We start from the raw sequence: 264,288 nt of genomic DNA on the forward strand, positions 1-264,288 counted from the left end.
ACTTTAAGATACAAAACATCCTTTTTCAACGTGTAATTAGAGAAGAAAAAGGAAGAAAGACGTTTTTCAAGTGCCCAGCTGGCTCCTTTCTGCCCTCTCTGAGGATGCCCGAGGCTGCTGCGAGCGCGGGGCTGGGAGTCGGCTGGTCCCTTCCCACCGCAGCTGGCTCTCCAGCGGTGCCATCTACTGGTGTCGCTGCCGCGAGGCTCCGCCAGGAACATCATCCCCGTGCGAGGAGGGAAGCGGGGCCGGGGGGGGGGGACACAGCTCGGCTCGGGCCTCAGCCAGAGGGCAAAGCCAGGAAACTTCAGCCCCAGCCAAAACTTGGGTTTAGAAAAACGTTCTTTGTCCCTTGTGTCTTCCTCAAGGCATTTTACAAAACCGAAACAGTACATATAGAAAAGGAGAGGACAGAAAATCCATAAAGAGAAGTATTCAATGGTATACATAATTTTCTTCCAAAAATACTCTTCCCATAAGTCAGGCAAAATAATTTTCTTTTTAAGTAGCTACTAAGTCAGAGGAAAGCATGTACTTGACAAAGTGTGTCAACAACTAAAATCATCTGCCAGTTACAGACATGCAGGGAAGGATGGTGTTGTAATCATGATTTGGAGTCACAAGTCAGAACAACCGTAGGGATTAAACAAGAAAAGGTGTCTTAAGGCAGTACTCAGAGAGGAGAAGGCAGGCAAAGAAAAGAGCAAAATTGAAGTTGCAGGCTCAGGGCAAGGGGTGAAGCAGCACAGATAGAACTTCAGCCAAGGTAGCAATGTGCATCTGAGCACCAGAAGTATCTGGCAACAACTTTCAGATCAAGGCGTGACTACTGAAGGGTTAGATCCTGTAAAACCAGGGCTCATTTGCCTTTATAGTACATATGCTCACACACACTAGGGATGTAGGTTTAGAGCTAGGCATTTCACCATTATGGTATTCAGTGATGCATCCCTCAGATTTTGCTCAATTTTGTTCTGTCAGCCTCCTGAAAAGGCTGTTTTCTGCCAAAAATTGATTCACCATGCCCACCCCTCTTGACCTCACAGCCCAGTGCAGCTCAACCCCACTGTGGTTGCCTGCTTTCTCCACCATCACCAAGCATAGGTTCATTTCACCAAGGACTGCAACAGCTTCATTCCAAACCTGCTGGCTGTTCAGGTACATATTCAGTTGCTTCAGTTTTATGCAAGCTACCATCTGTTATCTTTGCTTTTTCTTGTTCCATTTCCATGCTTTTCAACACATCTGAACTTGCTGGCAACAGACCAAGTACTGACTTAGAGCAGATCTCTCCAGCTGTAAGAGAAGTCCCATCTGTAGCTTCAGGCTCTCCCTTTGCCTCATTGATTTCTTTTTCTTTAATTGCAATAGAGGCCTCAGCAATATTTTCAGATGGTTTATCATCAGCTACTGCTGTTGAGGCAAGCTTACAGCTTGCAATAGTTGCTCCTATTTCAGCCTTTGCTGCCCTGTTTGGAAGGTCTTCACTGGTTGTTTCTCCCACATCTTCTGTCAGTATTTCTTGTTCTTTACTCTCTTCTGTACCAGTGGAACTCACATTAATTGAACATTCACAATAGTAGTAACCAGATTTCTGCTTCTTCTTACGCATGGCACAGAGATCAATTCTACTGAAGACCTCTGTGCCAAAGTAACTGTCTTCATATTCTTTATACAGATCCAAACAAATTTTTCTGAAGCCCTGAATAGTGAAAGAATAATGAGACACATGTATATTATATGTACACAAATACACATGCACTTTAGGAAAGTGTGTCAAGTATTATCTTAACAAAACTTAGCAAAGAAAATACCACCCTGCACCCCACTGCTGGTTAGGATAACAATATCAACTTCATGTGGTAGTATTAAATTAATAGTGAGAAAAATGAACCATTCAAGTTCTAGGAAGTTTGGCTTTTGCTGAATCCTTCACCTACCTCACACTCCACAAGAAAAAAACCCACAAAGATACAAAATCAATTTAATCCACTGTTATATAAATGCATCCACTTAATTTTAGCTATTTCAAGCAATTTCATAGTCACCACATCCACACATAATTCTCCTGAAGCTTCTGCCTTAAGCTTGCCCTAGAGTTTACTTTGCTCAGTTTCATCCCAATGATATCCTCACAATGATAGCGTTTTTAGCAGGTGGATATATATGGTTCACAGCGTGAGGAGTGCAGGAGGGTGACCAGAACAGCCCTTGTCACCTGGACAGAAGCAGACATAAATAGCATCACAGTCAAACTCATCAAGCCATTAGTTGCCTGCTACCCCAGGTGACTAAAACACTTGAAAGTTTAATTAAACAAACAGCACACCTTCTTCTGTGTCCCAGAGATACCCATGTGTCAGTCAGAGCCAGGCTGTCCAGGAGCCAGGAGCTGTGTGTCACCTTAAAGCCACCAGGTTCAAGTTCTGCTGAAATGCAGAGATACAGTGCACATGGGCTGTTTTCTGGGTAACTTGGGACAATAATGGAAACTTGAGTAAGGTCACGTCATTAAAGATAACTTATCAAGTAGCCAGAAGAGGGCAGGATTAGGACTGCCCTTCCATTAAAAATCTCCAAATATTTTAATACAAGTGTGTGACTGCAGGATTGCGGCACTCTCACCACTCAGGGTAGACCACAGCTATTTTCAGACCTGCACCAAGTGAATCTACTTGAAGCAGCATAAAAGAAAATGAACAAATATTTGCAACTTCAGCACAGCAGCACTTGATCCACAGCTTCACTCTGGCATAGGTGAGCACATGCAGGGCCCAGCACTAGAGGCTAACAGCCCACACTGGAGAAGGCTCTTACTACAGATACTGAAGTGGATTCTCTTGAGAGGTGAACTGTTTTCCCTTTTTGCTCATTGGAAAGAGAGGTCAAAAAACCTGAAGAGCCCATATTTTATATTTGTGTTAGGGGCACGCTATACATTTTGAATCTGATCTTCAAAGAGCACATACTGCTCCTTTGGTAGCTATTCAAGATAAAAAACATGCAAACCAAGCTCTCTCCAACCTTTTGGGATATTTAAACACACAAATAAAGTCAAAGATGCACAACTTCCTAAGATGAAAGTTAGCAGTGGTAGTAGTTGTTTTAAAGAGAACTGGCTCCTCCTTCCACACTAATGAGAACAAGGTCTGCAGCTACACCACCAGTATCATCACATACCTGTTTCACTAACAAAGTATTTTTGAGATGTAAATTACAAATTTTTCTAGTAATTCTCTCGAGCTTCATATAAAAAGTACTTAAGTTGCATGAAATACTTGAACAGTACCCTTACAAGGAAAGAGTTATTTATGGTACAAAGAAAGTAATTACAGCCAGTAGATGGCATCATAATAACTAAAGTGATATTTTGTCTTATTCACACTTTGGCATCTTCTACTGTTTAGGAAGGCTGATTTATCTCCTGCAGCATTTAAGAATAGGATAGTATAGAAGTAGTCAGTTTTCCTCCTTTTTTTCCCCCATTATATTTTGATCTTGAAAGAAGTAAGGGAATATTGTCTACCTGAATTTCAGGAAGCTTTTTGACACTGCTTCCTGAGAGATCTTCTTAGAGAAGGCTGATGAATTACTGGCTGGCTGAAGAATGAGGTGGATTGAAAACTGGCTGAACAGACAGGTCCTGGTGGCACAAAGTCTAACTGGAGACTGGTAACTAGAGGTGTACCTAAGGGGCCAATGCTATGTCCAGTACTGTTTAGCATCTTCATTAATGGTCTAGATATTGGGGCAGAACGCACCCTCAGCAACTTTATGGATAACAAAACTGGGAGGAGTGGCTGATTCACCAGAGGTATCTCAACAGGCTAGAGAAACAGATTGACAGGAACCTCATGGGGTTGATTAAGTATCGCAAAGTTCAGCCATTAGGGAGGAACAAACTAAGGCACCAGTAAAGGCTGAGGGCTGACTGTGAAGCAATTAAGCAGAAAAAGACCCAGAGGTCCTGGTGAACACTAGGTTGACCATGAGCCAGAAATTTGAGCAAAGGCAGCCAGTGGTATCCTGGGCTGCATTAGGAAGAGTGTTGCCAGCAGAGTGGGGGAGATGGTACTTTTCCTCTGCTCAGCACTGGTGAGGCCACACCAGGAGTACTGCATCCACTTTTGGACTCACCACTCAATCGATACTCCAACATTCAAAGATCTATGCACTTGCATAGTTATATATAAACATCTTTGTGTGCAAGGAGATGGCATTCCATGAATAATGCTAGGGAGGAATAAGCTGTATTTAGTGCTAGAGATCAAAAGAGAGGAGCATGCAAGAAATTATTTTTTAAAAAGGATTGATAGTAAAAAGTGCAGAAATACTCTGGACAAAGCCAGCGGTAATTCCTACATGCCTGCTAGATAGTTTATTTTGTATTAGACATTGCCAATGCCTATGCTCATGAAAATCCCTAAAGACACTATAAAAGAAAAAGCTTTCAGCAGAGAACTATTAGTCCTATGCAACTTTGACTGTATCATGTACAAAAAAGGCAAATATCAAGTCAACATGAAGTACTTAAAGTGGACAAATATAAGGTCATTTTCTTCAGCTATTATAGCACTTTTTTGTTTTCTTTCTACATGTTCCTCTAGTGTTTCAGGTTTGTGATATATTGACCTTATAAATATATGTACTATTCCTGGAAACAAGCAGGACAGCATTCCACTGGGAAATGAGCAATCTAATCAGAGTTGTTTTTTACTTTAATTGTTTGTGATAAATCCCATACAATGCCTCAGTAAAGGTTAGAAAAGCACATCACACATTTCTAGCATAAATCAAGGCATGAGCCTGCCTTCCAACACGACATTAATCTTGTTCTAAGATAAATATTATTCAGAAGCCATCCTGCACTATAGAAACAACTTCCTCTGGGTTTTGTGCAAATTTGACTAGCCACAGCAGAGGGCAAGCACTCTGTACTCTACAAGAGAGTCATATCAAGAGACTTCATTTCTCCCATTTGAATATGAGCAAATACAACTGCGTTGACCAGCCTATATACAACCTTTGTTAAATAAAAGAAGTTATATTGTTCTCTGATTATAATGATTATTGCCTAAATATAGAGGTCCTAAGAACATCATTAGAAGGAAAAAAAGCACTATAACAGACCACAGAAAAATTATTTTTCAACCCAGTTACTTACCCTTCTTCTCAACCTTGATGCTTTGGAGAGTTTCATGAAAGTAAGATGTGGTTTGAAGTCCTTACTCCCCAAAATGTAGAGATTCATTTTAGTAAAGCATTCTTGCACAGCTTCTAGTAAAAAGAAATAAATGAATAACATTTGGGAGGTAGGCAAAAAATATTTACAGGGAGGTTAAACAAAAAGCCACTATGCCCTTCTTGAGCAAATCACAGTTAAAACACACGGCAGGTAAGCAGTTATGCTATCACAGGTAACAGACAAACAAAAAATTCACAAAACCAAAGTTGTGCACGATAAACAGAGATATGTTGCAAACGTGATACTAGATCCAAACTTCTATGTTTGCAACACAATTCCTTCCAAATTCACAGATCTCCTATCACAATGTTGAGTTCAGGAAAGCATATGCACAACAGCCCTGCCAGCAACAAGATGCAACCACCAGTGGACCCAGCTGGGGCCTATAATAGAGCAGATTCTACCCAGTTATTGCAAAGAGCAATGTGAGAAGCAGAGTGCTTCCAGCAAAAGAGTGGCTAGATTCCCAAAACTGCTACAACTCCACAGCACTCAGAGCAATTCAGGAGGGAACATTGCACATAGTACTCCTTCCCCAAACAATGTGATACAAAGTGTTTATGATGGTATTGGCTCTAAAATGTAATTATAAAACATGTAATTATAAAACAGTAAGGTTTTACTCTGCACGAAAAAAAAAAGAAGTGGCTGAGTAACTCCAGGATTTGTATTCTTCAAGGCCTTTCAGATAAGGATTGTAATGACAAGTCAAGCCAAGCTGAACTGGTCCTGGTGTTCACAAACTTGGAATTGGGGGATGCAGAGTCAAGAACAACAAGGCAAAGCTTGCATAAGGCAGACCTCTGCAAGTCTGGCAAATGTAGAAGGTGATGTCTTGTTCAACAGTTGTGCCTAAGCAGCAAGAAATAATTCCAAAGTTACACCGAAAGCCTTGTCTAAGGCTGGAGTACCCTCCAGCGTTTTTTTTTTTTGACAGAAGTCTTTATCCCTTGGTCATATATAGAAGGGATAAAACAGTGGAGTGAAAAAAAAAATTAAAAATCAACATTTTATAAAGGAAACCTGTGACATTTGTGGCTCTTCCTGCCAGACCCCCCACCTTGACACCTATCTCTTTTACTCTTAATTTCTTAGGCACTGAGAGAAACAGGTTCACTGTTGAAATTGTGTAAAAAACAGCATATTGCATACATGAGAGTACCTGGTTTGAAATCACTCTACTTACATTTGATTATTCCATCTATCAGGAAGTTTAGGTACTTGCATGTTTACAAGTTTGTCAAATGCATTTATATCAAGGCTAATTCTCTGACTTAGGGTTTAGCTAATTAATACTTTAAAATGTTTCTTCTCAGAGTATTCATAAAGGAACAGCAGCTGGGACTGTACAGTCACTTTGCCAAGGCAACTGCTTTATATATTTTCCATCTGGAAAACACAAAACCCAGGATCTGGCTGTCTGACCAAGCATCTAATACTCTTTTAGATGCCCTACAGGATGCCCACCTGGCCTCCAGCTGTTGCTGCAGAAGGGTACAATCTGGCTGTAGGTCCAGAGTGAACAATGGAGATACTTTAGGGCATCTAAAAGTGATCCTAGATGATCATGGTTAGGTATCAAACAACCCCTTAAGTGCCTCTGGTAATTCGTCAAATAGAGCACATTAACTTGAAGAATCTCTGCATACTATTAAGTCTTGTTCCCACGCCAGTAGGTCAAAGCACAGCAAGCCCCAGGAAATAAAACACAACAGCAAAGCATCTAGGCTCCTTCTAGAAAAAAGAAAAAGCCCTTCCCCACACATCACCCAGGCAAATTACATCCTCTAGGTGCATAAAAAGAAGCAACCTAACAAAGAAAACCTGAAAGTAGCGTCTTCTCTTGCTTACCATCCAACATCAATCCTGCCAAACAGCAGGAAGAACTTATTACTGGAAGGTGAAGGTCTTACTGTCATGAGCAGATTTTCATCAGAAAAGGCTGACGATGGAAGAAAGGTCGAGGCTAGCAATAATCTTTAAGAAGTCAGTTTAGGAACAAGGTTCATAGATGATGGCCTGCACATGCCAGGATGGAGCTCAATTTTCCAAACACTGTCTTCTCAGGCTCATTTGATAAGTATCATAAGAAAATCCCAAGACATCTTAAACAGTATCTCTTCAAAGCAGATGAGGTCACTAGCAGCAAGAAAAACCTACTAGCACTCAGTATTTACCAACTAATTGTGGCTAATTGAACAAGAGACAGGTTAACTCCCCACTCCGAAACTAAAGTTCATGGTATAGGAACAAAAACAAATGAAGAGGCAGTCACCTATTTTTATATTTTATAATGTCAGGAATACTTCAGAGGTTCAAAACCTTCATTAGAGCAGGCAGAACTCAAACTTGTTGACAAATCATCAATAAGGGCATGATGAGGCAGAGACAGCTGGTAGGTGTAGCTTGATCTTTACCAGTTAAGTCATTGGCCATCATGCTGCTTGAAAAGGCAGCATTTGAAATCCACACCTACCTCATGAGCAACCAAAAATATTGACTAAAAGATAAGGAAAAAAAATCCCTATTCATTGTATAATAATTAATTCAATTGCTATGCTGAGGGAAAGGAGAGGAGACAAAAAACCCCAAACCAAAAAAGCTATTTCTTTGGAGATATCATTTTAAGGACATACTTTGATATAAATTTGCATAATCCTCAGACTCATTTAGTTATAGACATGGTCAGAAGTTATGCAGAATAGAAAAACACTGGAAGTTACATATCTCTGAATAGCAAAATCATTGATAACAGAGTTAACAGCTTGAAAACTGGCAGCTTGTCTCCCAGTCAAGGAATTATTTCAGTCAGTGAACAATCATACTGCATTGAAAACACAAATACTGACAGAATATTCCCGGGGTTTTCAATCAAAGTTTTTCTCCACTACCTGATTAGGCAAGGGGCTCAGATCAGAAGCTAAGCATCAGGTTTCCAGAACCCTGAAGAAGATTGTTATCCAGGCAGAGAACATGGAGGATCTGCCACCAACTATTCTAAAGGATTTTAATGTATATGCAGCTCCGATATGATATTTTAAAAGAGCATTATAGCATACAGTCTACAGAACCAAAATTAAACACTTCTGCTGGTGATAAATAGCATGATAGAGATTGACCTTGTATGCTATGATCCATTGGGAACAAAATTTTCAGTTAAGCAAAACAATGAGTAGAGGAAAATCAGCAGTATTCAGGCAAGAGAAATGAGGTATTCACTTCTGCATCTTTCAGGAGTAGAGGGAAAGCCAAGGTAGGGCTCTCAAAACAGGCAGATCAAGCCTTTCTTTCAGTGGCACTGAATTAAATATGTTATGGACAGGCATATAACAAACATGATCTTATAGGAAATTGCATCATCTGCCTTCTGCTTTATTATCTTCCAGTCCAGATTATTTCCTGTTAAAGACTTTAGAAGAATCCATTTGTGCACAGGCAAGTTTATTGAGACTGTAGCTCTAATAAGCAGGGACAACATCAGAGTACTTCCAACAAAAGCACAGCTGCCTTGAGTCAAAATTATGTTTGGGATAGATGGAACAATAAAAGAAGTGAAGGCCAGAGCCAAGCAAGAGGTAATGGATAGTGAAGTGGCTAATTTTATTTAGCTGAGAGAAAGAGGTTCATAAGAGGCATCCTCTGTCTAGTTGCAACACTGACTACTTAAGACGGAAAATAAATAGGAGGATAAGAGAGTAGAATTATTATATCAAAGCTGAGAACTGGAGGAGGTAGGAAGCAGCATCAACAGAAAGAAAACAGACTGTTCTGAGAAGTCATTTGAAGATTACATAGTGTCTTTGTGCTGCACGCCTTTTTGAGAAGCATTGGTTGAACTGTGCTTCCTTTTTGCTTAGTATGAAAACAGCAAGGAAAAGTAATGTATATTGATTATTTCTGTTCTGTTGGAGTGAAAGCCCAGGACACACATTATGTTCTGCATTGCTGGCTAAAGCAGCTCCTAAAAGTAGAACAGCATGGAGAGGAAGAGAGTACCAAGCCCCTCTGAAACTGTACTCAGATGCAGGTAGTCAGGTCAAAGACCGAGAACATCTCCACAAATCCATCAGTGCTTTGAGAAGTCAGAGCAGAGGACACTCTCACACTTCTGTTTCACATTCTACAGCGGAAGCAAAAGACATTTGCTGGTGCTACACATGCATATGCAGACAAATATGGCTTTTTGTCATCTTCAGTCTCAGAGGTACTCCTGATTTCACACATATTCCAATTTAAATGAAGTTCTTGTATTCTCAGAAGTGGCCAACACTTATTAGGCTTTCAGTTCATTAGAATGAACAGAGCCCCAGCTTTGCGGTGTCACTTTGAAGACTATGTACACCACAGGCCTGTGAGATCCTGACTGCAGGGCAGACCAGGACAGCCTTGCTGTGTGATCTTGACATATTGAATGCCTGTGCATCTCATCTGTCCCAAATATGTACACAAGACTTATTTTAGTACTAGTGCAGGGCTAACTCAGTTGCTGGCTTCCTATTTAACAATTAAGAAAAAGAGGAGACAAGGAAAGGCGGAACATAACAATCGTGAACAGCTTGGGCCAAGAACTAACAGACTCCACAGACTGGTTACCACAAGTGGTAGAGTCAGATTTGGTACTTACCTGCAATTCTGCTCAGCATTTTCTGGTCTTCCTCTGACATTTTCACATATAGCACTTGGTTATTGAACTGTCCAATCCCATGAAATGTCATATTAAAGTCTTTACCCTGCAAAATGTCTTCCACTTTAGTCTTACTCTGCTTCAGTGCCAGAACAGCCCTTAAAAAATAATATATAAATGCTCAAAGTTAATAGCTTTTTTGCATATGAAAATCCTGTTATATTTTTAATACCAGCCAATATACCTGATTTTGACCACTCTGCAGCCCTATGCATAGTGTAACAGGCACACTATATTTCATTGCAAATGCTTTTGTAACAGACTTTGAATACATTGTGTCTTTCATTTCAACCATAGCTTATATATTAGAAGTGAGTTTTGCTAGTGAACGCTCAAAACATAAACATGCCAGAAAAGCAATGTGAATATACGCTGCTGAAGAGTCAAAATGGGTAAACTGAACTTAGATTTGAACTGAAATTAGATTTGTTTCATGTAGTTTTAACTATCACCATTTTCAACCGGTTCACTAGTTTTATTGTTAAACTAAAACAAATTCATCCTCCTACCTGAAGCACAATTAACATTTGTCTCCATTATATTCTCCTATTCCAGGCCAGCTAACAAAATTTCAAATTGATGCTTATGCTGTCAGCTCTATGTCATGTTTGAATGAAGTTCAGATATGCACTTTGCTGTGCACAGAAATTTTAAAAAAATCAATTACCTAAATTTTTCTTAAAGACACAGAAAAAAGCATGACTTTTAAATTTCTAAATGTGGACACCAAGTCTTTCAGCGATTTAGAACCTGCTGAAGTTTTACAGGTACCTTTCTTTACCCTGGTCTATCAGGAAAGGGGATCCTATCAGTCCTCAAAAGGAGTGTGAGCAGAAACATTCTACTAAGGCTTCATACTTCTAAAAAATACTGCATGTTTAATGCATACAAAGGTCGCTTCAGCCAACAACAGTCAACATTATGAACAATCCTCACTACTACACTGGAGTTAACAGCTACAATCACATAAGAGCTGCTTCTTTCTAAGACTCCTGGGGCTCAGCAGATGAAGACTTAGTAAGGACAGGACTCAAGGTGGAAAGGGAATCAATTCTTTGTAAAGGATCTTGTTTTTCTGCCTTAATAACAAGCAATGCTATTCTAGCTCTTCATCTAAGTCCATAATGTCTAAGCAACCATTACATATTGCTAAGAAAATTTCTCTCATCAAATGGTTTGTGTTGGAATGGACTTTAAAGATCATTTGTTCAAACTACCCTGCCATGGGTAGGACACCAGCTAGATCAGATTGCTCAAAACCCCATCCAGCCTGTTTTCTAATACTTCCAGGGATGGGCCATCCACAACTTCTCTGTTCAGGGCCTCACCACCAGCGCAGCAAAGAATTTCTTCCTAGTATCCAATTTCAATCCGCCCTCTTTCACTTTAAAGCCATGCCCATTTGTCCAGTCACTAGATGACCATGTAAGAAGTTTCTCTCCAGCTTCTGTCATGGGATTTGAAGATGCCTCTTTCCCCTTGTGGGGCGCTGGGCTGTCTGTATCAACTGTGCTATTAGCTTGAGAGTGAGATACTCAGCCTAATAGCTTAAGGCATTCTTTCGTGTGACAGCATAGAGCAGTAGCCACTGAACTACAGCATCATTTGGAAGAGCTACATAGTTCGGTGAAAGATACGGAGTAAAAAACATTTGGCAAGGCAGATCTGCTTTTCATGAGGTATGCCCATTATTTTTACATTACAGACTCACATTGACTCTTTAGTTCATTAACACTACTTAGCTCTACTCACCTCCCTAACCAATTGATTCCCATTTTTACTGCTGCCCTCAACTAGCTTCCTATCTTCCTGGATGACAGCCTAGCAGTCAGTAGCACTGGCACAGGTTTTTATTACTGAATTACTGTACACTATCTTCTGCATGTGGTTCCTTAGCCCATATAACACTCCCATTTTTTTTCCCCCTCAGACTCCAAAAAAGTCCCTGTAATGTACAATAAAGGAGGTGATTTTAAAATAAGGCACACCCAAACTTGTCACATGCATCTTAGTCATGTTTAACTGGTGCTGCCTGTATGGGCAGAAGGGTCTTTTTTCTAGTCATATTGGTTCTTTTGACACCTTTCCAGCTAGGCATTCTGCTTTAAACCCTAGCAGATCCCATGTGACACTCATATGGTGTTGAGGCCTATTTTTCATTCCAATGCTGACGTGTGCCAAGGCCCTGGAGTAAGAGCTGCTCTCACCAGGTCCCCACCTCTACCACACAATGCCTTCCCAGGCATATAAGGGCCTTTCCTTTTTCACTACTCCTATCAAGAAGGCTCAGGTTTCCCAGTGTGGTACTGTAGCATAAGACTTAGAAAAAAAGTCTGCAGCATACTGGCTCTACTTTCTGGACCCTCCTAGCAGTTCTAACCTTTCTGATCACAGGGTAGCTTTCCTTAGTCATCCTTTAATATACTCTTAATTCACAGGGCCACAGTGACAGCCCATAGCTTGAATTAGACAAGAGAGCAACTTGGAATTAGGAAGATTATTAAGTTGTTTTCCTCTCAATGTAACATGTCCTTACAGCTAACCTTTTTCAGCTAATACAAGTATGGCTGATCTGAAAAGCTGTGGTTTCTCAAGGAAACATACATCTGTTGAGCTCATTTGTGGTAGTAACACAGTAAGAAAATAGTAATACCATTTAAAGAAATATTGCTTTTTCTCTTCACCCCATGGCAGATACATAAAATTTCAACCTCTGGTGCATCACATCCAGCTTTTCTAAGAGGTGTTAAAAGCAAGACAGAAAACAATCAAAAAAAAGTCTAAGAAAAATTGTGTATAGGCTCTAATAAAACATAATTATTCACAATAACAGCAGTAAGGCTACCACATTTACAAGAAAATTAGCTGCACTTAAATTTTGCAAGAATCTTACTTTTTTATTTCTTCTTCTGTTCCCAAGTGAGCTACTATTATTGTAAGGTGCATAGTTTGAATAGGAAGAAGAGCTCGCAACAGGTCGGGTTCTTTAGAGAATATGTGCTCTTGGACATCTTCAATTCTGTCCAAAATCTGCAATGCAGTAAAGAGAAAACAGCGAACAAATCTTCATTTTGGAATGCCCATATATTACTTGAAAAATTCAGAATGCTGAGGCCTTACACACCCAAAAATACAACTCAGTGTTTAAGCCAGGAACCCACACAACCAACTCCCTCCACTCCCCAGATCCACCATATAGCAAGTTTCAATCTCAAACTTATTTTTTTTCAGGAATTGATTGATCTCTTTTCTTTTTTTTTAAAGCCTACAGGCTAAACTCATAGCTCTCCTGTGAACCACAATCCCTAGATCTTAAAGTAGGGGTGAATCTGACCCTAAGCATGTTAGATTAAAGCTTGCAGCACTGTGTAAATATTAATGGGATCTTCATGCAGTTGTCAGTTGTTAATAGACTATGGAAATTGAATAGCATTTCCATAATTAATCTCATGCTATTTTCTGATTACAAGTTTGATCATAGATTAAACTGATATCTCTTCCCAAAAGGAAAACGTAGCAGCAAACAAAGTAGACTGATTGGATAAACATGCTGTTTTCTGAGCTGGTATTTCTTAGAGCTGTGTGGTCAGTTTCTGGCTTTTGTGGATCTGTGCCTTTACACAGCTGACCCCAAAGATTTTTTTTTTTTTTCAATATGATCTGGTAGGTGTCATAAGTCAGTCATAGGAACAGGCAGGAGAGAGAAGAATTCAATCACACAGGGACTAAGTACCTAGTGGAAGCCTTTGTTACAGACAAGTCATTTAGAGATTTTCAGATTATTTCACCAAGCAAATTCTGGCTTACATGCCTAAGTGCTCACACATATTGGAGCTTCACTTTAGTCTTACATAGATTGAAACAGCTGGGTCAATATGTTTTTGTTTTGCTATCTTTCTACATACAGCCTTAGCAGTCATTGTGCAGTCCAGTAAGTAGTCCCACAGCCTGCACGTCAGAAGAGATTAGTATAACAAGTTTCTGATAAACATGATGATAAAAGCCACAAACAATTAAAACAACCATTTGAAGATAAAAACTCCCTGAATTTACAAACTCTTACGGTACATTTGTCACTGTGAAAAGCGCATCACTGAAATGACTCTCACATTAAGCTAATTCCTACTGCAACTGAAGCACAATTTATTGGAGCCTACTATTTACAGCATATGTTTAGATTGTGAAAACATGGAGCAGGAATGAAGCCATCAAGTTGTCTGACCACACAAACTGCAACCTTTGCTTCAACAGACTGAGTTACATATTGACAGCAATTCCACAAAACAGCCTCCTGTTCTCCTCCCTTGCCTAATCTTTCCAAGAATATCCTTGAAATAAGAAAGAAGATCCTTTTTCCTTCTCAGTTTGAGGCCCAGACATCCAATAAGCTGAGCTGGAGTGAAATTCCTTCAGGTAAACATTTAACTATTACAGAGCAATGTTAATGTCTTTTCTTCCCTCTCCTTGTCAGCTTCACATGTGTCTTCAAAACTTCCTGTTCCCTCTCCCATGGCAATGATCTACTTTATCTCTCTACACTTCTTCTTTTTAAATCTGTGTATCTGTCTGTAGGATTTTTCTGTAACTGCTGTGTATTGGATGGGATAGTTAGTTTTTTTTCTGTCTCTCTTTTTTTTTTTTTTTCCCTTTTTATGGAGTGGTGTGGGGGATTATGTGAGGAACAGGAAGGAAGCACTTTTAATGGAGTATTGAATGCCTGAGACCACAACATTCTTAGATCCAACCCAGTCTAAGTCTGGTGTGCAGCCTCCTGGAGTTCTGCTTAGACACAAAGAGAAAAGGGCTGTGCACTCACCAGGGCTGGAACAGGGCTTTTCCTTTGTCCTCTTGAAAGAGAAAAATGTAGACAGCCCTAGGCCCTGTCATGTGGAGAGCTCTCTTAAAAGTATAATTAGGGCAAAATAATTATACCCAAAAAACTAACAGCATCTTTAAAACCATTCTGTAATATAGAAGGTCTGCAGTGTAACAGGCAATCACACTATGTCCAGTAAGGTAAGGAGCCTCTGCTTTATAGATAAAAGCAACTGAAATGGTCAAAACACTATTATATGTGCATATATGTATGTATACACACACATGTTTGTTCAGCAGGTCAAGAGAAGTGATTCTGCCCCTCTACTCTACTCTGGTGAGATCCCACCTGGAAGTGTTGCATCCAGCTCTGGGGCCCCAAGCACAGGAAGGACACTGACCAATTGGAGAGAGTCCATAGAAGCACCAAGATGATTAGAGGGTTAAAACACCTCTTTTATGAGGAAAGGCTGAGAGAACTGGATTTATTCATCCTGGAAAAGGGAAGACTTAGGATTGACCTAACCGAGGGCTTCCAGGACCTGAAGGGAACCCACAAGAAAGTTGGAGGGGGACATTTCGTAAGAGCATCTAGTGGCAGGACAAGGGGAAAATGGTTTCAAACTGAAAGAGTAGGTTTTGATCAGATAGTAGGGAAAAAATTCTTTACTGTGAGGGTGGTTAGACACTGGAACAGTTTGCTCAGAGAAGTTGTGGATGCCCCATCCCTGGAAGTGCTCAAGGCCAGGTTGGATGGAGCTCAGAACAACCTGGCCTAGTGAAAGGTGCCTCTGCTCATGTTAAGGGGGTTGGAACAGGATGATCTTTAAGGTCCCTTCCAACCCAAACCATTCTATGATTTGTTTACTCACTCTCTGCATATATGCATACCATGCTTACAGAACTGCACCCCTCAGTTTCTTTCAGAGCCTCTCACAGGGCTGTCTCAGATCACTGCCACTGTTAAAGGTATCACTTAAGAGGAACATAAGCTGGCAATATCTTGGGCAGAGCATCCAACCAAGAATGTCAGAGCTGCCAGATTACCACAGCTGGTGTGAGAGCAGAGAAATTTGGAAGAGCAGAATTGAAAGAGAGAAAAGGAGAAAGAGGGAAAGGTCATTCATAGACCAGTACAGGATGTGTTCATAAGCCATATATTGGGACACTTAAATCTCATTAAAATAGCAGAATAAGTTAGGCATTCATGACCCTTCAAGCTGTTCCATGATCTCATTCCTCAGATGGCAGGAAACTTTCCAGTTTCCAGCTTAGATTTATTCTTTGCCCACTTTATACCCATTTGTTCGCCTGCCAACATTGTCTTCAGCTTACACAGTTATTTTCCCTTCCTGGCATTTATCTTCATGATGTGCTCTGCACTTTTGTTCACCTCTCAAAACCCAGTCATATGTAGGAATCACTGAAAGTTATATGAGGCCATCCTCCAGATAACCTCCAAAGATCATTCTGCTCAAGACAAAGCCATAGCAAATAATTGCCTACCAAGAGGAAGGCACCTTTTGACGTCTCCCTCTAACACATACATAAGTGTTTTTACACTTAACTAAGGTAAAAACAAAAGCTCAGAAGCCTGCCAAAGCAAGCTACTGTGCTGCAGTTGCTTGTCACACTGGAAAAAAAAAAAAAAAAAGAAAAACAAAGGGAAAAAAATCTGTACAGCAGATACAGCAATACTACTTAATTATTGCCTTTCAGCAGCATAAATACAGTCATGCCAGTTACCACATGGGAGCTTAAACTAGGAATAAAAATGGAATCAAGTTATATATTGCAAAAATAAGTATCCATTTGGTTCACCGGAAAAAGCACCATAAACTAACAGTAGGAGCTGGTAGTGGAGGCTTATATTTTCACTCTGTTCATGCAAGTTAATATTCAGGGTTTACCTTTTATATTTGCTTTATAAGAAGATATCCCAAGATGCATCTATATATTTTATAAATATTAATAATCCATACAATTTATATACTGCCCATGCTAGCTGGGACTCAGATACTGATTCAAATTAAGACTTTCCCTTGCCTGTCTTTGTCAGGTGGAATAGTATGCTCCATGTCATTAGACCCCAGAGCTTTTCTCTCTCTCCATAGTTTTTCTGAGTGCACAGTCATCTGCTGCCCCTACATAAAGGTGTGGGGCATGTCCCACCTCACAGTGCTGCTGTTCTGCAACAGGAGCAGGGTCCCAACCAAGCCCCCTTGGAATGCAGCAGGTACTGGGATGAAGTGGGAGTTCTTTCTGCTTTTGCATCCTCTGAGAAGCTGCAAACAAAACATTGCCATCAGCAGGTCACAGTTGCCTATGAAAGGCTAAAGGGTAAAAAACCTGTTCATAAAGGTACTGACAGTGCTTCTTTGAGAACGAGACACTCTGTATCCTTCTTTCAGAAAGTTTTGCGTGCACTTCAAGATTCATATCAGCAAAATGGGAAGAAGTAGTTCAATATGAGCTAACAAGTACAGAGTTATGCAGAAGGAACATATGATTTGTTTGAAGCCCCTAACTTGTAAAAAAAGTTTTGTTCATTGAAATCTGTCTCTACAGTTATTATATCCTTTTTGGAATTAATTCTATGGATCTTATGGTGCCTTTAGTAGCCAAGGCCTGCAAGACTGTATTGACCTATTTCAGAAGCCTTTACTGTGGTCATTGGAATGCATTAGGTCCCCTGACAAGTCTCTAGAAGAAAGTATTTCTATTTGGATTTCCACTGTTTTCTGTACATAGATTTAACAGTATGGAGGTGAAGTCATCTGTTGCTTTTTTTAACATTGTTTAAACATGGGAGTCACTGAATATAGCACACCTGGATCGAGTATGAGCATACAGACTCTACACATGGGTTCTTGAAATTAACTGTCTGCCTAAGATCTCAGGGAAGTTTATTGGACAAAAGATGAAGAAAACAGATCAATTCTATGTAATCTTCTGTAGAAGAGAATTCTCATTCTCTCTTGTGAGCTTCAGTGGAAAAGAAGATGAACAAACAAATCAATACCATTGCACTAAATACAACCATAAGACAAGGTAAGATGGGACAACGCAAGATGATAAAAGCCACTGCTTTTGTTTGAAAAAAATTACAGAATAGATTATTTATGGGAGACAACACCTCTGGCCCTTTAGAAAGGGCAGTAGCAATCCTGAAAGTATTTTTTTTTTCCCCTTGCAGGAGCTGAAATGTTGGTATATTATAGACACGGCAGCCCTTTTAGGTGTTGTGCCCTTTTTTTTTTTTTTGTAGATAGAGCTATGGGGAAGTTTACTGCATCCCAGCCAGACCCAATAGACCACTTAAGATAAGGGAGCAGAATTTGGTCACTCTTAGCTTGTAAACAAGCTTTGCAACCATTATAAATAGGAAATTAGGTTTAAGTTTAAAGTTAAGGGTTTTCTTTTTTGTTGTTTTGACAGAACAGCTACTTTAAAGTACCTGATCATCTGTTATTGGAATAGCAACAAAGTAATTTGGAGCCTCTTGTGGATGTTTCTTAGATACTTCTTGTTCTAGGTCTTTCTTCTGGTCTTCCACCATCCCCTTGGGTCCTTCTTGAGTATCACCTTGCTCCTGCCTCATCTCTGTAGTTCTTTGGCCTTCCTTGTGTGGGCACAGGTCTGCTTTTAGCAGTTCCCACTCTTGGCTCTGGTCCTGCAGCTGTTCCTCTGTCACCATACCATCCAGATCTGCTTTGTCTCCAACCTGCATCCCCTGCAGCTCCACTTCTGCTCTTTCCTCTTGGTTCTGGTCCTGCTGAGGTTTTACCACTTCTGCTCCTTGATCCTCCTTTTGGCTCAGGACACCCTGTGCCAGCAGCTCCACTGCATCCATCTCTCTCTGGCCTTCAGATCTTGTCATTGGTTCTCCCTGATTTTGTTTTGAGGTCCACTGTTCTTCATTACCTAGGGCTTCCTCACCTTGGTCCTGGAGGCAGGTTACCTCTTCTGGGTCACAGACCAACTGCAGCTGCACTATGACTTTGATGCCAGCACTACCTTGTCCTTGCTCCTGGGGCTGTACCTGAACAGTTACTTGTGGGAGAGATGGCCCTGTGCCCTGCTGCTGTAACTGCACCTGCACAGTCATTGATGGGGCCTCCCATCTTGGGCTTGGCTTCTGAGGCTTCACCTGCACAGTCACCTCCGGGCACTCCCACCCCTGGCTCATCTTCTGGGACCGCACCTTCACGGTGACTTCTGGGGCCTCACACCCTTGGTCTGTTTGTTGTGGTCCCATGTCTGAGGCCGTACCTCCTTGTGCTGTCTGCCTCTGTGGCAGCACATGGATATTGTTCTCTCCCTGGGGTGGCTGAGCAGGGGGCAGTGTCTGCGCTGCAGAGAGATGATCTCCTCCTTGCTCCAGGTGCCCTGATAAGCAGAGCTGCTGAGCTCTCTCTGGACTTTCATCCACCTGAACCTGCTCCTGGATCATATCTTGATGCCGACTCCTACACAAGTCCCGTTTTATCACCTTCATCTTATAACTCTGACACTTTCTTATCCTAGGCTTGGGATTCTCCAAGATCCTCCTTCTCTCTCTGTAGGGCCTGAAGTACTTATTTAGAGGAACTGGAAGAGGAAAAAAAAAGAAGAAAAGTCCAACACTTATCAAAATATATTTCTTACAAAAATTCGGTCTGGGTTCACCCCTGAAGTTGGACTCACTTCAGGGAGCTCCGAGCAGGTCAAACAGCTCAATCTACAATCCTCTGGAGAGCCTGCTTGAAGGCTGAACCACTGCTTCTAGTCACTGTACTGTGGTCTTGACTTCTGCTCTTGCCCTGATTGTGTCTCCCATACTTTAAAGCATGAGCGTGCCATTTCACAGCATGCAGCAGTACAGAGACATAGGCCTAATCAAGGGACTGCAGGTTGGCTGCCTAGCGGTAGTTACTTACGGAGATTCAGATGTAGAGAATAACCTGAGCCAAAAAGACTCAGAAGCTGAATACATCCAGAAACAAGATCACCAATGAAGCTCGGGTCTCCTGTAACTGCAAGATGTTGCCATCTAATCAGACCAGCACACACTACATTTTTTCTTTTTTTCCTTTCCTTGCATACATTACAGTTTTTTCTACAGTAAGTTGCTGCCACATCCTCATTTATCTTAACATCTCCCATTCATTCTATTTCACTTCCATCTCTTCTGCAGTAAAACTGCAGAGGACATGTTTTGCTCATCCATACTGTTTGGATAAAAGCAGTCAAGGCCCTGAAAGAACAAAGGGATATATTTTTTACCTCTACTTGTTTCAGAGGTAATTCCACAGAAGCCCAGAGAACCAAGAACATTTCTTCACCAGTCAGTGTAGCTCAACTGAACTGAACAGAAATGCCACTTTTTGAGGAAGACATCTAAGCAAATAAATTCTACAGACCAAACAGGACCAAGCTGCATGAGAAAAATGCTTCAAACCCCAGACTGTAACCTGCTTTGACTTCAAGTCCTTCCAAGTCATGGCAGCATTGTGGTTTTTTCCACTGAAGCTATAAAAAAGTAGGCAGATATATTTTTCATAAACCTGCTCTCCAAGACAACCAAAATGTTTGTTCAAATTTTGCAGGAAAACTAGATCCCTTCCCACCTCCACAAAACCCACAACCATGAAAAAAAAGTCAAAATTAAAGAGAAAAAGCCCAAAAAATTCACACACAACCTACATATTTTAATGTTGGGCAATCCAAGACATGTAGTACAGCTATCTCCTCATTATAAAAAAATAACAACACAAAACCAACTTATTTTTGCAGTGGGCTAAAGATGAAAAGCTTAAACTCACACTGAATTTCATGAGAAGGCTATTATGCATTCTTTCCAGAATCCAGATGTGGGGGTGTTGTTCCACAGAATAGGCTAGTTTTTAAAAAGGATGTTTTATTACCTGCATATATTTCACATGCAATTTCACTAGACATATTTACATCTCTTGTATTCATATCTACATCTCTTGTATTCTGCTACACTTTAAGAATTTTGTTGGCTGTATGTCAAATGTAAAGCTTTAAAGAGACTAACAAAGATTTTTTAAAATGGAAGAGGCCAAATGCATATGGAAACAGATTGATCCTACCTCTCTGGAGATGAAGCACTGTGGTCATAAACTAATTATAAAATCAGCTATTATCCATGATATTTATGCCTGGGCTCCAACAGAAGATTTTGTCCTTATGGAAGAGTGTTTAATCAGTGATATGACAAGTCCCTGATCAGCTAGTAGCTGATCCTTAATGAAGGGCACAATCTAATGTAGTACTTCATCCTGAAACAGCATGAAACTTACTTTCAGATATCTCTCTGACATCAGCTTTGACAAAAAGAAGCTCTGCCATTGCTTTCATGTCTTCACTGTCCAAGTGAGGAACTGGAAGAAAAGAACAGTATTGAAGTCTCCCAGAGAATCCCTTTCAACTGCTGTAGAACACTTGTGCATTTCAGTACTTGCAATGGGATAGCAGCTGCTGAGACACCATTACACTTCACAGTCTGGGTACTTGAGAAAGAAACCCCCTTTTTCTCTTTCAGAAGCTGTCGTGTAAATTAAGCCTCAAGGCTGTGCAAAGCCTTGGTAAGTACCTATTACAATAGTTCAGTCAGAGAATGCAGCATCTAAATCTGCTGTAAACAAGTATTTAGATGCTCGAAGATGAATCAGAAAGAGTTTCATGCATGTAGAGTGACAGGATTCATGCCACTAAAACTTCATAAACCCCACTGGAGCGTCTTAGCAACATGCAGCTGAGGCATAACAAGTTGAAACAAACTCTCTCTTGCACTCAAGCCTGAGCTACTGTGCTGTGAAAATTTATTAAAGCAGGTAACAGCTTGTAACAAGATGCCATGATGGTGGATATTTCTTGATGGTTTTGTTGGCCTTTCCCCCCCACCCCCCCAAACAAACACTTAAAATCATGTCATCTCTCTTGTATTTTTGCCTGCACATTAGCCTTTAGTGGGGATTTCACAGACTATCCTTGATGTAGCAAAGAGAAATGCAGCAGCTCATGCTTAATATAAAAGAATCACATAGAAAGAAGCTTCAGTGGCCTTTACAAGATAACAGATAATTTTTATGGTTTTTAATACATAATATCAAGGTACTCTCAACAATATTACAGTTCATTGCCTGCACTATTTCACTCAAGCCTGTATTGCTTCATATGTCCACATTTACAACAAAATTTTTAGTTGGTGATCCCACCACTTAAAAAATATTAGAGCTGCAACTGTTACCCAGCCAGCCCTAGACAATTTGCAAGTCCTTACATCCATTGTGTGGCTGCTATCAAGCCAATAATTAGGGGCTCAGGATTTTTCTGCCTTATTTAGTACCACCTGAACTCCTCAGAGTCTGATGGAGGGGTAGCATCTTAGTCCTTTGAACATTTGTAAAATAAAAATTACATGTGTAAAATAAAAAGTGGCTGGAGATTCTGAGTGCTAGCAGAATCTCAAAGGGCCCCAAGTTTTCCCCAAGTCTCCCCTGCAACTGTTATTCTGACCCCTGCCAAGCCATTTAGCTCAGGTGACACTACCAAATACTTGTCTACCAGCAACAAGTTCCAGTGCAAGGCAGGCAGCCAAGAGCTGAAGACTACAATCTGTACAAATAAGAAAGGTTCCTGCTCCCATGGCACTTAAAGAGCCCTGAAATACCCCTTTAGGAGGTCCTGCAAGAAGCTGGAAGGCCACCCACCTTAAACTATGAAGAAAGCTCTTTTGTCAAATTTATTCAATTTTCAGTCTTTTGACAGACAGAACTCATGCAGACACTTGTATCCCAGCCAGCAGCTCTGAAAAAACACAGCTCTAAAGCACAAGCTCCAAAGGCCAGCTCCCCTCACCCTCAGTCCCATGCCAAAGTTTAAACCAATACTAACTGGCCTAACCAGCATCAACCTTGATCAAAAGGGACTAGAAACACCCTGAAGGAAAGCTGACCCATCTCATGCAGATGTAGGCAGCATTTAGCCAAAGACCTCAGTCTTTCTGATATTCTTATTTCCTCAGTCTCAAAAGAATCAAATTTCCAGTGTGAATGACAATACAAAATTCAACTCTGCTGCTCCAAGCTTGAATTCTACTGTGAAACAATTCCCCTTTGCCCAACTGACTGCATTGCCAGTGTTAAGCTCCCATACCCTGAAAGTCAGGCAACATTTGCTTTCACCCAGAAACAGAGAAATTTGTACTCCAGGGAAGTGCCACAGGAAATCGCTGACTGGGTAACGCTGCCTCAGTACCTCTGAGGGATGATGTTCAAGTCTGCTACAGCCACTTTGCCTCATGCAAAACAGCATCTCTGCACAGAAAATAAGCAATGAGAGCAGCTTTTACACAGTTCTGCTTCATTAGATAGATCGGAAACTCCTCAGCTGTGACAGTAACATGGAAGTTTGCTGGCACTGGTCTGGGAAGCTCAAAATAAAACTCTATTTATGGGCCTTGCTTTCTGCACAAGTCCTCTCCCTTGCTAGCCAATTACAGGAGAGCAGGATGCAGATGCAGTTCAGCACATGAGGCATAGACTTGCATCTCAGGTACAGAGAGGCAGCTTAGAATGCTGGGGATAAATGGAAGAATTTACCAGGTCCTGGTCAAGCATGGGCACTTGGCCACTGTAATAATTCACTGCTTGTGTTTACCCAAGATTTGCATGGCTTCCTGGGCCCTCAGTACTCCCTTCATTTCTCTTCCCAGTAAAGCTATCCGTTTACTGAAATAGTGATGTACACAAACCAAAAGGCATTTGAATCAAAAAGACCTGGATGCTGCAGAAAAGGTCTCTCTCTAAGCAATACCACCCTCTGGCAACACATGCTAGGATGTTTTTCTCACAAAGATACCTTTTCAGCATTCCACTCCCCCAGTGTTAAGGAGAAGACAACACAACAAGGCAAGGAACCTGCCATAAATATACTCTTACAAACAATATTTCTGTATGAAGTTGCGTCATCTAAATCATCCCAGTATGCCACAAAATCTTTTCATTTTATTCTCTATCAATTAAAACTAAATTAAGTTAGATCAAGAAAAAACACAGAAATTATTGGGTCTAAGTTTCTATCCCCTTACCAGTTTATTGTACCTTCATGAGGTTGAAATTTTGTTGCAGTTGTTGAGAAATGGTAGCAAGAAAAGAGGAACCAAGTTTAAATACAAAATTCATCTGTACAATATGACTTCAGGTAGAGAGTTACTCTACTGAGGCATATTTTACCCTGTCTCATCTTACTTTTTGTTAGAGGTTTAATATAGGGACAACAGGAAGCGTGAAGGTGGGAGGGAATAGAGAACCATAGTTAATAAGCCGAGAATAGAGAATGAGTGATCAAAAGCATCACTATTCTCTTGTCCATACCTACATGTTTCTTCAGGGTCTAAACCCAACCCACTCAGTGTGGTAAATTCTTCAGATGCCTTCTTTGTGTGTAGCATTATCTGTTAATCAAGAGGCACTGAAGTTCAAGAGTTTCTTGACATTTTAAGTTATTAGTTCCATTTTCCCAGTATAAAAGTAGCAAAAGGAGGCAACTCACACCTCTCAAAACTGATACTGTATTTGGTGATGTCTATTTTTCTCTGACTAGTAGATGAAGTAGCAAATGAGCACAGCATTCCAAGCTGCTATTCAATAGTAGGCTGCTAAATCCTTACCAAGATTAAATTTAAAGGGTTTTTTCACTTATAGAAGTGAGACTAAGGAAAGGGAGGGTGAAAATAAGAAAAATGGCAGCTCTGAACTGCATAATATTTGTTTGGTGGAAAGACATTAGAGACAGAAACAGACATCCTTCACAGAAGACACGTGTACTTCACAAAGATACTTTTTCCTTAGTGGCTAATTACAATCCCACACTTTATCAGACCCCAGTGAATGAATTGTTCCCAGAGTACAGATGAAAGATAAGAAAGGCTTGACTTGTATTTAATGATCTGCCATTATCATACCCATATGTGGATAGAGTTCCAAGATTTAGCATGCAGTATGCATATAATAGTGACTACAGTATCTTAAAGACCATCACTACATGGTAGAGAACGAAAGCCAATACCACCATTCCTCTGAAGTGGAATGCAGTTATTAGCTTTTAGATGATTGTGTGCAGCTTGCTTTATTAGCCATTGTTTAAAGCACTATAATTAGAAAAAATGTTAGATATGCAAGATAAACCATCCTCTCTCAAATAATACATGCTTCCCTGTGTGTTATGGTCATTATACATTGTGTTAAAGAGGTTTTGTAGAAGTTTCTTTACACTGACTAAAATAATACGATGACTGTGCCACTTTCCCAGTGCAGCAAAAACCCAACACACCCATAAAATGTGTCCCAGTCATTGCTTTTCTTCATGAAGATCTCTGAGCAACCATTAAACAGTAATTATCTTGGATACTGTACTGATCTTTTAGGTGTAACAGAAGCAGATATTCTGTTCCTTCTCAGTTGGTTTAATTGTAACCTCTGCTGTCTCCCTCCCCACAGCCCTAAGTGAAGCAAAATTCATTTAAGGTGCAATTCACTTGGCCACGTTAGTCTGCATTTCAAAGTGCATCTTTATGCTCCCCAAAATGAAAAAAGAGTGTTACCCAAGATAATCTTAAAAATTTGCATAACATAATCAGCACACACTTGAGATTACTTTGATTTTTGGTAGGCTTATCATTTATGCAAGCAAACATTCTTTAAAAAGGTAAGATTCAATCAGTTCTGATACATGAGCAACTAAAATACTGGAACTGAAGTAATAATTAAAAAGCATGATGTTACACACAATTAGCTGCTCTCCAGCATGCCTAGCAGGGATGTCCTGACTTCGTTACTCCTTCCCAAAGGCAGTCCCCATTTAACAGACAGGTGGGAAGACTAAATTCAAGACCGATTTGGAAAAGATACCATTCTGGTAACCAAGGTTTCCCCCTCACTTGGGCAGAAGCTTCAAAGTCAGGCCCTCCACACCTGGACACCCTCAGCTCCCATCAGCTCAGCCAGACCTGGCGCCCTCATTGTCCTTTGACCTCCGCACTTCTGAAGCACCCATGGACCAAGTGAGCTCCATACAGGATGGATCTCTCTTCCACAGATGCTTCTGTCTTTGTATTAAAGCATTTTTAGTTTGCAAAGGTGGGGCTTAACTCTGTCAAATTTACAAAGGCTACAGCTGTGTGTTTGTGCCAGCACAGTCCAGATGCCTTATACTATCACAGACAATTTCTTGTTGCACTTCCACAAACTCCATTATCTCAGCAATATTTCACAAGTCAGAATACTTTAAGTGTCTGCTTTCCATCTATCAATTAAGGAGATAACCTTTAATCCAAAATACAGTGCATTATATCACCTCAGCCTCTGCTTATGATGGTCTCCAGTAGCATCCAGCCACAGTGACTGCCTGCAAGTTAAAGGATTTACTCAGTAAATTAATGGCTCTTCTTAAGAACCTCATATCCACTTCTAAAAGCAAATATGGATTATTTGCTGCTTAAAAAAAAATAAATTATTCTACAAGCACACAAGAATATCTGGAAGTTTCCATCTTAAGTGACTGCATACCTAACCTTGAAGAGAGAGAACACCCTCTCTGAACAGCCAAGCCTTGAGGAGTTTTAATTTATACAGTTTATTTTTATTTTTATTTATATTTATTATTTATTTTTATTTATACAGATGCACCAGCATCCAAGCTATTTAATGTCGAGTCCTTAGTTCACAGTTGTCTGAAGCCTTGCTAATCACCCAGTGACACAAACACTATTTAGATAAGAAATGTGAAAGGACTCAGGCTCACACACTCTTCAGCCTCGAAGGCTACGGGCAGAGCACAGTATATCCAAGGCATCTGTCAGCTGTGCTGCAAGGGAACATCTGACCACCACACTGCATCCAGTCCTCCTTCAGCCACAGCAGTCAGCTGCAAGGTGAGCTAGAGGCAGGCTTGGAGCTGGTGAAGGTCAGCATGTTCATCTCCAGAGGAAGCAGAGATAGTATCTCTTGTCCAACAAAAAGAAACCAACCAACTCCCCCCCCCCCAAAAAAAAAAAAAATCACCTCTTTTTTTTTGCTTGTTTGGAGACTGAAGATCACTTTCAGGAAAAAAAGCTGCACTGATTTTAAAGATATCCTTAAAAAAAAAAATCTGTTCTTTAAATACAGGATAATAAATTATTTTAAAATTGAACAAAGTTGCTAGACTTATAGTTGCATAAAGACATAGTAAGTCATTGGGTTTGACACTATACATAAGAAGGTCTGGTTTGTACGTATTGTATAAACAAACACATATAAAATGGAGATTTAGTTTTCCAGAACTCAAGTTATTGAAAAAAGTTACATTTTTGGTATTTAAACAAGAGTTTTAGGTCAGCAGCTTATTTCTTCGCAAGTTAACTGTCTTTCACTTCTATATTGAAGTGTTTGAAAATGCATTTTCCATTCTTCTACTGGAGAAACACATGTACCTGACTGCAAACCTGAATATTTTTCAATAACATTTAAGAACCTGCATTACACACACACCTCCTTGGGAAATTTTTAAGCATGTTTAATAAAAATGATCTTGTGCATTGGTGTATGTAAACAGGATGAATCACCAAATCACAACAGAGATGATTTTTCTGCCATGTAAACACACACTTCTGCAGAGTCGCACTCTCATTGCAGTTCACCCCGCACTGAAGGACTGCAGATCTAGTCAGATATGAAAAGGTAATGCTCTCTTTTCCCAGCCTCCCTACCTGTACCCCCGAGGGAGAGCTCAGGAAAATCAATGTATATGTATGGTCCAAGAAAGTGTTTCTATTTCAATAAGTAGCTCACATTATGCATGCCTTCTGTTAGAGGAACACAGATCCTTCTTCCAAAAATTATATAAAAGCATCTGAGCAGGGGGATGGAAACTGTGACGTAAGAGGCAGCCAGTGGAAAGACATATGGAGGCAGAGAAATCAGAAAGATATCAGCAGTTGGCAAATCTCCTCTTATATTTCACATTCATATGCTCACCACATTTAGACACAAAGACAGTATCCAACACTCCAGCACCCGAAGAGAGGCTGTTTTTTTGCATTCTCCTAAGAAGCACATGCTATTATAGATATAGGCCCATACAGCACAATAATCCTACATTGCTACTCTGAATTTTGTATTAAAGCCAGAAACAGTGACAACACACTGGACTGTTGCGAAATTATACAACACATTACTATTATACCATCATGAAAGTATGAATTGTCAGCTACCATTTAATTTATACATTACCTTTTTGGCCCAGGAGATGAGCAGAGCAAAAAGTGTTTGTGATACTTGTTATCAAGAATTTTTCTTCTCAAACTGAAGAATAATTGTTGGTTATAAAGTAAACAGTTATCCCTGAAGTTCCTTTCTCTATTCACTCTATCAAGATGATGCTTGTTAAGTTTTCAAAGTCTTCTCTGTGTTTTAGTCTGGTTTGATTTGGTTTAGGGTTTATTTTGGGGGGTTGGGGGGTGTTTGGGTTTTTTTTGTGTGGTTTTTTGTTTATTTGTTTGTGGTGGTTTGGGTTTTTTTGTTTCAGTTTTGTCTTTTTTGTTTGGGTTTTTTTTTTGCTGGGGGGAAGGGGTCTGAAGGGGGTCAGTAAGAGGACATATTTCCACCTGCATTACTGCAATATGATCGAAGTAGACAGTTAAGAACTACTGCTCTTATGCCACAAAATACCTACTGTAACATGCTTCTGCCAAACCATCCTTGTTGTGCTTATGCCCTTTCGTCTGGGGGACAAAGAAAAAGTTTTCTTAAATAACAACAGAAGAGCTAAGATCAACCTACTTCCAGCTATAACTATGAAGCCTGAACTCAGACTGCAAAAACAAGAAACCCTAAAACCTCTGTAGTGATTTTGCTCCTCTTTTAGCAGGATGTGTTGGGCTGAAATGATCCCTCCATGAATATAGGGAAGTAACTATACACAGCACCTGTACCAGTTTTCTTGGGATGGGTTAGGAAAGGAGCTTGCAGCAGGACAGTGAGGAAAGTTACCTCTGACTGCCTCCAAAAAAAACTGCCAGAAGAAAATGAAAATTTGGTGCACAAATTTAATCAGGTACTATACAATGTTTTACTAAACCATGCAATCTACCCAGAGTTACAAATTATAGTATGAGACATGATTTTGGACAGAGCTCAGTTCTGTATTTAGTTATCCAACTTACTGGCCTTCAGAAGCAGATCACAATAAATGCACATCTTTTCTCCTTTCTATCCCCCAATTTTTTTTTTTGTTTAAAAAAACATAACATTGGGACATACGAGGTGACTTGTTTGACCATGAATTCCCAAACGGGACAGCAAGAAGCCGACCTCTCACTGCAGCCTACTAACCCCATTAACTGAACTCATGGGTAATTATCAGCCATAATGTGTTGAGAGCCTTCTGCTTCCCACAGTTATGGACACAGACACTACTTCTTAAGCATCCATTAGAAAGATATTAAGGCACATGCTTGCAGACACTTGAGTATAGCAGGAACAAATTAACTGCTTTGATATATTTTGTGATTGTTGTTGAGACTTCAAAGAAATTACAATCCTGAAAGATAACTTTTCCATGAATGAAATCTTAATTTGCTAGGATCCTCTTGAGGAGGAACAACAGCTCTGGATATATATTATGCAAACACTTCTTACATGCTGTGGCTTGTGCAGCATGCCAGAATTATTGCAGGCACTTACTACCCTCATACTGAAACAAAATTAACGTGCCATAAACATCTCAGAGATATTTTAATTTTCTATGGCTGAACATCTCTTGTGCATTTTCAGACAGGTCAGATGTCCACAGAAGAGGAGGCTTTTTTGTGGATTGTAGGGGTCAGTCATCTCCAGTTCAAATGTGATGCAAATACAAGAGGATGGCAGGGATAGAAAAGGAAATATGCAGCACCTGCTAGATGAGATACTCTAGGGAACAAAGAATGAGAACTTTTGAAATGCCAAGCTTGCTTCTGTAGAAGTTCTAACAAGGCTATTACTCAGAAGCATTCACAGGAAAAGAAAATATTACTTAATGCTACAAGATAAGTAATTGTAATATATATGTGGGATGCACCTCCAGAATATGTAGAGACTCATGCTTTCTTTAGAAACTGCTTTGAGTTTTGTTCAGTCACCAAAGAGAGAAGGCATACTATACCTAACTGCTCAAATGAACTATAAAGAAGGTATTTACAGGAGTTATTTTGTCTTTATTATGGATTTTTAGGAAGCAGTAATTCACCTTTCTATACCAAGGAGGCAGAAGAAGGAGTACATAAAGCTATAAATACTATTAATTGCAGAGCAAGGCACAGTATCATTAAGAGTTATGAAGCTGTCCCATCTCCTTTATTCCTTTTGCATCTGACTATCAAGTTTAAGAGAAACAGTAATTGAACCATTCCATCAAAATCCTGGTATGGATTAAATCCTTGCCAAGAGTGAGTTAGCACTGATTACTTATAAGAGCTAGCAGTTTTAGAGACAGTTTAGAGCCACAGAATAATCTCAGAATCTCTGAAGTTGGGCCTTGAATGAACAGGCAGCTGTGCCACCAGCATGAAGGAGACAAGCGTATGATCAGTAGCTTAGAAGCAATTCAAATAGATCGAGACATCAGCTGTAGTTGATCTATTTAAATTCATGAGATCATATTTGGAAACGTGGAAGAGTGCTGCAAGAATAATACATCTCTTTGAACTAAGTCTTAAAGAAAATTTATCTTTTGATAGTCTGTCTTAACATCTCAAGGCAGACTGGCACCATTACATTCTATGTCAATAAAAGGAATAAAGAATGCCACAAAAAGTAATGATTAAAAAAGGAGCTCTAAAAAAAAATGCTCTGGGTTGGGAGTATTAGAATTAAGTGTTTTTTAGGATTAAACACTGTGGCAATAAGAATTTTAAGTTACAGCTTGTATACATAGATATATACACATACAGTGTGTATGTGCAGATACATACATACATTTTATGGAACCTAATCATTTTATTTATACAGATTGATGTGTGCCAATATCAGAGTATAAATCAGATCACTCTCCTCTTAACTGAGGGAACTCTTTACACTGCATATCCATAAATTCCTTTCATCACTAAAAGGATCCCAAAAGCAAGGAAAGATTATCTGACAGAGAACAGCAAGGACTTATCCCTGTTAGCAGACTGCAGAGGACCTACAAATCCACTCTGCAGATCAGAGCAAGCAACCTAAGGAAGCAATTTTCCCCTCCCAATATCCCCCATTTGGCTTCCAGATTAAGATATCTCCCAAGGCCATGCTCTTATTAAAGCAGTTAGAAAGCCTGAGGAAAGTCACAGCAGACTTACTGCACAGCTGAGAGGAAAGGAGACAAATTGGATTTAAGACAGTTATTCCATAGGTGAAAAAGAATGAGAGCCACAGATAGGATCTTGAGGTAGCAAGACAGAACAGACAAACAGCAGCCAGTAGGGTGCAAGGGCAAAGGCATCACCTCTTCTCACTGCATTTTACCCAAGCAGAGCCCCTCAGTCCCTCAGCAATGTGGTAGAGCCAGGAGACATCTCTCTGGAGGTGATGAAATGCTCTCAGTTACAGGCTGTCCTCCCTCAGGCACACTACCAAATACTCCCAGGACAAGGTAGACCTGCATTACCAGTGCTCATCTGCACTTCTTGGGCAAACAAAACAGGGGATTTACACTTCAAAGCTACTGACTAGGCACTGGTCCAGTAAATACCAAGTTCATCTCCAAGCTGTTATCAGAATCACATGCCAAACCCAAAGGACAACCTTAAGGCTGAGAGAAACTACTGTCCTGTTTCTTTGAAAAGCATCATGACAGCAAATGCTAAAGCATAAACAAAAACAATACACACGAGTTACAGAGAAGTGGGACAGTTTTGCCTTTAACTAATTCCAGTGGTGATATCTGATTAGGCCTGTAGTCACTTGATAACAGTCTTAGATTTAGGTTATTATTCAAGCTGCATGTCTTTGGAGACCTATTAAAGGGATAAGAGAATAGCTCAGCACACTAAATAGCTATATCTAAGAGGGCTAGGTTTTTACTGACACACATTAACTGATGTTTAAGGCCAGTTTGCTCTAAGGAGAGACATTAGTTCAATAAATTAAAAAAAAATCAGATAAAAAGAAAATATTTTTAGTATCACCTCCCCTCCCCTTAAGGAAGGGTATACAGATTCAGTTTCAGATAGACTTGGGTTCTGCTCCTCTTTAGTTTGCCAATCACTTTAGCATCACAAATAGACAGAGCCAAAAAAATTGGGAACAGAGGTTTAAAATAGGAAAGATATAAACAATTCATAACTCAGATTCATAGCAGACTGTTACCTCCTGCTATATAAGCCAGCACTAATGGACAGCACTATAATAAATCATATACTTCAAGGAACACATTTCAAAAGGAGATTCCCTTAGAAGTAAAAACAGGGTCATAAGGTACTCTACAGAGTCACCATAAAAAAGGACAATACAAACATGCTGAGCAATTAGATTTTTCTGCCTATAATAGCTGCATCTTTACCCTCACTAATACCAAATTAGCTCAGACCACACCATCTCATGTCTCCTCTCCACAAAATCCTACAATGCTTAACTATTTTCAAGCAAATTAGCAGAAGCCATAACTCACTGCTTCTTTGAGCACAGCACATTTGCTTAACCAACTACTGCTCTTTAAACAGCAATGCTATAACCATGAAGATGGTTACGAAGTAAAATTTAACCACTTATTAATTTACCTACCTGCTAACAGCAACACTAACAGCTTACATGGATATCCTTTAGATGAAATACTTTGATCAGCAACAACTACAATGCTAGACACATCTAAATCTTTTGATTAAGATTTCCACACCCTATAGGGAGAGAACTGAGTGCTGAGATGGGGTTTTATACCAAATCCAATTCACATGACTGAGCCTTTCTCATGAGTGTGACCCATCTGCACCTGTGGTAAATAAAGTGATTAAAACTGAAGCTGAACTACTACAAGTTACTGCTTATCTGATAGACTGGGAAGGCAGCAGGGCAAACATTGATACAGCTGAAACACCAAATATTTCCTCAATAGATTTACTGCTTCACACTCTTTTCTTACACTGAACACATGAGGCTCTTGGACACTCTCAGGTAAGTGTTAATGAATAAACAACTAGGGTTGTGACCTACTCGTATAAAAGCTTCTCCTTTACTATGCTCTTTCTTTTTTATTTTTGCTCTGCATGTGCTTTGAAATTTGCTGAGAAGACACTCTTGGTGGCATTTAGCTATGAAGTTAAAAAGGTGTGTGTGATAAAGCTTTGCAGAGAAAGTGGGTTTTTTAGCACATTGCTTCTAAGGGGAAAGATCCAACTGATTTCAGTTGAGGTATTTCCAGCATTTTGAAATTAATAAACTGGCTAATGTTAAATATGTGCCTCTAAGTAAGCAATAGGATTAGATGAAACAGTGACTATTTAGGTAGCCAGTCTCAGAAGAATAGACTGACCTTTGAAAAGGCAAGAAAGCTAAATCACTAAATAATGGCATTATGCAACTTGCTGGTACTACCAATTGTTATTTTCTCTAGTCATGCTTCAAAGGAAGAATGCAGATTCCATTGCAGGAATTCCTGAATCTTGTACCCAAATCCCTATTGATAACTCTCACCCTAGCATACTAGGGCCCGTGTAATTTTCTTAATCTTAAAATTATAGAGATCATGGCATTAGGTCACAATAACTAATACTGTCTTTATACAGTGCTGACAAGTATTTTATGAAAAACATTTAAATCAAGTTTTTTATGGGTCAAATGAAAGATGGGTTTACCAGTAAAACAGGAAGATCTGAAATTTTCTTACACAATATACCCAGAAAAGAAGGCTATTTTCTTTTTTTAAGTAAGTATAGTTGCTGAGAGAATTTACCTGTAGCAGTGGGCTCAGCTGATTTATGGAGGTTGGGTTGTTTTCTCTTTATGCGGATTCCTTAGCCAGCATTCCCTCTGATTGCAATATTGATGCAACAGATGCCTGCTCTGGAGGAGTCTGTACCATCACCTCTCAGCACCCTGCTTTTGCCAGAGATACCGGGGAAGGACTGGATGACCCGTGTAATGTTCAGTGCAGGAATTGGTGGTGTAAACTCTATATGGTGAAATAAATCTTGTGGGAGTAGAACCTCATGGGACAGAACACTGGACCCTCATTGCTGGACCTGAGATAAGGCTACTGCTTTTTGGACTGTGGCTGGCATGACCTTATCCTAGCCAGGGCATCCTCCCCTGGTTCCCTGTTGGGTCAGTGTGTGGGACCCTGACCTCCCTGGGGCCCTACATGGGGTGTAGCTGTAGTGGCTTATTGTGCAAGTGAGAAGCATCCACGTGAATGCTATCAAGGGTCATTCAGGTAGATGTTTCCTTGTGACAAGTCTTGTGATGTTTGATTATAATTTTGTTAATAATTTGTTAATAATGTAGATAAATGAGAATTTGAAACAAGAAAAGGTTTATTGGTGTCCCTAATGCAGTCACAGCATGCTAACGAAATTTGGTGCCTGTTGCATGGGCAGAAGGCACTCACAGTTTCAAGAGGTGTGAAGGAACAGCTTGGTGTGCAGTGAGAGGCAGTGATGTCCTCTGACAAAATTTTTCTTTTTCTTTTTTTTTCTTCTTTTGTCCAATGACACAAACATATTCCTAAATTTGGCCTAACTCTGGAATAAAATATTTTTATAGTTATCTGAATGAGTTGCTCCAGATTTTAATCACTCACTAAAGACTCATCCTTTTTCCCCATTGTGAATGCTGTCCCTTGAATAGCTTACTCAATTACATTTTCACATAGGTAGTTTTTTTTAAAAAATTAACAATGTTGGAAAAAAGTGCTTCTATTCCTCTGGCTTTAGTTTGAATTAACTATGTACAGTGTCTTCCAGAAGCCTACAATGATTAGCTGTTTTGTTGTGCTCTCTTTTGAAAATATTATTAGAACAATCCTTTCCTGGAGAGAGTGTTTTCGTATGACTCCCTTACTTTTGTGTGGAAATTGTATGCCCTTTAAAGATTTGATACTGTTCTCTACCATTTACAGATGCTGTAGTGTACATTTATTCTCAGGGATGTTAACCTTTCTCAACTCTGAAGTCTAAAAATCTTTTATTTACAGTTGGTCTCTCCTTAAAAGAAATCTCTAGGTTTTTACACATCTGGTGCCTGAGCTGACACTTTTCTGCCCAAATTGGCCTCTGATGTATGCTGGCTAGAAGGATGTCAGCACTTTTACTTAGGTGAACCCCAAACACTCATCTCAATCCTCATGTTGGGCTTGCAGAAACAACTAATGACAGATGGGCAGTTCGCTGTGACTTGCCAGTCTCTCTTACTGCTACGTATGGGGGATAGGTTTGATTGCTTCTTTTCTAGCAGACACAGGGCAGGATATGCTTGGTGGTCAAAGCTTAGGAATTTCTTCGTGTAGAGTACATGTGTTTGGGCACAAGCCTGGACTTAGATCTGCACCATTCACACAACACGAAATAACCATTGCAACATGCCATATGGAGACACGTTAGAGAGATGGTGCTGGTGCTGCTGAATCTATGTATTTCTCACTAAGTGCTTGTGCAGCATGTGTAAAAGCACAGTAGAATTAGATGTCTCTTACCTATAGCTGATCTTTATTGAAATATCTGTGCAAGGAATAAAAACTTTTTTTTTAATGTTTTCTAGCTTCTGGAAGTGGTAAGGGCCTACATAATAAAATACACTGGGAGTATATACAAAGCTAATGTAATTGCCGAGAAACAGTTAGGAAAAAAAATTTCTACCCCTGTTTTCTGCACTCAAAAGCATATTAATTTCTTAAGTACAGTCTTGTGAGATAATCCTTTAACAAACAGTTGGTTTGACTCTGCCAGCCAGTAATACCTGGTAACTTTTCCTTTCTACCATGAGCCCATGCTCACAGTCCTCGTAATAACATATTTTCTTGGAACAAATTTCTTTGCTTTGGCTAACTAGAGGGACATCTTCATGGCCTTATGTTTAGACCAGCCAGCCACCTCCTGCCCTAGTGAAGAAAAGCAAATGCATGAAGCTAGAGGTAAACAACGGAAATATCTAGGGACTGATACATATATATATATAAAGACCATTGAAGTCTTGCATCCAGGTAAAAACAGTGAAAAATCACATAGGAGACCTAATGGTTATTTTTTTCTTTAACGGTCTGTCTCTAGGAATATCATTCCCTGATTTTCTCCAGTTCCTAAAGAATAATTTGGCTGCCAGTGCAAGCTTGATTTGAGTGTGATTCCACAGCTGCAGAAACCCATTGATATGTGGTGGTGAGCAAATCACCGCATTTTTTTCAGGGCTCAGCTGTTTAAAATATACTGAATGCAAAATCACTGGTAAGTTACAATGTGTTTAAATTACTCTAATTAAAGCTTCTGTAATATGGCACAGTTCACGATATTTCATTGCAAATTATAGCTCATGTACCTACCATGGCAAGCACGCATTTTCCCCTATCTCTTTATTCAAAAACTAGGAAGAATGGGAAGAAACAAACTTTTCAAGCTAAATTGCAGACTAACTAGCTGAAGTCTTTTCACAAAATTTTTAGCACCTCTACAATGAGACAAACAGTTAAATTATGGGTCTAAAGAGCTTCATCTGGTGGTGGGAGAATGAAAAATCCTTCCTTAGGATGGCTTTGTTTCTATTTTTACCAGCTTGGCTATACCATACAAAAGAGTGCACTTAATATTGCTTATCACACTGTGTACCATATCGTGCAGATTGAAAGTCTTCCTGCTGCAGACAGGAGCAAATCAAACTCATTAATGTCAGGTAGATATTAAACTAGTGCAGATGGATGCTTGGGAAGGGTGTATTTGGGGATTGTATTAAGATGAAGACAAACAAGGAGAATCTTAAAAAATGTTTTCCTGGCTTCACTGGAGATACATATTAAGGATTTTTTGGAGTGCCTTTTCCATGTTTCTTGCTAAAGCTTGAATTGCTTTTCCTGTTTCAGTGTAGCCAAAGACAGGCCTATGTAACTTAATGGTTCATTGTAAAGAAACTCGCAAGCAAAGCATCAACAATGGTTTCCATCCAGCTGGGTTGCAGCTATCCAAACTGGGTTTGATGAGCACATACTGCATCTAGGACTGATCTGGCTTGGGGTGGATATGTAGAAGTTTGCACCTCTGCGTTTGCCTGCTCCAAGACTGCCTCTTGTGAAGAATTTTAGTTCCAAGTCTATGCTGGGAGTTTATAGAGTCTCTTTCCTTTTGGATATTGAAACAGAAAGTGATGACAGAAGGAGGAAAAACTGAGTGAGCCCAGGTGTAAAGAAAATAGTTGGAGGCAAGGACAGACTACGCCCAGGCAAGGGACAACTACCACCTAGGGTTATTTCAGGGAGAAAGTTTGGAAAGCCAAGCACAGCTGGATTTGACACTGCAGAGATGTGAAGACTAAGAAGACAATCTTCTGTAAGTACTTTGGCAGCAAAAGGAATACCAAGGAATATGGTGTCTAGGAGCAGGCAAACTAGTGGCAAAGGGTATTGTAAGGATTTGATTCTCAAGGCGGTTTTCTCATCAGTCTTTATTGGCAAGTTTTTAATCTCAGACCTTGCAGTCTCTTAGTAAGGGCATTTAGAAAAGTGAGGTAAAGGAAGTCAAGATATATATTCCCACCTTGACAGAGGAGATCTGAATTCAAGGATGGAGCTGAAGGAACTGATCCATGTTGCACAAAACTGCTTTTGGTGTTGTATTAGGTCTGGCTAAGCCAGAGTTCATTTTCCTGTAGAGGCCCTCACAGTGCTGTGCTTCCTGTTGTTTTGGCCATTGCTGAGCGGCACTGGCAGAGCATCAGTGCTGTCTCCCCTACATTCCCCCTCATCACAAGGTTGGACCTGGGCAAGATCCTGGGAGGGGACATAACTTGGCCAGCTAACCCAAATTAACAATAATAATTCCATACCATATGATGTCAGATCAGTTATAAAAGCAAAGGAGTAGAAAAGAGGTGGGGGTTGGGAGGATGGCATTTGTTATTTATAATGTTTGCCTTCTGGAGCAACTACTATGTATGCTGAAGGCCTGCTTCCTAGGAAGTGGCCAGATATCGCTTGCTGCCAGGAAGTAGGGAATAATTTCATTTTTTTTCTCTTCGCTTGTGCACATGCAAGCTTCTGCATTTGCTTTATCAAGCTGCCTTATCTCTCCCCTGCCCAGCTGGGAAAGGAGAGTGATAGAGCTGCTTGGTGGGCACCTGGCATCCACACAAGGTCAAACCACCACAAGTGTTCAAGAGAGGTTTCTTATGACTGGGAAAAGAGGAATCTTTTTCTGACTTTTAAAAAAAAAAAAAAATGCAATGAAGGAACAACTATAGCCTGGTCAGACTCACATCAGTAAGTGGGAACATTATGGAGCCTCATAGAAGCCTTTTCCAGGTACATGAAGGACCTAAAGTCTTTGGAAAGAGCTAGCACAGGTTTATCATGAGCAAAAGGAGACTGACAAACCTGATTGCATTCTGCAACAAAAATGATGGACTCTGTAGATGAGGGGAGAGCAGTGGATGTTCCACACATCTACTTTGGCTTTTACTTTGACACCATTTTCCATATTAAATTTATAGGAAAACCGGGGAAATACAAACTGTGAGGATTTACTGCAAGGCAGATAAAAAAATGGCTGTGTTTCACTGAGTAACAAAGTAGTAGTCAGTCGCTGGAAGGCTTGGCAGCCATGTACAAGTAGTGTTCCTCAGGTATCATACTGTGTAAAGTCTCCATTGGTTATCTCGGATGACAGGATGGAGTGTGCTTTTAGGAAATTGGTGGGTGATTTTAGGAAATTTGGGGAGAAATAGCTGAAAGACTGAAGGATAGGACTGAAGATGAGAACCCTCAGCAAGCTACAGCAGGGACTGACAGCAACCTCACAATGCTCAATAAAAACAAACAGGGATGAGATAATCCATCACATGCGTTGAGGCTGACTGGCTGTGGAGCAGCTCTGCAGAATGGGACCTGGAAATCCTGACAGACAAGCTTAACACCAGTCAGCATGTTTTTATGGCAGTGACATGCACTACAGGATGGAGAAGAGGCTGAGCAAAGTTGTTTTTCCTTTTTCTCTTGGCACTTCTGAGACCACATCTGGACAACTGTTTCCAGTTTTGGGTTCCTCAGTACAAGAAATACATGGACATGTTGGAGTGTGTCTGGAGCACAAGACATAGGAGAGGAGAAGGAACTGCTTTTTCAATCTTAAAAAGCAAAGGGCAAAGAGAATAAATTGCTGTCTACAACTACCCATGAGGGTGATTACAGAGGGGATGTGGATAGATTTAGCAGTACACAGTGACAGGGCAAAAGAACATGCTGCAAACTGGGTATGTCCCAGCGGCTGAGTTCTGCAACAACCTGCCCAAAGGTTCTGAGCAGGCTCCATCCTTGGAAAGTGCTGAACATTAGGACTTATTCTTTCCTGTCATATTCCTAAAAAGCATGTAGAATATTTGCTGACTATCATCTTCGTAGCAAAACCTTTACATTCTTGAGTAGTCTCTTCTCTCTTGCTGTTCTCAGTTAGGTCTAATCCCTTCATCCTTTTGACTTCAGGTGTTTTAAAGTGTTTCTCCCTAGCTATTTTTCCTTACCTTGTGGTATCTAGAACTGGACACTGGGCCCTAACTACTGATCCTAGGCACCCTCTAAGGTGAAGAAAACCCCAACCTGCTTCCTAGGATTTGGTATGATGCCTATGTTGCAATATACAAAAATTTAATTTGTGTTTTGTTGCAATAGCATCATATCATCATGTATGCAGTTCACAACCAATTGTAGGTCATCTTCTGCAATAGTGATATTCAGCTGCATGGTTCCTGCTCTGTGTTTGTTCTTCATTTCCTTTCTTGTTCCTCTGTGGTTTTATGCATTGAAAATAATTTTACAAATTTCAGGCAGTATCTCTGGATTTCAAAGATGCAGAGTTTGTGATGCTCCTTTCAGTGTGGTCCTGCCATTTCCTCATGCAATGAGATGGAATTTATTAACAGAAATATTAAGTTATGACACTACATTACCAACTACCTCAAACTTCTATTTGCAATGACAGACCTCTTAAACACTGGAGGCATATAACCATGACCAAAAAAGCTCGACCATTTCTTGACACTTTTGATTTGTTTTTCCTGAATCTTAAAGTTAAGCTTTCTGTTTTGATCCATAAATTTCTTTTTTGGAGATACATTCTGAACCTTTCCTGTTCTCAGACCTTCTTTGTCCTCAATGAATATTCAAAGAGAATTGTTCCAAGATTACTTTGGCTTACTTCCCTAGACTCTTTCCTGGAATTTCAGCCATCCTGACAACTCAGATACTTTTAACTCTTTATGAATATTGAGCATTTTCTTCCAGATTCTGGTCTGTGTCTTAGTCCTCTATTTAAAATTGCATTAAATGTCTGTTAACAAATAAACCTAATTGCAGATGAGATGTAGATCTAAAATACATACTCATTTAAACCAACTCTTTGAAAAATTCCAACATAAATTGTCACTGGTTTTGTGGATAACTGCTTTTATGTAAACACTTAAAACTAGCTTGGTTCTCTTGGATCCTTCTCCTTGCCTTTTTTTCTCTATACAATCTATATTAAAATGTAACTGTGTTTCTTTTTACTGGCTTTTGCTTTTTTCTTTTTTTTTTGCCTCAGAAATACCCTTCACTTCACATTGGTCAATGCTTAATTTCCACATTGATATTCAATTCAAACTGGACACTTCCTCACTGTTCCGGTACAGTCATTTACTAAATCCTTCTCCAGAAAGTAATCTGACATAATGGATATCTCACAAGCTCCATGTGGGCTGACATTACTGAAGCTGTGCTATATGTTGTTAAGGTAGAAATTATGTACTTGTTTTTAGGATAAAAGCTTGCTCTTAGTATTTACAGGCCTTTTTCAAGACAGGGATTTGGTCTACATATTCAGTATGAGCCAGTTCTGGAAGAACAGTAAGAAAAAAATTCATGTTCACCCTAAAGACTGAAATTACATATTTTTTAAATTAAACATTCTGATTTGATAGTAAATATGCAAAGGTTATAAACAAGTATTGTTTAGGAATTTATTACTTTAATGCAAATATTCAGATGCTAGTATTCACATTATAATTCTTTATATCCACTGAACAGGTGCAGCATAATATCTAAGGACAAGAAACTGATAGAAGGGAAGCAGTCTGTCCTTCATGTCTATCTTAACGTGAGGCAGAAGGAAGTGGAGAAATAATCTTAATAGTTTTTATTGATCTCCCTTTATATTGTTACAAGCTAGAAAGTCAAGCTATTTATTGACTGAACTTTGGATAGCCACCTCTGATTAGCACAGTTTTCATGAGCAAATCTTACAGTTCAGTGAAAATGCTGCACGCTGTCAGAAAGTGTAGGAAGATGTGAGGTTACAAAACAGATGTCATTTTCTTCTTCACCAAATAAATTCAAAAATATTCAAGGTTAACCTTATCACTGTTGATGACAAAACAGAAGGTGTTGACATGCTTCTGAACTTACCCTTCTCTCATTTTTATTGACAATTGAGCTAAGATATTTGTCAAAGATTGACAAAATACAAACTCACAAGAAGGGAAATATTCAAATTATAACAATTTATCTAGAGGAAGTCCTGCTTGCCTACTGAAGTTCTCAAACCAAATTTAATGATGCTCCTATATTCATGTTTCCTTTGGCAAACATACTAACACAGTAATATCAGTTAAGTTCCAGCCTGGCATCCTCTGGTCACAGAGGTTTCTCCCTAGAAAACTCTGAATTTAAAAGACTTGTAAGTTTGGATTCTGCATTGGTAAATTAAACAGGATGGCAGGACCTGCTCTTGGGGGCTGTCCTGTACCATCTTAGGCACACTCTCCAGGTTCAGACAGGAGGGACAATGCAGCCCTTGATATCTCACATGCCATAACTTCCCAATGGTCAACAACAAATTAAGGAATAAAAAACTGCAGATACAGCTATGCTACCACGAAAATCTGGAGTCATGTATTCCTCCCAGACCTGTTCCATGTAAGAAAACTTCTCACTGTCCTAAGACCTTTGTTTAGAAACTAGACTATGCTCCACATGATCAGTGAAAACAGATCTTCAACATTCCTTTGTTGATGTGTTCAGAGGAGGTGGAAATTTTCTTCAGACTCCAGATCTAGAGGAAGGTATAAACCATGAACTTTTAAGCAAGACCCATTAACTAGATGCCTGGTAACCTGACTATTACTAGAAGCAAATGCATACTCTCCTTTTCAAGCTTCTTTCTAGAATGAGAAGGCCTAAAAATATTAGATTTCAATTCTGCAAGAATATAAATAGAGGAAAATGAAACTTATAAATAAGCAAAGTAGAAAAAATTGAAATAAGACTAAACATATAAGTTAAAAGCATTATCAACAGACAAGAATCAAGTCTTTTAAAATCCCCTGATCAGACACTCATAATCTCACATGCCCAACTTTAGCTGTGCAGAATAGATCCTGGAGTTAAAAGTTAAAGGCAGCTAATCTGTACTAAAGCTCTTCATGCTGCTTTTCCCCAGAGATGATCTGAAGTATTTAGCTGTCACTACATTCTCTGAGTGACAAGAAAATACCATCAAGTTTCAAATCTAACCTTAATGATCATTTATATTTGTCTAATTGGACAAAAATTTAAGGCCCAGGGATTTTCCTCTTCCAGGGGATGCAGAGTACCCAGTTCCCTCCCTTGGGATGATCAGCCATGGAGGGATCCAACATGCTAGAATCAGAAATTTTCCCCTCTCCTTCGTACCCACAATGAGAGTGTACAGTTCCCAGTGTAAGCCCTCCCTTCTGAAAGAAATCTGTTTTCAGTTTATATCGCATCAGTTGCAGTGATAGAAAGTTGGTGGGCTTTTGCTGGAATTTTCATAAGCTTCTTAAATTCGTCACATCTTAAATCCAGTAGATAGATATTCACAGGATTTTTCATTTAAAACTGGTCCTTTTGGGGTGCTTTTTATGACCAAACATAAAAGTACTGCCTGGAAAGAAATGCCGAGAAACAGCATCTTGGATTAACAAACATCCATTTTAAAAATAACTGCTTTTGATTACTGGGCTCTAAATCAAGAAGTCATCGCAACATTCAAGGGGGCTTTTCTCTATTGAATGTGAATACTATTTAAAAGTGAGATGTCTTCTAACCCTTTAATTTACACCTTCTAGGGATGGTTCTGAGTCACAGTTTTAATTTCTCCCTATTTTTTCCTCCATGGGTTGCAAAACACATTTCAAAGACTAGAGTGAGTGAAGAGACCTGATCCAAAATTCTTTGGCAAATCTCCCTCCTATTGTGAGGAATATACGCTGCCAAGAGTCCAAGACTAAACTCCATAAATACAGTGTATTTCTAACACTCTTTGGTCATTTCAAATATCTCTTGAAAATCTGTTCTTTGTATATTAGGTGGACAGAGATATAAGGTATTCCTGTCTGTATTGTCCCAGATAGTAGTATTCCTTTACCCTTAATTTGGACACCTTAGAAAATGAGAGGAACACTCAGTTTCTATGTGGCTCTTGTACCTGAAACAAAGAACCTCCATGTGCCCCAAACTCACACAGAAGGATGGGTTTGCATTAAATTTTATCACCACTGAATCCTGGTATTCTTCCCCAAAATATAGTGGAAGGCTATTATGATTAGGTAAAACTTTTTACAAGACTCATAGTCTCAGTGTTGCTGCTACAACACTGTTTCTGAGATGAATGAGATGAGTTTCATTTACAACAGAGGCAAGTTTCATTCAGGTATTTGTTGCATCCTACTGATGACTCGTAGCTTCCAGTAGGTGAGGCCTTGTTTTCCTACCTAATGGAAAAAAATATTTCTCGACTATGATATTATCTGAAGCCAATTTACTCAAGAGATTCAAAAGGCAGGTGTGTGGTGGGTGACCACTAACCTTTTGACAGTGCATGGTCTGATATGGGGGAACGTTTATTAAACAAACAATGTTAACTTGACCTAAGACTGACTTTGAAGTTTGATCTCTAGCAGGAAGACCTATCTAATGATTAAACCATGGAATTAGGGTCTTAGGACCATAGCTAATAAAAGCCTGGGGTGCTTATAACTGTGATGCTGCAATTCTTCATTCTAGACACATGCTGACCGCAATGAAATCCAAGGACCGAGGAACATGATTTAAAGCCATTCACTGAGAAAAGAGCTGCTTTCAGCCAGCCCAGGGAAAGGATTAGTGCAGGAGTAAAGGCTGGACTCTGACCCCTTTAGAGGCTAGATGCCTGAGGGAGCATATGAGGTGATTCACAGCAGGGCAAGATTCATTGAACCAGGAGGGGAAGTCTAAAGGAAGCTGACTCTGTGGTATGCTCTGTGGTATGTAGCTGAGAGCAGGTAAGTTCTGCTTTTGGAGGGCTGTTTTCCCCTAGGCAATCACAGAAGAGTTGGAATGACCCTGAGATCAGAGACCTGAGATGAATGGGGATCCCCACCCAGCTTGGAGCTGTGATTTAGAAGGAAAGAGGAGGGTCATCCTTTGCAGACTGATGCAGCAGATTGAATTGGCTGAATGGATGGGAATACACACCACTGCCTCTTTTCCTCTCCCTTACCTGTAACAAAAGTCCTTAAGCCTCAGAGAAGCCATCCTCCTGCAAGACATGATAGGATTCCCAAAAACGTTTAGCCCAAGAGAAGGAAAGCACTGAGTGTAGTGCTTAATGTGTTCTAATCATTCTTTAATTGCTTTTTTCTACAGCCAAATATACAGCCTTTAAAGTGACCTACAATGGTTACAGTAAAGCCATGGAGAGAGCTTTGGAGTTTAACAAAACCAGCTTTTTAGAATGTGTAAATTTGGTAGGACTTTTTTTATAATAGATTTAGAAATGGCTGTCCGAATACCCTTTCTATTTGCAGTATGGTATATGTAATCAAATCATCTTCATGGGACAGGCAGACATGACATGGTACCTGCAGGAATCTCATACTCCGCTGGAGAGGCAGCTGAGGAGGACAGCCCATGCACAATCCAATTACTCCGGACATGACAAGGCACCTGAACCACTTTTTTGGTGTTTAGGGGCAGTGTTTGCTGCAGGCAGAGAGGTGACCACGTGGGCTCTGTCTGAATATTGCACTGAGCAGCCTACTCAGTCCTCCCTGGGGACTTCCATACCACACTGCATTTTGTGGGGGAAGACGGTCACAGTAGGGAAGATCCATGTCCAGATTCACCATTTTCCAAGTGAGGAATATTTTTTTATTCTGATCTGTGAAACCTAAGTGAAAATTTGGATCCTAAAATTATATTTTATTATGTGTTGATAAAGCACTGCAAAGATTTTCAGCGGTTTATTAAAGGTTTTTAATATGGATGATTGCATATATCCCAGCCAAAATCTTCTCCATCCTACATAGGTATTTATCTCAGCTAGCAGATTTTGTTTGCTCAGATCCAAATTAGAAAGTATTTAAAGCAGATAGCACATCTCTAAAAATATACTGAATTTACAATGAAGCTTGAACATTCTCTTGCTAAATTTCACACATCTCATTTGATTTCTGAAGAGAAAAGGTAAACACAGAAATTTTCTTCACGAGCTCTCATGCGCTGCTTGTAACAATAAAAGAGGAATATTTCTCCTATTATTACCATGCATGTTAAGTAGAGAACAAATGCCTGCTCCCTTTACAGGCAAGAAAGTCAAGTTTCCAGCCCCAGTTTGTGCCATGGTTTTTTTTGTCTTTATTGGTAATGTAAGCTCCTATGCAAATTGAATGTCTGCTCTTCAGACCCAGCTGAATAAAACGGGTCAGGATGAAACAAAATTACTTCTGTCTGTCTTTAACAGGACTTCTTAACAAAATTTATTTTACACAGCCCTAAATCTTGCCAGGTTAAATTTTTGCTTTAGCTGTGTTCACATTTTGTTAATTTATTTTAGCTTTGGCACAAAACTTTAGGGTAATGGGAAGAGCTGAAATTGGAATGGTTACAGTGAAACCTCATTGCTGCCTGTATTTAGATAATTTTCCTTCCAAGTGACAGTCCATTAATCTCTAAATTTTTTTATTTGCTACTTAAGAAGGTCTTTGCTTAGTCTTTGGGTCCCAGGAACTAATGAAAGAAGCTTTAGAAGAAAATCACCGGATTTTGTAAAAGTAGAACTAATATGACATGGAGACCTCGTACAACATTTTACCTTTTGATTTTGTAGAAAATTAGATGGTGCATCACAAAAAGTTTTGTGGTTTTGTTTTTTTTTACAGAGATTACAGATGTTTATTTCTCCTTTAATTTTAAAAAACAATAGTTTCAAAATTCAGGTTTAGAAAAATATCCTACTCATTACTTTTTAAAAAAATCACTCAATATTAAATATATTTGGTATCTTATTCCAATTCCATTATTTTTTTGCTACTGAACAAAAGAATACAAAAAGGTGTTTAGTCTTAGTATCATACAGGTCTACCTTGATTTTTATCACAGAATCCAATATAAATAACACTTTCAGCTTCTCAGTTATCCAAAACTTTTAAGAACTTCTGTAAATCAGTTTATCTGATACTTTCTCTTTCTTACTCCTTTTTTCTCTTCACCTCATACTACCTTGGAGCTTCTAGCTCTTCACCTCTTCTCCATCTCAGAGTTCTTCCAGCTAGTGCAAATACTCTTAATCTAATTGGACAGATAACTGGAATTACTGCAACCATCTGATATGCATCTCCCGAGTTATGTGCTCATGACCAAATGTCATCAACACTCATCAGCTGAAGAGTTAAAACTGCCATTATGCTTTTATATTTGAGTACATTAGGCTCTCGTATTTGTGTATATTTTTCTGTATACCCACAGTGATGTCCCACTTGGGAAGAAATATAACTTTCTCTACTTCTATGAAACATTAATGTTTGGTGAGAGAGACCAAGCTGCCCAAGTGTGTTGAGGGTTTCAGGTTTCACATGCAGGTCTGGCTTTCCGAAACTGCTAAGAGCACACTCTTGATGAAGAATGGAGCCCTGAGCCACCCATAAGAGGTCCAAACTAAGGAATGAAAAAAAAGGTGATTGTGTGGTTCAATGTCTGTGCTTAGGAGTATAAGAGACTTCAAACAAGGAAAATGCAAGGTGACAATATGATAAAAGAAAATATAGGCACCCTCACAGTAGGAAAGTATTTCCTGCTGTTCAGAGAGAACCTCCTGTGTTTCAGGTTGTGTCCATTGCCTCTGGTCTTGGCAATGGGCATCACTGGAAAGATGCTATCCCTGTCCTCTTTGTACCATCCTCTCAGGCGTTTACAGGCATTAGACTCCTCTGAGCCTTCTCTTCTTCAGGCTAAGCAGTCCCATCTCTCTCAGCCTTTCCTCATAGGAGAGATGCTCTAGTCCATCATCTCTGTGGCCTTTTGCTGGACTCTCCAGTATGTTTATCTTTCTCTTGTCCTGGGTAGCCCAAAATTGGACACAGCAGGAGTGCTGGCTCCTCCCCAGTGCTGATCACTTTGGCACAGACTCTGTAGCTGAAACCTCTGATAGGCAGCTACTCTGGGACAGTTTTTTCTCCTATCATAAAGATCATTTGCTGCTGTCAGTTTGAAGATTAGTAATGCCCAAATGCTCAGCTCAAAGTGTGGGAATAAAAACAAAGGGGCTGCAGGTTTCAACACTGTTCTGTCAAGGATAAAATTCCTGTTTCCTTAGTTGTATTTAGGAAGTTTTTTAATATAGACTGAAGTTATTATTCTGGTCAACGTGACCAGCCTGGTGTTCAAGAGACTTCAACGTATTTTTACAAGTTGGATTCCTCATAGGCTTACTGTAGATCAGTCTGAACTGCTGAGTTTTTTTCCTTTTAAGTAACAGTAACAGCTAGCTAATGCTATGTGCCATTTTCCTAATCTATATAACCTATATAATCTGTATGAGATTCCTAGTATTTTGCTATGTGAAGCTTCATGCTATGTGACACTTCATATTTTGCTTCATGAGCTATGAAACCCAAGGGTCTGCAGACATAATCAAATCCACTTCCACAGAGCAAAGCTCTTTGTTACTCAAACACATGTTCAAATATGTCACTGAATGGGGAAGTAGCATTTGTGGCATGTCCCTGAGTTATCCACTCACCAGAAAAATATAGGGTGAAACTCTCTGTAGGGAAAATTTTGTATCAGCAGGGTCACAATATCCCACATTGATGAAATTTTTTCATTGTTTCAGAGTTTGGAGTATTTAATAGGAGCATCCTGGTCAAGAGTGGTGCCCCACAGACTCATGGTGTCCCATGGGAAGTGAACCCTGCCCACTACCCTGGTTTGGCACAGGAGTGGCCACTGCAAGGTTGTACTGGGTGGACATCCTGTTCCCCTGAGAGAACACAGCCTTTGGGAAATCATCTCATGGGACACACAGATGCCGAAAGCAGAGGCTGCTGTGCACCTGGTCCCCAGCCCCACTGCACCAGCCAGCCCACTCAGCTGGGCATGCTGGTCACAATGGTTAATGCCATTTCACCAACTTCTGTAGTTAGGCCCACAGAGATGTTCAGGAGTGTTGGGACCCTTTACTTTCCCTTGGAAAATTGGTTCTGGAAATTATATGGCAAAATCGAGTGAACAAATTGCTGCCTATGCTTTCCTTTTATGTAGCACCAGACTGGAGGCTACAACACCTGCTAGTGCCCCAGTGACCAGCCAGCCCTGTTAGGTACTCCATCAACTGCTCTTGCACACCATGAGAAGTGAAGTGGGCAATGTAAATGCACTATATTTGGGTAAAGAATGCTGTGCTGAGATAAAAATCATCCTTTCAGAATTTTATTTTAATATGATTTTTTCCCCTAAGAAAAGATAATCAAACTATAAAACCTTGCTTTTTGCACTGCAAGTACCATGGAGCCTTTCCTGCATGAAATCTGTGCCCTGATCTGAGACCTTGGTATAAAACCCCCCAAATATCAGCCACTAAATATTACTGTATTTATCTCTACAATAACCTCTTCTTTGTGCCACACCATTTTCTGTTTCCTCTTTGCAACTTTGAGAGCTTTGGAAGACCTGTTTTTGAAATACCTCTGTGTGTGTAGCTTATTAAATTAGTCTATTCCTTTCAGTATAAGAAAGTAGATTAAAACTCAAGTCATTTCATGGTCGGAGAAGAGTGTCAATAAAAGTGAAATAATGTTTGAACAGTTTAGTAAGGTGGGTTAACCTTTTGATGAACAAAGCAAATACTTTGTGGAAAAATAAATTACATTCACATGTCCTCCTGGCTTCGCAGAGGTAGTTTTCTGATGTATCATGAAAGAGTTGCAAATGCACGTATCAAATGGCCAATACGCTGATGGTTGCCCTGTGGCAGGTTTAAGAAAGGCGACAGCCAGAGTACACAGCAGAATGGTTGCCATGTCAGTTTTGACATCTGTTTTGGAAGAATTTTGTCTGTCTCTGGAGCAGTGTGGTCCTCTGTGTACAGTCACTTTGGAAGTGTTAACTAGTCCATGTTGTGCTGAGCACACTGATGCTTTGAAGTATCAAAAGCTGCTCAAGATATATAAGCCCATTTCCTTTCACAGAAGATTCAAGACAAGGCTGTGGGAGAGTGAAATTTCTTCTGGAAGATTACACCCATTTCTATATTAAGTGGCAGAAAATCTTCCAGTCACTCTAGCCCTTGAAAATTATGATTTAAATTCTGAGTCAATAGTCTTGTATTCTTCTCCTGACTGAGTGGCTGAGGCTCAGAATTGTCTCTATTGAAACAAACTGGATGTGACTGTAGAAGATGAAGCTCTGGGCCTGAAAGAACCTGTAAGAGTATCCAAAATGAGGAGGGCAGGGGAATGTGGTACAGCATGGAGAACTCTGCCTTTTGATCACTTTCCTGCACACGTTTGTTCTGTTCCCTGTAATAGCTTATTGTAATCTAAAATTCAGTTCATTATGAATGTATTTTTTTCCATTCTGTTAATTTGAGAGACTTTGACAATTAGAATTCTTAAGCCAAATTCATTTAATGTTCAAAAAGACAGAATTGTGGCTAATTAAAGATAAGAGCAAATCAACTACGTAAAACAATCACATGCTGTACTGAGTGTGATTACAACAGCCAATGTATTGAATACTGTGAGATATATCCTCTGTTGCTGATGGGGAAATATGCTGTGTCTTCTCTGATAATGCAATTTCCCTCCCTTGCTCAGGTAGCATTTATCCATTTTTTAAAATGCTGTCATCCTGCAGATTAGTTGCAGGCAACAAGGCTTTTCCTAGCCTGGCTCTAATTCCCCATTATGATACAGCACTGTGCCTTAGGCATTGCACTGCAAGCAGTAGCAAAGATTTATTTTCTACCAGTAAATGACGCACAGGCACCAGAGCCAATCCTTCCATAGACACTGCCTATTTAAACAGCTACGGATGGACCCTCAACCCCCTGCGCTAACAGAGAACAGCATATCGCTCCCATCTTTATTTTTCCTCACAGTTTTCTTCATCTTCCAATTTTGTTTACCTTACTGAAGATTATAGAAGGCCACAATGAAGCAGATCTGGTTAATAAGCAAGGCAACAAGTTAATTATTTAGGTTTGGAAACACAGAAACATGTTAACTCAATCAATTTGAAAGGAATTTTTAAGTACTGAAATAACTGATTAACATCCAAACTTGTGCATTGGCAGAGACACATATTATCAGCATCAAAATAGAAGTCAATTTAAACCTGCTAGCTGAATTCAAGCTCCCCTTCAAAAAAATCTTTGGCTATATGAACAGATGCTCAAAAAGAAAAATCCTCGGAGCCTGTTGTTATAACAGTGATGACACCGATATTGTCTGGGCTGAACTTATTCCAGTCAAGATTCCACCATTAACCTCAAAGCCTGAGTTTAAGCTCACTTTATTCCATATAAATTAAATGAGAATCTGGAGAGTCATACAGAAGTAGTCAAGAGGGTCTACTTTTGTCTCAAGAGTGACCCTCATTAATGAGGTTGTGGATATAGACTTGAACCAGCATGAGATGAATAGTCACACTGAAGTGTGAATTTTTTGGAGAGAAAGTGACCTTTGCATTTCAGACCACTGCTACTATAACAGAAATAAAATAATAGAACAAGGATACAGCTCCTCTCTTGGAGGATTTAGAAATGTTTTGGGATACTTTGGCTGCTGGCAGATGCTAAGTAAGCTAGAATGATAAACATAGCCTTCAAGTGCTTCTCTTTGTAGATAGTGTTTATCTGCCCAGCTTGCTGTAGCTAAACCAGTTCAAGAGCCAAAGCTTTCCTGAAGACATATAAGTGCTCCTGTGCAAAGAATATGCCTCTTCTTTTTTAAGAAGCAAAGTTACCTTTATTCTCACTTATAATAGACTTGTTCTGAAAGTATAGGAGCATGAAAAAGTACAACTTTCTCCTGCCAGTTTTTCTTGCTTTCAAGGCTCCTTGAGCTATCAGAAGGGGATAGGAACATATTGTTCATGAGAATCAGGCCCACTGTATTTAATACCACAGAAGACTATTCAAAAACTGTTCAAGAATTAATAAATCAATTTTACACCCCCCCCCCCCCAAATTTTAACATTAATTAGATTTGGAATGTATCACACATCTCCTAGATCAAGGAACTAATAATTAAAAATGAGTATACAGATTTCAGTTTTCTCTGTATGAAAAGTCATACATCCTATTTTTATCTACAATTGTTCTTGGCAGTCCATGCCAATCTGGAAATACTCTGGATTTTGGTCAAAACCCTCCAGTAAATGATCTCATTTAAAATATGGCAGTATAGCATAAATTGGCAGAAAATGATTGCAGCTTCTAAAAGGCCTAATCTCTTAATATGCACAATTACTTTGCTAACTAGGGTCAGATGCAGGTATAGGTAGAGGATCTCTGTTACTTATGAACCTAGAAATGTTAGGGTTTAAGACCTGCTTCTGGTTTACGCTGTCAAGTGACTGAATAAAGGTCCTGCTTGGGCTTTTTTTCCAAAATGGATGTTTAAAACCTGTGAGGGTAAGTTGGCAAATCTTAAGTTATTTTGTAGATGTAGCCTTAGTTTTGCAGCTACTTCTGATCATCATGGTATTTGTTCCACAGATCTAGAAACATGTCCAGAACCATTTGTACAAGAGGTCACTGCTCTTTACAGAAAACAACAATGAAACCAGTGTTGATTTCATTCAAATTTCTTTGCATGAGAACTCAGAAGTAGAAGCATTGCTATAAAGAACAAGGAAAAAAAGGTAGATTGTTGCTAAAAGCTAAGGACTCCTTTTTCCTTAGAGCAGGATCTCTAGCATACCAGTGCTCCTGGGCTTCTGCTGCTCAGAGCACCAACATAATACATCTTCAGTGCCAACTGCTCAGAAATCATGATGTTGGGGCAACACTTAATAGTTAGGATTTCCTCTTGCATTTCGTATCGAGTCAAGTACCTTCTGATATCTTAATAGGTTTAAAGGAAAGGAATTTTTTTAAAAAAGACCATGATAAAAGTTTTATTTGGAAAATGTATGTTTACATCTTCAAACAGAAATGCCTACAATTCTGATTATGTGAAATCATGTTTTTCTGCAATATTTATTCTGTGCTCTTGACAGTCCTTTTGGCATCATCTCCTTCAGTATTTCCCATTACAGCCAATTATTTTAGTATGTCAGAGTAATACCGTGGAGTCTGCTTGAAACGGAGGTTTCCCTGGACTTAGGGACTGTTCGAGAAGCTAATGATTTCATTAAGCAGGATGGAGTAAGGGCTCAGAAAACCCAACACAGGCTTGCTGTTGTGTGCCATGGCAGTCCTGAGGACAGCACTGGGAAGGCCAGCTGCTCAAGCAGGAGCACCTCGTTGCCAGCCAAGGGGTGGACAGCTTCCCCTACACTCCAGCTTGGTGTTCTAGATTGCAGGCTGAAGGGGACAAAAATGACAGCCCATGTCCATGTGACTGCTTGCTTGCTCCAGCACCTTGTGTTGAACAGACAGCTGGAAGACTTCCATGCCTGTTATTCAACATTCAGTACATGAATTTGGGCAGCACTGGTCTTGGCAGGCAAAAGTGCGGATACGCTGGTCTCCAAGTGTGGTGGGTCAATTTGGGCTGGCTGCCAGCCACCTACAAAGCTGCAGTCTTCTTTCCCCTCCTCAGCAGTGCTGAGAGGGATGGATCAGTTCAAGGTGTGATGAAGCCAATGCAGCAGCAGGTTTTCTCCTCAGTTGCATTTCTTTCATTTTCCCCTCAGACCTACCAGTCGCTCCTCTCACTTGATTAAAATTAAATCAGTTAAAAAATGTTCTTACTGTTAGTTCAGATGAAAACTGAGCCGGGGCCTCAGTGTGCTTCAGTCAAGTTCATTCACAGTCATTTATGTTTCTTCATTTTGCTTTTTTTAATGGGGCTGTCCTATAGTGCACTCACCTTTCCTCAACACAGAGCAATAATTCTTTGTCACTCAAGGCAAGAACTACCCTGAGGGTATTCTTTCTCCATGTGAGATCCCACACAGCATGGACACAACTTGAAAAAAGGAGTTTAAGTGTCAGCACTCTTGTACAGTGCCTGTTGCTGATCAAGAATGACAAGATGAGATCCTCATGAGTGCCAGACAGAAAGAGATATCATACACATTTTGTGTTTCTAAAATGAGAGAATATGACTACACCGCTTTGGCTATCTGTCCTCTGATCATCTGCATGCCTTCCTACTCTCCCTCCCATATCTCCCCCATTTTCCTAGTCCACAAGACAGCTGAATGACTGGTGAACTTTTGAGGCAGTAAAGGAAGGGAAGAAAGAGAGAAGACTTGGACGACGATGGGATTGGTGATACCCCTTTAGCATCTGACTGGCAAAAGTAACGGTCCACAGAGCACACCTGCAACCCCTTAAAACTTTTGGGGAAAAAAATGGTCTTTCCACCTTGTTGAAGGAGAGAGTACCTTTATCTTCAGCACTGACATGCTGAATTCTGTGTTGACTTGCAGAGGGAGCCTTGGCTTAGAGATTCGTGCTAGAGTGTGAACATTACAAGTGGAGGAGAAAGGGTGAGGTCAGAGCAAGGGAGGTGCAGGCTGTCCCTACCCAAGCACACAGACAGTTTTTAGGAAAAATCATGCCTTGTAAGTGTATTGACTTTTTCATGGCATGTCCCAGGGGAGGTAAAGCCACAGCTGCTGCGCTGGGTGAATGCCTGTCTGGATTACATTTGCTCTGCCACCTGTTGCAAGTGGGAAATTATATTGTCTATTGTAGAACCAATGACAGACTTTAATAGCAAGCAGATAAGCAAGGGTATGGCTATAGCTCTGCTGGCTCTATTTTGACCAGCTGCAGCTCCATGGAGAGAATACTCAGGGGAGAAAAAAGGACCTAAGCCCTGGTAAGAGACTGTTCAGTGAAAGTAGAAGAGAAAATTCACTGTTCGCCCATACAGATAAGGAATATATAAATATCTTATTTCCATAATAAGGAAGTAAATAAATTTTAAAAAAATCTCTAATTTAATTTTTTCTTCTAGCAAAGAGATATATCTGAACTTCAGTTTCAGTTCAGAGGATTGCAGTTTATTTCTAGACACTGAAATTTATACAGAAACCAGCAGGTTCTCCTGTCTAAATAAAGTATGGGAGAAAAAGCTGTAAGCATACGGTAGCCTTAGAAATCCTATATTCATGTTGCAGTGAAGATGGGAGAAAAACAGCTACTCTTGCTGAATACGTCACTAAATAATCCACTCCGTTACCATGATAGCCACACTGGTGCCTTGAAAGGAATCGTGCTTGTGTTAATGTGGCATGATGAATGACAAAAATAACCTTGGATCCTCAAAGAGCTGCAGAAAGAACTAATCAATCATGTTCTGTTTCATTCTTTCTAAACAACAATTGTTCCTGATAACAGGTAAGTAAATAGAATTTATTATCCCAGTGGAGGAAAGCTGAATTAGTTGCCTGATGATAAGCTTCCATACTGTGAGTAAATTGACTGTTTGCAGATACTTCAAGCTCAAGGGAATGTGTATGGTCGGAGGTATCCTTTCTGATGAAACAGTGCATTTGGTTTTAAAGGCTCTGCAGCTGGCTATCCTCACCCAGAGGGGATTCACAGGCTGCATTTTGTGGCCCCCCTCCTCTTAAAAACTTGTCTTGGCAGCACCGGTGCTCTTTATGTGGCCAGGCATTCCTTGCCCGGAAGCCCAGGATAAGGCTTCACAAATGTGGGACTTCAAACCTTTCTGAGCAAATCCAATGCTGTAGACACTGGAAAAAACCTTCTGTGATCTGCCATATGCAAAGTCAACCTGTGTGACCCAGAGAAATGAGGCTTGGGTGCTCACACTCAGGTGACTGAATGACAGATTAACTGAGAATGAGTGTGAGTGCGGGCTGGGGGAGTCTGTATCTCAGATCACATGCTTGCCACTGGCCAGATCTGACAGCAGGTCTAAAGTTATCCAGTCTTCAGATTCTGAAAGTTTCATGAAAATAAACAGTAGTATAGGTGAAAAGACCATCTTAGTGCTTCCTCCAAGGGGAAGGCTGCTATGTAAATTCACCCCTTGCTATGCATATATACCAGACAAAGTAAATAGTGCCTGATTTGTTCACAGTGAAGATGAGGTAGTTAACAAATTCAGAAATCCCCGTAGAAACTGTCACTGTAAGAATTTCATGAGTGATTAGTTACTCATCAAGTCATTCTTCCCTTCTGCTTCTCCTCAGATAGTTCCCCTGTTAACCTACTCCAGCTGAATAAATACATTTAATTACTGTAGAGCAAAATAAAATGCCTGCTACAGAAATGTGCTTTATAAGAGTAGCAAAAAATTTGAAGACTCATTGCCCTGTGTGCGGGATCGGGCAAAGGTCATGTGGATGAAATATTACATGATCACCTAATTAAACACTGTCTCACATTGAGCACATACATGGGGAGTGTACTCAGTCTCTGTTAAGTCTGGATCCTTTTCTTAAATTCTGAGGGCTTTGCTCTGCAGCTTTTTTTTCTTTCTCCTTAATAAAAAGACTCATTTAGAATTGTTCTGGAGGGCTTAATGATTTCTTAAAAAACCAGGCATGCATCATTTGTACTTTAGCAGTAGTATAGTTTATACCCACAAGAACAGCATAAATCTTGGCTTCCTGATGACTTTTGCTACTGGAACAGTGTGGGGGGGTTGTGCTAGACTGCAAGCCAGCCTTTTGAAAATGAGGGAAGGTGAGATTCACACATTGTTATTGGATTTCTTAGATATTGACTGACAGCAGAAGGGTGGAGAAGCCCTTGGGATCAAAATGGCTTCTTGGAGGGCAGAAAACCACAATAGCTACAGATAGTCTGTCTTCATACTCTCTCTTTTCTCTTCAATTTGCTCTTACCAATATTATTTGGTGTGTTATCTTCATTCATCTCCACACCTTCCTGTATCCCAAGGTTTATCTCATATGCACTTATTCTGCCTCTCCAGTCCTACTCTAGTCCTCTTTTCCCTCTTTTCCTCCCTCAGCCTTGACATCCCCAAAGATGCACTTGTTTTTGGGCTCCTTCCTGCCTTCAATCCAGGCAGGGGCTTCTACCCTTCAGCTAGCAGGAGCCCCCACACCAAGGGTGATCAGCTCCCTGCTTTCAGGGCTTGGGACTCCTACGCAGCCACACCCGGCTGCAGAGTAAAGTGGCTGCAGGCAGCATTCCCGAAGACAAGTTGACTTCCCCAAAGCTGTGACAAGGACATCTAAACTGAAATAATTCATTTGTTATGTGGGCTAAAAGTAGAGTTAACAGTGAGACCATTCCCCTGCTCATAGGAGAAAAAGAAGAGAATGATCATAATATTTCTTAAAATGGGTGGGACAGTAGATTTTTTCCTCATCCCCCCCACTAAAACTGTTCTGTTGCAAAAACGTTGTGGGGCAAAAAACTCAACTGGCAGAAGTTTTTTTTTTTTCACATAGATTGCTTCCCTACAGTTACTGAGCATGGCAGCAAAACTGGCCATCAGCTGGAGACTGTCAGTCTGTATCACTGTGGGTGTAGCTCTCCATGCTGCCTGGTGTAGCAAACCTCTTACAGCAAGGGCACAAATGTCTTGGAGAGGAAATAATGGCAAGCATTTACTCCGCTCCGCCTGTGATCTTTTTGCAAAAAAAAATATTTTCTATTCAAATGTCCAGTGTACCTTCTAAGACATCTAGATAACCTACCTTCCCTTGAAACGGAGGTATCATATCCTGCCATATTTGCAGACCAGTAATTGCAGAGGTAATGCTGAGTGGGGATATCTCACTAGAGGAGCTCAGAGCTTGGCTGAAAGCAAGCCTTTCGTGATTTCCATCCTCACAGAGCCACATAATAGAAGAGGACTGTGATCCAAGAGCTAAGCTTTCATTAACGCCAAAATAAAACTCATATATAAATAGAATATGAACCAGGTCATTCTTGCCAATCCAAGTTGGTAGACAGTCTGAAATAATAGCTCTGAGCAATATATAAACTGTTGCCATTCTTCTCAATGTGGTGCTAACTAGGAAATCTAATTATCACAATTTAAATGTCAGCATCATTAAATATTTTGCTACTGAATGCTCTAACAGAAACATCCAGCTAATATGCTCTTATTACATTCCCAAACCACTTCCCGTATTTTTCACCATGTGGCAGATGTACCACCTGTTCTCTGCCTCGTCAGCAAAACCTCCAGATTCCTCCCCACAATTCCTAGGCTACAAAGTAATTTGGCATGGTCAGTCTCCGTCAGCCTGGGACACATCTTGAAAAGAAAAGTTTGGGAGAAGATACATAGAATTTGGTCCTGAAATAAAGTGCACAAGGAATACTTTGCAGGCAACAATATGAATTTTATTCAGTATAATACTAATTTTAATATGTATTTTTATGCTCAGTTTGACACATTATGATGTTCATGATTGCATTTATCTTGATCTGATGGCATTTCAGACAGTTTCATTCCTGTTTGTTGAGAAGCTGGTAATAAAGATTTTGGCTAGAAAGATAATGCAACCCATAAGGGTAAGTATTTGTCAGAAAAATAGTTCCTGCTGGTTCCTCAGTACAAGCACTTTTCACTGATTGTTGCATATGTTGTGCCTGAGGCCCTATTCCACCGTGAGCAAATGGCTGTTAAAAATTTGCAAATAAACTCTTGATTTCATTCACCATCCACCAAAAACTTTTGTTTTCAATTGAAGTTAAGAAGCTTTGTTGGAAACACTTGAATCAATTGGTTGTTTGAAATAAAAATTGAACTTTCAGACTTACTTGTGAACACAGAATTATAGAATTTTTAAGGTTGAAAAGACCTTAAAGATCATTTAGATTTTTTAAATAACTCCAGGGATGGTTACTCCACCTCTTCCCTGGACAGCCTGTTCCAATGCTTGACAACTCTTTATGTGAAAAAATTTTTCCTAATAACCAATCTAAACTTCCCCTGGCATAACTTGAGGCCATTTCCTCTTTTCCTATTAATTGTTATTTGAGAGAAGAGGCCGACCCTCCATTCACAGCAACTTCCTCTCAGGTAGTTGTAGAAAGCAGTAAGGTACACCCTGAGCATTTTTTCTTCAAACTGAACACTCCTAGCTTCCTCAGCCTCTCCTCAGGAGACTTGGGTTCCAGGTTCTTCACCAGCCTCACTGTCCTTCTCTGGATACACTCCAGCACTTCAGTGTCTTTCTTGTAGTGATGGGCCCAAAACTGAACACAGGATTTGAACTGTGACCTCACCAGTGCTGATTACAGGGCAATGATCCTTCCCCTAGTCCTGCTGGCCACATTATTTCTGCTACAGGCCTGGGTGCCATTGGCCTTCTTGGCCACCTGGGCACACTACTGGCTCATGTTCAGACAGCTCTCAAACAGTGCTCCCATGTCCTTTTCCACCAAGCAGATTTCCAGCCAGTCTGCCCCAAGTCTGTAGCACTGCATGAGGTTGCTGTGACCCATGTGCAGGACCCAGCACCTGGTCTTGTAAGAAGGGCAATGAAGCTGATGAAGATCAGAGCACCCATCCACACCATGGGAAATCAGTTTCTCCAGGAGAATGTTGTGGGAAATGGTGTCAAGGGTTTTACAGAAGTCCGGGAAGACAATATCCACAGCCTTCCCCTCATCCACTAAGCAGGTCATCTTTTCATAGAAGGAGATCAGGTTGGCCAAGCAGGACCTGCCTTTCATGAACCTATGCTGGTGGGGCCTTATCCCCTGGTTGTCCTGCATGTGTCACGGCATTCAAGATGGTCTGCTTCATGACCTCCCACAGCATCGAGGTGAGGCTGACAAACTGACAGGCCTCTAGTAACAAGCCTGTAAATTAGCTAGAGTGTGTGCACTCACACACATTATCATGAAATGCACACTCTATTCATGATAAAATTGAGAGATGAGGTATAAGAGACAGGTTGATGTAAAAGTGCTGTAGTCTGGTTTTGAGCTGCTGAGTAGTTGGGTTCCCCTACAAACCTCATGGTCGCTAATGCAAAATGCTGGGCTTTCTATCAGCTGCCATGCCCAAAGGGTGCCAATCTGACCTCCCAAATAGCTCCTGAACGTGCCTATGGCTGGTGGCTGAATGGTTCTGTCCATGACACCAGCTGACCTCAGCCCCAGGCACCTCCGATGTCAAATATTACATTGGTTGATAGGAGAGGTAGACCTAGAAGGAGCAGCCAAGGCTATTTGAGGAAGGGCACAGACACCTAACTTTGTATGCTGGCAGAGGAAAGTGTCCAAATTAAGAACTACAACCTGCAGAATCTGCAAACAGTGTGCCCATCCCCATGGGGCCAGAAGCAACTGCTGCATTACTTCTCTGGGTGATTGTAATGTCCATAAAATAACATAATATATCTCTTAAAGTCATGGGTTTAAGGTGAGACTATGAGCTAGGGCTACCATCCTCAAGAGAAAGGCTGTATCTAAATTCCTGATGGCAAAACACATTTAATGTGAATCACATTAGACGTGCTGCAGAGATGGAAGCAGTCAGTGACACTTTAGGCTGTTTCTCCAGTGTCTCTTGCATCAGTAGGTATATAAACATCTGCACTATGCAAATGGTGCAAACTGAACAATCAGATCTCCAAATTGTAGCTTTCTTTCCAGAAGTTCAGGTTGGACTCATGTTGCAAAAAATGTCATCTTGGACAGAAAGATGGAAGAGAGCTTTTTATCTCAATGCAGCAATACTTACCACAATCTGTTTCTCCTTTAAGACAATATCACTACTGTCAAAATCAAATTGAATACTTTGTACTTTCAAATCAGGAATCACAAATGTCTTCTCAGACTAATCTCTTGTTGGAATTCAAATTGTAGGTCCCTTTAAAATGGAGGCCAGTACAGTTTGTGTAGTTGTGCCAAACTTTTTCCAACTTTCCAGTTTGCATGAAAGAGGGAAATCGCAGTTCAGACAAGTGCTCACTGTGCACTCAAAATAGATTCTAGTTGCTGAATCACAGAATATGCCAAGTTGGGAGGGATCCACAAGGATCTTCAAGTCCAACTCCTGGCCCTGCACTCCTGGCCCTGCACAGGACCCTCCCCAAAAGTCCTACCATGTACCTGAGAGTATCATCCAAATACTTCTTGAACTCTGACAGACTTGGTGCTGTGACCACTTCCTTGGGGAGCCTGTTCCAGTGGCCAAACACCCTCTGGGTGAAAAACCTTTTTCTAATATCAAACCTAAACCTTCCCTGATACAATTTCAGGCCATTCCCTTAGGTCCTGTCACTGGTTATCACAGAGAAGAGATCAGTGCCTGCCCCTCCTCTTCCCCTCAGAAGGAAGTTGTAACTGCAGTGAGGTCTCCCCTCAGTTTCCTCTTCTCCAGGCTGAACAGACCAAGTGACCTCAGCTGCTCCTTCAAGTCCCTTCACCATCTTCATTGCCTTCCTTTGTACCCTCTCTAATAGCTTATTGTCTTTCTCATATTGTGGTGACCAAAACTGCATACAATATTCAAGTTGTGGTTTTGGAAATAACTAATCAATTATCACATTAACATAGAGACTTTATCTCCTATAAGTATTATCCCCCCCATATAACTGGTGTACTGCACTTCAAAAATTCTCTCATTAGGTACTCCAAAGAGGTCCTTTATTTACTCAGGCAGGTCAGTTCAATACCTCCTTTTCTGGTCTTGGTGTCTCAACCAAAAAGTATAGTGTGGGCTAGTGTTTGTTTTGGATTACCTCCAAGGGCTAATTGATAGCTCTTTGGATGCAGCTTTGCCATCACTTCTGGAATGATAAAGCATTGGGGAAAGAAAAAAAAATTTGATAGCCAGGCCACAGAGACCAAAGATCCTGAAGTTTGCAGGCTCGGTGAGGAGCCATATAAGAACAATTCAGATGGGAACAGCATTAGGTTTCTAATGGGATTTTGTTCTTGCTCTGCCTTTTCATCTTCTTCCAATCTACTAGTGCTCGGAGTAGAGCATGTGTGGTCTCACTGCATCCATCCAGAAGGAGAGAATTAGTGGTCTGCTCCATGGCATGATTAAAGAAAACAGACATGTAAAATAAATACAAGTTTACTGGGATGTGAACATTGTCGGTTGGAATGAAAACCAACCTCACTTTTATAGTAGTACTTAAAAACTACCCATCCATAGAGCAAAAAATTAGAAAAATAACCAGATATTCTGTAGAGGGTCAGATCTGGTTTGCATCAGTCTCTTAAGGCTCTCCAGGGAAGAAAAGTCTCCAGAGGTCAGGGGAATTTTAGCTCCTGGAGCAAGTCTGTGGCAGGATCTGGAGCTGATCTGTGAGTCTCACAGGATGGTGCCGGCTGGAAGTGCAGTAGTCAATGCTTTATTGTGTGCCATACTGCAAATACTTTTGTTGTTCTGATCTTACCAGACTGTGAACTATTTTCTTTCCTTCTCCTGGGGGATCTCACAAAGGAGAATTATAAATAAACAAACAGAACCCTTCCCTTTGTTCCTGTGTCCTCTGACTTTTCACTGAAATTCTTCTGTGAGGAGGAGGCCTGAACTGGAACTGAATGGGTAAGTTGAGCTGAATTGAATTTTGATGATCTGGGATTTCAGAAGTCCTCAGCAATAGGAAGTGCATTGATATAGATCCATCAAAGCATTTAAAAACTATGTCCAAGGCTCTTAGCACTGGTGATACTTGACCTATAATGAAAGTAATTTACTTGTCATCATCCCTTCCAGAAAGAAAACACACTAATGGCTTATTATTTGATAAGTGATTTCAATGGAAACATTTCTCATTCTTGCATAAGGTTTTCATCCATAAAAAGAGTATCAAATCAATGGCAGAGATTCTTGCTAAAGTGAAAAAAGGATTTGGAGGCTCTTTGAAAAGTCCTTCGCTTAGCTCAGATAGTTTGCATAAAGCAACATGATGTTTCCATTTTCACTGAAAATAGAAGAAAATTTTAACCAAGGAAGTATGTTTTGCCTATTATAGCTTTTGTTTTAACAAATTATTTCCTTCTGCAAATGGTCTATTAATCAAAACAGAAAATAAATATGTTTTTTCTTTTACTCATGTATGTTACTGTAATTTTACTTTGTTCAGCAACTATAAAAGGGACTTCTTTTTTTCCTCAATTCTCTTTCTTTCCATTTAACTAAACATATATATATATAAATATATTAAATATATTAAAATATATATATACAAAATACACACTTGAAAAAAAACATGCTTACTTTTAGAATGTAGAGGAATTAATATGGTTACTGCATTATTTATTTTGCAAGGAGCAAAAAAGGTTGGCCAGAAAGTAGCTGAGTCATATTAACCTCTCTTAGGTGCCAGCCTGGAAGCTGAGGACACTCAGAGATGATTGTAGGCAGTTCTAGAGTTACCCCAGGTAGCTGCCGTGCAGAACTGTTTGAGGTAGACTTTAGTAAAAGGAAAAGCACATAATGTCTGAACAGATGAGGGATTTCAATGGCTGTTTGTTGGACTTACGAAGCAAGAGTGTTTCACAAAAACCTTGCTTGTGTTTACGAGCAGTACAGAGGTTCACTGGTGGGTTTTTTATAGAAACATCATCCTTAAATAAGTACTCCAAATTATTCATAAAAAACCTTTTCGAAAAAAAATAAACAGTAGCATTTGTAACAGTTAAGGAATAGAAACCTATCAAGTGCCTCACAGCATTTGCCTAAACTGCTAGTAAAGAGAATTAAAATGTATTTTTAAAAACTTTGTTAAATAATTTTTATTTCCTAACAAATTCTGTTTTCTTATAATTTTTATAGGGTGGAATTAATTGAGGCTAGTGAGAATGGCCATAATTCTGTGCAGGGATAAAAAAAAAAAAAAAAAAAAGATTAGAACTAACAATAGGAGTCACCGCCATCCTGGTAAGAATTACTCACACATGCTCTTTGCTTAATACCCAGAGATAGAGTTTTCCATTTTGCTAGATGCATGCACAGTGCTTGAAAACATTCCTTATCTCTCTATGTCCAAAATGCCAACGTGGGAACCTAGAAAAGTTCTCTCCTATTATACCCATGTAGGAAATGGTCGTAAGCCTGCAGGATGCATTTGGTTGTGCCAAGCAGCTCTTGCAACTTTTAAATCCTAATGGGTTAACTGTCCAAAGTAAACTGGAGATGTCTAAACCCATGTCTCACATCCTGGAGGTTTTAGAGTTTTTCACAGGGACCTTGCTTGGGTCTGGAGTACAATGAGGAAAATTGTATTTGAGTCTGACAGCACAATATTCACCTCTTTGAGCTTGGCCATCAGCGTCTGTATAAGCCGCATCAGCCAGACACTAAATTTGAACAAAATTTGAAATATACTTTAGGAGCAATTGCTGAAGGTTTCCTACCTAAAAGCAAGATAAAAGAGATTATATCAACAGTTCCAAGGCACTCTTCATTCTGGAATGACAATGGTTTCCAGACCAAAATACAGTTAAAATGAGGGGTAGTTAAAAATGGATGGTAAACTACCCTAGTTTATCATATTGTCTTTTGATAGCATTTGCTAGAGATAGGTTTGTAGGACTGCAATCAAAATCTACAGTTTTCATGACGGAATTCTGAAGTTAAGGATATTAAGTCTATGCTGTCTATGCTGTCAAGTCTTTAATTATGAGTTGTTCATCCGCTGTTAATAGATGGAATGATTTTACCAATTAATACATTGATTATTTTTTTCTATTTTGCAATTCCATCAAAAGTATTTTGATTTTTTAGAAAAAAGGCATTTCTGCAGCAACAAAATTTGTTTGGGAGTTGAACTTGTACTATTACTTCATAGCAAAGTTATTCCATTGGATTTGCTCTCTGCATAGTGACAATTTAAAAATGATAATGAACAAAAATCATGCAATTATTACAAATATCTGTTCATGCATAATATTTTAATATAATATAAATGGAAAGCTTCTATGTAACAGTCCATAGTATCCCAAATTCATCTTCAGTGTGATGAAAAGTTTCTCAGCACCATCATGCTAATTGAACTCTGTCTCAGTCTTTATCTTACATCACAATAAACTTTAGTAGTCAATATCCATTGGCCATTTTCCCTATGTTTTATTGTAAATCTGAATTAAAATATCAAATCTTGTTCCAATAATCTGCTTTAGTAGCTTTATTGTGGCATGAAATTTAGTCAATAATGTTCTAATTCAGGGGAGCACTTAATGGTTATATTTAAAAGTAATTTTGTTCTTTTAGATGCTTTACTAAGCAAGGTGCCTGAGGACTAAAACTGCACACAATGTTATCAAAAGAATGTAAAACACATTAAAAAAAAGTTTTACAAATAACTTAAAACTGTGCAAGTTTCTCTGATCAAGCTGAAAGGTCAGAGTAAATGGGAAGTGACAACTCCGACTGTAATACTAATTTTGAAGGCACAATACGTCCTCTGAACTGGCATAGTCACTGGCTTATCAGAGCAATGGTAACACATAAAACACATGATTAATCTTCTTCAAAAACTGCTGATCACACATTTAAAGCTTCATAGTTTTCTGCACAGGTGTCAGGCTCTGCTCTCTGCCAGGGCAGATTATGGGGGCGCCACATACAAAATCAGTGCCATCGACCCCTTTACACTACCCATGGCTCTGGCGTATGGTGTGTATGACATGGAATAGGCAGGTGTGTTTGAAAGCAGCTTAGAAAGATTTTTAGAATATAAATTTGTTTGCGAACAGACTGACAAAAGAAGTCTTAACTACTGCAAGCAAGACAGCTTGCTAGCAAATGTGTGTAAGGTATAGTGTGTAGTGGGACTAAATGCCATAAATAATTCATAGGAAAATTACAGACTTCAATAAAATAATACATATATGGAAATTTATATAGTTTTTAAAAATTTTTGGATTTTATATATTCTTTAGCCTTTATACAAGTAACACTCTTTAGTCAGAGGACATATGGCCATTCTTGCATTGCTAATATCCCAGGACACAATCCTACTGCTCTTTATATGCTCTTTTAAGTTGCCTCACTAAAGTGTTGACCACAAGAAGTAATCATTCAGTCTCACCTATACAAAGCACACTATTTACAGGTGGTTAGATTTTTTTTTTACACCTAGTCTCCACATTATTATTCATGCCAGAAATCATAATTAAAGCTAATTGCTGTCTTCTGTTGGGCCAAGTTTCCAAAGCGTATCCTGTGCTTACAGCTTCACTGTCGTTCCAGCAACACTTGAAGAATTACGCCCTCAGTTATGAAAAGCTATTTTCCTCCACTCATATGATTAACAAAGATGCTACTTGTGTCAAAGAATTACTGAACTTAGACATATTCTTTCTGTTGCTTTTGCAGTTGCATGCATTTAATTTAAGTGTGTGGAGTTAATAAATTGTATAAAAGTAGTCAAATATGTCAATGTATTTGTAGTTATTGAGTCTAATTGATGCTGTTCTGTAATTCTTAATGAATTACCTATTGTTTGCAGGATCTGTTTCATCTTTTAGCTCATTTGAAGTTCTTTTGGTTTTTTAAGTAGGGCCCTCATGAATGTTAATAATCTCTTTTTTACTGTAATAAGGAGTCTGAGGTCCTACTTTAATAATTAGTTTTGATCCCTTTACTTAAAATTGAAAATGAAAAAAAAAAAAAAAGATATTTCTTGTTGATACTCACCAGAGACAAACATTATCTCACCAAAGCATTATCTTCTGTCTTTCAGTCTCTACTGTGAAGGGCTTGGACTAAGTTTCTGGATTTTTTTTTTTTTAACGGTACATGTACCACTTGTTTTGTGAAAACTTTTGCAGCTGTTAGGAAGTTTAACCCTTCCTCTCCAGAATTTGAAATCTGTGATTCAATCTGGGAGAATAGTATGGTCTGAAAACATGACAGTCTTGCTTCAAGCTTTTTTTATTTTTGCATATAGCTTACACTGCAGATTATGGATCTTAAGTATGTGCAACAATCTTTTTGTAATCAATCCATGATCCATGCTGTAAAATCATATACAATAACCTAACGGGTTGTAATAGTAGCTGTCACAGCAACTATAAATGCCACTGAGAAATGACATAGTCAAAATATAAAGGCTGTCAGGAAGTACCTTTACAAATTTTCTGATCCTTAGAATGTTTCCAACTTACTTGTCATCTCTATTTTCTCAACTATAAAAGTCAAAGCTTTAAAAAATGATAGTGAAAATGCAGCTACATGAGCAAGCTCTGCTTAATGTCTTCTTAGGCTGGTGGCAGCTCACATGGAAACAACACCAGCCTTACCTGCAGCTGGGCCTGGGTCTAAATGTCCTCCTAGTCCACCTATGTCAGCAGATGCAGTGCCCATCTGGCTGGAGCTGTCCTCTGAGGACCGCCCTGCTGGAGATGTGGCCAGGGACTGTGAGAGGGAGAGCACAGGTTCAGCAGAGCAGGGCAAGCCCCACAAATCACAGCACCTGCCTTGGCACCAGCTCTGATTCCCAGCCCATTTACCCAAACCAGGACAAATGAGTCCCAAGGCAGCCCTGGTAGCAGACATTTCCAGCATCAGTGTGCACATGCCCTCACAACAGGAGGTTCACACACTGCAAGGCTAAAAGCAGGGACTGCACCTGCAGCCCAGCTCTGTCATGGGAAATCCACCACAGAACAAGGAGTTGAGGTCCTGCACCATGGTTCAAGATCCCAGTGCTGCACCAGGACTAAAACACAGATACAACTGCTATAACAAAGTGCACATTGTCAAGAAAATCAGAAAAAAAAAAAGAAAAAAAAGAAAAAAAAAAGCAAGAGAGAAGTAAAAAGCAAGGGAATCTACAACTTGCAAATGTTTATAAGATTCCAGTCTGTAGGCTCATCTCAAACTCCTTAGGATCTGAATCCTTCTACCTCTCCTCTCCTGTCCCTACATATCAAAGCTGACCTCCCACCTCCAAGGGCTGTGAACACTTTCCGACTGAGCTCTTGACACAAGAGTTCCTCCGCTTCCACAAACCAGGTGCATGAGAAGACAAAAATGGAGGAGCTGCCATGTTGTGCTTTGGGTATGAGTCCTTAGCATTGCAACAGGGTAGTAAGAGGCAGGAATCTATAGGGGACATGCCAAATAAATATTCCAAATAAGTATTCATCTGTCTTTAACTATGAGGCACCTGTTCGCTCAGAGGATTAAGGCATATGTTTGTATTCCCCTGCGTTGCTAGACTTCTTCTGTGAGTGTTGGCACAGAAATGCAGGCTAGAATTTTCACCTTCAGATTGGAGCTATTTTTGTTGTATCAGTGAAAAAGCCTAGATTACAAACAAACAGCTAACAGTACAGAAGCACAATTTCCACTGTCAAATTAAAAAAGGTTTAGTCAGACATGACAAAATGAATTTTCTGTGGGCTTCATGAACATATTCAGAAGAGAGGATGGATTTTCAACAAACTGAAAAGGGACACATTAAAAGCAAATGTAATAAAGCTTTGCTGCTCCCATACTGTATAGCATCCTGAAGGGATTTGTCATGTCACTGGGATAGAGAGCACGCTTCTCTTGAAGCATTTCCACAGACAGCCCCAAGAAATCAAGCTGTGACACACATCTGGATAGCTCTGTACACAAATGGCATCGCATTTAGAGATGAGGAGTTGGCAAGAAAAAAGCAGTAGTCCATGCACTACTATGCATTTCTGCAAATTCTCAGTTCAGCAAGAATCACAAGTAGACTTAGCAGCTTTGTCAGTTAAGTGATTTCTTTTTCATGCCACAGACCACCAGACATAAAACCTTACCTGGAGAACCATCTGAAGGACAGTTGGCTAATATTTTACCATTTTGAAAAAGCTGTCAAATCACAAATCTTAAAAAAAAAAAAAAAAAAAAAAAAGAAGAAGGAAATCTGAAACACTAGTGACATGTCATGATTCAGTTTGCACTAAAATAACAGGTGGAAGATTAATACATTCAGAGAAATCAGAAAAGCTTAAAAATTCATCAGGCTGGAAGTATTTAAGCAGCTGAAAGAGTTATTCATACAAATTAGATGTTGCTTTACTGTTTATCCCTAAAGGAAGAAAGGTTTCATAACTGTGGGAGAAGCTGTATTGCTCCAAGGCTGCAATACACATCTTTTCCAGTCTGTTTTGTGAGAGGAGTTCTAATTGATAGTGGGATGGGACTCTAGCCTGCTGTATAGGAGACTGCTTTAAGCACTGTAAGTTATATAGTGTTGCAGTAAGATAAGGCTGCTCCTTGCAGGAAGCCAAAGTTCACAGAGTTCTATGACTGCGTCAAATCGAAATTGTTTTTACAGGTTGGGTAAAATCTGCTTGTTAAAATATAAATATTTTTTTCCACTGAAACACAGAAGGACCAGACAGTTAGAAGCTGTCTTCTTGTTTGTGAGATCTTTTTCCGGGCTTTTCAGGGTTGGAAAGAATAAAAAGTCATTTATTCTTGGCTACCTCTCTGGGGCCACACACACACTCTGCCTGTCCGGTTGCCTGCTCACTTTGTGCTACTTTCCACCCACAAGCTAATACAGAGCTTCAACCAGTTCAATACCCCATTTCCTGGGTTTGCAACCAATTTCCGATGAAACCCCTCTAGCCACATGGCTGAGCTTCCAATCCAGCGTTCCTATATTGTGTTGCACCTTGGGCAGTGGTTTGTCTTGTTTGAATTACCACCAAATAAATGAGGCTTTAATTCTTCTTTCATTTCATTTGAAAAAAAAAGAAAGATGATCATCATGCCCTTCCACTTCAGTGTGGTCTGTGACTGTCCAGACTTCACACTTGCAGGCGGCCACTAGTCCTGTCCAACAACACAATATGCCTCTTGCATATTCATGTTAGCCAGACCAAGGACAGATGTTCCTCTGGTTTTACTGCACTTTGGGCCTGGACTGATGAGCCATTATAGGGCAGAATGGTCAATCTGCAATACTGCCATCTCCTTTGCCTTGACATAGCTTTCTGATTGAAAATCATCGGATTTGTTTTAATTTGAAACATGGGAGTGTGCATGTTCCATCCCAAACTTTGAACAGCAATATTTTAATTTCAAACTAAAGAATACGCACACTTGGCATCACTAACTGGGAGATCCATGTGGACTTATTTCATTTTTCAGATTAATATAGAAATAAATTTGATGGCAATGGATAAAAAAATATTCTTTATTTTACAAGCTTAATATGATTGTAATATGCTGGTATGTTGTTAATGATGCATAAGATATTTTTGTTCATCAAAGTCAGAAAATGGAATTGCAGTGGAGTAATTTGCTCTTTTCTCATTGAGAACTTGGAAGAGTGCACTCTGTGGAGTATCTGAATTACTCAGAGAATCACGGAATGGCTGAGGTGAGAAAGGACCTCTGAAGGTCATCTTGTTCAACCCCTCTGCTCAAGCAGGGACACCTACAGCAGATTGCCCAAGGCCATGTCCAGATGGCTTTTAAATGTCGTCAAGGAGGGAGACTCCACAAACTCTCTGGGCAACCTGTGCCAGTGTTTGACTGCCATCAATGCAAAAAGTGCTGGGCTTTTTTGTGTTCAGATGGAATTTCTTCTGATTTAATTTGTGCCAGCTGCCTCTTGTTCTGGCACTGGGCACCACTGAAAAGAGCCTGGCTACATCATCTTTGTTCCTTTCCATCAGGAATTGATATACACCAATAAGATCCTCCTTCTATTCTCCAGACTGAGCATTCCCAGCTCTGGGCCTTTCCTCACGCCTCAGAAGATCAGGTCTCTTAATGATCTTAAAGGCCATTAGCAGGACCTCTCTCCAGTAAGTCTGTATCTTTCCTGTACTGGTGATCCCAGAACTGGACCCAGCACTCCAGCTATGGCCTCATCAGGGCTGAGAAGAGGGGAAGGATCATCAACTTGAGCCTGCTGGCAGCACTCCTCCCAGTGCAGCCCGGGGTACCACTGGCCTTTGCGGCAAGGGCCAGTTGCCTCAGTAGAGGCCACATTGCTGGCTGGTGATCACCTGGTGATCATCTGAACCTCCAGGTCTTTCTCTGCAGAGTTGTTTTCCAGCTGATCAGCTCCCACTCTGTACTGAGATTGTTCAAGTCTGGTTGCAACACTTTGCATTTCTCTTTGTTGAACTACACAAGATCCTTATCTGCCCATTTCTCCCACTTGTCAAGGTCCCTCTGGATGGCAGCACAACCTTCTGGTGTATCTGCCATTCCTCCCAGCTTTGTTTCATCTGCAAATTTACATTCTGCCCCATCATCCAGATCATTAATAAGGAAATTACACTGTATTGGCCCCAACGCTGAGCCCATGTGCACATATCTAGTGATTTTTCCCCTTGAACCCACTGCCCTTGATCACGACTCTTTAGACCTGGTCACTCCAACAGTTTTCACTCCACCTCACTGTTCACTTATCTAACCTGTACATCATCAGCATATTTATGAGGGTTTAATGAAAAACAATGTTAAATGACTTTCTAAAGTCAAGGTAAACAGCATCCACTGCCCTCCCTTCATCCACTAAGCAAGTGACCTCATTGTAGAAGCTTGTCAGTCCACTTTGCTATTTCTTGCTATTCTTTTCAGGGACCAAGATATGAAGGGTGAAAAAGTACCATTTCACATGACAAAATCATAATTCACAATAATTTATTTAAAGTCTTTTCTGAACAATTTGATAGATATGCACTACAGATTGTTATTATTATAAAATGCATTGAAATTACTCACTAAATAAAGAGACAATCAATAAATACAAAAAGCTCAGGAGACACAGCAATGGCTTTGTCATTTGCAATTTTTAAACAAAAAATGACATTTTCTTATCAACAGTGAAAAATTGCTCTTGTGACATAGGGAAAGAATGATGCTAAAGTAAATTCCCTTCACTAAATGAAAATATGGTGTGGGATGAATTTAAAATTTTAAACAGCACAATGTGGACATGCAATTACAGTCATAGCTGGTTATAAATGACCAGTTATATCATCTGGTCAAATCCCCTGCCAATGCCAAATTGAATTTTGCATGCATTATGTATATTTTTAGGTAGCCTGGACACCTTCAGTAAATGTGATAAACATATTTTTAAATAAAACTTATTCTGTGGTGTTTCAGAGATCTAGAGAGAAAGAAAAAGAGAAAAAAGGGGAGAGAGAAAGAAAGAAAGAGAGGAATCACCTCAAACTCCTCAGTGTTGATACATCAGGTTAGTCTCATTTCAGCTTTACAAGAAAAAGCTGACAAGCTCTAAAGGAGGCTTCACTGCACAAAGAAATCAATGGTAAAGTGCACATTGATTTCAATAAATCTGTTTCAGTCACCAGACCATGTATTAGCTGGGGCAGGGATGCTGCCTGTCTTTTTGTCTTTTAAACATCATGTCTGATGATGATAGTATAAAAATGAAGCTGGGGATAGCTCTAATCTCAGATAATAATGGTCTCCAATTTGAAAGCAATCCTCAGGGGCTGGCAAATTATAACAAACGCTGCCCTGGTTCCTCTAACAAACCCCTATGATTTAAAATGACCAGGCAGGGGCAAAGCTGTTTCTATGGTGTAGAGTTTCATTTACTGGAAACAGAGTATTTAAACAAGTGCTCTTGGGTTTTATTGTAAGCAGGTAAGTTTTCAGATCAGAAAACTTTTCAGGAACAGATTTCCACAGCGCAGGAGTGAGGATTCGTGCTACAGGGGAAGGTCTGCAGAATGCCCTTGGGGGTAGAGGATGCCAATAGCCGATGATCTTGCCAGTTGATGTGCCTGCGATGGAGGGGATGCAGAGATCATTCAGAAAGGTGTTTCTGCAAAGAAAAGACCATCTGCATATTGTATTTACGTAGTATTTATTAACCCTTTTATGTGAACACAAACTTAACTGTAAATCTGTACCTCTGGCTTCATCCTCAAAGCACTCCAGCCTTCTGGAGTTCTCCTTCAGAGTATGAAGGGGAGTGACCACCAGCCGCTCCTCTCCCACCATCTGATCTCCTGGAAGTGTGTTAACAAGCACTGACAGATGAAGTATTATTAATTAGGTTCATTTAAAGTAAAAAATGCCACCAGTGCCACGCAAATAATGTAGAAGGTCCATAAAAGGCTGGATAGATGAGGCCAGTCCACACTAGGAACTACTGACATGTCTGGAAATAATGATCCGCTCTGGTGTAAATGGCTCTATAGAGTGATGCTGCAAATACTTCCTCTCATTCATCACCCTGTGCTCACAAGGTCTGTGCTCTCCTGAGCCAGCCCCCTGCAACTTCCCATGATGACATCATGGTCAGAGACGAATGTCCTCTCTGTCACAAGGTTTCAACTTTTTATCACCTATTACCACGAACTGTCATGTCAGGTTACCATAAATCAGATTAACATTCTTCTAATGCAGCCCTCCAAAGGGATACTTAGCAGGGCAGTTTCAGAGAGGATGCTTAGGATGGTACTTTTAGAAAGGAGAGACTCCTATACAATGTGCTAAAAGCATCAACCCCAACATAAGCAAAAAAAAAAAAAAAAAAAAAAAAAAAAAAAAACCCAAAAAAAAAAAAAAAAAAAAAAAAACCCAAAAAAAAAAAAAAAAAAAAAAAAAAAAAAAAAACCCAAACAAAACAAAACAACAAAAAAAACCCACAAAAACCAAAACAAACAAACAAACAAACAAACCCAACAAACCAACAAAAAAGGTGCTTTAGAACTGTTACATCCTACTAAGTAGCAACATAATGAACATATGTAAGCCACCTCCCAAAATGTGGCTTTGGAAATATGAGCAGAAAGTACCAGAGGAGGGTGAACGTGATTTATTTCTGTTTTACCTGCCCCAGAACACCCTCATTTCCTGATGAACACAATGACTTGGCACAACATGAAGCCCAGCAAGTCAGATTTCTCTCAGCAGACATCCTGATCACTCCAATGGATATTTTAGGAACTCACCATTAGTTCCTTTAATTAATGCCTCCCCGACAGGGACTGGCGCGGCCTTTTTCCGCATCAGCGGAACAAAATATGTTTCAGTCATTTTGTCCAATAAAGAAGGGCTGGGCAATTGCTTAGGAATTACCTGAAGCCAGTTCCCCTAAAGACCCAGTTACCTCCTGCCACCCATGGCAGAGCACCGGCTTCCCCCAGGAGCCTTCCCACCTCTAGCACTCACTTTATAGCACTTTTGCTGCACATTTGGTTCCTTTCCAGAACCCACCTTGAACTTATCAGAGGTAAGAAACCCTTTATTCTATGGGATGCACCGTCAGTCTATCATGTGATAGCAAGCGGAAACCTGTGTGGCATGACTAAAGCCACTTTCCTGCTCACAGCTTCACTCCTTGCCTTGTAGCCCTGCTCCTGCTGGAAAGCCTGGCCTCACCATTCTCAGATGGAGCCACGTCCCTGCTGTAACATCACCAGCTCCTGGCTAGAGGACGTCAGTTGATGCATTGGCTAGGGTCATGTCCCAGCTCTCTCACCTCATCATGTACATCCTGACATAGACACAGGACTTTAGTTTCTGTGAGTGCTTTGCCAAATAGCAAAAGAATGAAGTCAGAGTCTTTGAGCCCATCCCCTCTTGCATATCAATTTGCAAAGCTGTAAAAGTCAATAACTGTACATAGATCCCCAGTGAAAATAAAAAATAAAAATGCAAACACCCAGGAAATTTGCTTGCCACACAACTTCCTTCAGTAGCAGAATGTTCTCACTAAGCCGACCTAAGCATAACTTATCATAGAAAATTATCTTGTGTGCTGAACTAAAATTTCCCCGTCAGAACTTTAACCTTTGCCACTGGCAGCTGGCACACCGTGACCCCCTCCCCCCCGCAAAAGGATCTCTCCCCCACGGGTATCCTTTGAACTCTTAAGACTACATGTGGTGGATCTCGGCAATTATTTGCGCTGCGGGCAAACTTCAGGCAGAGGTGCCAGCAGGCGCTGCTGGCCGCACGCCAAAGGACGCCGCAGCCCTTCCTACCGCAGGCTGCACCGTGGCCTTTGGGACACAGCCCGTCTGTCCCTGTTGCTTGGCTCCAGGGCCTTCCCTGCTGCTGAGCAGAGGGATTTGCTGGGCGTTAAGCGCCGACTCTGCATAGCCAGCAGGCTTTCTAAATGCGGCGATTCTGGCTGCCTCCCACGGAGGATAAGTCAGCCTCGGCGTGACTTACAGACCTCGGCAGGGTCAGGTATAATCTTGGTGTTAATGACTTAGGCATGACACCCGAAGCGGCTGGTCTGGGAACACTCTTCCCCTCGTCTGGACATCTCACAACCATTATGTCCGAGACAAGTCAGCCGTGAGCGGTTCTGGTTCTTCCCCGCTGTGCTTTAGTCCAGGAAATTCTCACTTCTGTGGGTATCCTCTTCACCTGTAAATGTGGCTGAAGGTTTCCTCTCCTAGGACAGCTGTTTTGCCAGAGCTGTAACCTCCTTCTCCAAAATTTCAGGGTGGTTGCTCCCAAATCCAAGGGGAGATTCCCACTATCTTCAAACTCCCACCAGGGCAGCTGCATTCTTGTTTCTGTCCCTCAGTTCCCACGCACTGTCCTTCTCTGTCTAGAGCACATTTGTGCAAGTGCTACCTATAAATTGAATAGGAAAAAAAAATCAAACAAAACCCTCAGAAATTACAACGGGCCGTTGAGAGAAGGAGACTGAAAGGATGAGGTGCTCAGATTTTTTTTGCGGGCAGCGTTGCTCAGGAAGCCCCGAGGCTGCTCACCCGGCCCTGCCTCTAACTGTTGCACAGAAGTTTGTGTTTTCCCTGTGTCTGTCACGGAGTGCTGACCCTGTGACATCCTGCCTGGGCTGCCGCTGCCTTCTCGGGGCATTCGAGACCATGTTCAGATGGCTCGGACCGGGTGGCAGCGCTTGTATGGGAGCCTCTCGGAGATTGCTGCGGCAGCGAGCTCCCCGTAAGCCCAACAGCACGAAGCGATGGCATAGAGTCAAGTCACGGACCCGCTTTCAGCATTTTCCTTTTTCCCCAGAAAGGAAAAAAACCCCAAGCCCCCAAAAAAACCAAAAAACGGGGACGGTTGGGGGGTGCCAAGAAGAACTGATGCCTCTCAGCTCTCTTCACCTGCTCCGACCGCAGCTCCGCGGGCAGAAGGGTCCCAGACCCCTCTGTCCACCGCCGCCCCCTCGGGTGCTCCGCTAGGGCGGAGGCGGAGCGGCGGCCGCTCCAATGGGGAGGAGCGGGGCGGGCCGAGTCGAGCTGTGCGTTGCCGTGCCGAGCCGTGCTGGTTGCCGGAGTCTTACGGGTGCTGCAGGTGGGAGCCCGGCTCCGCGACGGCGCGTAACTTCGGCGGGCCGGGGCTGTCCGCGCCAGCCTTCTCCGCGGAGAGCGGGAGGAGCCGCGTCCGTCCCGCGGAGGCGGCGGAGAGTACCAACCGGGGCGGGCTTAGGTGAGGAGCTGCTGGCCCCGTTCCCCTCGCTTCCCTTGGCCGCTCTCGCTGCCGCCTGGCCCGGCGCGGTTCAGCGGGGCCCGCTGGTCGCGATGCGCTGCGGGACCGCCGAGCTGTCCTTGGCTTGAGGTCAGCGGGGAGGGCCGAGGGGCGAGCGCTGCCTCCGCGGGGCGCGCTGCTGCCGCACATCGCTGCGCGGGGAGGAAGGGCCGGGGGCGGCGGGGCTGCGGCGCGGGGGCGCCTTCTCGCCCGCTTCCATTCCCCTCTCCGCGTTTTTGCTTTTGGCCGCGTGGGCTATCCCATGCCCCCGCTCGTCCCCGCCGTGGGTCGTTTCGGGGATCCTCGGCCAGGGCTCGCCCCTGCCCCGGCGGCGGTGCGGACTCGCTGCCCGCGGCGCGGGATGCGCGGGGCCGGGCGGTGCGGTGCGGGCGTGCCGCAGGCGGGCTACACCTCTTGCGGGAGCCTGTCCCTCAGCTGCCCTTCCCGCCTTTCTGTCTCCCGCGGAAATTCCGCCTGGGCACTGGGATGCGGCGGCGTCTGCAAAGTTACGGGCGGTGCGCGGCGGGGGCACGGTGCGGGAGCGCGCAGGGGCCGCGCTGCACCGCGTAGGCTGGAGCGCGGCCGGGGGAGCATCCTCTGGTAAGCCTAGCCCATGCTGATAGGCGCTGAAGCCAGTTTTTGGGAAGGTTTAGCTTAGGCTTGGGGCCAGTCCTGAGGAAGCCGCAAGGTTTGGCGGGCGGGCGGGCGGGCGGGCGGCAGGATCAGTGCGGCTTTAGCGTTAAAAATTTTTAATAGTGGATACTAATGAGATGTTCCCCCTCCCTACCCCCCGTTGCTCTGCCTTTTCGGATGTTTAAAAAACCCCCGAACTACTCAGCTGGCGATATTTGCATTTCTGTAGTAACAGCAGCTCACTAGAAAAGTGATACTAGCAGGAATATTAAAAGTAGTAGTAATGGAGCCCCGGGGGTGATGGCAGATAGCGCCGAGGGACCCGTAGTCCCCCGCTCCTCGGCAGCGGGCAGTGGCGTGAGGGGGCCGGGGGTGTTTGGGAGCCTGTGGGAATGCGGGGGGCTGGGAGCGCAGGGTGCAATGCAGAACTGGAAGTGAGGAAACTCTGCATTTTGTACATAGTTCAGTGCTGGGTGGCCATTTTTATAATTTTTTCCTCACAGGCTATTAGACCCCCAAGATGCTCATTTGGGACTTGGAAAAACACCCCCTCACACTCCACTATCCCTTTGCTAGGGCTGTTCCGATGCCAAATGCTTGCATTTTTGTATTCCGAATGGGTGATTCTTCATCAAGCTTTAAACCACATTAAGATGTAGCTAACCATTTGTGAGGAGGATATTTCCTCCCTCCCCCCCCCCCCCCCTTCTCTCTGTCTCTCTGGAGTTTGCTTGCTTGTTTCTCTGTTCTTTCCAGGGAAGGATTTAGTCCCTGGTGTGATGGCTGAAATGGTGGCACGCAATTCAGTGTGCTGCCAGATGCTTACCTTCTTTCAGAGTTTGGGATAGGCTCAGGCAGTATTAAAAGCTTGCTAAGAGGATACTGTTATATGGTTTCCTCCATTTTTGGGTTCTGTTAGAAGCAGTCTAAAAATACTGGATCATCATTTCTCACATGCGTAACTACAAGACTTTCCAAGAAACATTCTTAGATATGTGCCTTTTTTAATTTTTTTTTTCTCCTTTTGACCTTGCAAATTATTACTCCTGGTACCTAATAGGGAACTCCTGTGGTATCCTTGTTCTTGTAACTTGGAGGCATCATTATTGAGTCTGATTTGAACAGTTTTTAATATTAAATTCTTCTTACTACACAGGGTTGAGTATTTTAACTTGCTGAAGAGATACCCCCTAACATTCCTAGAAGCACCCAATTGTTGCCAAGTACCATAAACATATGCAGTTACTGCAAACCTGTCAAGAAAATGGGCTTTTCTTTGGCTTTTTTATTTTTTTAATTGGGAAACAGATTATCAGTATCTCAGTACTACTCCTGTCCTTCCTGCAGCACCATTTATTTCAGCATATGACATTTCTTTCAGAGGTAAATGTTATAGAAGTCCCTTGCTCAAATATTGGTTGCACTTTACTGCCCAGAACTAGCTTAGGAAGGCACTTTACTATCTCGCACAACCTTATCTGCCATTCCACAACTTCATAACAGACCCATTGGAACATGAAATGACCTTGGAAAGGTATCTTTCAATCTGACATGAAGCATTCTCTTATGGGGAACAGCACTGCTGCACATAGAGCTGATGTTTTCAAAGTGGTGCTTCTAAACTGATTTATTTATTTATTTATTTAAGAGGGGAGGGAAATGTGTGGAATACTGAATTTGAAAAGAAAATATTTTTTTAAAAACAAACCCACTCAGCTGAAGTTGAAGCACCACTCAGCTGAAGAAGGAGGTGTATTAAGAATGTACAAATGATAGCGACACTTAAGTCATGGGTGAAAACAAGACTTTAATTTTAATCAAAGGAAAACAGCATTTCCTCTGCCAGTTCTGATGTGCTCATTCATGAGATCTTCAAAATCTCAAATTATTAGTGGGACTAATTGAAAGCTAGTTGGGTGTGTTAAATGGAGAAAAGAAGTGATGTCTGAAGGAAGCTTTACATTTAGTTATATTGTTCTTGACATCATAATGTGATGCTTCTACATCAAAAATATTCCATGACCCTTCAGTCCCCGAAATGCTGATCCTTTGGAAAGGTCGCAAGAGCTCTTGAGAACTAAGAGCAGTGAAGGGGGAATCTTACAGCTGTTGAGGGAATTAATGGAGGGGATGCCTGGCCAGTAAGCTAAATGGGGTTTTGGCCCAGATGCTGAACTTCACCCATCAGGTATTGCAAAAGAGTGGTGAACGCTTTCGTGCCCATGGTGTCTATCTCTCATAAAGATGATGCCTCCTGTTGAGCAGTGCCTGCTCCCAGCCTCCCACCATACTCCAGCCTCTGGAGCTCAGGTTATGAGTGCCACCTGCTGGGTGAGGAGCCTTTTTATATTAATTATAGATAATTTTTATAGATGTATGTATATGTATTTGTGTGTGTTTACATACATATACTGTGTTTATGTGTATATTTATTTACATACAGGGGTATGGCCTTTTCAAAGATGTTCTTGGGTGAACCTACGAAATGTTGCTAAGACCTGAAGTTCCTCACCTTCTGAGGACTTACCAGCTTGTGCTTCATGACACTCAGATATCCCTGAAATATGAAGCCCAAGTGCTAAAGGGGAGATTTCGATACTGCTGATGATTAATGCTCCCTTCCCTTTACTGAAAGCAACCGGGAATTTTCAGCTGTATAGCTCATTACTTCTGATGTGCTGAGCTTTTACAGGTGCTTCAGTGGTCAGATAGCAGGCTGTGGAAGTAGGGCTGTAGACCTGAAATGGAGACTGAACAAACCAAACTCGTCTTCACAGTATGCATTGCTTAAATGGAAAATCTTCACTGCTGATTTCATAATTTTTCATATTAACTACCATATTTCCAAAAGTTTTGTGAGCATCCCATATTGATACAAAATATCACTTCTCATCTAGATTAACTGAAGATGCATGGAATTTGTGGAATGTTGCTGGACGGTTTTTTCCATTTTAAAGAACACATTTTTCATATTCACTCTTTAATGTTTCTGTAGAAGAGTAAAATATAAAAGCTTGATTCTCACTTAGAATTGCTACTGGAGGTGGCATAATAAATCCAAATCTGACATCATTCCCAGCAATGCCTTTCCAATTTCCAGTAGTTTCCACCTCTCCTAGGCCACTGGAGCATTGGCTGGAATGCCATTTAAATACAACTTTGATTCACCTGGATCCAGAGTGAATTCAGTTGCAGCACTGTGGCTTGTAGTTGTTCTGTGCTGTACTTACAATATTAGGGAAAGATGCGTAGCTGTGGGTTTGGGGTTTTGTTGGACAGTAACCTCATTACTGCTTTATTGCTTATGTATTTCATGGTGTGCTGGTGCCAGATGAGTCTTTTACCCTGTCTGTGGATTAGGAATAGGTCCAAGCTGAACTATAAAAGTTTTGAGGAAACTTTCAAATGCTTTCAGCTGGAAAACCCACATTGATGTACTTTTGGGATAAATGGATAAAACGCTTTGCATGATTTTGAAAGTGTATTCCACTACTTGAGATCTGGACTCTGGAGAGTGCATAACAGTCAGGAATGAGTTGATGGAGCAAAAAGCAAGTAATTGCAGTGTTCATGTTAAAGTGTGATTCTGGCAAAAGAAAAAAAAAGTGCCTGCCATATCAAGAGGGATTGCAGATAGGCTTTTGAGGAGGGGGACCCAATAATAATACATTACTCAAGTTCAGTGTCCCCTAAAACATTCACAGTTAATTTGATGCTTGACAAATTGTGATTTCAGTGTCTGGTGAAGAAGCAATTGACCCTAAAATTGCTGCCTGAAGCTGAACCAATGTTTTCAGTTTCATAATCAGTGTCATGTAAAAAATGGTATGTGAAGAGCAACAGGGAATGCAAAATGCCTCTGAGGTCTTGCTCTTATGTATCTCTTCTCACCCTGACCCAAGCAATTGGCAGGTATTGTAGGCAGTGGATGCTGCTGCAATGGTCAAGGCAGTTTAAATCTCATCCATTCATCCATCCCATCATGGCATATCGTGACTTTTTTTTTCCCTCACAAACCTTCTGAGCTGCTATTGGAAAGCTGCCCCTTATAATGTGTCAAATTCCAACAATCACCCCTTCTCCTCACTGACAAATGTATATGCAGTGTTGTCAATGGAGATGCTTCTCTCCTGTCCTTTCCCCATTCCAAATAAACTAGTTCAGCAGCTCTCCTGCTCAGATTCTGCTGGCTCTGAGTCATCCATACATTTTTGATTTGTTCCTTCCTCATCTTTTTGCATACCATGTTTCCCGCCATTCCCACCTACTCAGCATCTGCTTTCCTGTGACCCCTCGTATCCTGATAAATTCGTTAATATTATGCTTGTTCCGTGCCACTATCAAAATCTCAGTTTCCTTAATATGAAGCCTTGTGTTTACTCAGGTCAGTCAATGGCCTTTGTAATCCTTAGGAGTATCTTGGAGTCATGTCTGCTCCAGTGAAAATGTCCTCCCAGTAATCTCAGCATTCCTTGCACAGGTAAAAGACAGGTAATATCTTGTGGGTGATCTGTCACTACAGTCACGCTGACAGTAGTGGGGCATGGTTGGTGCTCTGGGGAAGGACTGTGGTTCACAAGACTGACAAGAGAAATCAGAAATTAAGGCAAATCCTTTGCAATCTCTTCTCCCTTTCCTCTCCAATATTCTTCATATGAAGGTGTTTGAAAGGCTCCTACTGTAAAAGCAGTCATACAAAAACAGCAACAAAAAAAATTGTTTGCTAGCAAAGTGGTAAATACATGAGCAATCCCCATCCTTCTTCTGCAGTCTTTCGTGCTGTCTTATTAATGGGCCGTGGAGGCAGAGGAGGAGGTTACTCATCAGTTGTTGATTGTGCCAGTTCTGTTTTCTTTTTGACACCAACAGATACATTTGTCTTCATACGATGTAGTTTCTGCAGGGATCAAGTAGAAACCACATCAGGGGCTGTACTGGTGGCTCACTGCCCTTTTAAGCTGCCTTGGGATTTTTGGAGGCCAAAATGCTGCTCTGGCCTTAAGCCCCTTTCTGGGACCAAGCAGAAGAGCACTGAGTTGTGAGGATACCCGTTCCTGAGAACAGCTGGTTTGAAGAATTTGGATGGTTGAAACATGTGAGCTGAGAAGAAATCCCACTCTGTTGCAAGGGACTTTGCAATGACCTTTGGCTTCTTGGCATCTCATCAGCCTTGGCGTGATGATCAATCTGATGGTCATAGAGCTGCTGGGAGAAGATGGCAGCATTTTCCTCATTGCCTCCTTTCCTTTCAATGCAGGCTTTGGCACTCTCCTCGCCTGCTCTCTCTGTGCTTGGGACCTTGCACATATCCTGAACTAGCACAGGCAATTGTGTCAAAAAGAAGAGCATGCCTTTCCCTGCCCTTACATACACACATGAGGTTTGTTTAGGCTAACCCATAGCAATTGGCATTTCATACGGATGTCTTTGAAGCATTTCCTCTCCAAAGGAATAATAATGAAAAAAAACTAACCAAACAGAAAAGCAAAAAAACCAAATGCTAAATTGGTCGAGTGTTTAGGAGCAGTTGCCAAAAGAAATCAATGCTGAGCCTGGGAAAGCTGTAAAATTCTTTCTTGGGTTTTTATTAGTAGGAGAGAAGTGACACACACTGTGTTTGGTCACTCAGACACTGTTCAAGGTCCACAATTTAAAAAAAAAAAGTTATTTCAGCTTGGGTGTTCTTGACAGTTTGCAGATGTGTAACAGTGCACAGATACTCAGCTGTGGGGTAGACTGCAGGCCCCCTTAATTGCAAAGAATAAATTATTAGTCCCCCATCCTTCACTGAGGATTCTGAAAATGAGCAGTCACTGTGGCCTGTGGTGGTTTTGCCTCATTTCCTTGCCAAATGTTACATCTCCTCATCAAGGATTTAGAAATATCAGGATGAGAAAATAATATACCTTTTCTGTATGTGATGTTGCCCACCTGTTATTGCCTGATGGGGGAGGTATAATAGAAGTTTTGATTTTTTTTCTTAAAAATACCTCTTTCTCCCCCCTCACAAAATATTTCTTATGAGGTCAGCTTTCAGAGATCTTGATTAGACTGTAATTATTATTCTTTTATTAATATGGCATTGCAGTTAGGCCATTTAATGAGTTATCCAAAACTGTTCTGTAATGCGGACCATACAGAAAGCAGTAGGTTTGTATTGTTCATTGAATCTTAAATGGTGTTTTTTTTTCTTTTTCACTTCATATTCCTGCTGATTGCTATGACTGTGCTGCAACCATGGACTTCACAAACTGGATGAATGGCTGCCTCCTGGAATATGGATAATTTTGGTGAGTCTGAAAAATGAGTTTCACTTATTTCTGGGAGAGAGAGGAAGAATCTCATGTATCGGAAGCTGGATTTGATGAAAGCTAAGGCTGTTCTTGCAATGTTGGTTTTGTCAAAGCAACAGGCGAAGCTTACTGAATTTCAACTTGATGGAGTGTTTTTTTTCTTCTTCTGTTTAATCACTGGCAAAGATGAAGGAATTAACATGCACTGGTTTAATATGGAATACTGTCATTTTTTGAGATTGAGTGTTATTGCCTTTGTAATAATTTTTAAATTACTTTTCTGTAAGACACACTGTGAAGCAACGGCTTAGAACACTTTAAATTTTCTTTTCTGGCTTATTCAGATGTTTTGCAAGTAGTTCAGACAGAAAATGATTAATTAATTGGATGACTTTTTAGGAAAGCACTGTCGTTCTTCTTAGTGTTCCTAACACTGGTGTTGCCTGTGGTGTGAACTTCAAGACCTGAAGTGTTGATGGTATGTTTGCATTAAATATTGTATCAGAATTTTCCACGGAAAGGTCTTCCATTCCGAGTAGTCTCTGGTGAGCTCTCTTTTTTTAGAATAAAATAAAAAAAAAAAGCGCCAAGCTTTTTAAGGTCATACCCTTTTCTCATGTGCAGATGGCTGACCTGCAGAATATCCATCTGGGGGTACCTGCTGTTGCTCCCTGAGGATGAGGTTTTGGCACTTCGGTCTTTCAATAAAGATGACTGGACAGCTGCAGGGAAAACATTTGCTTCAAGCGTATCAGCCTGGAGATCTGCCCTAGAAGCATGGTTGGAGGTGGTAGTATTTACCCAGTGTTGTCTGTAGGAGTAACTCTGCCTCTGAGCACTGAGGGGAGGTGGTTGGCAGCTTAGCAGCCTTGGGATTTATCTCTGAGCTATTTAGACCTAGCAGGAGTGACTCGTTACTACTAATAGGCTCAATTAAGGAAAACAACTTGCTTCACCTCTCACTTGTGCCGTGACTGCCTCGCTTATGCACAGCCTTAAGTTTTGAGGAGAAGGCAAATATGATTTGGGCACGGGGTTGGCTGCTTGTCGTGTTCCGGGGAGATGCAAGTGTTCCTGGTGTGGTGATGGCCCCTTCCTGGGTAAGGCGTGGGAGTGAGCGTAGGGCTGGCACTGGCCACTTGCTGACAGATTGCAGCTGGGTTTAGCTGGGGCACACCCCCCCGGGGTGGGGGTTGGCATTGGCTCTCTCCCTCTCCTTCCTTTTCTGTCTCTCGAGTGTGCACAGTCTGTGTCACCTGCATTCTTGCAATGATGCAAAGAACCTGGGAGTAAAAGATGGATTTTCAACTTAAGAGTTTCTTCTCAGGCACAGCTTGAGAGAAAATTTGAGATAAAGCCTGATATTTTACTTTCGAGCATTTCTGAAGTATTATTGCTTAATCCTTTATATTGATCCATAGCTTACGCTGGAAAGCTGTTGTCTCAGGTCAGTTTCCAGAGTCCTGGAGGATAATGGCACTAATCACATTTCACGTGACCTTTCAGATCATTTATTGCACTGCTGTGTTTATCTCCTCTCTTAGTTCCAGTTATATGTCTTTTATTCCTCAGTTGCATGGTTTAGGAGTGCAGCTAAGAAGCCTTCTTCTTGACTGGTACACAGTAATTTGGTGACTGAGTAGCAGTAAGGTCTGTAAGTGGACTGCTGCTTCAGATTGCCATCCTTTGATGAGCTAAGAAGCCTTGATCAGCATGAGAGAGCAATAGCTTCTGGGCCCAGGAAGTAGTGCTTATATGCTGTGATGGACACACTACTCCAAACTCTTTGAAAACTAGAAGAGTGCATTCCTCATGGCTTTGCTTCAGCATGTATCTTGCTTTTTTGGCCTATTTTGTAATCTACATGAATAATTTGCTCTTGTGTTGCACCTGTATAAAGAGATGCTGCTTTGATATCTGGAAATGCAGTAATGAGTGCTGAAATGCTGCTGTCACCATGGCACATTAGGGGAAGTTCGATGTGATCACATGGACAAGCATTTCCACCCAAGTTTTATTCTTAGATTTGTTTTTCACTTTCACTCTGATTTGGTTATATTTGAATTTTTGGCAAATGCTGCTAGCAAAGTTAAAATTTGAAGTAGCAATCTAAATCGAAGAGCAGAGCATACTTTGCATAAACAGATAAATAGCAGAGCTAAAAGTATAAGGAATTATTTCCTTTCTTTTCACTAAAAGAGTTATGTCATTCCAGGCTCTTCTTAGTGGTGGAAGGCCAAGAGACAGTGGATTACACCAGTTGAAATGAGAGAAGTTCACTCTGATTACAAGGAGAAATGTGTTCACCTGAAGGACAGACAGCTGGCTAGGGGCACAGGTTGCCCAGGGAGGCTGTGCAGTCTCCATTCTTGGGAGTTTTCAGGACCTGGTTGCACAGAGAACTGAGCAACCAGTTGGATCTCACAGCTGGCCCTACTTGGAGGAGAAGCCTGGATCAGACACCTCTTGATGTCCCTCCTAGCCTGAATTATCTTGTGATCCATTAAAAACCACTTGAACTAAGAGGGACCTTTATGCTGGGAAAAAGAATAAAGCAATAAAGGAAGGGTAAAGTGGCAGGGTCATGGAGGGCACTGTGATAACAGCAAGGCTGGTGGTGGCTGCTGTAAGACAAGGAGGAATGCAGCATCTGTCCAGGCTCATTCTGGATTGCAGTCTGGAGTGGTTTTATTTACACAAAGCAATTAAAACCTGACACTTGCTGCTTCTGAAGAAGCTGTATGCTATTTGTTTTATGCCAACTATAGGTATATAGCTAATTTCCAATATTTTGGAAATAATTAGTTGACTGCTGTTTATATTGGTTAACATACCTTACCTTGTGGGAGCAGTCTTCAGGAGAAGTAGATTCTTCCTTCAGAAAGCTTAGAGTCTTTGGGGGACTTTTTGTTTAGGTTGCCTTTTTTTTTTTTCTTTTTAAGATTGATCTATGGCTATTTCCAGTCCTTCAAAAATTGTGTAGGAGTGCAAATAGAAGGCAGATTAGAATCTGTGGTTGAGTGGACTGAAAGTGAGTCAGCTCCCTAGTGTGAGGTAGCACTTATGCATGGTGATATGAAGCCAAACAGAGCTTCTGTAGAGGAGAAGAGGTCTAGTTACTGAGACAGCCTTGCAGGATGAAATAGGTGAGCCTATAAAGAGGAGTGTTGATCAGTCAGATGACCACAGCACCTTTGGAGGACCAAAGCACTGCTATTAGTTTAAATAACCCTTCAAGTGTGTTTTCCTCTGTGTTTTCAGGAAGATGGCCTTCAACACTGGAGTCCAGAAAACACTTGAAATCAAACAGAAAATGTACAAAATTCACTATTAGTAGGGTATGCCTTGTGAATGTGCAAATGAATTTGAGTTTTTAACCCAATTTCGGTTTTTCTGTTGTATTTGTGGTTTTGGTTTTATGCTTGATTTTTGTTTCTCCTGGAAGGGCATCAGTTTAATTTACAGGTTGACTTTCTTTGCGTTTGGAGGCAATACAGGTCAATATGGAAAGCATTGGAAAGTAACTCCAAGGGGGATTTAAAAGGTTTTCACTTATTTTTGTCCTTTCTTTACTGCTTTTCTGTCTGCTTCCACCCACACAGCAAGTGAACTGTCATTCTTGCTGTCATGCTCCAGGTGTGATGGGCTGGGTGAGGTCCCAGCAAGGACACAGTCTTGTCCTTTCCATATTCAGAGTCTGAAAGCCATCAGAATTATTGCTGTGAGAAACTGAAAGCTTTAGATTTCAGCCTTAGCTTTATCTTGTCTGTGACCACTATGCTCAGGATGTCTGCACAGTGTCTGTCTCCAGAGTTATGTTGGTGTAACTGTTGTAACTTTGTGTCCACTTTTCCTCCAGCATCAGATACTTCACCGGGTAATTTGCCTTTCCTTTGATTTCTTTTATACGTAGGCAAAGCCTTTGTATTTGTTCTTTCCTATGCCTTTTCTGCAGATGGTTATTTTCCGCTGTTGCATGGGTAATAGTGCTGATGAACAAGTATTTCGTTTTTAAAGCATAGCTGTAAAGAAAATGAAGCAGAGAAAATTACAGTGGCAAAGGTTCCTAAATTATAGTTGTACAGGAAGATTGTGATAAGGAAGTAGTTAAACATTACTATGTAGTCAAACCTGCAACTGTGGCTGGTACTTCGATTGTCATCTCCTTTTGCTGACACTTAATTTGTGTGGTTGGTCAGATACTCTTTCTGCTAATAAAGTCCCTGTTTTATTGAACTGAAAGCTTGTAGAAGTACATGGGTGTGTTCTTCCAGAGAGTTTTAGGTTAAGTGGTATTTCTTTTATTCCAAATGCTAATTATTTTCAGATTTACTTTTAAAAGAAATTGTTTGCTATACCCACTGTTGAAAAAAAAAACAAAACAAACAAATCCCATGACACAAATCAATTTTCCTATCTGGGAGCAGATACGTGTTCAGTTCAAATATATTTGAAAGCAAACATAATGTAATAGGACTGAACCAGGATATTCACAAACAGAAGTATTAACGTTTGAGCTGGCTGTGTGCTTGCTACATCTGGAAAGCCCATTGCTTTTATGGCTGCACTGTGTTTGCTTGCAAGCCCCAGCTCTGACAAACAGATGTGATCATCATCCTGTGCGTGCTCTTCAGTGGGGTCAAGCGGTCGCTTGTCAGCGTGATGGTGACTACAAGACACGATCTCCTAGCAGCATGTCTCACATTTGAAGAGCTTTGCTTGGTTTCAGAGCACCACAGCAGTAATATGCAAGACTCCAAAGACCAGCTTTCATCCACAAGGATGTGGGACCAAGAAAATGTGCTGTGTAGGTCTTTCATGGAATTAAGGAATGAGTAGGGCCCTCTAGGAAAACTTGCACTGATCACCATAGACACTGTGCTTTTCCTTCTGGAAATAGCCATTAGGTAATAACTTCCTTTGTCTTTCTTCCCTGCCAATTCAGAAAACGCCCTAGGGCAAGGTAGGTTAATTTTGTTTTAGCAGGAAGGATCACTGTGAGCAGAAGGTAGTTTTCTGTGGTAAAGCTAACTGCCTTTGTGCTTATCTTAACCTTGATGAAGCTATTACCATAGGTTTGTTAGGAAAAAAGTGAGGTGAAGGCAGTGGCCCGGACTGAGCAAAGGTTAAAGCAATCAGCGATAGCTTGGCTGTCAGCAGAATTGCACTGCTGGGAATCATGTCTGAGCCTTTGCACAACTTTCTTGTCTGCTCGGCTCTTAGCTGTTCCTGTGAGCATGTCCCTCGACAAGCTAAGGAAGGGCCAAGGGTTGTCTGACTGTGATTTCTGCCTGCCCTTTGCATTGTGAGGACAGTCCAGAGTGTGGCAAAAATACTGCAGAACTAGCAGTTGTTTGTGGTGGAGCCAAAGATAAACGCGGCTTTATCCAGTAACCATGAGGCTGCTCAATTTGGATCTTGGCAACTTGGCTTTACTTTTTTTTTTTTTTTTCCTCACCAGAATGCTTGTACTGAGGTTTGGTATTGTTGCATCCTATTTTTAACACCAAAGCTGACTTATCTCTAGTTGAACGTGTGGTATGTTTCGTTAGAGAGAGGTGGCATTTTATCAAATGTCATAAATGAGCTTTCATGCTGGAACTAATTCAAGCTAACCACTGAAAAAGGATTCTTCCTATTTAATTTAAATTTATATGTGCAAAATACTTATAGTTGGAATCAGTAGAGTTTACTGTCAAAATGAAGAGGTGTCAGACTGTCATAGTTCTCTCAACCCAGCATTATGTTTATCATATGGTATTACAAAAATCCATAATGCCTAGTTTATCCCAAGTATTGTGGGTCTTTCACATCAAACTAATATATCTTTAGAGGAATATAAATTCTTTTGCAGTTGCCCAGTGCTAAAGGCTGTCCCTTTATGCAGAGATATAATTGCTGGCCAGTGTATCTTTTTGTATTAAGGACAGTCACTGCAGCTGTTTGAGTCTTGTCATGTTTATGCATGACCAGATATTGCAATAGGCTGTAAGAGTTTGCTGCAAGGAAAGCTTTAATTTTTCAGTCTTGGGAAGTGGGCTCCATCTAGTGTTTAATTTAAAGATTAGACTCCAGTTCCTTTTCTTGAACGCCCTTGCAGCATGGATAAAGGACATAGAGGAGGAATAGGCGATAGGCATCACTTTCTCTGATGATTATCTGGAATGAGATGTTTCTTTATGCAGTCAGTATGGGAATGGCAACCTGAAATACTTCCTCTGTCTTCCATATTCACTTGAAGCTAAAATAATGCTTTTATGAAATAGCACAGAGATAAAAAGAAATTAAACCAGCCTGGCAATGATGTGATCCTGAAATATTTTGTGGTTAGTTCCTATATATACTCTCACAGTATTTGATGTGGTATGCTGGAAACCAGCCTGTTCATCTATAAAATCAAAATTAGAAAACTAACTGGGGAGTTCTTTTAAGAAGTAATGAATTTTGAAATGAATATTGGGTATTAATATCCAGTCAACAGAATAGTTTCCAGTATGTAATGCTTCTCTAAAGAAGCATATGGGATTCCATCCTTTATTTTTACTGTTTTCTTAGTGTTTTCAGTTTTTGTAGTATTTAACCCTCTGGCTACTTAATTTTATTTATTTTTTTTTAATTAAAAAGTATCACATTTTGAACTATTTTAAAAAAGAAAAATGTTTTTTTCATGTGTTCAAGATGGTGTGAATTTATCCAAGCAATTTTTTTTTTTTTAACCCAAACAGACTGGGAAAGTTTAAATACTTTAGACTGAATACAGATTTACCTTCTACACTCCTAACTGAAGAAGCAGAGACTCAAAATATTTCATCAGGAGGACACAAGAGCAGAGCTGCAGAGAGGAAAACCTGTGATGTCTGAGAGCTGTTTAATTATTAGTACAGTGGGAGTTTGTCTGATTATGGTTTTTCCTCTGGTTAAAGGGAGATTTGAGGCCACTTAAACAAGCTTTTTAGCCTGAGCAACCTGGCACCTTGCAGCACTTTGAGACAGATGAGGGAAGAGCAGGCAGGCACTGTGCCTGTGCTGAGTGTGACTGCATGCCTGAGCTACCAGGCATCCAGGAGCCACTCATGCCTGAGCCCTCCCTGCCTGCACAGGGATGTTGCAGACCTTTGCCACAGCTCAAAGGCATGGTGAGGTTGTGTGACTTGCCCCCATGGTTGCTTATGCTGAAGGCTGGGAGTCAGAGAGCTGCAGAGCTGCCTGGCCTTGTGAGGTAGAGGAGATCCCCCCACCAAATCCCAAGACAGCTTTTGGCTTATTTTCCACCAGTTGCTGGAGCAATGTGGAGCAGGGGCTGGGATCCAGGTCTGAGTCATTGGCAAAGAGTCTGTTGTTGTTTCATCTGTAAAATATTTGGGGTCTGGGATTTCCAAATGACACTTGCGAGCTGTGTGTGGACAAAGTTAATGGGAAACATCTGGTGCCAGGAGGGAGCAGAGAGATGGCTACCTCAGCCACGTGAAAACAGGGAGCCCTTGTGGTGGGGTGCCAGGCTGCCCACATGTCTGCAGTGTGGGGGGAAAGGGTCAGGAACGATGGCTGAAGAGGGCAGCCATGGAAATGGGTGGTGAAACCCTCCTGGGCACAGGGCACCACTGCCAAGTCCTGGGGATGGACAGCCCCAGAGCCTCCCAGTGTTGGGCTGTGCTTGTTTCCCTTGGCTAAGGAAGGTAGCTGGCAGTTCTGTGGGGGTGCTTAAGTATATATACGTACACACGCTTTCTTAACACTTCATAACTTTTTGTTGTTGTTGTTGTTGTTGTTAATGCTTTTGAGACATTGATGTAATTGACAATCTCTCATCTTCTAGTTCCATATAGCTCTAAGTTTGGTCTCACAACCCCACAAGAGATGATGGACACCTAGACTTTTTTTACCATTAAATATCATCTTCTGTAGGAAAAAAAACACATTTCTTTATCTGTCAAATTTTTAAATAATTTAAAATAATAATAATGGCCAGTCTCTTCGCGAACGAAGAACCGGGGAAGGTCTTTCCACCTTCCAGCCTGCGCATTGGATTTTTTAGGTGAGACACAGTGTGCGCAGAACTGAGCCCACCCTTTAATCCTGAGGTTCATCTGCCGGGGCCAAGCACGCTTGGACGGTGGCAGTGAGGTCCTCAGGATGTAGATGGATTGCCTTACAGGGCTAACGAGCTCCATCTGCCCAGGGAGTGTCCTAACCGGGAATCGAACCCAGATCTCAGCGTTGACAACGCTGTGGTTTAGCCACTGCACCACCAGGGGCACTCAAATAATTTAAAATAGCACATTGTTAAATCCAGTTTACTTTTCTACGTTACTTAATTTCACATTTATCCTAGAGTGGACAATGAAAGCAAACATGTTTGTGTTACTTGAGGCTTCTGAGTCTTACAGTGATACAGTAGATCACTAAATATTTTGTGTTGTTTGTTTTTATTAGTTACCCACTTAGAAGTAGTTGTTGCACTTAAATTTCTAAAAAAAATTGGAAATATCTGTTTCCTTTAAATCCTGTAAAAACCCTTTTGTCTCTTCCAATAAAATTAAATTTGGTCTGAATCAAAATTGCCACAGCACCTTTAAAGTGTATTTGTAAAATTGCAGATCAGAAAGGCAAGGCAGTATTTTTCTTTTCTGGTGCCTGATAATCCAGTGTCATCAACTCAAACACTGCATCACACACAAACCACCTTTGCACGGTAACCGACACTGCACTTCTAGCTGAGGCTAAAATTGACCACAAAGATCTTACAGGTGGCTTTTGTTGTCACCCACCAGGTAACAGGATGGGACACCTCATGCACGTTGTTGCTTTGTATCTGTGAGAGATGAGCTTTGAACGTATGCTTGCCATGTCCAACACTGCTGGTGATCATGCTGGTGGTGTTTTAAAGCCAAGAGAGATGGTTTGGTGCTGGCAGGGGAGGGAGGGTCCCAAAATAGTTGTCCCAGTCCCCCAGCATGGCCTTATGGCACAATTGCACCAGTTCTTCCTGGCTGGGTCCAAGATAACGTATGGTAAAGCTCAGTGGAGGAGGGGAAACCTCAGGAAGGCTGGATTTTGGTCATGATGCTGAACTGCAGGAAGAAGAGTGGCAGCACTAGGGGAAGCTTGGAGGTACCGTGTACTGCTGCATCCAGCAGCTCCCTCTGAGCAGGGAAGGGTCTAAATGGATGAAGCAAATATCAGATAGCCTCTGTACCTCAAAATGGTAAAATGAAGGATAATGCAAAAGAGAATTGCTTTGCTGTACTTGGAAGAGCTGTTGCAGAGTTTGACAGCAACTGAAGAGGAAATCAAAGTCTTGAGAACATGAGGTTGGAATCATGGTTCTGGTACATGAAAATTGGGTTTGAACTTTCTGATCATTCCTGTTGCTATGTTAAAGGAGGAAAGTGCTAGAACACAGAGACAGGTGAGTGGAAAAAAGCAGAAATTATTAATGGTTTCAAGTAGCGCAGGCCATGAAGATGACGTAATTACTCCTAATCTATTTAACCTGAAAGAAAAAGAAAGCTATAAATAAAAGAGGGAGGGGTGAGGGGGGAAAGAAATCAACTATTAGGAAGACTTGACTATTTTCAGCTCTGTGTCTCCAAGTAAAATTAATGCATAAAATACTTTATCATCTACCTGTTCTCTCTTATGGTAGAGGTAACAAATAGTGCATTGTGGAAGTAAAGAGTAAAGGGCACGCAGTTGGCATCAGCCAGTTGGTGGGTTGGGCTGTGTATTTTGAGAGAGAGTACGCTAATACATCAGCTAATTAGATTAAGAGTGCTAAGATGACAAGATCCTTAATTTAGATCAGAGGTATTTACAAGGTGTGTAGATGTGACACTTAGGGGTATGGTTTAGTAGCAGTGGGCCTGGCAGTGCTGGGTTAGCAGTGGGACTTGATGGTCTTGGAGGTCTTTTCCAACCTAAACCATGCTATGATCAGTATTTCGGACAGTGGTATGGTCAGCTCCTGGTTGTTAATGTTCCTCAGTGTGCTGGGCACAGCACCCGTGTCATAGTAGATGTGTGTTCACCTCTTCCGCACTTTCAAGCCTTTTCCCCTCACAAACTTGAGCCTGCTGGTTTGGGAGCTGGACCTAGCTGGCGTCTACAGCTTTGCATTCATTTTGGTTACCTGACTTGAACTGCTTTCTTGCTGTGCTGGGGATTGATGTCTTTGGTAGCTGCATGACCTGTTGGGTCTGTGCCACAGTAGCATGTGACACTGGATATTTATGAACCAGAAGTGTGCTAAAAAGACATCCAATTAAACTGGAGGAAGAGAAATTGGGAAGGTAACTTTGTTCTCCTAAGATTGAGAGGATTGGTTTTGTGGCCTAAACTGTTGCTTTTAACATGAAATTTTCTTTTTAGCTGGGTAAGAGATGCTTTCATCCTTCCTTCTTAATGTGCCCATAAGAAATAATGGCAAATATCATTTTATTGTAGCTCTGTTCTCACGTTTTTAGAGACATTTCTGAAGGAAAACTTGCTCTGATTTGTAGACAAGAAATTCGTAAGAATTTGCCTGTTGTCGTTGATGTAATTTCTTCTTTGTCTGACCTTATTCACCTGGCATTAAAATCGTATTACTGAATTTCAGTTTAAAGATTGCTACAGTTAATAGGGAAAAGCTTTGCTTTAAGTGTTTTGCTGGCTTGATCTAATCTGTCTCCTTAATGTCCACTGTGGGACTGGATCCAGCTCTTCAGTGCTGACAAGGGCCTTTTAACGTCATTCATTTATTATGGGGAAAACAATGTAAAAGCTTAGTTATTAAAGCCACTGTTTATAGGGGAAAATAATGAAATTGCCCAGTCTGAAGATAGAAGTTACACAACTTAATATCTAATCTCAAATAGCATTATTAAAGCCAAATACACACCATTAAAATAATTTGAGGTTTACTTTGTTGCAAAATCCATGCAGAATGCCTTCTGACATAACACTTTGTAATGCAATGGCCAAAAGTTACCGCTCTGCCTGCAGTGCAGTTTGCAGGGTTACATGTAACGCAGGTTTTATTAGTTTGCTATGCCAGGCTGCCTGCCCTTGCAGTAAGTATCCCTCGTGCTTGAAGCCCGAGCATATTTGCAGCTATTCTCCTTACAAAAGTAAGCATGGGGTTAGTCAGAGCTATTTTGGATCCAATTGCTGTTTAAATAGCAATATAAACCTAGATTGAACCGGAATATGCAAAAGCATTTGTAATGGTTTTTTCCTTCCTCTCAAATTTCTGCTTTGCTCTGAAGTTATAAACGGGCAACACATACCTAGAAATTTTTGATTCTAGAAAAACTGGGTTGTGATCTAAATTTATCAATTAAAACATACATGTTCCCACATACCAAAAAAAGTTTTAGAACTTTTTTGTTGTTGTTGTTTTGAATGTACAATACAATTCTTGAAGGTTTGCTTGTTTTGATAAATCTGGTTAAGGGAAAATCTGACAACTAGTCAATAGCATGGAAAACAAAGTGTTGAAATAATGTTGTAAGGGGAGAAAGAGTTTAATTAATTCAAGAGATGATTTTACTTTTTTTTTGATTTGATTGCTTTCGTGCTTTGATTTGCATTAGCATGCAAGTATTTCTTCCTTGCTCTGCTCAGTGTTGAAAGAGATAAAGCAAAATACAAAAAGAAGCAATGAAGACAAATCTTTTTCTTCCAAAGGAAAATGTAAATGTTATCTGTACTAGGAGAAATAATAAAAAAAAAAGAAAGTATGCTTCTCAGAAAAGTGCATTAATCACAGTTTTGAATATTTAAAGAACAATTTTGTCATTACATCAAAATAGCTCAATCAGAGTAGGAAAAACGCAGTATTGATAAATGATGATGCCTCCAAGGGAGATATTTCGGGTAGTATTGTCACCAAAGTGTATTTATAGAGCTCCCAGGAGCTAATCAATACTGTGCAGGAGTGCTATCTTTTGGCTCCCTGCTTGGGCTTATTTTACCTGCTGTATTTCAGTTTTTGAATAGAAAATAGAAAATTTTTGAACAGAAAATAAACCATCACTTCTGGGATTTTTGGAAATGAGAACTTTGACATTCATTCTGAAATACACTACTACTTTTTTTCTGGAAGAAGGTGGGGAAAAAAAGCATAAGGAAACTATGATTGGTTTAGATCATCTGATGATGGTCTTGTGTGGGGGAATTACTTCATTTCTTCCTGAACTATATTCAGTTGTAGTATCTGTCATTTTATTGTTGAGAGAAAATCATCTTTTTACTGTTTTACAAAGGAAATGTTCCTTGAAAAATCTCTGACATCTCAGATCAGCCTGTTTGATAATTTTAAACATATGTTGCAGTACAAATTTGATGGCTTCGCATATAAAATATAGTTTTGCTGATGTTACACTGGTACTAAGTATATTATTAAAGAAGCTTGCTGCAACATCTCCACTTTAAAAAAAGGAGAAGGAAAAAACTCTGTTGCTTGAATGCTGCTGACAAGAAGGTAGGTGAGAGAAGGGTCTATGCATAAAGAGGGGTCACAGTCTGAAGGTAAAGAGGAAAATGCAGAGGCTATCATGCCATTAAGTTATTCAGTGCTCATGCACGTACTCCACATTTGCTTAAGATGGGGTTTGTGAGCGGTCTCAATCTCAAAAGGCCTTCATACATGCTTGGATTTAAGCAAATTTATAATTGTTTGTTGGATTATTAGGAAGAAATTCTTTACTGTTAAAGTGATGAGACACTAGAACTGATTGCCCAGAGAAGCCATTAATGCCCCATCCCTGGAAGTGCTGAAGGCCAGGCTGAATGGGGTTTTGAGCAACCTGATCTACTGGAAGGTGTCCCTGCCCAAGGCAGCGGGTTTGGAATTAGATGACCTTTAAGGTCTCTTCCAATCCAAATCATTCTATGATTATGTCCCAAGCTATCTTGGAAAAATATTGCTTCTAATAAATTCCTACTGCTTGATGCAAAGAAGGAGGAAAGAAAATCCTTGAGCCACCTGTGGTACTATTCGTAAAAGGAAATAATGAGACAGAAAAAGGGAACCCTTTTATTGGCAAATGCAGTCTGTTCCCTGAAGCGCACCTATTATTCCTTGATGGGCTTTCCCCTTGAAGTCCTGCAGTAGATCTGTTGCTTTGTTACAACACTGAGATGCACTTTTCCCTCATTCACAGATGACTCCTTTGGATCTTTCCCCTACTTCCTGATTACCTGCTCTTGACCTCCACTTACTATTGTGCTTGGTGCCTTCCCACTATGTCCAGCTCTTGCTGTCCTTCCATGCCCTCCTGTCATGCTGCAGGAAGCCCAGGTGCCTCACCGTGCTCTCCTGGCTCTAGCAGGACTCTGCCTGTCATCTCAGCCCTGTGCCACATGGATCCCACCTCGCTGCTGACTTCCTCCTTTTGTTTACCACCTCTTTGCTGGCCATGGGCAGCTGCATGAGGTGCTCTGCTGATGAGGCTGGTGGCGCTTGGCACAGTCTCGAAAGTGGCTGGATGGTTTCCTGTGTTTCCCATTCTTCCCTTGAATCCCACTTTTTCTAATTTAAATGCTACATTTGCACTTACCAGCTCTTTAATTTTCCTCCTGCTCTGGTTTTTGTGGCTCTCCGTAAGGTGACTCAGAGGGCTGCAGACCCACTGAAACTTTGACTGAGACTGCAATGGAAACACAAGGCCTGAGACCCCTGGAGCAGCATAGGAAAAATTGTTTCTGTTTGGATCCTTTAACAGGACAACTCTTTTAAACTGCATTGAAGTTTTAAAAAATTACCTTCCCTTTAAAAACCTTGCAGTTTCTCATGGTTATAGGCTGAGAACTGACTTGGAAGTGTCCCAGAAGTGGAGCCATTTGGCTTGCTGTTGCTACTAGAGTGGTCACCAAAGACAGCTTTCACTTTTTAACCTTTACAAAATGTTAATAAATGTAATTAATGTCTGATGCCAACCTTAGATATGTATGTGATGTCTCATGGGGAGAATAAGGTTAACATTTTAGCTACTGATTTGTACTTTCCAAATGTTCACATTTACTGGAAGGAATTTTATTTATTTAATTTTAATGCAGTTAGATTTGTTCTTATGTCCAGGCACAAAAGAATCATTAGGTTTCCGGCTCATTGCATTTATTCTGTAAATATTTTTTTATTATATCAAATTCTCTGAACTTTTTGAATATGAATACACTGAAGTACAGTGGCTTAATTAGTTTTATTTTAATTAGTTTTATTTTAATTTTCCATATGCAATATGTTAGGGAAATGCATCTTTCATCCATGGTGAGGGTACTGTATTTTGCACTAAGAATTGTATATTGGCCAGCAACATAAAGATCTACTTGTGTACCGAATAAATATATCACAACTACTGATGAAACACTCCTCCCCTTTCACCTCCCTGTGATGTGCTGCTGCTTGTTCCTGTGCTAGTTAGTTTCTGTAAATGTTTTTTTTTTTTTTTTAAGTGTGGCTACATGGCAGCCCAGAGATGGCACAGGTTTTATTGTCACCACTGAATGGAATAACACTAACAATGCTGTAGAATGTGTCTGGCAGATACTGCACAACCATTTTGATGCTTCAGGATAAATAAATTCTCTCCTCCTCTGGTATCATGGTTTTAGGCTGGAGTTCTGCCAGTCCAGCGGGAGTGCACCCTTCCCTCAACTCTCTTTCCTGCCATCACTGTCTAATGTTCATGGTCCAGCTCCTTCCCTCCCTCTCTCTGCAATGCCTCAGATTTCACTTGGACATTTCTTCCAGGTTGACAGCTGGTAAAGTACAGAGTACGCCTTTTCTCTTCTATGTTTTAGTCTTCTTTTTATTTATGAAACAATTTCTCTAGCTTCTCCTTTCCCCTGATTTCTGTACAAAATATAGCCAGAAAAGGACTTTTAATAGCTGTCAAGTTTTCAGACCAGTACCTCAAATTCATGAATGGCTCCTGTAAGCTTTTTGTTTTTCTTAAAGCTCCCTTTTGTGATGACACTAAGAGAAAAGCAGTGACTGCTGATTATAGGCTTGGTGGGCATCTGTGGGCTTTTGTTGCCTGCTCTACTGTGTCCCAGGAACCAACTGTCTCTGATGCCTCAGTTGCAAGCTCTGCCTTGAAGCAGCATTTGGAAGGGATGCAACTGCTGCTCCTTCATGCAGTGACATACCTCCTCCTGATAATGAAAGTAATAAACCATTAACAGGCTCTTGTATAGGAGAGAAAAGCATTTTGCAGTTATTAATCAAATCCAAACATCCTTAGCCCCAACAGCAGGAGGTTGGGCTTTTATACTGAGAGAGAGATCTTTTATCCTTTCTTTTACAGGCCTGAGAGGGATCTTTTCTGCACAAAGTTTGCAGCTTCTTCCATATGTTTTCTCCATCTGGGAGGGCGTGCTTTGAGTCCAGTGATGATGTTTATTATTATTTTAGTGTTAGTATTACTATTATTATTTGTTTTTAGCTAGAGATTTGTAAGAAGTATATTTCTCTCCCTTTGGGTTAGGATGTACTTGAAGCAGAGCTGTCTCTTTTTGTGGGTCTCTCAGAAAGTAATAGTTCAACACAGCCCGTTGGTCAGAGCAGCAGTAGTCAATTGGAGAACACTATAGCACCACAAGTCATTAATAAACCAAACCAAAAACAATCAGAAAAACCTACATATGTACTGTTCATTTTTCTAGTATCCCATCCCCAGAGATCCATAGGATCCTGCGTGATGTCTGTGGCCTCCTGCCCAGCAGAGCAAGCTTGTCTCTCCTAATAACAACCATCTGGAAGGACCACTGGAAGGGCTTCCTGCTAGTTAATTATCTTCCTTCAGCATCTTCTCAGTCTTTTTCTGGGCTTAATGGGGAAGTCAAAAGCCGCTGTACAAGCATTTTTAAAAAATGTTATATGTGAGATATTACTTCTGCCAAATAAACTGCATTATGCCTGTTGAAACAACTTGTATTTTTCCTTCCTTTTTTTTTAACTTTATGCTGTTTACGTATAAGACTAAGTCTGTGTATGCTAAATAATAAATCAAGTTCATAGATGTACTTTTTCATTATATTAATTAAAAATTGATACCTTTAGATTCACATGCTTGAAAATTACTAATATGTAATGCAAATGTAAGTAATTTTCTGATGTGTCTACTTGTTTGCTTGCAAGCAGTTTCTGTAATTTCATGTTGAAATGTGTTTTCCTACCTAACCGATATTGCAGAAAGACATATGTTGTCATATATCGAGGAAATGTAAACAAATCATCACTTCATAAAGTCCACTCATATTTGATTTTTAAAGTGTTCCTTCCTTTCTTTTTTAAAAAGTTTATACAAGGCAGTGTATGGCAGAGAGATTATTCCCTCCTGAATCCTTCCACCTGCCCCAAATTTATAAAACACATGCACAGAATCCACAAGACACATTGGCAATTATGTTAGCAGAGGTGTTGCTCAGGTTTCTGCATTGCATTTGGTGGATGTCACCCGTGGGGGCTGCAGAGGGAGAAGGTGAATAGAGCAGTTGGTGGTCAGTGGCCTGGGCTATCATCGCTAAGGGACGGAGGGAGGAATGCTTTAGGAATGCCAAGTGAGTCCCAGGCGTTGGTGGCTTTGCAGGGGAAGGAAAACTGCTTTTATTCAACTCTGCAAACACTGCAGAGCCTCGTCAAAGCCTCAGAAGCTCAGTAAGTTGTTCTAAACGTTATTTAACTCTTTACTGTGAATATTTGGTATAAATATAGCTGTTTACATGAAAAAAAAGTAAATGAATTTTGTTCCTGAGGTAGGCTTCTCATGATTATGGTTTTTGTTCTCTTTCCTCATTTAAAAGTAGTCTCCCACCCTCTTTGCAAGTGTAAATTGCTCTCCTGTAATGAGATCAATGGACCTTCATAGATTTACAGTAGTAGAGAATAATTTGGCTCATTACACATTTGATGAGATATGATCTGTGAGGCTATCTTTGCATGGACAGACAGTAAAGCATTAAGAACTAATAAAAAAAATGTCACATTCTCCAGCAGTGTGCTCTGGTTGTGTATATAGGGATATATTATTACATGCAGGTGGAGAAAAGGTATCCATGGGTCAGCTCCGTGGATTCCCCAGATGAAGGGATTTCTCTACTTCCTGCTTCCCTTGTGTGAAACTCTGTTTTGTCAGTCAGGGGGGATAGAGGCTCGGGTTTAACCTTGGGTTCAGCAGATGTCCTGGCAAAGTGCAGCTGCTTTTACACAGGCATTACAGGAGGGTTTTTTGGTCTAATGGAAGCACAAATCCTAATGAAGTCTCTTACAGTGGCACCATGCTGATGTTAAGGGTGGTTGTTTTGAGTCATAATTAGGATTTAAAATCAAGCAAATCACCTCAAAATTGGTTGTTCCTGTAATTTGGTTGAGCAATCCATCACCCTTTGACAGCCAGCTGGCTACAGGAAAGGCTCTCACATTCCTGCAGGTTTGGTGTAGATCCTTGAAATCTCTATCCCTGTGACAGCTCTGGTGACTGGTTTGTTCTGCCTGGCACCCTTGATCCTTTGGGAAAAAGTTAAATATACTTTCCTAATTTTTTTTTTTTCCAGAGTATGTTACAGTGGTATTTTCTGTGATATTGATACATGTTCTATTTTGGAAAGGGAATGAGAGTATAAGATAAAATTGATTGAGAGATGTGAGGAGTGTACTTTAAAAGTACTAACATGGATTATGTGCAGGTCTTTTTCTGCGGTTTGTTTTAAGAGTTAAATTATTTTTGTTTCTCAAGTTTCTACATGTCTCAAAATCATACTGAATTAATATAGTAAAGTGAATTTTGTTGAAAAGCCACTAACAAGATTTCTATTGAAAATTAAATTTGAAAGAGCTCTGCTACTGGCCAGCTGGTTATTGCATGTTCTGTTCCAAGTACTTGTAAAAGTACTTTGTTTCCTCATATGCAAATATTTCCCCCCTCTATATATAACACTATAATGACTTAGGTGATGAACTGGTTTATTCACATCTTGCACATAAAGTTTTCTAGACTACCTTTTTGCTCTATACAATGCACGTGATGTTTTTACCAAACACATTAGGAGCAATAAGCATAAGATGTCCAAAGAGATCACCTTGAGCTTATAAACTTCATCCTTACAGTGTAAAAACTCAGAGAGTGCTTTGATTTTTTTCACTCCAGTGTGCTCCACTGGTGAGTAGGATTGGATTATCTCTGTTCTTAGTAATGGCAGAGCTCTTTACTGTGTTGTGTTTGGTTTTGCTTTATTTTGGGAGGGTGTGGTTTTGATTTTTTGGTTTTAATAGATGACTAAATCATGCTTATAATACTAGAAGGCAATGTATTTTACACACTTTGTGTGTTAGGAAGCACTCAAGAAAACAAAGATAGCTTTGGTGAGGTGGAATAATCCTCCAACCTCCTGCTCATGAGGCCTGGGTTAAATTTCTAGGCTATGTTACTTGACAATAATTCTTTTCCACCCCTCAGTTAGTGCTGATGACCAGAGGGGAGTGTTTTGGCTGCTTAGCGAGGCCTCCCAGCTGTGAATCTGAGACGTATTCTCTGGTAGCAGGAACGGTGGATGAAATATCTGCGAGGGCATGGCAGCCCTTCAGTATCTGGGGCTACACACTGTGGGTGCTCCGTTTTGTTTACCCACCAGCTGCTTTGAAATGGGTCGTAACAGCACTGGAGTCTGTATATAGTGCAGGTGCCCAGGCTGCGGGAGGGATACTGTATGAACCTCCTGTGCTCCAAATCCGACAGCGACATCTCTGTAAATCAGAAACCTTAACTTGCTCAAAATGTGCTGCATTTTACATGATTCCGTGGCTTGGTCTGATGTGGGATGCAGAAGATGCCTCTTGTCTGCTGTCACCAAAACCTTACTCTGGTGTGTGGCCATGATGCCTGTGAGAAACAAAAGTTTGCAAAAATGGCAGAGGTCCTTGTCTGATGACCAGTGTGGGGTCAACTCCAACCGCAGGTAGCCCAGGCACATCCTGAAGTAGGTGGGAGCCTTGTGGGCTGTCTGGCACTTTCAGAGGTTTTTCATTTACACCATAAAATTCCACCTATTGTAAGGATGTTATTTTGCTGCACATTGTACCAGTCTCAAGCTAGAGCGAGAAATTAAGGTTTGGGGTTCCCTGCCCACACCCCTGCCACCACTGGGAAGGGGCAGCAAAGGTTCTCAGACCTGATTTTCATGGGAGTTGTAAATAATTTTGGGAAGTGAATAAGCAGAATGTTAAAATTTTGTAATGAGTTTTGTAGGTCTCTGGTCTTTATGATGCCTAAAGACCTTACTTCCAAAATTTTTTTATGAGAAGGTGATTTTTTTTAAATTTTATTTTACGTGACTTTCATTTCTTGCTGTTTAAGATTTCACAAGTGAATTTACTCTGCTTCTGTAGAAAAAGTTAATATACACTCCAGATGTGATTTCCTTCTCTGCGGAGGTAAATTTAAATGTAGTGATTCCTTACAGGCTTTGAAGCAGCTATTCTTCTTTTCTTTTCCTTAATAGCTAACTGATGAACTACAGAAGTAATTCAAACTTTGTTTTCCAGTTCTTTTCCTTTTCTGCTGGCAGCTGGAAATTCTTTCACTGTGGGGCATTTCAAATCACAGCTCACTGAGGCTCCTCAAAAACAGGAGTGCAAAGGTCTCCCGTTGTAGTGTTCCTCAGGACTTACACCTTTGGGCTGAGAATATGCTGACTGAATATGAAGCTGTTTGAGAACTGTTGACCTGAGAAGCCTTAAGAAATGTTGATTCTTTTTGTTTTAAAAAAAAATTAATTCCTACAACCCCTGACTATTGCTTAGAAAGTCATTACTCTATTGCTGCTTTTTATGCGATTTGGGCAACCTTTCAGAATAATTTGCTTTAGAAAATTGTACAGTTAAAGAGTCTTAACAAAATCAGATTGAAGGCTCAAATAACAAAGTGTGCATTTGCAATGTTCCTACAGCTAATGAAATCTAATTTAACAAGTCAGTTTGATAATTTGCCTCTCAATTCCAGAGTAAGGCTTCCTTCAGTGACTGTCAAATTTAAGATACCCCAAGCCTCACAGATGAAGCAAAGACCATGTTTATAGCCCATTTACACTGGGAGCCAGACTGTCAACGTGGAGCCCTGCCAGCTTGGGACAGATGAGAATCTGGCTCCCTACCGAGAGCATGAGATCTTGGTGGTTTTGGCATCTAGTTTGTGACCCTGACATCCAATCCAGTAACCACAACTGTAGCTGAACTGCTAGCAACTAGCAATTTCTTTCTTTTTATTTTTTGTTCCACAGTAGAAACGTGTCAAGAATAGATAGTGAAGTTCATGTGCTGTTACTAGTGTGTTCAGGGAGTCTGGGCAACCCCTCTCACACCACTCTAGCAGAGGATGAAATAGCAAATGCAATCACACCAAAACACCCCTAGGATAGTAGCACGTGGTACTTTGATGCTTTGGGAAGGGGCAAAAGACGATGAGAAAGCAAAGCTGGCAAAAGCAAGGACACTTATTATTTGGACGACCAGCACAACTGCGATGCCCTTGGCCTGAGCAGGTGATTAGGTCCCAGCTGAGATCATCATCAACTGTTTCAATGTGGGGCCACACACAAGCCCTTTCTCAGGGAGAAGCCAGTCACATCACTAACTGCTTCAGTTAAATATTGCAGGAACTTAGATGGCAATTATCATTCTATCATCATTACATTGCTTCAGTGGTGATGGATGATTGGATGGATGGATTTACCTTCCATGAACTTTTTACTTGAGAAACAATTCGCTCTCCATTGTGGGCAAAGTGTAATTAAACAAGATTCTCAGAGGGATGAGTCAGCTAAATCTATTCCTTTCTCCAGCTTCCTGCTTTTTCTTCATCTTTCATGTCTAATATTAATTTGATTCTTTCGGAGACAGCCATTTTAACTGATTAAGTAGACCCTAAAGGTTGATGAAGTGTTGCCAACCTTTTTAACAAGATGTTCCTTCAAAAAATCATCCATCAGCTTCCTGCTCTTTTCAGAGGAACGGGGAAAAAGAAACTTGTCAATTCTACATCCTTCACTTTGTTCTCAAAAAAATCCTTCGTTTCTCCTTGCTACACATCTGGTTTGGTGCTTCCTAGCTTGCACTGATTTTTTGTGTGCCTTCACATAAGAGTAGTTAATGTTCCCAGAAGTGATGCTGGAATAAACATATCCTGTCCCTTCTGTGGGAAGGTGGTTAGAGGACCTTTTCTAAAAAAGGCTTCATGAGTTTGCACAGCATTACTGGGGCTGCCTTGAAAAGCAGTGGATATTGAGCTGTACCCTGGCTGAGCAGGAGTGTCTCAATCCTAAGCTTGGACATGAGCTGTTAAAAGGTGTGCTCCAAAGCTTTTTCCCTTATTCACTGTTACAGTGCCATGCAGAGGATGGAAGTTTTTAGAATTAGTGAGAACTGCAAAAAACTTCATTAGGGGGGAATAAGTAAAAGCTAGGGAGAGCTGCCTCAGTAATAGGTCTGCAGGAAAGTCCTTTTGGTGGACAAACTGAATGTGAGTCAGCAGTGAAGGGCAACCACAGGATCACAGATCATGGAATCATTTAGGTTTCAAAAGACCCTTAAGACCATTAAGTCCAACCATAAACATAACACTGCCAAGTTCACCACTGAAAAACGTCCATGATGATTAAGAAGAGCACAGACAGGCATGTCAAGACAATTTCTCCCTAATCAGCAATAGACAGGCTATATCTGGAGTCCTGGGCCTGGTTTTGAGTCTTTCTCCCATGGAAAAAAGATTTCCCATTTTAAAATGAGGGTTATCAAGATAGGAAGGAGGCTAAAGGGTGGAATGACAGACCAAGAGAGGTGGGAAGTGTGGCTTTATATATCCCGGAGAAGAAAATTGTTAAAGGGGAATCTTACAAATGGTTTATAAATAAGATGGATCAGAGTCATCTTGAAAATGACAGCAAGGGGATTTCCTGCTAGGTGGAAATAACCAAATTTCACAGTAAGGATGATCAAATATCGGGACAGGTTGTGCAGAGAGTATGCAGACTTTTCATACTTGGAGATATGTAGAATTTGACAGAATAAAAACTTGAGCAACCTTATCTAATTTTGAAGTTAACCCCACTTTCAGCAAGGAGATAGGACTTGATGACTTTGGAGCCACTTCCAGTCCAAATTATTCCATGATTCCAGTAAAATCCTATGCTTTTTATGAACTCTCTTGATTTTTAGCAAGAATGATCACTGGTCTGGTCTTTCTCATGAAAGGTGTTTTCCAACCCATAACTACTCCTGATTTGAAACACTTCAGCTAACCTTTTTATCCCAAAGGAGTGTATGCCTCACTTGGAATGGAAGAGAAGGGATTTGTTTCTTACCAAGCCAAAATTATCTTAAGCTTGTTTTCAGGAATGAAAGGATTATACATTGTTTTACCTGTGTTAAAATATTTTTACAGTCCTTTGTCAAAAATTCTATTATTCTTATGCTTTCTGGCAAACCCTATTAGCCTGACAGGCTGTGTGGTTTTTTGGCAAGGCATTTTTTCGGAGTGAAGTACTGCATAAAAAGTTTGTGTTCAATGAGGATTTCAACAAGCTGTTAAGACTGGGTCTGGATGGAAAGGAAGCCTCAGAGTAGAGAGTGTGATGAGGATCAGAAAGGAAGGAAAAAGAAGGGAGCAGGAAAGAAACAATTCAGAGGAAGGCACTGGAAGGAAAGAAACAAATCAGAGGAAGGGACTGGAGGGTAGTATCTTTGCTTTTTTTCCTGGCAAGACTCATTTAGTAGTACACTCAGAAGCCAGTCAGCCTCCTGTTTATATTTTGCAGAAGGCCTGTGATAAATAGGGCAAGGCAATGCAGGTGATGCAGTAGCAGACTGGACTTGATTGATCATTCAGTTCTATCCGTTATCCTGGACTTTCCTAGTGATGTGATGTCACTTATTTGAATTTTCCCTTTTCTGAGGTCTGAGCTGTAATTTGAGAAACAGGGTACAAAAAAACCCAAGAAGCAGTTGAAAAGTATTGGAATTGTGCAAGAAGATACCAAGTGGTGTAAGCACGCTTCCCTGGGTGGCACAAGTCAGGCATCCCAAATTGATGGACGCTTTTGACATTAATGTGTGTGGCTCAGTCTCCTGTGTAAAAAATGTGGCTGGAAAGATGGCGATTATCAATATTGATGGCTGTTCTTGCAGTGCTCGTTTGTCAGTGTTAAGCACCAAAGGAAAGCAAGCGAGGAAATTGATAATTCTGTCTTCATAACTCAATTTCTTAAATACTCCTCACCTTTTCCATTGGATAAGGCAGCAATTCCTTCCTGGTCAAAAAAAAAAAAAAAAAAAAAAAAGGAAAGAAGGAGGTTGGACATACTGCATCCTGCATCAGTACAAGGCAACTAAATTCTGGCATTTCTGAAGTACTGACCAGTGTAATGCTAATGTATTCTGGTGGGTAATTTTAACCATAAAATTGCCTTCCTATTTTTTGGGTCAGTTTTCTGTTGTAAGTGTTGGTTCTAATAACATGTTCCTCTGAAGCTTCGTGGTCTGTTTGCATCTTCAGCATTACTGATGTAAATGGAGAAGTCCAGCTTGTCCTGTCTAGCTCACTCAGAGAAGAGGTAAAATGGTCTTTCAGGGACTAAGTGGACCTTTCTGCTGCGTAGGTTTCCACCATCTCTTTAACCTCACTGATAGCGAATATGTATTTCTTCTGAATTTTGGCTCCTGCTTGTGATATTGTTGGAGCCTTTATTTTTAGAGCTGCTATCTTTTCTCCCGCTGCCATATCTGTCTGCTGAGTGTTGCTCTCCTGCCAAGTTACACTTGCTCTAGACACAACATAAACATAATTACATGTAAGAAATGTGAAGTTGCTTGGATTCACTGTGAAAAGAAGGTTTAGTTTCAAAATAATTTCACTTTAGTCCTGTTTCTAGTCTTAATCCTGGCTGTCTAAAGCAAGGGTTACTTGTTGATGTGTACAGGGTATAGTGTGCTTTAGCTCTTTTCACTGCCTGGAGATCTGAGATGCTACAGGAGAAGAACTGATAATGTGATTTAGATGTATTAATGGGAAAAAAAGTCTCATGTTCACATTGATATCTGAAAAGGATAACTACAACTGCGAAATAAATGGGGCATGGGGAAAAAAAAAAAAAAGGATGGACCAAATAGTAGATAGTACTAACGACAGAAAAGATAATATTCAGTGTCCCTGAGGTCTGTGTTCATCTCAAGTCCATTAGTTCTCTGATTATCAAGACTATCATGCAAACCACAAGGAAAATTTGGGCATGTTTTGAGAAAGTAAAATATTTGTGCTTTAAGACACATCGCTTTGATTCTAAGAAAAGAAAAAAAGGAAAAAAAACCACAGCAAACCAACAGCAAATAACTTTGTGTGATTCCTGTTACTTCAGAAAATGCCTGTTTTCAGTTAGCCCTGAAGAGTAAAACTTTGAGTCTGAACTTGAACAACATGTGTTACTCGAACATTGCTTTGATACTTTTTTTTTTTTTTTTTTTTTTTTTTTTTTTAATTTAAACTTGTGGAAGAGTCAAGGAAACAGAACTGAACTGGTAATTTGGATGAGTTCTGGTATCTGATCCAGTGGTGGTGCAGAGGGATATAGCTGCACATCACAGCTACTGTGGTAACAGACCTATTGAAAGCAAATTTTTGTTAAGATCTGGTGTAGATGTTATGCGAACACATATGCAGTTGATTTAAAAATTAAAAAAAAAAAGTAACAATTCATTGAGAGACACATAAACTGTTGAAGATAATTAAAATGTTAATTTTATTCCTGCTTCTCTTCTGTGTGATGTAGAACTGTCTGATATCTGGTGGGACTAAAAAGGATTTGACTCTCCCTCAGCTAGGTAGTGTTCTGCAGTTCAGAAATAAAAGTGGTGCCACAAGCAATGGTGAAAGGAAGGAACTGCATTAATTAATTGTAAAACAAGGCACAGGTGAGCCCTAGTCCAGAGGACTAGGCTCCTGGGGAGGAAGGGAGCTGCACAGTTCATGGGTGATGTTCTTCTCTAGAACTCATTAGAATAATGCAAGCTCTAGAGAAGAGGCCCCAAACTACTCTGATCCTGAGTGATGAGCCCAAGAAAATGTTATGCTGCACTTGACCTCATGTGGAGCAGTGTCTTGCAGTGATTTAAAACAACAACAACAAAAGGCTTCTGTGGCCATTTATGTGAATCTGTGAATAACCTGCAGGCTCATTTCTGAAGCTTCTGGCAGAGCAGCCCTGGAGCTGTTGTGGCTGCACCCCACTTTCCCTTTCTCTTCCCTTAGAGGCTGGTGGCACCTCTTGCCTTGGCTATGCTCAGCCTGACACTCTGCAGAAAGGGTGCTCTGTGTGCCTTCTCTCTGAGGCAGGGGACAGAAATTAAGCTTGGGAAAGAGGGATACTTCAGATCGTGCATTTTGAAAGTTCTCCTCTGCAAGAAAGGATTGGCGTGGCAGGATTGGTGAAAACCCCACTCTTCTGTGTCTGCTCACTGCATGCCAAGATAAGATATAGTGAAGTGGAGCAGCCTATTTAAAAATATTCTTCATAGTTAGAGAAAAACACAGGTATGAAAGAGGGAAAGACAGGGTTATGTTCTGGCCTGGCTGTGCTCTTGTAGCACCCATTTAAATTCACATTTATATTTCTTAATACACTCATCTCCTTTTTGCCTCAGAGCTAATTTAATTGAATCTGCTTGTTCTGCCTGCCATTTAACTGCGGGCTGCTCCGACTAAAACCAGTTTCAATGCAATAAAAAACCAAGATGTTTCACTAAATTTCCGGCATTAAAAGCAGCTGACCTTCATATGCTGGGGGGAGGGAAAGGGGAGTTCTAGTAGGTCTAGTGCTGAGAGATGCACAAAAAATCAACTGCGCACATAACTTGGATGAGAAATTATTTTAATTGCACTAACTACCCTTATTGTGTGCAAGCGTGTGTGTGTAATTTTCAAATATTGTCTTCATTTGAATTAAATTATCAAATGGGCTGTAATATTAGGCTAGAATACTTTTGGGATGAACATGTATTTTGTAATAATTAGTTCATTACTAGGCAAAATATAGCTGTTTCTCTTGAATGCACTTTTTTCCATTTATTTGTAAAAAAGAAAAAAGATATTTTTAAAAATTCTCCAAATAATATAGCATTGCTACTATTGGGTAAAACACAAATAAAGGGATCGAGTCAGAATTTAGTTTTCCACAGTACACATGTATACAGCTGTACAGCTATTAAAATTGTCTGTGTCTAATTTGTAAAACAGAGCAGTCAGACAATGCACTGTTTCTCTTTGACACTATATTTCTGTTGGATTTGTTTGGCTTGACCACCAGGAATATCAGACCACACAGGGCAGGGACACCCTTGCATCATTAAACTGATGAATTTTCCCATCCTTTTCTATGATGGAGGACTTTACCCACTGAACTGCTGAGATCAGACCTCTCTGCAGGGAGGAGTATCACCTTTGCTTATGCACAGCTACTGTGGCAGATAGTATAGATATAACTGACTGTATTTTTTTTTTCCAGCTCTGCTGTACTTCCTGGGACTCCTGATAGTCTGTTTAAGGCTCTTGTTGAGTGAGCGATAAGATTTTCAAACAGAGGTTTAGAAAGTCTCTGTTGTTTCTCAGCGCTTTGGTTGGAAAAGAATGTGTTGAGATAAGGCCCTTCAGTACCACCAAAGGGTAACCTATGTGCAAACAGGCAGAGAGGCTGCTTATTTGTGTATTTTATAATGCTGCTTTAATTCTTAGTTTTATAAACAAGACAATTGTTCAGGCAGAGAAGCAGTCTTGTGAAATCCGATATAATTATCAGCTCCTGCCAGAGAGCAGAATATGCATTAAAAAATCATATGGAGGAGGCAGGGCTGTTTCTGCCTGCTCCCTCCTTTTCTCTCGCCAACTTGCTCAAAATCAGTGCAGGTTTCAAATCGGATTTGAAACCTGTTGGTTTAAGCGAACTGCTTGCTCTGATTCTGGTTGTGAAAATCATAGAATCATTAAGATTGGGAAAGACCACTGAGTCCAACTATTAACCTAAAACAGCCAGATCCACCACTAAAACATGTCCATAAGTGCTATATCTACATGATTTTTGAACACTTCCATGGATGGTGATCCCATAACTTCCCTGGGCAACCTGTTCCAATGCTTATCAACCTTTTCAGTGAAGAAATTTTTCCTAATATCCCACTAATGCTTATAATAACTTGAGGATAGCACCTCCTAAAATCGCTTACTAGAAAACATAATACATATTAAAGTAGGTGGATGCATTCCCAGTGTAATAATGAACACTTGGACAAAATGCCTTGAATTTTTTTTTTTTCTAATTCTTGTGCACAGGATTAGTTTGATTTTCTTTTATGCTAGAAAGTAAACTTTATCATAGTACAACGAAGACTACAAAAACTAAAGAAAATTGTAGTCTACAGAGGTGTAAGAACCCTGGATAAGAGCAGGTCCAAATACTGGCTGTCTTCTGGAGAGTCTGAGTTATACAATGCTATTATTAACAAAAAAATTTTTAAAACTTATTTTTGTTGTGATTTAAAGTGTCACATGTCTCAGCATGATTCATTCCACCTCTTCTTTCTATGTTTATTTTCTCGTTCCAGTAGCAGACTGTTACAACACTAAACTTCCCTTCCACAAGTTACTTTACTGCTCTTTGGAGCCATAAGGCTTAAGCAAAATGGAGATGTACAGATGTGGGTGGGAGGAAGAAGGGGGAATTGAAACTCTCAAAAAGACCTGGTATTTTTTATTTCCCTAAATATATGTATATGAAGAGAATCTGGTATAGAAACAAGTATAGGAACATCAGAAATTTGGGAGAGAGAATATACAGTACAGTTGAAAATTATATAACTGCTACATTGCAATGCTTTCAAAACACCTTCTCTGATAAGAATTTTAGTTGGTTTTAGTCTGTAAGTATTTGCAGCTCATCTGTTCCACAGAACTTACACTTTTCAGGACAGATTCATTATTGGTCCTTCATAATGAACCAGTGTTCAGAATTGATAACAGAACCAGAATTGATAATATCTCAGTGCTTAAAATACAGTCTTCCTGTGATGTGATCCTGGTATCCTCTGGAGTCATGCTCCGGCATGAGTTTTCTCAGAACACTTACTTTATTTTTCATCTGTCCAGCCCCCTTGCTCTTGAGCGTGGCAGTCGCAGAGCTGAGTTCCCACTACAGGTCTCAGCTTGTTGGCCCAGAAGATGGAGGTGCTCCCTGGGCCTGCCCAGGCTCAGGGTTGGTTGCATGGTTACAAGCAGGTGCTGTTTCTTTCTCATGCTCCACTTCCAGTGTGTCATTTCTGTGCACACAGTGTGTAGTTGTTCCATATATGTAAAGCTCTCGCATATTTGGGAACGCCTAAATATAGCTATCTCTACTTTCTGTGGGCTAAGGAAAATGACCCAAAATATTCCTTAAATTTAACTTAGTAAATTTACACTTGGTAAAGAACAGCGGTAGATGCTTCAAAAGTGTCTTTATTTTTCATCACTTTATTCTTTTGTAAATAAGTAAGAATAACTGCAATTTTCCTTACACAATGCAAGTGTTTTATAGGTTTCAGGCACTAAAACAGGTAACAAGAAGTGGTTAAAAGCAGTTGCTGTACTCCTGGTACAGAAGCTGAGGGTATTAAGGACTTAAAAGATAAGAAAGTAAGATGTAACATGCTACATAATCTTACCATAATAACTCAGTTTGCATGTATATAATGCATGGTAACTGCTGTTTTATGGCGAGTTTTTCAGATGCTGTAATTGCCTGTTGAACATTGCTCTGCTACATTCATTGACTGATGAATTCTATACAAACTTTAGACAAACCACATAATGGGATGCCTGGGAAGTTGTAAAGTGAAAATTTTATTTGATTAGCCTAAATAAAATTGATAAATAACAGGGAACATAATTTTAGCTTTAGAGAGGCATTGAGGAAGGTAAGTGAATAAAATATCCATATTGATGATGCAGCATTTGTGAGAGACCTTATAATTCACATGCATTTCAAGATCACAGTCAGTTACAGAAAAACAAAATTGTACTTTGCTTTACTTTGTAAGTTAACCATTGGGGAGCTTACAAAACTCCTTATTTCAATCATCATAGTGGACATACATCAGAGTATTTGATTTCATGGGTGTTGTGGAGTATAGAAAATTTATTTCTTCAAAGGCTAGACTTTTTGTCATATTATTCCAAGAAATTTTCATTAAAAGTTGAGGTTTAACATTATTATTGTTGTTGTTGTTATTATCATCACCATTATTTGCTGCTGCTTAAAAATAGAGGGAAGGAAAACAAACCCAAAACCTGGAAGTTAAGAATCTACTGTTGGCAAGAGAACACTTTGTTTGAAGCTCATTTCAGAGTATTAGGAAGAAAAAAAGATTTTGCTCTCTAAAGGGTGTTGGTACTCTTGCAACCCAAGAAATGTGTCACCACAATTGTGGTGGAAACTCAAGGCTGAGTTCTCAAAGATTAAACCACTCCATCTCCTGCGTTTTCACTTGGGTGGAACGTGAGAACAAGAGCTCACATTTCATCATTCATCGGTATAATCACTTTCAGGTTCCTTCAGAGGGTGGCAGAATCCCCCAGAAAAGAAAATAGAGCAGGACTTTGTAGCTTAATGCAAAGCAGAGGGTGGATGGTGCAGGGAAAGACATAGAGGCTCTACACCACAAGACAGTAGTTCAGCATCTTTGATGCTGAGCATTCAAATCCACCCTGGGTAGTGGTGTGAGCAATAAGAGGGTGTGGTGGTGATGTAGCCATGGTGGTCTAAGAGAGTCTAGAGGCAATCCTTGTCTCTCCAAGGGACATGTTTTGCTTTGGCAGGAGATCAGCTGTTAAATGCCCTGTGTGGCCATAGAAGGCAGGTAGCCTGTTTGATTAATTGAGGCATGTGTTGCGGTAGACAATCAGCATGTGCAGTGCTGCCTGTCAGCATGCATACAGCTACTGCATATGCTCTTTCCTGCCTTGCAGAAATATCTAAAGATATCTATTCAGAGCGCTGGGCTTGGTGGGGTAAGGATGGAGTGTAGAGGACAAGGAGCAGTAATAAAACCCTGTGAATACAGCCCTTCTCATACTTAATTTTCCTCTTCCCAATTTTTCTCCCCAAAATGTGAAAGGAACATAGGAGATCAACTCATTGAAATCATCTGAACCCTCTGAAGTCTGTTTTATGAGTTCATTTATCTGGCTTGCTTGCGTTTCTTTGTAACTTCTTTCTTCTGCCAAAACTAACTTTTAGGCTATAGATCAGCTGCGGTACAAATAGCAGTGAAATGGCCCATACCTCCAGAAATGGATTCAACAACAAAGTCGGAATTGGAGAGGTTTGGGATGTTTTATTCCAAACTAATTGAATTACAGAATTTTCTTGCAATTGCAAAGGAAACAGCTGTGTGCTGCATATTTTGTAAATGTAATGCTTTATATCAATGCCACTGTGTTTTTCCTTTGAGAAAATATTTGTAGCGTTCATTATTCTTCCAACTATAAGCCTTGTCAGGAGAAAACAATGTCTTAAACCGAAAATACTCCTTTTCCAGCCTTATTGCCCTTGCCTAGCATCTCAAGCATCAGCAAAATTCCAAATACCACGAGGTTTGGTTACTTTTGTTAAGAAAGGATAATTCATAGTGTGTGTTAATAGGTGCAATAGCTATTTCTAAGCAGATAGGTCAGATAGCAAAGTGCAAACTGATGCAATCAGTCACCATGGTTTCATCAGAGTTTAGTAGGCAAGGGAAACTGAGGACCAGACCTGTTTGTAAGCCCTGACACTGTTGGCATGATTTTATCTTGCAACAGAGATTCCAGTCCCACTTTTTCTTTGTTACTTTGTTTTGAGAGAGGAGCTAGCATTAAAACTGTGGTAAGTGTGGGTACTTCGGTGCTCTGATTGGTGTGTTAAAGTGAACCTTGGAAATAATTTGCCTGAAGCTTGAGCAAAACGAGTTGAAATGTGGGGAAGAGTGCAGCCTGGATTTGTTTGGTTCACAGAATTTTTGTAAATACATTATTTTAATGATTCTTTTGAAACCAGTGTTACGTGCTTGCCCTTAATTGTCACCAGCGGTGCTGTGTCAGCCCCCAGGGACACTGAATGGATATTTGCTTGTTCCTGGAACTGAGCAAGGAATGGAAAGGTAGTATGCTCTTTGTCTGTTGCTGCCCAGGAAATAGATTTTTCATTCTGAATATTTGTTTATATTTTAATTTCAACATTAGAAACTTTAGCACACAAAGTTTTCCTTTTTTTTTAATTATTCTTTTATTTTATTATGCACCCAAAAATTTTCTGGAAAGTGGCAGAGCACCTCTTCTTTTAAATGCAGGGTCCTTACGAAAGCTTGTGCGTTCCTGTCAGCCTTTTTCCAAGTAACTTTTTTAAAGCAGGCAAGTTGGCCTGATGCTTAAGGCATCGAGGGTGTTGCTTGGCAACTTTGGGCTCTGGGTGCGTTTCTTTGGGAGCAGCTGGACAGATGTTTGCACACAGGCTGACTGGGAGCAGTGCCTGGAGGCGACTGAGCAAACCCGGTCTTAAAATTATTGTTGCAGGGGATGTGTGATAAATTAAACATTTGCACTGTGAGAGGCTGTTCATGATACTCATTATTTGCTAAGTTTAAAAAGCTTTTCAAAAGGGTGAGAGGCTTGAGATGCTTTTCTTGGGTATTTTTCAGTGCCTAGGGGACAAATACATACCACTTGTCATTTGGGTGAGTGAAACTTGTTTAGTTTAACAGTGAGTTGAAGATGATGGTTTGTTTTGCTGTTGTTTGATCTCCCCCTTCATCCTCTTCCCCCCCCCCCCCCCCCCCGTTTGAATGTAACAGTATCATTTTCATGCTATTAAGAGGATTTACCCTATAGAGATGCAAACCCAGATCTCCCAGGCTTGTTTTGCAGGTCTGTGTCCAGTTGGCAATTGGTTTCATTTCAGTTAGAAAGAAACCAGTAGAATGTGCTACTTTCTGTCCCACAGTACAATTTGCGGGGTGCACACAGGGCACCTAAGGTTAAGGTATGCCACTATATTTACCAAGGGCAAAACACAGAAAACCTGGCTCAGATTTTTCTCTGTGATTACTTACAGTGAGAGCAAGTAGCAGGGGGAGTAAGCTGTTAAAGCAGAAGGAAGGGATGGGTTTTTCCTCACTACCTTCAGTTTTACTGGCAGTGTCCCATCAATTGAATGTGCGACTGAAACTGTAATATGAATTAGAGCATGTTTTAGTGCATTTTAAAAGTGTCTGAGCAGCTATAAACATCAGGTGGAGGGGCTCCTGGTTGTGTGCAGAGGCTGTCTGTTAGCTGGAGGTGGGCTGGCCCCTGGGAGCCCTTCTCAGGTCAGGGCTGAGGGTTAGTGATATCATTTTGAGCAGTTGCTCACATAAATAAAGGCTGTTGGCCAACACCACCATCTGATGCTAGCACAGGCTGGCATTGGCCCCAAAAGAGGCAGCAGTTGCCATCATCCTCACTGCTCATGTCATATCACACCACCCACTCCTCAGTCTCATATTGATGAGATCTCACAGGGAATTGTGGTGAGGAACTGATCAGATTTATCATCTCTCCTCCCTTCTTAGCTTTAACGTGAAAGGGTTTGCCTACTTCTTCCCATGGCTTTAATCAATACTTGCAGTGGCTTAGTGAAAGGGGCAGGACAGAGGTGGGAAGGAGCAGATGGGAAATAGGTACTGACTGCTGTCAGTATTGCAGATGTTTAACTGACTGGGAGAATGTGGCAGACTGGGCCAGGGACAGGCTGTGTGGAGCAAGGCGACATCTGGCTGGGTGGGCCCTGAGCCACCGGGCACAGCCCCAGGTCCTTGCTTTCTGAAGAGCAGCCACTTCTGCTGTAAAGTTTTGTGCAAGGAAAGAAGTAAGAGCAAGATGAGGCGGCGTACTGGGAACAACTGCGGACTTTTCTAACTAGAAGCAGACAAATTGCATTGTTTATATCAGGGTTTTGCTTTTTTGTTGTTTCATTTGGTAAGTATATTTGGTGGATTAAAAACACCAGCCCTTTCCCTTTCTGTGAGTTTACTTGTTGTTGAACATGGGATCTGGGTTTTCTACTCCTATGTCACTTTGAGAGAATAAAAATAGAGGGGGATAGTGTGACAGGAAAGTTAGACAAGAAACCTAAAGAAACATGTCAGATCAGAAATGTTTTAATTCTAAGGAATCCTTGAGCCTAAAGTAATCCTTATGTCACTAAAGAAAGCAGTCTGTGACATCGTAGCATTTAAGACAATACAGATAAAGGATAAATGTGTTCATTTTTGAGTGAGACTTCTTACCTCTTCTCAATAACATTTTAGTATGATGATAAGCATATTCATTGTACTTTAAATAAGAACCTATAGCGCTTCCCTTAATTGCTATTAACCTTCATTAAGATGAGAGTTGAACTGTGTTGGGTGCTATGAAAACACTCATTAAAATGCCTTCCCTCCCAGGTAAATCTTGCAGCTAATGAAGACAAATTATATAAAAACAGCTGGGGGCTATGCCTATTAACCTGGACACTGAGAGTTGTTTTATTATAGGTGTCATGAGGAAGAGGTATCTTAAAACGGGATTGTAGAAGGCAGTTATGATTCAGGGTGACATTTCTATTTCTCATAGTACTTCATAAATATGAGCATTGATTCTCCTTTGTCTCAGTGAGACTTGAGCTTATGCTCAGGGTAAACTGTTTAAATCCTTCTCTGAATTAGATGAAAAGAAGACATAGGAGAGCTAAAAACAGCTTTGCAACTAAAATGCAAGACTGGCCTTAATGGTATGAAAAAGGGAGAAGGAAGGCTTTTTCATTTAACACCCCAAAAGTAGAGCAAAACAACGTGCACTGTGGGCATGAAGATAAAAGGCTAGAATTTCATGGACTGAAATAGATGGACTCAACAGAAGGCAACACAGTAAAAAGGAAACGGTCTGTGTTGACCTCCATAGACATGGTTACCACCTGGGAAGCTTGCAGTCTTAGAGTTGCCAATAGAAAATGAGAGTTGTCTTTCCCTCCCTCATTGTTAGGTTGTTCAGGAACCCTACTGAAATCCAAATAAAGTTATGATAACTGCATATTGCACATCATCTGTATTGTGAGTTTCCTCTAGTCAGTGTATGTTAGATAAGAGTACAGTTAAACCATAGCAATGATTATGCATAAACAGAAAAAAAAATCTTAGCTGAGATTAAAAGCTTCAGTTTGTTACTCTGTTTGAAAACTAACGTTTGTATATTTTGGACATAGCCTCAGGTATGCGTCAAAGCATCATGTATCCATAAAATGTAGCTACCTTTGGTTCATAATGGGGCTGGAGAACAGCAGGAGGTAATCACTTGATAATCCAGTTAATGCTCTCAGTCAGAAAGTAGCTACAGATATGAAAGTGGCAAAAGGCAGTGCTGAATTAATTGCAATACATCTTCTATAGGCAGGATTTCAATTGCAGAAGCACTGGGGCCAAATTTGCTGATTGTTCCTTCAGTAGTCTTAAAATGGGGTGGATTTGGCACTGCATGGCAGAGTGAGACTTACTTCAGACGGCACACCAAATAAATCTCTTCACTGAGATCAATAAACCAGTGCCAAGAATAAATCTGACCTGCAGCGTCACTGAGTTGTACTAAGGGATATCTCACCAGAAGGTTTACTAGTTACATATTTGAAGGCAATGGTAATGTTGGCCAATTAGTAGGCATTATGTTTGCAGTGAGGGAAGACAGAAATAGAAGATTTGGTCTGATTTCTAAATCTTACCTTCATCTGCTCACAGTGATTACTCTTAATTATGAGAATTTTGTTTCATTGCCATGCAGAAAGTTAAGCTGCATGAGTCATGGGCAGAACAGTTTGCTTTTAATAAATAGAAGTGGATACGGTAATAATAAAAAAAATTTTAAGAAAAATTCAGTCCGACTCCAAACCCATCTGCCTGTCTAGACAGATATTGCCAAGCTCCTGTCTGCTAAGAAGTATCTTCTTAATAATGCTGTACTAATGCTACTACTTTTACAGTACTTGCCGTTTTTCAAAGTGCTGTACCCAGCTAATTCATCATTGGCTGGACTTGAGACAGACTTTTGCCGAGTTTGATAGCATTTTTGTGTCTTGCTTTTCTGTAATGTGCTGTTTTGAATGCCATGCCCAATCAATTAGGGAATCACAAGAATGTTTTAGGCATCAGTTCCCAGAGCTGGGCAATAATCCTTGTCCCTGTTCTTCCAGGGTTGCCTATTCATCTTTTCCTGGCAGAGACCGTGTGTCTCCCCATTCCCCTCTCCCATAAAAAAAGTCCTTGTAGTGGCCAAATGCTCTGCACAGGCCTGTTTTCCTTACGGCTCTCTGCCTCTGACTGGAATCCCGTGGGGAAGGGAGGGGGTGTGTGGGTGTGTGTGTGTGTGTTGGCACCTTCTCCACCTCCAATTTACCTGCTTCATGTCAGAGGCTGTCTTTGCCTTTATTCTTTCCTGGCTTTTTTGTGCCTCTCTCCCTCCCTTTAAAGGGCTTTCCCAAGCAAGTTGCAAGTGTTCACTGAAAGGGAGAAACTGGAACAGCAGAAGTGATGGATAGATAGGGAAGAGAATGTAAGGCGGAGCTTGCCACCTATTTTACTCATTTCCCCAGTTATTTGTCAGTCTCCTAAGTGACTCTGACTCTTGCTTGTACAGTTGGGTCCTGGTGTCTCAGTAGCTATGTGATTCCCTCCCTAAAGGATGGGATGCTGGGGACAGCCTGGCTTCCATACCAGCACAGAAGCAATTCGGACATGCATCAACCAGGTTTGGTTGGGAGAAGGGATTACCTCAGGCTGCACCAAGCCTGATGTGAATGGAAACTCAAACAGAACCCTTTGCTCCTGACATTCAATTCTGAAGCATCACCTCCAGAAAGATGAGAAAGCATCAAAAATAAAATTATTGTCCCACAGCAAGGCAGGAGATCAGTCTCTTCTAGTGCTACCTGGATTTATAATCTGGTCTTCCTTTTGTGTAAATACTTGGAATAACTCCAGTGAAGTGTAGGGGGATTATTCATGTTTCTCACTTGTGAGAGAAGAGTATAGATTCAGGCTTGCTATAAATTACTGAAAATACCCTTTTCTAAAAAGAGAAATAATATTAAAAGCTGTTGACTCATGGAAACCTAAACTTCCACAGAGTTCCCATGTGACAGAAGTCAAGGCAAGTTGGGCAACTAACCTACTTTGGAATTAGAAAGTAAAACTTGAAATTGAAAAAAAAAGTATTAAAAATACTGCGAATGTTGAGAACTCCGAAAGTTGGGCCCATATTGCTAGCTCAGATGTACATCTTTTATCTGCTGCAAAGATTTCCTGCTTGTAGGAGCAGCCTGTTAATACCACCTTATATTTTGAAGTTAAATCAATATGCTGAAAGCCTTCTAGATCCTCAGGTGAAAGATGACATAATACATGCAGCAAAGCCACAAAAGGGATCACAGAAGATAGTGTAACTATGGGGCAAATCTGCCTGCAATACTGCTCAAAGACATCAAGTGTGGCTGGGGTGCACAAATGCTCCAGTGATGTATCTCTGCTTAAAAGTGGTGTAATAGGCAGTGCAAGAGCTTCCAAAGGTTGAGCTGGCAAATTCTTGCTGGTTTTTTTTTTTTTTTTTTTTTTTTTTTTCAGAAATATATCTAAAGTTTCCTAGGTTCTTTTGAGGTTCAATTTGACTCAGACCAACTCAGTCCTTCTTTTACTTTTCTTTTGTTCTTTGTTGGTTTTTTTTAATTTTTTTTTTTCAAATCAAACCTTGTTAACTCTAACATGTGTCTCTGCTGTCAAGTCCATTCCCTTGTGATTCACGATGGCTTCCAGAGCTCCTGGTGGAGAAAAATATGCAAGTGCTGTTATTTCAACTGCATGACCAGCACTATGCCCTCTCTTAGCTGATGGCACACATTTTTCTTTTGAAGTCTCTTTCCCTCTTATGCACGTTATGGGTGTGCCAGATCTGCTAAGTGGCACTCCGGCATGGCAGGTGAAGAGTGGAGTATATGTCTGGCTATGATTCTACATGAAATATAGAACAGCACAGTTTTGCAGAACTGAGAAATTGTATGCTGCTGTCTACTATAAAAACCTCCTACTCTTCTTAAATCCCCCAGAGATGCTGCTAATTAAAGGTGATACTCATGCCCCCAGTAATTATATCCCCAAATTCATATCAGAGCCCTGAGTATAATCTGGATCTCATAAGTTTTGGGAGCTCTCGAAATGCCCTATATAAAGGGCCTATATAAAACCCATTTTATTCACTGTGCTGTACCACAATTGAAGGTGCAGCATGAGAACGTCACTCTTCTATAGGCAAGCCATCACTGCCCTTCCTGTGGCTAATTCCTCTGGAAGAGAGCAAGTTCAGCTGCTTCTAGTCCCCCGGAGAAGCAAACAAGTAGTTCCTCAGGGTGCCGTGGTGTAGCAGAGTCTCAAACTCAACAGTGTAGTAGGTGGAGAGCTGAGTTATGAGCTCTAAGAGGAGCTATACTTACCAAAATGAAATGTTGCAAGTAGAATTAATCCCCTCTCAAACTGCTTCTGTATGCACTAGAAATTTTTGGTACTTTTTGACATGTGGCAGTGTTGTGGTCTGTACTGGAGTGAGAACTTGAAAGTCATATTCAGTTTTTCAGCACCCTTTTTAGATTGGGAGCTGATATGTGGCAGGACCTACATTTTATTTTTTTTCTGTTTGGCGATGTTGAGGGAAATAGGTTCAGATTTTAAGAGCATGGGGTTTGTCACTGGAAATTAAAATTGAAAAAGCTGGTACCCTCCCTCCCCATCAATCCCCCCCCCCCAAGCGTAATTGAAAGCTGGACCTTGCCAGCACACAGCTTGCTGCTTTTAAGTTGACGGGGAGCCTCTCCATCGCGGGCGTTTGGCTGCAATTGCAGCAGCTAAACTCATCTCTCTAAACAGACGGATTCATTTAGCTGAGCCAAAAAACGGCCGGATTCCTCCGGACGCAGGTGGGGATCCCTGTGTCAGGCGGGAGGGGTGTGGGGGTGGGTTCCCTGCCGTGTGCCTGGGGAGCAGCCCTTGGCGCCTCGGGGAGGCCGAGGGGCCTGGTCCACAGACCTGCCGGCATCCAGCTTTTGCCGTTCTCCGCGGCGTCTTACGCTTTTTTTTGCCTTTTTTTTTTTTTTTTTTCCTTTTTCCCTCCCTCTCTCCGAAGAAGCCTCGGCAGCCCTGATTTGCTGGGGAGCGGCGGAGGCTCGCTCTGGGCAGAGCCGGGCTGCGCTGCCGCTGCTGACGCGTGGCCGCCGCCGCCGCGCCGGGAGCAGCCCCGCGCCCCGTCCCCGCCGCTCCCGCCGCTCCGCGCCGCCGACCAGGGACCTCCGCGCCGCTCCGGCACCGCTGCCTGCGGCGCCCTCCCCGCAACGGGAAGCGGAGGGTATGCCCGGGGAGGGGGGCGGGGGCAGATTGCATCCTCCCCCCCCCCTTTAAATATATACGTATTTATTTATTTTTATATTTATTTATTTATTTATTTATATATGCCTATATACATTATGTATATATACGTACACATCATTCTTAGGAGCCATTTTTAAGTTGGGGTGGCGGTGTGTGGGGTCGGCCAGGCTGCCCGAGGGGAGCCGGGGGTGGGCAGCGAGCGGTGCCCCCCGCGGAGCGGGGAGGGTGGCGGGGGCTCCGCGGGGATACACCGACTGGGCTGCTCCTGCCGCAGCTCTGCCGGAGTATGGGGGGGAGAGGGGGAGGTTTCCAATTTTAATTTTTTTTTAGGGCGATACGCATTTCTGTGGGAAACTTCTGTAGGCGGCAGAGCGCGGGGGGTGTCTGGCGTGGTAGGGTGCACTCCGAGCCCCCGCTGGGGCCGTGCCTCCCCAGGTGCCCGCTGCCCCGCTCACCTGGGGGGCACAACACCTGGGCGGTGCAGGGGCCCGGCCGGGGCTCGGCCACTGGCGATGGCGGGGGGGCTTCACCCCCCCACCCCGGCCCGGGCCGTGGCTTCTGCAATGCGGTGGGTGTGGTTATGCACGGAGAGCACATCGTAGCCCCGGACCGCTGCAGTGGCAGCGCCGCGCCGGCCCCTTCCTGGCCGGCAGCGAGGGGCCCCGCCGGGCCGGGGCTGCCCCGTTCCGGGAACCCCGCGTCCCTGCCCGCCCGGCCCGGCGCGGGCTCCAGGTGCGCGGGAGGGCAGCCCGGGCGCTGCATCCCTGCACTCCTCCCCATCCCCGCGCCAGGCCCCGCGGAGTGCGGTGTGGAAGTGTCGGTGCTCGGTCAGGTCCCTGGGGAAAGGGGAATAGAAAAGCCGCGGGTGCGGCCAGCGGGCGGGCTGAGCGGGTCCGTCTGTGCGCCGGCATCCCGGGTGCGGCCCCTCGCCCTTGGGCGGCCGGAGAGGGGCTGGGGTGGGTGGGTGGAATAGCATTTTGTGCCATCTTTCATTCAAAGGTGAAACTTTATCGCATATACCGAGAAACTTACAAACTCGCACTCCTATGATGATCGCAGTAGCAAAGCATCCTTATCTGGCCTTGCACTCTCTTGATTTAATTTCTTTTGGGGCTGTGCTGGAGGAGGAAGGCGCTGGGTAAAGGCTGTTATCACTCACCCCTGCTCTCCAGCGTGTGCCCGTATTTGAGGCAGAGATGGAAAGTATTTCCTCCACTGAACGTGCATGCTGCTTATAAGTTGAAGGGAACCTACCTACGTTTGAGATCTTCTCTGTCAAAATGATTGCAAGTCAGAGGCCCGATTGCCAAAAAAAAAAAAAGGCTCAAGGTTAGGTGTGCCCCACGTGCATCCATCCTTTTACAGCCTGGTGAACTAAGTGGTACCTTTTTCATTTGAGTTATTATGTTGTCATTATTTTTCTCTGTCTATAGAAAGCTGAAAGATTTGTATTAAAGGAAGCAACTAAATCTCATAGAAAATAAGAATATAAGCAAAATATGTAAGGCTTTGACCAGTAAAGGTCAGGTGCAATCGAATGTATGCTTTTTCTCTAACTCTATGGAGAAGAGTCGTTTGATAGAGTATTAAAAGGTCAAGATCATCGTACTGCATCGCTGATGTGGTTAAACTCACTGGTCTTGCTGCACCTCTGTGTGTGTACATGCATAATAGAGTATAGGCAAATACTGCTGTGCTGGTCTCTTTGGGTTGGAAAGTTTCAGCTCTAATGCGAGCATGAGACCTGCATGGCAATAAGGGGAGAAGAGAGCCCGAGAGCACCGCATTAGAGTAGGAGCACTGGAAGTTTATTCCTGACGGCAGCGCATGAACAGGAGGGCTCCGTGAGCCGCTGGCATGCTGCAGACCTGCTTGCTGCAGCAGAGAACGTGAAATATACCGGGAAGCATTAAAAATACACTGGTTTTATTTAATCAGACCAGTACAGCCCGTGCCGCTCCCCAGACTAATTGCCCGCAGCCGCATCCCTCCGTTAAGTGGCGCAGCTTACGGCCTTTTCTCCCCAAAGGCTGCCCCGTATGACCGAGGCGCTGGTCGGATGCGCATCAGGAGCTCAGGAGATGGGAATCCACTGCTGCGGTGGGCAGGTTTAGCCTCGAGGAGGAGGAGCGGGGGAGGGGGGGGCGCAGGGTGTGGCACCCATCCCCAGCCTCCCCCTGCGCCTCTGCCTTGGCGGCGTCTCACTGGGTAGGGCTGTGTCTGACTGCTGGAGAGCTGCACCAAAACTGGTTTGAGTTGGGGTTTTGTTCTCTCTTCTGAGGAGGAGCAAGTGAAGGTGAAGCTACAACTTACGTAATTTTTCAATTAAACCGGGTGAAATCTTTTCTTGTCTGTAGTGGAAACCTGCAGAATATTTAGTCTTTGATGAGATAAAATTACTGTTCACAGATTTTTCTTTGAAGTCTGGGGAGGGGTTTTATGGGTAAGGGTATAGGTAAGGGTACTGAGGTAGGAGGTTTGTCCCACAGCAATGTGGTCACACTTACGGTTTTCAGATTTGTTGTTTGATGCATGGTTGTGAATTCCATGGGGGTTATGCATGGTTGTTTTCTTAAAATATGTAAAATGTCACTTCTTTGTATTTCATGCGTGATCTTGAGTTAACAGAAAGTTCTTGAAATGTGTTAAATGTGTTATTCACGGTGGGTGACATTCAGACTTGTTTTGTGGAAATCTCATGTACCAGTAAATGACTGCTTGTTGTCTGAGGGAAAACGTCAAAGCATTTATAAGCGGTTATAAAAGACTACTTGTCTCTCATGAGATGAAGCATCAGCTTTATTTCTCAAGCTACAGCATTTTCAATGCAAACCACAGAAGTAACTATGTGACTTTTTTGGGTGGGAATCTCTGTGTGTTCGGTGCATGTTCAATATATGTTGGGCTTTGACGATAAAGGGTCGGTCCATGCAGAGGGGGCTGTTGTGAGTCTGCAGGATTGTGATCTTTCATTGTGTATAGCATTGACGCAGGATATCGCAGTTTAACATCTTATTTATCACATTTTTACAGGAAATATGTTATGACTGCAGTGTTTGAATGTTATAGGAATACATTATGAATGCAGTGTTTCAAAGCGTTTTCTTCCAACAGAATTTCTCTCTTAATCGAGTGAATATAATGCATGCATATAACTGAAAACTACGACTGTTGTCAACTAAGCTGAAAATTAGGCTGAAAATATGTTTATCCTGAAAAATCACAATGGATTGTTTTTATTTGGTGCAAAAGTTAGGGTATATAAGAGTGTTACCCAGAACTAGACTTAAATAAGCATCACTAAGCAGTTTTGAGTCAGTACAAGAGAGGAAGTCTTTAAAAGAGACGAACCACTGAAAGAATGATAGATTAGCTAGTTTTTATAGCATGTTTCTCTAAATTTTCACTTTCCAATTTTAGCCATTCAGAGTGGCTGGGGAATGGTCAAAGTCTAAATGCATATATGGACACATAGCACTTCCTCTTGAATTAGCTGGCTAGAAATATCCAAAGAGAAATGCTTGTTTTCTTTAGAAAGATCTCCGAAAGATCTGTTTATTTCTTAAAATAAAGAGCCCAGGTAGTGCAGAAGAGGAGCGTAAGCACTTACCTTGGCTTCAGTAAGAGAAAACCTACAGGCCCTTTGCTCCCACCCATGCCTTTCTCGATCATCGTCACCATAAGCATCGGTGCAGAGGAAACTCGGGAGGATTGCTGAGGACTAAGTATCCATGGGAAAGCAGAAATGGGTCAGTATTTGGGACAAGTGAGTTAATCTGAGACAGTGTGCTGTATAAGTGGCAAAATTGGTATCTCCTGCACTCTTCCTGAGTAATTGATATAATGCAATATGAATAATTGTCAGCTTTTTGTCTCTGGAGGAAAATGATATCTTTACTTTTTACTTGGTCTTTGTATCAGCAGAACTGGCTGTTCTTGAATAAAGTGGATAAAAGCAAAAAGGAAAGTATAATAATCTATTTGCATCCTATGGGATGCAGTATAGAAAAGGATAATACATAAATAAAAAGTACATAGAACTAAAAAATAAAAAAACGGATGGGGGAAACTTTTTACATAGGCCTTTTAAATTTTTACCTTTTCCTTTATAGATCTTGGAAATACTTTTTTGCCACAGACAGAGAATTCTTTTCAGTGGCTTCACTACCTATCAAAACTGGTCTGTTGGCAAGCTGAGAAACAAAAGAAGTACTGAAATCTGCATCAGGATCACCCACCAGATGTTTTATCCCACTGAGAAAAGTCTTTCAGTTGAGAGGGTTAAAGAAGAATGTGGAAAATGAGGACTCAGAGCATGTGTCGGGGTAAAGGGCTAGAATAAATGGAAAGCATATGTAAATGTAAATAAATATTTTTAGGAAGGGGGAGGGAATGTGAAGAGAAAAAAGCAGGATATAATTTTGGATACCTGCTCACATACACATATTTGTATGAAACAGTTGTTTATTGGCAAGTGTGACAGAGGGAAGTAGTCATAGCATGGCTCTAATGAGTGAAATTTGGGAGAAGAAAGCTCCTGTGTGGAATGGTTGATGTTTCTGGTTTGGGGCTGTGTTAAAATTGAGACTACCAAGGAGTAGCATGCATCCATTGATTGGCTTTTCTTCAGCCTTTTTCCTAAACCAGGGGTTGGGGTTTGTTCCCAGATGGGCTGCAGGTAGCAAGTGGGGGGATAATTTGAGGTGACAATAGCTATTGATGGTTAGTGGGCTGTTCATGGGAAGGAGATAGGGAAAACACCAGCCCGTGCCACACCAGAGCAAACACACATCTGTAGTTTTGCTCTCCTCTTTAGTTGTGTCCTGCTCCTCCAATCAGACTCTTGCCTGTCACTCCCACCACACGTCCCCTTTCCCTGGCTGCGTGCGCCTTTCTTTGGGCTCCTTGGTGGGGTCCCTGCTGGAACTGTCCATTCTTCCCATTACTCAGGAAAATGGCCAAGCATCTGTTTCCTTCTCCTCCTCCCCATTTAGGATTATTCCTTCATGTTCCTCTTCCTCAGAGCTTCATCCCTTGCAGTCTCAGCCTCAGCATTCTACCTCCCTAGAGGAGATGAGTAAATCCTGGGAGGCAGCCACATGCTGGAGAGCACCATCAGCCCTTTCCCTGGTGGCAGGAGGTGACACTGCTCATGGCAGCCAGGGAACATGACACTGCTGGTACCAATGGAGCAGGAGGACTCCCTGGTGGAGGTTACCTTGTTTACTCCTTATGAAGCTAAGGGCAATTATGTGTAACACCTCCTGTTTCCTAGGACATACTGGCTGCAAATAAAATCTTGTTTAATAAGCCAGCAAACGTAAACAGGCTGTGAAGAACAGAAGAAGGAAGAAAAAAAAGCACCCAGTTCTTCCAGACCTAGGAAACATATGTTTGTGCTAACTGAGAGACCTGTTCTTGCACCCTGACTCATGTCGGGGAGTGTCTTAATCTGCCAATCTTCCCACGGAAATCAGTGAGCCTGTCTGTGCAGCAAGGCTCAATTCAGTTTAAATAGTGGTATCAAAATCTGACCCAACCAAATAGTAGCTTTGGTCAGGAAGCTGTAATCTTTGTAAGGACCCTGGAGATGATTACTTCACCAGGTCAATTCAATTTATCACTGTTTTCTTTCAATGAAATTACTGCTGTTGCAGAGCATGTGTTGGGACAGGCAGCACTTAACCCTTCGACTCCCTAGTGTGATTGCTGAGGGTGCCCCACAGATGCACTGGACTCAGTACATGGATATATGCATCTCTACAGAGAAACACTGCCACTTGCCTCTGGGAATTATTTGTATCAAGAAATCTAGTACCTCTAGTTTGATCCTAGTAGTGGTTCTTAACCTTTCATATCAGTAAATAGGAGGTTTGATAAAGGTAGTGATTGATGGATAAAAGTGGGCACTCAGGAAACCAGGGTCTTTTTAGTTTGGCCAGATGGTCTTGGTAGTCCAGGCATTGGTTGTGCAGAACCTTGTATGGGGCATCTGGCACTGGCATTGCCAGGGAGGTTGGGAAATGATGGGCAGCTGCCTTCTTGGAGGTCAGCACATCACCTTGTCTTGATGCAGGTGTAAAACACAGGTCTCACTTCCACTTAAGGGTCTGGCCTAAGGCACAGTGGCCTCTTGTTGTAAGCAGGTTTCTCAATTGATTATTTTATAATGAACCACACCACACAGTTTGCTGACAATGCCAAACTGTTTGGTGTGGTTGACGTGCTGAAGGGGAGGGATGACATTCAGAGGGACCTTGACAGGCTTGAGAGGTGGACCTGGAGGTACCTCATCAAGTTCAGCGAGGTCAGGTGCAAGGTCCTTCACAGGAGTCCTGCACAATTCCAAGCACAAATATAGGCTGAGAGATGGATTGAGAGCAGCCCTGAGGAGCAGAACTTGAGGGTGTGTGGACAAGAAGCTCAATGTGATGAAGCAATGCATGTTCACAGCCCAGAAAGCCAACTGCATCCTGGGCTGCATCAGAAACAGAGTGGCCAGCAGGTTGGGGGAGGTCGTTCTGTCCCTCTACTTCACTCTCGTGAGACCCCACCAGGAGTATTGTGTCCAGCTGTGGTGTCCTCAGCACGAGAAAGGTGTAGACCTGTTGGAGCAGGTCCAGAGGAGGGCCGCAAAGATGATCAGAGGGCTGAAGTACTCCTTCTTTGAAGACAGACTGAGAGAGTGGTGGTGTTCAGCCTGGAGAAGAGAAGGCTCTGGGGAGACCTCATTGCAGCCTTCCAGTAATTAAAGGGGGCTTACATAAAAGATGGAGAGACTTTTTACATAGGACATGGGGGAATAGCTTTAAACTGTAAGAGGACAGGTTTAGATTAGATATTAGGAGAAAATTCTTTACTGTAAGGGTGGTGAGATACTGGAACAGGTTGCTCAGAGAAGCTGTGAATGTCCCATCTCTGGGAGGCATAGAATCATAGAATATGCTGAGGTGGAAGGGACCCATCAGGATCATCGAGTCCAACTCCTGGCCCTGTGCAGGACACATCAAGAATCTCATCATGTGCCTGAGAACATTGTCTGAAGCCAGGTGTTCCAGGCCATGTTGAATGGGGCTTTGAGCAACCTGGTCTGGGGGAAGGTGTCCCTGCCCACGGCAGGGTAGTGGGAACTAGATGATCTTTAAGGTCCCTTTGAACCCAAACAATTCTGTGATTCTAGGATAATGACAGTATGTGACTGCTTTAACCATGTTTCTCACTAGGAGAATGCCATTATAAAATCTCAAGAACAGCCCTGGAAGGAGAAGCCCAGCTGTGGGGTTGAAAGGTGAAGAGAGATGACAAGGGTTTTTTTTAACCTTGGAATTTGTCTTTTCCGTTTCTTCTGTCTCTCCCATTTGGATTGTTCCAGAAGGCTGTAAGTTTTCGGTCAATTATATGTGCTTAAAGAGAAACACTGTAATGTAGTTTCCACGTACTGGAGCATTATTCTTGTACAGCTGGAGCTGGCAGCCTTTCATTCCCTTACCACCTCCTTTCTTCTCCTAAAAATAGCAGCACACTACAGCGGTATTACAGGAGAGACAGAAGAACGTTTCCTGAGCAACAATTTTTGCCGGATGGTGGTTGAAGTAGCATCAAGAGCAGATTTGGAGGGAGCTGGAGTGAGATAAAAATAGGAATAGAACAAAATGGGACCAAGGCAAAACTGGTGTGGAGAGGATGAGGCTGGTCAGTAAAAAGTACATGGACAGTAAGGTTCACTGGGCTGTGTAACAGCTTGCCTGGGGAATTGGGAGAAACCTCAGCACTTGAATCATTTAGGAGTTGTCGAGACAGAGCACTCAGCAGCTATGTATGGGTAACAAACTCACAGCGCGGATAGGAGACGTGGGTGACATGACCTAATTTCCATCTCTGATTTCTATGATTTATTAAAGAGTTTTGCAGACTTTCTCTTAGCAGGCTTAGAGCTGGAATTTGAGGCATGGCAATTAGGAGGATCCTTTAATACTGTGCCAGCACTCTGTCGGGGTTTCGTCAGTTACTTGTAGGGGTACGTGCTAAGTGCAGCAAACAGAGGTTGTGGACAGGCTCTATGCCAGTTTAGATCTGGTATTGACACTGGTTTGTATTCTGTGCTTAGTCCTGCCCTCAATGCCACTAGTCATATTTGTAGATTATAATCATTCTATTCATAGGCTATAGTAGATATTTGGAAAAAGTAAAAAGATAACCACGACTTGCAACCACTTCTCATGCCACCCTATTTAAGGACACTCTCAAGAACTAGAGAATAGCTGATTTGTCTCAGTTTATTCTGATCTTGGAAATCCTTTCACACCTGTAATGGGTTGGAGAAGCAGAGCCAGCAGACAGTGCTTCTGCCCTCACTAGTTGTCCAAGGCAGGGAGAAAAGGCAGTGCCCATCACCTTCATTAATATATTTAAATATATTCAGCTAGGCTTTCTGTCTACATAAACAATGCTACTTACTTTTATTTGCACATAACTAAATAGGCCACACAATTATTTTGATGATGAAATGCTGATACAACCAAATTACTTGAGAACTAAACTAAACTAAACTAAACTTACTTGAAAAGCCTACCTTACTCTTCTAAGTGTTAGTGCTGAGGTTGTTATTTCTGATTTACCCATTCACAATAGTTTTCATGAAGCCGAACCACCAGAACTTCACACTTAAAGTTTGAAAGTATTTTATCCTAATCTGCTAGTTCTGTGACTCAGATTTCTTGACTTGTTCTTCATTGTGTGAGCTCAAAACTGTTTTTCTTACACTTGGTATCATATATAAACCATGAATATTGTACTGTGCAGCATCTCTGCCAACGTAGTGATGCAGAACAGTAAAGCCAGTCCTTTTCTCAGCCTGAGGGGACAGTGATTAAATTAGGGATGCAGAGCTGAAAAAATAAAAAAGTTCCTTCTTTTTAAATTTTTACCAGCTTCCCACTACTGTTCCATAGGAACAGACATAAAATGTCTCTTGCTAGTATAGGGCAGACTGTGTGGTTTTGGGGTTACCCATGGAGGCAAGATGGCTACACTGACCAGAAGGATATCAGCAGCTTCTGTAAGAGGAGTATCTCTATTAAAGTGAACTCTTTACCTGGCTTTGGACTACCTCCCTCCTCTGCTCCAATTTTGTTTTTACCAATCTGCTGTGCAGACATGATCATTGTGTTTTCCCCATCTCTTACTGTTCTGAATCACCTTGCCTCACCCCAGCAGCAGTTTGGTTATAGCACTTTTCCTGTTTCTCTGTGTCCTGCGTTTTCCATCACCTGAAGAGCCCCATTCTAACTCCCGACAGTGTTTCTTCTATCTAAAAGCAAGATAGCTGGTATGAAAAAAGATGCCCTCCCATGACCTTCTGATCCTGTGACGTTGCTTTGAAGAATGCTGTCAGTGTAGCTATACCTCCTTTTTTTCACCACTTTGTGAAAATCTATACAAGTGTTTGATATCTCCATAGATTTGTAAGAAATCTTGCTGTGTCTTTTTTTTTTTTTTTTCCCCTAAGTAACAAAAGTGCTGGCAGGCAATAGAAGATGTGGCAGCAAACCATCATGTGCTAAAGTAACTAACTGTCATAAGATATCCATAGTTCTCTAACTTCCAGTCTAAAAGAGACATTAACTATATGCTGCATCATGTGCTTTGCTAAAAATCCTTTGCTACCTTTCTTTTAAGGCATACCAAGGCTGTCGTTATTCTTAACCTGCATAACTGTGAGTGTGCTTCCTTGATAGTGCCCTCTGCACCTGGAATGTTGTAAGAAGAAAAATCTCTGCAGGATGGGACTTGGCAAACAGATAAAGGTCTCAGCCAAGGAAATACACTGGCTGTTCATTTTCTAAACAAAACTAGTTCAGCTGAAGGCGAGTGTTTCGTATCTGTTTTCCATTGACTGTGTTTTGATTTTGTGAAATAGATGTGATAGGCAATTATTTCTGCATACATGACATTGTTTAAAAAATACTAGTAGTTAAATATTTCTTAATTAAGTGTTGGCTGCTGAGCCTGAAAGAAACGGTCCAGAAATTCAGAAAGGATAGCACAAACATTACCAAGAGTCTCAATAAGAGTTTACATAATGAATGGAATTATTTCCTACTTGAAAACATACTAGTTGGAGATGTGGACCGAGCAGAATTCACTCTTTGACTAGAGGCATGTTTAACCCAACAACTTTAGGTTTCCAGGCAAGGAATCCTGGTTTGGGCCTTAATTTTAAGACCTTGGATAACCTATTCTAATTTATCCCAGTATTCTGAAATCGTGGTATATGGAAACCCTGTTTTAAGTAACTGTGGAAATTCTTAAAACTTTATTTCTTTCTGAACTCTACTTAAATACGTAATAAGGGAACTGTTGATCACTAATATTAGAGATATACAAAATTAGTGCATAGGAGTAATATAAAGCATTGAAGATAACAGTTCTACAAAATACATGGTATCTTCCAGAACTGGAGTAACAAGGCATCATGACAAGTGCGCTCTATTAGAAAAAGACAACTCCTTGAAAACTTAGTGTGAGCTTGGAATATTTGTTGCCTTCCATAGAAAATGAAATAGTGACTGGCAATAGGTAAGGCTTTCATTCAGATACGAGTAAAAAGCTCCTAGGGCTCCTTAGCTCTCCCTTCCAGAGCCACAAATACAGAGCAAACAGCTCTTTCCAGGTGCAGATAAACCCCTTAACTTTGTTTCTGTCACCTTCCTTGCAAACCACAGCATTTCTTATCAGTGGGGCTGCCCAAGGTCCTCCGCTGCTTTGGAAAACCGGAGGTAGGAGATAGCAGTGCGGACAAAGATGCGATCCTGGGCCCTCCTGGCTGCGGTGCCTGCACAGAGCAGGACTTCATCCTTGGGTGCTACAAAACACAACAACCCCTTCTCAAGGATTTTCTGTAGTCGCTCCTGGGGGCTGGTGGCTGACTGACTGACTGCTCTGCCTGGTCTTTTGTTGTAGGTGCCACAAAGATGAATAATTCAGTTTGTCAGGTGAAAATTTAAATTGCTTCAGTCACACCTCTTCTAGAGCTATCCTGTGATTAAAAATGACAAACGGGTTTCAGTGAAACACTGTTTTCATGTTCTCCTAACCTCTCAACACATACATATTTGAAGCTTTAGAGTGTCACGTGCGCTCTTCAAAATTCACCTTTGAAATTACATGTTTAATGTAAGGAGGGAGAAAAGTTTCACCCATATTTTAGCTATAACTAAAAGTGTATTAATTTTCTCTTAAAATATTGAACTTCATTGCCTTGCTGCTAGGAACAAGCCATAGCTGTCCAAGCTTAGAATTTTTGCACCTGTCTGGCATTATCTCTTTGCTTAGCAGTGATTCTTTTAGACTTGACAAAACCTGAATGAATAATCTCCTGGTAGCCTAACAAAATAGCCTTATGGCAGCTGATAAATCCTGCACAGTTATTGAAATTCATTAAAGCTTTACTGTTAAATTGTTAACCACTGGGATAACGTTGAAAACCAATGGGTTCCTTTTCTCTGAAAGTGCCCCCACGTTGTGTCTGCTTGCTGTCTCAGTGATAGTGGTTCAGCACCCAAACAGATACTGCCTTACTCTACAGCAGAGAGTATGTGGAGATGTAGGCTTCTGGCTGTGGTGCGTGAAGTTGCAGAACTCAGGAATCAAGGATGCTGTGCATGGTTCTCTAGCCTTCAGATTTGGGTTGGGGGGGTTCTGTAGGCTCAGAGACTCAGCAGATGTCCAAAACATTTGAGACCCACAAAAGTAACAGGGTTTTGTGGCTGTCTGGTGGGGTTTTCTTGCCCTGGATTTGAAGGGCTTGTGGATGATAGGTGTCCTGAAGCCCATACTGTGTGTGCACTGAGTGTTACACTGCCCTGACCTGCTTCAGGGTCTTGTTATGTCATGCCATAAAAAACTACAGCATTTGCTTTAGACATCCTGTCCCTTCCTTTTTCAACTGTGAAGCCAGTAATTTTCTCATAAAATATGAAGTCCTCTTGAACACTGCAAGAGTAGCACCAGACAAAAATGTTGCAAACCAGCTCTGCTGCTCAAGTAATCATTTACATGAATGTGAGAAACAGATTTTCAAGATCAAAGTGCTAACCCCAATTTACTGTTGCAATCTAAAGTTAGATATTAAGCCTTTCATTACTTCTATTCAGGTGGTCTTTCCAAATCTCAGTTGTTTTGTCACAGAGTTCCTATTTAAAAGCTTTGTAAATGATGTTGGTTATACAGCTCTTCTTGGTGTATTTTCCATACTAAACATGTAAACACGTGCAGTGTTTAGCCATTGGTTTTCAAGCTCTTTGCGTTCCACCTATTGGCACTATAAAGATGCATGAGTTTAATTATTAAGATAATGCTACTTGGGCCATTTAATTTCCGTAGTAAAAGATGGGACAATTTGTAAGCAAACGAAAGGTTTTTAGCCTAAAACCTGTAAATGTAAGAGGCTTTGGTCCTAGCCCATGGTCTTGGAAATCAGAAAAAGAGCTTTCTAGGGACTACTTAGATGTAAATGATGCATATTGGTATCATCTCTGAGTGTGGCAGCTGGAAAGTTTAATTATAGGCTGGGAAGTCAGTTAGGGATTAAGGAAAGTGTTAGCAGAAGGGGTGAATGTTAGTGACAGCTGTGCTGTAGGCTTCAGGGAGGCAAAGTACATATAGAAGATAAGTGTAAGGCTAGACATATGCCGGCTTTGAACGTTCAAAAATTCCACGCCTTTGTTCCTCGGCACGTGAACCCAGTTTGTGTCATTTTAACGTCTCGCACACGCGAAGAGGTATGTGTAGAGTTGGGGAAAAATTCCTTCTTTAGTTTCAGAGTCCTGAGCACTAGTGAGCTTGTGTTTACTGTTGGAAAACAGCACCTAGGCTAGGGATAAATATAAACCAGCAGAGAGGAGGATACACCCATGTCCACGTTAGGTGAGTGGCATTGGACTGACAGAAGGAGATCCATACAGTGAAATATTTGGGCTGAGGCCCTGCCATCCACGTGCTTTGAATTGGCTTTGCTCTGGTCCCAGACAGCACACTGCCTCTGCCTGCCAAGACCTTTGAATTAAAACAAGGTGAAAAACCCATGCCATGGAGTGTAGGGTTTGTAAGCATGCTGTACCTTGTGTTGCAGACCCACACCAGTAGTTTGAAGAAAATTCCGGATCCTTTTGCCATTGAAAGTGATACATTGGGAAATAGTTCAGCAGCTGCTCAGGGTGCTTATAAATCCTGTTGCACAGGCCAGGCACCACTGCCGAGGTTAGTAATGGTGCAAATTGCTAGGATGGCTACAGCCAACACAGTGTTAAGGCTGAATCAGTCTTCCCTTTCTGTCATTTTTCCAGGAACTACGTTCACGTTTTTTCATTCACGTGCATTCAGTCTGTTCTGAAAATAGCAAAATAGAGTGTTTTTTTCTTCTATGGCACAGGTTTTTCACTATATAAATTTTGTTTGAATGAGGAGGAGTTGGAAAGGATGTCTGCCAGACTTAAACTTGCTAGGTGCATACATGACTTAACAAATCTGCTTTCTAACATGCTAGAGTATCTGGAAGGAAAAAGAATTATAACGTGACCCATCTTTTAGGAAGAAAAAAAAAATGACACCACCCCCCAAAAAACCCCCACAAACAAGAAAAAAAAGCCCAAATACCCAAAGGCAATCAAAAAACCCCAACCAGCCCACAAAACCCAAATAAAAAATACAGACTTTTTGTTATGAAGAGTATTTAAAACAGATGTGCAATAATGACTTGGTGTCTCTGTTGAAGGTAACAACCTAAATAGAGAAGTTTGGATTTATCTCTGTTTTGTGTGAATTTCGAAATTGCCTTTTATTTAGCTGCAGTAATAGGTCTGCTGTACCTTGCAGACTTCTGTGGCCTGAGCATTGAAGAATAAACTAAGAGAATCATCTTCTCCATTACAATCAAACTGATTTGAACCTGTGGCATTATTTATAATACATTTCATAGATTTATAGCTGTACATGATTTTCCTTGACAATGAAACCTTGTAGAACACAAAAACGTATTTAGTTTAATAAGCTACAAAACTGTCTCCTATGAGACTTCTGGGTGTTACAAGACCGAGGTTGTTGCAAAAAGGTAGTAATTTAGCTTTTTTGCACTTAATTCCATAATGAATGTATGGCTGTGATGTATAGAGTAGTATAATTTATTGCTTTAAAAATAAATGAATGATCTTCTTATAAAAAATTGGTATTTTTTGGGTGCTTGCCAGTTTTGTTTACAACTGGAGCTGGGTGGTTGAGTGAAGTGGCTGGTTATCTGCCGGTGGTGTTTTCTGTCCTTGCTGGCATGAGCATGAGTGCTGGGTAAGTGCTGTGGCACATAGGGCCTGTGGTCTCCCTCTCTGGCTCAACTGCTTCCCACTCACTGAGGAAGGACAGAGGTATTTACACCTCTTGTTCTTGGAAAGCTTACGGTCCATGGGAAGCTGTCTTGCATTGGAAAGAAAGCGTTTTATGTGGTATTTAAAATGCTGGACAAGAATTCACAGCAGGCATTTCCTCTCTTCTGAAGTGTGAGCGAAGGGAAAGGAGAAAGAAAAAAACCCCTAATAAAATAGAGCTCACTTTAGGAATGGTGAAAATGCATACTTGAACCTGTTTTACTTAAGGTTATGTCAGCACAGGTCAATCCGTGTGCTGAACTGCAGATGAAATAATAAGAAATAAAAAACCCTTATCTTTTTGAAGGCAGCATGCTTTTACGAGCCTGTAAAAGATTATAAATGGGGTGAAACGGGGAAGAACCTAAAATATGTGTATTTTGGAAGTCGTGCCCTTGATTGTATGCTTGTGTGTGAGCAAGAGAAGAAATCCCTTACTTGCTTACTCTGCAGGCTGCTTGGGTTTTCTAAGTGGTTTTGGTTCAGGGTTTTTTTTCCTCAGTTGATTCCTCCCCTCTCCCCCCAGCTTGGAAACCCCATTAATTACAGCTGTAATTCTGAGGCTTAGATGCAGTTCTGAGCACAAATGACCCTGCCATATTCCCTGTCTTATTTACCACTAACGGATCAGACAAAAAAGAAAGTCTCAGAACCCCACCCTGAAATACTGCAAGCTGCTTTTCTTCTTAAGAACTCCTAAATATCCAAGTCCACACTTGCATCCACTTAAGCCAGCTTGAACTAGCTTCTCTGCAAGTTTTCAGTTGTCTGAATGCCAGCCATTGTCTAGCAATGGGTTGGAATGAAGCAATATCCTATATTGGCCTGTCAGCCCTTTTTGTGGTTTTGTGTCCCCATGGCATATTTACTGTCGGTACCAAAGGTAGGAAGAGATGATATTCTCCTTAATGATGTAATGTAGGCTGGGGTTTTGTTCCCTCTTAAGAAACCCTGATATCAAAATCGTTTTTAAAATACATGCTAAAGGAATCAGCCTCAATCACTCTTTTGGTTTTTCCATTTTTTTTCATTGGAGCATGAGCTACAAGCAGAGCATGCAGTTCATTTCATGAGTGTATTATGATTCCCAGATTAAGCTGAAATTGGAGTCTTTCCTCCCGATTTAACTTTTGGTTCGTTGAGGGTTGAGGCATACATTTGCTAGCATACTGAGAGGAACCTGACACTTATGTTGCAAATAACTTTCCCCCAAAAGCACTGCTTGTGTTGAAACAGTTTGGGCTCTGGCTTGCAGCCATGGGTTCACCTAAGCATGTTACAAGAAGTGACAGGTAGACAGAAGTAATACATATTTTAATGTGCTCAACTCAGCTAAAGACTGTAAAATGAGGTAGACTAGACTTTCCATTCCTAGCAGATGTGAGCTTGCTCTCAATTTATTAATAAGTTACGACACTGCTAGCACTGCCACTCAGGTCACCTTAATGGCCCTGTGGCTCTTGAAAGCGGACGAGAGTGTTGAGTTCCTGTGTTTTTTGGATGATGTCCTCTGCTCCCACAAAACCACTACAGCAAACGTGCTGAGGGGTCAGCCTAGCCAAATTGCTAATGCCCTCAAGACCTGTCAAGGAGGTGGAGTGTGTATGTCGGCATGGATGGAAGGTATAGGTGAAATTAGAAATGTTTTCATGAATGTACTTTGGATCCAGGGAGCTTCAGTCATTCTGATAAAAATCATGTGCACTTTGTCACTGAAACTAGATCTTTTACAGCAATAAATACTTTGCTTTTTTGATGATACCCAGCACAAGAGAAGAGACTTGTTAAGTATAAAATGAAAAAAAAAATCAAATAATATTTACCCTGTAAGTTAGGGGTTTTTTCCTTACTTTTTGTTGAACATAATGTAATTAGGATAGCTATCTTCCACTTGGGAGATCTTTAGGCACGAGTTTGGAGAAAACAGTGTGGGATTTTCGGTAGATCAGAGGTTAAAACTAAGTTGATAACTGTCATAATATGGTGAAATTATTGAGCTCTTTGCCAGCAGAAAGTATAAAGAGTATTGTTTTCAGGTATAAAACCATCCTTCCAAGCTGTTCAGCACCAGTAAGCACAGTTGATCTTCAGCTGAAAGTAGGGTTTGGAGGCTATTGCTCGGAAGAGAGGTGGACTGATGGGAAAGAGAACAGAGGAGAGGAGAAAGTGCCTGAGAGAGGACTAAAAATAGGACTTGCCAGAAGAGACAGTGGTCTGAGGGACGAACAGCAGCCGTCTGCAAGCTGCAAGGCCATGTTACACATCCACTGTCGTCAGGGTGAGGAGGAGTGTGCCTACATTTCAAGTAGGAAGAATTAGGTCAGACATTTGGGAAAATTTTTGTTAACAGTAAGGCGAGGAAAGCAGTAGAATATATGGCCTGTGAGGAACATGGAAAATTCAGTATTGTGGGATTTTGGTAAAAGGTGACATAAATATATACCAGGCAGAGTTTAGACAAAGGAAGCTGAGAAGGGGAGCATAGAGCATTGATGTCAGTATGCAAGACAAGTCCCCTAATTAAGATCCAGCACGTATCCGATGTGCTTGATTTGGTGGTGGTGCTTTTGGTGTGCTTGCGTGGCTGTCTCTCTCCAAAAAACTGTGATAACTGCTGCTGTAGGAATAATTAATGCTGTTCTGGAACTGGGAGAAGGATTAGTAGGTTTGTTGATTCTTTGGAAACCTTTGAAACAATTATTTCTTAGGGGTCAAGTTTCTGTGGCCCCAGATGTGGTAAAACACACGCATGTAACGGAGGGGACAGAGCAGAGTGGGTTGGAGCCCAGCTGCAGGGTACTGCTTCCCTGGGGCATTCATGACATCCAGGGAGGGGGTGGATTACCTCATTCATTTTTTAGTTCATATGTAATGGCCATGTGAATATTGGCATGGAGATTTGTGTCCCCACAGAAAACAGACTGCAGAGTGAGCAGAAGAGGGGAAGGAGAGGTGAAACGCAACTCTGTCATTAATCTAGCATCAGGCATAGCTATTAGAAGTTTTTTGTTGTTGAGCCACCATTTATGATGCAGTAAGGAGTAACTCTTGGTATTTTCTGCATGTTTATTAGCTTCTGAGAATGTTGAATTGTGCACTAAGGTATCCAATTTTTTGATGTATTAGAATTTGAAATTATAAATACCTTCTTAGGCAAATCTTTCCAGTAAGGAGTGAGACAGTTACCCAGTTACCTTTTCCCCCACACCCCCCCCACACACACTACCGCATACTAGGGTATATAAATGAGTTGAATTTTATGTACTGTGACCTGAAGGGTACTGAAAAAAAAAATAAATTGGCATAAAATCATCATTAGATAGCAATGCACAGCAGTCCTTTGTCACTTGCCCAGAGAGTCTTGCATTGGGTCCTGCACAGCATCAGGAGGAAGGATGGAAGAAGCTACTGTTCGTGGACTTGTTTTGTTGATTTGAGCACTTATATGGTTAGCTTGTGAGAGAAGTTGGAAACTCAGCACTCTGAATAGAGGCTGGTATCAGTCTTTCACTCTGTTTCTGAATTGCAGGATTCTCCCTTAAATTAAGGTAGATTGTTTGGATTATTCAGGAGTTAAGAAATTAGTGGTTTGTAGCCTTAAAAACACATAATCAAATATTTAGCTGAGGTATGTATAAGGAAAAGTATGTGGGGAAGGAAATAATGCAGGTTGTAAAGTCTTTTGTTCCTCAGTTAGGGGATCACACCTTTTGTTCTGCTTTTAAATTATCAATACAGAGTAGATTTTTTTTTATTATTTTAAATACTCAATTCCTGTTGAGTAACCAAGATTTGCATTACTTACTTTTTTGAAACCCCCATGATTTAAAAGCTGCAAAGAGCTTTTCTTCCTTTTTTTTTGCTGCAAGGGTCTGTCCATTCCCTCTTACTCTTAGCTTTTGTGATTAAGCTGCATTATTGCAACTTCCTACTTTCTTCTTATTTATGTCCTCCCCCATTTTTTTCTTACCACTGTCTTGTGGGGACACTTAAAGCCACCTGTCTGTCCCCATTGCCTCAAACCCTTCTGTCCTCTCTGAGCTGCTGTCGCTTCTATGTGTCTGAACTCTAAGAAGGTCATACACGTCACGGAGGAGTTGCCAGATCTGGTGACATCCATCTTCAGCGCCAGCATAATCCAGTAGAACACTGGGTCAGGAGTATATAATGTAATTACTATGTATGTGTATGTAGAGCATTTCAGGGTTTAATAGGTAAAAAGGGTTAGAGCCTCTTTAAAGATAGCTATTTTCTTTGTCAGGCCGTATTGGATGATGATCTGCAAATCCTCATAGTTTAGCTGCACAGATGGTGAAAGGTTTTTGGCTTTATTGGGATGTTATGTGAAGACACAGAAAGCTTTCTCTTAATTCCATGTAGAGCTCATCATGCAAAGGACTTAACTGGTATGCATTGGGACAACATATGCGCGACCTTCCTGCACTTTGGAAATGTGTAACTAAAATGGTTCTAAAACATGTAACCAAAGTGTAACTGAAGCTGGGAGAGAATCCCGCTTATTCTCTGATTTTAAGTGAGATCACTCTACAGATGCCTGGATCCACCGTAAATATTCTTGTCATCCATGCCTTTCCACTCTGACTGATTCATTCCTAGAAGTCCCTGCTCCTACACCATCCTCAGATCTTGGTTTGCATCCAACACATTATTTAACAGCTGGTGGCTATGAGGCGTTAGAGCAGACTGCTAGTATGTGTGTTTCAGTTTTGGGGGGAAAATATTGAACTGCATTTTAAAAGGTGGCTGGGAGACTGTTTTTGCAGTGACAGTGTCACCTGGAGCACAGGTGTCATGGGATAGCTGCCAGTGCCAAATTAACAGTATTTTTGTAATCTGTAGCAGGTAATTAAAGCTCTGGGGAGCATGGCGATCCCAGAGGAGTTTAAATATAAAAAGCTATTGTCTGATGCCACGGGTTTGGTTTTGGAGAATTGCTGGTTTGCTGATGCTGTGCTCCAAATTGGAAAGTTTATTAGGTGGTATTACAGGATGTGTTTTACCTTCAAAACTGACATGAATGCCCATGAGATTAATATCTAAATATGAAATTAATAATCCATTTCAGGAAAACAAAAGCTGTTATGACTAAACACACTGTGATGCCTCCCCATGTAGCCTTACTGCATCAGCCCCCTTTAGTGCCTTCAAAAGTTGAAAAAATTAGTGTTAGTATCAGAGGGAACAAAAAAAAACGAAGATGAAGTAGGAGCACTTTTGTTCCAAGGCCTTAGCCTGTTGGTTCTCCTTGCATAGAGCAGCCTTTAACTAGGTTTCAGGATGGTTCCTCTGTTGTTGTTTTTTCACTACCTACAAGTTCTTCCTTCCTTTTGTGTCTGCCTTAGTTTTTGAAGTTTTAGCAGTTATTTTAATCCAGCATTCAGGAACACCTGGAGCTCCCCAGTGATGAAGAGCAGGCACTGCTCTGAGATGCTGTGGGAGAAGCCATTTCTTAAGAGCTCTGCCTTGCATGACCCATGTCACACCTGCCTCCACAAAGAAAGGAATGATGACCACCTTAAAAAACTTAAAAGGCTCTGTTCTGGGGAGAGTTATGGAAAACAGTGTGGCCTCCTGAAGCTGAGTGTGCTGCAGGGCAGCAATGCAGCAATGCCTGTGAAGCTGTATGGAGCTGGGAGCAGAGATTGCAGCCACAGTGCTGATGTGTGTCTTGACAGGATGGAGCAGCAGTGGACAATGGTAATGGCTGTGGCCAATTGAGAGAGATGTTAGGCAGCTTCCTACAAAATGTCCGTCTTCTCTGCTTCCTTTCTTCCTCTGAGCCACTCTGGATTGGAGTCAAAGCTACAAAAATGTAAAAATGAATCCCCTCCAATCCATAAAAATGGGGGGAAAATACCCAGTCACTGCAAAAAAATGCACAAAAATTTATAATACTGCATTGCTTTTACAAGTGGTAGGCTGGGGAAGGTTTAATTCATCAGTGAGCAGCCCTTTGTGACTTTTTCAAGCACTACTCAGTAAAATGAAGTAAAAAACCATCTGCTTTCATTGCTGAATTCTAGTTAGTAAGATGTCCAAGAAATCAGAAAATTCAGGTTGATATTTTAAATTACAATTGATTTCTTTTTTACTTTGTGGTCTCTTCCATCACCTGAGCTAGAAAGACAAATGTCTGCTAGGAGGGAGTCAGAAGCCCTTGGAGGAGATGGGCTTGATGCTCTGATCTGTACCTTGCCTGTCTGATTCCCGTGTTTCTGTGAGGTTAGTCAGGTCACCAGCTTGGGAGCACTGGAGCACAGTCTATTTAGGTAGTGTATGAAACAGAAAATATTGTTCACAGGTGTTACAGTATTTTGGCCTGAGGGTAGTGTGATAATGTAGCACACCTGCCATGTGTTAGCAACTCATGCAACTCTTTATTTTTTTTTTTGTTAAATTTTGAATTCATTGTATTTTATGCTCAATATGAGAATATGAACTTTAATGATGTGATGCCTAAAGCACTCAGCCTCTGTGACATTAAATGTAATTTTTAAATAGTGAATGATTCACAGGGAACCCCATGTGAACATTTGGCTCCAGAGCAGTTTAGAAAGGTCAAAACTTCATGTAAATGTAACCCAAGTAATCAAAGTCACTTGTCTGCAGAAAATCAGGGTGTACCATTGAGAGGTCTTTCTTGCCTTTCTAGTTTCTGAATGAAACATTTATCAATTGGTTTTCATCACAACACTATAAGCAGTTTTGCTGGGGCTTAGGGGCTTTTTTTGCCTAGGGTTTTTGTAACTGAAATGAGGAAAGGGGTGAAATTAAGGGTGTTTCTATGCAGTTCTCTCTAGACCAACATCTGTGGGATGCTGCTGTAGTCTCCATTACTGGTTCCTTCATTTCCTTCTCCTCCTCCTCCTCACATCTGCCTACTCCCTGTAATTACCTGTTGTTTCTCACCATACATATTTATCAAGTTATTTGTGTATTATTTCTGGTTCCCCTTACCTTTCTGCACTTGCAATATTTCTTCAGGTTAAAGGGTTTTGGTGAACAGATGCTTTGTTGAAGTCTGTTGTAAGCAGCAATTTATCGTGTTTCTCATGAGTTCTCCTTTTACCTTTTAGTTTTTTTGGTGGGGTTGGTTGTTATTTTCTAAACGAATTAAATAACTGTCGGATTTGGGTTTAATCACTGTGCACTTCTGTGTTTACACTCAGTACTCGCAGAAAGGTACGTGCTTGCCAGCTTGTGTGTGCTCCTCCAGATGGGAGCTGTCTGCAGGAACTGATGTGAGCAGTGGCTGTGATCAAACCTGCTTTTGGAGCTGGTGGATGAATCTTGGCAGTGGGGGATGAGGGGGGCAGAGCCAGCCCCCACTCTGGATGCAGGGAAAGGTGCAGTGGCAACTTCACCCCGTGCCTGCAGACCTGAAAAGAGAGTCTGGTGGGAGAATGCAATTTGCTTCTTCCTCTGGTAAATCAATGTTTGCCCATAGGGAAAACTGCTTGGATCAGCAGGACAGGAAAAAATGAGCCAAAGCATGTTATGGTGGCCTGATTTTTCTTGTCCTGTACAGAAATTAGGGTAGCCTTGGGGTGCTTTAGGTGTTATGACCTCCAAAAGAGGATCTGGTGCTTTCAGGAAATCCAGTCAGTCATATTTTTCATTAAACTTGCATGCAGGAAGGGCAGCAAAAATGGCAGTGATTCTGGGTTTTCTTGCAGGGGAAGACACCCATCCAGATGGGAAAACAAACCCAGGTAGTTTTACTGAATTGCAGAAATGAAAGGTAAACAGGAAACAAAAATGTTATCCTGTGTGTCTGGGTGCTCTGAAACAGAAGCAATATGCATTTTGTGAATTTAGAGTTGCCAACTCAAGTGGAAGGGGTAGCAAAATCAATAAAATTTTAGTATTTTATGCTTTATTAAGTTGCAAACAGAGAATTTTGCTGTTCCTTTTTATCTGTATGTAAGTGTCCCATGATGACTCCACACATCTATAGATAACCTCTTCCTGACTGTCATTACAGTTGATATGCTGTCTACTCTAAATCCCACTTGATGCCAATTCAGGTTCTTGCTTCGCTGTTAGCAAATGCTTGATTAATTTCTGTCTGCAAGAAGTTTGTATGTATTGCAAGGCTCTTATCAGCCTCCCTTTCTGTTCCCTTTCCCAGAGTAAAAAAAATCCTGCTCGTTAAACCTTTTTCCACAGATCGCATTTCTTAAAGGTGCTATTGTTCTTCCTACTCCCTTCTTGACACTGTTTAGTGCATATTTTGCAAAAAATATGAATCCCAAGCTGAAATACGATATGCTGTATACTTTTCCCTGGTGCTGCAGAGGGCAGAACATCTCCAGCATTATGTTGACAGGAATTCGCCTTGCTTAACATGTAACTTCAGACTCTCAAGCTGCTTCATTCCTGCTGCCTAACACATATCTTCCTCATCACTTTTAACTTCTGGGGTCTCCACTCCTGCTGCTGTTATTCTTATAGGAATGTAGTTGGATTCAGCATATATATGCTTTTCTCTTCTTTAGGTTGGGTGAGGATGCCAGCGGTGTGTCCCAACCTCCCCAGTTTGTTGCTGAGCATGGATCAGGCACTCTCCCCTCCTTCACTGATCCTCAAATGGCTGTGATTCTCCAAATCAATAAGTTTTCACAGATTGTTATCATGCTGCTAACTGCAGGCTAGGGTTTGGGGCTTTTGATCGCTTCCACACCTTTTTTTCACCCTTTTTCTTGTAATAATGGAAACTGTTTCCATAGTTCACTCATGGAAAAGTCATGTGGGGCTGTTTTAAAAGCCTTTCTAAAGATAGGCTCTGTCATCTGTACTACTCTACTTCCTTTTTATCAGCTGGGACAGATGTCCCGTCAGAGAGAGCAAGGGAAACATTACTCGAGTTTGACATGAATTTTTGATACAATAATATTAGCTATTTGTTTTGGTTTGTTCCTAATCTCATTATTTTTACAGGATTAGAAATCCTTTAGCGGTGTACTCCAGTAACTTTGGTATTAAAAGCATGCTATAATTTCTGGCTTTTCTGTTTCTTTTATAAGATTGGATGCTGTGTTTGGTCTTTTAATTTCTTTTAGTCCTTACCTGGCCTCTCTAAACCATTAACCACTGTCATGGAGATACCAAAGATTGATGGTGGTTTCCCAAGCACCGTAAGGAGATTTCCAGTAGTTCCTGCTGACTTGAAACCAGCTGGCCAACTGATGTGTTTTCTCTGTTCTTCCCTTACTCCATCTAGCCTGCCCTTGCACATCCTTTGCGTCAAATGAAATATGCCCCCATTATCTGGTCCCAGCTAGATGCTCTGAAATGAGGCATTGAAGAATTCATCCTTTCTTGTGATCTGTAACAGGCCTCGTTTTCCTTCTAATGTGTTTATAGACTCTCTTATTGTTTGCCACAGCTCTTCGTGATTTTAAGTCAGGTTGTATCCTAGTCTTCATATTTCCTTTTGTGTTCATTTGTCCTTGGTTCTGCTTTGGTGTATAATCCCTTTTTGGTATATTCCCCTACTTCCCAGGTCCTTTAAAAGCTTCTGACACTTTCTGTTCCCAGCCTTGCTAGGTGAAGGACAATCTCTCCAGAAATGTTCTACTGCACTTTTGTTTGGTGGTGGTGCCACCACAGTTGTGCCTGAGATGGCGGAGTTTTGGGTCTTGATGGGTAATTTACATCTTCAGTCCCTTTTTTTCCTCTCTGAAGGATGTGTCTGATGGTTTTAAGATGTCTTCTCTATCTCCTCTGGATTATGCGATTCCTTCCTCAGATGTTAACTCTAGTTTTCCTTCTTTCGTCTTTATCAGGAAACTTAAAAGGAATCTGTATCATGCACCTTTCTAGCAGGCCAAACACATATTTTAAATCATGCTGTGTCTTGCAACACCTCCAAGCAGCCTTTTTTTATTATTGTTGATTAACACCTTCCTGCCCTCCCTGCAGTCTGCCTCGTGCGCTTATGTTTGGGCCCACATCTTGTGCTGCCACATCTGTTAAGTCATTTAACATGGAGCTTGCTTTGCTGGCACAATGGCACCTCACCCTGATGCTCAGTGCCTTTCTTGGTTTTCCTCTTATCTCTTTTGTTATGACTTTTTTTACTTTCTTTTCTTTTTTTTTTTTTTTGTTTGCTTGTTTGTTTGTGGTTTTTTTATGTCCTGACTCTAATGGTTTTATGCTTATATGTATACATTTAAGGTGTGATGCTAAACTCTCAGTACAGCCAGATTGTTTGTGCCTTGAACTATAAGGGTTGCACCTGCTGGGCTGGAACCTCACAGCCGTGTCGGACAGATGGGGTACCCACTGATGCTGGAAGGAGAAGTGCTTCTTCTCCCTCTGCATGCTGGGAAGGTTCAGCCCTCCCAGCTGAGCCACCAGGCTCCCAAAATTACACTGGTCTGGCATGAGAGAGGTGACAGGAGCTTGTGGTTGGGAGGGGGCATCGAGTGGTCTTTTTCAGGGCTGTTTCCCAATGATGTCCTTTTAGGATACATCTTTGCAGTCGCTTTGGCTTGTTGGTGTCCACTGGAGTAACTGTAGTGCCAGGGAGATGCCTCCTCTGTAAGGCCTGGCTGGCACTGAAGGATGGTGAGGGGTCAAGAAAGAGCTGGTTTTAACTTTTGGGGCCAATGCACCACATGTTTGTGGCTTGGGTGCCTCCTGCATGTGAAGGCAAAACTCACCCAACTTAAAGTGGATCAACAGAAAATGGTTGTTTTCCTGAAAAGGAGCACAACTGGAACAAAGTGAGCTGAGAATTCAGGCAGTTTGATGCAAACAGTTTATATTTCAAGCTTAGAAGTTGGAGTTCTGGTGTGTATTCTTTTCTTGAAACATATATTGGCATTTCCATTGCTGCTCATTGCAGCAATATTGTTCTCCATATGCTCTTCTCATCGGCATCTCGTCATTATTGGATAAATATGTCTCTCATTATGCAGAACATTATTTTTGAAGTATGGAATCATTATTTTGTTACATAACTTCCAAATTTGGATCTTTGCAAAGATTTATAACAATCTTCAAAAATTACTGTAATTAAAGGAGAACTTTCCACAAAGAGAATTAATTAGATCAAAGAAGCATTTAAATGTAAATCATTAATCTGTGCATTGCAGGAAATAGTGGCTATGTATAGTTCATTTAATTATACTTGGTTCAATTTTGTTTTCTCATTACATCACAATTTATTCAGCATTAATTTGCAATTTCTTCTCTAATGTGATTTCTGTTTGCTTAATATAGCATGTATTTTCACTAGCATGTATTTATATATAAATAAAAATTTATTAATGACTGCTGTGTTAATTAAACTGTGGACTCTGCTGTCAATTAGCTGTGAATTTTGTTGCTCTGTAGATGCAACCCAGGTCTGTGCTTTGAGAATGGGAGGTAGGGTGTCAAATAAATTTTTGAACGTATGAATGTATACAGTAGATTGTGACTGTCACTTGCTGGAGGGGACCAGGTGACATAGAAGACAACATGGTTTTGTTTCCCGTATGGAGAAGAGGAAATTATGAGTTTAAAGTCCATAGGAAGTAATTGGTAATGGAAATGGGTAATCTTCCAAGCTGCAGTAGGTTGATGGCTGAAGGTAACCAGGTCTAGGCGTGCCGTAAGGTTTTAGGATGTAGGGCTTTTTGCGCAAGTGGTTTGCAGGTTTTGTAATCTTATGTAATGTCTTTGTATAGTGTAAGGGTAGGAAAATTTTTATTTTCTGTGATTTGACCTAATAAAATTATTTTTAAGTGTCATGTTGGTTTTTTGAAGTTGTGTTTTAATACCTTGACAGTATGTGAATATTTATAGTCTCTTATCTGTTCATCTGCAGCACTCAAACACTTATATTTTAAAACTTTACACTGCTGAAAATACATACATTTTAAACTTTATTTTTAGTAATAGATTAAAATAAGCAAATTTTGGGCCAATTCCCCACCCCTCTGCCCTCTCTCGCGCTTTTAGTCAAAAGACTTGATTTGCATTCTGATTGAATTCTGTAGCCAAATTTACTCTAGCCTCAAACTATCCAGTATTAGCATCATCTGCATTAAGTTTGGACTCAGCTAATCTTTTAAAATCTTTGAACACTGGGTTGTAAGCCAAAACTTAGCTATCCAAGACCACATCTGGCTTGCATAGTATTACCTCATTTGTGTAAAGTAGTGCTCCCAGTTTCTTTTCATTGGTTTGTTTTCTGTGTGCTGGAAAGGGGAATTTGATATGGAGGCTGTGCTGGCAACAGGAAAGCTTTTTAAGGAAATTCAGTGATTTCGTTCTTCCTGTACTGAAATTCACAGTAGAGTCATGGTTTTGGTACATAGCCAGGTACAGTAAATAAACTAATCAAATAAGAATAAGAAATTCTCAGCCAACTACATGTTTGATAAATGTTTAGACACTACTAGCTATTCTGTCAGGTTTGCTGCATACACGGGTAAAGTAATATTTATGTTGGTGAATTTCTTAAGATTACTGTTATTTCTTCTAGTGACTGAAATTACGTCTTACTAGGAGGACTGTTTTGCTACTTATAACAAAAGAAATGCTGCCAAAGTTCGTGTGGATAAGCAGCTGTTGCTGAGGAAGGCAAAGCAAACTATTGGTTTGCACTGAGAGAGGAATATTGTTTTCTGTCTTGCAATTTATGTATTTTCAACCTGCACTAGTTGGAATGAGATAAATCTTAACAATACATCTGAGCAGTTTGTAAGAAATTGGATTCACAATGTGTTTGCTTTGCCTCTATTTACACCTGTAAGATAACAGCATGAAATGGATAGTATTTTGTTCTCAGTATTTGTTATTAAACATGTATGCAAGGGGAAATAAAGACATTTGGAAATGGGTAACCTAAGGTTAATTAAATCCATCTGCTGTCTAACTAATGACAGTAATATTGTATCCAGGGAATCTCTTATGCTAAAAGATTTGGTAATGCACACAAAGTTTTCTAAAAAAGCACTCTTAAAGCCAGCAAGGATTCATGGAACTGGAGAGAAAACCAATCCTAGAGAGTAACTCAGTATTGTAAGGCTGTGTTTCATGCAGGAATGTCCCAGAAGAATATAAGAACCACATTTGTTTTTCCCTGAGATTCAAAATTTTAACTGGCAGGAAAAGTAAAACTTGTTTTTATTTCATGCTACATGAAGTTGTGGTTTATGGGGCTAGTTTAAATGGCTGCGTTTCCATGCTTGCAAACAGCCAGGATACAAATGGTCCTTAGGAAAGAAGCTACACAGGGTGCAAAAATGAGCTTCAAGTGACATGATGATGGAAGCCGAAGGAAGACAGACTTTTGTTTTGTATTGCTTGGCAATGCGATCCTATAGAGATTATTACCTCTTTCTAAACATCAAGTATGATAGCTACTTTTTATTTACACCATTCTAATTCATACCAGGAGGGGGGAAAATAAAGACTTGATGCTACAACTTTCATGCATTACACACTGTATTGGTCATAGGTCCTCTTTGGTGTTGTTTGATCAATGATTTTTGTAGCTGTAAGTTAGGTTTTGGCTACTTCTGAATCTGTAGTTTCTGGAAAAGAAAATCAAATACATAATTTGAGTTAATTGAAATAATTATTTGATTAATTTACGTTTCATATTTTCATACGCTTGTACAAAACATGGTGTTGGGGGAGAGTTGGGACATTCATGGAGGCCTGCGTGCTTTTCAAGGCAACCGTGACAGCATCAGATGAAGAATAGTTTATTTCATGTTGAATTGACAGATGGGCAAACCAAAACTCTGAGAGAATAACATTGTTCTGGAATTTAATGTTTAAAGCGTGCAAAAAAGAGTGGCTTAGGAGAAGTGAACGTAGAGGATGGGTTGTGTGATCTACATTGGAGGAACTTGCTTAGGGTTCCTTCGTAACGAGTTGGACGAAGTTGCAGTAGTATGTGATTTATCTCAGCTTAAAGCAGGAATCTAAAATAGGTCAGGTGAATCAGTCTCTGAAATGCCTGTTTTTCTCCTCCACATTTAAAGTGACCATCTCAGATATGGAAAGCTGAAGTTCAATTAGGTGAACGCCTTTCTGACTGTCACATTTTAAGGCCCAGGCTAATCATTGCTTTTTTAGGATACTAAAGACAATTTGTAAAATAATGCATTTTAAAAGGCATGTTTTTATACGTGTGTGCCAAGTTTGAGTGTAGAAATTTATGATGTGTTCCTAAACAAGTGTGTCACACGTTAGTACTTTGAAAATATGGCCTGAAGCATAAATCTGCCATGTGTGCTCTCTAGTTCTGCTTCTATTTCGTACTGTTTTGGCTTGCAGGGGGTAGAAACATGCACCCCTGTCCCCACATGCAGTGCAAAAGCTGAGCACAGGCTGAATGCTGTGACTTGCTTTGCTCTACAGAGGCATGCATTCACTGGAGAGCTTAGCCTTGAAAGTGCAGAATACATAAGTGAGTTTGGAAGTAGTAATTGGCCTAATTTAAAACATTTTCTGTCAAACAATTTAGCTTATTAAACATTTAAGAAAAAAAAAGTGCTTCACTTTTCTTGTGATCTATAATAAACGTACTTCTACTAGTAAACATTGTAGTGTATTCTAGGAGTCGGTAGTGAATTCCTAACAGATGAGTTAGCAGATGTATATTCTGTGGAACCACCTATAATTACACAGTAGCTATGGTTACCAGGTTAAAGTAATCATGTCCTGATGATGAACAGAAATAGATTGCAGCAGAGTGGTTTGTTTTCAAGCTGCTTAAAAGCAAAATGCTCAAGAAAAGTTCACAAGGTCCGAGAACATATGAGTAACAAACATATAAGCACAGTCCCTTTGCTGAACTGGCCCAAAGCCTGCTTTTTCAAATCCTTGTTTTGATACAAAATCACAATATTTTTTCAAAGTTTGGTTTTGCTCTTACATAGTTTGAGAATTGGGTGCCAACCACATATTTGTAACAAAGTATTTAATTGAAATAGTTAAGATTTAGATTACCTTTGCTAATATTTTCATTTTTATTTAGTACTGAACAAAGTGCAAACATAGGCTTCTCACATTCAAGAAAAGTTGTATTCACTTCATTTTAAATGTAACACTTAAAATGACTTAATGGAAGTATTTATATTTTCTTTTGGATGCTCTAGCACTTAGAAATGACAGAAGTGTAGATGAACTCAAGTGGGAAGGACAGAACTGGGCTTAAGGGCAATTGTGTGTTTGCACTGCTGTTGGTGGGCCCACATCAGATGTTTCCAGCTTATGCAGAATCACAGAATCCTTTAGGTTGGAAAAGACCTCTACGATCATGGAGTCCAATTATTAATAATCCAGCATATTAATGTATGTTGCCTGGAATCATCAAAAATACTTGAGCACATTTCCCAAAGAGAGTGCAGATGTTGAGGAACTCAAACTGTGTTGGCTTCAATGTAAAGGACAAAAGATTTAATGTTTCAAAAGTTTCCACATGCTTTAGAACTGCAGTGGATTTTGCTGGATTTAGGGCCCTCTATGACATAAGCTTTTCTCAACATGTTGCTCTCCCTTTATGAATTATGAACTATGTATTCTGTATTTAACTTGAACAGAAGTCCTATAATGTCAGTGTATTACAATGTAAAATAAGATTTTATGGAAAACCACACTTCCTTAGAGGATGGATGCCTTTAAACCTGGTCTTTTGCACCAAGGAAGCTTTCCTGGGGATGCCGGTCGGACCAGTGTGATAGCCACTTTAAGGTCTGAGCATATTAAGACTAAAACTTTGTGCCTAGCTTACAAATTCACAGCTATGAGATTGTACTCAGTGGATCTGCTCACCTTGTTTTGCAGAATAACCAACCATGACTACAGAATCGGGATCGGACTCTGAGTCCAAGGATAAAGAGCAGGACCAGCAGGAGAGCCCTGCGCAGCAAGGGGCAGCGGAGACCCAGCCGCAGGACCAGCAGCAGCAGCAACAGCAGCAAGAGCAGCCAAGTGAAGAACCTCAAAACGCACTCGAGCAGTTCTCGGCTGTGGCAGCACACAGCACACCCGTGAAAAAGGAGCAGGTAAAGGAACCCGTGCACGCACCCTCACTGCATGCAAGTAGCTGTGTACTCCCCTACTGCTCCTGGGAAATAGTGAGTCTGGTGTGTTAGGAGGGGAAATATATATTCAGAGATGGATGGAAGGGTGCTTGATGTGGTGCTGTAGATCTTGGCTGGCTGGCCTTTTGCATTTAAAGAATGATAGTTCTCAGACAGAATGTTTTGAAGTTCATGGCAGGTATTGCTGCCTCCAGTGCTTAAATATAAGGGTAGTCTCATTAACTAAGCAGGAAACATCTTCGATCTTGCATTTGCATTAGATAGCAAACAGTGTCAGTTTTTATGAAGCTGAAAATGTTTTCAGAGTTCATTTCTTTTGACACCTGCTGAACACTGATTTCATTCTTGCTTGTCTGATGTGTGAGCCATGAAGAGTATGTGGTCCCTTAAGGTTCTCATGGTTCTGGAATAACAGCATTATAATTACTTGAACTCTTCATGTAATAGGTTTCAGAAGAGCTATTGCGTGCTTTTCCATTTGGCTCATTGTAGCACTTATTAAATTTGCGGAAGCTGCTTTCTTCTTCCCGTTAATAATTTCCAGTCAATAGGATTAACAGACATTGTTCTTCATGGGTAAGTGACACACAAATAATGAGGTACCTGTGAATCACTTCCCTTAGCTCCATAAGGTTATGACCCTCATCGGATCACATTCATCTTTGGAGAGTCAGTTTAACTCCTCCTCTCCTCCGTCCTTTAAAAATTTCTGGCTGTTTGAAGTGGGCTCCTGTTGTTTTACCTGGCTGGTGAAGCAAGTAGATGTAAGTAGGTGTTACTTAAAATCAGTGTGACTTACTTAAAATCAGTGTGAGTGTGCCTGTGCCTGCTCTCTGGGGCTGACTGTGGTCTTGGGTTTTAAGCTTTTTTTCACAGAGGTACAGCCCAAACTTAATGCTGTTGTGAAAAAAATGGTTGTATAAGCAATTTCAGATACAAAATATTTTTGTGTCTCACTGTGGTAGGGGTGCATTACCTATATGCTTGGGACAACAAATGTTTCTGGGACCAAATTAAAACAGGTGTCTAAAATCTTACATCTCAAGAAGTAGTCATAGCAGGGCAGGATTTCTGCTGTTGGTTGCTGTTGAAGTTCAGCCATTGGAAGAACTGTTTGTTTTTTTTTTTAATTGCTAACCATTTTTACTGTTGATAACCCTTGATCAGTCTCACTCCATTGCGCACCACACATTTCTCTGTTCTTGCTCCCACATCCACCACTTATTTGTTGGGACAATTTTGGTCTCTGAAATAGATCAGAAATTGCCTGTAATTATTTTGAGGGAAAGAAGCAGGGCTGCTTGTCCAAAAGAGGAAGGTGTTGAATAAACTGGTCATTAAAGTGTAATTTTATCAGTCCTAGGCATAAGCAGTATTATTTTGTTTTTCCAGACATTTTCAGTAATCCTTCCACTTCAAGTTTCTATTCATCTTAAAAAAGTAAATAAACCAAAAAACCCCAAACCACAAAACAAATCCAACTCCAAAATAACGACACATACAAAAAAACACCCCAACTTAGACACCAAAACTGTCCATCTGTGTTTAGAGCTATGAGTTTGCAGACCTGAGATGCTCTCATGTGCTGCATGATCCCTTTCTTTCCCAAAGAAGATCACAGTGAGCTGATGTCTGTGGAAGGCTGGATAGAAAAACTGGGTTAGTGAAAGGGATATGTGACACCTTCCCTTTGAGATTACCAGATTGAATCCAAATGTCCATGCGGTAGGCAGACTGCCAAATCCAACTGCAGTGATAGGCCCAGTATGTTTCATAGTGGCTTAAGTGTCTGTATCACAGGAAAGAACCACTTAAAATCAGCACTAAGAGACAAAGCAATGGTGTCATTAAAAAAGCCAAAACTTGTTCTCTTCCTTGCTGTCTGTAACTGTAGTGAGGAAGTTGATTTTTGCACTTGCTCACATGAGAGGACCTTGGGAAGAAAGATTTAAGTTACCAATCCATGGAAGTGTCTCTTCTTTGTCACCCTATACACATAAAAAACCCAAAACATTTTAATGAAGATGAAGAACCTTTTCGTATTGAGACTAACAGTTATGAGAGAAGTAAATCCTTCCTATCAGGTGTAATAATGCAGCCTAACTATATGCCTGCCTTCTGTCTCTTTGGAAAAGAGAATGCGGCATCACATGGGTTGGGCACCAATATTTCTGAGCAACTACCATAAGTAGATGGGATTAATGTGTTGTGCAAGCGTGGTAATATCACTTCATACCCCAGTGAGAAGCTACAAAGTTTTTGAGATCATTACTGATGAATCCCTTGATTCCAAAGGCTTCCTTTGAGAGGGGATGCAGCTTCAGAAGGGCTTGAACATACCATGTCATAGATGAGAGAGATTATCCTCAAAAAATGCAGACCCTGAAGCAACTTCTGCTGCACTAGAATTTAGTCCATGACACTAAAAATACTGCAAAAATAGAGCACAGAAACTGCAAAAATATGGTGCTGAAGTATCTTGGAGAAGAATTTAGAAGAAAATGCAGCTATACTTGCAGAATTCAAAATAATTCACTGTGTACATGGATTTTTCACTGGCTATCTTTTTTTCTAGCTTCGAGGATGTCAGGTTTCTTTAGGAAGAAGGGTCTTAATACAGTCTGAAAGTACCTCAATGCCTGAACATGTCAGCATAGTTTGGGGTAATCTTCTCTAATAGTTCTTGGCATGTTTTGTTCTCCAGACAAATGAGAAAATCTTTTGTATGATTTTAACCTAGACACAATCCCCTGATCTTAATGTAGAAGGGAACCTAAACAAACAAAATAACCTGGTAGTGTTTTTAAATATTTATAAATAAACAAAACTCTGCTGTAGTCTTAAGTTACCAAGTGTCTTTATGAAGGAAAATAATTACTAGTCCATTAGGATTCACAGAAATCACTTGCAGGCTAAATATGGTTCTGAAGTTTAAATGGATGATGGGCACCCTTGTTGTTGTGGGCTTTTCTCTCAAACAGCTTTTCTGTTTTCTCGAAGATTAGTTAGTTCCATGTGTCTGGGGTATTTTGTTGGTGATTTTTTTTTATTGGAGGAGGGTACTAAATCTCACATCACGAGCCACTCTGTATGAAAGTGCTGGGGTTTTTTCATCCCCAGAATGACTTCTGCACCCACGTATATGCACATGCAGCTTCTCTGGCAGATATCTTTTCATAAAATGTACAGAAATCATCAGAGAGCCCCTCTGCCCATCAGCAGCAGTGCAGCTCTGCACAGGGGCCCTAGGAGGAGGCATCTTCAGTCTTTTTTATATCTCAGTGCACGAGCCTGGACCACTTGCCAGCTGGTTGTGGAGGTGGAAATTTAGCTGGCCTCAGGCCTTGCTTCGAGCCCAGGGGGACTCTTACTCTTTGTCACAGCTGCTGTGAGTGTTAAATGCTCAGCAAACAGCTAATCCACTCACATACTTGGTGCCTCCATCTCCTGACAGTCTCCAAGTATGTGAGGACCTTGACATCCAGACACAAAGCTGATTTCCAAGTACTGGAAGGAGAAAGTCCTTTAGTGCTAAATGGGGGAAGAGACAGCTGGTGGTGGTCTGCTCCTGGGGAAGAAAATCCACGGCTCAGGAGATGTGGTGGATTTTGAAACCAGCTCTTGCTTTCTTATCTTTCTAGTTCCACTTTCTTCTAGTCTCCCCACCCAGAAAGTCCAGGAGACCATTGCTATGTCCTCTCTTGCAGAGAAAGTAGGACCATGAGGTCTTGCCTCACCTCCTTGTAATTTGCTGGCGCTGTTGGTATCACGGCCAGCTCCAAATTCGCCTTCTCCCCATTCACCTGAAGGCAGAGGGGAAACGTATGGCTTTTTTTTTATGAAATCACTCAGGGACAGTTCCCTGTGATTTAGCAGTACACTGTTGTTTCTGGTTATATGATGCAAGGTTGTTCTGGTCTCAAAGCAGATTAAAGCCTTTGGATGGATTTGTTCCATTCTCATGAAAGTCTATTATATACAATGAATGGAAACAGACCTGGAGGGTTAATTTACAATATATTTCCAGTAATGCTTGTTGCTTATTATGCTGAAATAATTCAGAGCTAAAGCAGGGTGGGGTTTGGGGTTTTTTTTTTGCCTTTTAGTGAGATAATGGCAACACTTTTTTATTTCATTTAAGCTTTAGCTTAGGTATTACTACACTCCTTTTGAGGTTTTGTTTGGAACCTATCAGGACATAACTGATGAGAAGGGAAATGACTGCAGCTCAGTGCTGTTGCTAGGAAGGGTGAAATGCTGTAGAGCTGTTCTGGCTTTCATCTACTGCCGTGGAGAGAACCATGTGCTGCACTGCATCACAGTAACTCTTCAAATGGCCTTACTCTCAGATAAACCCAAAACAAAAGTGGCCACGGTTGTTTTTTCTTGCTCCTTTTCCCTGCAGTATATTTGCCTTTCAAATAGCACCTTTCTTGTCAGCCAAAGGGACTTACTGGGCATTTTCAGAGAGCAAAATTCAGCGCCTCATCCTGCACTTATCATCCATTAGCCAGCTGGCTACACATAAAAGTTGTTTGGTCCCTGACTTCCATCCTGTTTGTTTAACCCTTTGCTCGGGTGTTTGCATAGCCTTTTGCTCTCCCAGGCATGTCAGCATCCCCCTGTGAATTCACACTGTTAGGGGGGCATCCGTGCCCTCATTCAGGGACTGACAGCAAAATTAGTGCAAACCTGATGGTATTTTTCTATTCCATATGGCACCATGGAAGCATCATATGATTTAATAGGCATGAGACTTTAAAATAATATCAAGAAACTGTAGGAGTATCTGTTTGTCAGCAACAGTACTCAGTATTTCCAAAACACTAAAAAAAAACAAATACAGGAAGTCCAAGTGGGATTTTGAACCTGTGGAAAAAGCAGGAGTGGTAAAGTATTTTCATGAATGCCCCTCCTTCATGCGTATTCTGTACATTTTTGAATGAGAAAGAACAGCTGGGAGGAACGTGGGAAATCTTTTCAATAAAGACTGTCCTGCATCGGGGGCTTTCTTGTCCAAGCCCCACACAAGGCTCACTTAAATGCTTGGGTGCTGGCTGCACAGTGTACTGCATGGCATGATTGGTTTATCTTACTCAAAAAGTATCTTTCTTTCTGTAGGCCACAGAGAAAGAGCAAGAGTTTGCTGCTGCAAGTGCAAAGCAGCTGGAATATCAGCAGCTAGAGGAAGACAAGCTCTCTCAAAAATCTTCATCTAGCAAACTTTCCAAGTCTCCTTTAAAGATCGTCAAGAAACCTAAAAATATGCAATGCAAAGTGACACTCCTGGATGGATCGGAATATGCATGTGAAGTAGAGGTAAATGGCTTTTTGTCTTCATTTTTTTTTTTGACTGTCCAGAAATAAATAGTGGAAATTATATTTCTAATTTAAGCAAAAGGATGAATGGCCTGATATTTTGCCAGTGCCAAGCCCAGAGATGCTTTCATTGGTTTTTTTGGACATTGAAGAAGGTGCACAGATTTGAACTAGGTGAGGCATTCTTAGCACTCCCTGGAACAGCCAGACACTTTGGATTAATTTTTTGTTGGCACATGCTGCAGCAGAATGCAGAAAATGAATTATGGGCAACAAAGCCCATAAACAGAGAAGGATTTTAATCCCATTGGGCTTTGCTTTTCCTTGGTACTCTGCTGAGTCGAGACTTACATTGAGTCATTGTCCATGCAGTAATTCTGGCTACTGTGAGATTAGTAAGGGCATGAGAGATGTCCTGGGTAAGTGGGGGAAATGTCAGGAGCAAATAACAGTGGGACTGGGGAGTTCTGTGTGCTTCTCCATGTCTATGAATCATAATTGTGTCTGAATGTTACTGGGAGAAAGATGCTGTGATTTTTCTGTAAGGAAACTTGCCTTCCCTGCTGAGACTCTGACAGGAACCTACTTTTAGGACTAGTGCGCTCTCACTTAGGAGGCAGACTGTGCCATGCTAAGAGGATGCCTTGCCTTCAACTCCAGAAGGTCCCAGAAAAGCAGAAAGTGAGCACATTGATTGCCTCAGAGTAAGCATGACAAAATTCAGCATCTCAGAGCTGACCCATTTTTCAATTCAGTCATTGTCACCAAGGTGATTTTTGGACAGTGGACTAGCCTGTCCTGAACCTGCTTTGGGTCAGGAGGCCTTCCATGCAAGGAAAAGCTGAGCTTTTAAGTGCTTTGGAGAAGAGCTTTTAAGTGCTTTGGAAAGTGGCAGGTGAGGAAAACCCTTATCTTTTTTATTTAACCCTGACTTTACAGTCTGGGCAACATTTTGCTATGCTAGGAGTAAGTTGCGAACAGAAGCTTGTATTTTACTACTGTTACAACAACTTAGCAGTCCGTGCTGTTGAGTGTCTTTCACTGGGTGAGTCCTGTGTTGTTTCCTTCAGTCTAGGACTAGCTATCTGGCCACATACCTTGTGACTATTAAATGGTCATTTCTTGACCTGCAGTCTCAGTTTGGTCTCTCAAGGATAGCATGTGAGCCATTAAGCTGGAAGAATGACTCATACTGGCTTTGATGTTAAGAGTCAAACTTGTTTCAGTTCTTGCCACTTGCTTGTAAAATGTGAGTCACTTTTTGGAATACAGTCAAACAAATTTTACCAAATAGGATTTCTATGGAAATCTTGTCTAGCAGGCTGAGCTTTATCGAATCTAAGATGGTGCAGAAAGAGAGATTTGTTGGGTCAGGTTTCCACTTGTGCAAAAAATGTGAATAATAATTTCTGAAAGGAAGTTGCACTCTTCCACTAAACATGAGCTCTGTTGGAGTTGAAGTGTCAAAATGCTAGCATATGGAAGCCATCATGTTTTACTGCTTGTGAAATTTCTCTGCTCTGCAAGTTCTGAATAGCTCTTGAATACTGTCCAGTTTTGTATTCATTTTTTCTACTTGCATTGCTGAAATATTTTGAAGTTGTATTGACTGTCATCAGTAATCATTTTATCTGCTTCTATGATGATCAGACTGCCTAGGCAGAACGTAATATTGATGAGAATATAGCTCCTAAAAGGATGAATCCTCAAATGACAAAGCTGTAAGGCTATAATGGTGAGCAGACTGTTGAAACATAAGTTAGTTAGAAGGAACAAATATGTCAGGGAACAAGTACAGCTGGAGTGACCCATGCATTTACTTGCCTTAAATGGGTGATTCAGACTCTGCATCCTTCCTAAATGGTATTGTTAGTATGTTGTGTGTATGGAGGATGCAACTGCAGGTACCTCTCTGGCACAGCTCACTCCAGCCCACCGGAACATTTTGTAGATCCCCAGGGGAGTCTACTTTCCATGTGCATGAAGTTTAGCTATGGCAAAAGGATGCTGAGTTTTTCACTGTGATTTTTCTCCTGAGGAGAAAAAAGTATATATACAAAGGGAGTTAGTAGGTCAGGGAAACTGAGGGTCTGTCTCAGCAGACATCTCAGGAAATCATGTAGGAGGCTGAAGGTGAAGTTCTCCTACAGGAATTTTGGATAATAGCAAAGTTTTGTGGCTGTTTCACAGAAACTCAGTGCTGCAGCATGAGAAATAAATCTGTCATGTTTCAGGAAAATGCTGTCATATTTGAAGGCTCTCCTACAAGTGAACTCACTATATCAACTTAAATGGGGAAAAAAACCCCCATACATGCATATCTATATATAAAGAGATATATAAAGTATACTGAGACAGCCAACAAATTATGGAGGTCAGTAAATTCCCCAAGATTAATTCTTTAAAAGAAAGGTGAGAGGGGCAGACAACACATGGCAATCAGATATTTAATACTTCCATTCCTTGTGTTCAACCCACTCAGCTGCATCTTTTGGAGTGGACAGTGACCCAGGGTAGGAATGTGACAGTTGGTGGATGTGATTCAGAAATGTCATCCTATGTTTGTCAGCTCCTGTCTTTCAGCTCTGTGTATATCATGCTTCTATCTACTGAAGGCTACAAAGCATTGTAATCTAAAAGGACCGGAAACTTAGAAACCTAATTTTGAGCTAGAATAATAGCTCTGTCAGTGAATCTTGGTTGGGATGCAGGCCAAGTATTTATCTCTCCAGAACTGCATTCCCTAGTCTGGGAGTTGGGGATCATTATAGGATCCATCAGTTACTCTACAAAGGGGTTTGCAAACGACAAATGCTTTTTATATATGTTAAATATTAATGTCATTTAAAGGAGCTTATTGCTCTCCAGTAGAGTGCAACTTGCATCTTATCAATTATGTGTTCATCCAGTTAATGACCTGGCAGCCAACGTGGCACATACTCTCAGATTGAAATGCTTCTGAGGCAGGTTTGGTTAATCCATTATCCCCTTGGTGTCCTTTGTTTCAGAAGCTCCTCTTTATTGTTCTTTATTTAATGCTGAACCCCTTCACTGCTTTCTGCTATATCTTTCAGTCTCTCTCACATTCAGTACTTTGCATTTGTGACGCTGGGAGTTTTCATATTGTACGAGACGCATCTACAGGGAAAATGTAGAGGAGGTGACTTAAAAGCTGAGGTTAACAGGGGTTCACCTAATGTGGTATCTGTTCAGTGAAAGGATCTTAAGCAAATGCCAGGTAAAATTCCTCCCTTGAGGCTCTGGAGTGTTACTGCCTGTGTGCTCTATCTGTCCTGACCCAGAAAGTCTTTCATGCAGTAAGACATTACAAACCAAAACCAGGTTAAGTAGGTAACCCAACCTGTTCATTCATCCTCCTCCAAAACCATAAACCACCAGTGCTGCCATCTGTACCCCCACTGCTGTTCTTGTCCAGAAGCCTGCAGATGGTAGTGGCAGCCTAATTTCAGAGAGCAGTTTCCTTTTGGAGGTGGGATGGCCACCTAATAGTGATTCCTCTGCCCAGGGAAAGCTATTGGCTTCTGGAAAAGAGGTATTTGCTGTACATAGACATTTCCCCAGTACTCTGTTAAAGAAGAACAGCCTCAGGGTGGCTGCATGTTTCTCCCACATTGTGAGCAAGCTGGAGCACTCGATCACAGGAGTTGATGCAGTCTGCTCAGAGGAACACTGAGCGGTGATATCCACCTAGATGTCCACCCGTGCTGGAAGTGGTTCTCCTTGGCCTCTTCACTGTCCTCTCTCAGCCAGCATCAGGCTCAGAAATGTTGATTATCAAAGCAGCAGAGGCCGTAGCTGTGGTCAAAGCTGCACTGCAAAGAGGTAGCTGAAGACTTCTCTGTTAAGCAAGCTAGACGTGTGCTTCGCCTTTTTTGGTTTGAAGAACCAAAGATAAAGCAAGATCAAAGACTGCTAAAACCTTAAAAAAGACAATGAACAGACTAGTTCAAGTTTTTTCTAAGATATAAGAAAACTAGCAAAGTAACTTATTTCTGGGTTTCATCAGCTTTAAGTAGGGGTACAGTTACGCTTTTTCTAGGATTTATTTCCCTCCTTGTTCCTCTCTGTCCCATTTCAATTTTCTGTTATCTAGACTGCTTCATTTTAATTAAAAGATGCAAGTGGAACCAGCTGTTGTGCTCTCTGTTACACACAGCCTAATTTAAAGTGTCTTCCTAAAACAAGTTGAAATTTGTCTTTGTTTTAGCTCTAAACGTATACATGTTATCATTCACAAAGTGAGATCAGAAATCTGTAACATAATCTGTCTAAATAAATGGTAAAATAATTAGATTTCATTTTGGTAGGCTGAGCTGTCTGAACCCATTGCTAATTTATACTCTTTCGTCATTCCTGTACTGCTCAGACTCTCTTATCGTGCAGGCCACCAGTAAATTAAAACAAATGTTTCCATGGCAACCTGTCTGTGGTACCTCTGCAGCTCTACATCAAGCAGTGAGTTGACGCAGGATTTTGAAAAGCTGCAGAGCACATGGAAAGCTGACATCTTACAAAGCATTACTGCTGGCCCCAGTAGTGCTGTGGGTTAGTGGGGGTCAGCTGAGGTAGGAGGGGACTGGTAAAAATACACTATGTATGTTTGGTTGTTGGGTTTTGTTCCTCAAATTTTCTCAGTCACACTGCCAGTGGGATCTGGGCAGTGATTGGGTGTCCCATGCTGTAGCTGCTGCTATGCCTTTGTGATGAACCTCTGGTGACTTCGTCCGTGATGGAGACCCCACTTTCTTAAGGGGTTTCCCCATGTGACGTCAGAGTAGCATACTTGAGTTGAAATGGCAAGCAGTTTTGTTTCCATACATTTGAAACCAGGATTTGTAACATGGATGGAAGCAGACTGGAGTAAACATGTCCCTTTCTGCCCTATGCAAGTATGGGCTGACACTCCTTTATGAAGGCAAAATGGAGGTGAAATAAATGGATTCTCTAATAGGTTGAAATAACATGTTTTGCATGAATTTCTCTTTTTCCTGTTAAAAAGTGAGAGTACATGGATGCTTCCTTAAAAAATAAGTTCTTAAAAATTGTCATAGGACAGGCTTGAAGAGTTGAGGACAAGCGGACTTATTTCTGCGGTGCTACCACTGCCCGAAATGAAAGGGGGTGGTTGCTGGCTTCAGTGCTGTGTGTGCTGCTTTGCCTGCCCTGCAAGACCCCCTCTAGAGGAAAAATCCTCATGTGTTTCTGTATGAAAGTGGAGGAATGCATGGCCCCGTGGTCTTCCTCCTTGCGCAGTGTCTGAGCCAACCCTTCCGTGGGACCTGTCTCAGCATGGACCTGCTTTTGCATGGGGAGTTAATAACATTGAATTTCTCATCCATTTTGAGGTAGGATTTAAGGTCAAGAAGGGAACTTCTATAATAGGATGCACTCTGATTTCTGAAGGATACAGTTTCAGTTACCCCCTGCACATTTTAATTGTTTAATGAATTCCACACAGCCTCTTGCAAACGGCTTTACATGTGAAACTGATTACTGAATGCAAGAGGGAATTTTTTTAGTAAGTCTTTTCCTTTTGACCTACTCGTTGCTTACATTTCACTTAATTTAATATGAAGACCTTTGTTTTTGGTCCTTCCCCAGGATGTGTTTCAGTAAAAGTGATTGGGTTGAGAGGCATCAATGCCATTACACAGCATGTTTTCTGTCCCCAGACCTTCTAATTAGGGCTGACTTGGATTAGCCAGGGGATTCACTTAAGATCTATGTTACCTGACACATGTCAGTAGGAGTCTAAGTATTGCCTGAATATGTTTCAGCTGAATAAAGTCAATATACAGTTCTTCTGACTTTCTTTTTCCAAATACCATAGGCAGCTTTTTATGTCTTAAAATACTTGTCAATTCAAGAAGCACAATGATCTGAAAATCGACACCAATGTTATCCAACTCATAATAATCAACTATGAGGCTGAGCTGAGAAAGGTTTTTTACTTCAGATTGGTAACTGAAATAAAATGTTTGAACTCCCTTTTAGTGATGTTTATTATTATTATTTTACTGAAGCTAAAGAAACCTTAATCAAGACAAGTCACTTCAGGTTAAGGTAAGCCTTTTGGAAATGGCACGAGGCTGAGGGAGGATGTTGGTGTAGGTCTGAAGCATTTCTCCCTCACTAGGAGGGGCTCAGCTCCCTGACACCTTTCACACCTAGAAACCTCTGGGCCATGTGGTATTCAGGGAGAAGATCTCTTATAATCTTGGTAGCAAAACACCTAAGTGATTAGACAGATGTGATGTCTTGCATTTCCTCCAGTTAATAGACAAGTATTTTAGAGCTTGAATGAGAAATAAAGAATTAAAAGCAAGTAACTCCTCCAGATGTTCTGCCAAGTGAACAGCAGGTTGGGCTTTAAATTCTACCTTTTGGCACAACAGAGGACAGGGCCACAATCAAATGCCAGAAGCTTAAAATAACAAAAAATAAAAGTTTATATGTCCTCTCCTCTGTTTTCTACATCCAATCCTCTTATCTCTTGCCTTTTGTTAATAGTTTTCTGAAAATGATTTGTGCTGTGACATGATGGACTTAGCAGGCAGAAATCTTCATTTTGTTACTTTGGAGTTGCCAGCTATTTTTCATAATATTGAAAACTATTGAGATGGATCCACCTACATTAACAAATAGTTTCAGCTTCCCTGAAGCTGCATTTTCTAGGGAACAAATGGCTAGCTGAAAGCCTCATACTGAAATATTGCCTCTGGTCCCCTTCCCCTTGGGCACCAGTTGGACACATGCCAGGCAACAGGAGCTTGTTTACCGTCTGGTGAAGGTTTTTAAAAAACTAGTTTGGTCGTGTGCACTCAAGCAGAGGTACTGCAAGGCTCATTGCTTGTTAATCTGTTTGCAAGAGCCTAGGAGAGGATGATCTTCCACTTGCCCTTTACCCCAGACAGATAGATGTCTGGTGACTCCAGGGGTCCTGTCCTTGTCATTGTCCTTGCTGATGGCCTCACCAGGGTGAGACTGTGTCACTCCCTTCATGTTCGTCTTCTCCGGGCTTATTTCCCTGGTTGGTCCCAGCCTCAGCTTCTTACTGAGGTGTCTAGTTTAGCAAACACTCAACCTCCACATATGTTTTTTAGGTGCTGCTGGAATGTAAATCACAAAGAGTGGATGGAGGGCTTTGCTTATCCTTTTCCCTTTCCCAAATGGATACTCAGATTTTAAAGCTTCCTGCTGTTCCTGAACAAATGTGTACATCTCTCCCATGCCCATCCAACAGAGATGTTGCTGATTTTCATGTCACTGCCCAGTCACGCTCCTGCCAAGCTTCTGTGCATTGTCATGTTTCCTGCCCCGTTTCTGTGTCACTGAAGTGCCTGCTACTTGCTCCAGCTCCCAACCGAGCTGTCTAAATTCATCATTGACTCTGTTGCTAGTTGCTTCAATTTATAGGTGCTGTCCCCACGTTAGCAAAAACAGTTGCTGTTTCCAGACCAAAATCGAGTAAATCTCACTTTATTATCATTCCCTAAATATATTAGCTTGTCATATAAAATCCTAATGCCTCATATGGGAGATATTTTTTTCCCAGCTGAGCCCCATGCAGTGTTCACTGGGCTGCTTTTATGTTTTTTACGCATCTCTGTTGATACAGTGAACAAAATATCAGAGACAGGACTTGGTGGTGAGGAAATATCTGCTTGCAAAGCAAAGTGTTGATAGGCAGCGAGGTCTGTCTCATGGTTTATCTTGCTTTGACAGAAATGATTTTGATCTGAAGTGGATAAAGCTTGAATGTAGCTCGAGAACAGGCTATGTTAGTTTTCTTGACAGCCCCAGTACTGATGGTGTAATACTGTCTAAGGTACCCCAAATCTAAAAGGCTGATCATCCTACTGCCTCTCCTGCCTCAAGAGCATCTCTCTGTGCTGTGGTTTCTGTGCAATGTAATTTTTTTTTTACTCCAACCTGACAATGTAGGTCAGGGAGAGCTCTGTGGCTTTTAAATTCATATGGCAAGATTACTCTGTAAATCGGACTATGTTGGCAGTGGAGCTTTTTTCAGCTGAAAATAAACAAAATGTTTGTGGTTGTTTTTTGTTAATGTGTGCCAGGAACTATTTATATTACAGGTAGTGATTGGTTCCCCTTGGTTGCTGTGATGCTACTAGGCTTGTGCACAGTTAGTTAGCAGTTACGAAGGAGAGATGAGTGTTTGCCGAATTCACCCAAGTATAGGTAGAATAAGGAAAATATTTATATTTACAACCCTCCCATAAAGCTTCAGCTGCTGTACTGAATCCCAAGAGACTCGCCTGAGTTACTGCAGAGTGTCTTGCCGAGGCGGTCAGGCAATCAGGAGGCATTAAGCCAATGGATCAGCTGCACATCTAACTCAAATCCAAACCCAAACAATCTGTGTTCTCAAGAAAGCTGAGTGAGGGGGTTACTTTCTCTGTTGAAAAGCCTCCAGAAATGTGGAATATTGTTTATTATTTTATGTCATCATTTAGCAAATGTGTGAGACTAATCACTGCTGAGAGCAGAACTGCTGATTGAGAAATTTTGTCCACTGTTTTCGTATTCATTTATCAGAGAGTAGTGCTCATAAGCTGTTACCAGATCTCAGTTTATACAGTATGCATTCTGTTGATGCACTTGGGATGCATTTGATAATCATCATGTTTGACAGGTATTTCTGTAGCCGTTGTGCACAGGCAGACATGGCTCTTAAATTTTCATGTACAAAAACGTGCTCCATTCTTTTGCTGGTGACCCCAAAGCAGTTGCATTGCCATGAATGAAGTGCCCACTTTTTTCCCAAGGATGCAAACTGAGTGGTGCACGTGTCGGTATGCTTAGAGCTCGTGTGATAGCCGTACTGGTGTGATCTCTGATGATGTAGAAGGCAAAAACCCTAATTTGGTTTGATGCCAGAATCGAGACTAGGTCACCAATCTTCTTACTGGGATTTAGCAGTCCTCTGGGTTTTTTTAGATTAGTGCTAGCTGTTTAGGATTGCAAGCTCAAACAGCATTAAAGAAGGTTGCCCCTGATAAAAACTGTGTCATATTATACAATGTCATTGACGTTTGCCGCAGGTACGTAACTGTAGCATGGACAGATATTTATCTGTTTATCTAAATACTTCATTTGCAGGTGTCAGAAAAGGTTATTTTCAAGAATGGTAATACATTTCAATATGGTATATTAACATAAATATCAATAAGCTGAAAAATTAAAGTGCTACCGTAATGAGGGAAAAAAGAAAGTGATCAGTCATCCCTGTATGTCAGAAGACCTCTTGTCTATTGGAAGTTTTCTTATGTGGCATTCATTTGTATGTGCAGAGCAATATAAGATAGAGTTCTAAATTAAGAGAGCAGAGATAAGCAGAATAGTATTGAACTTTTTATTTCAAACTTTTAGAACGTATTAGTCACCTACTGTGACGTGCTATGCAGGTTCATACATAAAAAAGTTAAGAAATAGGACATTTGGAGAGCTAGTACTGGCATGCAACCTTCAGGAAAAGCATTTCCTTATATGAAATATATTCATTTGGGGGGGGGGGGGGAAGGTCTTTTTAGTACAGCTTTTATTTAATGAAATCCTTCTGAAATTGCTTCAATCTTAGTTGTCCCCACTTTTGACTAAATAGATTAGATTGTATTTGGAACTGTGACCAGGGACATTTCCAAATGCAGTTTACCACTGAATTGTGGAAAACATTAAATTGTACTTCCTTTGGAGAACCAAAAAATGAGTGTGTTTTGCTTTGAACCTTTTTTTTTAATTGAGCGTATTTTTTTTACTCTTCTGACCTGAAAGGCTGGCAGAAATGTCTTCTTCAATATGTCCTACATATGCTGGCAAACTGCTTAGGAACTGAATGAGAGCATTCCGTCCATCCTAGGGATGCATGTGTCCTCAAAAATGTTCATTTATGAACATTTATTATTATTGATTACATGTTATATTAAGAACATATTAATTTATGAAAATTTATGTGTCTTCATCTAGCAGAGGGCAACAAAGGTGCTCTAGAGAGCTGGAGCACCTCACCTATAAAGACAGAACTGAGTTGGGGTTGTTCAGCCTGGAGAAGAGAAGGCTCCAGGGAAACCTCATTGCAGCCTTCCAGTAGTTAAAGGAGACTTACAGAAAGGAGGGAGAGAGATGTTTTTACGCAGGCGGATAGTGATAGGATGTGGGGGAACTGTTTTAAACTAAAAGAGGCAAGATTTAGATTAGATACTAGGAGAAAATTCTTTACTGTGAGGGTGATGAGACCCGTAACAGAGAAATTGTGGATGTCCCATTCCTGGAAATGTTCAAGGCCAGGTTGGATGGGACTTTGAGCAACCTGGTCTAGTGGGGTTGGAACTCGATGATCTTTAGGCCCCTTCCAACCCAAGCCATTCTGTGATTCTTTAATTTATAATACTCTTCATATGTGAAACCCAAAATTTTTTCTATAAGTAACTTAAAATAGTTAATTTCTTTTATCTTTAAGCTTTCTTCTGTGTGAGTATTTGTTGTTTGCTTTTTCACTTCATCTATCTTGCTTCTGTCTTTGGTGTACAGTGTTGCACTGCAAACTTCAGCAAAGGTTTTGTTCCATCGCAGAAATTACTTATTTGAAAATGTTATGTGTAATGCCTGGAACATCACTCTCAACATACTGAACTTTCAGATGAGTTAACTGTTGTTGATGTTTCTGGAACTGCCATTGCCATTTTGGGCAAGCACGGCAGGGGATGTAGATGTCTGAATTCCAGTGGTTAAGTCATGTTATGCTTACAGAAGTTTTTATCATGCACATTACACATGTAAGATTTACTTCAGTAAACCAGAGGAAAACTTGCTGATTTTCTGCCAGTTAAGACTCCATGAAGGATTCTCTGTCCTGTTCTTCTTTCTGGATGCTCCTCACTTAGCTTCCTGCTGGGGACTTCAGTTGAGAAATTATAGATTTGAAGAAATTCAGGGTTTCTTTTCTCTCCTGTCACCTTTCTTCTTCATCTTCTTTTCCCCATGGAGAGAAATTGTGGAGAAGTGTAAACAGCACAAGAGCAAACCCTTTGAAAATGCAAATTAAAAGTGTGCAGTAGTGAAGTTAAACTTCTTTTGAATTACTTTTTCCATTTATCTTTCTTGGGAAAAAAAAAAAACAATTTGCCCTTTTTTTTTTTCAGCTTTAGTCAAGATTTATTCAAAGAATGTGTTCTTCATATTTGGAAATTTTCTCATCAAAAGTGCAATGATTAGCTTCTAGAATTTCCTTCATATCTTGAACAGCTCAAACTCTTTTCAGAAAAAAAAAACATGGGAAATGTCATAGTGTGTTGATTATTATTTCATTCACAGATATAAATATGCTTCTTACCAGAACCATTGTGTGAGTTTAGGATCTCTCATCGGCTCTCCGTAGATGGAGAAGCGACGTGATGTGGCCAGGAGTGTCTCTGCATTTGGAACCACACTGAATTACCTTACAAATTTGCATCTGTTTGAATGCACATATTATGTGCATTAAATTTTACACATTTGCCTATGCATATCAATTTATTACATATATGTGATGTTAAGATCTCTCCCCCACGAATGAGGTTCTCGATACGAAAGTGATGTTGGAAGCTTGGTCACTTTAGCTTGCAAGCAATGAGTATTTACAGAAGTAATGGGGTTTTTTTCTGGGATTAGGCATATTTTTGGGAAAGTTGGGTAATTCATGAGGAAAGAATGAGAAGATGTGCTGTCAGGAGGCTGGAATTCAACAACTCAGCGACTCAACTGGGGGAACTTCTGGAAGAGAAATCTCACTGTGGTGAGAACAAACTGTAACCAGTTAGTCATTTTCACTTGTTTGTGTTGCAAGAATAATTGCAGAAGCTGCAACGGGAGAGGGAGAAACTTCTTGTGTGTGCTAGTTATTTGTTCCTGTATACATTTTAACTTCAGTGGGTGTTTTCAAATGTTTGCACAGGGAAGACTACTGTTCAGCCCATGTAATGTAGAAACCAAAGTGTCAACCAAGATAAGTTGCAAAAAGGAATTTTAATTGAAACAGTAAAATGAAATAAAAGCAGTGGTCTGGACACAATTGGTATCTTCTTCATCAGGCACATTGCAATTGAGAAAAGATGATAGCTAATGCTTCCCTACCAGAAAGAACAGGGGAAAAGGAAGAGGTTAGTACAGCCACATGCCAAAATACATTACAGCATGCAAGGCTAGAGCCAGCCCACACATTTATACAGTGCATTGTTAAGATTCATTGGAAAGTGCAAATGCTAATTAGGAGTGTGAACCAGATAACCTCAACATCGGTTCGAGTCCAATTATTCCTACTGGGATTTCATGATACAGATCTGTTTGTCCTTCTTCCAGCAATCGTGCCCAACTAGAGTTATTACAGTAATTGCATGGAGTTTGATGCCAGGCTAGTGCCAGTGTGACACTGCTCGCTGGCAGCTTGGCAGCTTTTCTGAGGAAAGCAGCAATGTCATGCTTGCATATGTATTCGCACAGAAAGATACGTGCAAACTCCATTTAAAGTCCAGGTCCCCAGCTGTGATACTTGTTCGTCTTGCTGTGCTCCTTGACTGATCAGAAAGGGAGGTGAAGTTTCAGTCCATCAGAGTGCCCTGACCTTGCAGTTACTGTGCAGTGGAGATGGTGGTTATTGGTGGCAAAAATGAATCCTGTTGTAGTTGTTTGGTTGTGGAAGTCTCTTCTCTCTTCAGGTTTTACCTAACGCTGCAAAATTTGGCCTGAATGTGATCTCTTGTAATTGATTCCATGCTGCAGGCAGCTCTTGCTCAGCATTTTGCACCCACATGAGACTGCAGCATCGAATGCCAAAGCAGAGCTACTGCTAAATGCATCGCCTTGGAGGCTGCAATAGTTTTATTTCTAAAAAGCAGAGAAGGCTGTTTGCTGCTCTTCAGCTCCTCCTGTTTCCCTATCATTGAGACGAAGGTAATCTGTGGAGGTGCGCAGGGATCCCAGTGTCATGGCTGTGTATCAGTCTGAAGGGACTGGGGAGGCCCCTGATGTGAGCAGGGCCATGGCTGGTGCTGGGTCAGGCCAGCTGTGGCATTGCCTGGCCAAGGCCTTGAAACCTTCTGAGAACAGAGGCTCTTTTGCCCTTCTGAGATACCAGTCCTAGCATGGCATTGCCCCTCCAGGGAGAAGTCTGTCAGACAGAGGGTTGGATTCTGTCTGGTAGAAGTTCAAGTGTGACAGATTCTCAGCATGGACACCTCTCTCCTTCAGTAAAGCTTGCAAAAACAGCTGGTCCTGTAGGTTGGAGGTTACCCCAGCAAGCGAAAGTGGGTCATTCAGGGTGAGGTGCAGCAGAAGAGAGGCTTAGGCTGCATCATCGGAGTGGGTGCCAAAATGCCCTGCAGGAAGACTGCAGATGGTTGTGTTTCAGGCCAAACCAGGAGCCACAGCAGCCTAAAGGAGACATCTGGGAGAGGTGGTGCCTGCTGACCTGGGGGAGCCAAGCCTACAACCTTACACAGAAATAAAATTTGTCCCTTGGAGGTACCAGTTCTGAATCTTGATAAATTTTCCTCTGGCACAACTGGCTTCCAGTCTGGGAAGCACCATCCAGCACATAACATTTGAAATCTTTCTGATCTCATCCCTGTATCTTACTAAATACCAAAGGGATTTCCTGGAGTCTTACTAGTACCTGTATGACAAGAAAGTTGGTGTCACATCTTTGTATTAAGTTGTTGGTTGTTCATTTTCTATGTAATTTCTCCCTTTGCTTATCACAGTACAAGAACATATGGGTTTAGTAGCTTGATTGCTGCATTACAGGGTTTTTTATTACCTGGGGGTCCTGATGGGCAAAAAGCTAAAATAAAACATCAGCTATGTGTCCTGGTAGCACAGAAGGCCAGTGCCATCCTGGGCAATGTTAACAGAAGGTCAAGTGAGGTCATCCTTCCTGTCTACTCAGCTCTTGAAGCGCTGAGTCCGGTCCTGGACTCCCCAGTACAAGGCAGACATGAACTCAATGGACAGAGTCCAGCAAAGGGCCACAGATATTACGAAGGCCCTGGAGCATCTATTTCATGAGGAAAGTCTGAGAGTTGGAACTGTTCAACCTGGAGAAGAGAAGGCTCTGGCAGGATCTTACCAATGTGTATCAATATCTGATGGGAGGAGTAAAGAAGACAGAGCCAAAATATGCTCAGTGGTACCCATTTGCCAGGACAAGAGGCCAGGGGCACAAAGTGAAAGACAGGAATTTTCATTTAAATGGAAGAAAAAAAAATTACTATCATAGTAAATATCATATCATGGTCAAACACTGGCACAGATTTCCCACACACAGGCTGGGAGTCTCCATCCATGGAGATATTCAAAACCCAAGTGGAACACAATCCTGAGCAACCTTCTTTAGGTGTTGCTTCCTGAGAACGGCGGGTGGACTAGGCAATCCCCAGAGGTACCCACCAGCCTCAACTAATCTGTGATTCTGTGATTACCATGCAGTATGTATTTTATGGATGGAGTTATAATGTATCAGTAATAAAGGTTTGCATGTTTTCACTTGAATAATGTTTGTGTATTATAAGTATGTTACAGTTTATGGGCTTAATCATAACAAAGGAAATTTTTTTTTCTGAATTAAGAAATACTGAATATTGTACCCAAATGTTTGCCAGTGAGAATAATTGACTTTATAATAATCCTGTTATCTAGACAGAGATAAAACAGAGGTACTTAATTTTGAGCTTCTCACTGTTGTCTTGTTCTGGTGATATTGTAAGGGGTAGGGGTATAATGGAGGGATATGGGCTGAAGAAGCTGATGTAGAAAGGTTTGAGCATGGGCTGTTTCTGGAGAAGACAATTAGGGGAGGCCTTCAGCCTTGGAGGAAGGGAGAAGCTCAGTTCCAAAATGGAGGAGAAGCTGGTGAGAAGGGAGGCTGCTTCTCCTTTCCCTTGTGTGTGTGTGGGAATTGCTGGCAGGCACAGGCTTGCCAAGTTTGCTGCTGCTGGCTCCTCTCACCAGGAGCTTGACCAGGAGGCTGTTTATTCCCATTCCAGCTTCAAGAGAGAGCCTTGGCCTTTATAGAGCTGCAGGGATGAGGCTGTGAAAAGCATAAAGTTTGTGCTCCCGGACCTTTGTGTTCATTTATACCATTAAATCTATGTTTTGTATTCTTTCTGTTTTCTTGATTTGCCGGAGCTTAAGCAAAGTGTCTTTTCTCACATCTGCACATTTCATTTCATCCCATTCATGCCTGAAAAATATTTAAGAGTACTTTTAGTGGAGACTCTTGCAATATTTGCCTTTCAGAAAAGCTCTTCCTTTACAGGGCCAGTATTTTATAGCTCCAAGTCGTCGTCGTCGTCTTTTTTTTTTTCCTGCTGAGAATTGATTGGCATTTTTGGGATTAACTTATGATCCACAGTAACCATCAGACTGTCAATCTTTCATCATCTTAGATGTCATTCCAAAATGATAGAAAGCAAAGGTTTAGGATGGATTGAGGAGCTGTATGAATTTGTAAGCTGACCTTTCTCTCCTCCTCCCATTCTGTCCCTGCCAAAGCAATAATACCCATGTCCTTCTTGGCATGGTTATTTGGGCACACAGTAAAATAAAAACAATTAGCAAGAGCACAGGAGGTCTGTTCAGTTTCTTTAATTATATATTCCTAACTAAACCTCTTAATTTCCCATGAATTCATGCAGTAGCTTCCCCTCACTGTATTTCTGTGCAATGATGGTTTAGAAGCAGAGCGTGCCTGCTCACACCACATGGGTACAAAGTGACCGTGCTGCCTATATACAAGTGCATAAGGATTTCTTTTGTCTTTTTTATTAGAGCAGCAGGGGTGGCTCCGCTGCCAGGCAGCCCCCACTCCCCAAATGACCAGAGTCATCTAAATCCTGCTCCCACAGGTCATCTCTGACCTGGGACAGTGGCAAGGCTGCAACATGAGGCTCATCTGTCTGGATGCTGATGGGCATTTCTGTGGATAGTGGGAAGAGAAGTGGTCCTAGTAAGGCTTTCCCTCACCTATCACCAGTTTCTACCTTGAGATGGTGAAGAGAGCACCCAAACCGAGAAAGGCTGTCAGTTACATGTGGTATTTCTGATGTGCTCGTGCAGCACCAGCAGTGTTTTCCCATATCCTGATGCAGCAGGAATTTTACAGAAAGTGGCTGAATACAACTTTGGCATCTTCATACAGGAGAAAGAGCAGGAGGGGGACATATTGCCATGCAAATTATTCAGGATTGCCATAGTTATTCTCACTTGCCTGCAATGTGTAGCCAAACAAGAAATCCTGAGCGCTGGGGGTTTTCTAGTTGGTTGGTTTTTATTACAGCACAGCCCCGCACAACTGTTTCCTGTAGTTCCCTGTTAAAACACCTTACAGCTAGTATTTCTCAAAGCAGATATCTGTGTAGGTGCACGAATTGGCCATGTAAAACAGCTCCTGTGTTGGCCTTAAGTGACTCTTAAAATTAGGAGAGCATTGAAGTGTCACAATTTGAATACATGTAAGTGACACAGTGGTGCAGACCATATTTTTCAAAGCTGGTGTCCTCTAGAGCTAACCTGCTTATTTCTCTCCATTCAGTATAAGTACTTAGTTTGTTAACAAGAAGCAGGAAATTTGGCAAAATGCAGCATTGCTTGCTTATAGCAGAAATGTGTCTATTTTGGCTGGAAGATTCTGAGTTCATTCCTCTCCACACAGCAGTAGTGAGATCTTTTTTATCCTCCTGTTCCTCTACATGGAGCATCAAGTATAAAACCACCAACCTCTTATTATCTGATTCCAAGTTTGGGGCATGAAGAATTAACTAAACATTTGTTTGACATTATAACAGAGCTGGAGAGTATTTATCCTTCCTACTACAGGATGGAAAGCATGTGACAAGGCCGTAAAGCTGTTTGCTCAAGTGATGCTGGAAGACACAGTAAATGATGCTGCAGCAATACACTTGCAGTGCACTTCTGGGCCTGGTTTTTTCCTCAGCTGGAGAACGCTTTTTAGGCTCAGCGACATGCATCAGTTTCCCCATTGATAAAAATGTAAAGGATGTTTCCCAGTGTCCTTTCCAATATACCGTCAGAACACCAAATTTAACACAAATTACATTAAACTGCACAACTCCCTCCATTGTCTCTTGTAATGTTTTCACGGAGTGTTAGGCAGCAATCCTCAGTTCTTTTCTTTTTTTTCTCTTGGCTTGCTTGCCACTTCTAAAATAGTTTGAGGCCAGTGTTGGGCTCCATGGGTTTGTTGGCATAGCTGTGTCAGCTTGGATTGTGAACTATCCTCTCCCGGCCAAGACTGCTGGGCTGGTAGCACAGTCCAGGCACAACTCTGTCAGCAGAGGTGCGTAAATTTGGGGGCAGCATTCTCTCATCTTCTGTTTCAACTGCCTGCATTGTCTTTGAAGTGAGTACTGTATTTCCAGTTTGCTTCAAGTCATGTGTATGCTACAGATAAAGAAAATGCTGTGCTGACATCAGCTAAAATATTTATGTATGCGTGTGTTTGGAATAAAGTGGGGAGATTTTTTTCCTTTAGCTGAGTTGCACTTAGGAAGTAGGCAGTGATGAAACAGTGGCCAAAATAATTTTGAATTGATTATCATAATTAATACATATCAAAGTTGGCACATGTAGCTTATAAAAAGGACATTTTTGTCTGCATTTGGTCTTTTGGAGATTTTTTTTTTCTCAATTTCACATACAACACTGAGAACTAGGATGACCTGAATGTTTGCTGTCCAATATGAGAGATACTATGAAGCTTCTGCTAAGGGCTCTGGCTGTTGACAGATATCTTCTCATCTAACATGTCAGCAGTAAAGAAGGTTAGGGAGACAATGGGAAGCTGCTTTCTTACCCTGCTGCATTCCCAGGTAGATACTAGGCTCGTTCCGTGATTTCAGTAGATAGTGTAAGCACATTTCCCTGAATATTAGACAAAAATTTGTCCTGGAATCAGTCCATGTTGTTACCGAAGCAAAAAGTATCTCCATGTTTGATTTTATCTCCACTGGATTGTCACCCTGCTGCAGTCACATCTCTGATAATCCATGTCCAGGAATATTTTGTACTGCTGTTTGTTGCTGCTTGCACACAAAGAGTTGCTCTGGTTTGCAGAGATATGACCTTAGCATGCCCTTGAAGTTGCAGTTTTTGAAAGACAGAAGAGATCTTCTACTGAGACTTGAAACATGACATGTATGACTTATTTTTAACTCTGCAAGAAGACTTGAGCTTTTAGGGAAAGAGGATTTGCCCCATTCAGCAGCTTCCTATGAAGCTCCAGGTCAATAGGTTAGAAAGATTTTGAATTGAATTGAATGATTTTGAGGTTATTGATTTGACAGAAGAGGTGTTATTTTAAGGCTTTATTATGTTATTTTGCAAACCTAATATTTTTTGTTCTGTTTTCTGTTCGTTTCCTACAGAAACGTTCCAGAGGTCAAGTGCTATTCGACAAAGTGTGTGAGCATCTGAACCTTTTGGAAAAAGACTACTTTGGACTAACATACAGAGACACAGAAAACCAAAAGGTAACCCACAGAGCTGCAGCTGGCCTTTGGCATGCGAACGTCAGAGCTCGCTGAGAGACTCCCCAAACAGTTGCAACAATCCAGAAGTTGGTTTTATCTTCCTTGTCAGGTTCCGTAGACATAGTTTGAGCTATTGTTCTTTGTGACTCTACTTCTTAAAAGCATCTCCTGTGTTTCCCTGGCTTCCCTCTGTTTTGACTGTTTATGACATGAAGGAAGCTGGTCCTCTTTCTAATGTAATTTATTCCTTTACTGCCAGAGATGAAAGCCAGATTTACATTCAGAGATACACTGCTAAATATATAATACTAAAATATGGCTTAATAATTCTGTGGTTGGGACACAGATAAGCAAGAGATGATTGACTGCTCCTGCTAACTGCTTAGATAAAGTAAGGCTCCAAGTCTTGACTTTCTTTATCTTAGCATTATTGTTGATTTGACTAAAGACATTAGTCTTCAGAAGCAGTTGGTAGCAAGAGTGAATAACGTTCTGCTTGTCTGCATCTCAACTTCAGTATGAAATAAACTGTGTCAAAGATTATCTAGTGTGCAGGTGATATATATTGTTACAGGGAAAGAGAGAGTATCAAAGGATAATTTAAAATATGCTGTGTGATTTTGGCATTTTAAGATAAATATTTTGAAACAGTGCAAAACTTCTTAGCAATATATGCAGTAGCCCTGCAGAGCTCACCAGGTGAATTTTGTGCTTTATGTGACCTGAAAGGTCTTCCCTAATGGAGCTGGAACTCTTACTACTTTTTTACTGCTTATGTCTTGTGGGAACAACAGTTGTATTTCCTAGACTTCCATTTGTTTCAATTATATATGATACAAAAAAAGTCAGTCTTTTTGTCTCTCTTTCCCCCTTTCTTTATGGACTTCTTTGTCTCTGATTTAGAAAATGACTTAAGCAGATACTTTTCTATGCCAGTCCAAGATAATACTTTAGCATATGTTTAGTTTTCAGTTTCAATAAAAGCTAGGCAGATGTCTAAGTGCATTTTGAGATAGGTGCACTTTCATGTTCTAGAAAGAGAAGAATGGATTTATTATTAACACTGGGTTTAGAAGCACTAAACATTTATAGATCACCATTTACTTTACAGAACTAAACAGTTAAAAGAATAATTGCCTGCCACCACATTTATTGATCAAAAAAATGTATATTTTTAATGTCAAAGTACTTAGTAATTCACCTCCATCCTCTGCTACATAACTTCCAACCAGACAACATATGTGCCCACATCACATGACATCTTTGTGAACAGAAATGCTGATGCATCTTTAATTTTGTGGTACATAGTGTACTTTTGTCCTCAGCAATAGCTGGAGTTCTTCAGGCTCATGTTTTGCACCACAGACCAGGTTTGGACAGCTGCAGACTGGTTGTTTTTGTTGGGGAGGGATTGTTGTGTTCTGCTTGTTTGATAGTTCTTTAGTGTTTTTTGTTTATCTTTCTTTGGAGAAAGTGGAACTTTCCTAGGGGAAGCAAACTTTTTGTTCTGGGCTGTTATGCATTTTAAATATTAATTTGATTCTGTTAGAGGTCAAGGCAGCAGCAGCACTAAGAGACTCCAAGCTGCTGTGTGTCTCACCCAGAGGAATTTTCATCTGCTCCTTGGCATCCGTGGAGTACTAACACATCACTGTGATAATTCCCCATTGGAAGGTTTTTTTGCTTGTGTAGTCACTGGGCTTTGCAGGGTATGGTTGGGGGCAGAGGTGCTGTGGTTCTGCCTCTGGTTTCCTTGGAAAAGCCCCTCATGCCCACATTGATTTGCAAATAGGGTAGTGCCCTACTCTGCACTTGCTTATCCTCTAGCAAGGCTTTTCAGCCTTTCCAGGATTAGAGAAAAAAAAAAATCAACCAAGCAACCAATTATAACAAGCTTCTAAAAACTTAGTTCTCCCAGAAGAAACTCTGGAAAATGATTCCTGTGGATTCACTTTACCAATTTATATTTTTTTACTCTTCTATTTCAAACCATTTAGCCCCTCAATGTCTGGGAAGGTCAATAAAAATCCTACTTCTACACAGGGCCACATCATGAAAGGTAGTGTTAACCCAGCCTACTGCTGCTCCAGGGAGAAAGGGGTGGCAGACCTTTGCGTGTTCTAGCTGTGACTCATAGCACTGTTTTAAAAATAACATTTATTGTGTTTTCTAATTCAAACTGAACAAAGGAAACGTTTTCTTTTCAGAATTGGTTGGATCCTGCCAAGGAAATCAAGAAGCAGATCCGAAGTAAGTTTGTTATTGTTGCCCCCGTTCTTGCCCCCATTTACAAGTCTCCCTGTGGCAACAAAGCCTATTTCACAGTCATCTTTTGTATCCAGTCCCAAGTCTTTGGCAAAAGTAGTACCTGCATCTATTAGATATTTTACCCCATAATGAGTGTGAGTGGTTACTGAGGTTTGCAACAAATGAACTTGCATTGCTGATAACAACTTGACATTTGCAGAGATGCAAAAACCTGAGGTTTGACATTAAGCAATGTAACCTTAGGGACTAAACCATGTATATGAATTATTTCTTACTGATATTTATATCATATCCAGGAACACTGCTCGTGCCTCGTACTGAGATATTTCACTGATGCAAAGATAGCATTCTACCTAAAATATCTTTCCTTTCTGCATTTCAGAAACTTGATCTTTGCTCCTAAAATGACCAGTCAACTCACAGAGAAACAGTCAATTTTCTAATTCACATGAATCTTTTAGAAATCTCGCTTGTTGAAACTAGATGTCTGCTACGTAAGAAATTCAAAAACCTCTGGAAGGAAAACCTTGTTGAGACTGCCAGGCTCAAAATTTGACTTGCCTTTTTAAAAAAAAAAAATGGATGAAATTTAATGTGTGCGATTCTATGCACAGGAAAGCTCAGTAGTTTTTTTCTTCGCACATGTTGTAAATGATTTCTTCTAACACTTGTGCTTTCACAAGCAAATATATCTAGTGGTTCACATTTGTTGGACCAGGCCTGACAAGTGAATCCTTTCCCTCTCCAAGATTCAAAGGGTTAATTTATACTGGAAAATGTCCCCACTTAGTATGAACAACCTCGCCTTTCCTCCAGTAGTATTTTCATTACAAATAAGTGATCTGCAGTACAAAGTAATGAAAATTTGCCTTTTCTAAATCTCATGAGAAGATGTATCTGGAGACAAAAGTGCTTTAGACCTCGATGAATCAGGTTACACTGCTTGGTCAATACAAGTAAAGCAGCTCAGCTCCCCACCACAGATTTGAAATGCATTTAATGTGTTCCCAGGCCATGAAATAGACAATGAAAAGTTGTGACAGTGGGAGATTAAGCAGGGCAGAAGAGTCTTGTCCTGTACTTGAGGCAGTGGACAGTTGTATTTGCAGAAGGTGACAGCAATAATTTGCTTGTACAATTCACCCCAGAGTTTTGGAACATAAAAGTTCGTAAAATCAAGGGCTCTGAAAGTCTTACAAAGAGCTGAAGTCCTGACGATAAACATCAAAACTCTCCTTGCACACTCATAGAATCATAGAATGGTTTGGGTTGGAAGGGACCCGAAAGATCATCTAGTTTGAGCCCCTTCCATAGATCAGGTTTCTCAAAGCCCCATCCAACCTGGCCTTAAACATTTGAGCCTGTTCTCTCAGGTGTGTGGATCATCAAGGTGAATGGGGCTTTTCATGGAATGAAATTTCCCTGTTGTCTCTAAATAAATATTCCCAGACACCCAATTTGGAGAACTATTACAGTACTCTGAGCAAGTAGATCTGTCCATCATATAAGCCCTCCTACCAGAGAGTGCACCAGATATACCTTCAAACCTTTAATACGCTTTAGGAGGTACCTAGGCACAATATGTCCCTGAATGGAAGATCATGGGAAAGCCCTACCCTGTGTCAGGTTTATAAGGAAAAGTCCCGTTTTTCACGGTGTTCCTGAGTAATTCCTTTGTTATGTGGCCAATATGGATTTTTTGAGAGGGATATTTATTTCTAGTTAGATTTTTCCTTTGACAGCAGTGCATTTCAGAAAAGAGAAGTGACATTGCTTCTGCTTTCTGGACTACAAAAATACTGTAATTTATGTGGTAGAAGTAGATGTGAAGGGTATATCCCACAACAGAGGCCTTGGTGAAAAGTGTTTTTATTGTAAAACCCCCTTGTTGATTTTGATTTGGGGTTTTGTTATTGCTTTTTATTTACATTCAAGACATGGACTAGTGTAACCTGACACTTTTTCAGAATAGCTTCTGTATTTACATACCATTTTCAACTTCTTTTAAAATCTTGATATTCCTTCTTTGCAACATTTAAAGCTAACACTCCAGAAATAATTTCACTGACCGTGGTGGTACAAACCAGTACCCATCACGTGGGTCACCTAGACTTACTGAAATAAGTAAAGAAGAATTCCCTATGTACTAGTGCTATGTACTTTTTTCGGTCATGCTCTCTGTGTTTGTCCTTGCAGCTTTGTCTGCACAATTTATGTTTGCTGAAGAAAGGAGCTATGTGCTGAGGCAGCACTCTGAGAGGATGCTGTGAGCTGGTTTGGGCAGCTAGACCTTGGCACATAACCCTGCTCCAGAGCCCATTCGTATTCTGGCTTGTGGTGTTTCCAGTACCTCTGTGTTTTGGGTTATTGTTTTTTAAAGCTTGTATAAACCGTGTTTTCAGGCTGTTATTTTCAATAGACCTTGTTTTCAGATGGAGAGCTTTTTAATATTAGTAATAAATTACTACTCCCTTAGAGTCCTTGCTTCAGTGGAAATCTTACTTAAAAGAAAAGAGCTTTAAAATCAGATCTAATACAGTGTCTTCAGTGTGAAATGTGGGAAAAAGATACTGAATCCTGTTCTTATTAATTGCTTTTCTGGGATATTTTTAAGTCTGTTGGTGATTGAACAGCATGAGCATCTTTGTTTGCACTTACAGTGTACTTTCAGTCAATCTGTGTTCTTTTCCAGGTGGTGCTTGGCAGTTTGCATTTAATGTGAAATTCTACCCTCCAGATCCTGCCCAGCTATCTGAAGATATTACCAGGTGTTTTAAACATTAAATACCTCTCTAGAAGGGGCTTAAAAGCTGTTCCTAGTAGCACTTACACTGTAATTATCCAAGAAAAGAAATGTTTTATGTTCCCATTGTCTGTCTTTCTCATATGAGCTTATGGGAAATATGCAAGGCTTTGGCAGAAAAGACAGTATGAACAGTGTCTATCCTCTGAGCTATGAAGACTTTTGTATAATTTAACTCTAAACCTCAGCTTTTTCAATATACATATTCCTGGGAGTTGATTTTAGTTTTCAGGAAGATGCCTGATGCCCATTTTTGCCAGTGGTAACAAGATATTATTGTAAGTAAAATCATATCTATGAAAGGAAAGAAGTGACGTGATGCTATGGCTTAAGCACCATACTGAATCCAAAACAGGGCAAGCACTGTAGCAGCTACTTAAGAAAAATAACTCTTTCCCAGCTGAAACCAGAATAGATAAGAATAAGCATGCATATAAATTTCGCATGTCATTTGACAAAGTAAGGAATTGATCTTCATGGAATAGAGAATATGATGGTAATGAATGGCTGTTCCCTGCTCTCCAAGTCACTTGGCTCTGGAATCTACACCTCTGCTCTCTGTTTTTGTGTTTAGACTGCAACCACAACCAAAAGAACCCTCACCTGATTTCCTCCGTGGTGTAAGGCACAAAAGCTTTGAGCCATGACAAATTTTGTGCCATCAGCAAACTGTTCTCTAGCCTGTTTCAACATTTTGCATATGTTTAAGCTTTAATGCTTTATGGACTTATTTGTTGCTTTTAAGGCAGCACAAAGCCTTTGACCTAGATCAGAGGTTCCCTATGGCAGGTACTGTGCAGAAACAGTGTGCCAAGAGCTCACACTTGAACAGAGGACTTCCAAAGGAAAGGATTGCTTTTCTCCTCTTGTCACTCTCAAATTTCCCTTGGTAACTCTGCCTTTGCCACCAACCCAATGGTCTTCACGTTATTTTCTGTTTTCTTCTATCTGGTGATCCCTTGCACTGCTTATCTGTGATTTTAACATCATTTACTGTTTAAATGAATTTTTGAGAAAGCACAACAGTTTGCTAAAGAGACAGCTTATGTTTTTTGAATGACATAGAGGTCAGCTACCCTTTCATGAACAGTATATGAGGTTTTTAATTATTTTTTGCTGCTTAAAGAAAATAATTATGAGGTAGATTCATATCTTAGTGATTTGTGATAGAAATCTAGTATGTTTAATGGGTGTTTCTCCATTTATGTCACTAAACAAAGTAATAACCTATTTTATTAAGAGGTCTCCATGCTGCTGCATAACGGTAAATTAGGTGTTGCTACTGATAAATTAGGCAAAAGCTTGGTGTTTTGATTTTTTTTGTTGGTTGTTTTTTTTTGTTTGTTTGTTTCTTTTACATAATTATTATTATCCTTGTAAATACCTGAAAAACTCTGGGCTGGGGAACTGTCTGCAAATTACTAGCAGAATCGAGACCTCTTGGCAGTGCTCGGGCAGTGCTTCTTTGGGGGCAGAGGTGGAGGAAGCACTGTCTGAGCCACCTTGGTGCTCTGTTGCAGGTACTACCTCTGCTTGCAGCTGAGAGACGACATTGTGTCGGGTCGGCTGCCCTGCTCATTCGTCACACTGGCCCTGCTGGGCTCTTACACTGTGCAGTCAGAGCTCGGCGACTATGACCCGGATGAATACGGCAGTGACTACATCAGCGAATTTCGCTTTGCCCCGAATCACACTAAAGAGCTGGAGGACAAAGTGATTGAGCTGCACAAGAGCCACAGGTAAGCGGAGGGCAGCAGCGTGAGCTGTAGCCTGCTTCAGGTACCATCCTGGTGCTTCAGGAGATGTTAAAATCTGTCATGGTATACTTAGTTATTTTTTGGGTAAGACTCCTCTCTGTGTCTTTAGATAGAGAAGAGCTTTGCAGTGTGAAAGTTAACAGGGTCTGCACCAGAGCTTTGGCTCTGGTAGGTACCCAGCTACCTAAGGGATGTGGCTGTACTTCTGACAGGCTGAAAATGTTTTCCAGCTGCTGGATTTTGTTTTGGATGCATTTTCTTAAAATTTATGCTAGAACTGGTTGCATTTCCTCAGGGGAATGACACCTGCAGAAGCTGAGATGCATTTCCTGGAGAATGCCAAAAAACTATCAATGTATGGAGTAGATCTCCATCATGCCAAGGTATGTATTTCAGTTCTTTCATGGGTCAGATTTCTCCTGTGGCATAGTAATTTAAGTCTGCATGAACTCCCTGATTTATTCCTTCTTGTATTTTTGAGATGGGAGTTTTTTTGGGATAAATCATGTATCAGCATGAGGAAAGGTGACTCATGGGATAAGCATAAATATATCTTGTAACTGTAACATAATTTAGCCTGTAGATTAAAAGCACATCAACTTTCATGTTGATTAAACAACCAAATCCTTGGGGAAAATATTGAATGGATGTAGTAATGAGGAAGGATATTAGAAGCTGTCCACACAGTGATCAATTGTCATTTCATTCAGCTACATTTTCCAATTTAATACGGCCAACTGTGCTGTCTTAACTAGATAAGCAGGTCATTTCTAATGCTGCAGAGAACTTTCAGACAATTATTTAACTGTGTTGGAAACCTAATCAGATTGATGGTAATGGGGAGGCAGCATCTTGTCTCTCTTCTGAAGTGTGGTCGTTGCAGTTGACAGGAGGGGCAGTAATTCTCCTGGAAACATTCTCCCATGATCAAGTAAATTCTCTAATCATCAGGAGGTTAAGTTATGAATAAAACATGGTCATTCTTACTGTGGCTTGAGAGAACCAGTTATTAGCCTTGTGTTAGTTGTCTGACTTTTGGGTTTGGGTTGGTTTTTTTCCCAAATAAATAATTACTATTTTTTTCTTCACTCTTCAAAGTAAGACTAATGGATTTTAACGTTTTTGAGGTTAGCAAGCATCCTTGGCAAAGGAGTATTGAACCAAAGAATTCTACCCTGTGGAGAGCACTGCATTTTCTGTAAAGGTCAAATTATTGTGAGCCTGTTTTTGTGCTGCAGCAGATCCTTTCAAGAACTGAGATAAATTTGCAGCTTGAATCTTGAAAGAGCCTGCAACTGTGTCCCTGAGGCATTTCATAGGAGCTGTGCATGTGTGTTAGAGAATTCAAGGCAATCTTTTGTGTTCTGTTAATTGCCTTCAGTGAAAATGAAAAATCTGGGTACAGCTCAGTGGGCAGCAGTCTACCAGGAGGGATGCCACTACCTTCCCTGTAACTTGCAGATAGGCACAAAATCTTGAGGCACACACAGAGCAGAGAGAAACAGATTGGCAAATGTCACTCAGTAGCTTTTTACCTACACAAAGATATCCCCAAACCAACAACAAAGTGGATTCCTGTTCTAAATAATTCCTGTTCGGGCTTTGTTTCTGAAAATAACATAGCATTAAGGCCTAAGTATTATTTTCAGTTTAAGAGAGGATATTCTGAGATAAGCATTTTATTTATTCTTTTCTGAAAAAAAAAAAAACCTTAGTATCCTGATTTAGTTTTTTTTTTCTCTTTTTCAAATGGAAAGACTCAGAGCAAGAGAAGTTGGTAGGCAAGCCAATCTCTCTCTAAAGTGATTCTCTTAATTTAAACAAGCTGCAGTAGTAACCAAATTGGGTCTGTCTGATTTAAGAAACCCAAGAGTAATCTTGAAATTGAGCTAGAAGTGGAATAGGTAGACTCTGCATGAGAAGTCATGTTTAGTTTTAATTAGGTCTGTTAGTGAGATCTGGTGGTGTCAGGCTGGGGAACAAGTATCTGTGGATGCCTTTTGGAAGTCATGCTGTGGCAAATGTCTTCATGTAAATGTCAGTTCATTAAGGCTGTGCCAATATCTTAAGTATTTGACAAATACTGGACTCACCAGCTACTGTTAAAACTAGTTCTCAGTTATCCAGTGCAAGGGTGTGATAAAAAATATGTTCAAATAGACAGATCTATCCTGTGGGCTAACACCATTCTGAGGAAGCCCCCACTTTCTATGCAGAGCTGCAGGGATGTGCATCTCAGCGTTTCATGGCTCAGACATCATAGCTAACAGTTTTCTGTTCCATGTAACCACATCTCTCCTGAAAAAAAAAAAAAAGCCAAAATGCTTTTATTCAGTTTTCATTTTACCTGTAGTATCACACTGAAAACCAGTCTCTGACACCGACAGATCCACGGTGAAGGTGGAGAAAAGGGAGGAAGGCATTTCTCAACAAGTTTCAGGGAAAGCGTATCAAAAGAAGAAACCCCTTGCACCTGCAGCTATTGCCATGTATGGGCACACATGCATTTCTGGCATTCACCAGGCAGTGGGATTACTTGCAATGAGACTTTCTTTTTTTGGAATCCATTCACTGTATTTAGACGTTACTCTTTGCTTAGGAAACTGAAACTGATATACACTGAAAAAAATGGCTTTATCTCTTCTGTAGTACCTGACAGTGATATCACACAAGAGCTTTATTTAGAAAAAAACCTACCTTTAGGGGATGATACTATCATTGCTGGAGCATTTATCCTCTATTGGTATATTCTCTAACACTGGAGTGACTTTGTGGCACTATTTCTGTGTTATGATTTTTAAACTTTTTAAAAAACCATTATTCCAAGCTGTGCCGTAATGTTTTCATCATGACTGACCATGCGTACTTTTGTGTTCATTTTAAAGTGTAATCAGATTTTCACCGTGCACCCAAAAGATGTCTGGTTGGGAAAATCAGATGAAAATTATGAATTCATTTCATGATTATCATAGGCTGACATCTTCATAGCTTCTGCTGTCAGGTTTTTGTGACTTTGCTTTAAAATAAATCCTCAAGTGCTTAAGTGCACTCAGTGCTTTAAGGTGGATTTTTCTTTTCTCCAGCACTACTAGTACTTAGCTAAATAAAAACAACAGTGATAGAAAACAGTGAAGATTTGGTTTAGACTATTTGAAGAGTTCTAAAGGAAAGACAAATATATATTTCTTACTTTGAAAATACGTATTTATGGGTATATTCTAATAAGATTGCGGACAAATCTTCTGTAGTACTAACGTGTCTGACCTACATCTTTCCTGTCAAACGTAGGTTATAGCAATAAGCACAGCTCCACACTTTTAAAAAAGAATCTTTCCTTGTCCAAATGGCCAACTTTCTGCCCACTGGGCATTTCGAAGTGAAATTACTGAGCATACACACAACAACATTAAAGAAACTAGCAAATCTACTAAAGCCAAGATGAGCAAACTACAGAAGAAAATCCTTTCTAAGGGTTTACAAGATTTAGTCATGGAGATGAGTGATACCAGGAGACGTAAATTTTTATATGCTGTCCTATTTACTTTCAATCTGGTATTTATGCTAATAACCCCTTTTTTATTATGCTAGTAAAATTTTGATATATGACTGATACAATTCTTTTAATAACATCTAAATTTCCCTCCTTCCTTTGGAGTCTTTCTAAAATATAAGGAAACATTGGCAACCCTCAGTTTCTTTCACCCTACCCAACCTTACTATTACTTGCATGAATGCATTCAGTGAGTAGGGTAGCACTCAGAAATCAGGTCACTACAGCTGATGCATTAAAAAGACATAGCTCAGATAGAAATACAGGATACAGGAGTCTGTGGTACTGTAGGATGCAAGGATAGAAATACTCAACAGAGTGCATTGCTTGCTTTTCCAGGATTCCGAAGGAGTGGAAATCATGCTAGGAGTCTGTGCAAGTGGACTTTTAATATATCGAGACAGACTCAGAATAAATAGATTTGCCTGGCCAAAGGTTCTGAAAATTTCCTACAAGAGGAACAACTTCTACATCAAAATCCGACCAGGGGAGGTAAGGGCGTCCTGATACTGTTTAGTGAATGAACCTTTTGAAAAAACCTGAGTTCTCATTGATTTGTTGATTTTTCATGTCTTACAAGCCTTGAATGTTCCCCTCCATTTATATTTTTTTTAATTTATGCTGATTTTCTTAGGAAAGATTAGGTGCATACTTTCTTTAAAATACTGTTAAAAAAACTTCTTTGGGTTTTTTTCTGTTTACATCCATGACCTAACATAAAGAATAAATATGGCCATCTGCACCTAAAAAGCTCATCCATGTTATGAATATTTTGGGAATTTAAGTAACATCTTTCTTATTCATGGAGAGCTTCTTATCCTCCGTCATGTTGTATATTAAATTGGCATCTATTTTCTTATCAAAAGATGTAGACAGGCCAAAATTCATAAAATTATCAGACTAGTACACTTAGAGTGGGAGCAGAGATCCAGAGACTGATAAAACAGAGTCAAATATCCATCATTCAGCACTTTTGGTAGCGTCACACTTTAGCCCTCCCAGGCCCACCGGAGCCTGTCTTCTGGCTCTGGAGAAGGGAATGTGAAACCTCGTACAGCGAGTGCCCTCTCGTGGCTCAGCAGGTTTTGTAGCAAATGCCAACCTCACGGGCCGAGCTTGCGCTCACCCAGAAACCATGGAGTGGTTTGGGTTGGAAGAGACCTTAACGATCATCTAGTTCCAACCACCCTGCCATGGACAGGGACATCTTCCACTAGACCAGGCTGTTCAAAGCCCCATCAACCTGGCCTATAAGATGATTACTTTTAGGGGAAAAAAAAAAAAAAAAAAAAAAGGGAGAAATTCAGTATCATTAGAGGTGAAGGAGGAATTCCATTTTAAATGCTGGTACAGTAGTTGGTCTGTGATAGATGAAAAGCCCATATCCATTTGGAGTGTGGAGCTGTATACCAGGACAGAAATGACCTAGATGAAGGCTGGCATTTGTCCCTTAATGCAGCATGGCAGACAGGGGTCCTGAGCCAATGATTCATCATTGACCTGGGAAATGTGCTGGGGTCCCCCACCTCTGAGCCTCATCCTCTTTTAGAGTCCTAAACTAAAATGCACAAAACTACATCTCCTGCCTTTCAGCATAAGCAATTTTAGTAACCAAATTCCCAGTCTTGAGTTTAATTTAAAAAACCCAAATTAATAACCACTGATGTTCCCGGTTCCAGCACTGAAGCTCTCCACTAACAATGCTCTGTTGAGCTCTGCTGGCCTTAGTATGTAGTGTCCTGTGACCAGATCATAGTTCCATATATAAAATAATCAATGCAGCCTCTTTCCAAATTACATTTGATGATAATGTGATTCACCATCCCATGTGTCATCTTTATTATTTTGCTGTTTCCTGCCTTGTTTTTCTGTCAGCTTCTGCAGGGATCCAGGCTTCCTTGACAAGCACCTTTCTGCCTACCTTTCCTCCATCACAGCAACTCTTTTTCACCTCCTGAGCTGTCTGCATGTAGCCATCATTATGTTACAGGAGTTGTGGCTGGAACAGCTTCTGCATCTATATGAAATATATAAATTTGCAGCACAATCTAAAAAGGTGTCTTAGTATCCCCAGATAACTCTTTTCAATTACCTGTCTTTGCCTCATCCTTCTCAGGAGATAAATTAGCTATAACCACTGTGATTTACTAACTGTAGTTCTTTCACTGTAAATTTCCTTAATCTAAGGCTGTGTGAGACCAGATCAGTCCCTAGGGACTATTGCTCCCCTCCAGATATTACCAGTCTTCACACTGTAGTTTAAACTGGTGAAATTAAATCAACAGGGTTAAAAAACTTAGATGATGTTTTTCTCAGAAGTCTCCGAAATCTTAACTGATCTCTTTGTTACTGTAGGGGATAAGGCATCACTGTCACCATAAAAAAACCCCTCTTGTTCATTAGCAGTGTTTCCCCACAAAAACGATCCTCAAAGATTGCCATTTATTATCACTCACTCAGCTTCTTTCCCAAGCCATAATCTGTAGAATATGTTTATGTGTGGTTGCATACATGAGCATATATGTTCACCCTTGCAATGAGATGATACAGACGGAGGAAACGAAGATGAACCTGTGTACACTGTGTAAAAATAGATGCACAGCATCAAAAACCTACTTATTCTTTTTTCCTACCTAGTTTGAGCAGTTTGAAAGCACTATTGGGTTTAAGTTGCCAAATCATCGTGCTGCAAAGCGCTTATGGAAAGTGTGTGTTGAGCACCATACATTTTTCAGGTATGTTGATTTCTTTTCCTAAAGGTGTGATATAAAACACAACAGAAAAGATTGATTTTGTCAGCAGAGACAAAACCCTTCAAATCAAATTGTCTTTTTGATCATGAGGTACCTCTGAGCAGACAAGGGAAGGTTATTGCTTCTTCAAAATTTGAAATGTTTCTCCTAAATTATTCACACTATTTCAGGAAGATACTTCTTAAAATCACCATATGGTCCTAATTAATAATTTTACTTTATGTGTGCCGTTATATTATGAGTCACTATAATTAAAGGTATAAAGGACTCTGCTGCACTTCTGCACATAAACTTGCATAGGGAGAACAACTTACATGAAAGATTGCTGGGGGATGTTGGTAAGAGTCTAAAAAGAAAAAGGATATTTTTATTTAATTACATATGAAAGTACAGACAGTAGTAAGTGGTGTAATTTTTTTTATCACCTAAAATACCCAATCCATACCTGTAATTTTTGGATTACTGTGGAATTTTGCAGCTATTTTTTGACTTCTAAGAGAAGACCCAAGAAAAGTTTGGGATAATGGAAGAAGCGCTGTAATCAGTTTGTGCTAAGATAGTCATCAGAGATACTTAGCAAAGCAAATCCAGAAGGGTGAGATTTTCAACAGCTTGAAAGGGTATTCGGTGCTTAAAAACCCCCTCTGGCGGATGTTTGGGAGGACTGAAGAATTTCTCTCCTTTCCTAAAACTGTTGGTTCAGGCTGTCTGTATGTTCATATGAAATGCAGTCTTAGCAGCAAAAGACCTAAAGAGATATGATGTGAATTTTGGGGGTATTTTCTGATTTTTAATGAAAAATCAATATCTGAAGCATAAACTCCGTGCCAGGAGAGTGGCTTCTTCAGCCAGCTCCCATAGCCAAAATACAAAGGGTGGGACAGCTCTAACCTGAAAAATGTCTGCAACCCTGTGAATGACTACTGCCTGGCATTCGCTGGAAATCTATTCTGGCCCTGTCCTCAGCATAGCAGCACCATGTTAAATTTGAGGTATAAGTATTTCAGCACAATGAGGGTTCCTGGTACAAGGAACACCTTATATTTAGTTTTGGTGATCAGAAAATAATTAATCTGATTTTCAAACAGGAAGGAGCTGAGTGATTCTTATCTATTAGGAAGAACTCAAATATTCGAATGCATTAGCTAAATGGGTTTGTCATGCTGTATGAGGGGCAATCCTTTGATTCCCTTTTAGCTGCAGACCAGTGAGGCACGAGTCACGATGGAGAGTGATATACCCTGCAGTCGTCTTCTCTCCTCTGCAGAGAGAGTGGACTGATTTTGGAGGAGGGGAAGTAACAGGCGTACTGCTTGGTGTGTTTTAGGCTCCTGCTGCCTGAAGCGCCTCCAAAGAAGTTCCTCACGCTGGGCTCCAAGTTTCGCTACAGCGGTCGGACGCAGGCCCAGACGAGAAGAGCCAGTGCCCTCATAGACCGTCCTGCACCTTACTTTGAGCGCTCTTCTAGTAAACGTTACACCATGTCTCGCAGCTTAGATGGTGGTAAGGTCCTCTCAACTGACTGTCAACAGCTATTGTCACAGTGGTCACTGCTTTAGGTTAGGTATAAACCTCTTGTCATATCATCTCCTTGAGCTTCGGCTGGGTAGAGGCTGTGTGTACCTGCACATTCACTGCAGGGGTAGGGGAGGATGCAGAGAAATTTCATGCTAAATGTGCTGCTGTGGTCCTTACAAAAGTGTTTGCCTAGAGGATGTTTTTGGGACCCCACTCTTCACAGAGCCTCTCTCCTTGGCCTCACACCTAACAGAGCATTTCCCTCCTTTGGGGAGAGACGGGATGACTGGACCTGTCTACCCAAGAAATTCAGGCTTCAACATTTTTCTGGGTTTGCATGAGTGACTCTTTGGGTTTTGGTTGAATCTTTCTTTTTTTCCTATGAAGGTTTTGACTTAAGCTTGATGCAATTCAGAAATTAATTATTTCTCTTGAGCAATAGTACTTGCTTCCAATTACCTCATGTCCTAGTCAGATGAGCGCTAAGAGACCTTTTTCGTACATTACTTTTGAAGGTATGAGACAGAGACTAACATACACAGGTTAAAAGCACATCCTTTATCTCTTTATCCTTGGTTTGTGGAGGTCAGGGTTCTGCTGCTTGCTTAGTTTAAATCAACATGTGATTCAGAGTATCAGCTACTTCCATCAGCTGTTACTGTTATCAGGTGTTGAGTAGAAAGAGGTTGTAGGTTTGCAATTTATTTTTGTAGAAAAAAGAGCGAGACTAAATTCAGAGTCATTACAGATTGAAAAAAAGGTGAATTCTCCTGAAGAATATCACAGATTGCAATGAGTGTAGTGTGTGGTGGGGAGGGAGAGAAGCTTTGATTTAAAACTACCAGTGACAAGCTTTTTTCTCTCCCCCTAAAGGTGCTGCTTGTCATTAATTATTTTGGAATCTTCTAATTCTGATGCGCTTCTTGCTTGTTACCAAGCAACTGGTGACCTGATTGCTGTGCATGTGTTTCAAAGCAGAAATTATCCTTCTGCGTTATTTTGTTTGTAACGTCTAAGCAAGATGTCTCCCTCAACTTCCTTTGCTTTCTCCTGCCTCCTAAGCTCATTCCCAAGAGACAAGATACCTGAAATGATTTTCCCAGCATTTGTTAGACTCTGCAGGGTTTTTATGATGTTAATTGGACTAAGTGCAAATGGGGGGAAGAGGTTTTTTTTAATCAATGCTTATGGTTTCTTCACTAGCATTGCTACTATAATGCAGATGTGGCTGTAGCATTCTGCATTGTGATTATACTGTGATCCAGGCTCTGTCATTTGTTACACAGATGCAAGTAACTTCATAAATTTGAATAATCTCATTGGCTTAGAAATTAGTTACACAATAGTCAAGAGCAGAGTCTGTTAATGTTTTTATTACATTCTATCTATAAATGTACATTTATTTCAAAATGATTTATATATATTTAAGTTTACTGAATTATCGAAGACTTGCATCCTAAAATATTCTAGTTTGGTCCACTGAATTGAATGTCATCACTTCCTAGAATTTTTTAGGATAATGAGCTTACCCGACTGACTTTAGTACTCAATAATACAAGGATCACATTTCTTTTTCCTCTGGCACTATGCCTGTGTTACCTCAATATTGTAATTTTCTATAATGCAGCACGTTACTAACTGTGCATTTGATCTGTATTGTTACATTCTGACAGATTTAAAAAAAACATCTCTTCCACCCCCATGGCTGATGTCGTAGCTGGTTCTCCTTATGTTTCCTGCCTGATAACTGTGGCAATGCGTTGAATTTTTTTTGTCTGGTATTTTACTACGGTAGTACTTTTAATGGCTTGCTAGCACTTAACAACTGTGTAATGCACACATTAGCTACAGTAATGTGTGTATACACATCCATAATAACTGTGTATGCATATAAAAACTACAAGCTTTACTTCAAGGAAACGATTTATTTAAATGTACACACATGCTTCTGGCTTTCTGAAACATGACATATTTATGTTTGCAGCATTATCTCAAATGTTTTTCTAAACCAGCTTTTTTAATTTTATGCAGCTTCTCAGCAAAAGCTGTTTCAGACTTTCCCTCTTTAAATATTTGCTTTTAGCATCAGTGAATGAAAACCATGAAATGTACATGAAGGATTCTGTGTCTGCTGCAGAGGTTGGTACTGGCCAGTACGCCACAACAAAGGGCATCTCTCAGACCAACTTGATAACTACTGTGACTCCAGAGAAAAAGACAGAAGAGGAGAAAGATGATGAAGAGGGCAAAAAGAAGAGAGCAGAGGAAGTCACCCCAATTTCAGCAATACGTCATGACACCAAGGTAGAGTTTTCAGGGTTTTGTATTCAACAGAGCTGCCCTGGAGAGTGCTTGGAGAAACACAGAATTTTGCGGGAGGGAGGGAGGAGAGGAAACTAGTTCTGTGAAGAGAAATATACCATGTATGTATAAGTGTCTTAAATCAGTGTTTCTGTAGTCCTTTTGTTTTTCAGAGGATGTTGTAAAAATTAGCTTCTGCCTCGGACTGCTTTTTTAAATCTGTTTAACAGTCAACCCGGCGTTTTTTACATAGCATTCAAGAGCTCCCAGAAGTAGCCTGGCAGTGCTTGTTTGCTCCTTTGGTCTTCCATCGTATTTTGACTTTAGTATGGCCATAATGTTTCTTACGTTTTGACAAGGCAACAATATATTTCTGCATTCTTGTATGTAGCTCTGTGCTTTAAACTATTATATTTTTCTCTTATACTTCCCATGACACTCTGTTTCCTTGCATGAATTTAAATGGGCATTTTTTTAATCTATTAATTTCTGGGTATTAATCTGCTGTTATAAGCTTTTTTTCCCTGGCTTACAAAAGCATTTGCCTCTCTCGTTTGAAGTTTTGTATTGAAGAAGGCAGTTTTCGTTGATGGTTCTCTTCTTAGTTGTTAAATTTGAGTCATCCCTCATCATCTCCAATCCCGCCGCCACCACATACACATACACACATGATTGTGCATAATATCTACTCAGTTTTTGATATGGGGTACATCAAACAGGACGATAGAGAAAACAGTCGCTAGAGATTGATAGTGAAGAGAAATATGGTAGAATCACATTCCAAAAGTGTACTTTTGGAATGCACTTACTAAACAAGTAAGGTTTACCCTCATTGTTTAGGAAGAAAAACCTTGATGAATACTTTTATACCCAAGCACGCAAATGTTAAAATCTGACCTTCTAACTTTATCATATAGGACCACAATGAGTTACATAGATAAAGGATCAAGTCCGCAAAAAGAGTTGCAATTATGGTACCAAAAATCAGAAACAAATTGAATTACCGAAAACTGCAAATGAGAAAAGATTTTCTTTTGAAAGCTTATACTGTAATTGTAGCATTAAAAAGATAATCTCTACAAAATTTAGCTGGGGTCTTCTTGAAACTCCATTAGTTTCTGGATGGGAAAGATGGATGAAAATGAAATATGCAGAAAACTTCCAATAGAAGCAAGTTCTATTCTGAATGTTTGTAAATTTAAGGCAATTCTTATATAGCTAGAAGTAGTCAAAGGTATTTTAAGAGACTATTTTGATGGAACTTAATTATGCAGAAATGGTTAATTTTTGCACCCCACTCAAGAGGTGGGTTCTGTTTAAAGCAGCCATTAATAGAGCCTCAGTTCTGTAAGCCTAGAGAGATCTTAGTCCTGCTTCCGCAAAGACCTGCCAACAGCTTTGTCATTCATTGTGAAGAGAATAGGGCCTCAAGAAGCACAAAACAAGCTTGAAATCAAATTCCTGTTTAAGGTTATATAAATAGTATAGGTAGGTTTTCAACTCTTACATTAAGACATTTTGCCTTTGTTTTATCCATGTGTATTTAAGTACCAGAAGTTACTCTAAATATTAACACTGCAAAGATGTCAGTGAGTGAATAGTCTGTATTAGCAAAGAATACATTTACTTTGGCTTTTTTTGCCTTTAGAATATAAAGAGAAGTTCTGTGCATTTAGCTCACATAAAGATTTGTGAGTCCATGAGCATTAAATTTTGACTTGAGCTTACCACATTAAACACATAAAGACATTTGTAAGTAGTTTGAAGCTAGACTTGGTTTTGATTGCTTAATTTGGGAATACAGATTGCCTGAACTGATGGATTGTTAAAGAAGAGAGAGAAGCAAAATACAAAGAGGAGGGAAAGGAGTTTTACGTGACTTAAATCCCATTTCTTCCATTAACATACCGGGTAAAAATCGGGCTTGGTATTGATGCAACCTCTGTCTAAAACGTCAGTCCTACTTCTTGCCTCCAGTTTGACATCACCTTAAAGAGGCAAATACTGTTTTGGCTTTGAAGACATTTTGCTTTTGGGAGTCTGGAGTGGCAGTGGAGCTGAAATGGCTTTTATAGCCCCTTGGGAAGATGCACTATGGATGGAGCAGCTCAGGCACTTAGGGCTTTGTCATGGAGCCAGTGTGCCACTTCAGCTAAGTGCACCTGGTGGACTTTGGCTGAAATATCTCGAATCCATCAGCATTGTGTCAGATGTGTTGTACCGGGGTACGCATTTTGGTGATGGTAGTGGTTGTTGTCCTTGTAAAGAGCAGTTGTGGCTGCCCACAGGGAGCTTTGAAATGACAGTCACCATTCCTGCGGAATCACCTCCCTTCTCCTACCAATTTTTTGTCCTTAAATGACCTGAAAGACATTTGAATACCCTGTAAGTGACATATCGAAGTAACTCCTGCTTGTTGGTAGCCAGTATACTTTGCATTGGGGTAAAATTTGTAGCAAAAGCATTGGTTGCATTTTTACCTTTTCCTGTAGGTAGAGTGTCACGTTTTGACTATGAGATGTGGCTGTGTGGGACACAGACCTCTCTCTGGTCAGCCCCCCTTCAGATCCCCAGTGAGAGAACACAGGGCCCACCTAACCACAAGGCTCAGCTCCCTTCTTTCAATGTACCACAGAACTGGTGGCACGCAGCGTGAAGGGGTGTCAGGGTGCATGGCTGGGAGGGGGTGAGTTCCCAGCACTGCCTGCTCTGGCTCCTGGTGGGCAGGAGTTGAGGGCAGGGCTGTGGGGATGCCCAGGAGAGGCCAACCTGGGCAGTGGTGGGGACTGTGCTGAGGAGCTGGGTGGGTATCGAGCTAGGGTGGGTATTGAGCGAGTTTTTCTTCCATCAGTAGCAGTTAACATATGGATTTTTATGACCCCCCCCTCAAACCAGAATGTGTTTTAGTTAGATTTAGGACCTAGATGTTTTTTGTTTCGTTTTGTTTTTTTCATATTGCAGTGGAGGAATTTGGGCATGTAGAGTTTTAAAATTCTTGGATTTTTAATTATTGCTGCTGAGGTTGTCCAAGACATAGATGGGAAGCATCTGGCCCCCACTGGGTCTCCTGCTGACTGCAGGAATGCTATCACAAGTAGTGTTGGTGTTAGAAATATGTTCCCTTCTTTCTTTGTTGTTCTCCATGTACTTCATGTTGAAAACTCCTTATGATCAGAAACCAGTCTTACAGTAAGTGGAAACTGGCAGAACCCAGAACTCCGCATGTGGCCATGGAGGCCTTTAAGTAAATCCTGTGCTGCAGAGGACTAGACAAATGTTGAATCAAGAAGTTGCCTTTTGTAAGCTGGAACCCCAAATCACTAATACCTGTGGTGTGTGGCATAGGAACATGCACCATTTAATTCAGTGGAAAGCTGTGGTGTTAAAATACTGTTTATAATTTTATATATATAATATATATTATTTATCATCACAGAAGAAAATTAACTAATTACAGTTTTCTTTTTGTCCTTTTGCTTTTGCGCCTTGTTTGCTGCTCTTTCTCTGTCACCAGACATCTGTGCTTGGCACTGACTCCCACCACCCCTCACCATCCTCTCAACCTGGCCCCCATGTATCTTCAGCAAAGCTTCGCAGGAGATGCAAGGAGAGAGCTCGGACAAAGTCTCTAGGCTGTGAGGCGCCCAAAGAGAGCGCTCCAGAACACAGCGAGTCGGAGCCAGACTCTGACAGAAAGGGCCGAGTTTGCTCCGCCGAGCAAGACATGGCTTTCAGCTACAAGCAAAAAGCTGGCAAGGGCAGAACGCTGTTTTCCTTCTCCTTGCAACTTCCAGAGTCATTTCCTTCCCTCCTGGATGACGATGGCTACCTGTCACTCCCTAACCTCTCTGAAACCAACCTCCTGCCTGCCAGTGTGCAGCATTACCTCCCCATCCGCTCCCCCTCCCTTGTGCCTTGTTTCCTCTTCATTTTTTTCTTTCTGCTCTCTGCCTCTTTCTCAGTGCCATACGCCCTCACTCTCTCCTTTCCTCTGGCTATGTGCCTCTGCTACCTGGAGCCCAAGGCGGCCTCCTTGAGTGCCTCACTTGCCAATGACCTGAGTGACAGTTCAGAGGAAGAGGTGTGTACCTCGGCATCGAACACACTCTTTTTTGTGTTCAGTGCTTCAGTCCTAACCAGTGTTAGATTGCTGCAATAGTGGTCCTACTTTCAGAGCCTCATTTCTGTCTGTGCTGATATGTTAGAAGGGTGGGGTTTTTTTGATTTGGGGGTTGTTGTTTATTTTTTCTTCTTTTTTTTTTTATTTTTTTTCTCATGCTGGGAGTGCAGCTTGGGGCCCAGGGTTAGGCACAACACTGTGTGGAAGTGGCTTGGTTTGAACTGTGTGAGCCGGTGCAAAGTGACTTGCACCAAATAAATTGCCACTGATCAGCTCTGGAGTTTCGTATCTGAACCCACCAAGACCTCTATCTTCCCTCTATCAATTTATCCTAGGGTTAGAATAGTTATCTAAATAGTGCGTATTAAGTATAATTTTCTGCATAATTACTGGAGCATACATATATACGCATATGTATCTACATTTATTTATATAACTAGCTACCCAACAATAAAGAGCACCCTCGCAAACTTCAGCATATTCAAAATCCAGATGGATTCAGCTTTTTGCAAAAGGCTATCAGCTGCAGCCCAACTGCAGAAAAGGCTTTCTGGTCCAGCAAAACCTGGATCTCGATTTTCAGCCTTGATCCCATCTCTGCTACAGATTAAATTGTTTTCCCATGGTTAAATCCAATGTATCAGTAAGAGGTCAGATTGGGACAGCTGTTCTGCAGCTGTTTGGGGAGCATGCCACGTGGACTATCTTGACATTTGGAATGTAAGATTAGCGCTGCGAGAACCGATGCCTCGAGCCACCAGGGCCATCATGGGCAGATAAACCATTTGCAATAGGAGTCTGCAGTAGTTCTGGGAACAGTGGATGTGATGATATATCCAGAAGTAGGAAAGGAATCTCCTTAAGTAACAGAGTAGATGGCATCTCAGTTTTTGCTGGTGCCTGGTTATTCTTTGTTGACAGAATAAAATAATGAGTTCAGTTTTTACTCGATTTCCTTTTTTCCACTTTGTCTTCAAATACAAAAGTACAGTTTTGCTTTGTATGTAAAGAAAAAAGCCCCAGATCAGATAACCACAGACCAGTTGGCCACTTGTAAAAAACTGCCTTGGCCACTTGTCAATGCCCTTGCAGTAGTTGTCTTCAATAAATCAGCTTGCACATCTAAACATTTGTGTCATCTGCCTCTATTGGTTTTGTAAGACTTGGTGCAGGATTTCATTTCCTTTTTATGGAAAACCAAAAGTTGCATCAATTTATCTTGTAAAAACATTGGTTGTAGATGCTTTTGGCTCTGTGACGCCTAACAATTAAAAAATAATGTGCAGTTTCTGATAAAAGGCATCCAAAACACTGCTGTCTCATTTTGTGTCCTCATTTTGAGACAGCATTTAGGTCTCAATTTGCATTAGTTCTGCACTTGGATTAATCTAATAGCAGTAACAGCATTAATATAGTGCCAGCTCCAGAGGCAATAATGAGGCAGTGTTTATGTAATACATTGGTCTGTTCCTCTTTCAGAAATGAGCACTTCTTTTTGTTAGTAAAGTTAGGAAGTATTGAGCATAAAAACATACAAAATAGGCTTTTTAGTATCGCTCTTTTATGAGGGTGATTACTCTGGCAGTGCTTCCTGGCAGTCAACACAGACTTGTGCCTAATCCACGGGGTATTTCTTGTTCGAAATATTGCATGAAAGTGAATATGTTTTAAATTCAGGCATGTCTGCATTACATTGGCAAAACAAATCACAGCAATTATGATTGCAGGTTAGGGGAGGTACAGGCGCAGCATCTCAGGAGATAGCTGCCTTCTGTCCTACTCCATCCTTTGCCTGTCCGCCAGCCCCACCAGCAGCTGTACTACAGCCTGTCTTGGAGCTGAGCCTGACCTTTCTTATTCTCCACTCTGGAGGCCTGCCTTGCTCAGCCTTAATTCACCATTCCCTGCTTTGTGATAACCCCAAATCCTTACTTCAAGTATCTCAGTAATGCTGACTTCAACTCCATGGCTGATGATTGGCTTATTAGCAGACATGTATGTTGCAATAAAGCAAATTTTGTGCTTTATTTAGGGTTTCATTGCTCTTATGGTAAAAGAAATAGGAACCTCTCTTTTTCCCAATTCACAAATGATTGGACACAGAGATGAAGAAGGCTAAGGCCAGTATCCTGAGCCAAGCTCATATGTTGTTGAGCTTGTTGTCCCTTGAGTGATGTCATCTGGATTCAGTCTGTGCAATCAAAGACAGAATCTCACCCCTTAGAATTCATTAGCTTCTGTGTTTGTACCTTAGCAGCTAATATTTCTATTGACTTCAAGTTCTTAAATGAACCTTATGTGCCAGACTTGTGTTACAGTGTCTTGACACAAATATTTTAATTATTTTTAAATGTCTAGATTCATTAATTCCTCTTTCCTTTTTTTTTCTTTGTAAATAGGAGTGACAGTGCATAGAGTTTCTTTTTTATCACCATACCTTTACAATTGCTTATAATGTTGTAAAGTTGTGAGATCCTTCACTAATAAAGAAACAATTTTTTAAGACTTTGGTAAAAGCAATTGGACTAGCCTAATAGACTATTTTGACATTACAGTTTCATTTAAAAATAGATGTGGTCTGTCTCATGAGTGGTTATTGCTTGAAAAATTGCATGTAACTTGCATTCATGCATTTACCAAATAGTGCAGAATGCTTGTTTATTCTTCTGCCTGTCATACAAACAATACAGACTATTCAAAAGAAGAAATAATAGAAAAGAAAGCAATGACAAAAAAAAAATCAAAAAAGCAGTTTTTTGAAACATTGGAGTTGTCAGAAAATGAGAGAAGATTGGAGGAAATTCAAAGCTAAGACTGATACTCCATCCACCAGTAGGTTGTGGGTTTTTTCTTGTTCTTACTGATGTGATTTGAGGATGAGATGTGTTGTCCTGGCTTTAAATTACCTGTCTGGGTTACTTTAGATTATCTAAGGACCATAGGAAATCACTAATCAAAACCAGAGCTTTTGCTGATATCAAAACAACTTCGATGTGCCAGTCTGGGGCAGTAGGGAGCACTTACTAGTTTTCCACATGATTAGATAACAGCAGAGTATCTTTTGAACTCTTGTCAGCCTGTAATAACCTGCAATCCACTCACTATTAAATCTTGACACTTATGTTCTCCACTCAAATGTTCTTTATGGTGTCAAGCAAAGCAGGGATAGATCAGTCTGTGCAATGCTGTGCTTTGTTTCATCTTTATCACTCATACCTAGTAATTGTTTTGGGGAGTGGGGGGAGTTACTTTTGGTTTTCTCCTGCTTTCATCCATATTCTTAAATGGAATGAGAAGTATTTTTTTTATTATTCTTTTAATGGCAGTTTTCTTTCTTTTTACTATTATTAACAATTACCAGCTGCTCTTTGTTGGAACTGAGTGGGATCTGAGCCTTACCATTACTCCACAGACAGACAGTAGATGGGCTGGGGTTATGGTTATTTGAACTCCTTGGTAATGCAGACAGCCTCATGGTGTATAAATGTGGAGACAAGAAAAACTTCTGTACAAATGAGGGGCTGAAAGTCAGGTGACTGTTAAAGTAGCCTTTTTTTTTTTTTTGAATTATCTTTTCCCCCTCTGAATAAAAATTCAACCACCAGTTTATATTGGCTAGAACGAAAATTTGTTAAATAATTTTATTTTAAAAAATTATGGGAGGAAAAGTTTGTTTAGAAAATATTAGCTGCTTTTTTTCCCCAATTCTTTTTTTAAAGCTACCTGGCTTTCTTAAGGGAAAAAAACCCCTGCTATTCAAGTAACTCTTTTCCAGTAGTGTTCTGTATGGCTTATAAATTTGTTCCAGTAAAGCCATATACTGTGTACAGTACGCCTTGAGTCTTCCTCTGAGTCTGTTCTGTTTACTAATATAGCATTTTTATTTTGCTTCTTTGACTTGTGCGTTGTTTGAAAAGCAATGCTAATGCAGTTCACAGGGATGTTGAGTTTAAGAGTTCCCCATGTGAGCTGCGTGTACTGATGAGCTGGGTTTATTCTTTGTTCCTGCCTTCCTTTCGGGACCTGGTTACTTGTCTAACCAAATAGACTGACAGTGAGCAGACGGACACTGCGGCTGATGGTGAGACCACTGCCACCGAGGTTTGTACAGTCGCCGGCACCCAGTTATGGCAGGGGAGAGCATTTTCCCTTGTCTCTTCCCAACCCTGGTCATGGGGGCTAAACCGCATGTCTGTTCCGGCAGCTCAGGGTCCCTTTCTGCGCGTGTGTGCATGTGTGTGCCTGCGAGTGGGACAGCTTTGCTGGGGGAGTTGAGTTTTCAGTGCTCCTCATGGGTTCCTCTTATTTCTGAGTTTAGTTTGGAAACTGCAAGGCCTCTGCATTGTGCAGACAGTGGGGCTGTCGGTGGCAGCGTCACACACACCAGTGCTGCCCACCCGGACGGCCGTGCTGGTCAAATCATTCTCTGGGGTTTTTTGTTTGTTTGCTTGCGCTTATACTCTGCAGCCTGAGTGAGAGAGTGGGGAAAAGACAATTAAAAGCAATTTTCAAATTCACTGAATAATGGAATTTCCACATTATAAATATCTAAGGTTTTCCTTGAATTTAATTTCACATGGCATCTTCACATATTGCCACCACTAGTCCAAGTATTGTCTTCAGAGGAGGAACATAAAGTATTTGTATTTTCCTTGCCCTGAGAAGCCTCATATCCACAACATGGTACATAGACTGTGCAGATAAATTCATCTCGATGTGACTTCACTGAAGTGCATATAATGCTTTCATAATTAATATGGTTGCAGCTGCAAACATGAGCTGAATTTGGTCTGACATCTGCTAGAAGACAGAGTCGTACCACAAACACTATTGTAGGTTTTCAGAAGGATCTCATTAATATTTGAGACTGTTAAAATTATCGTCAAGGAAAAATTTTTTGACACATCAGGACAATTCAGCCTCGGCTGTAAATAGAATAGATTCGAACTGAGTTATAAAGTAATCAACAGATTTTCCCATGAGTCATTTGACTAATTAGGACTATATGAAAAATTGACAATAAAATATCAGCACAGGCATTAAAAGAATTCAAATGGTGCAACAACATAAAGTCTGTTGAGACAAGTCAGGAGTACAAAATGCTTTGAAGTGCCTCTTGCACTCCATAGCTTCAGGCCTTGAGCCCTCCAGATAGTAAAACATAATCATAAAATTGTGACATTTAAAATGTTTGTTTTGTTACTTTGAAATGTGTGTTAATCTCTGTAACTGCCATCTTTATTTTAGAAGAAAAAATAGAGCAAACCTCAGTTTTCCTTACGAATACCTGATTTTCAAAATGTGTGGTATATTTGCCACCTGAAAATTGCACCCTCAGAAACCGGGTTGTTGGGGCAGTCCTTACGGCATTACTTTAGAAAGGGGATGGGATATCTGTGCCATTCCAGATGACCATCATGGCAGACCTATCTCCTGAAAGATTATATACAGGCAAAATATGAAATAAAATTATAGAAATACAGGAAGGGATTGAGTTTAGTGAAACAGCATTTTAAGCAAATAAAACGCGCTTCCGTCTGTAGAAAGTGTTATGGGTTGTTTGCCCATGGTGAGTTTATGCAAAGCTTTGCTTGTTGCCCAGATAATGTCATGTGTGTAAACTCTGGGATTACGGAATTCCAAAGAATCCGCTGTTGCCATTTGGTGCTAGTCTAGCCATGACCTTGGTGAGAAGGTGCAACTGCTACTCCTTAAAGTGAGATCTATGTATGTGGAGTGTAGCAGTTTTTATAAAAGGAAAAGGTTTTATACCCTTTGTTAACAAATAACTAATTTGAGAAGAGGAGGTTTCCTCTGAGTTAGAAAAGCTGTGCAAAGCCAGTGTCTACTCCTCCTTAAGCCCTTAACGTAGAGAAAATGGGATTTTAACCCAGTATGTGCCTCTCACCAATGTCCATAAAGCCTTCATTGATACGAGTGGGTAAGGTGTTGTTTTCCAATCTTTCTCATGCTGGCAGTCGGATCAAGAGGAGGATGGAGATCTAAAGGCACAGGTACAGAAACGAAAGGCCTAGATGTTGCTCAGGTATCAATGTGGAGGTGTTCACCTCTTTCAGCATGTTACTGTCGGTTCTCTGTGAAGAAATGTGTAGAAACAGCATTTTGTATCCTTTCAATACTGTGTCCCTTACCTTTCCCTTTCTTTTTCACTTCTTTCAGAATAGTCTGATTAAGCGAATACAGGGTGAAAATGTGTATGTCAAACATAGTAATCTTATGTTAGAGGTTGGTATTGGTATATACCAGTGCATGTACGTACATGTGTGTTAGTTTTAGTGGTAAACTGTGGATCTGCACTATGATGCATGAACTGTGTACTCCCACTTCCTAATAGATTATTTTTTTTCTCAGACTATGATGACTCCTCTAACTTGTACTATAAATACAGATCTATGCGTGTGCGTATATGTGTGTACCTCCACGCGCATATGTATGTTTGTTTGAAGCCTCTCAATCAGGTGCAAATTATAGCGGTATGGATAAGCTCTCTAAGAGTGTATTTATACTCACTTGTCCGAGATATGCTATGCTGTTATCTTTCAAAATGCCACATTTTCACAGAGTGTTGTGTTGGTGCTGTGCTCCCCGGCTCCCTGAGCTGTTACTTCCCTCTATACTAACCAAGTTGTGTGTTTTGGCTCTCAGATTTGGTTGGCTTAGGATGAATCACAAACTGCTCTATTCTTTTAAAACTGTCCAGGACCTAGACAAAACCCAGGAAGATCTGATGAAACATCAGACCAATATAAGCGAGTTGAAACGCACCTTCTTGGAAACCTCCACAGAGACGACTGTGTCTAATGAGTGGGAGAAGAGGCTTTCCACATCTCCCGTTCGGCTTGCAGCAAGGCAGGAGGATGCTCCTATGATTGAACCACTAGTGCCTGAAGAGGTCAGCCTGAGCTGAAAGGATTCAATGTGTATTTCTCTATTCATTTTTACTTATAGCAGCCCTCAGTAGATTAGAGGCCTTAGTTAAAAGCTATTCTCTGCTTGTAGGCACCCCCTTTTCCCAGGACTCAAGCTCTAGATGCAAGGAAGATGCGAGGAAGAGCAGATACTATAAATGTATGCATATAAATATATATAACATATATATAAGAATATATATGTATTTAGAGAATGAAATTCACTATAAGCTGTGTGGCAGAATTGGGTCTCTCTGAGGTGTCATTACAGTTTCGGTGAGCTTGAGGAAGTCCAACCATGCATGAAAGAAACCATGAAAGTGATGGAGAGAAAATTTAAATAATCATGACTGGTTGGGAGCAGCAGTGTAGTGAGACGGATGGGGTTATGGTGCCAGACTTGACAAGAAAATACAGAGCAAAGGGCAGAACTCTCTCAGTCTTTGAAGATAGGGAAGAAATAATGATGATAATTGGACCAGCTTGGCCAGTTCCTTAAGGGTTGCTGCAGTCTGCTGGGTACTGTTTCATTGAAGACCCAATGCAGATTGCTAAGTGTCTGCATTTTCATGCAGTGTGCATGTGTGAAAAAATCTTGCTTACTCTGCAGTCTTGAAGTGTTTGTAAGAAACTTGTGAATTTAAAAGCTGGCATTTACCTAATTTGTGGGTAGATAATGATATGTAGCGGTAGCAATGTAACATTCATGTTGCAGTAGAATACACAGATCTTCAAAAAAAAGACAACATCTTGGTTTAAATCCCAGTGGAGCAAAAAGAAATAAGCTTGTGTGGTCTGCATGAAAGTTCATTTTTTTTATTCTGTTGTGGATGGATGTCTGGTTTCTGTCTCACAGAAATCATCTTCATGGTTACTTCTTGGTTTTAGCATTACAGACCAATAAGTGGTCATGCAATTTGCTTGTGTGCCCACAGCATTGATGTAATGTTGTGAGGAAAAATTGGCTGGAAAGGCTATTCTGCTTTTCCACCTCAGACGTTGGTGTTGCAGTCCCACACCTCTCTGGGGAAGGGAATCCGTGGAGGCACGCAGGTAGCATGTGTCAGCTTCTCCGCTTAGGGAAAGGGATATTGCCTAGAAAAATGCCCTCTCCTCCTTCTCTCTCACATTATACCCATCCAACCAGTGGCTGATACAGGCATCAGACATGCACTGGCGTGGCCATCAAGTTAAATTAAAATGTCTAAAAAAGCAGACTCAGTACCCAAAGCTTCCCTTTTGTGGGGAGCGCAGAGGAGTCTTAGTGTTGCTCCTACTGTCTTGTTCAGGAATCATAATAGAGCCTAGAACAGATTAGTGTGCTTGTAGTTGAAAATATGGGTTTTCTTTCATAAAAGAAAACTGTAAAATAGAATTGTGAATATAATGAACAGGATGCGTTTAACATATTAAAGATGTAAGGAACAGTTGAGAAGGGAGCAGGTGGCTACCTGAGCCTGAATCAGACTATAGGGGAAGCAAACTTAAAACAGCACCACCTTGTTGGTTTGATGTTTTTATTACTTTAGAAATTTAATAACATTTCTTAATTAAAACACACAAGCAATAGCAAAGTCTTACACAGTCATGTAGGCTTCACCCTGAGGAAACACATCCAAATTTAACCATATTTTGGAAAGGAAAAGGGCAAGAATTATCCTTATCTGATATCTCTTCTCTTACTAGTAGAACATGACTTGCTCAAAAGCAATGTCCAGTTACTAAATCTTATATGTATCTAAGTAATGTACAGCTATTTCACAGAACCTCATCTAAATGAAGGCATTTCTGTGGAAAATTGAGAGAGGATTTGAGCTGTCAGAGACTAACTCTGAGGTGACTTCTAGCACAAAGGGGTCCCTGCTGTAACTAACACGTGGCTATGCTTTTTGGTCCCACTTAGTAGGGTGGTTTCAGTTCACCTGTCCTGCTGAGAGAGGAATTTTTCAGGAAAAAACTTAAGCCATCCATAGGTCAAAATAAGGACCTTGATACTTAGGAAGAAATGCAGAGGCAGTCAGGACAGAGAACTGCCTTAGGTAGTGCCTTCTGCTAGTCGAAGAAGTTACACATTTAATTTAGCATATCCACTTTAAAATTCTATTAAATGTTGTTATCTGTAGCTCTTCCATATAAAAAAAAATTAGAACAGAAGGGAAAAAATGCCTTTTCAAAATGTGCAAACCCACTTGGTTTATTACAACGGTAGGGGAAATAGTTCATTCTTTGCTAGTTATGAAAAATATAGTTTTAAATATCTGCCATGATGGTGGCCAGATAGCTGCAGAACATGAAAGCAGTCATATTAACAAACTTCTTGACAATATTTAATCTAACCTGGATTGGATGAAGGCATCACTTTTCTGTGTCTTATCGCAGTCAGGGAGATGAGCTTTTACCCCTTCCTCTCTCTAGTTTCATATCTTTCTTTAAATTTCTGACTTTCTTCTTGAGTGCACATAGGCTTTTGTCATGCCAGTCATAACACTTCCACTTGTATGTCTATTAAGTGCCTTAGCCACTGAAGTGGTTAGAAAGGGTTTAGCAAGAAACCTATTTTGCTCTGCACAGGCTTGCTTTCTCTGGCCAAATGGCAACAGTGGCTGGCCGAGAAGGTGGCTCAAAAGGCTTAGGAAGTGGAGTCTTAGCAGCATTTAAAATTTTCCCAGTTGGCCAGGTTGCAGAGGTACTATTGTCACAGCACTGGGAAGACACTGATGGGACAAAAAACTAGGAGGAGTTCAGTGTCTCACTATAGTGATTATAGAGCAACAGTTAGCTTCCTGTTTAGGAAGAGGACTCTTGAGGCCTCTTGTACCAGCAGGGAGTGCTGAAATCTTCGCAGGGCGCACTTTGTGCCTGCTTCAGGAGGAAGGGCTGCAAACTCAGGAGAGAGCCTCATCCAGGGTGAAGGTGGAGGGGCCTCTTCTCAGCATCAGTCACAGTTAAATGAATAATATGAGATGAAACGAACACAGTGCATCCACACCTGGGAGTTACTCATTGTAGTGGGTTTGGTACTACACAAGTGGTTTGCTTGTGTTGACTTTGCATTCACCGCAGAGAGGCACTGATTTCACCTCTTATGGGAAACCTCTTTGCTGTAAAATGATTCTCTTAAATTCTGTTTCCTTATTTACCATGTAGTTAATAATTTTTAGTGTAGAGAAATATAATGAGATGCTGTAAAGTATAGTGGACTTTATACCCTCCACTTACTAAAATAATTTATTCCCCTGATATTAGACCAAAGAAGAAAGAGAAAAATCAGAAAAACTCATATTTTTGCAGAAGGGAGGTACTACATTCCTTGAAATGCAGGTAAAAACAAACAATACTTTCTTGAAATGCAGTCCAATAGGATGGCAATGATTTATTATTTTATTATCTTTTTTCCTTTCCAAACCCTCCCTTTTTAATATTATTTTTATTATTAATATTATTATTATTATTTCATAAGTTTCATATAGAGATGTAATCTGGGGACCAAATTCTGCGGAATGAGTCCCTTCTAGAGCTTATGTCTTCCTAATGGAGACTGGTTTCTTTGCTAGTTAGAAATCTACTTGCACGATGCTGTTTCTGGATGTTGTTTGCGGTTGTGCATGCATTTCCAGCATAGACCTCACTGAGAACATTACGGTGAATGGGGCACTGCTGTCACTAGAATGAATTTCCTTTATATTAAGTGAATCTAGATTATGCTGAGTGATGGTGAACTTTGTATTTTTATTGGTTTTTCTATTAGCCAAGTGTGATAGAGAAGAAGCTGCAGGAAGGAGAATCTGCTGGCACTTTGGTTACTTCTCATCAAATCATTATCCAGAAAAGTATCCCATCATCCCTAGAGGTTATTTTTAATTCATTCAATTTTAAACTACCTCATTTGTTTAGTTAAGTACAGAAATTATGGTCTTAAGGTCAAATAACTGGGTGCTGATTGCATAGTCAAAGAAAATCACATAGCATATTTGCATGAGGAGGAAAAAAGATGCTGCAATTAAGTTCCATTCAGAATCTTTAGTAGTATGTTCAGTTTACACAGTTAACTTCACCCCCCTTCAGGATTGTTTAAATGGAGCAGTACAACACAGTTATTCTAGTGAAAACAAGGAAATTCAGTGCAGGCTACAGCTACATACAAATGCATACTATTCTAAAACCTCATCAACAGTGTGTTTGTGACAACTGGGGAACAGTTGAATGGGCTTATTTGCCCTATTTTTGTAATTTCTTTTACTGTAGTATTATGAACCTCTGTGATATGTGATTTTTAACCCCAGAATGATTCCAATTGTCATTTTAAAACATGCCCTGAAATGCTATTCCCTTCAAATGAATACAAACATAGTGTGGCAAAAATATTTTTTATGTCCACGTTTTATGGGCCTCTGAGGGCAGACAGTATGCAAAAAAATCATATGCCTAAGGTGATTCTGTTTGTTTGTTTGATAACTGCTCTAAGAACTACAATGGTAAAAGTTATTATAAGCTTTCGGAAGAGGCAACATTGATTTCTTGCAAGTCTTCATACTTTAGTGCTCCTGAAGTACAGATAAACCTTCAGATATTCTAATTTAGCTTTTATATCTCAAATATAGGGCACTGAGGATTGGGTTATTATAGACAAAATACCCTCTGAGGTAGTTGATGGTGAATCGGAAAAAAATCTGGCATACAAAGTAGTGACTGTGAGCAGTAAAACTGCCATTCCACCTGAGATGTTAAAATCCAGTACCGTTCTAATGCAGAGCTTTGAGGACTTGGAAAGCAAAATACAATCCAATGAGGAGAATAAGCAGAAAATGTTCACCCTAGGAAAGTCCTATGATACCATGTCTGGGAAAATTGTAACCATGACAAGTAAAGCTAAAGAGGGCGAGAAAGCAGTACAGACTTCAGTAGAAACATTGCAAAAAATGGAAAGGGAAGTGCAAGAATCTGTGAAAATCGTTCCAGTAGTGACCAAGTATGAAATCCTCAAGCCTGTCACTGATGAGAAAGCCAGGTGGGGATCCGACATGCAGAGCACAAAAAGAAAGCTGTCCGACTCTCTGACACCCATAAAGGAAGCAGAATCTCAGTTGCAAAGTCCTGAAGAGGAGAGTTTGAAAAAGACACTAAAGATGGACCAGGATTTGCAGTTACATGGTACACTGGGAAGCATACAGCTTGGCAAAGCAGAGAAACATCTTGGCAGTGAAGCTGTAAAAGCAGGGTCGTTTGCCTGGACAGATAAGAGCCTGTCTGAGTGGAGATATTCCAGAGAACAGCCATTTACCATTGCTACTGCTCACTATGTTACCGAGTCGTCTGCATCAAAAGTGGTGGTAACAAGTGGCTTTGACTTCATGCCACGATTTAAAGATAAAAGCATGACTTCTTTTAGGCAATCCCCTCACGCTGCCCTACCTTTTGGTTCTCTTGCTGCCTGGCTTTGTGTTGACAGCAGCCAACCCAGCTTATTTTTTTTCTCTCATACTTTGAATCCGTCCCAGAGTCTGAAACAGACATTATATAAGGTTTTCAACCTTTCTGGTTTATTTAAAGATCCGTGTTACTGAAATGTACTATTGCTGCTGTGGCTTGTTAATAAAAGGAAAAAAAAAAATTGTTTACTTGAACCAGCAAAATGCCAATGCTAACAACTACGCTTTTAAACCTTTGCTTACTACAGCCATTATGAATTTGCTCTGATTTATTTTCCCATTCTTTTCCTGTTTCCAACTTCTCTGTGCCCCCGCAACCTTCTCTCCTTTTCCTCCTTCTTTGCCTTCAGTTTTGGCAATTAATCTGTCTGTTCATGTGGGTCTGCCTTTCTTCTGTGTATGACTCTACATTTCTTTGTCTATTTAGACTAAACAGTCCACCAGTGAAAAAACCTTGGATGGTTCAGATATCTTCACTCTAATAGAGTCTGCCAGAAAACCGACTGAGTTCATAGGAGGGGTTACTTCAACTTCCCATAGCTGGGCTCAGGTGGCCGTTTGATTCCCTCCATCAGTGTTATAACTACACAACAATTACTTTTGCTTTTCTGTTGTTTCACGTTTTTTGCACAATTTGGAACTGTATAACTAATGCATGTATTCATGTACCCTTTCTTTTGTTACAAAAGCTCACAACAGAAACTTCACTGAAAAGAAAAAAAAAAAACACCAGGTTTCTTCTCATTTCACTTTATTTTGGTCATTCTGCAGGGTACTGTATTTTGCCTTTATAAAACTCCCACAAAAATACCAATGAGAAAAACACTGGCATTGAAATTTCTCTTCACTTTTTAAAAGTTGTGATTCTTGCTTTGTTTTGCATTTCTACTGTGCTGATAACATCCCGAGAACAAAAATCTGTGCAACATGAGAGAAATAAATTGGCAAAATATAATACCTAATTTTTTTATTTATGTTCACAGTACATTAAGCTGAGGAGCTACTGCAAATAGTTTTGTCTCCTTCTGATACTAAGGGTTCTTTTTCTCCTTCCCTACAGAGAATAGACACCACAACGACATCTCAGGAGATAACTTCCAGTGACATGAAGCAAGCAGTTCAACCACATCAGGATACAGTGAAGAAGGTTGTACAGGAGACTGTAGTTGTCAAGGAGAGACATGGGATGGAGGTGCATGCAGGCGGGGATCCTGCTAAAGTGGCTGGACTTGCGCTGGATGCCCAGGCTGAGGCAGCATCCGCGGTGGCTGCTGGCGTGCAAGGGAAGGAGGGCTCTTCTGGGACTGAGGGGGCAAAGGAGGAAAAAAGGCAGGAGGCTGGCAAAGCCCTAACCAAACAGGAAGGAGTCACTGCCACTGCTTCGTGTGAGCAAGCAGAGGAGCACAGAACAACAGCCCAACTTTCAGAATCTTTGGAAAGAAAACCTCATTTTGAGGTAACTTGTTATTAAATCCGTCATGCCTGTGTGAATTGCGAACGTAGGCAATGGTGGACTAAGTTAATTCCTGTCATGGAAAGTAAAGTGTGCCAAGCTTGTATGATTGCATCTTTGAAGCAGGCAATTTGTTTCTCCTCTTATTTCCTCCTTACATGTCATCTGCAAGGCTTGTTGCTGGTTTCCATCATTAGCAAAATGCCATGCGTGTTTTATGTAAAAGTGCTTTTCATGCTGCAGAGAAATACTGAATTTCATGGCATTTTATGCAGCAGTTAACAATATCAGCTGGCATTTCCTTTGGGAAAGTCTGACCAAATTGGCAAAGTGCATGTCCTCAGAGACAGGAAATAGTTTGTTTTTTCCATGCTTGATACAATTATAAACAAGTGTACAGTGTCTTAACCCAGGTTCCTTACCTTAGCCCCGTCAGTGGAATTTCAAGAGCTGTTTTGCGGAGAGTTTTTTTCCGAAGAAGACAGAAGACTAATCCTGAACAGGGTTCATTCTCTTGTCATTTTAAGAAAGTATAGAATCACAGAACCCCAGAACAGTTGAGGCTGGCAGGGCCCTCTGAAGCTCATCTTCTCCAACCCTGCTGCTCAAGCAGGGACACCCAAAGTCAGTTGCTGCCCAGGACCATGTCCAGAGAACTTCTTCTGAGCATCTCCAAGAAGGGAGTCTCCACAATCTCCCTGGGCAACTTGTGGCCATGCTCAGTCACCCTCACAGTGAAAAGGTGTTTCCTGATGTTCAGAGGGAATCACCTGTTTTTCAGGTTGTAGTGTTTAGAATGTTTTTGAACTTTGTTTTCATGAAACTCAGGGAAGTGGGAAGTGTTGCCAGCATTCTATACATTTATGTACCACTGCAGTTAAGATAATTTTATCTTTTTTTTTTTTTTTTTTTTTTTTTTTTTTTTTTTTTTTTTTTTTTTTTTTTTTTTTTGGTTAAATGCAGACCACTTTTTGATTGTTCTTTCTTTTCCCTAAGCAAAAAATGTAAATCCTTCTGAGAAATCCATATTCCAATTCTTTTTTTTTCTTCATGCAGTCACCAGTTGTGAAGACTGAGACTATCAGTTTCAGCAGTGTTCCTGGTGGGGAAAACCTTGAAATTTCAACAAAAGAAGTGCCAGTAGTCCATACGGAAACAAAAACCATTACTTATGAGTCTTCTCAGGTAAGAAATTCTGCAATGACACTGTCTAATTTAACATGCCCTTAAGGAACCCATGTTTCTTAGCGCATTTTTAAGTGTATGCCTTAGTGTAAATTGTTCTAAATTGTTCAAGTATTAGATACTGTCATGAGGAGGATGTACATAAGAATAATTTACCTGAGGGTGACTCTCATGTTCTGGTGCAGGGCCTTTCTAGATAAAACTACAGATATAAAAACCCCAGCTTCTCATCTGTCCTTCCAGAAGTGAAGGGGAGCCTCCAGATGCAGAGAGAGAAATGATCTCCCTAACTGCAGTCCTTCCCCTACCATTAGACACTCACTTTATGAAGAACTGTAGAAACACGGAAGTTTAACAGTCCAATTCTTGCCTTTCTGTGGTCTGGAGCATTTTTTTTTTATGACTGGTTTTCTCTTCTGGTTCCTAGGTGGATTCCGGTGCTGACTCCGAACCAGGTGTATTGATGAGTGCACAAACTATCACATCTGAAACCACCAGCACTACAACTACTACACATATCACCAAAGTAAGTCCTCAGAAAACAGGGAGCTCTTTTTTCACCAGGGTGCGTGCTTTCTTAAGCTCAGTTCCATGATTTATTTCAAACTGTGGACCCATGATTATCTTGTCTAGGCAAAATCTTACATGCTTTGGGTACCTGTCTTCATTCACCTGTCTTTGGCTACACTGATTTGATTAACTCATAACCCAACAACTTGACCAGAGTCCTGAAAGTCATGAACACTTAGTGTGTGTCTTTGCAAACACAAAACCTTGCTGTGCAGAGACACTTAGTTTACCTGCAAATACTGTCTGGAAGTGGAAGCAGTATGATCACATTGGCATCATTTGGTAGCCTGGAAGGAATAATTTGCCTGAACATGAGGCTCCGCTGACATGACTATACTGCCTTTCATTCCTGAGCTGTTACCCCTGCATTGTGTTGAAAGCACATAGTAAAAATCTGTACCATGTAATGGTAACAAGACATCAGCTCAGACACCAGAGCTGTGTTTCTGGGTAGTACCCTGGGGAACTCTCCCACAGCCAGACTGAAAGCTCATAGCTGCAAAGATAAAAGATGTTGGGTCTTCTAGGTTCCAAGACAGCATCTAAGTAACAGTTCCTCCCTAAGCAGAAACTCTCTTAGTGCTGTGACAGCTCTCCTACCAGTATTCACTGAGGACAGGATTTCACCTTTCTGCAGTGAAGTTCCTAACACTACTAACCCTTTAGTAGATGAGCTATACAAAGGCCATACCACCCTGTATTGTATGGGCTGTCTGTATTCCCATTCTATTCTTCATGGGACAAATTTACTATAATCACCTGCCATTTTTGACATACAAACATCTCTCCTGATACATGCGCAGATTGACTAGAATCATAAAATAATCTGTGTTGAAAGGACCTCTGGAGGTCGTTAGTCCATTGAGAGCAAGCTGACTTCAGAGCTTCTTAGGGTGCAGTTCTGGGTTACCCCTTCTGCATATGCTGTTTGAGCCAGTTCAGTCCAGTCATGTCTGGGTTCCTGCCCTGATCGTTCTCTGGATGAGTAGCAGCACTCCAAAGGAAGTTACTGACATGCATTTGTCCCTCCCATCTAGACTGTGAAAGGAGGCATCTCAGAGACAAGAATTGAAAAACGAATAGTCATCACAGGAGATGCAGATATTGATCATGATCAGGTAAAATCTATAAACTGCTAAAATAAGCTACCCTGAAGACTGCCAAAGAGAAAATTTCTAAATACTGCTTTGACAGATACTATTCATACAGGCATGCCTTAAATTAAACTGGATTAGTAGTTAAATCATTGATGGTATATTTCATATTTTAATCATTTTCCCCATTTGTAAATTGTGTAATATCTCATGAATCTCTCCACCTTGCTACTGATCATGCATGTTCCACCTCCTTTTTGTTTTTGCCCTTCTGTGGTTTCCTTGGGATAGGCGCTGGCTCAGGCAATTAAAGAAGCCAAAGAGCAGCACCCTGACATGTCAGTGACCAAAGTAGTGGTACATAAAGAGACAGAAATCACACCAGAAGATGGGGAGGATTGACCAGAGGTAAGAAGACGAGATGATTTTCCTAGGCATTTACTGGGCTGGCATGTTGCAAATGTTGTTCTCCTACCATATTTCACCTCTAACTCTTCGCTTTCTCTCAGTGGCATTTTCCACTTGCATTTGCACTGGTTATCAGTTCTGGTATTTGAAAGTAAACCACATTCAGCTCTAATTGTCTGTCTTCATTTAATGGTGCCAGCTGGAGAAAGAGAAACTACTCGTTTGCTTTTGTTGGCTCTCTGAAAAGTCCTCATTGTCCATGCTTTGTTATAATCTAATTTTCTAATTCTGAAGTCATAAAAAATCATCTGCTTTCGTATCGTTTAAGAACAAAAATAATTTGTTCTTAAAGGTGTGCATTTTGGTTTAAAAATGCCAAGGATAAAACCTACAGCTGCTTTTAAAATGTCCCTTGCAGATATGTTACAAGTTATGCTTTAATTCCCAACTTGCAAAGATATGGTCCAACTTGCTTTTAAACACAGTGAATTAGTTTGTCAGTATTTGGGTGTCTTGGCTTTCTTGTACTTGAAAGAACATTTTATGTTTTAAAGCAGCATTGTGTGTCAGGATGAGATGATAATGCAGCTTTTCTTGTGTCAAGCTTTTTTTCAGTGAAGGCATGCTCTCCAGTAGTGGCTGGATAAACAAACATCTTAATAGTCCTATATTTATTCTGTGTGCAGCAACATGCCATGCATACTAACCTGCTATGCAAAAGCTGTTAATGCCAGCACCATTGCACAAATTGCTTTGAATGCTGTATGCAGAAGGGGAAGAAAAAGCTGCTTGTCAGATTTGTTGGAATCAATAGCAGCATTTTATTATTAAAACAATATGTATTCCCTAGCACTTGGTGTAAGTAACAGAGTATAATGCACAGCACCTTTTGAAGTTCTTTGGCTCTTCTGCTTTTGGATATACAGACCCTAAAGAAAACTGAATTTCAGTGTCAGTTATTTATTTGGAAGATGGAACCAGTCACTAAGGAGTGAGTAGCTGTGATTCTTGTGGTATTCTGCTAATTGTTTCAGAGACAGCTCAATGTGGCTTGCTTAAAAGTCTATTGATGTCGCTAAATCTTTCTATTGGCATCAGTGGACTTTGGATTTGGTCCAAGTTGCTTATACTGGGATGATGCCATTTTCAAATAGCTGTTCTTACACGAACAAAGTTACAAAATATCTTTTGTAAGAGAGCAGTTGCTTCAAATAATTAACTCAATTCTCTTTTCTGCAGGAGTAACTAGATTGCATATGAATCCAGACATGCATACCAGTAGGAATACGAGAGCCTATACGGAGTCTCAGTTCCAACATGACTGACTTGTATCTGTCTATGGAAAATTTCAGTACAGAAGAATTGATCTTGACCGTTAATAAAGAAACTGGCAGAGATACCTTCCCATAGAAAGCAATCTGAATCAGCAGCAGTTAAACAATATTGCATGAAGCAACAATAAAATTACAGAAAAGCAGCATTTTTAATTTTCTTAAAATGTCTAAGTTTTCAGCTATACCTGCACGTTCATAAACAATATAAACAGTGATCTCATGTAACACATAAACAGTTCATGCCTTTCACAGTTTCTGAAAGTCTAAACAAATCAAAATTTGTTAGGTGGCAAGCCTTTTGTTTATGGATATTGTAAATGAAGATTACCCCCCAAAATGCTAGAAGCTGTATAGGTACTGTGCATAATGTTTTACCACACATTAGATGTGCCAATAACACAGTTTATTCGATAAACAACTTGAATCTTATATTTGTTTCATCTGGTTTTATTACTGCCCGGTAAACAATGATAAATCTCTACTCTTATCAAAACATTTAAATGCTTACAAAGTGTGCTTTGTATACCTGGATGAATACCTTATGAGGTAGTAATGATTTTAGTATATTAACTTTAACAATTTTTGTCAGCATTGTTCAGAGTCAGCTTCCAGTCACCCTTCACAGATCCTAACCTTGTAAATTATATGTAGTTATTTTGGAGAGAAAAAAAAAAAGAATATCTGTATTTTACTTAGTTTGCAGCTTTAGAAAATTATTAATCTGAAATAACCATGATGGTTTTCTATTGATTTCCCTTTTGTTCTCAGAGGAAAAACAAATCTGTTTGAAAATCTGGTCAGCATTTACTATCTAGTTCAGAGTCAAGCCTTAACCTGTACAGAACGTCCACCAAAAACTCATTAGTGTCCAGCTCTAATACCCACAGAAGGGATAGCGTCCATTACACTGTCAGCTGCATCACAACACATGGTGAATGTATGTTTCTGCATAGTGAAATAAAAGTGGTAAATGCATCCAAAATCGTATTGTTCTGTGTCTAAAAGCACCTAGAGGTTTTTAATATTCAAACCATCAAAATGTTACATTAGTAAGACACCACAGGTTTTACTCATGTGCACAGTAGATGTTTTGTCTTTAGCGGCTGACACTGCACTGTGCAGACAGTGGGAGTTAGCAGAGCATCCAAAGGGATGACAGTGTTCACCTTTGTGCATATGATGTTTGCAAAGGAAAAGGACTCTTTGGTTCCTTCTGTTTTCTCTGGTTGTGTAAACATTTCACCGAAGCCAAATGAAGGATTTTGTCATTGCTTAGAAAGTAAAGGACAGTAGCACTTGATCCAGATCCACTCTCTTTTAGTACTTTTGTTCTGAAATATGGATAAAATTCTTTTTAAATCAGTACTTACGTATCGGTTCTCTCTTTCTGCTCCTTTGCCACATCTCATCGACACTCCCCTGCTAGTTTAAGAGATATACGTAGCAATTAATTCACCCTTCAATCTGTATTTCCTCGCAGTATTGAAAGAAAATGGGTACAAGCAGACTTTTCAGGACATAAAGGGCCAAATTTGCCCTTCGTTGTTTACACAGGGCTCCCTCCCATTGAAGTCAATGGATTTGGCTTCAGTGGAGAACAGGATTTGACCCAGTGACTTGTTAATAAATGTTTATTTTCATAATTTAGAAAAAAAAATAGTATATATAGAGAGAATAACCTGTAGATAATAATTAAAAGTAATATCCTGAGGCTTTAAAAGCTTTGCCCTTAGTCTCTAAAACATCTTCCTTCCACCAGCCATTCTTCATGCCTTTAAATCCAGAGTGCTAATGATGTAAACGTCCCCCCCAAACTGCCATCATTGCTCACCTTTCACCTAATAACCGATGGTTTGTTGTGGTTTTGGATGACCCTCTCCTAGTCCAAGAGCATCTCTCTTCTCATCCCTCTGGGTGACAGTAGGATCAGCTCTCTGGTGCTGCTGGTGGCCAGGGGTGGAGGAGGTCCTCACCTTGTCTTGGCAGACAGCAATGCCAGGTTCTCCCTACTGCATCAGGAGTTTAAAAATAGACTCTGAAGCCGTATCAGTCCTCCCTCAGGTGCCCCTCATGTTGTCAGCTAAGGAACAGCATTGTATTACCTCAGAGAGACACGAGGCGATCACACAGCCTTCTCTCCAGAGTAAGCATTATATTTTAGCATGGCTTGAGGAGATTGTACTCTGGTGATCCTGCACTGTATGTATGCTGTCTAAAGATATTGTATCATAAGAAGTTAGACTCCTTGGAAAGGACGCTCACCACTAAGACACAGCCTAAGCACATACAAACTATGAGGAGATGAGAGTGGACAGGCAAGGACATCTCAGTGCCACTGTTGGTAGTAGACCCTTGTTTGGGGGACGGTTCCTGGAAGTGATAGCTTTGGTTTTTGTTAGAAACTGTGTCTTGGGTTGTCTGCCCAATGCTGTGCCACATGAAATAAAGAGCACCTGCCTGTTTCTACCAACCATCTTTTGTCTCCGTTTCTTCTCATTTATTGTTGGTCTTTTTCTGCCCTCTCAACTTAAAACAGCTTAGAAAACAAACCATCAAATATTGTGTTACTTGTAAACACCATTGCCAACACAGACACCAGTACAGGAGACAGACTCACTTGCTACAGTTGGAGTCACAGCTTCAGCCCCATACTCTGCACTACTGTCATAAAGGACCCAGATGGGCAGGCAGGGCTTTGCACACCAGGCAAGAGTGGGCATCGTAAGTGATTGCACCAATTGTAACCATTACAGATACAGAAAGAGTGAATACGTCGCCTTGGCATTTTTTGTGGGTTTTTGGAATCCCTTAACATTTATCCCTCTGAAGTTTTTTTAAGGCTGTCTCATCACAAATGGCAAGTAATGGTATTTCTGTGCTCAAGCATACATAAAAAAATCAATGAGCTTCTAAATCCATATAGTAGATCAGAGCAAGGATTTAACAGCTTGGCCCTATTTCTTCCCAGAGCAGATTTAGACAGCCAGTAAGATGATGTGGTTAACCTGTACAACAATTTGTATCTGCTAAAATTACAATTGCTTATAAATAGTTTTTTATTACATATGAATTGGACATTGAGTCCAGGATTCAGTTCTGCAATCACACTGGCAAGTCTTGCTGCAGGTTTCTTGCCTTAAACCAAAATAGTTCTGTCATTTAAGATCATAAGGCACATTTACAAGCTTCACCTTTCCACCTTCCCTCTTCACAGGTAATAATGGTGAGATAAAGAAATGCATTCCCTTTTTTTTTACTGGAACAATAATGGTCTAGATTCTGCAGAGCTAGGAATCAAACCTTTATTTTTAATAATTTTTCCTAGTTATTTAAAGCCTGTGACATGCCTGAAGCAATGGTGGGATATGTTGCGTGGTTATATTTTAATGTTTTTTGAACGCACCAGAAGCACATACTATATACTGTATTGCCCAAAAAAAAGTCCTGCAAAATCAACCACACATTCAATCAAACTGGCCAGCACCATTTTTACATTGTTATTGTTGTTTTATATTGCTAGTTACCATACAGTGTGAGACCCTACACAAAAAACTGTCTCAAATAAAAAAATTTCAAACTAATACCAAAGGAAAGGCTATTTTTATTTGATTTTAGCTATTATAAAGCATTAAGAAGAGAATTTTTTCAAGGTACATATATCCCAAAATTTAGCACATTGTTTTGAAAATAGATCTTAGCTCTTCTGTATTATTTACTTTAAGGAAAACCCTTAATTGGCCAATATCCCATTCACTAGTCTTAGATCCACTTTTTCCTGAAGTACATGGAAGAGTAAAAATTGACTAACGGCCAGTCTCTTCGCGAACGAAGAACCGGGGAAGGTCTTTCCACCTTCCAGCCTGCACATTGGATTTTTTAGGTGAGACACAGTGTGTGCGGAACTGAGCCCACCCTTTAATCCTGAGGTTCATCTGCCGGGGCCAAGCAAGCTTGGACAGTGGCAGCGAGGTCCTCAGGACGTAGATGGATTGCCTTACAGGGCTAACGAGCTCCATCTGCCCGGGGAGGGGCCCCGACCGGGAATCGAACCCGGGTCTCTGCAGTGACAGTGCAGTGTCTTTTCCCCTGGACTAATTGACTAATGAGAAGAGGTTAAAAACAATTCTTGAATTCTCTTTTTTTTCCATTCCATTATATAGTGAAGCAAACACTTGTTTTTAAATATTTTCTGTTGGTGCTGAACTTCCGTCAGTTCACTCTACTGATCTAGTCTCCTGAGATGATGTTGCAATTTTCTTTTGCTCCTGAAACAACCTGTCTCTAGTGACAGGCTTTCAGGGTTGATGTTTTCTGCGGCCATGTGCTTATCAAATGACACCAAACTCTCCACTGAGTGGAGTAAGGCCAAAGTCCTCTCAAACATCCATCCTCTCAAAAGGTCTGGGGCTATATATAGCTCCTATAACAGGAGCTGAGCTGGACCTCCTACAGTCCTGTATAGATCCCAAGCTATGGTGCTGGTTTGAGGTACTACAGATAAACTATGGGTGGACTAATGCATGACTATGAGAAATGCTAACTCCATTGCTTATACTCTGGTTAATGCCACTTGATTCCACCTCCATCCTTTTTTCTGTCTCCCATTCAACATCAGTGTTGCTCCTCAACTAGAACTACTCGTTCCTGTAAAGACTATTGGAACAGAATTAAAAAATCCTGTTTTAAAGAAAACCAATATGCTCAAATTACACACAAAAAAAATCAGTCAATTCTCTTTCATCATCTCATGTTCCCAAAGACAGTTATAACCTCCATAAACCAGTGACCTCACTCTTGCAGCTGAAATGACCATCAGTCATTGTAAGTAGGATTAATGGCCTGTCTTTGAGAATGACTACAGTGACATAAAGTGGAAAAGAAAAATGAGAAAGAGTACTGACGCTAGAAATTGTTTTCATTTTTAAACACATTAGACTTTTATCTCTACAGTCTGCTGGCTCTGTTTTCTCCAGTGCGAAACTTAAATAAGAACTTTTTATTCTTGGGGGGAGTGGGGAGGGAACTGTGTTTGTACAGAGTTTACTAGGGCATTTCTTTTCCATTTTCTAGAAGTAACTTTTCTGTGTTGTGGTGTACCATGACTCTTAACTTCTGTGCACAAGCAAAGCTCTGGCATTGTCAACTAATTGGAACTGCAAAACACAGATCCCAGAATTAATGGAGCTCTGGAGCTACCTGAATTTCAGAGTGGTGTGTTTCCACACAAACCCTGCTTTATGGTGCACATGTTAAGTACTGGGCATGTGTTATTTGGTGGATAATCCTGTGTGACTGTAGTGTAAAAAGGACAAGATTAGACAGAGCACATGAAGGGGTTCACAGAAGGATGTCTCATAAATTGTACAACAGAGCAAAGAAAAAAGTGAAAGCAATATGTCTGAGTGTATAAAAGCAAATCATTAAGAAAGTTCCAAAGCCTCTTGCAGTAGGAAGAGTACAGCTAGTATGATGATAATGTTTCCTTAAATCAAGAGTGTTACCAGTACAGATGTCCTTCCTCAGTGGATTTAGGAGGCTGTTTCTCACACATCAGTTTTCTGGCCAAACAGTTGATGGATTTGGCATACAAAGGTTTCTAAAGGCATTTATATTCCTTTAATCCAATCTCCAATCTATATACAACTTACTTAGACGTGAATCATTTTATACAGTCACAGAGGTGTTGACAGTTTAACAGCTCATCTCTAAAACACCTAAATCCTAAGCTACTGCACTAAAACAAACACATTTCCACAGAACAATATTTGTTCTAACAGTATTTTGATGAAATCATCTCTAAATATGGATTAAGGAAAGGATTTTTGTTTTGGTTTGTTTTTTACCATTCAAAATGCCATCGGGTGTTATTGACATGTAACAAGATTTCTTTTCCTGTAATCAGATGACATGTCAGTACAAATACCTTTTGTCATATTGGTCTATAAAAATGAATATGTAACATGAAAACACTGCAACATGGGGCCTGATACCACTGAAATAAAAGACTATCTTGAATATCTGTGTGATGTGGTTCTGTGATGAGGAAGCTTTTGCAGACTCTGAGAAGACAGTCTGTAATAGTTATCCCACCACTTCCCAATTATTTTAAATTCTTTTTGTCCCTTCTTGCTTGCTTTCATATTCTCCAACTTAACCCATCTGTCTTTGATCTATCAGACTCCTCTCTTGTGCATCCTCTCTCCCTTCCAACTTCACGGCTTTTAAGCAGACTGCATCTGCTGCTTCTCTTCCCATTCATTCTGCTGTTACGTCTTATCCCACCAATCAACCTTCTTTAAAGTCTTGCTAGTCCTCTCTGTCCTGCAGTTTCCCACTCCTCTCTAACCACTTCAGATCTTACATCCAACCCTTAAGTGTTTATTTCTTTGCCTTCATATCTCTCTTCAAATTTCGGTCTTGTTTCATTCTTTTCATCACTGGTGTCTTTCCCATAAATGATTTTACTCTCTTTGATTTTTTTTTTTTCCAGACACTTTCTCCATCTTCAGCCTTCAGCCTTCATCTGATCTCTTTCAGTACTTCCCAATTTTCTCTCGCATTGACACTTGGACCTTTCATGCTTTCTGATCCATTAGCTTTGATGTGTTGTCATCTGCTTTCAGACCTTTTAAACCCCATCCTGACTTTCCCTGTTCCTCCTTTGGACCTGTCACTGAAAAGCATGCACGATGGAAATCCTGTAGATAGTTTTCCTTCAGTACAAAACCATTTCTTTTCTCTAACAATGTTAAACCACATCTGTATTTAAATAAATCCTTCCCTCAGGTAGACAATATACATGACGCCCATTATGTATACTTCTTTCTGCATGAGCTCTTGCCCGTACTTTCCAAGGAGAGAATAATTAACAAGCAGAATGACTATTACCATCCTCTCAGATTCCTCTTAATTCTCAACTTCCACTTCCCCGTTTCACAGACATAGAAGTTTTTTGTCTACTTCAACGTCTGACAGCCTCAACAAATCCTCATGATTGAATCCCAAGGTATCTTTCTCCTCAAAAATATCAGCTTGATTTCCTAAACTTTTAGTTAATTTCATTGTAAAAATGCCTGCTCTGGTCTCCAACAACTCTCAATTTCACATCCAGGATCATGTTGTCAGCATTATCTAGAGTTTTTGTCTTCCTTTCTGGAGGCCAGCATGTTTTTGCCCCACATCAGCTCTTCTCCAGTCTCAGGACCAATACTTTTCTGTTGTTCTCCATGACTTGTCCTCTCTGTGGACACATGCCCCACTTTTCTATCTGAATCCTGTCCTCTCCATCCTCAGTTAAATCCTTCTGACCCTCTTTTAGCAACAAGCTCTCCTTTCGCTCCACTTTTCTGTAGAAATCTTCGGAGCTCATGGTTTGTGTCCAATTTCCCTTTACATTGCCTTGCTGTGATATTCCCCAGGAATGTGGATTCAGCCCATATTTCTGTCCAGCTTAATAAGTGGAAGATAAGTATTGCTTCTCTTCAATCAGTTTGTGTGCATTTACAGCTGCAGCACTGTTCAGTAGAAACAGATCTGCTATTTACTTCACCACAATATGACTTCTGTGTGAAGGCACAATGGAGACACCACCAGGAAATGAGATATTTGTTAGTGTGGGATAAGAGGTAACATCATTGCTATATTGATGCCAAAAGTTTTCTGGAATAACAGCCAGTTTTATTTCCACCTGTAAAGATGCCCCATGACCAAACAGGCATCTCCAGTAGGGCCCACCATTGCACAGTCTCTGAACTGGAGCTGGTTTCTACTGATCTACTCAGAGCAAGGTAGAAGGACTGTTTCCTCCCATTCTAGTACACATGGACCTTAAAGCCTAGGAATGCAAAGAAATCTTCTGATCCATGTGAGGCACGGTGCTGTGACACGGGCTGGCCAAGTCAGGTACCAACTCACTGATTACATGCATCAGCACTTTTGTACTGAAATGGTGCATCAGGGCTATTTATTCAGTCATGCCGCTGAGCTCTCCTTTAGTGCATTTAATGACGCAAGAGGGGGATGAGATAGCAAAAGAGAGGCAGGCAGAGTAAAAGATCTGCCATAGCCTTGTGGGTGACAGAAACCTTGGCTGACACCCTGCATGTTCCACCTGTGTTGTCAAGTAAATCAGTCATTTCAGCAATAAAAGCAATAAAAGCTAATAAATGCTGGGACAACAGTAGCACCAGGCTCCCCATCCAAATTTTTATCATTATATGTCCTTGCTTGACCAGAAATTTATGTACAGTGTGGGGAGCTAAATCCATTTTCTCCAGTGAAGCGTATTAGTTTCCTATTGACTGCTAACCCTGCAGTGTCAGGGAAGACACCTGGTGCTGTGGAAGGCCAAACCCCAATATTCTAGTGATTTGGAATAAGTTTTTGTTTTGTCACAGGAAAACTAATTTGGCCAAAAATAAAACCTGCCAGTGATGGGTGGAAAAGACACTACCAACAGCCTTAACAAAATTCCTCCAACAGCAGCAGTATTGTTCACATGTTATGGTGGGGAAATCAATTCATTTACTATGTATGATGGAACTTATTTTTGAGCCTGGGGAGGAAGATGTGACTAAAAGATAAGGTAGTTGGTAATAGTTCAGCACCAGGAAAGCTGCCTCTTATGGCTGAGACTCAGTAAAAAGACTTTGCTATCATGTCATACTCTGTGCTGTGTCTACAGAACTAATACTGTGCTTCTTTAAGGCAAAAACAAGGGTGACAAGAGGGTTAGAAAAATCTTGTGGATGTTCATAAGAGAACTACCAGGTAGATAAAAGAAAACCTACAAATACATGGAAGTAAAATAAGGGACTAGTGTTGTAGCATGGGGTGATAGAGAACTACCAATAGCTATGTAGAGTTTGTAAATATCTTGGGTTTTTTTTAAAGGAAAATAAAGTAGGGGGGCAATGCTAATCCACAGCTTCTGTAGAGAGAACACAAACTATTTGTCTAAGCGTCACTTGGTAAAATAATAGATCAGACAAAACGTTGTACTGAAGGAATAACAAAATATTCATATATGCAATACAACATATCTCTTCTGTTAGCATGTATGAATAGAAAGAGGAATAGAAAAGGCCATCCCCATAACGTTGCTAAGTTCCAGAGATGTCTTCAGGGTTATGTAATACTAAACCATAACTCAAATCATGTCTTTAGATACCAAAAACTCTCTTATTATTTTTAATGTATACCAGCAAGAATCTAAGGGGAAGATGGTCTAAATCCAATGCCTGCAGAGCTCCAGTCCCTGTGAAGTTTTACAGCTGGTGATGACTCATTCATGAGTACAAGTGTCAAGGTGTTTCATGATGTTGCATTTTTATTTTCCCCTTCATAAACAGGCATGAAACTACAAGTTGTGTGAGCAAGATTGAAGTATTTCAATACTTAAACAGTAATATCTACATGAAATTATGCAAAGGAGCTATTACTGAGGCTCCTGAGTGATCTGACTTTGGCTATGCATACTTTGATAATGATCCACCTTAAATTCTTTCCTTGGTCCAAGAAGACCTCTGCTTGCTCAGCTACACTGGCAAGTAGATTTTTTATATGTCAGTTGGTAAAGCAAACATTATTTGTCAAAACTCATGTGCACTGTGTTGGCACCAACAATTAAAACTCCCCACTATCCTTCCCCCTCTCTAGCATTGTTTTGCTGCCGGAGAAAGAAATAATGATCTTTTGAAACAACAGTTGTATCTAAGACTTTCTAATATAGATGCCTCATCTTCTGCATCCATTTCTTTCCTCACCAGCCTTCCCTGCCCAGTTACACTTCAACTAATCTAGAACTGAAGCAGGGGGAGAAACTGGCCTCTCCTTGTTCTGTTTCTGCTTTCTGTATCCCCCCACCTATTCTGCAGTGTTTCTCACTGCATGCATTACAGGACCCTTGGCATTCAACACCCACCATCATCCTTCTTCTAAAAAAGCTTTAATTTTGATCTTTTCTCTCTGGGATGGAGTCATGGCCAGGCTTCACGTTGAGTTTTACCCTTATATTCCTGGTAAAAGGAAACAGGAATGCAAGTCACAAGACCTGAAGATCTGACCTTACTAGTCTACGGGATTCAATCTACAAATACAATATTGCTACTACCTTGATGTCAGAAATTTTCATAGGCATCCGTATCCATGCAAGGTGACAGGGAAACTTTCTTCAGGTGTACTTACTTGTCAGTACTGCAGCCTGCTCAGAGCCTACTATGATAGCAATCAAAGCTAGGATCTTCCCACATTAAAAATACCCATGTACTGGGTCCCAGTCCCTTTGGTGGGTATGACCAAGAACTAATCTTTTTGTTGGCAGAACAGAAGGGCATATGATAGCTACCTAAAGAGAAGTTAAAACATAAATAATGTAACACCCTCCTCTGCTTTTTTTCTATTTTGATTTTTATTCAGTGATAGCTGCATTATATCTATACTCATTTATTAAATGCCCACCATCATTCATAATTCTTTATACCTTGCTGCTATGGCTGATAAGGAGAAGTTCACAAATGCAGAGTATGTCAGTATTATTTCCAGCTAGAACCCCTTGGAAAACTGCTGTCAGTCTGTATTCAACATATCCCACTGCAAATATTAAGGTATAAATAATTAATCTCATGGCTGATGGAGAATAAATTGAATATTTCCTTCAATATATTTAATAGGAACTTCTCTTAGACTGAATTCAGTCATTTGGTGTACTGAAACAGCCAGCCCTCTCAAATTTGCACAAGGGTGACTTCAATAGTAAAAAGCATATCCCCAGCTCAAACAGAGCAAAGGTAAAAAGTAGCCTAGTACCTTTCCTCAGATAGCTGTATTTTCTCTTCACTGACAAAGAAATGCCCATACAGTTCACAACAGCTATCTGCTGTCATTCAGAAGTAGATTCCTCTACATGTCCATGTTGTATGTTATGCTGTTCAACAGCATGACTTGTCAGGATCTTGCTTTTGCAGATCGGACAATCAGAACATTAAGAGAAATTCCTTTACTTCTCCTTTCTCTTTACTGTTATACATCATGATTCAAATAAAACTATCAGGTAGTTCTCAGATCAGACATACCAAATGACAGGAAAACCTGTCATTTTGATTTATTTTCTGTGTCTTTGTCCCAGTGCAAATACAAGTGAATTAAACATGGCAGTGGGAAGGCAACAGCTTCAAACATGTGGGAGGAAATCTCACTGGGAGATGTTGTCTCAAGACATAGAAATGTGTAATGTGGTTATTAAAGAATGCATATTCCTTTCTACAGTGTATATTCCTTTCTATGGAGCCAGACAGGGAGTTACGGCAGGTCTAGAAGAAAATACAGCATCTGCCTATATCAGAGAGATAAACAGAAATGTTTGTCTCTAAAAAGAGATTTAATTCGGAAAAGAATATGTCTAGGAGTTGAAATAGCCCTAAGAGACGGGTTTGAAGAATGTAATCGTAAAAAGAGGCTAGAGCAAACAGCAGATGTACAGCAGATGCACTAGGTTGTACTGAAAACAGGAAAAATAAATCAGAAATGAAGATTTTCTGTGTGTTTGCACTGCAAGAACAAAACTTGTGAACAGTACTTGCAAGAGACCTTATTTTTGTCATTAATGAAGAACAGTTGAAGGCTGACTTGAAACCAGATGACAGAAAAGAAAGGAATTCTGCTGTGGCAAGTTTTTTGGGGGTTGTAAACAGAAGTCTACAAGATTCTCCCATTCCTAGATACTAAGTTTTTAGTGAACTTTATACAGAATGTGTACATTCCACTCTTAGTAGGAACTGCAATTATCTCTTAGAGCCCTCTTGCCCTTTGAAACCATAGGTCACCAAATGTTTCACGAAACTGAAAACATTTCAAATGTTTCATGTTTCTGTAGTATTTTGAAGTATGATCTTGAATCAGAATTTTACTTCAGAAGACTAATATTCCTTTAAACAGGAGTTTTTCACAAAATATCTGTCAGCAACCCAAAGCAAATCACTAGAACAACAATACTGGAGAAGCCTCATAATTACAGCACAGATTTCAAATGAAAACTGAGGTCTATTAACACCATAGATCTTTGAAGGCCTGAACTGGTGAGGTTGATTTTACCATGTAAAGGTAATTCATAAGGCAAATCTGCTTTCACCTGTGCTATTTTTTTTTCCACAAGAAACTAAGTACACAATCTAGAACCTCCTGACCATGCCCTTAGGTTTAAGCAAGCATATTGAACACAGGTTGTACATCTGGCATGATGCTGACTGACTCACTTCATACTGAAACACAGTAAAAAGAGAGGAACTAAAAACAATTAGGTTCATCATCAGTATAGTATATGATTTGTTTTATCCTACTGTCTGGAAGCTGCAGTCATGGTCCAGGACTTCATTTTGCAAGATATAGCACACATACAGAATAAGAATGTGGATTCTTCCACCAAATGGCTTACAGTCAAACAGTAATGCAAGAGACTGAGTAAAGACACATAGGTGAATACAAAGGGATGTGAGGGGTAACAGATGATAATAATACACATATCTTATCTCAAGATAAGATAAGATAAATCAGGAGTTTTGAAAGGGGATTTTTAAGCAGGACTTGAGAAATAGCTACTTTATTTGTGTTTATAGAGAATTCCCACAACTAACTCCAAATAGTTCCCTAATGGACCACCTGAGACAAAACGTAGGGTAAACTAACAGAAATTAAGGCACAGATTTTGATGGCTGGACTAGTGACAGGACATGATAATGGGGGCCAATGATGCAAGAAACTGAGCTGTACCAGAGTGGGATGTAGCCAAAGATCACAGAGATTTTTATTCAGTGAAGACTCAGAATGGATAATTATCCTTGTGGGAGTTCTGAGCTAAGCTTGTAAGTTGAGCAGAGGTGAGGATGAGGAAATGGGCAGTTAAGGTCTTTCATCAACAGGGCAGTCACTGATGTGTGAGTATGAGGAGCCTTGAGAAGAGGAGTAAGACTTTCAACAGAGAACAGTAGGTCAAAATTAGTGCTCTGCAGAGTCCAGGTACCAGCTATCCAGGTGACAATAGAGTCAGGTGAGATTAAGTGCTCTGAAAGTCAGAGTGAGTGAGAGTATTTGAAAACAAGAAGACTGGAAATCAAAAACTGTCACATCCCTAATCTGGTCTTTCAGCACCGCTGATCTCATGAGAGGGAAAAGGCACCCAATTCTTACCTGAGTTACTGCTTACATGAAACTCTTTTGAGCACCATATTGTGTGTTCAGAAAAAGCAAAGTCATTGGCTGAGCAGAATTCATGGTTAAATTCCTCCTGCAAAACCAGCAACCCAAGAATTTTAACAGTATGTTGGAGGACTACAACAGAATATTTCTGAATCAAAGCAGCCTAAAATGCCTAAGGCTGTTATGACATATTCAGCCTCTGTATTGATCATACATAATCCTGTTGATCTTGTAACTGTAACAGCAAAACATGCAAACACATATAATAATACTAACACTTAGTGTAGTAGGTTAATAGACAGCATACTGATCCAAAGCTGTAACAGATGCTCCTGGCTTGTGTGGTGCATGAAATATTGAAATATTGTGAGCATAGCAGTCCCATCTTGAGTACTCCTAGCAGTTTTGGGCACCACAATATGAAAAAGATATTAAGCTATTAGAGAGACTCCAAAGGAGAACCACGAGGATGATGAAGGGTCTGGAGGGGAAGCCTTATGAGGAGTGGCTGAGGTCACTTGGTTTGTTTACCCTGGAGAAGAGACTGAAAGGGGAGACCTTATTGCAGTCATGAGGGGAAGCAGAGGGGCAGGTATAGATCTCTTCACTCTTGTGACCAGTGACAGGACTCAAGGAAATGGCATGATGCTGAGTCAGGGGAGGTTTATGTTAGATATCAGGAAAAGGTTTCTCACCAAGAGGGTGGTTGGGCACTGGAACAGGCTCCCCAGGGAAGTGGTCACAGCACCAAGCCTGACAGAATTCAAGTGTTTGGACAGTGCTCTCAGGCATATGGTGTGACTCTTGAGCATGTCCTGAGTTGGACTCAGTGATCAGTGTGGGTCCCTTCCAACTCAGCATATTCTATGATTCTTTTATTAACTTACCAAGCTGTATGCTCTTCAGCTAATAAATTTAGAGGGTTTTTTTCTCTTTAAAATACTATACCTGAGCTTTTCAAGGTAGTGGACTAATAAAGGCTGTCATCTTAGACAAGATGACAGTTATATTAGCAAATGAGAATCCTTGAGAATTGTATAACAATTATATTTGGTGATCTTAAAACAAACAACCAAAAAACCCCTGCCATGTTTCTCTATATTTGGCTTTGGATGGGGTTACAACACAGCTAAGTACAAACTGTATGTGAAACATTATCTCCTGATGAGTGCTTGCCCTCTCAAAGGCCAAAGGCTAGGACAGAATGTGAGGTACCACATGGGATGAAAGTGAAATGATAATGATTTCTGAAATCTTTCATGGATGAAAGATTTCGTGGGTTTCGGCTACTGGAATGACTGACATGTACAGTACCTATAGCAATATAAGAGATTAAGTTTATAGCTGCTGTCATTTCACTCTTGCTTCTGCTGTGTTTCCGTCTGCTTGAAAGACATCTTTGAAATCAGAGCTTACACTGTTAAGATACCAATCCTGTGGCCTAAGAAACTTCCAGTGGGTGCTAGGATTGGTCCCATAGGCACTGATGGGAGAAATTAACAGGATTGTGTCATGGTTTAACCCCAAAAACAAGACATACAGTCTAAGAGAAACAAAAGTCACTTTCTCTCATATGGATGTATTTGAAGCAAGAGTTATCTTAGCACTTTGATTTGCTTAAATGGAAAGTGTACGGAAACTTGCTTATTTTCATTTTAACAAAGGTGAAGTCATGTAATTGCCTGCACCTAAGGCTTGACACAAAGAACTTGGGTTTCCCTCTATTAATAACAGTATCCCTTACTAAAATAAGCACAAATCTGGAAACTGCTGCAGTTAGAAAATATGTCTAGCTTAAAAAGGGCACAAATAACCTTGATTATCATTTCAGTGAGTGCTACCATGAGGGACAGCACTGGCCAGCACATGGAAAATTACGTTTTGACTATGGTAAACTCAGAAAATGACAGTCAATATACAATAGCAGTGTACCACACATCTGCTTTATTTGCAGATATCTCCACTTATGAGAACATCATATATAGGGTACGAACATCAGCAGTGGCTAGTTACATTTGATTGAGGGAGAGAGATGATAACTGAGATGGAAAAGCCTGTGAAGGGACAGAACTTATCTTAAAGCACACTATAAGTTTTCTTTTGACTTCACCTGCATGACATCCACCATTAAAGAATTATCAGACTGGCAACATTACTATCTGTAAATTGACCTACTTGACAGACACTAGGCAGAGCCATTATGCATGTCTTTCTCTTCTACATTTCTGAGATCATCTCTCTGCTTTCATGTCAGAATAAAGCAGAAGATATAATGCAGAGACTGATCTTTAGCCATCCACCTTGAATTCTGTGAATAATAAATTTGGACTGAGCGGGAAATGCAGATTAGTTTAGTTGCCAATGCATAAAACAATCAGACTGTAAGTTTTCAAATTCTGCTGCAGATGTACTATATATATACTCTACCTCATTTTAAAGTCATAGCACATATCAAGCAAAAAAGACGTTGTGTTACCATGGCAGGCTATAGGTGCATCCCTCACAGCTTTGGCTGAGATGTCAGTGGGCATTTAAGTCCAAAGTATACATTAGGTAAAGCAGAATGAGTAATGTTTGGGATGAGCGTAAGACATGATTGTTATTAATCTCTTTGTATGTACAGAGACTGAGCAATGTTCATTTGCTCCCATTTGGCAGTTGCAGCTGCTGGAAATATTTGTATGTGCTCTGTGAAAAAGACTCTAGCAGAGTGTGGTTATGAAACATAAATTGTTCAAACAAGGCAAATGTAACTTCTACTTATTTCCATGGGACTAATAATTCACACAAGCCTATGATTTATTGCAAGTTATGTTTCCTTTATTTCCTGCAACTTATACAGTAGTAAAGCATATGACCTGATTGAAGTCTAGATGCAGCTGAAATCGTGTATCAGTTTAAAAAACACACACAGGTGTACTGGGGACTCAAGCAGATGAAAGAACCTTGATCAAACAAGCTGGTAAGACTAGCCTGTTTTGGCAGAAATGTTGACAATCCTGTGCCTGAACAACTACTGCTGTTCTGCCTCAGCCAGAAGCTCTCATCATGCTATAACTTCTTGCTGCAGCAGGCCAAGAGCAAATTGAATAGTTTGCCTTACCTGTTGCACTGAGGCTTTTTTATGCTGTAGTCATTATATTTCTCACTCTGTTAACTGTGTTTACCAGTGTTCATAAGGACATATGTTATCCCTGGGGATTTTGTACATTAGTTCAATTCATCTAAGCCATTATCTCAGAAGTCAAAGTCAGATTATTTCGCCATAGGTACAACATTACCACCTACAGTGTATTGGGTTATTTTCAAGCTTTTGCAATGGTAGTTAGACCAACCTACAGCTATTAAAGTGCTCTGAAACACCACTGAAGAGTGCTGTGTTTAAAGTCAACACAGAAACACAGGCAGATCTGAGCTTCCAAAAGCCACATTAGTAGGCTTTTTGACATTGGACTTATAGGCAACTAGGTGAGAAAAAGGAACTGGTGGAGTATGCTCTGGATCTAGATCAGATAAGACCAGGTTTTAAAACAAAACAAAACAGCCAACAGCAAGAACAAAACCAAAACAAACATGTTGAAAACCAACCAAACACAATAACAAAAAAAACCCTCCAAAACCTATTTGCTTTGCTTCAAATATTCTATTATGGTAATTTCTTGAGTGAGTTGGCACAAATGATGTCATATAAAGGCAAAATGAATAGATCTCTACAAAGATGGGAGAACTTAAACTGTTGTATAATGTCATCCCTTGAAAGTGCTTGTGGATACCTGTCATATCTGCCACTATGGTCCATACTGACAGTGGAGGAAAATATTTTCTTTACCACTACGTATTATTTGCTCATAATTGCCTTTTTGTTTTGTTTTGTTTGTGGTTTTTGGTTTTGTTTTCTTTTTAGTTCAGCAAATACTGAGGACTTTTACAAGCCTCTGGAAACCAAGAAACAAGGAAAGGGGGAATAAATAAGGAGAAACAAATAAATAAGGGGAAACAAATAAGGAGAAAAGGGAAGAGCTGCTTTTGTTACCTTATTACCTTAAGTTAATATTTCCTGCCCATCATCACTTTGATATGTTTCGATATCTTAGCAATTTATAAAAGTGTAGGAAAGCAATTTGTTGAAGACCGCACAACAGAAAACATATTGATCATGGTTAAAAACACCCCTTTTCCTTCTGGATATGTTTTTGAATTCAAAGTCAGAACTACTAACTTGGATATACTCAGGAGATTATTCAGAGGGAAATGGCTGGTATATACAAAGTAAGTAATTGCCAACTATTTTGCATTAGCTATCCTAGCTACAGTTTTCACTTAATATGACACTAATTTCTGATTTTATGTAAATCTTTTTTCTGAGATGAGGGTAATCATTCTTATCTAGCATATAAATACTCACATGTCAATAAAAGTTTCTCTGTACCCACCAAATCCCGTAACTTACAGTTAACGTATCTTTATATTCAAATATAGTGAGGCCCAAAAATGATAACAGGAAGGGTTTTTTTTTTTTTCAATGTGGAAGATAATGTAGTTGGTGCTAATGATTCTTCGTGTGTTAATTTTTGCAGTAGCCAGGACGGGGCATAGCTAGGACCCAGAGGTTATTCTATACTACCTCACATCATTTTCTAGGGACCGAGGAAAGGGTCTCCTGAGGTCAGGGTAATGTGGTGGCATTTCACATATTACAGGGCTCTGTGTGGTGAGAATCGTGTGAATCGTTCACCTCTTTCTTGTAGATTGTCATTTATATTCCTCCTATTACTGTTAATTTTCTTATTTCATTGCTGTTTCCAGTAAATTGTTCTTATCTCAACCTGTGATCTTTACCTTTTGTGCCTCCGATTCTCCTCTCCAGCTCTCAGCAGGGGGGAAAGGGAGGGGAGAGGGGAGTGAGTGGAGTGATGCACGGTTTGGAGTGTTTCAGTGGGAACACTAAACTGGGGAATAACATTCCAAAACCATGACAATAATTTACTCTTTTAATTTAATGTAAGAAGCTAATGGTCTAACTATTTTATTTCTCTTTAGAAAAGCAACGAAATATAAACTTGTATTACTTGTGTGATTCTACACTACTAATCTCCAAATTTTTGACATGATAGACACTTAAAGAGTTTTGAGAATTCTTGGGATTTATAAACTTTAATAGAGGGATAGAGCCAAAATCACCAAGCAATTACTGCATTGTTTCTTTTGGGCGGGACAAGTAGCCACATGATAGAGAGGTGAAGCTTATACTAATAATGAACATGGGAGGAGAACCAGACTAATTCACAGGGCATTGCTTTCCATTTTAAACAGTAAACCTAGAAGGATTCGGCAAAATCATAGCCTTTATTCCAGAAACTTTGTTCACATTGAGTAGCACAGGAGAATACAATTGTGACTTTTAATGTAAGTAATCAATTAAATACTGCTTTTCAAAATCCAGGACTAAGAAAGCAGACAAGGCAGTAATAATACTTATACTGGTTCTAATACAGGATTTTCATTTTTCTAAACTCTCATCAAACTAAATGGAGGGCTAGGTTTTTTATTCATCTTATAAGAAATGAAACTGATAATTTACATTGAGAGCTTTGGATTTATCAGAATAAAACTCCAGTACATGTGAAGAGATACAGGATATGTTCAATTTTATCCTTAACACAGCTTGACACTGTCTCCCATGGAAAACAATGGGGAGCCATTCTAACTACATTAGCGTGTGCTGGATGTGATCTCTGAACACTGTGACATTTGGAAAGGGCCCAAAAAACAGAAGAGCAGACTATTAAAAAAAAAAAAAAAAAAAAAAAAAAAACCAAAATATTGGGTTACATTTTTCTTTCGTACTCTTAACATACAACTTTTTAATGTGATTGAGACTGCTAAGAGACAAAGGCAGGCAACATTATAAATTAAAACTCCCTTTGCCCTCTCCCTTAAAAATGCACTTACACCACTTCTTTATTTTAATTTGTTAACTTTATTTCCTTAATTCTTTGTTATGTACAGAGCCATAGAGAGGGATATTTTTAATGGGTTTAAGAGATCGTTTCATATCTCTAGGTATTTTTCTCAATCAAAATTTTATTTTTTTTCTCAATATGAAGTGATAAGTTTAAAAATTATTGTTAGTCAATAAGCCAGTTTTATTTTTACATTGCATTATAAATTATGGGTTCACATCTACTCCCCTAAAGCATGGCAATATTCCTACTAATTGTGCAGACAAGCAGCTCGAGCAAACTGCTAGGCAGCAATTTTTTCAGCTTCATTCCTTTTCCTAACAGGCATATATCACATGATGTTGTGTTCATCTCAGGTAACAAACATAAATATGAGAAAGAAAACCCTCCCTGCAAAAATCCATTGTATTCAGCAGCTGGGGAGTGACCAATGTTCTGTATCTGCATTTATGAACAGAATATTAGTTCTCAATACGCAGGATCATGCCCTCTCTATAACTGAGGAGCTGCCTTTCAGAATAGGCAGTTTGATCGCCTAATGGGGTATCCTCTCTCCTTGAAGATAACATACTTTCATTAACTTGACTTGATACAAAGTGCTTTTCATTCTGTGAGTCCTTTATACACTTACTTGTTCATTACTTGTTACCCTTAGTGAGGGTCATCCCTCACTAAGGGCTAAACCACGTAAAAGAGGTAGGAGTTGCATCTATAAAGCAAGCAATAGAATAGCCAGATTCCTAAAAATTTAGGATTATAGATTTGGTAATGGTCCAGCTTGAGAGAAAAATTTGAGCGACTGAGCAGTTAAGACTGTGTCATAATGCAAATACACAAAGGATCATAATGAAGATTACTACAGTAACCTCAGTTCTTCCTTCTTTACCCTTGCAGTGCTTAACTTCAAAGCACTACTTTTCTTTTAATGCGGGCCTTTGGTGGTTGCAATCTTTCACAGACCAGCAAGCCAGAGAGAGAACTACTATAACCATCTGATTTAACCTCCTATGTAAAACAGGACACATTGTCACTTACTGCTGTTATTTGGAGCCAATTAACTGGCGTGTGACTAAGCATAACTTTCAAAGGCATTGATTTCTTCACTTAAGGATTTCAAGAGATGGAGAATCCATTAGTTTTCTTGCTGTTCCAACAGTAAATCATTCCCTCTGTTTAAAAACTTGTATGCCTCATTGCTTATCTGGATGGTTTCATGGTTTCAGCTTCCAACTATGGGCAATTCAGGTCTTTTGTCTTTGGAATAAAGATCCCTTTATTCACTCGGTATTTTCACTCCATTAAGTATCTTAGTCACTATAATCAAGTTATCCTAATGCAGACTCATTGAGGAAGCTAAATAACTTGTGGTTCCAAAGTCTCTCACTCTAAAACACTTCCTGTAGCCCTCCAAATAATCTTGAAGCTCTTTTCTGCTCCTTCTCATTTTTTCTTTTGCATCTCCTTCACAACATGAGAACCAGAATTGTGCTGTATTTCAACAGGAAATGAGAGACTGATATTCAATGTGAGTCCAAAGCAGAACCACAAACACCACCCCAATGTCTCAGCCTACCCATACATATTTATTATTTCTGTTGGTCAAAAGTTATGCAAATTTTTTGGAACAGTTACAGACCTATTAGATTTATGAGACTACTTTTATATTATGTTATTTATATTCTGCAAAACAATGAATGCAAGAAAAAAAAAATCACACAACAAGGCCCGCTGCCACCAGTAGTAGAAGTACAAGCAGATGCTTAAGAGAACACTTTACCATGGGATCTGCCACTGTGCTAACGTCAGAATACATTGTAGAAACACTGATCCTTCATCCAAGGATGTTCAGACCAGCCCAAGACAAGGGAACTCCACTAGTACTATTGCCTTTACTAGACCTGTTCCAGTCCAACATTCCTACTTCTGCATTATTTTCCTTCCTTATCTTAGTTTTTACTCCTTTATTTCTCTTCATCTCTCTCTTCAGCTTGAGAAGCATTTGAGGCTAACAGATAAGATTCCATCTTCTGCAGCATTTCTATAAGCATGTGGCCAAAAACATCAGCAAAAAGTGGTATCTAAAACAGTTTTACTGCTACCACACATGAGTTGCATCTCTGAGTTGCCTGAAGGTAATGTGTGAGGTTTGCTCTTCTGAAAGAAAAAGGTTGTAAGCAAAACTAAGCACCAGAAATACTTCAGTTTCTCTTTCTATGTTTGCTATTACTTTATGTATAAAAAACTGACATTAAGGGCTATTAGAATTAATTCTTTTCCCTGGAGAGCTATTGCCACCTTTATATAACCAAAGAGACTGTCAGTTCAGGGAAGGTAAATTGATACCAACGTTATTCTTTCTTTTTTTACACTTTTAATAACTGGTAACGAAGATTGTGTGTTTGTCCATGGAACCAAGAAAACTGAAAAGCCAAATCTTAGCTCCTTAATGTTGTACATCATCAGAATAATTATTTTAGCTTTCTAGACCAATTTATTCCCATAAAATTAATCACATTATTCTCTCATTATCTAAATATTTCTTATTCTTGAGCAGGTTGCAATCAATTATATTTAATTGTTTCAATAGTGCACTGAGGTTTTTTTTTTTCTAATCTGAGTACAATTCATCTCAAATGGTTTTCTGTGGTTACAGTGGGCTTTGGGGTTTTTTGGTGACTTGTATTCCAGTGACCTTTAGTGCCTTAGCTCTTAGATGATATCACTTCCAAATTCTACTTTCATTATCATAAAATTGTTTCCATGATTTCTACAAATATTCAGATTCAATAGTGAGATGGAAAATGTAGGTCTTAACAGGCCAAAATCTTTCTGTTCTCCTTGGAGGAAAGAGCTGACCAAGGCTTGAAATGTGCAAATTAAAATAGTCAGTAAAAGTGCTCTCCATACAAAAATTTGCACTTTTAAATGTGAAAGTCTATGGTCATTAGCAAAATGTGCAGAAAACCTGATTACCTTTAAATAAAATGTCACACATGAAGCCACACAACTTGTTCATGGTATGAAACTTGCCACTTCTCTTTAATGATATGAATGTCCAAATAGGCTTAACTGCTTATAAATATATAAACATCTGCAATGAGCCAGTGAAGAAAGCAGCTGTATCACCTAGAAGCAGTCAAGCTGTCACCTAGGGGGAGCTTGATTCCTCTCTACCAATGGCATTTTGTGTGAGCTTTATGAGTACAGGAATGTGATATGAAACAATCTAATTAGATACTGCTTTTAGCTTTTTTACAGAGCATTAAATAACAAAAAATAGTAACTGGGAATTTAATGAGTTGTTTTTGCTGTAAACAATAAACATCTAACTTTCAGGAATAACAAAATACTAGGTTGACGAAGAATAAGGTTCAAGGGGACTGTGAGACAACTGGTTTTTCAATTATAATCTATCCATAACTATGAGGAACAGTTTCCAATATTCAAACACAAGAGAAAGGCTTTTTGTTACAAAATAAATACATTGCAGTAAACAGCACCTGTTTACATTTGGCAAGCTTGGCTCCTTTCAGAAAATGCACACTATGCCATGTCCAAATGATTCTATTATTATGAAAAATGTCTTCACTGAAAGAGTTGTCAAGCATTGAAATACGCTGCCCAAAGAAGTGGTTGAATCACCATCCCTGGAGGTATTTAAAATACATGGAGATGTGGCATTTAGAGACATAGTTTAGTGGTGGATTTGGCCATGCTGACTTAACTGTTGGACTCAGAGATCTTTTCCAAACTAAATAATTCTATGAAAATCACATGTGAATAAAAATCATCTTCACATAACCATAATGAGATCCATGATAACTTGGTAACCACAACTCCACCTCAAAGAAGAGTTAAATTGTTCTGCTCTGCCCATTCTCACACATGCAGATCATTCGCACAAAAAAATTTGTCTGCCCCACTTACAAAAGCGAATTGGACAGCATGTAAGTAATTCACAGAATGGCAGTCTGTCCTATTAACTGTATACTGACAGACTGCCATGAACATGAAACATGGCTAAACCTAAAACCATCATATAGAACCAGGTTGCATATGTATTCTGTAAATCAAAAATACACCTAACCTGTGAATGAGGAATTTGTTCTTTTTTGCTAGATCAGGCGTGAGGAAGTTGTTATATTCTCGTGGACCAGTTGTTTCATAGCAGTGTGATCATAAATGTTAGCAGGTCTGCAGTACAAGAAGGAATCAAAGTCAGAAACAGCTCTCATGTAGAGAACATGAACTATTTCCTCAAAATCCTTCTATACATTACAGTCTTAAAGGTCTAGAAATATACAGGTAAGATTGAATGTGTAATTTTAGGGGTTTGTCCATTTGAAACCGTATTTACATAGGATGCAGGATCCTCTGGGACCTCTCACATCTACTCAGTATTCTCTTTCCATTGGGTGCTGTGAATGACAGTAAACATTGTTACTCCCTAAAGACTATAGCACTTCTCAGCTTCAGCACCAGAGTACAGGATCACGAGGGAATAAGGAAGGAAGATAATCCCACAAGAGTAAGGAAACATGGAGAGAACACCATGGGAGAGGAAAAGAAAGTGAAGTTTCATGATATTCCTCTTGTACTTGGTATTGGAAAGTGGCACCCATCCTTCTTCACTCACTATCCATATGGTTCCAGTCAAATAAGTACGTCAGACAAACTTAAGAATTGGGCCTAGAGTAAGGTAATTGACAATGAAAGAGAAAGAAAAATAAGGAAAAATTAGAGGATGAGGGGGATATAAGGAAGAAACAGATAAAATTCATGTAGAAATAGAGTGCAACCCCCAAAACATTGAGAAATATATACTCCATAAAAGGGGTGGAGGGGTGGGGAGAGGGCACAGAGACAGAGAGATCATTAACAGGGACAGTAATGAGGTGTATGTATGCAAGTTACAGCTTGACCTGACTAGAATATGGGATGCCTTGCGCATGCACAGAGTGTGAACTGCCATGTTCACAGGGCTGCATCTTTTCACCTACCACAACTTTTGACAAATGTGTATCGCCATGTGTTACTTTACATGACTGTAGATAAACATGTCACAATATGTACTAGAATTAATTGGTAAGTACTTAATTAAAATGCTCTTCTACTTAGAATACAGTAGTATTAAGTAAGTTTTTTTGGATCAAGTTCTCTCGTGAGGACTTGTGTCCCTTTGGGCATAGTTGCAAACTGTAAGTGCTGTTCAGCCACTCGGAGGGTGAGATGACCTCTCGCCATCTCTGTTCATACAGCTTAGCCAGAGGTTGTGCCACCAACCTCCATCATCTATGCTCCGCTGCTCCCCATTTGTCTCTACTGTTTCCTCTTTTGTGGGGATACTTGAAAATACAGAAGCGAGTAAGTGATGCAAAAACATGACTAACCCATACGCAAATTCCTGCTGGGAAATCTGCCAGGTTGCTATGGGAAACACACACTGCAAGGAGCATCTGCTCCCTGACTTTCCTCTTCTGTCCTAGCACGTTCACTTACACTCTCAGGAGGTTTAGATAGACTGTCCTCACTGACATGTGGAAATATGCTAACAGGGTCTGATACCCTTTCACAAATACTGGAATTTGTACCTTCACTTTCTTTTGTCCACTTGGCCTGACGAGAAATCTGACCCGTGAAAAATGAACATGGGAAATCTATGTCCTTGTATGATGACCATTTCTGCAAGAACAAGATGCAATTTCAACTGGCCATAATATCAAGCTTCTATTGCCACTTGTGACTCATATAGACAGTATAAACCTTACCATTTCAAACACAGGAGAACCCAGTGATACTCGATATATATTTTAGATCAGTCACCACTTAGAACACACTAGATGCAAACCTTCAGTCTTCCCTGCATGCCACCTCCAATGCCTCACACATGAGTACAGAGAGGGTCACTCGTCATTCTTCACTCCTGTCACACAATTTTCTATACAAAACAAGCTCATCCTCCAGAGGGCTCTTTTCCCTTAAAGATATCCCTGAAACCCAAACAGTCTGGAAACAGCCTGTTGGTTCGATATACAGCATCTCTATGTCTAGTTCATCAGATAGGAAAACCACAAAATGATCTCAAAGCCTGATTATTAATCTGTGTTAGATAGGCATAGTGTAATTTCATAGGAAGAGTTTTCAGTGAGATACATGACCCAAACATCTTTTCTGCAGAAAGGTATCTTCCAGTAAATTGAAAAAATACTTGTTTTTTGGCAACTGACATGCTAGTGGAGATGTGAGGTTTTTTATTCTTATGCTTCACCTTCAATAGTACATATTTTCAAGACCAGGTTTCTTTAGCCAGAATATCTATGACCTTTGCCTTTTGTTTTTTTATTTCCAAAATCTAGGTTTGTGTGGCAAGGTTTTGATGGTGGAGGGGATATAAGGGTGGCTTCTATAAGAAGCTGTCAGAAGCTTCCCCTTTGTCTGACAGAGCCAATGCCAGAATACTCCAACAGACCCACTGCTGGCCAAGGCTGAGCCCATCAGCGATGGTGGTAGTGCCTCTGGGAATAACATAATTAAGAATGGGGTGGAAAATATGAAACAGAAGAGACAGGGGGAAGAATATGTGAAAGAAGCAGCCATGTGGACACCAAGGTCGGTGAAGAAAGAGGGGAAGAAGGTCCTTCTGACACTGGAGCTGAGATTCCCCTGTAGCCCATGGTGAAGACCATGGTGAATCAGGCTGTCCCCCTGCAGCCCATGGAGGTCCACGGTGGAGCAGAGATCCACTTGCAGCCCATGGAGAAACCCACACTAGAGCAAGTGGAAGCCCAAGGGAGGCTGTGACCCTGTGGGAAGCCCATGCTGAAGCAGGCTCTTGGCAGGAATTGTGGGGCCATGCAGAGAGGAACCCATGCTGGAGCAGGTTTGCTGGCAGGACTTGTGACCCTGTGGAGGATTCATACTGGAGTATCTGCGCCTGAAGGACTGCACCCCATGGAAGGGTCCTGCTCTGGAACACTTTGCAAAGTGCCTGTGGAAAGGACTCATGTTGGAGAAGTTCATGGAGGGCTGTCTCCTGTGGGAGGGATCCCATGCTGGAGCACGGGAAGAGTGTCAGGAGTCCTATCCCTGAGGAGGAGGGAGCAGCAGAGACAGTGTATGATGAACTGCCCACAACCCCCATTCCCCACCCCCCCATGCTGCTGGCAGGGAGCAGAAGGGAGAGAATTTGTGAGTGAAGTTAAGCATGTGAAGAAGGGAGGGTTGGGGGGAAGGTGTTTTAAGGTTTAGCTTTTATTTCTTATTACCCTGCTCTGACTTGATTGATAACAAATTAAAATAATTTCCCCAAGTCGAGTCTGTTTTGCCTGTGACAGTAATCGGTGAGTGATCACTCTCTGCCCTTGTCTAGACCTACGAGCCTTTCAATATATTTTCTCTCCCCTGTCCAGATGAGGAGGGGAGTGACAGAGTAGCTTTGGTGGGCACCAGACATCCAGCCAATTAGACAGTAACAATGCTTAATTTTTTCTTCTCCACAATACATAGTTACCTAGTCTGGATATTGAACACATGCTTCCTCTGCTTTAGTACCTCAGTGGGAGCTACTAATGATACAATTAAATAGGCAGAAACACATTCAGGAGTAGCCTATGACACAGAAAACCGGTGATAAAAAAAATGGATAGCCATACCTTTCATAAGATCCTATTTTTTTGGCCACTAGTAGTTAAATTGTGGTTACTTACATTACAGCAGAACCTGGCCCTAGAAATTAGGCATGTCCATGCCGCACCAGGCACTGTGCAGATAGAGCAGGAAGAGAGAGTGTAACGAAATGTCATCATTTGCTGGTCAGAGTGATAAAACAGCAGCTACTTGTTTCTCAGGAGTAGTAAGTTTATTGCAGGAGTGTTTTAGGCACTGTTGAAGAAAAAATTAGCATGCTGTGAAACTGTAAAAGGGAAGCTCCTTGCACACTGGAGAGGATTCTTGTACAGGATTCAGAAATACTTAACAGATTTCATAGAATCATAGACTGCTTTGGGTGGGAAGTGACCTTGAAGTTCATCAACCTCCCGCTCCCGCCGCCTCTCCCGCTCCCACCTCGTCCCCCCACGGCTGTGACGCGCGGGCGCGCCCCCGAGCACCGCCCACCGCCCGCGCCGCTCCCGCTCGGGGCCGAGCCCGCGCCGCGCTCGCGGCCGCGCGCCGCCTGCCGGGGCAGGGAGGGGGTGCCCGCGCCCCGGGCTCGCACACGCGGCGGGCGCAGGCGCGGCGGGGCGGGTGCCCGCGGCGGGGCGGGAACGGCTGCGCCCCGCGCGCCCCCGCGGTGCGCGCCCCCCAGGGGTGGGAGAGGAGAGTGGTAGGGGCCGGCGCGCCGCGACCCCCGCGCCCGCCTCGCCTTCGCCCCCGCCTCCTCCTCCTCCTCCTCCGCGCTCCCCGGGCACGGGCGCGCCCTCTGCTCGCACCGCGCATGCACGCACCCCCACCCCCCCGCCCCCGGCGCGCGCGCGCGCGCACTGGAGTGCTCGTGCAGGAGGCGGCGGTGACGGCCGGAGAGACGCGCGCAGGCCCCCCCCCCCGAAGCCCCCTCCCCAAATTCCCCCCCCCCATTCCCTCCCTCCTCCCTTCCCTTTTCCCCGTGCCCCTCCCGCGTGGCGGCGGCGGCGGCAGCAGAGCCCCCCCGCGCTCCCCTGGGAAGCGCGGCTCCGCGCGCGCGCGCGGGCTGCAGGTAAGCGCGAGCCCTCTCCCGGTGCCCCCCCGCGCCGCTCCCGCGCGGCGGCCGGGCCGGCGCCGCGCTGCGCGCGCGCGCTCTCCCGCGCGCGCCCTCTCCCTCCCTCCGCCTCCTCCTCCTCCCTCCCCTCCCTCCCCCGCTCGCGGCCGCCGCCGTTACAGCCCCGGCAGCGCGCGCTGGGTGAGATGGCGGCGCCGCGGGCGCGCCCGCTGCCCCGGAGCCGTCGCGCGCCTGCCTCCCGCAGGCGATGGGAGGGAGAGGGAGAGGAGAAGGAGGAGGAAGAGGAGGACGCATCCAGCGATGGATGCGCTGTGGCGCGCGGGCCCCGCGCGCTGCAGCCGCCACCGCAACAAAGGGGCGCGCGGCCGCATCCAGGCGGCGGGAGCCGTTGGAGCGAGGGAGGGAGGAAGGGAGGGAGCGAGCGAGCGGGGCGCCGTCCTTGCGCAGCCCCGTGAGGAGGCGCGGCGGGAGCGCCGGGCTCGCTCCGGAGAGTGGCCGCTGCTGCTCGCGGGCGCCCCCGACGCCGGTGCGGGAGCGCGGGCGGCGTGGCAGGAGCTGGGCTGGTCCCCGCCGGGAACCCGCCCGCGCCGCGTCCCCGCCGGCGGGTGCGTGGAGCGGGCGTGCGCCTCCGCGGCCACGGGCACGGCAGCCGCGGGAACAGGCGTGGGCAGGCACTGAGCGCGTCCCGAGCAGGCACAACCTCCAGGACACACCTCCCCACGTCCCGGCGGTGGTAGCGGTTGTGTAAAAAGTGTGTGAAGGAATAAATCAGAATTAATTCAGCCGATTACCTCAATAAGTAATTCTCTCTTAGGAAGCGTCAACAGAACTGCAGCAAAGTTGCATATTGTTTAACAGAACAGGGTACAATTGCTACTAGATTATTAGCACTGACGTTTTGCTACTTGTTTGAAGAAAAAGCATTTTTCCCAGTTTGCAAGGAGCTCTAAACGTATCCTCTTGAAATGGTGGTTGTCCTGCCCTCTTCGGTGCTGGATTGATACGTTTTCCTGGGCCAGCAGACTCAGACAGCCCAGAAAAATACACAGGAGTGTTTTTTTGGTTTTGTTTTCTTTAGTGTATTTCAAATATTTATGCGATCCCTATCTGGCTATCTTAACATCAGATTATTTAGGACTAAGAAAAGAATTTTGGTCTTCCAAAGTGGAAGTTGCCTACTTGTCATCATGCCTGTTGCAGAGTGTCATAGAATATAGGAAAGAAGTTCTCAGCAGCTCTGTGCCAGGTGATGGAAGATTTGTTCTGAACCATTATTAAATTTCCCTCCTTTCTGTTATATTTTCATCTTCTGTCACAATTAGATGCCAGCAATTGGGATTGAATAATTTGAATTATGTGTCTTGTATTATCCTTCTGCTCTTCGGGTATCTCCACTGTTTGGAGATCTGGCACACTTGGTATCTCTTTCCCTGGTCCTTGATGCTCATCCACCCATAGCACAGTCTGCTGTCCTTTGGGATGCTCAGTCTGCTTGCCAGACCGTCTGCTAGGCTTGTTCAGATATCTGGTTCAGCAGGAGACTAATCACCTTCTTGATGGGTTGATTACTGGATTGACTGTAGTGATTCCTGTGGAGGTTTTTCAGACTTTTAGATGTAGTGCAAAGTAAGTAGCAGGAAAGTGGAGCCAGGGAAATGCAGTAGCCAGAGGAAAGTAAACACATGGTTTATATCAACAATGCTATCAGATCAGTTTATCAAGTAGAACTGTAGTACCACTGAAAAATAACTGAGTAGTTTAACAGTGCATTTTGTCTAACATAAAATAATTGAAACTCACAAATTGAAAATAATTTTCTGAATAGATCTTATAATTTCTTGAAATGTTATTACCTTCCTGTCTTTCAGGCTGAAAGTGGCCCAGTCTGAGGGCTAATCTGTCAAATATTTAATAATCACTTGCTCAGAAAATATCCCGCGTTGTTCATGGTAAGTCTTGTATTTGATATTTCACATTTAGTTTGTTGTGCTGACACAGAGTATTTCTTACACATTTGTAGTATTAATGTTTGCTTTAGCTTTAAGAATTACTTAAAAGTTGGATCATACATTTACTGAGAACTGCAACTTCACAGAGAAGGTTTCCGGTTTTGTATAACTGAATCAATAAATAAAACGGAATAATTGTAAAATCAAAGGGAAAGATCTTTATGTATTCACAATTTTAAAATAAGTTTCAGAGTAATGCTTATGTAATCTAAAAGCTTTTTCTGATCATATTAAGAAAAAAATTATTTGACTTTTTTTTAGTATGTAAATGGTTTTGTCTGTTGGGATTTTATGACTCAGACTGCTTTATAAAAATTACAAAACTTTCCGTTGTTATTTTACAGGAGTTTTTCATCAGTATGTCTGAAACCATTAAATATAATGACGACGATCACAAAACCGTGTTCCTGAAAACACTGAATGAACAACGTTTGGAAGGAGAATTTTGTGACATAGCTATTGTGGTTGAAGATGTTAAATTCAGAGCCCATAGGTGTGTGCTTGCTGCTTGCAGTACCTACTTCAAAAAGCTTTTCAAGAAACTGGAAGTTGATAGTTCATCAGTAATAGAAATAGATTTTCTTCGTTCTGATATTTTTGAGGAAGTTCTCAATTACATGTATACTGCAAAAATATCTGTTAAGAAAGAGGATGTAAATTTGATGATGTCTTCCGGCCAGATCCTGGGTATTCGATTTCTTGATAAACTCTGCTCTCAAAAACGTGATGTTTCTAGTCCTGAAGACAACACACAGTCCAAGAGCAAGTACTGTCTAAAAATAAACCGTCCTATGGGAGAACCTAATGATACACAAGATGATGAGGTGGAAGAAATTGGAGATCATGATGATAGTCCATCAGATGTGACAGTGGAAGGAACTCCCCCAAGTCAGGAAGATGGAAAGTCACCAACTACTACCCTGAGAGTGCAAGAGGCAATTCTGAAAGAGTTGGGAAGTGAAGAAGTTCGAAAAGTAAACTGCTATGGCCAAGAAGTAGAGCCTATGGAAACAACTGAATCTAAAGACTTAGGATCTCAGACCCCTCAGGCTTTGACATTTAACGATGGCATAAGTGAAGTGAAAGATGAACAGACACCAGGCTGGACCACAGCAGCTGGGGATATGAAGTTTGAGTACTTACTTTATGGTCACAGGGAACATATTGTGTGTCAGGCTTGTGGCAAGACCTTTTCGGATGAAGCGCGATTGAGGAAACATGAAAAGTTACACACTGCTGATAGGCCGTTTGTTTGTGAAATGTGTACAAAGGGCTTTACCACACAAGCTCATTTGAAAGAGCACTTGAAAATACACACAGGTTACAAGCCTTACAGTTGCGAGGTGTGTGGAAAGTCTTTTATTCGTGCACCAGATCTGAAAAAGCATGAAAGAGTTCACAGTAACGAGAGGCCATTTGCATGCCATATGTGTGATAAGGCTTTCAAGCACAAGTCCCATCTCAAGGACCATGAAAGAAGACACCGAGGAGAGAAACCTTTTGTCTGCAGTTCCTGCACTAAAGCTTTTGCTAAGGCTTCTGACCTAAAAAGGCATGAGAACAATATGCACAGTGAAAGAAAACAAGTTACTACAGCCAATTCCATCCAGAGTGAAACAGAACAGTTACAGGCAGCAGCCATGGCTGCAGAAGCAGAGCAGCAATTAGAAACTATAGCTTGTAGTTAAAAACTAAAGCAGAAACTTTATCAGAAATAATATAAGAAATGAACAAAAGCTATTGTTGATATACATTTAGACTGAGAAGTTTTTCAAGAAAGCATATTTTTAGAGGATTGAATGTTACATAGGAATACATAGCATTGCTTGGTTAGGTATTTTAAAACATTTCAGAGATGGATATTCTTAGAATGTGAAGCAGTTTTGTTGTCATTAGCAGTATAATGCACTAATACCTGCTTTAATTTGAGAATGTGATCAAGTTCTCTATAAAACAGGGATCATTGCTGGCTGATACTTATTCCGTTCAGTACGGAATACTGCATACAACATAAACTTTGCAATCAGTAAGAATCAGTAAGTTTGAAAACGCTGAAATCTCAAAAATCACAAACATGGAATGGAAATACTTAATTCTGAAGGTGTTACAATTTTTTGAGAAGCAGACATTGATTACCCAAGCTTTTTAATTCCTCCTTTTTTCACTTAATCTAGGTAGTTACAATAGAGTGCAAGGGGGATGGTGATCAAAATGAAATTGCTTCTTAATCCATTCCCCCAGATACCCTCTATTTTAATCAAGGTGGCAAGTTTGATTAAATACTTGATTTCTTGAAAAAACTGCATTATTCACAGTGATTCTGGCTGGCAAAGCAGCAGTGTCATGGCATTCACCAACCCCTTCAGTGGGTAAAAAAATTTGCCTCATTTGTTTTTATGTTCACTCTTATACAGGGCCCTGGAGACGGGACCGGGCCACAAAGGATAAAGGGTGCAGCACGGATGAGACATGCTCCTTACTCAAATCCAGTAGAAATCAGTTAAAGCTAATACAGCCTGAGGCTGTGGTTTTTATTATGCAGCTTTCGGTTCACCTAACACACAGTGAAGGCAAAGGAGTGTTTCTTGGAGCACAGGAAGTTTAGCTGCACTGGCAAGTGACCTGTCACTGCCAGACTCCTGGAGCTGCAGAGCACAACCACAGGCTATCACATACCTGCCCACAGTGTTCAACTGGGGATCGTGTCATGGCTTGTCATACCAGCTCATAGGTCCTGTTCAAATTTAAAAACTTCCACCTTCTGATTCACCACCTCTCAGCAAGAGAGACACTTCAGTGAGTGGATTCAGTTGTAATTGATCCAGAGTGAGTGTTCGCTACTAGTTGGTTGCTTGGTCTTGCCTATTTTTTTTTAAGACAAGCTGGCGTACATGCTGCTAATTTAATAGTTAACTCACAGAGTCAACAAAATAGGTTGTCTTTGGATTGCAATCTCCTGTGTGTAGTCAGCAAGAGAAGACATGATAACAGTGGTTATGGTAATCCAAAGGGTATCGAGCCTTTCTTTTAAATTTGTAAATACTACAACTGTTGTGAAAACTTCATTTGAAGTTGGAATGGGCAAAAAAAACACACTCTTGGGCACATTGTAGTAACATTGGTCACTTGCAATACCTATAGCATATGGAAGTGTTAGATCAGTTTCTGGTAAGTTACTGTATGGTACATCACATCTTGCTTTTCTAAAAAGAAATTTAAAAAGTGTTTTTGGAACTGTTATATGGAACTTCTGTTATTGGGGTTTCTTTGTTTGGTTGAGTTGTTTTTTTTTTTTTTTTACAGCTTCATTTTATTCATGTACTTATCAGGTTAAACAGTTATCTTACAATGCCAGTAATTGTTTGAATGCTGGTCTGTAAATAAAACATGAACTTAATATTTTAGAAAATGTAAACTTTGGACCTTTACCAATATATTTTTTTAAAATGTTGCTTCATTTTACATTCAGTAATATTAGTTTGTAAACAAACTATACATTTTGTACCTGTGCAACATCAGAGGATGTGTATTCATTGCATTTTATTGGTTCTCTTGAGGAACATGATAAATGACCATTGTTAAAATGTTTAACTGTATATGATCATAGATATAAAGATAGTAGGTCCAAAATAGGATCTACTTTTTTTTCTAAAAATTTTAGTTGTGCTATGTTTTTTTATCTAAAATTGTCTTCACTTTTTCCAGGATTAAATTGGGGTTTATAAAACTGTACAAAAAAGATCTGTTGTGATAAGAGTTCAAAGGTGTAAAACGTGAAGAAAGTAAATTTTCTCTGGGTCTGCTATGAAGAGCGCAAAAAGCAATGAGCTTAAATTACAGCAGTAAACATTTACATTAAAAAAAAAAACAAAAACAAACCCCCCCCCCAACTTTTAAAGGGTTTAATAATGAATTACTAGAACAGAATGCTGGGGAAGCATTACAGTCTCCGCTAGTGGTGACATTCAAAAATGGGTTAGACAAACATAGGTTAGAAATGGTTTAAATTTGGTTAATTCTGCTCTGAAGCTGAGGAGTAAGCTGAAAAACCTCTCAAGAACAGCCTCATTGGTTTGTTGGGGAGGGGGTGGCTTTTTTTATTTGTTTGTTAGGTTGGTTTTTTTTGAAAATAATAAATTAAAATGGATCTCATGGGGCAGCACATGCTTGCGTACAGAGACAGAGCTCAAGTCTTGCAGTTAAAAGAATACTGCCCCCTGATTTTTGAGCACAAGCAGTCAGGCTGTGAATTTGAAATTGTTATAGAAAAACAGGCTTGCATTAAAAGACTCACTAGGGAAAGTGTGATAACATTATGTGTTACGTCAGAGTAAATTCTGCTATTACTAAAGCTTATGACTGGAAAAATTAACAGCTGTAAGGACTGTGCGATGTTTGTAGCTTTTAAAAGCTGGGACAGATTGATATTATTCATAATCTAATACAAAAATGTGCAGAGGCACGAACAAATGTTATTGCTGCATGTTCCTTGGACAGGTATAAACACCTTATGTGAGACTTAATAGTCTATGACAGGATCAAATCAAATGAAGTCAATGGAATTGACTCCATGTCAAAGGTTTTGAAAGGGGCCTCAGCCTCACGCTAGTTTTTAGGTGCTTAAGAGTCAGAAAACTGCTATATGTTCCTGAGACCAATGTTGACAATACTGGTGAAGAAGGCAAAGGCTCAGTTATATTTCTGAAGTTGATTGTGAATTTTATTGGCAATTTCTACCTCCACCGTCTGTTTTAAGGATGTGATGTTACCTTCTTTTTTATTTTTTTGAAAACCAGTGGATACTTTTTTTTCTCCGCAATTGTTTTTACTCAAGGCAGAGAGAAGGCCTAGAATACTTAAGTTTATAAAGTTTTGGAAAAGGTTTCAGAAAGGTGCCGATGTAACCTTAGCTGCATATGGATCACAGTTAACGTGTTCTAAATTAACCTGTTTGTTTTATATGTCCTGAAGGGTAGTTTGCTTATATATTGTGGGGATCTGTCTGTGAAGTTCAGGTAAATCTGTCTGCATCTGAATACTCTACTTACTGCTCCTGTCTCTCTTCTGCCTGTGCCACAAGACGTCATGTATTAAAGCAGGTGTGCGTCAGCTCCAAGCCACTGAGGTTTTCCAGCCTGATAAACCGTAAGCTGTAAACCATGTTGATTGAGTAATGGGCAAACATTTATTCTTGCTTTTACAAGGATGGCGTGACAGTTTCTTTCAGAGTTTATGAGACAATGAATGAGGTTCTCTCTGACTAATGGGAATTTTGCTGTTAACTGTATTGGGGCCGGACTAGTCTTACAGCAGGCAATTCAGGTAATTGGTGTGCATGCAGGAATGACAGAATGCTGTAGAAAATAGATGGTTAAAATAGTGTTGAATATGTTCTATTTTTTTCTCTGAATTAAGTAGCAAAAGTATTATGTATGGAATTAGTCCTGAATGTACACTTGTCAATCTGTGGTTTATGAGATCAGAGTCAATTATGTCTTTAATATACATAGGATAGCAAACACTCGGTTACTCTCTTTGGCTGACACTGAACCTGCATCCATCTTTTGATGTTATGTGACCATGTGGCTTCAATGGAATCCTCTGTATATGGGAGTTAAGTATGTGAATAGGTGTTTGGTAGGCAGGGCTTACATGTATACAGTGCAGCAACATGTTAGTTGATGTGAAATGAGCTGCTTCTGGTGGTTGTCTTATGTAAGGTCAACACCAGATGAGACACTGAACCAGTGTCTCAGCTGCAAACCCATCTAAATACTAAGGAAGTATAACAATTTAATTAAAAGGCTTTGTATAACAATTTAATTAAAAGGCTTTGTGCTTTAAAATAACTTGAAGTGAAAAGAAATATGAAAAAATGACTTTGCTATTCTGGGATCTTAACTGGGTGACTGGATGTTCTTAAAACAGTTTGGGTTTTTTTGTTTGACTTTTTTTTTTTTTTTTTTTTTTTTTTTTTTTTTTTTTTTTTTTTTTTTTTTTTTTTTTTTTTTTTTTTTTTTTTTTTTTTTAAAGGGAAAAAGGTAGAAAACCAGCACACATTTTGGCCTGTGATATCTGCTAAATTTCTCATTCTAATTGTGTTAGCCATGGGTGTGCTGGTGATTATTTGGCACAACTCAGTTTGGAAGCTAAATGCTCAGGAGGAATACCTTTCAGCCCTTCTTCACTCCCCACCCCTTCTTTTACATGCTGTTCACGTATCAATAGTTAAAAAAATAATAGAAAAGGAAGCAACTCACAGTTGAGTGAGTACTTTTGGTTTTGTTTTTCAGCTTAATTCTTTTAGAAAGATTTAGACCTGGAGATCAGAGTTTTAAAGGTCATTTTGTGAAAGGAAATGTCTCATACTCACTTCAGTAGCAAAAGTGAGAGGGGATCAGTTTCTTTTTGTTCATTTAAGCTACAGAATACTAAATACTTTGCAAAGTCTTGCCATTTAGGCACCCAAATGAGTTCTTTTGAAGATCAGGCCCTAGTTTTCTAATGTAGATATTACTTTTGGGATTCCATTAAGTAAGAATACTTAAAATTAATAGAGTCTGTGTGAGATACAGAATAAAATATCTGATTATATCAGAAAGTCTACCCTAAGGTTAGAGTATATTTTTAGGGACAGATTATCTTTTATTAAGTATTTTATAAATTTAGACACCTCTAGGCTTACAGAAGGGACAAAGCATTTATGCAAGAGAGTACATCTCCTGCTCACAACAGATGACGTTTCTGAATGTAAACATTTGCAGATTGGTACAGAGCAGAATAATTCTAACTGGAAGGTAGACAGATCTATGAAATTTTCATCTTTGTCAAACAGCTACTCTTTAGATCAAAACAGTATGTCCAGTCAGGCAGAAACTTGCACATTTCATTAAAAATTCCATTACTGCAGTTGATCTATCATTTGTCTTCATATAGATCTAAAACAATTATAACATTCTTACTCATTTCAGAACAGACGGAGAATTTCCAGTAATAGATTTGTTAAATATGTGTCATAAGAGTTGAGACACCTATTCTCAGGAATGATTTTTAAATGTAATACAAAAATCTGAAATAGCCAAAAACAGTGATTTATACAGTATTGATAAGTTTTCCAATGTATTTCTCTCAACTGTCTTACATTTCTCTCAACTGTCTTATATTTTTTTATTTAAATACCCTGCATTTAGATATTTATAGAACTCTGAATGAACTTCAGTGGTTCCAATGTGAACAGCACTGCAGCTCTTTAAAGTAAAAAAAAAAAAAAAATTCTGAATCTTACTGATATTTTTAAGATTCTCTAGCTAAACATCTAATCTTTTATAGGTAAACTTGAAAAACATGTGGACCTTATGAATAAAGCTGTACCACATCTGACCAATTTGGCATATGTGTATCAAAAACCATGGCCAAAGCAGAACTACTGGATACCTGTATCTCAGATCCCTGCCATGATTTTTTTAAGTCTACGAGTTCTTGAAAGAGCACAAGTTTGTAAAACACATGATACTGACAAGAAATTAGAATTTTTACTGAATTGAGACTCCAATTTTTTTTTTAATAATAATGAGCCATTTTGAAGACCTATAGAAGACAGTAGCTACATGTTACATATTATGCAGTAAATAGTTCTAAAGTTGTGTTTTCATTCACAACTAAGATAAATAGATAAAATGCATTGGATCTAGATCATCTTTTTGAAATCATTAAATCATGAGAGCAATTTTCTACTTTTTCCACTGAAACATGAGAGTTTTACTTCTGTTTAGAAAAATGTCTTTTCTTATGCAAACCCTCTGTTGAAAACAATAACCAAAACCACACAAGCCCTAATGTGCCTACACTTGTGGTTTTCTGACCTCTTCCCAATGGCCTATTTATACATTTAAGTAATCTGCATATGCTAAGGACTTGGAGTATTTTTGTCTTTTAAAATATTCTAAAGACCAAGCTTCCCTACATCTAAGTATTCATTCTTCAGTAATAAAAATACATTTTTTTTCAGGGTCCAGGGTACTACAAACAGTGCTTACAGGAACAAAGCACTGTAGTGGCAATGCAGATTGCTCAAACAGGAGGATGGGGTATACTAGAGCTCCACTCTGAGATCAAAACCTCACTTCTTCCCACTGTAGAATTTGGAAATGATACTGACACAAGATTGTGTGTACTTCCAGGGAGGAGTTTCTCTTCAAGGGAGGTTATCAGTTATCTGCAGATGATTTATGTCTGTTTTGTACGCATCATCAGCATAATTGAGGTTTACAGAGAAGAGTTTTCAGGACTATGCTTTTCAAAATACTAGTAGATTCTAATTTTGCATACTGTCAGACCTTATTCACATATTCGTGTTGTGTTTAAGGTTGCATGGGCAAAGCAAGGGAGAAGTGTTGGCATTAAAGAAAGAAAGTTGTGTGAAAATGTTCTAAACGCTGCATTTATTAAACTTTCTTACAAATTTAATGCAATTTTGTATTTAATACATTTAGAGTACATTATATTAAAGAGTATGTTTTCAATGCTTACGAAGCCACTAGTCTCAGATCATAATTTTTTTATTTGTTTCCATATACTTTAATCGCCAGCATTTAGAATTGGTGTATAGCTTTAGTTTCTCTGGCTGTGAAAGCCATGAACTGTCATGACCTCTGATGCTCAATATATCTAATTATACTGACTGTCTATATCTAAGCACATTTAGCACTTTTTTCTTTACACCTGGGCATCCATCTTCTTTGTATTTCAGAAAGGCCCATTAGCAATCTCCCATTTCCTGTTACAAAATAACTGAAGTTTTTGTAAGATTTGCTTAGGACACTAAGGAATGTTTTCTCGGATGGCAGTAGAATTTGATCCAATTGCTTTGCAAAGATGTAAAATGAATAGAGAGTGGCTTCTTGTGTATGGAAAAATAGTTTACAATGAAATGTTTGGGGTTTTAAAAATTTAAGCATTGTTTTTATTTGTTTCTGTTCTGTTATAAAGCTTGCTGTTTGAGAGTACAGTCTTCTAAAGGCACAACAAAGTATACTTTGAATGGTAAAACTTAATTGTGCTGAAATGGTGTCTTTTCTTTCTCAGTTCCTTTCCTGCTCAGAAAGGCATCTGGTGAGCCTCTCTGTTGGTGTGAGGTAAGTGATCAAAGTATTCAAGTAAGAGCAGGGATGATGGTAAACTGGGAAGAGGAAGGAGCAGGACCTTCTCATTTAAACTGCTGGAGTTTAGGAGTGACAGCTCACCCCCTAAAGGTTTGTCTTGTCATGACAAATCTCATTGCTAAGTTATGTTCTTTTGTTCCTGTTGAATTCTTTATTTTCAAGTGCTTTATTTTTGAGGGTAAAGAGATTCAAGAGAAGCTCAAAACAATTCCACCTGTTTTTCCAGGTGGAATTTACAATGCATGAAACTGTGGTAGATCTAATATTCTGGTTATTTATTAATATGCTGGATAGTATGTACTATTTTATAACAAAGTAATAGCTATTGACTTTGATCCAAAGATGCTCTAACCTTATTTCTTTGAGCACAGGAAGAGGCTTAGCACTCTATTTAGCTCAAACCTATTTGTCTGTCCAAGGTGGTAACAAAAAGAGAGAAGTAATGCACCAAGGCAATAGGCTTTACGCCCAAGGCACAGCTAAATCATGAGATGTTTCCCTGTTCTCAAGTTAACAAAAGAGCTAAATGAGGTCAAGGAATCACATCCACAGTGATTTAAGACAACCAAAGTTGTGCTTGCTGCAGTTTATTGGGTTTTTTTCTACCTGCAGTAGCACTCATGTAATGTCTCAGTGAACCGATTCATGGAGAGCTGAAGCACCTGAACAATAATAACTGTTCTGAGGAATTTTTTTCCTAACTTTATCAGCCCCACATGATTGCTAGGGTCAGTGGAAGAGCAGCCTCAATTTAGAATGACTTCAGTTATTGTGGAGCTACCTCTTAGGACAGCAGCTTTGTGTTTCGACTGTCATAGTAAAATTGCATATTGTTCCTGAAGGGGGTAATCCCATTTTCTCCTTTCTTTTTTTTGCTGTTACCTTTTGCACCTATTTCCTCCGCCTGTTAGCCTCAGATTTAATGGCTTTTGTGACTTTAGAATAAACCTATAACTGTAAGTGTATTCCTATAACAAAGTAATTCAGTGCTTCAGTGAGTTAGTTTTAAAATGACCTCCCTTGTCAAACCAATTCATTAGGTTTGACCCCAGGTAAGTGGCAGGAGCACATTGCTAGATTTAGGAGAAGGAATACAGCAGGACTTGTCCAACTTTGGCACTACAGTGAATACCATATGATGAAACATAGCACTTGTTGCACAGTTTTTGCAATTTGTTGCACTTTGCAACATCCACTGCTGATAGACTTGGGGGATTTTGAAGAGGGATAACTGTGCTTCATTTCTGCTTTTCTTCAGGAGAATGGAATTTGGGGCTTGAAGTTGGGGCTTTTTTTAATTATCTAAATTAATCTGACTTTGCTTGCCTCTTATTCAACAGTCCTACATAGCCTTGAATGGTGACAAATTGCTCAAGTTAAGGAGAAAAGAGTTATTAATAAAAGACAATAGATACTTAACTCACTGAAGAACAAAACTGTAATCCCAAAAGGATGAAAAATGGATTTTTTTCAACATAAGTTAATCTTTGCAAGTATGAGAAGTAAACAATATTCACCTCATAGTTATTTACGTCTATTTTAGATCACTTGTTGTGTAAAAAATAATTACTCTTTTTAGTTATTGCAAATAATATAAATCCAAAGGAGGTTCTGTATTCCATTAGGTAATGTCAGCTAGACTGATTTCATCACAGGAATTATTTTTTTTCTGTCTTTCTGGTTTAGGATTCTGTGGTAAACTTAAAGTTTTCAAATGATTGATTTTATTTTTACATATAAATATTAATCCATTTGAAGGCCTGAATATAAAATGTGTAGGTTTTCATACATTTCCACTTGGTACATACTTCAGATTGATGAGTTTTATATGTGGTTATTGAGCTGTGTAGCTGAGGCTTCAGAAGGTATTCCTTGCTGAGAGATGCTTTCTCTGAGTGAGAAGTTCTTCATGGAAATATTTCTGTTCTCTGATGTTTCCCATGGTTTTCTGTACTTTTAACAATTTTTTTCCCCCCATCTTAAGTAACGGTATTGGAATATTTTCTTTTTACAAAGGGCCTTATTTTATATTACAGCCATAATTGATTTTGATATTTTACCCAGTAATATTTTACTAATTTGTCGAGATTATCCAATAAGATTTATAACAACAACAACCACTATATTCATGCTCCTAAAGTATAAAATAGAACTTAAACCAGGATTTTGAGCATAAACTTTGTAATGCTGGTGTAAGCTCTCTAACTTTTCATCACTGTATAGGAAACCTTATATCCCTGGAAAGCAATAAGATCTCATTGACTGCTGCTATTGGAAGGACTTGATTAAAAGAAAAAAAAAATATATGTGTATACTCATTTTGTTTCTGGATTTCTTGATCTTGGGTCACGTAAGGAAAAAGGGTTTAACTGTCGGCTTAGGAAGTAGGAAAGAGCAGCTCTATTTTGTAGTTCAAATGAGTTAGAAGTCTGAACGTAACAGGGCTTGGTTACTAGACTAACAGTTATCTACAACTATACACATAGTAACAATTAAAATTTACAGTTTTTAAAGTGTCTGACAGGTTTGCTTATGCTAGTTTTGCCATTTAGTCTGAAAAAACCCCAAACAAACAAAATCCTGAAAAAACAACACCACCCCAACCATGACTTTGAAATTCTTATTTGAAAATGTCATTTCTACCATGTTAGACAGAACTGTTTTAATTGAAGTGAACAATTACCCATTTTAAGAGTGTTAGTCAGATGTTTTCAATATAAAGCATAGGTTTAATTTTCCACTTCAGTAATTAACTTTTCTTTTATCCAGTTGTATGACTTTCTTGTAGATCTCCCATTGTTCCAAGGACAGATTAAATGCAGTCAGACAGGAGCCCTGATTTGATGGATGTGATAAATTCTGCTAGAGTAGGGATGTCCTATTATAGAGACTTTTCAATTGGACATGGATTATGCTCTGTGAATCTTGCTAACCTATTTAAAGTTTTGATACTCTACTGTTTTAAATTCTTTGTTTTGTATCAAAGTTGATGTTTTCAAACTCAATTTAAAATTCATATATTTATCTTATTTGGCCACATTGTTTAATTTTTAGCCATGCATGATGAAATCCCCATTCTTTTGACTCTATAGGACAAGTTAGAAAGCTGCATTGTGTATTTAGGGTTTGTATTTCATATTACTGTAATTCAGTACAATTTCCCGTTCTCAGTTCTTGAATTTAGGATGTTTAGTAGCATATTAAAATGGTGATTTTGGTATTTACATTTTATGTACCTTTGTTCTCTCAGCATTAAATTAAGCATGTGGTTTAATATTTAGGTTGTTTACATATGTCAAAATGTATAACTGATTTGTTGAGATCTCTAATAGCATTTTTTTTTGCAAGTTTGGAAATGTCTTCATTCACTATAAAGCTGACTTTTTTTCGCCTCAGTTCATTGGCTAGCTGTTTTGCCATGGGTCATAAATACTTCTTTAATTCTATCCTTTTAGGTTCTTTGAAGACTTGAGCAAATGCCAAATTTTATGACTTGTGACAAGTTACACGCACCAGTGAGCTGTGACATGATTGGAGTCTTAAAACAGTTTTTATAGAAGGGAGAAAGACATGTGCAAAAAATCCTCATTTTTAGTGTATGAAATATGCTGGTAGGAAAAGAAAAGGTTTGAAGGTGAGAGTTTCATTTGTGGCAGACCCCCAACCCATCCTATGCATCTTCAGTATGGTGCAGAATAGTATGGCCCAGTCCATGTCAGGAGGCAGTGGTTGTGTGTGAGGTTCTTTAAAGTCTCTGCCTATGTTTCACAGTGCTTCTGCTAGATCCAGAGTTCTTAGCCAAGGACTTGACTGGACTGAATTCCTTGCTGTATAAAAGAATTCCTGTGTCATGGAAAACCGCTGAATTTTGGACTGGTTCATTCATCTGTCTCAGTGAGGGGACTGGCAACTTGCAGAGGAGTGGCAGGTGGGAGGCTTTAGGGATCTATTTACAGATGTTGAAAATCCTGTGGTGGACTCATCTTTGTGCTACTTTAAAAAACCCTGCAATAAACAAAACAAACAAACAGACAAAACCTCAAAACCCACCCCAAAACTGTACAGCTGTTTCTCCTAGACTGTCTAAAATTTCTTTGTAAGTCTCAGCGCTGGACTACTGTGCAGTTTATCAGATTAATTAAGAAAGATGAATAGACTGATGAATTGCAACTGTGGTGTCCACATTTATCTTAAATGATATTCACTTTTTCCTGTCTTGAGAAACATTGCACGTTCTTGCTTCTGGCTTTCAAGGTGTCATGTCTTTAGCTGCTGAAAACCTGTGCATCATTATTCTTCTGGAGCACTCACAGAAAAGTAACTGGCTTTTCATTTAATTATTTTTCCAGGAGATTGGCACTTGTGCCCATTTTTCTTTCTCTTTTCTACCTTCTCTGTTTATTCACTACATCTTTCTGTTAAAAGTATATTAATCAGAGAGGTGTTAGATGTCTAAATCTAGGACCCTGAATAATATATGACCCCTACTATACCAATTGCATTTGACACTTAAAATATTCATATAATATTTTGATATTTCATGCTGACAGTCACAATTTCCTCTGAACAGTTTCCTTGAATTTTCAGATGTAATGTATTGCACCTGGGCTAGTAATGATTTTTATTGTTAAGCTTAACTGTAAGGCAGTCAGTGACTGTAATAATTTTTTGAAGACCATTATGATAGTAGTCAGTTTAGCAAAAGGCATCAAGTTGTTGAAGCAATTTCCTAATTGTATTAATCTTCCCTCCCAAAAAGCTAGATTTGACTATTAAAGTTTAGATGTGGAAGGAAATTAAAGCAAAACAAAAAAAACCCCACACAAATAAAACACCCAACCAAAAATCAAAACACAAACCACAAACAAACAAACAAAACCAACCCAAACAAAACAAAACCCAAAATAAAACCCAAACAAAAGAACTAATATGACAGATAATTAATTCTCAAAGTTGGGAAGAAAGCTTTTTTACAAAATATAATCCTAGCATCTGATGTTGACATATGAAACTTTATCACTTTAGAAAACATTTTATTATAAAATGTCCTCATATTTAGGTGATTACTTCTGCATGATTGTTTTGGAAAAGAATTTAAAATATTACCTGTAAAATATTAGCTGTTTGTACTTGTTAACAAAACATTGAAACTTTGAATATCCAGTAGAAATACTTCCTTAATACATATTTACTAATCTTCTGATTCAATGTGACCAAATAATTGTTTTTAGTTCCATTAGAATAAATGGTTTAGTTCATATGTAAACCCACAGAAGTATGAATAGCAACAGATGATTTAAAGTGACATCAGTCAACTTGATTTTTATAACAGTCTAAAAATGTTAGCTAACTTTTAAGAAAAACATTAAATTTCATTTAAAAAGTACCCAATAAGTAAGTCAAGACTTCTTCAAAAAGTTTTTGAAGATACATCCTAAAGAATTTTTAGTTGTCCTGATGTTATACAGAAATTAGTAATTCCTCACTCAAACAGTAAGAATGTGAATGTTACAGAGGGATTGTACAATTAGTGATTAAATATACACAGATTGTTTGTAAGTGCTTTTGTGTTTTCTATTTCATACAAGTTGATGGTACATCTTTAAATATATTTTAATAATATAACATAATTTTTACCATTGTGCTTCATTCTCAAGGTTTGGGTTTTTTTATTACTGGGAATACCTGACGATGTTTTCCACTGATCTGAAGTTGAATGAAAAATAACTATTAGTTCAATCTTTGTTTTGGTGGCTTTGCTGCATTAACTGCACATTTTTTGAGGTGACAGTTCACTATAGAGCTCTGTCCTGTGCAGTTATTCCAGAGATTTTGTGTTCATTTGAACTTATTACCAAATCTGAAATTCAGAATTAATTATGCATCAAAAAGAAGCCCAAAAAACTTTTTGATAACATTTTTTTTTGTGTCAGAAAACAATATTAGCCTTTAATTTGAGCAAAAAACTTGAAAACTCTATAATAAATGGTGCCTGGTTTGAACTATTTGTTAGGGTAAACACAGAAAGCAGTTAAAGAAAGATGTGTGTTGAACTGTATTCTTTCCCCAAAATGTTTTGAAAATCTTTTAACAAGCTACTCCACTACCTCAAAACCCAATCCCTTATAAACATCCATATAATTTCTTTTCAGGACGTATGTAATAGAAATATATCCAATAGATTTTTCTTTTGGGAGAAGTGGTTGAGCATCTCTTTTTCATGGTGAGTGAATCTCCATTGAACAACGGAGATCCACAAATCAAGCATTAGGTGCCACATAACTAATACATCATACAAATACCAGTGTGGATTTTCTTACAGTCTTTCCGAACTGTATATCAGTTCTGATTTTCTAAAGATTACAGGATATCCCTCACCTTTCTCTTAAGAATGCTGATTAATGCTGACTGCAGTTTTGTCTGTATTTCATGTGGGATACTTGTGATAGAAATTGTTCTAATTGAGTTCTTAGGTACTCTCTTAGTTCCGACACTTAAGGTGAATAAGAATAATGATAGATGAAAAAAGGTTAGATTGGAAAATTTTGAAGTTATAATCCTAGAGGGAACACCATTTCTGAGCAACTAGAGGTATGTTTGTATTTGTTAATTCAGTTGAGCTCTGAAAGGAGTGAAATTAAGTCCCTGAAATATAGGACAGGAGAGAGAAACAAATGGCAATAAAGAAGCTGAAATTGCTAATGGGAATTAAAGGAATATCCAGAAATCTGATACTAGAGATGATAAGTGAAGATAAATCTGGAAGGCATTTCCAAGAAGAAATTATGTTATACATTAAAAAAAAAAAAAAAAAAAAAAAGTTGTCAGATAATTAATTTGACTTTGACAGTGGTGCCTTTCTTGAATTCTTCCTGAGTATACATGCAATATTATTTAAGCAGGCTAGTGATTTTCTGTATCTGTATTTTAAGAATAAGGCCTTATTTTGAGACTTAAACCTGTCCAGGTTTAATTGGATAATCCTCTGTGTGTAAAATGCTTGACTGTGAAAAAGAATGAAATAAGCTTGTGGGCTATGAAATGACCGGTAGGTTATGAAAATGTGGTTGGAAAATGTATTCCATATTGGAAACATTTACATACAATCATTCATACAAATTTTTTTTTCAAATCTACTTTCTCTAATTTCCACTAGTAATCAGTGTTTCTCAAATTTCCTCTAGAAGGGAGGGCTTAAACAGGAGAGTTAGTTTTTCTAAATTGTGTCCCATTTGGCTGTTGTGCATCTTACTGCTATAGAAGTTCAGGATCCACAGGAAATCTAAGCATGGGTTTTACAAACAAAAGCAAATTAAATGTGAAACATAAAAGTTAGCGGAAAATTTTAAATTGTCTTATCCTGCTGTTTACCCTCATCTTCTCTATTTTATTACTTTTTTATTACTTTCTTTACTGTTTCGCCTTGATGTCATATTTTATATGACAAAACACCCATGTTCCCTCTTAAAGTGCTGCACTTGGGTGCAACTGGGTTAACGGGCCTGTGAAATCAGAGTATAAATTCCTCAGCATTTGAACCTTTGGAAACTAAAATACTGTGACAAAGTGCAGTGTCACTGGAGCCAGTCGCCAGATCTGTTAGCTCGTGGTTGAGAGTAGGGCACCCCAAAATGTCAGGCAGCGGGGCTGTTGCCGCGAGGTAATTGGGAGCAATTAGCCGGGCTCCCTGCCGGGCACATCTCTGTTGCCTTTCCCGTTTGCCCTTCCCCCTGTGCTGCCGCTGCAGGGCGACGAGTTGTGGCAGTGATGGTTCCCGGGGAGGCTGTGTGACCGTGTGTGTGCGTGTGTGTGTGTCCATGCGGGCTCCCCGGCCCCCTCCCCGCCCCGCCGCATTGTGGAGGGAGGGACCGCGGCCCGCAGCCGCCTCCGCCGCCGTGCGGGGCCGGGCGCTGTCCGTGGTGCTGAGCCCGGCGGGGACGGGCGCTGTCCGTGGTGCCGAACCCCCCGCGGGGCCGGGAGCTGTCCGAGGTGCTGAGCCGCGCCGCCCGGGCGGCACCATGGTGTTCGCTCCAGGTAAGGGCAGCCGCTTCCTGAGCCCAGCCGGGGAGCCCAGCGGGAAGGGCCCGGCCGTGCCGGAGAACTGATGCGGGGAGGAGGGTGGGGGGGTGAGCCCAGAGCTGCCAGCAGGCAGAGAGGCAGGTAGGTTCAAAGAAGGCGGCTTAGCTTAGGGTGTGCTTGGCTGTGGAGCTGGAGATTGTGAGGGTCACCCCTGTGGTTCCCATCAGGGAAAGGAGCCTCCTGTACAAGTGTGCAGAGGACTGCTTGTCAGACTGTACAAAAGGGTCAGGAAGGGGGACATGGCCTTGGATTGACTGGAGATGAGTCCCCCTCGGCATCCCCAGTGGTGAGTGCAGATGAGACAATCTGTGAAACTCATGGAGATATTTTACAAATTTCAATTCCTCCCTGTTCCCCCCAAAAAAATATTTGAAGAGAGCAGAAAGTTTGTTCAGTCCCATTTTTTACTGGAATAAAACTGAAGATTTCAGAAGGAGTTCATGTCTGTTGTGAGACCTCACTCTACAAGGGTGCAGAATCTCTGCTGCGTGGTATATATCAGCCAACCCATAGAAGAAGGGAAACTACAGAGAATCTGCATTGGATGTCATACATTCTGCTTTGAATTAGGCAGTTCATTTTTCAGAAAGGAGTGAAAGGCCTGGCAGTTCCAGTATATAAATTTGTAGTGAAATGACTTGAAAATAACTTGTTTAAAGATGTATAACTGTCAGTAAAATAGTGGGTCAATAGAAAAGGGAAGGTAAAAGCTACAACTTCACAATGAATAACTATTAATACCTTTGTTTTGCAAAGCTAACAGAAGTTTTGTCTTCTTTGAAGTTCTATATCCAGTCTGTGAAGGGGTAAGAGTTCAAAAGCTTTACACCTTCATTAAGAAAAATTATCTCGGGATTAACTTTGCTAGCTCAATAGAGTCTAATTTTTTGAAAATCAAAACACACTATATTTTTTCAACAGTCTGAAGTTCATTTTGTCTCTTTCTGCCCAGTTGCTGTCTAATTTGATACGTTCACTTACATCATGTTCTGAAACTGGGACCAGGTTATTTATATTAATAGAACCAGCCACTGCTTTTTGTAATACACCTTTCAGTATTAGTGGCTCTTTTCTGAACTCCTTTTATCTGTCAGACTGTCACTGTTAACTATACACAGTTCTTGAAATGCACTGTGGGATCAGAATACTGCAGGAAGACATTACCTCTAAAATAATGGAAATGTGCTTTTTTTTTTTCCCTCTTCCCCCTCCCCTCCCCCCCGAAGACTGAGAGAGAACAAACCCCAAATCTCTTTAATAACTGCATGAATTATTATTTTCACAATTCTAATCCATGGACAGAAAAAGAATCTCTCCAAATTGGTTTTGTATAGTCATTCTTCTTCAGTTTGCTTTTACTCAAAGAAAAGCCCATGGTTTTCTTGCAAATGTTGCCATGAAATACATAGGGCAACTTCAGTAGGAGTTTATATTTTTTTAATAGCCTTTTTTTTCCCCTGCAAATCAACCCCGACCTGGCATTATCTATTCTTCAGATATTAAAAAACAAAAACAAAAACAAAAACAAAACAAACAAACAAACAAACAAAACCACCAAAAGTTTATACATCTTTAACATCTTCACAGTTCTTAAGGCCATGTAGTGTAAGAATACGGTAAATTTACTTAGAAACTGAGTTTCATTTCTTGAGTCAACTTTCTGATTTTGTCTCACTGTGATGAACGACCTCATTTTCTGTTCCATTTATTTGTTGGGATGTGAGGGGAGAGGAAGCAAAAGTCCATTTATTTTTTGGGGTGTAAGGGGAGAGGAAGCAGAAGATTTATCAAACTATAAACATTTAGGGTCAGAATGATAAAAATACTTTCAGGATGGAGGTGGAAAGAAGAAAACAAAACAACAACCAAGAGGAGACTTACCAGGTTTAAATACTTTTTAAAAGGTGAAGCCAGCTATTTACTGAATAGATACTTTCCTATTAATCTTCAACTTCTGAAATCTTATAGCTGCTGTGTTAAAAAAAAAATGACAGTAAGTGCCTCAAAATAAACAAACAAACAATGCCCCCTAAAGCCTGGATATTACTGAGCTAGATAGATCAAAGTTATTACAAAAAGGCCGGTATTCCATGTTCAAAATTGGACTTTCTGGCTCATTTTAGACAGTGTACTGCTATTTGCAGGTATGTAAAAAGGTATTCTTCATATGTA

General features: G+C 40.4%; 3 protein-coding genes across 35 annotated transcripts in view; all 3 read left to right on the forward strand.

Moving 5' to 3' along the window:
• The first annotated feature begins 75,532 nt into the window (after positions 1-75,532).
• EPB41L3 (erythrocyte membrane protein band 4.1 like 3) lies at positions 75,533-217,491 on the forward strand. Of its 30 annotated transcripts, XM_027886349.1 has the most exons (28): positions 78,390-78,560; positions 106,211-106,251; positions 151,405-151,625; positions 156,786-156,983; positions 175,442-175,546; positions 177,754-177,796; positions 180,507-180,582; positions 182,138-182,356; positions 182,670-182,757; positions 186,264-186,416; positions 188,562-188,659; positions 190,005-190,180; positions 192,279-192,499; positions 196,011-196,577; positions 200,664-200,717; positions 202,595-202,630; positions 202,797-202,862; positions 203,338-203,529; positions 206,792-206,866; positions 207,294-207,395; positions 208,147-208,875; positions 209,402-209,524; positions 210,035-210,430; positions 211,484-211,612; positions 212,040-212,138; positions 213,220-213,300; positions 213,568-213,684; positions 214,924-217,491. In XM_027886349.1, the coding sequence occupies exons 3-27, from the start codon at positions 151,416-151,418 to the stop codon at positions 213,676-213,678; spliced, it is 4,347 nt and encodes a 1,448-aa protein (XP_027742150.1). In that variant the 5' UTR covers positions 78,390-78,560; positions 106,211-106,251; positions 151,405-151,415; the 3' UTR covers positions 213,679-213,684; positions 214,924-217,491. The 30 variants fall into 30 exon arrangements, with proteins under 30 accessions (XP_027742159.1, XP_027742150.1, XP_027742151.1 ...); XM_027886358.1 differs by lacking the exons at positions 78,390-78,560; positions 106,211-106,251 and adding an exon at positions 75,533-75,700 and having other exon boundaries at positions 151,426-151,625; XM_027886350.1 differs by lacking the exons at positions 78,390-78,560; positions 106,211-106,251 and adding an exon at positions 120,606-120,723.
• A 25,144-nt stretch (positions 217,492-242,635) lies between these two features.
• Positions 242,636-247,797, forward strand: ZBTB14 (zinc finger and BTB domain containing 14). 3 transcript variants are annotated; one of them, XM_027886336.1, is made up of 3 exons: positions 242,636-242,864; positions 244,736-244,816; positions 245,221-247,797. In XM_027886336.1, the coding sequence occupies exons 2-3, from the start codon at positions 244,814-244,816 to the stop codon at positions 246,562-246,564; spliced, it is 1,347 nt and encodes a 448-aa protein (XP_027742137.1). In that variant the 5' UTR covers positions 242,636-242,864; positions 244,736-244,813; the 3' UTR covers positions 246,565-247,797. The 3 variants fall into 3 exon arrangements, with proteins under 3 accessions (XP_027742137.1, XP_027742136.1, XP_027742138.1); XM_027886335.1 differs by lacking the exon at positions 242,636-242,864 and adding an exon at positions 243,505-243,618; XM_027886337.1 differs by lacking the exon at positions 242,636-242,864 and adding an exon at positions 244,044-244,113.
• A 10,311-nt stretch (positions 247,798-258,108) lies between these two features.
• AKAIN1 (A-kinase anchor inhibitor 1) overlaps positions 258,109-264,288 on the forward strand; it is a 20,726-nt gene continuing 14,546 nt past the window's right edge. Inside the window, exon 1 of one of the 2 annotated variants that reach the window (XM_027886338.1) lies at positions 258,109-258,354. In XM_027886338.1, coding sequence (XP_027742139.1) covers positions 258,297-258,354 — 58 coding nt within the window. In that variant the 5' untranslated portion in view covers positions 258,109-258,296. Of the gene's footprint in view, positions 258,355-261,923; positions 262,072-264,288 lie in introns of those variants that run through there. The other variant, XM_027886339.1, reaches the window with a different exon arrangement.

The sequence above is a fragment of the Empidonax traillii genome, unplaced genomic scaffold, assembly GCF_003031625.1.
Source record: "Empidonax traillii isolate 1590-97213 ecotype Southwest subspecies unplaced genomic scaffold, ASM303162v1 scaffold186:size1492175, whole genome shotgun sequence".
Lineage (NCBI taxonomy): Eukaryota > Metazoa > Chordata > Aves > Passeriformes > Tyrannidae > Empidonax > Empidonax traillii.

Coding starts and splice junctions, on each gene's coding strand:
- EPB41L3 (XM_027886349.1), top strand. CDS start 151,416: ATGACTACAGAATCGGGATCGGACTCTGAGTCCAAGGATAAAGAGCAG. Junction 200,718..202,594: donor GTGAGACCACTGCCACCGAG/GTTTGTACAGTC, acceptor TCATGCTGGCAG/TCGGATCAAGAGGAGGATGG. Junction 203,530..206,791: donor AACCACTAGTGCCTGAAGAG/GTCAGCCTGAGC, acceptor CCCTGATATTAG/ACCAAAGAAGAAAGAGAAAA.